Consider the following 226458-nt stretch of genomic DNA (forward strand, 5'->3'; position numbering starts at 1 on the left):
TGTTTAGACCCAAGTTTTGCCTTTTGTTTTGTTAATGGAGTTTTTTTTTTCAATACAGGTAAAAGAAATACCTACTTTGTGCTCTTTATAAAAATTACTCTATAAAGGATAGAATGACAAATACTGCCTGGATCATATTGTGATAGAAACAAGTTATTTGCTTAATATATTGTAAGTTCTTGCCTCCCCATTGCAAAGATGTGTTTTCCAAATGTATAAAAATCTTTTTTTTTCCCCTCTACATGCATGAATACAAGCAATATACTCATTTTATGGCCAGCTAGTTGCACTGTTGAAGAAAATAGTGACTTACATAAACAGGAATGCAATTAGCCTATCTGTGAGAACTATAACTTAGAAATACAGGCTTTTTTATTGTTCTTTTCCCTTCTTCCTATTTCTTCCTTTCCAATTTAGTCCATAATAAAATTACCATTGATTTCAGTGGCACAGGCACAGGCTTTGTTGATGAAAAGGCAGGTGGGAAATGGTTGTGATGCAATTTGACTTTGGCCCTGTTAGAGTTGTTTTTGCTTGGAGAAGCTCTGGTCTTGGTGAATTTTTCAGCCTTAGCTGGGGAGGGAGGAATATCCTCAGCTTGGCTGCCTTTCTCCACTCCTCTTGGAGAGGAGAGGTTAATCAGAGCTGCAGCAGGGATCACGCTGAGCTCTCCTCTCACATGGCTGCGTAGGAAAGAAGCTCTTGATACTGTTTTCAAAGAAAGGAGGAGCAGCCGCAGAGAAATTTCAGAAGCTCAAGGGTTACGCTTGTGTGCACACAACGGTCATGCTGTTGGGAGGCTTGGCAAGGTTAGTTGTTTTAACAGTAAGATGAGTATTAGGAGTTCAAAAATCAGGTGACTGGCCTACATAATACTCATGTGAAAACATACATATGTTTGCTGCTTCTTGTTGCCTCTCTGAGGTTGGCAGTGCTACCACTCTTTGATACAAGCGCTTCTAAGAAGGATGAGCATTGTGTCTAAACTCAACCCCCCAGCTTGCAGGAACTGGAAATAGGTTTCAGAAGTCTATTGTGGCAGCAAAGGCAAAACTACTGTAGGGAGAAAGCTCGGGCAGTGGGTTTGCTGGAAAGAGTAACAGGACTTCTCAGGGAGAGAAGCAGTGCTTTCAATATGGACCTGATGAATTGCACAGTTGCTAGGTAGACTATAGATAACCCCTGTATAATGTATCATTCTCCCAAAGGGTGACAAACAAAGTTGGATTTTTTAAGTTATAAAAAAGGATGATGAAGCTTCAGTTCTGATTGGGGCTGTTGGTTCCTGCAATCTTATAGATCCTCCATTTCTTAACATTTAAGTGCATGGATGGAAAACGGTGTATCTGATTGTGGACTGCAGTCATTATATATGCAAAATTGTTGTACGTAGATAACAGAGTGTCTTGAATTAATACTTCAAGGTAAATAGCACTCTCCAGACGCAATTCTCAAAATAACAAAACAAACTCCAGGCACAATACAGTGGTGCATTTCATGAGCATAGTCAAGCAGAAGCAATGAACAGTGCTGAAACCTAATCCAAATTGTATTCTTTTGTACAGTAGTACAAAAGTAGTGTGTGTCACTAAATTATATGCTCTGGGAGGTTCATTTTGAGTTACAGAATTTTGCAGTTTGCAAGGGTAAGAGGATAATTCAGCATAAAATATAAACAGGTTTTATTTGATAGGTGTGGTTTATTTTTCCATTTATAGTTGATCAACTATAGTTGATCTGTTTCTATACTGCCTAGTTACTGAGATTATGACATTTTGTCAAAACTTCTGAATCTGCCGTTGAGCACTTTTTAAAAGGACTGATATTTCAACAATCTTGAGATTACTGTTGCACTTTCCTGTTGGCTCTTTGCTAAGAGGTACGCAGTGCCCATTTGTCAGGTAGAGAAGGATGGCTGTGTTCATATGTGTTTTTCAGGCTACTTAAAAACAGATTTCTACTGTATTTTCATTTGTATTCATTCTCTTAATTCAGCAGGTTTCAATCTTCTGCCATTTAAAGCCGATGACAAATTTTCTAGTAGTAATGGGAAGAGAACAGGCCTGGTAATTTTCATGCGTGCAATTGGCTTTCGCCTCAGGCTTTCTTGTGCACTGGCAATACCTCACACACACAGGCAGTGTGGCACTGGGACTCCTGTCCAGCTGAGCGACCTGATGTGCGGGGCACGGCTGGCCCATACATTTAACTTGATGACTGGCTCTACCTGGCTCATCTTGTCATGGAGCACGGGCAAGGTCTTAGAGCCACCAGGGAAGTGCCTGGCAGGAGGATCTGGTAGGCATGCAGGGGAATCGGGGTGATGCTCTCGCGGGGGGCTGCCCAGCATTGCAGCCTGTCTCCAGATGTCAGCCTGGCCAGCTCCTGCTACGTGCATCGTGTACTCCGCTGTGTGATAGATGTCTGTCATGTTGCACGAGCAGCATGGTAGTCTGCTACATTAGGACTGTACTGCTGTTGTATTGCACTGCTTAGTCTGGCTTAAAGGATGTTTGTGCTCAAGAAAGGCTTGGGCATTCCCAGCCCAGGAGTACTGCCAAATCTTTCCAGTGCAGACAGCACTGAGAAATCAGAACATCAGCTTCTCCTTCCAACATTGTTGTTAATATACTTTGTGACTCCAGGCAAGCCATTTCTTCTCCATGCCTCAGCTTGCCCACTTGTGAAATAGCTACAGTAGTGATTGCACCCCTCTGTACATGAATATTTATCCAAGCATGCAGCCAAATATTTTAAATTGGCTCCTCTGTTACCATAATGGGGAGCCTAGAAGCCTAACTTCAGACAGGGATTTGTTGATCGATCAAAAGCTGTTGATATTTAGCCATGGAGTAACAGTGTTATAGAGCTAACGGGAAGGACAGCAGACGACTTTCTATTTCCAGAGAAGTTAAACATTTACTGTTCTTTGGAGCTGTGGGACAAATGTTCAGTGGGAGGGAGGCAGACAGTATCGCACTCTGCAAGACAGCCTCCTAGCTATCCTGTGTTTGTGTGTTTTAGAGCTTGGTCATTCCATTTCTCTGTCAGTTTTTTTTATCAGAGAACTCTTTAATCACATAGGCACCTCCTGGACTTGACATTTAAGCATTCTTTTAATAATAAAAAATAATGGCACACAAATATAATGCAAAGATTTCTTGTTAATCACTTGATTTATAAAGTGTTGCGACATTTAGCAATGTTATAGCCAAATGCCTATGTAAATTATGAGTAATAAGAGTTTGACCTCTTTCATGCTTTTCAGAAGACATCAGAGAATTAGATATGGTGTTGGAGAGTTCCCACACATAATATCAGTTATTGCAGTGCTGCATATTATGACCTTACAAAGCTTCAACTTTGTATTTAATAAAAGTTAAGGTATGTATTTAAATTCTAATGAGATATCATGCATCACTATACATCAAAAGCATACCAATAGCCAAAAAATATTTAGACTTTTCCATTGTAGCACTTGCATGAACATAAGACTTTTTTTATGATGTTATTATAAAAGTCCAATTGAAAAATATCCATGACCTTTTAATCACAAATGATTTTATGTCCTATATCTTTATTAGTGATTACATTATTTGTTGACAGTTCAGTACTTCATGACACAAATCACTGGTTTGTGAATTGTACAGTGCTATTGTACCTACAGTAGAGCCTTCTTTGCAAAAGTTTATGTGTGTGTGTTAGAGGAAGGGGGTTTGTAGCTGGTTACTGCACAAGTAAGTGCTCTGCTTGTTTTCTGTTTATTAAAAGGGCTACGAAGGGAACCAATTAAAAAAACCACTAACCTTTAAGTTTTAAAATTATAAGTTATGCCTTTTTTTTTATCTGCTTTGTTCATAGGATTAAGTTTGGCAACTATTTTTTGAATGGTAGAAAACATATAGTAACAGATTGAGAGTTCTCTGTCAGTCACTCTTGGCTTGTGAAACAGTGTGCCACTGTGAGACAGATAATCTCTTGTGCAGCATGTAGTAAAGTACACTACAGTTCTAATTATACGTTGTGAACAACTTAAGAAAAGAAACATTCTCCAAGTCATAAAATAGAATCTTTGATTTTATTTGAATTTACAAAAGTCCCCTTTCTTATAATAATGGAAAATAGGTTATTTTTTAAATGCTGAACATAGCCGTATTAGCCTGAGCTTCTTTTTGGGCTTCTTTACTAGCAATGTTGATATCCACTGTAAATTTTAAATTGATTTGTCTTTGTCGGACTGGAACTAAAGCTAGCTAAAGGCCTTGCTATCCTCAAGAGAGTGTATTTTCATTATTATTGTAATTAAGTTAAATACAACTCACTTTACTATTTCAACCATACAAGCTGCATTTTTTTTTTCTGTGGGTAAAAAAACGCTTTGTTCACGAGTAATTCTGAAATAGGAGCAAAACAGTAACATCCTTTCTGGACCCCATATCTTTGAAAAGCTAACAAAGGAGAAAGAACCCCTGATCTAGCGCATGGCAGTGAAGTGATGAATTGCACTGTTCAATCATTGACTTGAACAACTTGACAATACTATCCATAACCTGTGATTTCTCCCTGTCTAACAGTCCCTGAGTGTTACTCACAGAATTTGAAAAAATACACGTATGCTGGAAAAATACAAAGTGAGCACTTACTTCAACATAAAAATACTTTTGGCCGAAAGGGTTTATCTGTACAAACACCTAAAGAGATGGAGAGAATATCAGGGAAGTAGATCTGATTAGTCATACCCAGTGGGAGAAGGACTGCAGCTGTGAAGTATTCTGTCCTAAACTTAGAAGTAGACAGCTCGATTGTATTTAACTGCTGCTGGCTAATACATTCAGACAGTGCAAACTCTCACGCTTTTCTAAAGACAAGGGTGGGTACCAGAACATGCTTAATTGCAACCTCTTTTTAGATCTGCAGCTGTGGTCAGATAATGTTTAAATGCTGACCCTCACTCTCAGAAGTAAGGACATAGAGAATTATGCCTGAGCTGCCATTCTCCAGCCGGACTTTGGATGTGAAGGAAGTTTCTGGGGTAAGATGCTATCCAAGTGAAGTTTCCTTCTTGTGCAGCTTCTAGAATGGGATAGTTTTTTTTTTTTTTCAGAAAGGATAAACTAGCGCTTTTTGTAGCAGTTAGGAGAAACTTATCTAAACTCTACCTATGTCACAAAGCTCCGAGATGTCAGCTTTGACAAAAGGTTTGGCTTCAGGGACTGAAGAGCTGATGACATGTTTAGCTGTGTGACTGCAAATTTGGTTGACTTCGTGAGCTCCAGTGATTACTCACTGTCCATTAAAACTGAAGGAAAAGTACAGTGAAAAGGCAGAATGTTACATCTGTAGCAATGCAGGAATACCGGTCCTTTGGTGGTTTATAGGATATTTTGCTTATGGGCAAGAGGAGCAGATTGCTCTCAGATGCTATAGGGGCATGCACAAGGGCAGCAATGCTGGGCAGTGCCAGTTTTAGAAGGTCAGACAACGTAGGTTGAGGGTGAAATCACCTCTGCAAGGATCCTAGTTCTCGTGGAAACACAAACTTCTTACACCTAGCTAAATACAGCCTGTTGCACCAGAGGGATATGCAGCGCTTTGTGTGGGGTCAGGCAGCACCTGGCTGAGCAGTTTAGAGATTTTTGTGGGGTACAGACCACATCCTGAGATCTGCATATAGCCCACAGTTCGTGCAACTTACGTTTTAGCTTAGAAGAAGGTTCCCAGACTCACAGACTGCAAAAGTAATAATTGACATCTGTGGCTTGTTGCAGTGCTGTGTGAGTCTGCAAGGCGCTAAAAATTACCTTTCTGCGCAGCTGTAGAATGCAGAAGACATAGTAGAATCTCAGTAAATCCTAGCAACATTTTATTTTAAGTTGAGGTTCAGCCAGGAAAGCTGTCTTTTGTTTGTTTGTTTTTTTAGAGAATGATCTGGTCCTGAAAATGGGCATTTCTTGTGAAAATGCCTTTTCAACAAAGTACAGCAGTGTACAATGGCACCATAGCACACACTGAATAAATCATATGGGGAAATGACTGAGCTTCACCTCTGTACGTCACTTACTAAAATCAGTTCCTTCAGGCTTGAGAGCATGGTTGGAAAGAAGAGCAACAGCAAAGCTATCTCTCTCCCTCTAGTGCCTACAGAGCCAGACTTTTCAGAGAATGACAGCTCAAAGAAAGACTGAAAGAGATGGGAAAAAAAAAAAGGTGTCTTTCTGCAGTGTATTTAGGACAAGCAAAAGCACATCCACAGCTAATTTTAAGCAGCCTTCAGAATGCAGTATAACACCTTATTAACTCACTTGTAGTTAATCCTTGCATTCTGGTATTTTTAGATCCATCATGCAATTCAGCAGTACTTTCAGCCCATGTTTCCTTTGTAATGGATGACACTGCTGTGTTTCTCGTTTTAATTTAGAATTAGCTTTCTGACAATAAGCCTTGCTCACACACAAAAGTTATACTGATTTAACTAAATTAATTTAGAAATTGAATTAGTTAAACATGCACACTCTTCCTTCTCCTCCCCCTAATGTGGCCGTCTTAATTTGGCTAAAGGGTGCCCTTTGTCGCAGTCTAGGTGGAACTGGTAAAGGCCTGCCTTCAGCACTTGCCCCGTCTGATCCTCTGCAACGGGAGGAGGGTTCGGTCTAGTTGAACTTCTTGCAATCTGAAACTGTAGGAGGGTAAAGTCACCTTCATAGATTTAGCGCACTTTGCCAGAGGGCTACCTCCCTTCATCAGTTTTGCAGTGCCAGTAGCCCTGCAAGTACTGGATTGCAGCAATTGGAATGGATGGGGTTTGAAGCTTCTGAAGACAGTGCCTCTTGCTTTGGTGGCTTATTATTTTTTGATCACATGGGAACTCAGGGTATGGCTGTATCAAGCGTAAACAGTCCTATTTTGTCTGCGCCTGGTTTTATCTTGATCCAGTATCTCCCAGCCAGGAGGCTTAAGTTAGCTTTGGGCTGCCTCTAATGACCTGCAAATGAAAACAAAGTCCTCTAAACCGTGGTTTCTCTCTGTTATGTATTATCTAATCAGGGTGCTCTGAACAGGCGTTTGGAAACCTGTTCTCTGCACAAGCGCACAAACTAGACTTACCAGGTAGTTTGTGTTAAGGCTGCTCTGAAGCAGAGAGAAACTTAGAGGTCTTCTGGATGATTTTTTTCCTAAATGTATAATGTGCTTACTTACAGAGACATACACAAAAACCCCTCTTTCTCTCTTTAGTGTCTTGTAGGGCACTAGTCAGAGATACAGTACATAAAATACCAGTACAGCAAGAGATAAGAATTTAGAACAGGGGATGGTAATGCCCCACTGAACATTTTCTGGAGGAAAACAAGGAATGCAAACCAAAAGCAATTTCTCTTCCTTCGGCTTGCTAGTATGTAGGTAAAAAGAAAACTAGTATTTCTAGGAATAGGTTTGGGTACATGGGAAGCTGCTGGGAAATCAGTGAACATATGTACTTAAAACCTGATTATTCTGCACCTTTCCCTGCATAGATCCTTTCATTCCATACAAAGAGTGTCCTTTTGCAGTTCAGCTTAATCTGTTTCTAAAAGGTGAAAAAAACCCTGGAGGACCACATGGTCCTCCAGTGCAGAATATCTGCTGCAGAATAAGCTGGTCAGACCCATTTCTCTATGCACAGAAGTTCTAGCTTAATTGCAGTTAATCCAGTCAGAAAAGAGCAACAAATCTCTATGCGTAAGAGGTAGTTATCAGTCTAAAATGTGACAAGAAAACAATGAAAACTTCCCCAGAGAGTGCTGAGTCTGAGCCCTCATCTTGAGCTCTCCCTTCATTCTACCCCAAAGTTTGTTGTTAAAGAGATTCACAACTTATGTTTGTATTATATCACTGCTTTGTTTGTAACGTTACATTACATGAGGAAATCGTTTCTAGGACTTCCCTGTGCTGGTAAATTGTATACCCACCTCTTGGAGAGGGAGGCAAAAGGACAAGTGAATGACACAGCAAGTGTTTATCAGTTGCAAGTATTTTACGTGGGTGCCTGAGTACGCGTGAATTTAGACTCTTCACATGCCCTGAACTGCATCTAATCTTGATGCCCAAAGAAGCTGATGCGAATACAGCTCCTGTGCACATGCACAAACACGGGTAGTGGAGGTGTGTGTCTGTGTACACAGTAGATAGCAGCAGGGAGGGCTGAACCTGACCAAGGCCATTATTCTCTCCTATGATAAAGAGAGAAATCACAATAAATCACAATTTTCAGAAAGTGCAGGACAAGTAGCAAAGAGCAGTGAAGATGGGGGCTGTCATCCGATCCTCCCCCCCCCCCCCCAAAGTCAGAAAGCCTGTCTTTTAGCCCAGAACAATTTCATTCAATAGCCGTTTAGTCTCTTCTTTCAGAGTGCTGTTTCATTTTCAAACACAAAACTCTCCAACTATCTTGAAGTGATTAACTACCCTAAGCAGAGCAACCTGCAAATGGTATTTCTCCCATCTGACTCCAGTGACTCAATATGTCAAAAGGCCTTCCCTACTCTCCTAATTTTTTAAGGAGTCATCTGAGCCCCTTCTCGCAACGGCTGATAATCTTCTACAACCCACAGATAACTGTTCTTAAAATGGGTTTATCTCTGAACAGATGTGGTTTGCCTTCATATGTATGATGCTGCAACAGGAAACCAACTTGCTACAGAACCAGACTCACTATTTACAGTAGTCCTGGACCATGGGTAGAAACTTGTGACAAATTTTGACTCAGAAAAAAAATACGTTAGTCATAGGAAAAAGGGAGAAAGTTAGAGAAATGAATAAACTGTGGGAAGCCAGAGGAAGCCGGACTGCTTTTAAATTGAGGCAGGAGAAATATGATCCATAACTTGTCATGACTAGTGGGAGTAAGAGCTAACTAGGATACCGATTAGGCTGCTGGAGGAACTCTGGTTTAAGGACTCTTACTAAAAGGTGCTTTTTATTGAACCTATTGCTAGGGCAGGCACTTACCGCTTTAATATCTGTAGTTCAGCCTGTATTTTTCTGCGTGCATTCTGAGCGTAAAAAGTTATAGTGAAGATAGGAAATTAATGTATTTCTGCTTAACCCATGAAGAGAGGCTAACAGCCTTGCTGAAATAAAGTATCTTCCACAATTTTTGTAATCAGAATAGAGATTACATTTTGAGGGACTCAAAGGTCTCTGCTTAGCATGTAATCTTGCACCCTTTGCACTGTGCGCTCTGCATGTGCTTCTGTCACAGACTGAGCATGAAAGGCTGGGACAGAGCACATAATTTCTTACTGTCATGGGAGAAACAGAAATGACAAAAGCATTTCCAGTACATTGCTAGGAGGATGCTGAGATGCCACATATACATTCAGAAATTAGTCTTCTAAACAGATAGAGGACCTGCAATTTCTGTAATTGCTGGTTTGGTGCTCATGTCCACAGACCAAAAGAGAGGGAGCTCTCTTCCTCTTAGGTAAGGAAGGATGGTGGTATCAGCAGGGAGAAACTACTAATCCAAGATGAAGGGCATAGGGAGAAGTCCTCTTTGTTTTGGAAGAACAATAGGAATTGGTTATGCTCATTGCCCCAAAAGTCTTGCTTTAGTCTCTTCTTTTTTTTTTTTTCTTTGTGTAATCTGTACTTTACAGATTTATGGAGTATAAGATTATCTCCTTTGACCTCCTCTCTATCACAGACCATTCAGTTTCACTGAACTAACCCTGTTACTGAGCGTAACATGTTCAATGAAGTATACCTTGTCTTTGACATAGCGTATCTTGAAGAAAGTGTGCGGTCTTGGTCTGAAGATATCAAAAGATGGAGCAGGCAAGGTTTCATTTCAGAGAGGAATCACTTTCACAGTTTGACAACGGTGCTGCTCTTAGCTCTATTTCTGCACTTCTCCACTAGATTCCATAACAGGGCAGGTCATAGTTGACTCTTAATGGTTTTCAATATTTCACATATTTGCTGTAACATCCTGAGAGACAGATTTTCCTAGAGGTATAGAGATGCTATGCTTGAAGTGGGTCTCTATAATACACTCATGCTATGAATTGTGGTAGAACTTGCCAGCTGAGCATAGAAAGGAAAGAAATTTAAATATAAATTCATTACTGCATAGCTATAACAGTGAGGATAAATTCCCTCTATTTCCAGGCATCTATATTATATTCCCAACTAGGGATACTGTTAGTGGAGACAAACTGAGCTCTTCTGATCACTTTCTGCTGTGGAAAGGGTCAATCCTCCTTGCTCTTCACACTCCCTCCTGCATGATCCTGACTCACCCTTAGGCTGACTTTCATGTTCACTGCGCTGATCCAGCTCATTAACCCGTCAGAAAACTGTCCCTTTTTTACTTCTCTGGATTTATTTTCTGCCAGTTCAGTGAGCTGAATCAGCTCAGCGAGGGGTCAGGTGAGTGTCAAAAGTCCTGTAAGGAAGCATGGGTGAGCAACATAGAGGTGGAATTAGGGGAAGGGAGAGGAAAGAGACAGGAAAAAGCATGCTGATCTCACCTTGTCTAGTTGTATCTTTAGGAAGGTAATTTCCTTAGAGTTTCTGGGGAGTCAATGTAGAAAAGGGAGTTTCTTCAGAAGGGTGGCTAAAAAGTAAATAAGGGGAAGTGATCTAATTTAGATGCATAGGTTTGGCAATGTAAATATGCCTGTTCTTTACTGCAAAGACCCCTGTGGATTACAGCTTTAAAACACAGTTAATGAGTAAATGCCTGGAAAACCAAAATAATGGTCTCTAAATGCAGAAGTAGTCTTTGGAGAGCTCTAAAAGGTCTCAAGTACAATCAGAAAGACCGTGTAAGTCCAGAGAGCAGAGCATGAGCACCAGGTGAATCGGCTGTGTGAAGTCGGTGTCGAGCAAAGGTTGGTGAAGCTGATGTCACTTGGAATTTGCTCAGGCTCTGCCTGAAGAGAAAATCAGGAACAATCCTCTAGTGTACATCTTGTTTTCAGTAGAGTAGAGTTTCCCCTGCCGTTCCCAGCGTGCCACCAGCTCTCTCCCTAACTTTGTTTCTCTCTTGCTCTTTTAACTTCTGCCATTATTTGTAAAACTACTACTGAAAATGACCTACATAAATAAATAAATTGAATGAATAAATTATGAGGGAGAGAACGAATGTGTGAGTGTGTGTAGGTGGATAACACAGAGAACCAGGCTGGTGGGAGCAGCAGGAGCTATCAGTTCATTTGCTGTCAGCGGCAGAGCCCCAGGGAGGGTAAGGACATTAAGTACCTGATTGTGCAAGGTGCCTTCATCTGTCATTTTTGGAGATAATTGAAAGCATTTCCTTACCTTGCCAGTAGAGGCTTCAAGGAAGGAGGAAGGCAGCAGCAGCCTAAACCTGTGATTTTCAGCCTTTTTTTTAAAGTTTGCAGATCCCTGAGGATTTCTGCTGTAACGAATCTTTTCATAATTACCTTTTATGGAGCCTTTTAAAATAATCAATGGACCCTCAGGGGCCTGTGCAACTGAGTTGCTGGCTTTCCGATAATGCAACACAGGAGAAACTTCCTTCTTGCAAGAGCAAGGCTGCAAGTGTAATTTCAGAGTTGATATTGGTTGTATCCTCTCAGGTACAACCTTTTCTCCATGGAAGACACTAGCCATTATGTTAAATAGCTGAGCCACTGGCGCCTTGCCACACCACCAAACCCTGGGACATTTTCTGTACGAGAGCATGAGGTGAACTCTGCAGTGCAGGAGGGGTGCAATGCTCCCTTGAGATTTGGCACATCTTGTCCTAGAGATGAAATGTGCTCATTGCGCTGTGTTGTAGAGCCATGCATGCTGGCAGCTCTTCCCTTCAGGATGGGGCATATACAGCTGGAATTCAACTGGTTGCAGAAAGACATTGGTGTTATTAAATGGATAAATATAGGAAAAAAAAAAGGTGGTTTAATTATCAGTGGCATTTGCAGTAGGTACTTAGTAATCCTGACACTGCAGCAGTCTTCTCTTTTTTTTCGGAAGTAGTTCAAACATTTGTATGATATTTCTGGAGTATAAGATTGTATTATTGTACCTGGTAGATTGAGCAGCTTTTTAAAGAATGCTTGGAGATGTGTGTCCAAATCTGTGTATTTTGTATGAGTACAATTTCCTCTTGCCTTTTCTAAGTATGTGGCTCTATAGAACTCTTAATAGGAGTCTAGGTATCCCTCACAAATGGTAAATAGTAGAGCTAGAGCTGAAGAAATAGTCTTGAATTACCCTTCAAAACAAATGTGGCTTGTTCCTGTTCACTTCTAAAAGATCCAGTTGTTGCCCTGACACGAACTTACTCTTTGCAGTTGTCCATTGGAGCTGTTGTGGGAGATCCAAATGACACGCTGTGCAGCCAGCCGTTGGGTAGATTATCCACTCCCCTAGAGAGCACTGGAAGGGAAAATAGGATTTTTCAATTTTTTGCAGTATTCAGGGTAGCAGCAGAGGAGAGAATAGGATATAAAAGATGAGGTATTGTTGGTTGCAGGCTCTGCCTTTGAGAAGATGTGATGTTCTGAATCGATTTTCACTTTAAACTTGGCAATTGTATATGCAGGAATAGGGAATTACAATAATAAAGCCTGGAATTCATAAATACACTTATAACTCTGGTCAAGTGCAAATCCCTCAGATAGTAAGAAAGGGGCACAGTCTACCTATCAGTCACAGGTAGAACAGTCTCTAGAGATTGCTCTACAGTGATTGCTCTTAATCAACCCTTTATTCAGCTGCGAGATGCTGTTAACATATAAAGTAGGCCAGGCCGTCATCTGACTGTTATTGACAGCCAGTCCAGTGACTGAGTCTCGAGTTTGTTGCGGATGTGTGTCTAAGCCCAAGGTTACCTAAGTTAACACAAGAAGAAGGAGGAGAGAATTAAAAGGAAAATTTGGGCAGTTGCACCAGAAACCTCATTATCGTGAATCTGTGAGCCTCCAGAACGACTTGTGAACGTCCCTGCCAGCTCAAAGGACATTGCCCTCCATTCCTGCGGAAAACACTGCTTTCTGTAGGACCTGATGGGTCAACATCACCGGCATACTGCATGAGCTCGCTTTGTGCCAGGGCTGTGCAGCGGCATGGCCAGCCCTACCAAGTCGTTCTGAGCCTGGGCTGTGGCCGGTACTGATGCAGGAGCTGTGCTCCTTGCTGCCCTGGATGTGCTACCACCTTTCTGTATCTTTCCTTGCCTTGGACATCTTCTGTTCGTCCTCACAGCATAATGTCTTGAAGCAATTGAAGAAGAAGTGAGTCTTGGCCATAGGCTGATACGGGCAGCAGTAAAAATGCTGCCCTGTTAAGAGATTATGCGTGTTATCTTCGATCTGCTCTCTTTTTCAGGTGGTTGAAAACAACAGAAATATAAAAGTATTTACATGTCACAGAACCCTCCATCCTGTTTTCAGAGAGAACTGAGCCATACAAGTACCTAAGGCCTCACTGACAGTCAGCGGGCCAGATCTTGCAGACTATTTTAGGTGGAAGACCAAACACCATGCTTAGTGGGATTTCTAGAAGATTTCATTACTTAAGGTTCACACTGATTTAAGAGCAGGAACCTAACTACATAAGCACTTTTATAAACCTATCAAGTGTGCATTTGTATGTGTAGATGTCTAAATATTTATTTTTGTGTGGCGCTTAGTAACTCTGAAAATAAGGTTTACTATCCAGCTCCAGTCCAGAAGCCTGCACAGTCATGCGAACACGGCCCTGCCTCTCAGCAGGGGTTATTAAGTCTGGCACCACATGGAGCTAACTCAGATATATGACTTCTCAACCAGAACTGTACTTGGATGCTTTTAAAAATGCTACCTTATTCAGCTAGAACAAAAGAACTGGAGTTAGTCCACCACCCTGTCAGTGCCCTCCACTCCTTTGGGTAAGGATTGTCTTCATGTCACTGTGTTGAATATGGCATCCATGAGAAACAACAAAGGTAGCTGCACTGTACTCTTTTCCAGGTATATCATTGTCAGCTTCCTTGTACGTTTCTCAATTCTTGAATCTAAAAAAAACTATTAAAAAAGCTTAAAAGGATCAGAGATAACATTTACTTGTTATTTACACACCTATTTGAAGTTAAATAATTCACACTGCCTCAGCCACCTTGCCTGATGATCAGGACAGCAATATGGAATAGTATGCGCTTCTCCCTTTCACCTCCACTCTCTCCATCAGTGCTGCAATCCGGTACTCAGAGCACCATCCTGAATACAGATTTTCTTTTTCCTGCTACGCTTATTTCCTTTAAGGCATTTTTCCCCCCTCTCGTGGATTGACAGACTTATCAACACCAGCTAAGATTCATTTAATATGCCTAACATAAGCCAAACGGTATCCTGTCCTGTCGCTCCATATTCTTTCCTCAGAAAGAATTGTTTTTAGCCGCAATTATTTGCATTATCTGCTTAAATATTTAGCAAATGCAATAGTTTGGTAGTCAGGCATTGCTGTAATCTATTCCAAATTTTAACTCTATAAGCCAATTCCTCAGCTGCCCGATTGGATTTTTCTTTTGTTTTTCCTCCTGGCTATCATGAGACGATATCCCCAGGAAGCAGGAGCAGAGCAGCACCTGGGGCTGGATGCTGCGCTCCCCGTGCCCGCGGCTCTGGCAGAGGTGTGGAGGGGGATCCGCACACAGCAGCCCCGCAGAATCAATCCCAGATGCCAAATGTGGAGATTAGTATCACGCGGCAAGGCTTTGAATTTTCATTTTCATTCATTAAAAGGCAATCAGAAAGAAAGAAGCTCCGTTCTCATCCTCCTAAGTGCTGCCACACTCACTCATATGCACACATACATTGCTGCCTTTAGAGTTAGTATCAAGGGATGTAACAGCACAGTAAGCACAGAACTGTACCAAATTTCCCTGGATTATGGAGTATATTTTTATGGATCCTGTTGCAAAAGGATCATTGCTATTTTTTTTTAGGTTTTAGCATCTTGCAAAAATATTTCTTCTTTCTCTGTCCATTTTAAAATCTCCTCTGGCATTAGGCAAAATGTTTCCCTTATTAATCCCCACAGGTATAGTCCTAGTTTGCTGCAGATTCTCTGCTGGGTGTCTTGGCTTTTCCCCGAAATCATCACAAACTCTTCTTCTGAATGTGCTTATCCACCTGTAGGAGTACTCTCCTAGGCTACTACAACCTTCCTCCAGGCAAGACTCGATAGAGCAGCTAGCTGTTGGGCAGCAGCTCACACAGGCGCTTTAGAGTCATCCCTTTAATCTGAGGTTACAGGTCACTTTCAAGTGCTGGTGGACAGAGTGCAGGCAAGACTGTCAAAGGTGCCAGCTGAATGCAGAGCAGTCACATGGATATCACCTCTTGGTGATAACAGCAGAGGAAAAATCGCCTTTACTCACTGTAAAGACTGTGGCAAGGCACGCCCAACTCACTCACAGTCCTGAAATCGAATGAAGAAAAGGGAGGACTGGCATTTCTTTCCCCTTCTTGCTGTTTATAAACCTGTCTCTAACACACTCGAGGGCTCCATGTTCCGTTTCTGATAGATATGCAAAAGCCTGCGAAGGGTAACTTTGTCTGGCTTCCAGGCTAACGCAGGACCATATCTGGGACATCCTGAGTTTTATGCCCTTGATACTGGCACATCAGAGTACGTGACGTCAGAGGATATCCTGCCTGCAGCTTCCCAAAGTTACTGGGAAGGCTTTGTGGAAGAATGTGGCTTTTTACAGTTGTGTCACTGATAGACAGCGGTGACACTGTCACTCTTAGGGAAGTGACGGGGTTCCTGCCTCAGCAGCATGTTCACTTTGGTGCATGTGTTCTGGTAAAAGTTAAAAAATGCTTGCTAGAGAAATTCTTTCAGTGTATAACTGATATTGGCACATCAGGGACACAATTAACATTCTGCTCACTTGGAAGGGAAATGTTAAAAAACCCCCTTCAGCTTATTCCTAGTATTTTTTATTTATCATTCGCCAAATGTACACTTTTAAAATTGTAATACTTGCCTAAGTGTAGTATGGTTTTTAGATTGTTTTTAAAGGGTTTTTTCCATTAGCATATCCCAATTTGCAAAAAACCTTTGCTTCATTTTGGTGGACTATGCCCAAATTTAATGGGCATCACCTGGAATGATGGAGCCATTATCAGTACATATACATGTACGTACTTCATGAAAGCACCAGTCTCAGCTCTTAGGGATGAGCAGTTCTAGTCCTTGTAGTTTGCAGGCAGGTACTTGTCCCTGTAAAAAGAATGTCCGCATGGTACGGGAAATCTGTCCCAGGAATATAAGAACAGGCAAGTCCTTGAGCTATAGACTGCTAGAGATAGGGAACTGTCGGGAATATGCTTGCCGCCTTCTAAACTTTTCTAGGCATCCAGGTTTGGCCATTATTGGAGAAAGGGGTGCTGGGCTAGATAGACTATAGGTCTGAGTGGGATATTTGTTATTAGAAGTGGTCAATGCCTGAAAGAACCAGGTGATCAGGAAACGATTTTTTCATGCATTTCTGCATTTCCATTTGCTTCAGCTGAGATGGTAGGTCTCGGCTCAGAATCAAGCTAATGGCTGAGAAGTGTTTAGTCAGCGCAAGCAAGTATTTTCTGTTCCTTTTTCAAGTTGTTTGAGTCCACTGAATAGCCTCCATAATCTATTTCACCATTAAGAAGCAAGTATAAGCCACATACTGTGGATTACGTGCTCTGTCGTGGTCAAAAGGTGGCAGATGGAAATGAAAGTTGGTTAAGCAATCAATTAGAAGAAGATGCTTGTCATATAACAAACAGAAGTGACTCATGCAATGTCCCCTTCCCCCTCCAGTCACTGCATGAATCACCACACCTGTGTCCAAGGAAAGGTCAATTCAGTTTGTCAGTTCTTAGATGAGTTTTCAATTTTAAAGTACTGCAGGATCAGGACATTATTTAGTGTGAAGAGTTGTACAAGCTGTTATTCAGTTTTAGCATGTGACTACAGTACAATTCTATTAGAACTCTGTCTCAAATACACTCAGTGTGATAAACATACATCTTGACTAGCTCTCACTGCTGACGCAGATTTTCCTCTTCCAAACTCCTTTGGTGTTGTCTCTTGCTCTGCCTTGGTAATTTTAATTGTTTGTCTTAGAAATGAAAAGTGAGGAGATGAAGGAAACAACATTTTTGCTGGTAGAAGTTCAGACTCATTTTAAGAGGGCCAAGGAATTGGAATTACTAAAGTATTACTCTTCATGATATCAGCTGCAAACCCATCCCAATTAGGCTAAGAGGGGAATTCACTTTTTTTGCTTCTCCCTCACATTTGGGCTGTACTGACCTCTTCCCTGTATCACTCAGAAGTTAAAGGGAGAATATGTGCTGCTCTGGAAAATTTCAACTTGTCAGAAGTGACACAGTGTTGGTACGAAGAAGGCTTCTTTCATCCCATCACCTGGCTTCTCTGTGACTCTCCTCCTGCTCCCAGCCCCATCTGTTTCCATACTACACGCTCGTTACCAGGGACTGGAAGAGTACGAGAAGAAATTCATCCTAGTATGGATTTCTTTCAAGGCACATTTCTCTCATTCCTATTTTGTCTTGATCTTCTGTTAACTATCATAAGATAAAATCAGGCAGCTTGACATTTTTATTGTGTTTTCCACACAACAGGTTGGGTTAACCTATATGAGACTCCCGTACGTAACTTACCCAGCTAATTTACGTGGAAAATACCAACTCTCTTGTCCTAGCTTGGATTTGAGTTTGAATAGGTACCTCAGTGTAAGAGCAAACCTAATTCCAAAATGAAGACATGCTTTTTCCCCATCTGAAGTAGTTTGTCTTCCTGCACAGATGTAATATAAGGGAACATATATGTCTTTCTGCTGTTTCATTTTCCTTCTTTCAGTTGTACACTCAAAAAGCAGGGGGTGAAAGGAAAAGAGATGTCCTGGCAAATCTGGTCACTGCCGTTACCATACCTGCCAAATGAATAAGGAGGCAGCGAGCCTTTTAAAATAAGGTGTTTAGATTCTATACATGGGATCATGCTTGATATTTTAAAACAAAATCCACCTATTTCTGTCTGCATCTCATGCAAGACTGCACACATCCTGGAAAAATCAATTGAAGGGTTTCTGTGTTATGAAACATAGGCACTTTATTTTTTTTAATTATTGCACTTAGCTTAAGGCTATGCTTCTCTGTGACTGGCTAACCTGGATCTGTTAAAACTCCTTTACAACTCAGAATTCAACAGCATTAGTAGTCTTGATTGCACTAAATTGTTATTGAAAATGCTTGTGCTGAGTCCGACTTCAAATATAACTAAAGCAACCAGAATGTAGCTCTTCCTATTGATTATTTAGCCTGAATACAAATTAATAAGGATGTAGTCCTCCACCTTTATGTTTAAAAAGAATTCATTTGCTTATTTGGAGGGGCCAGAAAGTAAGTTATGGTGAATGAAGTGGAAAGAGCACTTTTGCCCACTGGACTGTGGGTTTGAGACTGAACAAAATCATTGACAGTTTTACCAGAGAGGGTTTGAAGCAGCCCATCAAAATGTTTGTATGCAGACTGGCCCTGCAGCATAGGAGCAGCAGAATGCACTGCCACAAGGGAGATCTGTCTAGGTATTTATACCATGCTCATTGCCATGGTAACAGAAAGCCTTATGCAATGTAGACATTACATATAGAAGTGTTTGTGCTTTCCTGCCTCTCTCACACTCACTCTTTCCTTCCCCCCCAACACTGGGGCTTTTATGGATGCTTTTATAGCGAGGAGGCCCCGTGCCAGAGAGTGACTTGCACTGATTCCCAAAACCTTGGGATTCCTGGGCCAGACTGGTCCAAGAGCCCTCCCCAGGGATGCGGGACGTGGCAGCCACGGGGCGGGATGCCCCGAGCTCAGACTTCGGTGGTGGGCTATCTGCCAGATATATTGAGCAGTTACGAAGGGATGAGTACAAGAGTCATGTCCTCACTCCTATACCACAAGGAAACACGGGTCTAACACTGTCCTGCTCTCTGGGCCCTAAAATGGTTTGGAGCGTGGATGTGCCCACTTCCACAGAGCCGAGCTTGGTTTTCAAACTCTGGACCAGCACACATCATGGATTTCCTGCTTCTTTAGAAAAAACATTTTCCAGTTGAGCAGCCACATCCCAGAATCATTCAAGATGGGAACTCTCCTTTCTATGGTCATATCTGGCACTGACCAACATGTGAATTTTAGATAGGTACTAACCATGTTTTTGCACCTCCATACCTCACCGGCATGTCGTGAGACTTTTTTTCATTAATATCACTGTAAAGTGCCTGGGAGCTTATCAAATGAAGCCAATACCAATAAAAGTATCCTAACTGATTTTAAAAAGAAATTAGTCTATTTCTGCTTCTGCCTATGAAGAAGATCCACCCTAAGAGTTGGGCAATTGTTAAGCTTTGGCCCTCTTAACCCATGTCTATATAATTTGCAAAGCTGGGTTTAACATGATGCTTCAAGTTAATATGCTGATACAAACTAATTTTCTAAAGAAAAAGGCTGACTACAGGTCTTCAGAAGGAAATATTTAGAAATGCTCTGCTTAGTTTTATGGCAGTCTGTTGTACTAGCCAAGAAAAAAGCAAGGCTGGGTTTTGGGCATTTTGGAGCAGTTAGAGACAGGAGTCTGTGGAAGGAAAGTGCATGTTACCTCTTGCTTCCTGCAGACTTCTCCATGCAGTAAAATATTGCTGTGATGGGGATCAAAGAAATATACCTCAGTCTCCTTGACCAGATGGAGAGTTTATGAATGGCAGGGAAATTAAAAATCCAGGAGATTCTGGAATGGGGAATTGAGATGTCTAAAGCCAATGGAAAGGTGCATTGCAATTACAGGATATTGTTGTTTATCTAAATCTTTTAGTCTATTGGTTTAAAAATGGTTGTATTGTTAACATAGTTACTTCTTTTGCTGTAGCTACACACTTAAGTAGGCATGATACAACACCACAAATTGCTACCTGGAGATACAGTATTTTGTACACAGTATGATTTCTAATTGCTTGAATAATACTGCACAATGGAATAATTCCTTACTCGGTGAGAGTTGTTTCTCAGTGCTTGAGATATAATAACCTCTTGGGAAGTCACGGAGCTGCAAACTATAATGATCTATATAGAGCATTTTGCTCAGTCTGTACTTTTAAAATGCTCAGCATTCAGAAAAAAATGAATCAGGAGAAACTGGTAAAGTAAGTTGCAGCAACTGAATGAGATGGCTCTTCAGAATTATATATAGAACCCTTTTTAGACGCCCACAGTCCCTATATTAAAAACAGTGATTCAGAAAATCAGCCAGCAGATTCCTGAACCAAAGTATTGTGTGTAATTTTTGCAAGCCACATTTTAAAAGATGCATTGTTTACAAGACTGAAATGAGCATTACAAGACACTTTTTCAATAAGGCCATTTTGTAGTGTAGTCTCTTTACTTGGATAAGGGCTCTTTTGATGTTGCTATTTTTAATATACCAGTTCAATTTGTTATATGCATCCATGCATTTATAAAAATGAATTTTTTTTCTCAGAAATATGTATGAAACAAGTCACCCATGAATGTACACAGTAATATTAAAAAAAACAACAGAGTGAGCCTGAAAATAGTAGCAAGGACATATATCCAATGCCTACAGCAAAGAACCTGGAGCTGGAAAGCTATTGCGGTTAAGCCTACCAGCAAGTCAAGTATTTGCCATCCAAATCCAGAATCACCTTTTGCTTTTTAAAAGGCATGTACCACACTCACTGAAGGGGCTGACTGCAGCCCAAACTCCCTGCATCACTCTTCCAGTCCTCCTTACAGGTGAGGGGCCACCTGAAACATTTCAGTTTGTCGGTCAAACCACAGTAGGCAAATGTTAGTTAAACTCCCTGGAGGGACAAAGCTGGTTTTTTTTCTCATCAGCTGAGTTGAGCTAAAGGGGAGGTCTCTCTGAAATGATACCATCTACTGTCCAGGCATAGGACCTCCCAGGGCCAGGGAGGTGCCTTAAGACCTCAGTGCCGAGGACCCAGCTGGCATCAGGACCTGGTACGGGGGCAGCAGCTGCCCTGGTCCCAAACCCCAGCAAGGTTTAGGATGCCGTCCGGAATAGGAGCTAGAACATTATTTAGAAAGCTGCAGTTTTTCTGTATGAAGGCATTCTCGCTTCTTACCAAGCAGTGAGACAGGTCAGAGTAAGAAATCTCCTGCTGCAATACACAGCAAACCCTCGTGGACAAGAGCCCTGTCGGGGGGAACCACAGACCCGGTCCTGAGTGCCAGGAGTCGGACTGCAGCTGCTCTTTGCACAGGGAGCCAAGGGGATTGTGTGTCCTTTCCCTTTCCTTCGTCCTCATTCACAGCAGAGCGAGAGGCTGACGATCCAGTACAAGCAACACCGATGGTGGCTCTGCACGTTATGTAGGAACTTCAGCAGACTGGAAGCAAAGGCAGTCCCAAATGCAAGCTAATACCTATCGAAAGGTCATGTGCCCTGAAACAATTCTATACTGGTGTATGTTGATGAGCCTGGGTCTATTTTTTTAATAAAGTTCTTAGTGTTATTGACCCACCTGCCTAGGAGCATCAGCCCAGATTGCAAAGCTCCCAGCAGACTGATAGCTCGGTACCAACGACAGCCCCCCTGCTTGCCCAGACCGAGAAGCTGTTGTGCAAGAGCTGCCAGCCCTGACAGCAGCTGCCCGGAGCGAGAATTCCCCAGAGGGATGGCTCTTTGCTCAAGCCCTGCTCAAAAGCCATGAAAGAGAGGAACTACCTACCGCAGAAACCCTCCTTCTCCAGTAGAGAAAAGCAGCGTATGACCTTTTTGAATGCTCTTGCGCAGCTCAGTATTTAATTTTTGTTCTGAATTTGAATTATATTCTAGACTCAGTACGGAGCAACACTGATGGTGTCTGTGCATATCATATGGGCATGTAAGTAGACTGCAAGCTGAGTAACAATTCAAAAAAAGATACACCTTAAGGATTTTTTAGGCAATTATGGTTACCTAGTTGGACTGAAGAACTGTAGCTATTTATACACCCTTCCTGGCTCCTCTGCTCCAACAGCAGTGGAGGAACTTTCTAAGATATCAGTCAATGTTTCATCCACTGCTATCTATGATCTTTCTCTGGACAGAATAAATGGTAGGAAGGGCTTTTCTGGATGGAAACTAATGGTAACTCTAGCACTTCAGAGAAACAACAAGACTTTGCTTCCCTCCTAGTGTTAGCAAGGAAGAGAGGTCTGCCATATAGGATATGACATAACTAAAAGTAGCTTTCATATAGGATGAAACTAAGGTCGAGAATAAGGTACACACTCACAATACCTTTGCTGTTTCAGACTAGAAATCAGTGCTGTGCCATCTTCTGAGTTAATGTGGAGATCAGGCTTTGCTGGACGCTAATATAAAGGGAGAAACCGTAGCACAAGGGCAATTACTGGCAGAGTTCCCATAGACGTTAAGGAAAGGCAGAACTCATACAGAAGGAATTTAAAGCAGTTGGTTATATTTTGAGTGTGGCCTCTTGTGTACTATTTCTCCAGTGCTTTTCAAAATGAAGCTGGTGCTCGCAGAAAGGGCTGTCTTGCAGGCCTCCATTCCCCTGCAGAAAATCCCTTAGCAAGACAAGGCTTCCCCCTCTAGCCTGTCTCAGGCCTGTGCTGGAGCAACCTGCTTTTAAAGCAAGCGTTAGACCACGTCAGTGATTGAGCTTTCTGCAGAAATTGCCAGCAAATGGAACAGCAGCTTAGACAATTTGGCCCAGTGGAAGTAACTCGGTTAAGGTCTGAGATGGTTACCTATGTATGAACAGTCCGGGGCGGTTTCAGGAGGCACTGGGCAAAGTCCACACTGGTGACGAAGGCAGGAGATAGCCAGTTTTATTCTATTGCCATCACTTGGGGAATTAAAGCCCTTGGAGGTGGCACCAGGAAGAAATGAAGTGTCAGCCCTCAGAGAAAGCTGTGTTCAAGGAGAAGGAGATTCCCCTAATAAATCTTTCACTTGCTCTCTCCGAGATCGTGTCAGCCTGCCGCAAGTCTGCAATACTTTTCTCTAAAACTCCACACAACTCAGAGCTAGACAAACAAACGGCACTTCTACAAAACGCACGAGGTTCTAGCAAGTGACAATTGTCTCGTTCATCCTTTAGAGAATACATCGGAGGTATCCCGGCTGTGTGTTGATTTGTGGGAAGGGTTGCGTTTAAAACTGGGCTCTGACTGTATTAGCTGACCAGTGTGGGGCATTGTGCGGGGTTGTATAATCTGAATGAAAGACCTTATTGTAATGAGTGCCGCTTATGGCATAGAAAATTGTTGTGAGATTTTCAGGCTGAAGTCTCGTGTTAACACTATTCCAACACTATGCTATTTGTGCAGAGATTGTGCTGTGTTCTCGTAAGGAGCTTTTGTAAGACAAGTCAAATGAAAGATGAGTATGCTGGAAAGGAAAAAAGAAAAGAAAACCAGTGTATGGATTGCAGAAGCAGGGGTATACTGGAAACCTCACCATCTTTTACTCTAGCCTTTCTACAGTGCAGGGTTACATCCACTGACCATAGCATTTTTCTGTCTTCTATTATGCATTCTTACCCAGCAATTTTGTATTTAACGATAAGTGCATGAAGAATATTAATGCATACATAAATTAGGACAAAACCCCAAAGTTGATAAAGCCCAATGTAGACAGACTGGAGCATTAGAGAAGAAACCAAGGGAATAAACATAAAAGATCAAGACCTGAGTTGGACTACAAATGGTTTAAACCTATGTCTGGACTACCAAAATATGTACAATCACATTAGATCACTTTTCAGATATTTGGAAGCAAGACAGAGTTTCCTCTGTTAGTAAATTATTCCCTTAACTGTCCACTACAGAGTTTCTTTCATTTCCTCTCCCAAACATCTGGCAGTAGATGCTGCAGAAGCCCACAGTCAGCAAGATACGCAAGCAGGGGCCTAACTTTAGTTCATGAGTCATCTCCGTGGCTCCAGTGGGACAGTTCAGGTGGTTAAAGTTAAGCATGTACTTAAGTACTTTGCTGAAACGAAATTAATCTGTGCCAGTGAGGGGTTACTGCATAGGTGGAGAACCGGTCCGCTGCGTAACTGCGTGTCCTTAACTGTTTGTAAAAGGGATTAATTTAAAATGTAATTAAAAGTCACACCTCTGCTGTGAGAGCAGTGATTCCTAAAGACTTTAAAAAAGTGGATGGCTGTCAGCCTTTACAGTCTCTCACAGGCCCCCAGTTACTATCGAGCTGTTAATTAGAAACACTTTAATCAGGTTCAGCAGAGCAGGGAGTGATTGCTCACCCTTGACTTAAAGGGCTCAGTGAGCCCACAGGTCACGGATAGAAAACCCCTGCTCCAGAAGTGGGATGCCTGCTCTGTTACAAAAGTTCTGCTGTTCTGTTAAGAACAGCTCAGTTACTGACCTATAACTACATTCCCAGGCAAAAATTTCAGTCGATGGAGTCACCGTTCACGAGCAGCCATTTCCACTGCAGAGGCACAAAACCAGGGTGCCTCCTCTCCGCCATCCAAACGTGCGTGGAGCTTAAAAATCCTTATTTTTTAAAATTCCATTTGGAGCCATTTTATCCAGGCCACGGTGAGCGCGTTCTCTGAAGCCCTGATCACCACAAGGCCTGCAATTAATTCTGCTCAGGCTGTGGTCTTGTCTCCGCAACGCCCTGAGTGTTTGCTTTCTCCCCGGCTCTGCCGCTACAAACCAACCACAGGTCACCAGCTGGCGGGTTAGGTGGGCTTGGGGCTTCGCAGTAGGCACATCTGAGCAGCACCCACTAAGAATACAAGACTTGTATTACCATGCCTGTAGAGGAGCTGTATGATGCTTCCAAATAACCTTTTTAATAAAATCAAATCATTATTTGTAGCTGAAAGAATGGTTTCAAAACTCTTTAAGAGTATCTGTGTCACCAGTAATTCCTTTTTTCTGAATATAAAAAATGAAATTCAACTTTTGCCAAACACAGAGTAATTTTTCCTAAGCCCTAATATCTGTATAGTATTTCTCCTTGCACATTTTTCCCAACCTGTCAAAATCATAAGACTGAAAATTATAAAGCCAGCAGCTTTGCTAGAAAATGTCAGGCAGCCACACATTTTTCAGAAGAACAACAGAGTCTATTTTATGCTGGGCAGCATTGTTTAAAATTGAGTTTTGAAAGTCCCCAATTTTTCATTTCCAAGTCAAGGCTAATGGAGAAATTTCACTTCCAAAGGTAAGATATGGAGCAACTGAAAACAGGGATTTAGAAAAGAACTGCCATCTCAGCAATCATTTTGAACATTAGTATCTTTTGACATTTTAATACTGGTGGCAGTGATTCACCTAGCAGAGAGACTTAACTAGGATTTGCTTATATGTCTTTCAAATACTAAGCCTCAATCATCAGTCTTTCATGTCGCCTTTTTTTCCTCCACAGGGCCTCTATAAGCATTCAGGGCTTCTCTCATCCCTTGAATCTTCATGCGGTATGGACTTTATTATTTACTCCCCATTCAGCATGAAGCGAATTTTTCCTTCGTTCACTAGTTTTAATGTGTGCCTGTTGAGCACGGCCTGAACTGGAGGCACGTTCCTGGGGTGGAGAACCCGAGCGAACGCCACGCGATGGTGTCTCCATTTCTACCTGGCTGTAAACTCTGCACTGCCCAGAGGCTGAGATCGTGCGCGTGAAATGCAGATTGTGGCAAATGAGTTAAGAAAATGAGTGTGAAGATAAGTAACAGCATTAGAGGAAACTACAGAAGGAAGTTTTGAGTTGTCATCTTTAAGAGAAGTTAGCTCAGGGGACTTTTTTTGTACAGTGCATGGAAAGGTTGCTTTGGCCAGATCCTGGGGAATGGATGCAAGACAGCATTGTCACACACTAATGCTCTCCTGCTGCTAAGCAAATATCATGGCCTTTATTTGAATACACATGCGTAATAAATCTTTGGCAAACAACCCACAAAAATTACCAACAGTTTCCTTGAAATTAAGAACATTCAAGCATTTCTCCCTTGCAAGAACTTTTTACTGCAATGCCTCTGTTCTAGCTGAAGGGCCTTTTCCAGTCCTGCCACACAACAAAGTGCCCACCTTCCTTTTAAATCACTGCTGGCAAAACCTGAGCGGCAGCCTGCCAGCCTGGGCTGGGCAGGTGCCTGACTTCATTTCAAGGCAGGCAGAGGGAAGACGCTTCACGCCGTGGGAGAGGAGCAGCATTGAAACAGCGAATGGAAATGACCTACTGTGGCAGAGGAGCAGAGTGGTAGAGTGGTGGTCTCATCATCTGCACCATTTACATACATATATAGTCCTTGCAGGCGTGTTTCCTGCTTATTTCGGGTAGAGGAAATAAGGTAGCAGGGAATACAAAAGGGTCAGGCGAAGGACCTGTGTCAAATTACAGCTTGTACAGCTGTCCCTAGAGCAAGACTAGGCTGCCCAAAGAAGACTACAGAGGAGAGGAAGGTTAGTCTAGTAGAAGAAATTCTTCTTTCTGCTCCTTTTTCCCCAGCATCTCTTTTCCCTTCCCATACCTTTCCCCTGACTCTTTGGTCCTGCTTCTGTTCCTTATAGTAATTTCAAAAAAGTTCTTGTAGTTTGTCACTGTTTCCTGTGCAACCGAGTAGGGAGCACAGCCTGAGCATGAATGCTGACCATCTTACAGCACAGTCTGGAATTAGCCTTGTACCTCCCCAATTTCCCCTCTTGTCCCCACATTGTCCCCACTGAGGTGCTTCAGACCGAATGTATCGATATAGCATAGTCTCACACGCTGCTGCTGAGAGCCGTCAATGAGCTTTTCTTCTAGCAGTCACTTATCTATGATCCAACAAGCATATAGACTTCTTAAAACTTCTTTAAAAGCATTTTCCTTTACATTATCCAAAGTGATTGTTTAATAGTAGCCTAAATTTACTCACTTGAAATGCATACCCAAACTTACGCATCTGTCACACCTGCCACCGACAGAATCGTAGCAATCTGCTGGATTACTGATCTCTAGAGACACAGTTTACCACTCCAAACACTTGAAAATGCTTCTACAGGGCAAAGGCTTATATCCAGGCCAATTACTTATCTAATGCATAATTTTCTGAGGATCACTTCCATTTAGAGAAGAGGTCAAAAAAACCCCAACCCAAAACCCTCTCAAAAAATTAGTTTTCAATTGCTCTGTGCTAAAGGAATGCAAGAGTGTTTGATGCAGCAGTCATATTAATGTGTTCTGTAAGTCTGTCTGGAATAGGAACGGAATATAAACAAATTATTTCATACAGTGTAGTTCTGTCTCTGACAGAGAGGAAGTGAAATTGCAATGACACTAGTTAACCCTTGCAAGATCAAGTATTAGCAGCCTGCCTTAAATGACAACATTATTTTGCATGTTTTCTCGTCCCACGCAGAAGCAGAGACAAGGGGATACGCACTCTTCTTAAGGAGAAAGAAGCTGTCAGAGAGCATGCCTGCCTCCTCTCAGAAATGTTACAGGAGTGCATGTTTTTTTACAAAACCAGATAAATATTATTATGCCATGGCAGTTGTGCCCCCTCATTTAAATAAAACAGTCGATGAAGCCCAAATTTAAGGAGGGAGAAGAACTTGTTCTTAAACATGTATTTTACACTTACCTAAGCATCTCAGACATGTTAAGAATAAATGTAATTTGAACAGATTGCGTACCATTTCATAAAATAATGCAAGGAAAGTTTAGCAATCTGTGATGAAGTGTGACTGTTTAAAAAACTCTCTGAAAAGTTTGTTGCCATTAATATGCTAAATAGCCCATCACTAAGAGCCCCAGAAGGCACGACTCGAAATCAGCAGTCAAAACCTTTGCTGAAAGAAATAAAACGTACAGACATCAAGGTCAAGCACAATAGGTACCACATCGGTACTGCAGCTGTACAAAAGTCTAACCTGTGCACTCTGTTGACAAAACATTCCTACTGCGGATTCTGCTAAATTGACAAACCTTCATTTCTCACTGCTATAGCAGAACCACCACCCCTTGGAGGAAATGAGTGCTATCAATGGAAGGGCTATGTGCCTAGTGTAACTGCGTCTGCAGAAGGGGTTTCTTCTGGCAGCAAAGAATACTTTGCCTCTTTATACCTCCAGGAGATGTAGGTGTGTTGGAAGTTTCTTATAGCTGGCAAAACACTGTAACAGAGGCCTGGGCTTTGACACTGAACAGTACAGTGCTATTTCTGAACAATTATCGCCTTGAGGGTTTACATAGCCCTAAATGTAGATTAATGTTCAGAATAAAAATCGAGCAGCATCTACCTTTGGCTTTAAAGGGAGCCAAATAACACTTTTCTAAATAAAAAATACATCTCAAGATGCTAACGGCAAAACAAACCAAAACAAACTTCATTACAGGTGTCAAGGCTTAGCTGCAAAGAGGCAGCTGTGTGGTCAGCATCACACTGCATAGAAATATCTGCGTCAGTCCAGAACAAAGCTGAATTTGTGGCAATTTTCTTCTTCTTTCAAAAGCTTTTTGTTCTTTGTCCTTTGGAGAATGGAATGCAGTCCCTTCTTTCATCACTACCTTTCCCTCCGAGTCTGATGCAATTTTTTGTTATTGCTTTGCGATGAGAATGTGTTTATGATTCTGCAAACATGGAGAAATATGTTGCTCACATTTCCTCATCCTTCAGGTCCTGGGAGAGAAATGGTGGGATTCCTCTGGCCGAGTGTGTGCTCCAGCAAGCCACTGGAGGTTCTCTAGTGTTGGCTGGAAGGAAACAGGCCCTCGTAGGGCACGATTCTCTCATTTAAAAATAGTTGCCTATGGAGAATTTAGCCCCTTTAAAATTTCAGAGAAGTATTTATCACCTTCAGATGTGTATATCTACACCAGAAAGGGATGAACTGCATCCTAAAAGGGCTTGCTTCTCTCCCGTTGACTCCAAAGGGAGCCGTGCCAGCTGCATCAGTGTAGCTGTCTACCCTGTAGAGGTCTAAAGTTAGAAGAGACCAGTCTTACAAAGTGTGTGCTTTATATTTCTGCAATTCCAGTTTAGCATCCCTGACTGTGACAAGAGCCCAGCTGCAGGCTGGCCTGCACACAGAGGTCTCAGCTCTTCAGGTCTACCCCTGCAGCTAATGGGACTCACCCGGCAATGGGAACACTTCTTTTAAGGCTGCAGGTAATGCTACCCTTGAATGAAAAGGCAATTGCACCAACAGTGGGACAATAAAATGGAGCAATGGCAAAAGGCCACGTTACCGCCCATCAGGTAGCTGCTGGTAACCCACCCCACACGCTCGCATAGCCAAACCCCACGGTGGCATGGTGTAACTCGAGGTGTGGTTTGACATTACAGCGAAGCCTGTCTAACAACTCGGCGCAGCTGAAAAGGCAGGCCCGCTCCCCCTCTGCTGTGCCCAGCTCCCGTTCCCACCCTTCCTCCTCCTCCTCCTCCTCACTGACACTGGGGCTCCTCCGGCACTGCCGGGAGTCACTTAAAAGTCACCCTTCAGAAGACGGGATTTTCTTTCTGCCACTTTGGCTCCCTGGTCTGGCTCACATCAGTGTCAAAGGAGCGCGGATGGGGAGGGCAGGAGGGCACAGGTGAGGCCAGAAGGATGTGGGTGAACCTCCAGGGAGAGGTTTTCTACCAAGGCACAATACCTTTCAATTGAAGCGTGCTCAGAACAAGCTACCTTACCTCAGCTGATGGGAAATAACATGTTCAACTGCAGTAACTTTATCGCTTACCTTGAACTTCTGCTTCCCAGCCTTCTAAAATGTTAGAGCATTTCCTCTGAAGGAGGCCAGTGCTGCCCTTTAATGTGCTAGATGAGCTCCCACCGAGCATGGGAAGCCTTCTTCTCTAAGACAGAAATAACAGGTAGAGTTCAAACCCCTGAGACTATTACATGCTCATCTGCTGCCTTTTCTACTTCAGAGCTTGCACTGACAGGAGATGGATGCCTACAAACCCTGCCTAGGCCATCTTCTCAAATTCCGCCTGCCTTCAAAATGGCAATTTAGTAGAGCTAGCAGGTGAGCCATGAAAGAGCAGTGATCACTAGAACTTTCTTCTACCAAAATGGGTTGTGGCTTTCTGAGTGCCCTTAATACTAACTTACAATTAATCCATAATCTTTTCAAGTAACTGTTTCTTTATCATGACTTTTTCATCCTTGGCATTATAAAAGGAGATCCGTTTGATTACTTTGTGTAATTTGAAATGGTCGCCAGTCTGTGGTCCCTTTTCCTGTCCTGTTACTTTGGTATTTGGAACCAATAATGGACCAGCAAAGTAGCTGGTGAGAAAACTACACGCAAGAGCCAGAGCTTAGTTGAGTCAAGCCTGAGTCCTATCCCAGACTCCTCAAATAATGCTTCAAAAAAAAGGCAGGTATGGGAACAAAGACCATGCTGAGTCAGAGAGGCTTCTGTTGTCACGGACATTTTCATGACCATCACGACTTCTCTTTGCCCTGACCCAAAGAGCACCAACACGAAGCCAGGGGCTGGGGCCTTTTTTGGTTAAGCGAGATGGCCCAGTTTCTCTTGTAGCTGTGCATGTGATAAAGCCAGTCTGAAAGACTTCTAACCAAATTTTGCTGTGGAAGTCATTTGCCAAGACTTGGTTCTCTGGCAGCCCTGAGGAAAAGAGCACGTGGCCCCTCTCTGCTTCCCGTGGGGCAGTTCTGTCTGTGCTCAGAGCAGACGGCGGTGGGGAGTCCCACACAAGTCTCTTCTCCCTCTCGAAGGAGATGAGATGAGATGAGATGAGATGAGATGAGATGAGATGAGATGAGACGAGATGAGGTGAGACGAGACGAGACGAGATGAGGTAAGGTAGATCCTGCCCCTCATCCCAGGAGGTTCCCCTGAGGTCCCAGGTTGCCTGGTAGCAGTTTCTGATCAACTCCACTCCTGAGCAACACATCCGTATCCTTCTCAGGAGCAGTTACCATCCCCAAATCCTCCAGGCTGCCCTGATTTTCCTATGCCGCTTATTAATGTTTATAATTACAAATTAAGTGGGCCTACTGGGTTCATAATGAAGGCACATTTTTAAACGCTGTAATCAAAGAACTTTCAATTGGATTAAGACTTCAGTGTGCTAGTGGTTTAATTACAGGAACACGTAAGCACAAATAAGCTTTTGTTTTACTCCTGTCTTTCAGATAGGCCACGGCAAAGTCTTTCTGCCTGTTTGTTATCACTGAATATTTGATGCTAACTGTGGGTTGAACCCCAGTGCCCAGGACTCCTACATGGCATCCCAGGCTGAGAGTCAGCCCCAGATGTGCTCAGCTCCCAGGGCGAGATGCCACTCGATGCACTTAGTCAACGTGTCCAATATCAGTGATTTGTGAAGAATTCCTTAGGAGGAGGCGTCACGTGAAATAAAAGGTTGAGCTGAAGGGTGTACTGTTTGACAAACACTCCAAGTCAGCACAGCCACTGAAAGATGTTGTTCTGCTCTCCCCTTGTCTCCAACCATCACACTCAGCCACGTTACCTCCTCCCCTCAGCCGCCAGAATTGGTTCTATATCCACATGGCAAAATAGCACCAGGAGGCTGATATGGTTGAAAGCAATCTTTTTTCTTTCTTTTTTTTTTTCCCCAGCTATATCGGTTCCTTGAGCAACTGCACAAATATTTACAATAGCCTGAAGAAACAGGGAGCTCAGGGACAGGGACAAGATGCTGGGGGAGAGCAGAGCCACCGAGTGTGATGGGAGCACCAGCATCTGTCTGCTTAAATGTTGGTCAAGTCAAATCCTAAGGAGAAAGGTGAGAAGGACTGTCAGCAGAAGTTTAAAGCTGGTTATTAAGCTCGAGTCCTATAAAGGCAAATTGTTGCTAGAATTTGGTAAATGTTAATTATTTCTGCACTGCAGCTCTAGAAAGGGCAATGTATTTAAACAGCATTAGAAAATGTGGTCTATCGACCAGGCTTCAAACAGTCCCTGTTGGCAAGCCTCCTAATTTGGGGCACGGTGAGACATCGTATTGCAAAGGAGGTCTGAGCAATAAGCAAAACACATTGGGACTTTAGTTTCAGTTCTGCTTTGTTTTGCTTGCAGCCCGGTCCTTTTCTACTTACAGTCTTTGAACTTCTCCCAAGCCCACACAAGGACTGGTTAGTAGGCAGGATGTGCTGCAACTGCCAGAGAGATTAATTGAAAGAGAAGTGTAGATGAACACCATCAGCTGCACACACACACACACGTATCAATTTAACTACTTCAATTTAAAAAAGATTGAGATAAATTGGTACAATCTTCTTTTTGGACAAGATCAGAATGTATATGCCTTTGGCTTGTCAGGTACAAAACCAGAGAGGTTTTGAACTACGCCAGCACCAAGAAAGGGAAACCGCGGCTGTGACTCTATACCAGTTATAAGATGTTGTTATAACCAAATAGGTATAAAAATAGATAGGACCTGCCCATATTTTTGCAGAAATTACCTCTGCATACAGCATACTAAGTTTAATTGTAGTTGATAGCATTTTTCTAGTAGCAAAGTAATTGTTTTATTTTACTGTGGGGTGTTTTGCTTCATCTGTCTGGGATGTATCTCTGTTGATGTCCTAGCCCCACTGAAGCCACTAAAAAGCTGTCAGTGATTTCAGGATGACCAGGAATTCACATTAAATGATTAACCACAATACAAAAAGAATTTAACAAATGCAACTCTGTAGTCACTGAATTTTGACTATTACGTAATTCCCAAGATTTCATGGACATCTGTATTACATTTACTCAGTGTACAGGTAAGAGGTACAAACAGAAATGTGTTACTATTTCAAACAGAAAAATTAAGAAATAGCCTTGATCAAGCTGAAGCATCTATGAACGTATCTAAATGCAATTTATCTTCATTATAAAGACTCAACATTGAAACATGGGTTCTCTCCTGATGAGCGTACTAGAAATTATTCCAGCTCTGTTTTCAGATATTGATAATAATGATACTAAATTATATTTTATAATTATATCAATTATATTATATAGTATTAGTACATATTATATTCAACATACTAAAATCATAATATAGTCTTAATAGTTAATAATAATCATCAAAATAAAAGTATTTTGTCTATTTTTGAAGGGGCAAATGGAATAAAAGCTAAAGGGTGAGAGTCATCTGTCCTAATGTAGATGGTAGAATATGTGTCGCCTTCAGAGAGAGGCACTTTACCTGCCTTTAGGCAGCGCAGAGACGGATGCCATGGGAGTGATTGCCCTCAGCCTAGAGCAGCTCAAACGAACCTACTTTGCCACTTTTTACAGTCCTAAATGTCCACAGGGACACCACCCAATGTTTTATTTACTTAGTAAATTTGACCAGAGATCAGTCGGTCTTTCCAAGAGGACAGAAACCCACAGTTTTGTCAGGTGTGACAGAAAATAGGAAATTATGATGGCGACAGCTGCTCAGCCCGACCTCTGTAAGTGCTGCCACAGGCATCCATGAACACATCTAGGGGAAAAGGGAAAAGCAGTGTTTGTTAAATTGATTTATTTGTGTTAGCTATGCCATATAAAAGTCCTGGCAGTCAGATCACCTCTCTTAACAGGGCGGTGAGAGTGCACATCCCCTGAGGTTCCGAACCAAAATCATCACCTTTACCCGGGAGCCCCTGAGGGGACATGGGGAAATTTCAAACCCATCGACAGCTGCCGGAGAGGAAGTTTAAATAAACCGTGTGCTTCCTCAGCATTAAATCCTCCCGCTCGTGAAACGCTTGCAGACAATAGCCAAGCGGATTTTTCGTGAGGTTAATGTCACTTGAGGGATTCATGTGAATCCTTCATGGGTTTTGCTTTCATTTTCAGTATGACTGAATTTTATGGTATAATCATATCCTCTCGTTCATTTTAAATTTGGTTTTAAGTCTTGCACCAAGGGACGGTTTCTGTCACTACATCTATAGTTAGTAAAAGGCAAGTTTACCCTCTGAGCTGCACAACAAACTAATACAACACTTTATAGTCTCCATTTTCCTTTTCACAATATTTAGCTCCTCAGACAACAAGCAAATACATCACTCTTCTAGAGAGGAGTTTCATTTCCTTCTTATGTACGTTACCTCAAGAATGATTAAACTTCGGGCTTATTTTGCAAAATGCAATTTCTGCTCCATCCAGCAGCTCTCGGCGGCTCGTTTATAGGGTTGCGTGGCGCGGAGTCAGCACTGGCAGCGCTGCCCACCCACAAGGATGCCCCTGCCACATCCCAAGGGATGCGAGGAAGAAACGTCCTCCTTTGCCTTTCTCAGAAGGACGTGGCAGGAAAGAGGGGGCTCGGAGCTACCCGCTTTGGAAGAGCAAACAAGACATCAGCTGCTCCCTGAGGTCTCCCTGGGAAACGCACAGCTCATAGGAGCTCTGGGTATCACGGTTCCTCTCCATATATGTTGCCTAAAAATAGAGCTGAAATGTGACTGTTCAAGATACAGCCTTGCGGTAAACAAGGAAATCGAGCACATAGCCATGCAAAGCTTTGTTTATTTTTCTATCGTGGTGTGTAAACTGCTAAAATCTATTGATTGTAGCTTCTTATTTCAGGGCCAATTGCCAGTAAGTTTAAGAAAATCTTCTGTTGTTCCGCTGGTCTAGCTCGCTGCAGATCTCACGAGCTACTTGCATGTTTACAAGCTTTTTTCCAGTAGGCATTTTCATTCATTTAGCTTACAATATAAATAAATATATTTGTAGATATATGCAAAGTAGTATAAACATTTATATTATGATTGCATAAAATTGTCCGTTATAACTTAATTTTCAGTTGCTGATGATTTGGGCAAACATTTTCCAGTTTTTTCATCAGATTAAAAGTAGAAGTCCATTTTCAAGGCAAAACCAACCCCAACAAAACCAAACGAAAAAACCCACAGACAGCTCAGCCATTTCAAAATACTGAAACACAAGCCGTCTAACTAATATTAACCATTTCCCTCTTCAAATTTATGTTGCTTAAACATTTCTAAAGATAATGGGGAATCAGCAACTGTGGACTTCACAAAAGTATCTTTTGCTTTCTGTAAGAAAGCCCATACACAGATGTGGCAGACTTGTAAGTCTTTGATGCGTATGATGGACCTGTGCAGAGCCACAAGGAACATCACACGCTGGACCTGCCACAAAGAACTGAGCCTCTCAAGGAGGATATACACAAAATCGATGATACTTTTCAAGGCTTGCATTGCCAAGGGCAACCATGATTCTGATGTTGCCAAACCCTTGAGCATCTGAATTTGCAACCGAAAGGATCCTTTAGCTCAGCTTGCGGCGTAGGCATAACCTGGTGTGTTTGCATGCATGCCCATGGCTGTTCGCCATCCATAGCTAAAGCTTTCCTGTGACATCTTGGAGAAAGGGTACTCGGGAGGGACTGTCAAGGCAGATTCTGGAGGCCCTGGCAATAAGGGATGTAGAAACCCTGACGATCAACTCTCTCCTTTCCCAGGCTCCTCCGGATGTGCACAGCTGTGTCTTTGTCAGGACGCAGGAGTGGGAGGAGGGGTGAGACAGAGATGTGTGAGACAGTCGAACCCAGCTATCAAAAAAGCTGCTGCCCTCCCTTGTTTAAAGATGAACGCAAGCTGAACTTGCAAGCTTTGCTTTAACGATGACTGCACATCCACTGTAACCTGCCTTCCCACTTACCCATTATATACTGTGAAAGTAGAATAGACTCAAATGCAGCTGAACCTTCTTCAGCACAACTCTCTTTGGCTGCTGTACACTCCTCCTTAGCCTCTACTTCTTGGGAGCTGGGATACTTTATTTCACCATATGTTGTCTTTAACCCTGGTGACTGTTCCCCATGATTCACCTGTGCTTTCTCAAGCACATGCAGGTAGCTGGTCAGGAGACCATGCAGAGATTCTCCAGAGTGCATGGAAGAAAGACTCCAGGAATCCCATTTTTTTGCCACACCACCACAGTTGTTCACCATTATCGTGCCATTTCTGGCACCTGTGGCTGTTGATAGGACCCACTGTCAGCACCGGTAGCAGATTAAACATATTGAGCAGCAAAACTGCAAACTGGAAGCCATAAAGTCGGCTGCTTTCCTTCTCTAATACCAAAGCATCACAGATAGCCCAGAAAAGATAGAAAGAGGACAAAAACAAGAGTAGGGAGACTTGATCAATGAGGATTCAGCAATGGCTGTGCTGAAGGATTGTAAAAGGTCATGTAAGCCTTTACAGACAAGCAATGTCTTACACAAGTCTTTTTACGGAGCCTGCATCCTATGTCTTGCTGTCCTGCCTCCTCAGCACGCCGAATATCTTTCCCTCCTACTGTAGTACCTTTGGTTCCCTTACCACCACTTCCCTTATGGAGATCTATCAGTAGCCCAGATCCTTCCATAAAGGAGGGGTTTATTTCCTAAATCCCTCCATCGTGCTCCTGATTTCACCTCATTTCTCCCACATTCTTGCTGTTTCTCCTCCCAGCTGGGGAAGATGATGCCCGCACATTTGTTACGCAGGAGGAATGTTATCCAGCCCAAGAAGGTAGCCAGGAGGGCAAACTTTGTGGGTTTTTTTCCCCTGTAACTGACTGACCCTTCCCCTCAGCAATTTGTCATGCTTTCATCTGGCTCTGAAAAATCGTGTTTGAGTATTACAGTGGGACTGCACACTGGTCTGAGATGCCTCTGCTTTTCCTTTCAGAAACTTCACAGGTATTTGTTTTTAGTTTCTCATCTGGAAAAGGATCTAGGTACTTAACCTTAAAATTAAAGCCTTGCTAGGTACAACCCAAAACCTGTGATATGGACAGCCAACTTTACATTTTAAAAAAATCATGTCGCCGAGCGCAGTAATGTTTACAGATGTCTTTTTACTAAATTTACACCTACAGTGTTTGCGCAGCCAATCTCACAAATGACAAACACAGGCCTACTAAAAATAAGCTGAAAGCTGCACAGAGGAGCAAGGCTGGGATGGAAAGGATTTTGTTGTTGTTGTTAAGGATGGCGTGAACGAGGGGAAGCAATGAATGCATCGGTTTTCATTGAAGAGCTGTGAAGGGGCCTAGGCACGCTCCGTGCAACAGAAGAGAAAATGGAGCGCTGCAGATAACATGCTCTCCGGCATGCAAAAGAGGAACAGAGACTATAAGATGCCGCAGGGAAGGAAGAAGTAAACACGGAGATGGTTGGAGAGTCCCTGGAAGAGGGGAGGAGTGGGAAGGCAGGAGGCTGGGAATTCACTGAATCCTCTGTGCAGTCACTCTGGTCACAGCTTCGCCTCTCTTCTCCCTGGGGTGGACAGCAGGAAACTGGTTTATGCTCCCACAACTTCTGGCTGCATGTGCAAATGCCCAGGGAGAGACTGCAGCTAGACCAGGCAGAGAACATAGGGGATGATGCAATGGGGGTAAATGGAAATTTTGCCCAGTTCAAACTGTCAGGACAGAAGACAAGGTATGAGCATGCAATGGGGTTAGACGTACTCCTGACTACATACAATATGTATATTTTAAACGCCTCAGACCTAAGAATATAGCATTCTTACAGCATGCTATAAGGCAGGAGTCAGAACAGCTATTATCCCTGGTCCTTTCACAGAGGCAGACCTTTTCAGCAAAGTCCCTCCCTCAGCAAGAGGGGCCAGAAGGACATGAGAAACTAAATGTCCAGGGCAGCTGGAGTGAAGAAAGGGAAACCAAAGAGACAAAAGGGATCCCCCCAGTGAAGCACAAGTAGTGGAGGCAGATGGGTGCAAGGGATGGGACAGGGGGGAGAAAGGGAGATGAATGGTATGGGAGATGTAATTGTGTCACTGAAGGGCAGAGAAGAAGAGGGCAAGCGCAAAAAGAAGCCAACAGGACTGGAGGAGGGGGAGAATGTGCAAGAAGAACTGGGCGATGAGATCTCCTTGGAAAGATGAGTGGTGTTGGGGTACTGGCTTTCACAGGACTCTGGGTGGGAAAGTTTGATATTCAGCTCTGTGACTTGCACTTGCACCCAGCGGCTGAAACCGCCTTAGAAGTACAAAACTGTGTCTCCCAAGTAGCGATTATTTCTTCTGGACAATACAGAAGCTCAGAAGTTGTTACTGTTCGTGCTGAGGAATTTGGCACTGGCAGTAGTTGTTATCGAGTGCATTTAGAAACGTCCCCATCACCAACAGTACCCGAGCACACAGGGAAGTTGACAGAGTCGAGGCAGCCAGGTACAAACCTGCCTACGACACGTAATGTTCATTGCTAACGATTTTGTAGCTCATTTGAGACAGCTTCTGCCCATGCTGCTGTACACTATGTACTGAAAAGAAAGCTTCCAGCACACACATTTAATTTGCATTATAATTTTAAAATATTTGTCAAGAATTATCAAGAGCTATGCCAGAAATTATTTGTACATCAAAAGCATTTATAAAGTGCAGGAGGCTGCCTAGAAAGCTGATTTTTAGATTGCAAATATTGTGGTATCATGACAGCTTTTCACTTTGAGTTGTAGCACGTGCGTTCACACTTTTATTATAAATCCTTGTTCAGCTGCTGAAGGAGCTAAAGCCATTCTTAGGTTCTCTAAAAGATCTTTTAATTTTCAGCTTTCCCTGTGGGGGACTGGAGGCCAGCTATTCTTTCCACTTGAAGAGTAGGTACCTACAATTCTTGACAAGTAAAGTTCTTTGTAAGCAGACAAAAGCAGGCTAAAAGCAAAGACACTTGTTAGGAGTTATTTCACTACATACAGAAATTGGGAGTTGTTGGTTCTTATCCTAACTTGTCACCCCATTTCTAACATATGCTAAGGACTGTTATTCTTGAAGAAAAGACCTTTTTCATAAGCAAAAAAAATCATATCTGTATTGCTCGTAAGAGAGAACATAAAACACTACTAATAAAATTATTCAACAAAGCCAAATAATGTGTTTAAGTGCTCACTTATGAAAAGTTTAAATATTCACTTATTTTTTGTGTCAGTGGATCAAAAGTAACCCCTCTAGAACTAAGTTTATAAGAATCTTTTCCCGTTTTTGTGCAGAGGATGTTCTCAAGTGTGTTCTGGACATGGCTGGTAAATGTGATGGGCAGTGCGATCCTAATGCAGAACCCAAACCTTTGTCCTCAAGATTGTACCCAAGAAGTCACCTCTGCAGGCCATGACAGATCAGAGGAGCTGAAAAGAACTCCTGAAGAGCCAGTAACTTACCTCAGTTATCACTGCAGTGCTAAGCTTCCCATGAAGATTTCCAAAACATTCAGCCTCCCCACAGAATATAAAAAAAATCAGTAAAGCAGCAGAAAACAACCATTCGAAATCCCTAATACAAGCACTATTAAACTTTTAAATACATCTGATTTTGTTTTTGTAGCCAGAGTGTGTTTCTCAGTGCCTAATTTTATCTCAGGAGACTTAGTCACCTAAATCAATATTTACTGCAATGATTCAGTAGAACCACTAAATAAGACATGTCTATAGAATCACAGCATCTTAATATTTTATTTTAAAAGACGTCAATTCTAAGAATCAGGATGTAAGAAATATAAGCCTGAAATTGTCCACCCTAATTTATGTGCACCGGACAAAGTTTACTACCATAAGTGAGCACCTGTAAAGCAACACCATCGCACTATTTTTATCATTCCTTTAAATCGCATTGGATTAACAACAGTTTAGGAATCATTCACCACTTGTGATCTAATAATATGGGGTTTGGGTTATATGAAAAAGAGGAAAAATATCACCAGCATCATCCACGTGATATAATTCTTATGCCACCAGCTCTCCATTACCTAGGACAACCTGAGCCTGAGAGACACCACGGACAGAAAAACCCAGTGGCAGTACCACTGCAGACCCGAGTCACTCTTTCGTGTCCGAACCACATTCCAGTTCCTGCAAATGCTCATTAGTCGAGCCGGCTCCTCACAGATAAGATTCGGAAATATGACTGTACCAGTAACACAGTCTAGTCATGGCTGAATAATCTTTCCACAGGCTTTGGGGAGTGAATGATCTTAGCAGTTAGACTCTCAGAAACTTAATTTTTTAAGTCTTAGTCAATGCTCTTGATACAGTATCCTCCTTGTCAACACAGAAGAAAGAAGTGAATCCTTTATCTTCCAATATTTTTTTCTTCATTTTGCTGCTTCTCCCAACATTACATTTTAAACGAGCCTTTAAGTTAAGGATGAGAAACAGCTGCACGTATACAACAGCCATCCTAGAGAAAATTAATGAATACAGTGTGTGATTTTTTTAATTATAATTATTGTTTGATTTTGATTTTCGCAATCTGCTTGTTGTACACTTGTTGAGCACCACTTAAATTATTGTTTAAACTGGAAGGCACTCCTAACATGGCATCAAATATTAAACATGTTTATATTTTTATAACGTACTACAATTCCCCTTTCCAAGCCAGATCCCATCTGTTAAGGCAACTTCTTAGATCCAACGTACATCCACTTTCAGACCAGGATAACCGGAGACTGCTAGCCCTACCCCAGCACGCAGAGGCAATGAGCTGTCATCTTCATGTTTTGGTGTGCAATTTGTACAGGAATTAATGTAATTTGATCTGTGCGTTTGTGTCCTTCATCTGTAGATCCTCTCTCTCGCTGGGACAACCGCAGGCAGGCAGTCCTCTGGTCTGCCCACCCTCTCCTAAAGGGACCCCCCAGGGACTGCCCGCTGCCAGGTGCCTGCCCGGAGGGACAGCCCTCTCCAGCACCGCCACCTCCCCACCCCATGGCCTTCAGATAAGGAGAGGGTTGCCGTGAACACCCAGAGCAACGCTTTTGTAAAATTACACCAAAAGTCCATGCGGTGCACCCTGGGTAAGGCCTGCTTGGATGCAGTTGGGGGGTGTCCTGGTTTCAGCTGCGATGGAGTTAATTTTCTTCCTAGTAGCTGGTACAGTGCTGTGTTTTGGATTCAGCGTGAGAATAATGTTGATAACACACTGGTGTTTTCAGTTGTTGCTAAGCAGTGTTTAGACTAAAGTCAAGGACTTTTCAGCTTCTCATACTGCCCAGCCAGCAAGAAGGCTGGAGGGGCACAAGAAGTTGGGAGGGGACACAGCCAGCGCAGCTGACCCAAACTGGCCAAAGGGGTATTCCACACCATGGGATGTCATGCCCAGTATAATAAACTGGGGGGAGTTGGCCTGGGGGGATCACTGCTCGGGAGCTAACTGGGCATCAGTTGGCAAGTGGTGAGCAATTGTATTGTGCATCACTTGTATATTCCAATTATTATTATTATTATGATCATCATCATCATCTTCATCTTCCTTTCTGTCCTATTAAACTGTCTTTCTCTCAAACCATGAGTTTTACTTTTTTTCCCTGATTCTCTCCCCATCCCACTGGGAGGGGGGGAAGTGGGCGAGCGGCTGCGTGGTGCTCAGTTGCTGGCTGGGGTTAAACCACGACAGCAGGTTACATGGGACTGCAGGGGCTCAGCCTGGTAGGCTCTCACTCCTGCTGCCAGAGTGAGCAGCTCCTGAAACAAGCTACCCCTGAGTCCTACAGAGGTTTTGTTTTAGAGGAAGCTAGTTGTTCACCCCAGAAAGAGAGCTCCAGGGTGGACTGAGATATGTGCCACACGGGACAGGCGAGGTAGCAGAGCCCAGGAGCATCTGCAGAGCTGCGTGACTGGATAATGCAAATGGAGCCCATGGTCCTCACCATCATCCCATTGCTTCACCCTAAAAAACCTGCCACCTCCCTGGCTGCTGGCTGAGCAAGAGGAAGCCTGCAGTGAGCCTGGGTGCGAGCCATCACCAGCCATCGTTCAGGCCAGGGGTGACAACCTGCTCCCCTTTCCCAGCAGGATGCCGAGCTGGTCGCTCCCTTCTACCCAATAATTCACGGTACCTGCAGGAACAAGGTATCTTCCTGACCTCTTTGGGCTGTGGGTTTCAAACACATCAGAGGGAGCCAGGAACTAAGAGAGCAATTGCAAGTATCCGAGTTCCTTAGAGTAAGTCAAATAAAATTAAGCCAAAAAAGGTGGAAATTAACTTGGTCACCCTGGTGTGCTAAACAAGAAAAATACAAGACCCCCCAACTGTCTTGAAGTGCCCCTTCTCACAAAATAATATACCAATTAGTGACAGTCTTAATAACTCATGCTTTTCTTTCTTTCAGCTTTTCCTATGTTAGTGAGAGTCAAGGAGATATTAGAACAAATTAATTCTTTTTTGTTTGCTTGTTTGTTACTGTGTTCTTTCCTAGTACCCTGCATTTTGAGCTTTTGTATTTTAAATGAGGTAATTTTGTCTTCTGCAAGTTCATCACATTAATGCTTTTATTAATAAAAAGGCAAAACCTGATGCATTTTCTTTTATGGTTTTGGAGTGAATTCTCCAGGATAAAAAACCCCAAAACTTTTTGCTGGTTTCATTAGCAATATTTACCCTTTGCATTTGTCATTTAATATAACCTTTTCTCCTGCATTATCTCATTTCTTATTAGAAATGTGCACTTTTTACATGTTAGATATTGTTTCTCATCACTGTGTTTTATCACTGGCAAAAATACAGCAGGAGTGCAGCTGGTGGAATTTAGGGGTTTTTTAAGCAAACGCTTTGTTTTTCTTTCATCGTCATGCAGAAATAGCTCTTTAAAGTAATAAGCATTATTTTGAAGAGACACTCAAGCACTATGTGAGGGTTCCCTTTTGTGATACACTTCTGACTGTCGCATACAATTCTGCCTTTTAGTCTATGCAGAAAATCATGAAGACCTTACATTCCATACAGAAGAAGATTTTAATTGGAAAGATCGAGAGAGCTGTCAATCCTAGTCTTCAAACCATTCTTCAGTCCCACCGAGCATATGATCAGAAGCAGATCAGATCCTTGCGGTCTAAAGTATACCAATCTTGTCTAGACTGCATCCAATCATCAATATAAAACTCGGGAGCTCTTGTCCATCACGACTGCAGAGGAAATACCAACTACAGCAAAATAATCCTGGATCCTATCCCTGAGTGTCAAGGAATGTAATAAACTTCATCCAGTGCATGATAGCAAGCAAAGGCAAGTAAATAACCATTGTGCCCCAGGAAAAAATCACCCAAAATACCTACAGAGGAAGAAACACCTACTTGCCAGTGGGTGAATATTTCTCACAAAAGAGTCATTTCATCCTAATCCTTCAATCCTGACCCTCAGGAGAAACCTCCTGAAGATGAGGCTGGGAACTATGGGGTCATTTATAACTCTGCACAATCCCAGGAGCCAGAGACTTAACAGAGATATATTTCTGACATTTTATAAACTCTCTTCTCCAATGTTAACCTCTCCGTGCTCTACAGGTTATAAAGTACACGTCTCTCTTTTTCCCCCCAGGAGTTAGCAAGCCTGAAATTTCTCCATCTCTTTACGCATTTTCCCCTCTCCTGCAGTATGCCCCATACTTCACAGGTACCAATCACCTTTATTTTTAAGTGATGATCTAATTGGTGCATAACCAGCTAAACTCTGAGCAATCATTCTCAGTTCATAACTATCTCCTAGACTCTCAGAATCAAGGAATGGTTTGGGTTGGCAGAGACCTTTAAAGATCATCCAGTCCAACCCCCAGATCTTTGAAATCTGTTGCTTTTATTTCAGTCCTGAAGAATGGCTTCGTATGTCTGAAAGCTTGTCTGAATTCTTCAACTATGACAGTTGGCATGTTAAAATATATCTCCTCTTCCTACAAGCCTCATAGCTGCAGCAAAATATTCTATCAACTTTATCTGATATTCCATAATCAATATATCTATGCATTGTTAAGGTGCTAGAAAAGCCACACTATGTAATTATTTCTTAATTTATAATTAAGCACGCACAGTATGTAATCACTTAACAATACACTACATACACATGTATGACAGGGAAGGACTTAAGACTGTGTATTTTCTTTTCACATTTACTGCTATGTGAACAGCTATGTAGTTGTACCATTGCATTATACACTTTTATATATTTATTTGATACTTCTCATAAAATTGACACTGATAACTCATATTTTGATTACTGTGGGATAGATCTTTTAACTATAATTTGCCTATGTTAAATACATCACCCATTTTTACTGTACAAAACAACAGATTTTACACATTATTTAATCTTGCAGTGCTAGGGATATCTATGAAGTCAAAAAAAGTTCTCTGTATACACAGAAGGAACAGCAAGTCAAAGCTAATTAGTGTGGTGTGAGTCTGGGAGGAGAATTTGCTTACTGTCTTTGAAATTTTCCACATCTTGGGTGAGCTGATCAAGCAGTAAGTGCTTTGTGACAAGCTGCGAGGCTGATTATACACTTTTGTTTTGTATTTGTTTTAAATAATATTCCCCTGTTAATATGAAGTCGTTTCCTGAGTGAATGTGTAGTGCTTACTTAGGCAGAAATAATACTTTTTTCCCTAGTTTACAAGACAGTTGGTTTTAAAACTTCACTTTCATAGAAGCTGAGTAATGCCCTCAACAGCAAGTAATTTTTTACCTCTTTACTCTACAGTAGGTTTTAGTGGGAGAAACTTCCTTAAGAGATATGCTCCAGAACAGAGGAAAATGTGCTGGTGTACTACAGCTATGTGGGAAACAGTTAGTTAGGCAATTGTAATATTTATTAACCTTAAGCTTTTATAAAAGCTAAAACCTTTAGCTTGTATTTTTCTTTAATCAGATAATGAAATAAGGGATTTAGCAAGAATGACAGCATGTTCAAAATTCAGCATGTTGTGTTCTGGTGTGCCAAATTGGAACTTGGGATGAGAGAATCCAAGCAATATTTATTGAAAAATAGGCAACTTATTCTTCCTTTATATTTTTTTGTATCCAGCCAATAGAAGAGTGAATATCATCAATAAGAAATTTAGATGGTCTTTCATGAACACATGAAAGAAAGGTGAGAAAGGCAGCAATGCATTTCCTGTTGTTTCTCTGCTTCTGTTGCTGTTCCTCCGCTCTGTTGCTGTTCTTATGTACAGTATGAAGTCAATCTGAAGTCCATAACTGGGCTCCAAGTTAAATTCAGTAGTGTTACAATGGTAACCTTCAATTTCTGAGCTATCTTTTTGGTCTATAGCTAGTATATCATAGTTAGAAAATAATACTCCTTCCAGAAAATTAAGAAACAGAGATTGAGAAAACTCATTTTCAGATGGATTTGAATTAATCAGGTACTTATCCCAGATAGTAAGAAGTACTAGTATGACTTACTTAAAATACTTGATACTCAATTTTGCCATTGAGGGCATCTATATGGCTTTCAAGGATGACCTTTGCTCACCATTAAAAGTAAGCGAGCAAAAAAGTATCAGCCACATGTAGAAATTGAAAAAAACCCAAGTGTAATCTTGATGGATTCTTCACATGTGTAAGACTGAGCCAGTCTGTCACGTATTGGTTCTTGCAAGCACCATCGGCATCTAAATTCAGCACCCTTAAGGCAACTCCAAGATGCTACACCTGAAAAACGTGTGCAGCATGATAAGCCCCACATTCCCTGAGTCCAGTTGACAATTTTAAAACAATTCTTAGAAAAATAAATTTATGTGTGGCTCCCAAGAACAATTTGGACCCAAAATTTTCAATCTACACACGAAACAATGGTCATCTTGTAATTTCTATTCCCTGATACAATGAATTAAGCCTTTGAAGGAAGGAAACAAGGAATAATGCTCGACTGAAGTCAAACAGTGAGTATGCTCATGTGCAGGACAGATACTCACTTAGAAGATCAGCCATTTCCTGAACAGCTGACCAAAACTCGAATCATACAAATGCCCATGGACACTAAGAAAAGGGCATAAACGCGGTTAAACCAAGCAGCTGTTTGCTATTAGAATGAGTGTTCTCAAGTACTACGTAGGTAATATTTGGACAGTGTATCCCATTGTTTAGGATAAGTTAAAGAGACCATTCTCTGGAAAGAATTGTTTCTGCTCAGACTCCCATTATCGCACCTCTTTTCTCACCCTATCTTTCTCTCCCATTAGCTGCCAAGGCACCTCATCTATGTCTGGTAAAACAGATAAGTGGTTGTCATCAACCCCACTACATGAATTACTCATTATATCTGCTCTCTGAATACTTCAGATGCTCTGAACACCACATTTCTCTTCCTCGGGCGGTTTGTAACACCCTCGCAATCTGCGTGCTGACTAAGGGAAACGTGAGTTGCAGGGTTCCTCCCGACCATAGGCGCTCCTCCTTGCCCAACTTGCTTACCGCTGCAAAACTGACTTCTGGGCAGACACCCCCCTTGCTGAGAACCCAAATTTCCTATTGCCTGACGCTGGCAGGCTGAAAGGGACGCGGCTCCGGAGGGCAGCGGCGGAGCGGGGCGAGTGGTGCCGCGACTTTCCCCGTGGAGTGCCGAGGGACGCCGGGCAGCCGCATCCGACAAGGTGTCCCCATTTGTAGGTGGTCACAACCCGGTGAGAGGTATCCAGCCGAAACGACTACTGTTCAACGTGTCAGGAGCCTCACTCTCCTTGGAAATAGAGACAGACTTATGATGGATTTAGCCCGCCAAGTAGGGGCTAGATCTGTGCTGAACTGCAGTGGGCCACAGTCTTTCAGCCATATGTTTTTGATGCTTGTAACATTCCTCGAATTAAGGTTCAAGGAAAACTTCAAAAGTCTACTGTTGCTCGGTGAAATGAATACTACTAATGGCATTAATCCACGGACTTCAGTTGGGCTCTCCACCTGAATTAGTCTCTTGTAATGATGTATAGTCACAAATTATAATCCTTAAGAACTGCTGGCATTTTGGTTCATCTGCTAAAAATCTTATTCAGAAAAAAAGAAAAAAAAACCAGCAAAACCCATGGATGATTTAAGATTTTTTTCTGTCATTTCAGAAAATAAAGGAGTAACTACTTTGTCTCTAGGCAGTTAAAATACATTATTTTGTTCATTTTTGGTTTGTTTTGTATTTTCTGTTAAAGACTTTAAGATTTTCTGTTAAAGATTTAAAAATATAGAAGTACGCCTAAACGTGTATTACTACATGTGCTTGTAAAAATACTAACGCAAGGAAAGGCAAACAATTAAAGGGACATTATGATCTGAAATTTGACTCTCATTTTAACTTAGGAAATAACTGGTAATAAGTTTAAAAGCAGAAGAACTACAGAATTCTAGTAGTTAAGATTTCAAAAAGAAAAGTAACTTGTTGGTATCAGGTTTGTCCATTTGGTCTCAATTTGTAATTGAGAGCAGTGGAAAAGATAGAATTAGTGACAAGTCACTTGGACTTTTAAAGTGTGTTTTGCTTAATATTCAAAAAAGGCAAACCACAGAAATAAACTTTTGTTTACAGCATAAACTTAAGCTTTTGTCCCTTGATGTTATTTCCATATATTTAGATCCTGAATTATATTTACCTTCCCAAAATAATGGGATAAAAATAAATGGAAAAGAATTAGTGTGCTGAGAAAAAGCAGATTGCCTCTGGATGATAAAGGATCTACTTATATATTGTTTCAATAGACCAACTGATATGCCTAGTAAAAACAGACAAGCTTTGATGCATACAAGCCTGTTTTCAGATCTAATAAAAGATATTACCTCTCCTTACAAGTTCTGGCTTGCTTATTGCCTTATACCATTCTGGCTACAAAGACAGTGCTATTGCTCAAACATTATTACTACTACCAACCTCCCAGCTAAAATAACACTACTACTACAAAAGTCCTAGTATGACTTACTTCATATTTATCAAACATATTTTTAATGTATGTAATCTCTCAGAAAGGCTATAGGGCTACATAAAGAAAAAAACATGGCATAAAGTTAATCTGCATTATGTTCTGAAGTGACCTGTCAGAATGAGATAAGGGAATAGCAATATAATTGCAGTTACCAAAACTCAGTCTTTACAAATTAGCAACGTAAAATGACATTTGCTTACTATACTCTTTCATGAAAAGAGATACAATGATTTTTTTTACAGAAGTTTTTGAGAATGGGGATTATTTTTGCAGGTAACTGGCAATAAAATACAGATGGCCAAGAAAAACTTCTGGCAAAAAAGTGACAAACACATAACTAAACATTCCAAAATCCTACTACTGTGCATGCTGCACTTTTAAATCCCTCTTCAGACTGAAAAAAAAATCTTCAATCCCAAGAAACAAAAAGAAAACTAGCTTTAAAAAAATAACAAACTTCCTTCCTGTACGTATTTTTAGATTTAAGCCTTTCTAACAAGCTATTTTATAAAGCTCAGATAAAACTAGCGATACAAGATTGGAAATGGATCTGTGCTTTGGTTCAAATCATGTTAGCATGTTTGTTTCAAATTCTGTGGTTTAGTCTTAAATAATCTTTTTCTATTTTTTCTTTCTTTCTGATCACACCTCTGTCTTTTTTCCGTTCCAGAACTGCAGTAGTAACCTTTCTTCTATCCAACTGCCCTGTTCTGAAACTTTTCATGGTTTCTTAATGATACCGGTTTCACATGATCCTGTTGTCTAGCTGTCCCTCTGCCTATCGGTTCCCCCTGAGCCTTTCAGCCAGTATCAATAAACTGTGAACAAGGGATAAGGGCTTCCAAAGAGACGTTAATTCTTACAAATTTTAAGAAGACTGCTAGCAAGAGGAGAAAGAAATGCCAAAGAAGTGCCCACTGTTGGAAAGGCAAGTACAATTTAGTTATTATACCTCCTGCTTGCTATTAGCTAATTAAGCTCCTGACCTGTCCAGCGTATTTAACATAAACCAGGCACTTTAGCGTGTGAGGGGTGTAATTCAAGGTTGGAGGGAAATCAGGGTTGGAAGGGAACAAGATGCTCAGCCATAGGAAAACAAGCTGCTTTAGTTCTACTGTGCACATAGCAACTCTTGTGTTTAGAAACGCTATGTAAGTGAAAATGACCATCACATAATATGTAATGGATATAATTTTGTGAACAACAGTCTGCTTCAAATTTATACTGGTGCAATGACAAACAGTCTGTGTGGAGAGATGCATTCAGAAAAACGGAGGAAATGGCAGTAGTCCATGAATCTACAGAATTTCTTGCAGTTTTTTGACAATGTTCTCATCTAGCTTGCTTAGGAATAACATTGACAAGTTTTAAGAACAGTTCCCTTCTTCCCTCACTCTGCTCCTAAGGCTGGAAGGAAGTCAGACTTCTTAAAGGTTCATGTGGATGAAGAGGACCATATGGTTGTCAAATCAATTTGTTGAACTCTGTCCAAATCCTATGAGACGGATGCTTTTCACATGGACACCACATGGTTTATCCGAGGACAGATCGGCTAGGAACCAACTAGACACAAAAAATAAAGTATTCTGAATTGCTCCCTCTCCAAAAGATGGATGAGATACACTTTTGGGCCTGTAAACAGAAGTTTTCACAACCAGTCTCTGTCATATTTGGTAGACACACACAGAATTTCTGTTTATGCTATTCATTTAACCCTTATTTGAACAACTAAGTGAATAACAGGAAAACGCCACACCATATTTTTCTTACTGTAAGAATTGTTCCTAATCAGATACCATTCTTTCTTCAACATAAGAGACCACATGTCCCCACAACATCTTTTTCTTATCAAACTTCTATGATTTCCACCTAAGCATCCATTCTTTTGTACCTGTAAGTACGGAGCATAAATTGGGTTTAACTGCTTCTATGAGTCTTTCAAGACTGACATTACGCTCATTCCAACATCACCGTTAATTAACATCTCATCCAACCAGAAATCAAAAGTGGAAAGATGGAAAGTTATGACTATGAAGAGAAGTCTTGTATTGTTGTGAGGAATGGTAATTAAAGCAGCCGTCTCAGGAGAAACTAAAATGAAATGTCCATGCTCAACCTTTATTTGTAACAGAAAAGAGATATTGCATCACTCCAAAACAGTTTTTGCAACTTCTTGATACATTACTTCTGTGGGAATTTTTTTTCCTAATTTTGAATGTTAATTTATATGTACAGTAAGTGCTGTCTGATATCTCAGGGTCACACCCCCCCTACCCCCTCCACACCCGAGTTTATGAAACTCAGGATAGGAAGGTAGAGATTACATCTGAGTTTTGGAATACACACACAATAAATTTTAAAATTTATTGCATTTGGATTCTGGCTTTGCTCCATATAGAAAAGCCTAAATATATGGTGTCTAGATATAGTAATGATATGCTAAGCAGTCTAAACCCATCTTATTTGTTATTGGGATAACTTTATTGGGTTTTGCTTATCAATTTAAGCGGTACAGAGGGCAAAGTTCTCACTGAGCTGCTTGGCATTTTCCCATCAGATACACTAATCGCCTGCCATGTCGGCTAGAAAATGTAGATGTATCAGGGCCCCGAGGGCAATAACAGAGCCCCTCAGCAGTCTCCCGGGGGGTCTCCTCGCACCCCTGCCCAGGACCCCATTTCAGCCCAGCCAAGCAGGGAGGTTCCCCATGCCCGGGGCTGGGGCTGCTCCGGTGCCCCCGGCTGCTCCTGGCTGGGGCGGTGGGACGGGGCCCCGGCTGCCAGGGCCTGCTTGGATGCCCTGGGGAGCCCCCGATGCTCCCTGCCCCCAGGGAAAAGCCGGTCCCTGGGGTACCCTGGGGAAACCCATTTCCCGTGGGGAACATCCCTGCACATTATCTTTCGTTTTCGTCATGCCTTACCCAACCCATGGTACGCAACACCACACGCGCCGAGCGCGAGTGTGAAAATATCAGACGCTGCCCACCACTCGTGGGTTGTATTTGGGACTCAGTATTTGCAGGATGAAAATATCATTTCATCATCTACGTAATGTTCTGTGACTGCTATGATACAATTATGCTTTACATTAGAAATGACAATTGTGAAAAACAGGAGTTCTTTTCTGAAAGGGATGACATCCTACGATTCAATGTTGTACAAAATGACATATACCCACACATCGTTATTGCCAAAATACTAACCCAAATATATGCTGCATACACCTAAGAGTTGGGCAAGTGCAAAGTACTCTTTTCCTTATGGGCATGCACATGCGGGCCCAAATAAGTCAATGAAAAATTATGTAAACCAACAGCACTACTCACGTGCTTAAGTGATTTACTGGATTGGGCCCAAAAATACTGAAAATGTTGCAGGATTGATCCTTGACGTGATCCCTTACAACAAATCTTCATGTCCAGGCAGTAGCTTGTTTGATTTTCAAGCAGTGTTTTTTCTTTTTGATAGAAACTTTCCTTATCTGCTATGCTGCTTATTTTGTTTTCTGAGAGCTGGTAGGTACTACATAATGGAGTCTCTAAGGGGCTGAACCCGAGGGAAAAAAAAAGATCTTTCATAGGTCTGTGGTAAAATTCTGCTTTCTCTCTTCTGTTACTGCTCTTTTATGCTACCCAGTTGCAAAGCTCCATAGCACTACTCTGCATCAGCAACGCTGCAAGTTTCGTTTTTGGCTATGGAGCAGTGTGGCATTAATCAGAGTTTAAGAACAGGTGATAAATGCACCTATTAACCTAGAGATTTTCTGAATTCTGAATTATTCCTTCACCGCAATGTTTCCTTTTTCATTTCTTTTGGGTTACTCAATGAACAATGTAATGAGCTAGTTTGCAACTGGTTTCACTTTTTGTTTGATAGGCTGCAGTGCGTGAGCTGGGAAGCCTGAAAGGAAACACTTCCATTCCCCACATTTTCCACTGAATTAAAAATGTAGCAAAAGCATTTCTAATCATACGAACGGTTGTGTACAGAGGGGAATTAACCATAAGGACTACTGAGGAATAAACTAGTCTGCCCTAGTTCTCTGCATGGACACTTATTTCAGAACAATTAGTGAGTTTTGTGAGCGCCTACTGACTTCTGTCTTCATACCATGGATATTCTCTAATCAGCAATTTACCTCACTCATATCCTTTTGTTTCCATAGCTGCTGCACAAAGATAAACCGGTAACATTTATCTGCAGTATCGGGGGGAGGGGGAAGTGTCAATCTTTTCCAAAGGCAAAGCAGAGTTGTACAAGATGAGCCACGGCAACGCCCCCAGAGAACTCTGGAAGCCTGAGCGAAGAGGGATGGGCATAGATTTTTGTTTGGGGGAACAGGAAGAATTCCCCAGTCAGAAGTCTGGCATGCAGTTTGCTTGTTCAGTAACCACAAAGTGCCACTGCCGTCCCAATATCTTCTTTTATTTGGTGCCATAAATAGCTCCCTACTTCAGCCTATCGTGACCTTTGATTAACACAGCTACAAGCAACTGCTGGTCTGAGATAGCACTTCAGAATACACTTTTAAAACAGGAAGGAGATAAAATATAAGAGAATAAACATGGTCGTGTATTTTTTTTCCCCATACAAGTGCAAAATTCCTCTTATATTTCATTATGCTTCTGCAAACTGTACCTCAAGTAGAATCTAAAATCAGAAAACTATCACCAAAGGTCCCGGAAAGCTGAAGAAGAATTGGTTCTGTTTGTTCCAAACCTAAGGTTTCAATTAAATTAATCAGAGCTTCTACTCTTTCTTGTCTTGGCTGAAGGAACCCTTCTTCACAACAGGGAATACTTGCTACAAGTCCTACCAGTATTGTTTCCACAAGTATTGTTCACATCTTTTTTTGTTTTGTTTTGTTGACTTTTATGTGAACTGACAGTCAATTTCTTGGTGGACAATTGCCCACATTATAAAAATCCACTGATGTGTCACTGTTTGGCTCTGCCAAAAAAGCCACAGTGCTTGGAAGGAACACAGTATTTGGCCTGTCATTAAAACAGGGGTCTACTTAACAATAAAAAGAAATGACCATCAATAAACACAGCAGTTTAAGGATAAGAAGTGTCAAAAAATATACAACTACAATTGTTTGAGGTGCCATTGTGCCTCTGTAAGTCATCATAAACAGAGCAGAGCTCGAGGGAGAATACCGTGGCAGGCAAGGAGAGTTAAATGCATTATAGGTGCAGTAATTTTAAATGCTTTCCCAGGAAAACAAACTGGATAAATTGCAAACAGGAGGGAAAGCCCAGAGCAATTGATGAAGGAGAAAAAAGGAAAAAGGAGGCCACAATAACATGCTCAGAGGCATGAAAATCACTGAGATAAAAGGGCTGTTCTTTCTCCGATTACACTATTTCTAACCCAAACATGAACAGGCTTACACTTACACAGATTTTCACCATGATTATGGCTTGTTTTTATTGTTGGTGAAGAAAATGCATGTAAAACTATTCTTCCAGTAAACAAACTGCTGCATTTGTATGGCCATGAAGCAGCTGCATCCTTCGTTTTGTTTACTGAGTGGTTAATGCAGAGACGTACTTCAGATTTCCTTCCCAAATAATACAACCTAGTGATTAGCAAAAAAAGGACTAACTCTAACTTTGTTAAAATAGGAAGTAACAGTAGGTACCACCGCTTGGTTTGTGCTCTAGCTTTTTACGGAAAAACACCCACCCACAGCTCCTGCAATGAGCAACCGGTATTTTAGTCTTTGTCACCGCGTGGTCCACAAAATAAACATTTTGCACAAGAGTTAAGGCTGTTAGCCCTAGCCTCTTGAGCAAATTCCAAACCATGCAACCTAAATTCTTCCCGTGTTTTCAGCTGGATACTGTATTTTTCACTTCCTGCTCTGAAATTCTTGAATGATGTCGTTAAAATGGGACTTTGACCTTGGAATACGGACAAACAAAAGACATTAAGCACCGTTTCAGGTAGTCTCCCGAGACCAAGTTCCCCAGGTCTGCCAAACTTCTGTCCTTCCACAAGGCGTGCTTTCCCATTTCCCCCCAGGTTTTAAATTCAGGTTTACGGTCTCCCCCATTGCCGTATAAAGCATCTACACAGACCGGGGTTCTACTGACTTCATACTCTAGTCGTGCACATAAACGCCAACGGCTCAGAGGAGGAAACAACGGCAACAAAAGATCCACTCGGCTTTTTTAAACCGGCGGTGTCCCCTAACCAGGTGTCTGTTCTGAGGGAGGCGGCGTTTCGCTGAGGAATGAAGTCACTCCCGCGTCCGACCATGTCAGCCCCGAGGCCCTGCCCACAGCCCGTTCTCACACAGCGGGCCCGAGGCCTACAGGGGGGGTCGAGCTCCGACCAAAGGCCCTGCCCGGTGCGAAAAACCGCAGCCGCCGCACACCCACCGGACAACCCCGCCCCCGCCTGCCCGCCCAGGCTTCTCCTAGCCCCGGGCGGCGAGCGGGCAAACCAGGCCGCCTCCGCCCCGGCTTTGTCCGCCCGTCCTCCCGCACGGCGACCCGAGGGCGAGGCGGCACCGACCGGCACCGACCGCCGCCGCCGCCAGGCCCGAGGGGACGCGCGCGGCGCCGACGGGGCCCAGCGCGGCGGCCGCGCTGACGTCATTATCCGGGCCCTCCGCGCGGTTCGCCCGGCGGGTCACAATGGAACCCGCTCGAGCCCAACCGACGTGAAACGGCCCCGCGCGCGCGCGCGCGCGCGCCTCCGCCTCGTTCCCCCCCCCCCCCCCGCCTCCCTCGCGCGCGCTCCCTCCCTCGCCGCACACATAGGGGTGGGGGCAGGCAGGCCGCGGCCTGGGCCTCGCCGCTGCGGCGTGAGTGACAGCCCGGGGAGGGGGGGGGGGGGAAACGGGGACGATCAGCGGGGGCGGGGAGCGCGTCACGCCGTTCGGGTGGCCGCCGCCGCCGCGTTAGGTCGGGGCCTGCGGCGCGGTCCGGGCGAAGAAGGCTCTGCCGGCGCCGCCATCTTGCCCAAGGCCCCGCCAGACGGAGGTGCGCTGCCGCCGCCGGGAGCGCGAGGAGCCGCCGCCGCGTCTCGCCTCGCCTCGCCTCGCTCCCTCCCCCCTCCCCCGCCCTCCCCTCCCCCCCCCCCCCGCACGCACGGAGCCCGTCAGCACAGCAGAGCGCTCCAGCCGCCCGGGCCGGCCCCTCCGCTGCCACCTTCCTTCCTGCCCGCCTGCCCCCCGCCCGCAGCCGCCCAGCCGAGCCCCGGGCCCCCGCCAGAGGCCGCGGGGTTGCGTTGTGCACCCCCCCCCCCCTCCCCCGCGTGCGCCCGGTCCCCGGACGGGGCGGAGCGGAGCGCGCAGGCCCCGGCCAAGCCCCAAGCCGGAGCCGTAAGCCCAGGGCCGCCGGGCAGGAGCTGGTGACGCAGGAAAAACGCCCCGGCGGTGCCGCCGGCGCCGGAGAGAGCGGAGCGGCCTGGGCCGGGATCTGTAAGCGCGGGCAGCGGCGGCAGCTTCGCCCTCCCTCTTTCCGTCGCAGTACACGGCGCCCGCCCGGCGAAGGAGGGTGGGGGGGGTGGGTTGGGGGGGGGTGTGTGTGTGGGGGGGGAGGGAGACGGGACCGGGGAAGCGGAGCCGCCCCCTCAGTCAGCCGGCCGCACGCCCGGGATCGCGGGGCCTGGCATGAGACTCTGCCCTGCTGGCTACCTGGGATGAGGCGGTCCCCGGCCGCGCTCCTTCGGCAGCACCCAGGAGGGCACCGGGCCGTCGCAGCAGCAGCCGCGGGACAAGGAGAAGCCGTGCGGGGGTGAGTGGAGGAGCGCTGTGCCCGGGCGGGGCCGGGGAGCCGAGGCCGGGGCCGGGTACGCGGCGAGGCGAAGCCGGCTGCTCGGGGGCAGCTGTTTGTGCTGCAGCCGGCCGCCGTCGTGCGGAGCGGAGCGGAGGGAGGCGCTCCCCGGGGGATGGGGCTCCCCGGGTCGGGGTGCGGGACGGCGGGGTGCGGCGGGGAGGAGGGGGCGAGCCGGGCCCCGCGGGGCGGGGGTGGTGGTTGGTGGTGGTGAGGGGGGTGTGTGGGGATAACGAGCGGCGGGTGGCGGCAGCGCCTCCCTCGCAGCCCCCGGCGTGTGGCCCTGCATCGCTGGTGTTTTGGAGGGCAAGGGAAAATGGCTGACGGCTCCTCATCCTCTCCCCGGCTGCCGGGGGGTGGAAGTGCTCCGCGCCCCTCGGGGGGCTCTGCCGGCCGCCGGGCGGCCCCTCCCGCCGTCCCCGTGTCCTCCCCTGCCGGTGCCGCCGGGCGAGGAGGGCCCGGTGGCTCCCCGCAGCGCTGCACCCAGCTTTGCCTCCCTTGGTTCTCGCTTCCCTTCGCACCGAACGCCATTACTGAGGTGGAGTGATTGGAGCCGTGTAGGCCCGGGCGACGCCTGGAAATAAGGCCCTGCCGAGGCGCTTTTCCTACAGTCTCAATGAAAACCACCAGCACCAGCTCGTTCACGCCCGCTGTAAACATTATTAACACGTAGGCCACTCCTCTAGCCTCGGCTTCCAGCAACCCTATTTCGATGCACAACCCCCCCCCCCCCCCCCCCCCCGTTTGTGGCTTTTCGCATCTTCTAGTTCACCCTGCCGCTTCTTCTCGAAGTTATGTCTTAGGGCTTGTCCGTTGAGATTTATTTTAGGCAGTATAACCCTCTCCCCTTGTCCGAGGTGTGCGGCAGGGGTAGTTGCGTGCAGTTTGGCCACGGTTATTTTCTGTTATTGTCCTCAAGAAAACGGAGGATTTCACCAGTTGGATGGGTTGTTGGGGGTTTTTGGTGTGTTGGTAATTCCTCTGCTAACGTGTGCTCTCCCACTTTGTGCGGTGTTGTTTGTATACAGAGAGAACAGCCTTTGAAAATTATTTATTTTGTTCTCAAGTGATTTTGTTCTCATAGAAGCATCCAAAAATGTTGAGGTGGTTTTTAAGGTGCTGTATTTCATTTTCAGGTGGCTCCATCAGAAGCCCAGTTAAGTATTTTGAAGATGTACAATAACACACAACCGTACAGGAAAAAAAAAATTATTTCAGAAAAGAATCGTTCTAATTAAATGCTCAAAGGACTCCCAGGCTCACTGTAGACATACTTTGTGTGTCTCAGCTGTCTTCATGTTGTCTGTACAACTTGATTTACATTCACAGTTCTGCAGTTGTATTCCTATCACTGGACGTTTGTATTGGCCCAAAGACCCTCTGAAGTCACAGGCTCAAAGCTAGCACAAGGCCCACTTTTGCTGACCTAGTTGCAGAACTGGGAGCTGTATTTTTAAAAAGTTGTTGAATTTAGTTATTAATATGCCGTGTTAAGTGTACTAGTGGCAACACTTGTTATGACAGACAGACTACGTAACCTGTGTTTTTCAGCAGGCTTCTCAAATGCCTGACGAATGGATATTAAAATTGTTATGTTTAGGAAGGGACTATTGATGGGTGTTTGGAGGTTTGACCTTTATTGATTATGGAATAGAAATGGTGTCTCTAGTAAGAAAGATTTAGGGGCGACTGAAATCTCTAGGCAGCTAACTTTATTCTTGATATTTTAAGGTTTTACTTTGAGAAATTGGCAGAAGTCCCCACCATAAATATTCCTGATCAAGTAACATGTTTATTTCAGCAAAACCTAAGTCATACATGAGGGTGTTGGAGGTGGTTTTGTTTGTTTGCTTGGGGTTTTTTTGTGTGTTTTTTTTAAATAATGCTTTTGATTCTTTGAGTTGAAGTAATGTTTATTCTTTGAACCAACAAAGTACAGTAGCTAATATCAATAATTTTGGGGAAGCATATAAAATACATGTATCAATTATTCTGTTGCAATACCCTGGACAACGGTAATGCGTAATGATAACTTTGAATGGAAAACATAATCATAAAACTGCAGTGGAAGAAAGTCAAGTATCAGCATGTTGTGTTTGGGGGGGCAAGGGGGAATGTAGCTAAAAATAAATGTAAGATTGTATCATAGTAACTTTCTCCTCTCTCTCCAATACCTTTTGTACTTTTCTTTCATGTAGGTTTTCTTAATGGTATTTCTTTTGGGTAGCCTCTGTCTTAATCTTTCCAGGCTGCTATTTCATGTCTTGCAGAATTTGCCCTTGTGATACTTCTGCCCATTGAATTGACAGAAAGACTACATCTGGAGGTGATAATCAATAAGGATAGCGGTAGCAAAACAGTTTACTCTTTCTGTATCTGTGGAACACTGTCACCCTTACATAAACATTTTACTTCCCACATTGTGGTGCATTTGTACTCAGAAATAGACCAGTGCAACTACTCTCTGTTCTAAATGCACACTTTTAGGTTTATGCATTTTATTAATGTTCTGGAATTCTTACAAGTGAGACTCGGGATAAACAAAAATAGTGGATTAGTGTCTATTCAATAAAATAAGATAGATTTTTAAGAAAGTAAAAGTATCTGTAATAGCTTTGTTCCAAGACATCTTACATTTAAAATTGCAGTTAGTTCCAATATGAATACAACTCTGCGTTAAAGTGGATAGGAATTCAGTTATTTATCAGTTTGAACAAATTACTATTAAATGGCTTTAAAGTTATGTTTCTGTCAGGTGTGTATTGAAAATATATGAAGTTCCATGGGAAATATTTCTGTCCTTCCTGCTCTGGTTTAGAAGTAAGTTACGAACTTATTTCAGGTATTTGAATGGCAAACTCTTTTGTGTTAGGCAGTACTCTTGAGAGTGTGTGTGTATATGTATATCTATAATTTTTTATCTCCCCCCCCCCGTTTTATATATCCTAACAGATCTAAAAACTGTAGGTATATTTTGAAAACATCCTGAGCAGGATGGCCTCATTTGTGAAGTAAAGGAATCAAAGGCGGTGTGTCTTAACAGTTTTTCACTTAAAGCATGATTTATTTATTTTTTTTAAAAACAAGCCAAACCCTGCAAAACCCCAGAAACTATTAGACTTACTTTTTTTCCTTTTAATCACAAACACTGTTTAATCAAACCAGTAGTCTTGCTATCCAGCACTTGCAGAGACCAGTGTGAAGTGGTTGTCTGAAGATTTAAGAAACTTTGCTGGGTTTACTGTTTACTTGAAAAGCTGTACATGTGAAGGCTTTTTTGTGGCCTTTAGAAAATTGTTTCCTGAATGTTTGCATTAGTATTAATCTGAACATATGGACATGGTTTCTCTTGTTCAGGTATCTTAAGTTTTTCTTATAACATGGATCTGTCTCCTTTAAACTCTGTGTAGCTGCATCTGGTTCTATTATCCATATCACCCTTGTTTAAAATCAGGGTTCAAAATTTAAAGCTGTACTTGAGGGTATGTTTTGGGAACACAGCTTGTTAATGTCTGTCTTTTGTTGTAGTACCTTGCCTTTTGCAAAGCTAACAGTGCTGTGTACTGTTGCTGTAGACTTGTCTTATATCATACATGATGTTTGTGGTGTATAACTACACAACTTTTTTTTTCTTTAACATAACTGAGCTTTGTTATGCATACTGTCACCCTGACACAAACCTAATTAAAAAAGAATTAAAAATTAAGCTATACTGCTATACCTGCCCTTTACTATCAGTTTAGAACATTCACCACAATCTTTATTTTGTTCCATTTTTCTTAAGAGGTTCTTATTCTGCAATATCCAGTAGTGATGAAAGTCAATTGCTTAGCTGTCTTGCCAAGCAGTTAGTTATGTTTAGGAAGAGCAGTTTGGTAAACCTTTGTATTGCAGAATGGTAGTTAAAAGAAACAGTCTTTCCATAGCCGAGGCAAGGGATGGAAAGGAGGTCTTTCATAAGCATATGGTTGCATGCAGTGAGATTTGAATTTTTCTACCTGGGAAGTTTGAGCTACTTTGGATTCACGGGTTAGAAAAATGCAGTGACATTTTTCATATATTAAATCTAGGTTTTGTTCTCTTATTAATGTAGGAACATCTTAAAGTTCTCTGTTATAATGAGTTACAGTTTCGTAATCTTTAAAACAGTTATGTTGTATTGGCTGTCTCTGTTACGCTTAAGGCTGTAGCGTGACTTGAGAATATGGTTGACAGAGGTTCCCTCTGCACTTCATGACAGAACCATGTTTTGACTTAGATCTTCTTGTTTAGAGTCTTGAATAGATAGTGGCAGAAAGCTGTCCTGTCATGACTTTGCACCATCAAAATGTCAGCTATTGCATTTTTGAGACATTACAGTGTCCACTTGAGCCCACTGGTGCGTTGAGAACTTTCTATAGATCTGGTTTAGTAAAATAATTTAAAATATTGTGTGTTGGTAAGGTTACAGGAGAGCTGTTGTTAACTTTCCCCACAATAGAGGAGAGGAGCAAAGTACATAAGTAGCCAGTTGTGACTAAGTGTAAAATCTTTTGGCTTCTTTTTTTCCTTGAGGAAGCTTAACAGCACGGCCAGTTCCTTTTGTATTTTTTGTTGTGAATTTTCTGATACTTGCTTCATTTTGTAAGAAGCCATTAGTTACTCATTTTGAGAGTTGAATTCAATTAGCTTGATAGCAAAGCTTTTTGGTTGCCAGCTGTTGATGTGTTTTCAAATAAAAATTAAAATGCTGAGAATAAAACCTGTTTGGATACATATATGTTCACAGGCTTGCTTTCTCCTTGCTTGCATTAGGGATGTATGGTTTTCTTAAAGGATTGGTTAGTATTAGCTGAGAATGATTACTTGCTTTTGGTTAATTTCTTTGTGTTAATACACCTCCAAAAGAGATCCACTGGATGTAGATTTAAAATCTAGTCATGTTTTGCTAATATTTTCAACTTTTTTCATGAAGTTAAAATGAATGCTGCTTTAGAAGTAATGCATAGCTATCAGGAACGTTAGCGTGGGAAACTTTTATTTGTAGCATCCTTGATGTGCTTACAAAAACAGTATGTAACCTTGTTTCGTGATTTAGTTTTCCTTACACATGTAACTGCCAACAGAAAAATGTGATTTTTTTTTCACACAGATCTTTGCATGGACGTCTTAGCAAATCATACTGTTTGGTAGTTAGTGTTTAGCCATGAATTCACTCATAAGAGGGGAATTCCACATTGCATCATTCCTTAAAGATGTACATCTGTGAATGGAGAACTCTGACAGAAGAAACCTTTTCTGCAATTTTTTTTTTTTAAGCTGAGATTCAAGAATATGTTGAAGGCAAGACACAAACATGTGACTCCTTAACATTTGCTCATGTTCTCTTCTCCTCTCTGCTATAAAATGTAAAAGGCTGCCATAGTATTTTTTTAACCGAAGTGTTGTTCAAGTGAGTGCTTCAAAATAATGAAAAGTACATGCAGGGAGTTTCAGGGCTAATTTTTCATTAAGCTTTCATGTAAAATATGCAAAACTAAAGTAATGGAAAATAGTCCCTAGAAGAGCCTTTGTTTAAGACAAATAACACTTTTTTGTAACAGCTGAATGGCAACATGGAATGGCACAAAAATATATGTTTTAAATTCCGTAGGCTTCAATCCTTAAGTAACCTAATTGCTGCTTAACCTTTTCTCTAGCTTCAGCGGGACTAGGTGTGGGAAGAGGAAAAGGTATTGTTTTGTGTTAGGGTGGTCTTAGCTACAGTGCTCTGAAATGGTGAAAGAAGAAAAAGGAGATTGTTTAGAAATGTGTCCAGTAAAGAAAAAACAGTAGTGATGTGTGCCAGGTAGGATCTCTCTGTTACCAGACAGGCTTTTTTGGTTGGAGGAGAGTGTCCTTGCTAACACTGTGGTGTGGGATAGTGGTGACAGGCCTGTATTGACTGTGGGTGGAACTTCAGTTTTCTTGTCCAGAAGTGAAAATTGACAGTGAGGGGAAGAAAAGTCTCTTACTTTTTGTTGTGGTACAGGTGTCTCAGGACATTTTCCTAGTACGAGATGAGAATGAACATCTTTGTCAAAATATACTGGTGTATCAGTAAATGAGCCTTGCATCCTTTGGTGTTTTAATTTTTCTGCTGTCTTAGCAATGAAGTACTTCAGTGTGGTTTTGAATAAGTTTCAACGGAACAAGTCTATGAATTTGAAAGTTAAATAAGAAAGGTGGATCTGCTTAGCTTAATTTTTAGGTGAATAGGTTGGTGAAAGACCAAAATTTTGATAAGCTAAAAGCTTAAACTGTAGTTTAAATTATATTTTATATTAGACTTTGTATATTTCTAATTTAGAAATAAAATATTAATTGTTCGGTGATTTCTGATGGTTTCCTTTTAATGCATTTTCCCGAATCCTTTAGATGTGAGGATTGATTTTTATTTTATTTTATTTTATTTTTTTTAAGTTGTGACATAAATTCTCTGGAGCTTGAAGGTGAAAAATCCAGTGACTTGTTCTACAGTTTCAGGCTCCAGTTTTTCACAGCCCTCCATGTGTCTTGACCTCGTATTTCAGACAGTGCTTTATTAATCGCAGTGGGACCTTAAAATCCCAGGTGCTTTTCCTGACTGCTTATAATTGTGTGTGTGTGTGTGTATACGTGCACATGTGCGTGCACACATGCGTGCAATGAGACATTTTTTTAAGATGATATACTTACTATCTTCCTTAGTAAGATAGTCGGTGAGGTAGTAATGTCAGATTTCTTAAGTGCTTTATAGCTCTCTTGCTGTGTCAGAGTTTCTTTGTGATAGGTCTGGTAATTAGACAGGAAGATAACCTCCAGATAGCCTGAAAATTCTTACTGTTCTTATTCTTCTAGCAGTTTAGCCAGATTGCTGTGGTTGACAGTTTGTAATGTGTCTAGTGAAGATGTAACTTGAAACATGAATTCCCCTTATGGCGTTTGAGAAGCTATTAATTCCTTTCCCTTTCCTTCCATGCTTAAGGATTGGGAAAAGAGAATTTTTTTTCATAAAATGAAAAGCTTTGAAGCAAAATGAAAAGCTTCATTTTCATCAGTGGCAATGGCTGCAGCAAGGTTAGCATAGTGGTAGTGAAACCTTGCTGTAAGCTGATGTGTCCAGTCATGGAAAAAAACCCCATATGATCAGTATCAGCCTCTGGTTAGCAGGTATATGACTGAAATTTTTCACTTACCTGCACCATCCTGAGATTTTTTGACCAGATGAAGGAGGGTTTGATAATGCATCCTGTCATGCATTTTCCTTTTTCTTCCTATCACTTTCCTGATAATGGAATGAATATTTAGAACCAGTAGCAATTCTGGATATGGTGCCTGGAGGCAGCTGGATGAGGATAGTGAATGACAAATAGTTTAGTTTTGTTGTTGGCAAGTAGTAGCCAAAATGAGAGTTTGATTTGGTGATTCAAATGCACTGTGTTGATTGAACCTTAGTTGGTACCTCAGAAGATCATCTTTTTCTAAAATTGAAAGTGTACTTGATACTTGATGTGCTGTTTGTTTATGTGCTTTGTATTTACTTTGGTGCGAGTATCACACAGGAAGATCGAGGTGTTGTGGATGTTGTATCCATTATCTAGACCAGCAGCAAGTAACTAACAGTTGGGAGCAGAGAATCAAAATCTCTCCTGTGAGAGCCATTTCACACTTATAAGTATGTGCTTATGCTATACTACATCTAAAATACGGTTTGAGAGGTTTTCAGTGTTGATGAGCCACTGTGGTTCTTCATGGGTCTGAAAATACAATAAATAGTAGTAGTTCATACTTATACAATGAAGACCAACCTTTTAGTTCTACTTTCAATTATTCTAACAGCAAAATTTTGCTTTAAATGTGAGTTTATAATTCTGTGTCATTTAACTTCTGAATGGCAGTTGTCCACTAGAATTCTTTATTCCATACCTCTTTAACATAGTCAGTTTCTCTAGTGTATTTGACGAATTTAAGTTCTTTTTGCAGAACTTTTGTGCCAGAAATGGGGGGGAGGCCTTAACAACCATGTTGACGTTTAAACAGTTCAGCTGCAATGTTTTTTGCACCTATAGGAATTATGAAGACATTATTCTTGGGGTACATTTCTGTAGACTGGTACAGTAGGTATAAAAAACTTCGCTTCTTTCACAAGCTCTGGAAATGTTTGTTTTCTCTTAAGATACTTTCTCATGATTTTTAAGATGTTTTCTCTTAGTAAGAAATAAGGGTTTTTTTTGTTTAATTTTTTGTAGTTTGCTCTTACTTGCCTGCTTGGACTGGTGGTGTTAGTCTGCTTTAAAGAAACACTGTGGTGATACTTCATTGATCTGATAAAGCCAGGCATCTATGCATTTACCTTTTTTTTTTTTTTCCGTTCCTGAATATCTTCTGTTTAATTCATTCTGTGTTTTCTTATGCCATTTTTCCTTGAAAATGTTACTTATGAATTCAGAGTGCCCAATTGTTTTAGTGAATATCTTCCTTTGGACTTTTTTCTTTTTTTTTTTTTTTTCTCATACTTCTGGGTAGCTAATGCTTCTGAGTAACTAATGTTGTGTTTCACCAAAATTGGTGTGGTTAGGTGTATACTTTGAAGAGGCTTTCTTGCTGGGAAGAAAGTGTCATCTTTACAGATAACAACTTGTCACAGGGTGCTAATAGTCAGTTGTCTTTTTTCTTTCCTTTGCTGAATTTGTAAATATGAGGTTGATGTTTGAGGTGCCTTATTTTTCCTCAGATGCTTGATAAACGTAAGTGAAAAATTTGATTTCTCTCTCCCCCCGCCCCAAGTTAAAACATAAATTGAATTTGGATAGGAGTATTACTTTTTCCCCAGCTATAGTATGTATTATTTCGTCAGGACTTGGGGTTTGTAGTATTTCAGAGTGGATTTCTCAGCAGAACTAAAAGCTTGATTTTTAAAATGCTTCCAATATTCTTTTTTCAGTTGAATTATTAGATGGCTCAGTGAAGTTACTTAAAAATTGTGTGTGTGGTGGAAAAACAAATGATGCAAAGAGCCTTGGAAAAAATGCACAAGTCGTGATCTATTTAAGCATATTACCATTTAAGGGGGATATTTTCACTTGAGCCATGGGTAATTTAAGAAGATTCCTCTAAGCTTACATAAAAGTGGAAAATGGGGAAATACGAGAATGAAACTTGTTGTTAAACCGGTGGCCCCCCCCCCTCATTATGAACTCTTCCTCCCATTGGATCCTTGACTCACTCAGTCTGGAAGGTGGATTGAATTGGATTGTCATTCAGTGTTTCATCTTTGGAATTCATTCTGTAAATTCATGTGTTACATCAGTCTAAATCCAATACGAAGTAGAATTATTACTCTGTTAATAAACTTGATAGGTGTTTTTTACACTCAGCCTGTACATTTCCCAAACATTAATGTATTATTTCTCACATCAGTCTGTACATAAAAAGGCTTGTGTTGTCTTTTGTTTTATTGATGAAGAATTGAGGCACAGAGGCTGTAAACTTCAAAAGTACCTCCTGTCATAACTTTTCAACAGATTTTTTTTTTTTCTAGATGTTCAGGTGTTAGACACAGCTTATGCTGGCTTAAGTTGCTGTTGTGCTCCCTCGCTCTTCCTCAGTTTTGCCTTTATCTCAATGCCCAGAAAAATGAGAGGAAGATGAAGAGGTTAATCTGAAAAATCTGTGATTTCTCCAGCAACGTATATGAACAAGATACAGACAGAATTAACTTCTCGGGGTTCTATATAGCTGCTTTATAACCCAGAGATTTCCCTTTGACTTGTGCTGTTCTATTTATTTTCTTGTAAAACATCATTTAACTTCTGCAACAAATAAGGTATGGACAATTTTTCTTCCTGGTGCCTCAGTTGATTACTGTTTACCCAGGGGACTTAGTTTGATGGAAATGAAATTACATTGGAAACCAGATCACTCTGAAAATCCCAAATTATGTAGGAGAAAAATGACAAATTGAGCCTTTGACGATTTTAGAGAGCATGTTCTGTCTGCCTGTGTCTCACACACAGACACAAAATTTTGTTATAGGAAAATGTCTTTTGCTAAAAAGTAGCAAGACATTACCTGTCACAGTGGATACAGCTGTTGTACTCCCTACTCATACTCTGTCTTCTCTAATTTCAGTTTTTTGACCTGAATTTCCAGATAATAATTTGAATCATGCAGTCTTGTTTACAGTTTCATAACTCTGGCCTTTCTTTTTTTTTGTCAGCAGGAGTAAAATTTTTGCCACCTTCTGTGTTCTACATCATCTGCATTACCTGCTGTAGCTTTGTCACTGATTTATGTGCTTGTGGTCAGATTGTTCAAAGTGTTACTGCTAAATTATTTTTCCTGACTTACTGTGATCTGTGAAGTATTCCACTGGCTTTATCATAATTTCCAGGGCAAAGATAGTTTTTTGCCTTCACCTGCTTAGACTTCTCACACTTAGCCTTATTAGCTCCGGCTACTTACTCTTTCTTTCATGACTGAACTTGTGCTGTTCGTGAACTGACATTCCTGGCATTTAGCATAGACTAAGAGGCTTTCTCTGTGTGCATTTTCCTGTGATATCTATTATGCTTGAGAAGAATTTTGGTCTTTATGACACTTTTGCGTTGTCAAGACTCATCTTGGCTCTAATGTATGTGAACCTTGGCTGCTATCATAGCTAAATATGTGCTAACTATAATTATCCATATTCTGTTTCCTTCCTTTTTCCTCCTTTTTCAGGGTGTATTTCATAATAGATTTGCCCTGATGCTGAAAGAGTTGGTTCTATCCATGGTTATGTACTCTTCCTGTTTCTTGTGCCATTGTTAGTGTTCATATGGCATGTGATGCAGCTGAAATCGAAAATTATTTTCATTCCTTTCCCCCAGTTACCTTTCAGCCAGATTGGCTTCTTGATCTGGCTGACTACGTGGTGACGCAAGGGCTAGTACTGGTGGTGAGAGGGTGGTTGGGATGAAAGCAAGCAAGATCACCCTCCTTCTCTTCTGACAGTGGAGACTTACCTGGTTTCAAACAGACTGTGAAGCTATAGCTTCAGCTAAGGCTTGTCCACATGCAGAAATACAATGAAACTTCTGTTCTAAAATTTACCAGGATATAATACTCTCACTGGGGAATAAGATTGCTGTGTCTCACTGAGATTCCAACAATGGAAGCAGAAAAGATCCACGTACACATTGTGGTGGCGAAACAACCTTATGAGAATTCCGTTGCTGTCACTTTGTGCTAGTTTAAGCACTGTCCTTAAAAAGAACAGTTACAACATCCCTCTTGTCTCTCTTGGCCTGTTGGTGGATTCAGATGAAAACTGGTATCTTTATAGTCTATTTTGTGTACCGATGAGAGGTGCTCTCTAACAAGGGGGTTTATGGGATTCAGCAGTTAACCATTTTCACTGCAGGGAGATTAGTAGTAATGTGTGTTTTGGATTGGTTTTTTTTGTGTGGTGGGTTGGTTTTTTTGAATGACTTCCTGGTTTTCAGACAGAACTGCAAAAGAGTTTTTAAACCCATACTCAGTCCTTAGGGTGTGGTAGTAATTGATCATTGTCTCCTCCATTTCTCAATAAAGAAGGTTATGACATGCTTTTTGATAGGTTTTATACATACAGGAATATTAAGTTTCTGGGACAGTGGAGTCACTTTTGGTTCTCTGGAGAAGTGGATATAGCAGAAATAATTCTCCTGTTTCCAACCCTGCTTTGTTCTTAATATACTTTCCAGGGGCTTCCTTACTTATTTCTATCCAACTTCCTCTGCTGTTTACCTTTTTGCATTTATATCAAACTACAGCCTTCGTCGTGTTGGAAGAAGGAGCATTAAGACAGAAGACAAAACTGCTGTTCCTGTTGCCACTTCTTATTTCCCTGCAGAGAGGCCAGGATTTTCAAGGGGAGTTGTTATACAAGTTCTTTGGAGCAGATAGATCGTTTTCAGTGATTTCTTGAACATTGAGTCTGCTTAGGCAGATGGCTTGTATGAGTTTAGTTGGAATGGAGCACATTTAAGGCAGACAGTCTTAAAAAAATTAGCTATCAGCTTATAACACCTCAAGTGAGCTTGTGCAAGCTTGATTTTTCAGAGCAAGTATCTTCTGACTGGAATGGTTGTAAGGCAACAGGAAATGGCAAAATGTTTACTTGCAGTTAGCTAGCATAGAACTGTACAAAGATCGCCAGGCTGAGTTAGGCAGTTGGTACATTGAAAACTAGTTGGAAGTTTGGCTAAGTTTATTAAGAGGTTATGAGGAAGCTTATTGAAACATGAATTTTGATGCTGATATCACTTTCTTCTGTATTTGAGACATTTAAAATTATGCTTGATGATGATGGTGGTAGTGTTTGAGTTCCTGTGCTTAGTTTGTACCTTTTTGATTGAACATTACGTGAAAAGTAGAGCTTAAAAAAAATGAGAAGGGAAATTAAAGCTAGTACAGTAACGGGAATACTTAGATTATTTGAATTTAAAACATTTCAGAATACCTAGGTATTTCATAAAGTTAATTTTGTCATGATTCAAGAAAGTAAAATGCTTTCAACTTCATATGTGGTTTAGATGCTGTACCATGCTTTAATTATTTGCAGTTAACTAAGCAATAAGTTGTGTTAATTTTATACTTTGAGGGAAGATTTCTATAATGTGTTGATAATGCCACAGGATATTAGAAGTGTAGACTACTACTAATAATAATTAGTTAATTAAATAATAATTTTCTTTAATGTGTAACACAGTTTAGAGAAGCCCTTAAATTCTCCATAGAAAACATGAAGGGAGTCAGAAGGGGCTAGCCGGATTTTTGCAGGCTAACTTTAAACTTCACTTTTCTAACAGAAGCTTTATAGTATAATTTTGGTAGTGGCATTGGGTACTGCACACTACGGTGATATGTCAGGTGTGATGTATAAGCATGATTTAACAAAGAATAGCGTGCAAGTAAAATGTAGAAATAACATTGTAGTAATATCCATAATTCATTGGCTGAATGGCTTTAGACAATATTTCAAATATTTATAGCGCCGAGTTTTGCAAAGCCTTAAGTGCAGTGTACTATAAATAATTTCATGTTTTAAAGCCACAAGTGGAGTGAACCTGGAAGATGCTGTTATGCTTCCCTTCAAATATTTGAGAAAGAATGAAGGTAGCAAAAGCCATTCAGCACCTACCGGTAGCCTGGTAGAATGTATGAACCTCATCAGAAATAACAGAAGCCATGATGTATTTATGTATCTCGGGGGAACCAAGGCTAGGGATGCCGCTGAACATGAGAAATGATGATATGGACATTTGTACGGTTCAGTGGGATCTTCTAAGGATGGAGCATTGAAGTGTTACTTACTTTTCCGTTCTGTTCCTGAGGAGGAATTGAAGTTGTGAATAGTATTAAATTGCTCCAGTATAGCAGATCAAAGGGAGTGTTTTGATTTAAACCTTTTTCATTAAGCTTTTAGATTTTTGTCTGCCGTTAATGTTATCTGTAATCCTTAGGCAGTTGGACTTAGATGATCATTGTAGGTCCTTCCTAGGTGAAAAATAATTCTGTTCTTAAATATTCTATTCTATTTATTGAAGGAGGAGGCGGATACTTCATAGTTTTTAGCTTCATCAATCCTGCCTACAAAATTGTGCTAAAAAATTCTGAGATTTCTTTGTGAGCCCTGCAGCAAAAGAACACAACTTCCAAGGAAGTTTCAAAGGTCAGCAGAGCTAGAGGATAAAGGTTCTTAACAATTATTAAGAGTTTGAGTCCAACTCTCCAAAAGAAGTGAGATATTTTGTGGACACTTCTTGGAATTTACAAAACTCATGTTCTTCTCCAGTTAACCTTAGGACCCAATTTAGAGATAAATTATAGAATCTAATGCAACCTAAAATAACAATAAAAGCTTCCTGCATAAGTTGCAGAACTAAAGTTCTGGGTATGTATCAATGGTTTCACTGCCACTCTCACAATATCAGATACAAACCCCAAAGCTTTTATGAAGTTAGAAGTCCAAGGATTTGATCGTGAAAGAAGAAAGGAATATCCGTTCCTAAAGGTAGAATTGAAGGAGCTTCTAAATTGGTTAAGAAACTGGAGTTTGCAGTTTGGAGGAAAAACATTTGTGTAGATGCAACAACATTTGTTTATTTTTGTCAATCAGAATGTGAATATTGCAGACTTCTTATAACAAACCTGAACAAAATGGAAAAAAAAATTCTTTGCTGTGAAATGATGCAGTGTCCAAACACGAAATCAAGTAGGTTTAAGCTGCTGCAAAGTGTAATATTGATGATAATCATCAAAACAAAAGTGAGACTGGCAGCTTTTTACAAACAAATTTTTGGCCTTGTTTTAATTTGCTTTAGTACTTTAAAAATGGGTACTGCTCAACACAGAAACATAAATGTGATAGACCATTTTCTTATATTAGCGGAGTTAGGTAAATGGTTATATGTTAACAAAATCAGATTTGATTTGTTTGTTTTAACGTTACCACATAGAAGCTAGTACACTTCTTGGGTTGTATGAATTGACTTCCTTGCTGAGCTCTTTGGTTAAAAAATGATGTTTACTGCTCTTTCTCTGGCATGATTGAACTCATTTTAAGAGTTTTTTGCTGAAGTGCTTTTTTGGCTTTGTTTTTTAATGCTGAAGACTTACTGATATTCTTTCATCTGCATAGCTGGTAGTAATTTTTTTACACCGTACTATTACTGATTTTGTTTCATTGGTTGCTTATTAAACCTAAATCCTCTTCCCCATTTAGTTTTGTATTTTATCTATATTTTATATCTGCTGTCTGCTTTAATTTCCAACACAAAACCATAATAATGTCACAGTACTTAGTTCCTCCTATGTTGGAAGATAAAATTCCTAACCCCTTTCAGTGGGAGAATTGCAATGGATGGAAATACTACTTCATTGTCATCCAGTGTGCTGGGAATGCATTCAGCATCCTCCCTTCTCGCTTGATATGAAGAACAGTGTTACTGAATATATTACTCTTTTTCATTTATGCTTTAAAAGTTATGTTTAAAGATGGTTTCTGTGTACAGACATTATTTTTAATTGAAAGTGTAGCTATATATAGTTGGTAGTGGTATCAGCTGGTCGTCTTAGCTCTGTGTACTATTTCAAACAGCCAAGAAATGTTTTCTTGCATGACTAGCCAAAGATCTGCAAAACACACATTTTAGATGTATTGGTTCTGTTCTTAAAGTCTACAGCTTAAAAGCTCTTAGCATGAAATAATATCTTCCTATATTTATAACTTCAGGCTTCAGAATTGAAAAAGAAATACTATTTTGTGTAGTAAATAGTGTACCTCTTCTCAAAAGTTGTAGGGAAAAGGCAGGTCTTCACTGCTTTTTCTAATTTTGTTTATGTGCTTGATTGGCAATTACTGCTTTTTGAAAAGAAAATGTCAGTTACAAATACAGTACTTGCCTGCTGGCTTCTCAGTTCTTTTTCTCCTTTGGTAGGCCCAAAAGTTGAAGAGAGTAGTAATAGCAGTCTTAAAAGGACACCTTTATTCTCTTACTGCAAGGGAATAAGATAAATAGCAGTCGGAAACCCCAGAACAACTAGGCTGCTGTGGAAGTGGATGGTCTCTGGTGTTCTATCCTGTGGCCAGTCTTGTAATGGTTCAGATACTTGATTCAGCATGTTGCACTCTCATCTCGCTGGGGAAGCTAATTGGTGTGGAGGGTATCTTTGTTGCTACTTAGTTTTTTTCCTAGATGTAAAAGGCTGTAATTCACGTGTTTCTTATCAGTTCTGCAACCAACATTATATGCTTCTGTTAAAAAGACAACAGTCCTGAGATTTATTCTTGCTACAAACATGCAATTGTGGTGTTCACATGCAGTTGCTTTTCTAGAATAACCATGCTTCTAGTCATGTTTCCCAATATATATGAAGTTTTCTGTATGTCCTTTTTTCTAGGTGAATGACCTGACAGTTGGCTATGTTAATGCACATTTTATTGTGCCAAGCTCATCAGATGATCCAGATTACTCTGTGACATGTTCTCATTGTTTATCACTCCATTAGTTTGTGTGCCATGTGCAAAATTTATTAGTAATTTTATAGTTTTTTCTATGTTATTGGTAATATTGAATAGTATGAGATTGAGAATTGATACGTGAAGCATTTGGCTAGGAATGTTGTCCCTGTTTGTTAAAATCATGTTAATAATTCCGGTTTCAATCAACGGAGTTTGTTGTTTTTTTTTAAAACCTGTTTTGTTTACTGTAAATTTAGTCAAACAAGCATCTATAAATGCAGTACAGAAATTGAAATAGTCTCTAACATCTTTCACTTTTATGATGAAGAAAAGTATTAAATTGATCTTATTTATTAGACTGTAGGAAGTTGCATTAGTGGCTATGAGTTTCACTAAATGGGTTTATGTCCAGAGATGGTAGTTTGATTTCTTCTCTCCATTCGTCCTGCTCCTCCCGCCCTTCCTTTCTGTGCTATTTTGGACTATATCCTGTTTTTCAAGATCTAGTAGAAGTTACATCTGTAGAGATTTCTCTGGATTCTTGATCATATCATAAAACTCTTTGAGTGCAGCTTATCTGGGTTTTCTGATTTTAAAATATTTAGCATAAGTTGTTGTAATGTATTACATTATAAATATTGGAAACTGAGTTTTTTGTTATGACATTGATGCATCTTTTGTGTTTAGATTCAGAGCAGAAATATTAATATGGCAGAAGAGGCTGAGTTGTTTAACATTTAATGGTTTATATGGTGGTTGCTAGGATGTTTTCAATGTATTAATTATGAATGATAATCATATGTGTGTACTAGGAAATACATACTGGCTAAAAATTAAGGATAATCAATTAGAATAAATTTGGAGACCATGTATTAAATGAATTGCATGAAGAAAAAAAATTGTTTTGGAATACATCATTCTGTTTTGTTAGTATATTGCAATATGTTAATCCAAAACTAAATTTTGTTACAAGTGCAAGAGAAGCGAGGTGTTGTTTTCTGCCTGTGTTAGTATACAAACCTGTATGTTCTCCTGAAACAGCTTTAAAGACTCGTTCCACTAGGAAACTGAGCCTGTTGCTATCACTGTCCAGTTGATTTCTAAACCACTACTAGATACTGTTATAACTAATAAAAAGAAGAATTTCAATGCTAGTACAGACATATAGTTTACAAGTCTGCTCTTATGAAGAATATTAATTGTTAAGAGTTGTAGGCTATATAGTGCGCATCCTCATGCAGAGAAAACATGGAGATGAGTACTACTATGTAAACTTAGGTGTCTGGTCTGTCTCTTTCAGACTTTGTAATACATCCTGTTCTGTACATTCCCAAAGCTTTTCATTTCCCTTTCATAGCGTGCTTCAGCAACTAGTAGGAAGCCACTGATACTTCAATGCTCAGAAATTTTTAAATTTCCTCTATTCCCTAGTGCTTTGCTGTAAAAATTCATGTCTTGCTGAGAAAAGCCTTCATTACTTAAGTGAAATTAAGCCTATATTTTTTGCTACCCCTAATACTGAGAATGTATTTTGATTTTTCCCATTGACTTTTGAGCATCCAGTAATAACACTTTGTAGCAAAAAGGCAGAGCAGGCAAGTTGAATATGAAGTAACATTAAAAGTAATTATCCTTTTTTAAAATGAAGATCAAATCTTTTAAAAAAGGCCTAGTAGTGTAACACCTCACAATTATTAGCATTTGCATTAATGCTTTAAGGATCAAACAGGGTTCTTAAAGTGTTCTGGACAGTGAACTTTGCTGTATAGCTTGGAGAGGTGTAACCATTACATACATTTTAGAATTGGATGAACAGCTTGAAGTATTTGATATGGCCATGACCAAACTACAGATTTAATAATCAGAAAGAAGGAACCAAGAGCATTTAATCAGTCTTTGGTCCAAACTTTAGACATATTATTTTCTTGAAATAGTGCTAAGTAGACATGTTTTAATAATAATTGCTCCATAGATGATAATGAACTGCAAATGTATGTATTCCTTTTAATCTAAAGCATTTTTAAGTGTAAACATTAAAATGTGATTTGTCCTTGCTTATAGTGTTCTACTGGGGCCTGTAAAGGACTGAGGTTGCAGTTGGACCTGCAGTATCAACTCATTCCTAATTGGCTATATTGCCAAGAACACATATTTTGGGTTGCAGAAGGGCAGCCTCCTGCATAAATAAACCGTAGCATAACTGGAAAAAAGCATACCATTGTGTTGCTTGGCAGCATGAGATTGAATCTGACTCTGTCTGAAACAAATGTACGTACTGAAGTTCTTAGATCTGATTTTTTTTTTGTAATTTTAGTTTTGAGGTTGGTTCCTTGTTTGATTTTTTTTTTTTTCCTCAAAAGATTAAATAATCCATGTGGTTTTGCTGTATTAAAAAAAAAAAAATTGCTCTTTGTATCATTAAGCCTTCTATGTCTAGTTGTTTCATTTGGGGTTTGGGGTTGTTTGGGTTTTTTTTAAGTGATGGGACAGATACTGAATTCTCTATCCCTGTTCTGGAATTATGCCACATATATGAGTATTTTAGTTCTCTTAACACAGGGTGTAAATACGGAATTTTCATTTCTTTGAGGTTGTTGACCTTCCTTTTCCCCAAATCTCATTCACATTAAGGCTTCAATCTTTGAATTTCCTCAGAACTTTAAATTTTCAACCAGACCTCTGCATCAGTTCCCCAGTGCTCTAAAATATGGGTGGAAGATAATAGGATCAGGCTGTAACACCTGTAAGTCTGTAATACAGATAATATTCATATTTGTTGCTCGAGGAGGAAACATCATTGCTTAAAACTAGCATTTTCTGCAGCATTCCTCTGCGGTCTCTTCAGCATAGAATGCTGCGTAGCTGGTACTTGAAGATCTGAATGCATTTAGATGTCTCCTTTGAGACATATTTATGGGGTTGAGAGTTGTGGTCCCTCTGCTTTGCCCTTGACCTGACAATAAGCGGTGATCCTTTCTTTTGGAAGTTGACTTTCTGTGCTTTTACTGCTTGCTTAGATCCATGTGAATGGTAGGTGTAGGAGCATGTTGTACAAAGTGAAGTTGCGTACCATGAAGTAGATGTAGCTTAGCTACACTTAGTCTTAACACTAAACTTTGAAGTAAAAAAAAAAAAAAATCCTGGAAGAACTGAAGTATGTTTCAGGACATCCCTCTTTATTTTGTCGCATGATATTGTGGGCAAATAGAAGTGTACCTTTGCATGGGTGTTCCAAAGTTCCAGAAACTTATGCTGTCAAATGTCTTCATTTCAGGTGTATGATGTAGAAAGAGGAATGAAAAAGGTTACTTGAAGTAACCTATTTCTCAATGAGAATAGTTTTGGTTCATAACAATTATAGTTACTCAAAATCTGTCTTTTACTGTATCGCTTAGAAGCTTATTGCTTTGAAATCATGTGTTGGAGCCTGATGCAGCTGACGAAGTCCCGTGTACACTCACTTCTTTACTAGGAGAAGGAATCTATATTCATTGTAATATAAACTATTTGAAATAACCTTTTCTCTGGCTGCTTATCAGGTATTTTTTAAACATTGAAAGTTAGACACTTCTTGCTCTGCTGAATAGTAGCTTCATGACAAGTTTTTCATTAATTATTGAGTACATTTCAATTTTAGTGCATGTCAGTGTTAATGAGCAAATTTCTGGGACCACAATTTTTCTATTTGATTATATAAATAATTTCCTCCTTCCTGAAAGACATGAGGCACGGAGGAAAAAGAAAGTTATAAGTGTGTAGGGGTGTGTATAGATTGTAACTACTGAATTAGGTCAGTGTTACAGTTTTGGGGGAGGTGTTTCTAGATGAGAAGGCGTTTTGATTGAAATAAAGGAATAGGGTAGAAGGTTAGATTCCTAAGTCTAGAATTTTTAGACTAGAATCATGTCATAACACTTGTGATGAGTCAGTATTTATTAGGATTTTAAGAAAGCAGTTCCCAGAATCCTATATGAAACAAATCTGATACTTTTCAACCTAAAATATGTATTGCTGCAGTTAAGCTTTTTTGCAGTACAGCACTTACGATGAAAAAGCACATTTTCTGTGAGATCCTGTTAAGATAGGAATGTCATTCCATAAATAATGCTGGAGAAAAAATAATTTTGTTTTTTCTTAGCATAGTTGTATGATTTTCAGAAAGCTCTGTTATTACATGTTGAGTAGACTATTATCCTGGTCTGTTCTATATCCTATACATTGTTACACACTGCAGAGTAGTTTTTGTGGCATATATTCTCACTTGTATATAACCAGAAAACTTTAAATAAAGGAAAAAGAGGTCTGTGTCCCTAGATAGGGCTTAGGTAATGCGCATGAATAATAAATTGTATTTTGAGGTCTGCTACTGTCATCTGTCACCTTGCATTTGCTTTTTTCTGAGACTCTATATTGTAAGTAGCTAATTTAGGAGAAAGGCTGTATGTATTGGGGTATTTCAGTTACTTTTGAGGAGATGACTTCTAGAACTGCTTTATCTGAGTTTCTCAGTCAACTGTATTAGAACATGATGTATGTTCCTTGATCATTATATGCTAAAATGCCATCCTTTGTATTTGCTGTTACATGTTACCGTGTAACAGAGTAATATGTACATACCTGCTTTTTATCTAGCACTTACCAAGGAACCTGTGCCTGAAGCTTTTTTCCTGGTTTTTGGAAAGGTGCTTGATTTCTTTTCTTACCCAAACAAAATTAACCTCTTCTGCCGTACAGGCGTGAGGTTGCTGGAAGCTGAGGTGAGGTTCAGATGTGCAGCTGTACTGAATGCTTGAGCCTGGAAGCAGAGGCCCATAGCGGAGGGCAGTGCAGTGTCCGGTGTCCTCTGCGCAGTCTGGTGCTCTGTTGGAATGCTACTTGCAGCGGCTGGTGTCTTCTAAATGGGGAGCATGCGGAGTCAAAAAAACTATAGTTGTCTTTTCTTGGTGTTACTAAAATTACAAGGAGTCAGGTGGAGCAAAAGCTGACCTTCACTTGTAATTTAGTGGTGGATCCAGCGTGGCATAAGGAGATGGCAAAAGCATAACGAATCAGAATTTGCTCAGTTGGCAATCAAAAGCAAATGGCAGTGGGATTTGATTCAGTCTTCATAGCCTTGTACATCAGATTAACAATGGAGTAGTGAGTTCGTCATTTAATAGGTGTCTGTCTCCATCTTGTCACTGTATCAAAACATCCATTCACAGCTTTGGGTGAAGGTGATAGTTGTTTTTTTTTAACATGGCTTAATGTGCTGAATCCAAAATCAAATGTAGTAGAAATGAGACCTATATAAAAATTAATATAGAGTATCCAGCTGGATACAGGCAGTTTGAATTGTTTCTGTTGGGCTGTCTGCTCAAAACCAAGGTGTTGCTGCATCAGTTTACATTTGTTTATAAATAATCAAATTAATTATAAATAGGTGTAAAGGCTATTCTTGAGGTGAGCCAAGCTTTACCTTCGTGAGTTTTAACTCTGAAAAATTCAAATTGAATGGTCTGAATTAAAGAAGTGATGGGAATTTGAAATTTCATGGTTAATCAGTTCTAGAGAGATTAAAGAAGTAGTGTGTTCTCTGTGGGCGTGCAGTTTGATGTTTTTTCTAAAACTTAAATGGTTAAATCAGTGGCTGAAAACAAGACTGGTAAACTACTCCCTTCTAATACTGTTTAAAATGCATAAATTGGATGATGAATTGTGCTTACAAAACCATGTTTGTATACTCTGTAAGAAGGAAAATACCTGAACAAGGATATCCTTGCAATTTAGAGTATGCAGATACTACAAGAAGCAATCAGACCATTTATTGGAGATGGAGTGTTAGGTGCAGCATAACTTGAAGTTACTTTTGTATCTCTGAGGACATCACACAGATTGGGAGTTGAGGGGGGAGAAGCGATGAACTCACTAAAGAAGTTGGACTTATCTTATGCACATGTCCAAGCCAAGTGAACTTCTCTGGATGCCCTGAAATACACTTTTCTGGGAATGTAATTTAAGTAATATACATAGAGTATTGTGATTAGAGTCTTAAGCAAACAGTCACTGAATAAGAGGAAGAAAAAGATATGTTAGTCCTTTATGTAAATATTCTGTATTTACTAGTATCTACAAAATTCTGTATGTTTTTGTTATGCAGATTTTGTTTTACTCTGAATTTACAAGATTTTGAATAAGTTGGTTATTTCCTTAGTAGTTTTCTTGTATCTCCTAGTTAAATTATGTCACTGATCTTGAGCAGAAGGAATTTACAAGCATGCTTTACCCGGACCATTCAGCTAAGCACAGAGGCAAAATCTGAGGGTAAATCCACACTACTGTAAGTAAGTCTAACAGAAGAGCTGCAGTTTTGTCCTGGCTGTCTGGCTGGCATTGGGATGAGTATGCTCTGGCCTTGCAGTACGCTAGTTCAGGTAATTAAAGAAGCTGAAAAATAATCATGGTCTTTGTAACTTTGGGAGGTTTTGTTGCTGTTGTTTCCTTTAGTACTGTGAACTGGCTAACTTTGTGATAGTTCAGCCAAAAGTATTAGAGTAAGAAAGAGATGAGATTGAAGCAGGTTGCAGTTGAGGTAAGTTATTGTGGAACCACAGCTGCCAGTGGTCACTTCTTTTTGCAGTTTATGCAAACCTAGACCAGGATTGCTGCTGAAAGGAGCTGTTTCACCCTTTTCCTGCTTCTTTGCTACCTCACTCCTTGTGCCAGCACAAGTTTTGGTGTGGCTGTATTGTGAACCAGACGTGTTATGGAAGAATGGTGGTGATTAAGGAGGGTTTATTGTGGTGATAGTTGGCTTAGGACTGTTGAAAAGTACAATGTAAGTTGGTGGAAGTTTGATTTCATTGGTTTATGCAAGTATCTAGAAGCCTCAATCAGGTAGTGCAGGGGAACTGACTGCACTGAACTGCAGTAGACTGCTCTGTGTGTGTGTGTGTGTGTGTGTATATATGGCAGGAAACTTAGTTTTGCTAATATTTTCTACCTAGTGATCTTTCTAAACATCAATAGAAAACAAGTAAATACTCAGGAGGGCATTTTTAAAAAGAGCACCAATTAAAATAAGTTAATTTTAAAAATTGCATTTAAAAAAAATCAGTTTCTTCCTAAAGAAAATTTGAGTTGGTAATGCCTCTGTTCTGAACTTAGCAGACTACTAAGCCCTATGAATATGAATTCTGAAGAGTGGGGATGGATTACAATTGCTTGTATCCAAAGAACACAGTTCTGTTCAAAAGTGAACATTATTTTGGTGACAATATTGGAGAACTCTAGATTTGTTGGTGCTGTTAATATTGGATTCTGCACAGGGGAGGAATAGTGTATTCAGTCAAAATTTTTATTGTATATATAATGGCTTGCAAATTCGCATGATTTAGGAAAGGATTTTAAAGTGTCTTGGAGAAAGATAACAGCATTGAAAAACAATTTGAGATGAGATGTCATAATAAAACACTTAGAAATATGCATAATGTTACAGCAGAAATTTTACTCTTAACTGGTTAACTTGAAGCTTTTGCTGGTTGAATCAGGAACTTAGCACTGCCAAATGAATCTTGCTGAAAGCTCATAGAATTCTTTCTACCACCCTACTTGGCTTTTGAACTTCCTGAGTACTGTTGCTGTTGGTTTATGTGGTGCTTGGAAGTCTGAGTTGCTCTAGAAAATTACTTTTTGTCTTCTGTGGTTATACAGTGCCCTGTGGTATAGAGTGGAATTGCTGTTATAACTTAACGCAACTTTTTATTTCTGTATTTAACACAATGAAGTTGAAATATGTAGTGATTATTGAACTGTTGGTATATCATGATTACAGGATCAACAAATAAATCTGATGTCAGAATTTTCTTAATATAATCCACTAAAATAATTGGTGGGGATGTGATGGGCTTTGTAGTGGGCCTGAAAGGCCAGTGGACCCAGGCTTTCATAGGCACGTGCTGGAAGAATGGAATACAGGTCAAATGCCCTGGGTAAATACTGATTTGCTAACAGAAGAAGTTTGGCTGCAGGGTCTCTATTAGTCTTAGCTGAGGTAGAATCAATCTCCCTCTCAGACATCTGCAGTAAGACAGTGTCAGGAGAAGAGTATTAGAAAGGATGACAAATTTGGCTGCTTATGCTCTTAACCAGGTCATTTCTACATAGATCTTGATCAGCACCTTGAATTCAAATTGAAAATCTACTATAACAATTCAAGCACAACAGAGTCAGAGTAAACAGCTGCATTTTGGATGCATGTCAGTTTCTCAGTGGTATAGAGGTAATTATCAGTGTAATTTTTACTTAGAACATTAAAATCATGTTAAATACTTAAAATGTTACCTTCCTTTGATGTCAGTTGTACTCGATAAAATGAAACACTAAGTCTAAAATAAAAGATTCTTTATAGCAGGGTATTTATTTTTCAAAGTGATCTTTTTCAGGTATGGATTACTTTATAGGCATGTGTCAATATAGCATGTTGTCTTTTTTTTTCAGTTTATGCAATGGTCTCTGCAAGATGGCATGTTCTTGAGTTGGAGCTTTTTAAGGCAAGCTTATGCTGGTACTTCAACTTTACTAAGTGGACTATAATTTCTTCTCTCGCAACAACTACATAAGCAGACAAAATTGCAAAGATCTGCCCTGTGTCGAGTATGACAGCCACGACTCGTGGCTCTCCGGTAGGAGGGAATGATAGCCAGGGCCAGGCTCCTGATGGACAGTCCCAGCCTCCCCTCCAGCAGAATCAGGTATGATATTAACAATCAAATTGTCTAAAAATAAACCGTTTAGTACTTTAGAAATAGTGTTTCTGAATTATTTGAGTTTGTGTGTTCCTAGAGATATCTAGTTAAGTTAGATATCTTTTTGTGTGTGTCTGGAAGTACAAAAAGATTTTGAGGGATGAAGGTAGTGCTATTGGCAAAGTAGATACAGTTAGGGAGCACTGCATTGCAAAAGATGCTCCCTTTTCAAGCAATGGCATAGTTCTTTCAAGCATACATATTTTGGATAAGAAGCCTTCAATCAATAATTTCAGAAGCTTCCTCAGAACCGCATTGTAGACTTAACCTGCCACAGATTGGTAAAACTACACTCTGAGAGTTTGGTTTATGCTTAGTTCTGCAAAAGCACCTTTTGGATAAAACAGCTTATGAGTGGGTATCAGCTCTTTAAAACCAGCTTCATCTGGGTCTCTGTTCATTGTACTGGACTCCCTAAACAACGTGGCACGTTTCTGTCAAACAGGTTATCCTGATTTCAAAAAATAAGCAAAAACTTTCAAATACTACATCATAATGTGATGATTCTTTTTTGTTTGGGAAAAAAATACCAGAAAAAATGCTTTTAAACAGTGCAGCCAAACCCATTTAAAAGAAAAACTACACTGTCATTTAATTCAGTTAGAAGATGATATTTGTTTAATATCATAAGGTTTAATGTTGCTACTTCCTGAGAATGAATTGTTCTTTGGAACATGTGTGGTGGGCTGACCCTGGCTGCCAGGTAAGCCCCCACTCTATTGCTCACTCTCTCCGCCTCAGTGGGATGGGAGAGAGAATTGGAAAGGAAAAGTGGGAAATTCTATAGGTTGAGATAAAGGCAGTTTAATAAGTGAAGGGATAATGGGGGAAACAAGTGATTCAAATGCAGTCACTCACCACCAGCTGATGGATGGCCAGTTAGTCCCCAGGCAACAGCTACCTTGGAAAAAAACTCCCCCTCTGTTTTATGGTCAAGCTTGGCATTGTATGGTATGGAATATCTCTTTGGTCAGCTCAGGTCAGCTGTCCTGGCTGTGTCCCCTTCCAGCCTCTTGCCCACCTCCAGCCTGCTTACTGCTGCGGGGCAAAGTGAAAAACACAAGGCCTTGAATCTGTGCAAGAGCACTATTCAGCAACAGACAAAACACTGGTGTGTTATCAATACTATTTTGGTTACAAATCCAAAACCCAGCGCCATACAGGGTGCTGTGAAGAAAATTAACTCCATGCCAACCAGACCCTGTACAACATATGAAAAATGTTATTGAGGTTTTGGTCCTCTCTTGTCCTCCTAAATCTTGCTGTTCTGATTTGAATCTTTGTTATTGTCAATTCATACTATTTCTATATACAAATAAGCATGCATCTACAAAATGCATTGTGTTTTGCATGGCCCATGAAAATGGGCTTAACTAGTCATGTTCTTGGAGGTCGGTTAGTAGCCAACTTTAGTAGTGTTACTCATTTTTAGCAAACTTCTTCTAAAAATGTTGTTCGTGTTGGTTTTCTTCTGTGCTGTTGCTGAAGTTTGTCTTTCTACCTAAAATAGTCATATTTTCTGCAGAAGATTTGTAAAAACTGGAGCATCCATATAGTCTTATTTTCACCTTCTAGATAAGTGGTCTGCTGAAAGTAGAAGTTTGTTACAAAACCTCCCACTTTTCCTCAGTGGGAAAGTAGCTTGATTTTTAAACTGTTGAGATAAAAAGCATACAGCACATTTTATGCTCTATTTTTTGTTAATTTGAAATCAAATGGTTTTATTATATTTTATGATGGCAGGTACTTACTTCAAGTGATTCTTTGAAACACAATGTGAAGCAAAAATGCCAAAATAAGTGGCACGTAAGTGCAGTCAGTATTTAAAGTATTTTCCATACCAATTTTAGACTTCTTCACCTGATTCATCCAATGAGAACTCCCCAGCTACCCCGCCTGATGAGCAGGGCCAAGGAGATGCTCCACCCCAGCTTGAAGATGAGGAGCCTGCATTTCCACACACGGACCTGGCAAAGTTGGATGACATGATTAACAGGTATTTTCACACTTTTTTCAGAGGGTGTAGATTATTTGTGCAAATATCTTGATAGTGGAATCAGGATTCTTGCATCTTTGTTTCACTGGATTTCTTGAAATACTTTTTTTATTGAATTAGAATTGCAAAGAGAGAGGCTCAAATCAGAGTTTGTGTGGTGGTTTTTTGTTTTTTTTAATGGAGTGCTTATCAGGGCCTTTAAAAATGTATATTCTTACCCTATATTAAAAGCATTACAAAGGGCAAGGATTCTTGATTTTTAAGTAGCACAACTGAAATACAGGGGGGTTTGTTTTGTTTTTTAATATAGGCCTCGATGGGTTGTTCCTGTATTGCCGAAAGGGGAATTAGAAGTTCTTCTAGAAGCTGCTATCGACCTAAGTAAAAAAGGTAAGCTGAAAAGACAGTTAATGATTATTGGGCCAGCGTGTAAAGTCTTTTCTTGTTCTTTTGAATCCCCGGTGGAGGCTTAAAAGTTTTTAATTGTTTCTTTTACAACCTTGGTCCTGAAGATTGTGTCAGAGTGGTATGTAGAACTTTTGTAGATCAGTAATTTTAGAAAGCCATCAATGTAGTTAGAAATTAGGTACCTTAGCATGAGTAGGGAAGTTGAATAAGCTCACAGCAATAAAAATCTTGTCATTCCTGTCCTACCTGTTTTCTGTATTCACTTTGATATCAGACCTAGTGGGTTTGGTCTTTATAACAGATACTAAAACTCAAAAGAATTCTATTTTTTAAAAAACAGGTTATTAACCTAGCTTTCCAAATGTCTTGCCGTAATTTTTTCTTCAAATTTGGCATGCATGTACTTTTGAGAATATTAGAGAAAAGTTAGAATTTTAAACAGTGTGACTTAGACTAATAATTCTACCATATTGCTTGCCATGTCTGACTTGCCTAAAGAAGGAGGGTTCCATATCAGGACTGTGTATGTGTTTGATAAATTGTACTAGTCAGATTGACAAGTTCATTGTGTGTTCTGGAAAGTTCTGTTCTCCTGGAAAGTTGCTTTGGTCTCCTATTCAGCTCAGTATTTGTTGCCCCAGTATTTGAGTAATACCAGAAGTCAGATCAAAATATTTTTCTGGGGTATCTACACTTACCAGCTAGTTGTGTTTTAAATATAGTGATATACAAAGTGCCTGTTCTTTACTTTTGCATAGCTGGACCAAGATGATTTCACTTTCATGTCAATAAAGGTTATTCTTAGGCAGTTTTAAGAATAAACACCTGATTGTGGTCATGATATTCTGGGTTATCTTTATTGTTTTCTTAAGTCTTTTTTGCTCTGGAGCACTCTCTGGAGAAACAAAAGTTACGGTGCACCTTTGTGATCCAAAACAAGATAATGACATGTTGTTGCCAACGCTGATTTCAGCCATAGTTGCACTTGGAATTGGCTTCTTTGCATGTAGCTAGGTCTGGCAGGAATCCTAAGGTGAGTGTAGAATTTTCAAGTGATCGCATCTCTTCAGGGACAAAAGAAATGCCAACTTATGGAAAGAAAATGCAGCCATCTTTTTGTCTGGGCTGTTGGAACAGTGCAGTAAAAAAATTCTCTGCTTGTGATTTGTGAGAGAGGAGATGTATGTACTGCCAGCTGTGAAGTCATCTCTTAAAAAAAAGAAAAAAGAAAACCAACAAAAAACTGTCAATGCAATGAAGTAATAAGAGCAGAATGAGATTTTTGGCTACTCCTAACATCAGCATACCTCTCCAAAGTGTCAGACTTAATTGAAAGTTCCCAAACAAAAAGTTTTCTCTTTTTCCTCTTGAAGTTGTGAAAAACAGTGGAAATCTATTCATATGCTTTATGCAATTCAGTTTTTATTAAGTTGTTGATGTCCAATTCTGAAAAGGGCTTCTGCATTGCTATCTAATTATTCTTCCTCTTGCCCTCTAGATGAATTCATATATGTGTGTACTTATGCAAGGATTATTGGCTAAGGAGAAAATAAGGAAAGCTGTTAGAGGTGGTTGTTTGTTAACTGTTATCTTTACAGTTACATCCTATTTTTTTTTTTCCTCGCTACTTGAAGTTACATGATGATTCTTTTTTAAATCACTGCCAGTGCTTGAGGAATATGATAGGGTGCTCACTTGGTATAACTGACACTATTTTGGTAGCTCAAAACTTGGCGGACACTGTTTCAGAGCTGTGTATGTATCGAGAAGTAATACAAATGATGCTGTTGTGTACATTTCTTAACAGATAAAAAATGTGTTCCATGTTCTCAGTAAGATCTAAAGTTGGACACCTTGCTACCTCTCTAAGGGCATTTTTCTTAATCTGAGGAGTTCTGTTTCAAAAGGGGAGAACTGAAAGGAGAAATTGAAAAATAACCAGCTGTTGAACTACATAAATTTTATATTGCAGTCTGTAACTCATTTAGACTGTGAAGCAACAAAACCTAAAAAGAGCCCAGTAAATTTTTTTATCAAGCACCATTTTCTAGTGGTTAGGATTCTCAAGTAGCTTTTATTCCTAACAGTGCCAGTGGCCATCGGCATTGGCATTCTCGAGTGACTCTGGGGTAACTGCTGTCTTTGTGACCCTGTTTATAAAATAAAAGTGATATTTGCATCCTCTTTAAATCTTTTCAGGAACTGAAATTGAAGGGGACATAACTGAACTGAAAGTACTTGTAAGAATTAAATGTCATCATTACCACCTTCAAGTGCAGGGAGCAAATTTGACAAGAGTAGTATGAATCCTGTCTAGACTGTGACTTATATTATTCCTGGCAGATGCATTTATTTATGGAAGATTATCTTTTTATGTGTAGGCATCAGTGTATTATTCTTTGTTAAGCAAACCATGAGACTGTCAAATGATAGTCTGGAGTTACTTGCTAATAGAAGAAAATCTATTTGAAAAATAGCATTTAATAGCAAGACTGATGTTTATCTTTACAACAATTCTGGAATACTTATGAAGTGTTTTGAGTAATGAGATTTGCTCTAGAAATAAATGACATAACACTATAAATTTAAAAGTAAAAAAAGTTGTTAGTTTTAGGTTTTTGTTTTTTATAGGCTAGAATATTCTCCACTCTTTCTTTCAAAATCCCCTCAACAACTCTGCACTGCTCTGCCTTTGTTGTGGGTTTTATTGCTCCTAACGTTTACATTCAATTTTTAACATGCTGCCAGAACTTTCCAACGTGACGAATGCAAGCAAGACGCAAGGCAGCTTTTAGAGTTTGTAGCTTATTTAAACTGAAATGAGATTTCACTGCCTAACTTAAACCTTCAACCTTAATCCCAAATCTTTGTTTTTCATGAATTACAAAGGCTTACAGAGTGGGAAAGAGTAGAGAGGCAGGCCCTAGAGCCTCAAAAAAAAAAAAAAAAAAAGTGTGTGTGTGCATGAGCACACGTGCATCCAAAAGGTAGGCAGCCCAATAATGGGAGTTGTTTCCAGCATCCTCTCTCAAGACCATCTCTCTGGATAATCCATCTGCATGTCTATGGGATCACCCTTGAGTTCCTTACTGAAGCTGTATCTTCTGCATTTTCTTGAAATGGTTATTTTTGGCCATCTGTCTAAAGCAAGGACAGCAGATTTGTGTCGTCATGCTCCAAAGTTTCTTAGCCAGGTATGTGGGCTAGAACCAATTCAGTGAAATGAGTTACAGCAGGGTCAGTGCAGTATCTTGGTGTAGAAGGACACTCATACTCCTGATGATTAAGAGTTATTGAAAGTCTGCCAGAATCTGTGAGTACCATGTGTATCCATTGTGCCCATAGGCAAGTGTGGGTTTCCCCAGAGCTTATTAGCTCCAGGTCAATGTCAATTCTGCAGGGTCCGAGCCAGCCCTTGGCAAGCTGCTGGAAGGTTTCTGTGCTGCACTTCCTGAGGCTCCAGGTTTGGTGGGGGCTTTGCTGGCACAGCACCACACCAATGTGTGGAGCCAGCTCAGCTCTAGGGTTGCAGCTACAAAAGTTGTGTGTGCAAAGTCCTGGAGAAGAGGAGCTGAGTGATTTTGTAAATAACTCCAGAGCTTTAAAATAGCTAAAAGAAAAGTATGGAGCACTCTAATTTTAAACTTGATGTATTGTGGCTGCAAAGGTTTATGACAGCGTTGGGGTCTAGGTGTGTTGGATCCTGGCAGCAGAATTACGAGAAACTGTACTTCAAGTGAGGGTGAGAGGCAGAAGGATTCATGTTTATTTTTGCAGGTTAATTGTGTCTGGGAAGCTGAGCAGGTCTCACCCTTTCTCCTCTTCACTCACTGAGTTTTACTGGTAGCAGCTAAATAAGAAAGAACATAAATGCATGTATACTGGAAGGATGGAAAATAACGATTGTACTTATTTTTGCTATTGTATCTTGAAGTGTTACAAGCATGAAAAAACCCCAACCCAATCACATGTTTTTAAAACAATTTAAGTATTATCTAAAGGAGTGCAATTCTTGAGGTGGCTTTACTAGAACGTTCATCTGTCAGGTTTTTGTCCATTCAAGCTTACCTAAGTTTGTCTTCATCCAACACGTCTCTTTTTAAAATAATTCTGAAACTTTAAACACCACCTTTGAAGTCCAAATCACTGCTATCGATATTTAAAAGTTCATGTAACTACTAAGGAAATTGCGTATCTAATAGTTTGCTTTTTTTCTTTTCTATTTTAAAATAGGCCTTGATGTCAAAAGTGAAGCATGCCAGCGATTTTTTCGAGATGGGTTAACAATATCTTTCACAAAAATCCTTACAGATGAGGCAGTGAGTGGCTGGAAGTTTGAGATTCATGTGAGTTTTTAAAGTTTTGTTTCTAAAAAGCATAGGAATATAAACGAGGAATGAGATTGGCTTTGTGACTATGAGGAGACTGCAGAGACTGCATCTTAGTTTTGAAATTCACCTGAACAGAGAAGTGAGAAAACTCTTGTATACATGGCTCGGGGGGGGTGAGGGGGAGTCATCCTTCTGTCATTGTTTCATCTTATTGCCTCTGGTGTTTTTGGAAGGAAATAAAACATGAGAGATGATCTGGGGGCAGTGGAACTTTGTATGTTCAGTAGTGCAGCTCTTTTGTTAAGCAGGCTGTCTTTGGCCAGATGTCTAGAGACCTGCTTATTTTTATGTGCATGCTAGGACATGAAAACTTAACTTTTTAGTAAAAGCTTTTAGCAACCTGCTAACTTCTGAATGTTTGTAGCAGCTGCGTGAGTATAAAAACTACCTGTTGGATAGCTAGTCAGATGCCAAATGAGGAACTGGAAAGATCTTCATAAGCAAATTAAAATCTGTGAGAGAAATGGGTGAAAGAAGGAAAAGTTAGTAGTTCAGTGGTGATTTGCAAATGTCTCAACCAAAATATGTATCTTTTTCCTAAATGTAATTTTTAGCTGAAAACAGATAGTTTAAAGTTTCTTTAAAACCTTTATTGGAGGAAGTACTAATTAAAATACAACATTGTAAAACTCTTATGCAACTCTGCATGCTAGGTACAAATAGTTCAGAGTTTATAGTTCATATTCATTGTAGAGTCACCTGCCACATTCTTGGTGGTTATTTTTTTCTTAATAGAGATGTATTATTAACAACACTCATCGACTAGTGGAACTCTGTGTGGCCAAGCTGTCCCAAGATTGGTTTCCCCTTCTTGAACTTCTTGCCATGGCCTTAAATCCTCACTGCAAATTCCATCTATACAATGGTACTCGTCCCTCAGAAACAGTTCCTGCAGGAGTCCAGCTCGCTGAAGATGAACTTTATGCCCGTCCTCCTGACCCACGATCACCAAAGGTGTGAGAGCATTTTCATACCTGTATTTTTATGTAGTGTTACCTAATTATACAGTAGCAATAGAAAAGTGTTTTTTTGGGGGGGGGGGGATGACCCTTCATTCTCTATATCCCTAAGATGTTCTGCTGCTTTTGACACTTAACTAATCATGTTTTAGTATACATTTCCCCTTCCTCCTCCAAACTCTTTCAGTCTTTGGTCCACAACCAAACTGTGTCATGTGTTTCTGTGGTAAGCTGGCACAACTCTGTTGGAATGCCATTCCTACTGTGTTAATTAGCTAGCTTGTATTTGCCAGTTGATGGATTTACCTTCTTACTCCACATGATTTTGTAGGTGACATATCTTGAGGAGGAGATAATGTGATAAAGTAGAAATTTTCTCTCCCTTTTCTTATAGTTCCCAAAGGTGGGAGAAATGTTTTTAATTGGACACAGGGTGCTAGTGTCAGTGTGGTTTTGGGTTTGGGGGTTTTTTTTGTTCGTTTTTTGTTTTGGTTTGGTTTTTGGGTGGTTTGGTGGGGCTTTTGGGGTTTGTTTTTTTTGAACTGACTGTGCAGATTAATAATTGTTTTGGTTCTTGGGTCTGAATTTTTCAGAATTTTGCTCCAAATGGCATTGGTACAATTTCAGGGGCTAACTGAATTACATTTTTGTTTCTTTCTTCCTTTTTCTCCTTTATAGTAGAACTGCTAGCTATTGATACATAAGAACCAAAGATAAAGCACTTGGTGTCCTTGGACTTCCTTGCATTGCCAACCGTGTTTAGAAGAATGTTATTTTGCGTTCTTACTGCTTTTTTATGCAGCGTTATCACATCCAGGACCAGGAAACAATACTAGCATCGTCATGCTTTCTGTAGTAACTTAGCAGCCAAAGCTGAACCTGAAGTATAGTCATTTTTATTCCTACATATTTGATAAATTTCTTTGACTAACAACTATACGGCATCTGTTCTTTGATATGGTAACAGGAAAGATCTTGTTGCCTATTTTGAAGCATTTCCTTAAAACTGAATATTTCAGCTACACAGGCAAGTTCACTGTCAATTCTATTACCTTCTAACAGTGCATTGTGAAAGGACGTTTTTAAAGCAAGTTTTGTTACTAACAGGTACTTGAAAGTATTTCTAGATGGTAATTTGTAAATGTCAGAAAATAACTGTTTACTGTGTTGCAGGGTTGGCTCGTAGATCTTATCAACAAGTTTGGCACGTTAAATGGATTTCAGATCTTGCATGATCGCTTCATGAGTGGATCAGCATTGAATGTTCAGATAATTGCAGCTCTCATCAAGTAAGTTTTTAAAAAATAATAGTTTACATATTTGGAAAAGTTGGACTAAGTATAAGATATTATGTTAGCGCAAAGCTTGAAGCACTTTTCTTGAGGCACTTCCCCCCACTCCATCTCTTAACTAGTTGTGTTTACCTTCAGAATTTCATGTGATTGTAAATAGACTTGAGTTTGAGTGAATTGCTCCTTACTATCTTAATATTACACAACTACTGATTATGGCCCTTTTTCTTTCTTTTTAGGCCATTTGGACAATGTTACGAATTTCTAACATTACATACAGTGAAGAAATATTTCCTTCCAATTATAGAAATGGTTCCACAATTTTTAGAAAATTTAACAGATGATGAACTGAAAAAAGAAGCAAAGAATGAAGCCAAAAATGATGCTCTGTCAATGATAATCAAATCTTTAAAGAACTTAGCTTCAAGAGTTCCAGGACAAGAAGAAACTGTAAAAAACTTAGAAATATTTAGGTTAAAAATGATACTTAGGTAAGATGCTACTCCTAATATCATACACCACTGCTGACTTTTTTTTTTTCCCACAATTCTTACATTTAATTTCTCTTACAGGTTGTTACAAATTTCTTCTTTCAATGGTAAAATGAATGCACTAAATGAAGTTAACAAAGTAATATCCAGTGTGTCATATTATACTCATCGGCATGGTAATCCTGAAGAGGAAGAATGGCTTACAGCTGAAAGAATGGCAGTAAGTTCTCCTCTTCACCGAAATTCATGGAATAGATTTTCTTCCTCCTTATTACTTTACTTGTAGAAGTAGCTATATATTATGGATCCTGCACAATTTTCATATCTAGTGTTATAAATAGTAGGTATCATGTGTTGGTAATAAGTCACTTCAGTAGTAGTCTTTCTGTGAAAAATTGCTGTATTTGTTTCAGAGGTGCTGTTGAGAATTATTTTCAGTGCTGCTAAAAAATGCTTTAAAAATGGAACCTTGAATATATAGTTTTTATGTAGTATTTAAAAAAACCAAACCAAACAAACCTAGGTGAAAGAGGTGTGATTCATTTGAAACTTCAGTGCCACTGTACCTAAAAAAATAAATACTCATTTAAGTAAGGATCCAGTCTGGTTTTTGTGCTTCAAGTAATTTTTTTTCATTAGAGTTCTGAGTACTCTGCTTTTCACACTTCAGAAGCTGGATTCTTTGGTACAGAAAGTTCTAGATACCACATTTTTATTTATTTAATTTTACATACTTTGAATACTGTTTCGTGCTTGAGTGCATATGTAGGGAACTATTAAAATGAGTATTTATGAAGTTAAAGTAGGGACAGTTTTCTCTTCATCTTTGAAATTTAATTGTTAAGTGATTTTTGCGCTGTTCTGTCCCATCTTTGTGACTGGCTACCTGTTGTGAGGCTTATAATCTACAAAAGGACTGCTGACAAAAAAAAAAGACTGCAGTTTGACTAAAAAGTCAAAAAAAGCAGTAGGAGGAAGTAGATCTCTTTTTTGCATACTCCCTATAGTTTGGCATCTCAGACAAGACCTCTGTTTTTAAATAAAAACTTCCAAATTTAAGTATTTCACGAGACTAGCTTGAATGTTGTAAGTCTGTAATCAAGGACAGTGTTGGAAGGTAGGATGCTGTGTACGTTTGTTTTCTTTTTCAGTGCTCAAAGCACACACTGCTTTGCTTCAGTCAGAACAAAAAATACATGACACTAGTCTGCTGTCAATGACACCGCTGAAAAAATTGTATCTACTTAAATATGGCTTGAATATTTGCCTCTAATTCAGTTAGATGCATTTTAAAAAAACCCTATAAGTGGCAGTACTTAATCTAACCTTTTTATATTTCAGTCCTTCCTTATGGCCTTTTTATGTGATACGCTGTAGGCGTACCAGTAAAGCTAGAAGTGTCCTAAACAATTTGGTTTTGATATTTAATGATTGTGAATTGGAAGAGAAAAATTTTGTTCCTTGAATAGAAGAGTTAAGTGTTCTTCCCATTGGCTTTTTATGAAGTTGTTTGAACATTTTTATGCTTTGAATTCATGTTTTTAATATGCCTGAAAAAATATTTCCCCTTAAGATATCACAGTGACTAGCATATTGGATTATTTAAAATGCTGATTTTTTTTTTTAAAGAGGAAATTATAGATAAGTGCCTTCCTCTTGAGCTGTACCTTTCTCACATCTCCCAGTTAGAATATTGTATACAAAGTCATTAATCTGTAACAGATTGAAATTTTTCTTTTTACCTTACATATCAGTGATAGCACTTCAGTAATTTGAGATGGCACTACTTTCTTTTTATATTCAGGAATGGATCCAGCAGAATAATATTTTATCAATTGTGTTGAGAGATAGCCTTCATCAACCTCAGTATGTAGAGAAGTTAGAGAAAATTCTCCGGTTTGTCATCAAAGAGAAAGCCCTCACTTTGCAGGATCTTGACAACATTTGGGCTGCACAGGTAAAGAATTCAACTGCTTGTCTGCTACTGCACAGGAGGGGTCTTGTTATATGTCGTGTACTGAGAAGATGATCTGTGCTTCTTTTTCTTGGTGTTAGACAGAACTAAAGAAAAAACTTAAAATCAAATGGTGTTGGTTTTTGGGGTCCTGAATCTCAAAATTATCTTATCGAATGTCTTTGGTGGAAGGGGTCAACTACACCTGTATGTAAAGTCTAAAGGAACGGGTCAGAACATGGTGCAAAGATTATCCTTTCTAAGTATTAAGGAACCCTCAATGTTGAGTGAAGTCTAGATTATGAAAAAACATGATACATGATGACTTAATATTTTTTAAATGCATTAAGAATGTGTATTGCTAATCTCCGAGTTCATGACAGCTGTATAAATTTTTCCTGGGTAAAGCGCTGTTAGTAAGGCTTCTAATAATGCCTGTTCTGGAAGTTGTTTAATAGCAAATTCTTTCCTTTGTGTTGTAATGATTATTTTTGAAAAACTACAAGTTTTGCAATATTGGCTTGTTTACTTAAATGATCAGTGAAGCTGGGCTTCCTAGCTGTGGGCTGCGTGACTTTAGCACACATAATGGGCAGCTGAAGAGACAAAATCATTATTAGTTGTTGAGCAGGCAGAAAATAAAAGGTCATTTTAGGATAGAAACAAGCATTAGTACGTATATCCTTGTTCATAAGTAACGGGTAGTGAAACTCCAACTTAATTGTAAGCCCTTAGGCCAGTCTTTCAAGTGTGAGAAGGCTAAAATGTAGTTTCCAAGATAGAGGGCTGTACTGGTTTTGGCAGGGATATAGAGTTAAATTTCTTCATAGTAGCTTATATGAGGCTGTGTAGGTAAAGCAAAAGATTTACCTGTGAAACTCTTTATCTCAATCTGTGAGTTTTTTCACTTTTACCCATCGCACTGTAGAGTGGAGAGTGAGTGAGCAGCTGTGTGGTGCCTAGTGGTTAGCTGGGGTTATATCATGACAAGGGTTAAATAAGGGAATTGGGTAGTGCTATATCCCTAGTTTATGTGTGTTCACGCTCTTCTGAAACTCGAACAGTTGGGTTTCAGTGGACTTACCCAGGTGTCCCTATTTTCAGGCATGCTATTTTCAGGTTATGTTTAAAACACTTGGGACTACAGGTGATGTGGTGGAGGGTTGACTTGAGATCTCTGGTGTTGCAACTAACTTCATAATCTCTAGACTTCAATTCCAGCATGATAGTAAATGCACAGGCTGAAACTCAAGAAAGTTTTTATTTTCTTGTTATCTCTAAGTCCTGTTTAAAAAAGTACATCATTTAACAGAGCAGTACACAGATTACTTGAATTATGGTCTGTGATCATACTGCTAGTTTTCAGCTTGTGGTCTGTAGACCTCTCCAGACTGTAAGAAGTCTGTGGGGGGAAAAAAAAGACTTTGAGAAGTTAGTTTGCTGTTTACTAGGCTTGCATTAGATATATTAGACACTCACCTTTTATAAGGAGGGAAAAAACAATAAATCTGAAATTTGGAAAAAAGTCTTCCAAGCAATTATGTTACTCATAGTGCCTGGAAATGGGACATGTGGGTAAGCTAGTTTAAGCCAAACTTTTTACCCTTCCAGAAAAGAGTGAACAGGTGGTGCAACCCTTAAAAGACAGGGGTAGCCCACCCCAACAGTTGCAAAAAACCCCTTAGGAATAAATCTCCCATGCCCTCAAATACCAAGCTTACTCTGCTCACTTCTTATGCTTTCAGTTAGGTAGTTGCTACAGTGTACTTGCTGTAGTTTTGCCCTGTATTTTTTTTGTGTGAAAGTTGAATTCAGTAAGTCTTGGCCATGGAATTAAAATAGACTAAAAGGTAAGAATACCAAAATCTGCTAATACAGAATGATTTTCACCAACTTCGCTACTCCCTGTGTTTAGTAGTTTTTAGAAGTTATTATTAAATGACTGCTTCCAAGAGCAGCTGGAGCATGAAATTCAGTAGTGAGGAGTTGATTTACTGTGTAGCTTTATATAACAGGCAGGCTATTTTAGCTCTGGCTCAGTGCAGCAACGGTGTGGTTTTGCTTTCAGGCTAAAGCCATTATGTTGCTGCTTGGGTTTAGAAGGGTGAGCATGCACAAGTTTACAGTTGACAGTATAGAAGTGCCCTGAGAATCTCAGTATGCAACTAGAATAAAAATGAGTAGTTTATGAAAAGTAATATAATCATGCTGCTTTTGCAATGTTTTCATGTCGTACAAAGCCAGTGCTCACAATACAGAAGTATATTTGATTCAAGGAATAATGTTGGAATTCTCTAAAGGCAAGCATTAAGTTGCAGCCTGTTGAGTTGCAGGGAAAGATCCAGCTGGACAAGAAATAAAATTGCAGAGATTAGTGTTGGAGTCTCATGACTTACATTCTGGAGCATTTAACTAGAACTTTACAGGCGCTTCCCTGTCTCAGCACAGCAAGCTGACAGTTCACACGCCAGGTTCCTCACCTCCTCCTACTGTCTTGTGCTGCTTCCCCAGCCTTTTCTGTTCTTAAGGGCTTCCCCATGTCTGTTTAAAAACCTCCCAAGATTGTTACATGCCTCAGTCTTCTTGCTCGGACCCCCCCCAGCATCTGTGCATACTTCTCTTATTTGTTACATTGTAGATGCTCTTTCTGCCTTGTATGCGCTCAGTTTTTCTTTCTATCCAGGAAATGGTCTGGTAAGAGCAAAAAATTACATGATGTTTTGCAAAATCAAGTGGAATGAGTGGTTTAGTAATTCCCCCTCTCATAATCTGACTCATAACATGAAAATGAATGTTACTACTTAAATTCACTTTTTTGAAAGAAAAATTTATGGCACACTATAAAGAATTTACGGCAGAGCATGTAACAAAGCTATTAGTCTCTTTTTTGTTGTTTTTAAGTGAACTACTGATGCAAGCTTTTAGAAGGAAATGAATTTCAAAACTGCTCATGCATGCATTTTTAATACTGTACGAGATTAATTATATCAAAGTTTGTTTTCTAGGTATTTGTTTCACATTTTTTATTCTATAATTACAGGAAATTTTTCTACAGTAAATAAGCTATTTATTCACATAGCTCAAAATTCTTGGGTTTGAGTGCACATTTAAAGTATGGGATGCATTTTCCAGCCTGGGCATTTAGGAAGGAAATTTTCTTCTTGCCCAGAGTTAAAATTGAGCTAGCTGTTTTTTCCTTGTTGTCTTCCTCCTTAAATGTCAAAATTGTGATATACACCAAACTCTTTATTTAAAACCGTGTCTAGTGTATAACTCAACATGTTGCCTTAGTTGTTTGTTAGACTTTGTAAGTTTATAAGCTGCTGGACTTTAAAATGTTGTCTGCCAACAAGTTGTTTGTAATAGAAGGCTTTAGTTGTCTATGAATCCACTAGTACAAAGGAAGTACTTCAGCCTGAGAAACTACGTGGAAATATTAAAAATATTTCTACAGCTTAAAACACCTCAATGAAGTTCATTGAGGAAGTGGATTCTGAGTCCTTTCCTAAAAAAACCAAACCCAAAACTACATAAAAATACTGATTTGTAAGTTTAAATATCCTTTTAGACTTTGTCTACTGTCCCAGCATGATTTTGTTAAAAAGAAAACTATTGTGATACTGCAGTATTTATGTGCTAAATAAATATTCGCATGCACACACACAGAGCACACTTAAATACTTAGACGTACAAGGGAAATCTAAATATTGTGACTTCTCAGTGATGTAAGTATTCAGTTTGCCACACTGCTCCCACAGCATCAGCTTTTCTTGTTGGCCACCTCAAACAGTCTTCTTGTAAAAATGACATAGGATGTCTTACTGCTTGACTTAATGTGGATTGCTACAAATTTTGGTGGAATCTTTTTGTGTTCTTGACAGGCAGGAAAACATGAAGCCATTGTAAAAAATGTACACGATCTCCTTGCAAAATTAGCTTGGGATTTCTCTCCTGAACAGCTTGATCACCTGTTTGATTGTTTTAAGGTAACTATGCATGTTTTGACTGTATTCAGGAAATGGGCTGTGAAGCTGGATACAGATTTGTGACTCTTTAAATGTCTAGTTTCTACTTATTTTAGATACGGCCAGTTGCCTTGTGTTAGAAGACTTCTTAATGTGTAGCAAGTCTGTAATATTTAATATTAGAAGTGCTAGATTTTGCTATTCTTTAATGACCATTCATTGTGAGATTTTTGATTTACTTCCTATCTAAAGCAAAGGCTAGTTATGCTAGTTTAATTGACAGTTTTGTTTTCTGGTTTAAATGCTTTTAGGTAGTGCATGTCTGTTGAGGCTGTAGTATTAAAATGACATTTAGCAATATTGAATTTTTCAAATAAGTTATTTATCTTAAATACTTTTTTGCATTTGTTCCAAAATATTAAGTGTTGGCGGTTTAGTAAATAATGTTTTTCTCCTAGTATTAGAGTAGGTTTCATCAAGTTTACCAGGCATTGCTACTTTTGATCTTTAAGTAGAGGAGATGAAGGACCTCTCCCCCAACTTCCTCTTTATCATGTAATAATTTTTCTCTGGTTAACATCGATACAGAATGAAACAGTCTCAGGAAGATAATGTTGAATGTTTATAAACATAATAATTTGATTGAAATCACAAAACAACTTACTTCTGAAAGCTTATGTCATTCACTGGCTTTTTATGTATGCTAACATAAACATTTGTAGTTTCCAGTAGTGGTGCTATCTGGTTTGTTTTACCGTTTCATTTTAGGAGTTGATCTGCTGTACTAGAAAATGCAAGCTAGCTTTGTAGACTCTGTTTCCTGTTTTCAGATGAATGTGTTATAGTCACAGTTTTGCTTACATGCCATTTGTGCTCTGATTAATGGGGGTCCTCTAGTTTGGTGAATATGGGTCTAATGATCTGTAATCCAGATACTGAACTAAATGCTCAGAAATTCGATGTGGAAACGGTCACAAGTTGTGTCTCACCTTGGGAGATGGATATGAAGTAATTTTATATTGGAAACTTATTCAGAAAAAGGTTAACTTAATGCAGAGGATGTTTGTTTCTGTCAGATTCAGAGGCACAAGTGATATTAAAATTTTACTCATTTAGTAATTATAAGTTATTTAAGAAGTCTTCTAAGTATAAGCACACAAGTTTTGAGAAAGCATTGCAAGAAGCAGCTGAGTCAACTATTTTGACTGTTGGTGAACTTGTCAATAGTAATGTTAACTTTTACAGGCACATCTGTGATCTTTATTTAAAGATCTTTTTTTTAAGTCTCAAGTTGATTATACTTTAGTTATAAACACACTAGAAGAGCTGTTCAATTGTCTGACATATTGATCTAATGGGCTGTTTTTAATGAAAGAAATGTGATGTAATTAATGTTGATGTAATGTTAGTTACATCTCTTCATTGTTGCATCATTTGTTAACGGTGCAGGTTATGTGTGGAATTTAAAAAAAAAAAGACAAGACTGGTTTTCATTTCAAAATATTTTCTTAGGCAAGTTGGACAAATGCAAGCAAGAAACAGCGTGAGAAACTACTTGAGTTAATTCGTCGTCTTGCAGAGGATGACAAGGATGGTGTGATGGCACACAAAGTGCTGAACCTTTTGTGGAATTTGGCTCATAGTGATGATGTACCTGTTGATATCATGGACCAGGCTCTTAGTGCCCATATTAAGATCTTAGATTATAGCTGTTCACAGGTGAGTAATCTGGTATTTTCTATTGTGAAATCAGTCACTGACAGTTTCCTTCCATGCCCCATGAAAAATTCAAGGGATTTGGTAATTGAACAAAAGTGTTCCTTATCATTGATTTGTGTTATTCTACCAACATCCAGGTACTTTTAAAATGTTATGGGACATATTCTAAATAACACAGTTCGTGCTTTAATTGGAGAGAGTGAAATACATCAGTTTGCCTGTCTTGTTGCAATTGGTGACATACTGTAATGACCACATCGGAGGAATTGGAAAACAACCCTGCCAAAGTAAATAGGGAGAAAGGAAAAGCAGCCCCCCTCCTGTGTCTGCTTTTTTCCAAACTTGATTATGCTAATTTGTTTGGGTGGGGTGGGGTTGTTGGTTTTTTTGGTTTTTTTTTTTGGTAAGTCCTTATGTCTTGTATAATGTTAGAAAGGACCTAGCGAAGGACAGTGAAAACATATACACGCTCTACTTCCCCACCCAAGCTTCTGTGGAAGTCTGCCACAATAATAATTCATTGTGGTTCAAAATTAATCCATTATCTGTCTTGATAGCCACTGGCAGGTTTTGTTTCTTAGTTGTTAAGAAGCAGTTCTCATTGTTTCTTGATATTTTATAGCAGTTTACTCTGAGTACCAGTGAGTAGAAATAAATGAAAGAAGGGAAAGAGCAAATTATTTAAACACGGATGATCCTATGTAGCTAAAGGTTTTCTTAAATACGTACTTGGATGCTTGAGTGCTTGAAGGCAGAGAGTTTGTAACACATGATAGCTTCTGCCAACATGTAGTTCTGCTCAGATACTTTTCTTATGCTTGTATGCTTCAGAACTCAGCTGATCTAGTATTTATGTGGCTTTGCATGTTCTGTTCCATCTTGGAAACAAAGTTAGGGAATGATGATAGTTTCTGCAATGTACTTGATTTTGATTATAAACGCTTGTTCTTTAAGGACCGAGATACACAAAAGATCCAGTGGATAGATCGTTTTATAGAAGAGCTTCGCACAAATGACAAATGGGTAATTCCTGCACTGAAACAAATTAGAGAAATTTGCAGTTTGTTTGGTGAAGCACCACAAAACTTGAGGTAAGAATGGAATGCAAATAAAATTTTGTCTGTTAAAAGTTGAATGGGTTGAATGAGGCAAATTTTAAAATTTTTTTTACAAGAGGCAGGGAAAGCATAGGTAAAATCCTAACCTGTGTTTGAAAATGTTCTTGAGTTTGTTTTAGTATGTATAAGTAGCCTCTAGAAATTCAGACACCTAGGTTCACCATGAGAGCATTAACTGTTTCCTCAAACATGCTTCTATTAATTTTTAGAATAGTAGACTGATTGGTGGAAGATCTGGGTTTGTTTTTTTTTATTATCCATGAACTTCCCTGCCTAACAATGGAATTAGTTTACAAAGTATAAATATATTTTATGTGCATATATGTATGTATGCACACATATCCACACATACCCACCTATCCCTATTCTTTGATGATAAATTTATACAGGTCATCTAGCTTATATACTTGCAATCAAAGGTGACTTTGGGGAAAAATACTGATTCTCTCTCCTCAATGGAAAAGATTATAAATGTGTTGGGTTTGTTTTATTGATGGATTTTTATTGTTGTTGTTGTTTTGGGATGGGGTGGGTTTTTTGTTTGTTTGTTTTTAAAAGGAAGAAGAAAAGAAAAGCCATTGTCTGTTTGGACTTCTTAAAATATACGTGCTTGTTTTCATTATTTTAAATGTTTTCTCACTACAGAAATACTTGATATTCTCTGCCCCAATAGTTTTTGTATTCACGTAAGAATTTCTGCAAACTCCAGAAAAATGGTCTTTGCTTATCAGTGTTGCATAATTGCTTTGTTTTAAATTTTTGTAAGCAGGTAAACTATTCAAATCAGTGTTGTTATTACAGTCTGCTTACAAGAAGGATCAAGGCAGGGAAAGTTGAAGAACTTAAGCCTTCAGTTTACACAACGCTATATTCTTACTAATACCGTTCTAAGGACCTGTGATAATATTGCTTTCCCGACTTCTGGAGGTTTCTTTATTCATTTAGTTTGCAACATCTTCCTCAATTCTCGTGACACTTTAATCCTTTACAGTTTCACATTAATGATTGTTTGTGGCTTTTCCAATAAGGTCACAAAGTTACCTGCTTATTAGCAGATAAGTCTGTTTCCTGTGTTTTGGAGTCCTTAACCTTTTACATGCTGTATGATCTAGGCGAATGTAGCTACCTAGTTATTCATGGTACTTGTTCCAGTTGAATGCTTTTTAGCACAAGACCTTAACAAAGAGGCTTTGCTTTAAGTAATTATTGAAGCAGAGCTTGTTCAAGGCACTGATGAGGTTTCTGCTCTGAATTAATCTTGGGAGGAACCTAACTTCCTGTGATTGTGGAAATTTAGGTTCCCTGTATGGTATATGTACAGTTAGATGGCTTGAATCTCTCTCCTTTTTTTGTCAGACCATCTCTTCCATTCCTCAGATTTCATGAAAATCTGCATTGCAGTTTGTAATAATACCTCATTTTTATGCAGAATTTGAAAACACATATGGCAGAAAAGTAAACTTTGAATTAAAGGTTTTAATCAAGGGACTTCAAAAGACCTCTTCCTGTCGAGAAGCCTTTGTTAGCAAGATAACGTTGAGGGAGTTGTTTTAGTCAGGTAGTATTACTGCCTATGTGACTGGGAAACCTAGTGAGTGAAAATACCATTTTGAAGTAATCAGTGACTTTCCAGTCCTCTGAGTTTTCTGATAACTCTTAACATTGATAGAGTTTGGAAATTGTAATGCATGCATCTAATACCTGTTCCTGTCAGCATACCTTATTTGACTTAAAACTTCAATCTCTAGCATAATTCTAGAATTCAGATTGAAAATATATCAAAACAGCTGTTTGTGACAACTGCCTCAAAAACATTTCACAGAGCTTTCTGTGTGCAACAGAAATCTATATATCCCGTAATCTATATACTGCTCTTTTGGGGTGGTTCAGTTTATTGGCACTGGCAATTAAAAGTTCAGTCCAGAGCAGCTAAGGCTGCTGATTCTTGGCAAAAATAAGTATAAATTATGTTATGCCATTGGCACTGTAGAGATTCTTTTGAGGAGGAGGATTTAATTGTTGCTAGTTATTCATGCAGTTGAGCAAAGTGACGAATTGGTTATACAATTGCTTTGGCAAAATTTAACTCCCTAACCACAAAGAAATGCTACATGTTTTGGGAAGTTTAGCTTAAACAGAATTGCAACAGCACAAGAAAAGAATTCTTATTTTAATGTCTGCTTTTAATGGTACATAGCATTTATTCATCTAGCAGAACTCTCAGCTTAAAAAGCCAAGTTACATGTGCAGTATTATGTTGGGCATGTTATATATGTGCAGATAATTTTTTTTTTTAATCCATTTAAGTTGTTTGGAATTTTGCCTTTGTCACTTTGCCAATATTTTTCTAGCAAATAAGCATGCATTCTAACTATGAAATGTCCTTTCTAGTATTTCCAAAGTACTTTACTTAGCATCCATTTCAAAATGCTAGTTTTTCTTCTTGTACATTGGCTTTTGATATCCATTTAGTAGAAACACAACGAAAAGATGGGTTTTGCTGTTAACTTCCATTTTTCATGCTCCTCAGTTATTTCTAAAGGAATATGTCCCAATGGCGGCAACATCATACAGCCTAACCTCATGTTTAAGGAATAATTCTGTAGTTGCATGTGGAGTTTGCTTTTATTCTAGAAAGTCTTGTCAGACCAGCTTTTTTCTGTGCCTAAAGATAGTTGTGTTGCCTTTGACTCCATCCTAGGAGATGATCAAAATAACACCTTAAATGTTGCTCACAAATACTATGTAACAACTCGCATCTCATAGCTCATAAGTCTATAGTTATTACAGTTACTCAACTTTTAGAAGTATTTGCTAACCAAGATGAATTCGCGTGTCCAGATTTACTGTTTGCGCATGTGTTTGAGAAAGGAGAAAAGTAAAAAATGTCTAGTGCAGAAGATTTATTTAGTCTTCTGCTGATAAAGCTTTCTCTTTGCTATACTTTGTAAGATTTATATAAATGCATTATATTATGATTATATACACTCCAGTAGCTTGATATACTGCAAAATACCCTGTGTTGCTTCTGCTTGTTCCTGTAGTTGTTTCATTATATGTGTTTCCCAAATAGTCAATATTCTTATTTACTGTTAGCCTTTGTAAGTGCATTTCTCTATCTAGAGGTAACTTCTCAGGTAGCCACTAAAACAGAGACATCCAATCTTTTGCTTGTTTTGCTGCTGGTTTATGCTGAGCAAGGAGGGTTGGCAGAGATGGAATGAAGTGTAATTGGAAAGTTTATCAAAGTGAAAACAGAGGGTGTTCTTTCTGGGTATATGAAGTCCTGTATGTTTTCTTCCTTCATGCTTCCATCCATTTTGTTTTCTCTCTGACAAATTTCTGGGTCTCTTTTTCTTTTTTTTTTTTCTTTTAACACAATTTGTGTTTTAAGTGCCTCTTTCAAGCTGTTTGGGAAAGCTGCATATTATGAAATTTAATCTTCTGAAGATCTTTGTGCTTAGCAGGCCAAATTCTGTTGGTTGCAGATGATAAAATTATTGGAAGGGTGTTGACGGCTTCTGTCTTTTAAACCCAGATTGACAGTGATCTTTGGCCCAGTGAATCAATTTATCTGTTGTTGTTACATCTACAGTGAAATGTGGTTATCAGCTGCAAGATCATTATCAGCTGATGCTGGAACTGGGATTTCTTGCCTTCCCTGCTTTTCTCAAAAGGTGTGGCACTACTGTAGAGTGCTATAGGTCATACAGTATGAAGACGCTGTTTCCTAGGAAGGATGAAAATTCCTACCTGTAATCCATTCAGCTAATTCTTAAGTTTTGAAGGAAAGGAGAACTGTTCTAAAATCACATTTATATTTCATCAGGGCAGGCTATGGAATCAGCTGAGTGGCAATACAATGAGGAATCCCCACCTGCTTTTTCTTCTTCTTTTTTCCTCTCTTTTTCTCTTTACCATGGAAGAGCAGCACAATTTTGTATTGTTTATGCAGCTGAGATCAGTGCTCTGATCTAAAGAAGTTGAGGCATTTTGAGACTGTTCTGCAGAGGTGGTTAGTCCCTAAGTTCCAGAATTTGATAGTATTCATGGCATGTGGGTTTCAGACCCAAGCTCTGTATTTTCTCCGGCAATTTACTTTTGTAATCTAAATATGTCTAGTATTGTTTAAGAGCAGCATTTTTGGTCAGATCTTGATAATACACTTAAATTGTCATCTGTTTATTTATTTGGGGTACTTTTTTACTTGAACTTTTCTGTTTTTTCTTAGACTACATGCTCTGCATACCTATGCTTTTCTATGTTTGTACTAACATTTTTTCAGATAGCTACTTTTAGAAAAAACAAACAATACAGAGTTGTGCAGTTTTTTGAAGTATTGAAAGAATTGGCGTGATTATTGGCTAGTGTTCTTTCACTATAGTTCTAAGACCATGAGCTTGCGTTTTGAAAAGTCACCTAGTTTTACTTATTGTTTTAATATTAAATTTAGAAAATAGTATTAGATGGATGTAGAAGAAACTGTGGTTATGCGTATTGTAGTTATACTACAGTTGAAGGTCTCTATCTTTACTGTGCGGTTTGTGGGCAGGTATTTCTATTCCTGTCTTGCTGCAGATATGCTCCCTCCAGCATACTGAGTGGCTCAGATTGCTTTGATATTTTTCATACATACTGTGTCTGTATAATCCCCATAAATTAACTGCTTTTAATAACTGATGAGAACTGTTGATGTGTCAGAAGAAAAAAGAAAAATATTGTCAGAGACTTAATATGCTTTCTATTGGAGACGCTTTAGGAAAATTTGGAACTTGCATTAAAGATGAGTTTCTTCAATTGATTTCTGAACTGTTAGGTGCAAGACTCTCTGCTTATAACACTTGTATTTTAATTTCAGTCAAACTCAGCGAAGTCCCCATGTGTTTTACCGACATGACTTAATCAATCAACTTCAGCACAATCATGCCCTAGTTACACTGGTTGCAGAAAATCTCTCTGCCTATATGGAAAGCATGAGGCAGTATGCTAAAGGTAAGTTTTAAAATAAAAATTGCCTCATAGTGTGTATGAAAACTCCAGTTGAAAATGGAGTTAAAAGCAAATTCTCATAATGAAATAACTATTAAGTTTATTTGTTTAATTTTCGAACATCTGTGGGGTTGATAGCCTTTGTGGTGTCTGATTAGGCAAGAAAAGCTTAAAATGTAGACATTTTGTTTCATAATTGAAAATGTGTGTTTTACAGCAGAATATGGGGAAGTGGTAGCTCTTGGTTATCTGTGGGTTGATAAACATGATCTTGCCCTACTTAGGCTAGGGTAGTTATTTTTGTGGAAAGTCCTAATAATAATCTTGGATTTTGTCCCACTTCTAGTTTTGAATTTTTGTAGGCTCCTTTGAGAAGTTTTTTAATCACGTCTATTTGAAGCCAGTGTTTGGAATTTGTCAGGGAGAAGGACTTTAAACCACAAGGATACCAGTTCTTTTTGCCATGCAACTTCCATTTCTGTTTAGTTGCTTTCTCGCTGCATTTGTTAGCAGCAGCACTTTGGCAGCACATCACGTTAGTTTTATACATTTCAGGCTAAACTCAACCTTTCCCTGATGAGTTTACACTCTTATTGTGGATTAGCTTTCTAGCTGCTGAGGTGAGGTAGAAATAGGGAAGTGGAGGAGAGTGATGGATCAAGAAACTCTTTGTTACACTGGACCACATTAGTTTATATGTTGAATTAAGCCAACAAAAGTGAGAGGAGGAGATTTATGGCTCCCCCCACCCCCATCTACTTTACTGACTAGAACTAAGGACTGTTCTACCCCAGCATCATAACACCCTACCAGCCTTTCAGTTACATCTCAAAAACAATGCAGTACGTTACGTAGGAATTCAAAGTAGATTGTTCAGCGAGGACAGGATATTTGCACATTGTAAAGTGTGTGTGTGTTCCAGCACTCGGGTAAGTTGCCTAGACACCTTTAACTTTGGAATTCATTTAATTTTGGAGTACTTGATAAAAAATATCCAAAACACGTCCTTGAAGACTTGTGTGAATAGTGGTGCTATATGAAGACGATAGCTTCAACCAGGTATAGGTCAACGAGAATGACCTTTAAGCTAAAAACTGCATACTGCAGCTATGTTTCTCTGTTCAACAATACATGAAGGGGGTTACCCTAATTTATGTTCCTTAGTGATGGCATTGCACAAATTAATGTTAAAATAATACTAAATGCTTTGTTCTGTTCTCAGGCCATACTGTCTTGGGCTTAGTTTTTTCCCAGAAGGTGGAATAGAACAAGTTATTTCATGTAACTTCTGTCAGCTGTTGGAGTGCTCTTTAACTTTGCTGAAGTGACGCAAAAATGCAGTTTCATTTATAACAAACTTCGCATCTTACGTATATGGATAGCTTAGAATCTGTGATTCTATGATTGTCTCTTTCTCTTGGACTTTGGCTGGTTATGTAATCTGGGGTTTGGCCTCAGGGTTAGGAAGGAAACATAATCAACAACTATATTCTAATGCAATGTTGTCTTTGTCCAAAAATAGTCTACACGTGGTAGTAATATATGAACTATTATTCGTTCATTTCAATTATTTTTGAACGCTGAAGCCAAAAGGTCATTTTTGACAATGTTGTTTACCTATCAAATTGTTGATGACTTTGGCAGAAAAATTAGGCTGATGTCTTGCATGATTCTTTTCTGGTGCCAAAAACCATGTCCCATTGCCCTGCCCCTCCCCAGCTATAATGACTCAGTAAAGTAGTAATATAAACATCTTCAGCACGGTAGGAATTACAAGTGTGCAAAGTTTAAATTGAATCTAATTAAAAAGCAATTAAATTGTGTTTTCTTGAGACAAAGCTGCTGCAGAACTTCTACTTGTTTGCATCAGAGTACAAAATCAGATGAACAATAGTGTGGCTTTCTTTTTTTAATTAGATGCTTTATTACACGATTAAGGGCAGCCAGAAAATGTCTCCTAATGTTCCAGATACTGTACTAAGATGGTAATACATAGTTCCTGTGCAACTTTCCTTTCAGTTTCAGTTTTATATACTAAATAGGGCAGAACATAGAACACTGTGAAGTTTGCCTTCCATGCCTTCCTGGAGGAGGAGAAAAGATGCCAGGTTGGGGTGGGGGGGTGGTCAGGGAAGGGAATAAATGAAAGGAGAAGAAAGAAGAAAATGATTGTGAGGGCAGAAAGAAGTGGACAGCTGTAGAATTAAGCTTAGCTGGAGAAACAGAGAAAATTCAAGGCAAACATCCAGACAACACAAGTTAAATGCCATAGGGGGAAAAAAAAATAATCCAGTTGCCCACAGATCTTTTTGGCAGTTAACGCCATGATTACTGTGTAATTTTTGATTATTTTTTTAATTCATTTTGAATTTGCCATATTTTTATTTTCCTTGAAGGCTTCCATAGCTGCATTCTGTGATGGAGAACAGTGTTCCTATTCTCCTGTTATTCAGTAATGCATGTTCTTTTCCATCATACTCCCTTTTATATGTTTGCCTTTTTAAGGTTAAAGAAAAGCCTAATCTATGTTTCAGAATTTTTTCCTTGATCTATTACTTTCTCTTCTACTGAAATCACCCTTTCTTCCGACTCTGCTAAGTCCTCCATGAGATGAGACAACTGCTATTACATTGTGTAGTCCTGAAGGAGGACATCACAGTTTCATCTTTCTGACTATTTATTGAAGACCTTTTGAAAATTTTAAAAGATTGCTAGCCAGTTCTCCTTTATCTTCTGGGGTTTTTTTTAAATAATAAAAAAATCCAAAGTGGTAATGAAATGTAATTATTTGTAGAAGTTGTGCCATACGATCATCTATGTGTGTTTATCACTAATTATACTTTTCAACCAGTCATTTTTTGATCTACAGTTTCTATGTTCATTCTTCTGCTCCTGTATGTAGAAAGAATTTTTAAGATCACACTTGGACTTACTGTGGGATGCGCAGCATATAAAATAAATCGGGCAAATGTAGAAAGAAGCCGAGATGGAGAATATTTTGGGCGACTGAATTTTTTTTGTAGTTCAGAGTTTTTCAGAATTCTTAAGTACATACATACTGCCTTTGGGCAACTGACTGGCCTTTAATACCTGAATTCTTCTGTCATTGCCACTGTTGACACTTGTGTCTGTGAATTAATCTCTATTCAGGAGAAAAAAAGCCCAGACAGTCCCCATAGTTATAACAAACGAACACCCCCCCCACCCCCCCCACCAACAAAACAAAATCAAACAAAAAAACCACCCAAAACACCCAACACTTGAAGTAATTGATTTCTCTGCAATATGCTTATCTACTATAATTGTTTCTTCCTACAGCATATTTTTCAGGTTTTCTACTTCTAATACTAAATAATTTTTGTTCTACTACTTTTATAGTCTTTCTTCAGAATTTTTTTCACATTTCTTCTTTTGGTAATTGCCTATTTGTGCTTACTTCATTAGGATTATAATTTAAATTTTTGAAGGATTTCTGGTGAACATAATGTCTCCAGTTCTGTAGACATCAGTTAACTACTAGTCTTCTGTTTTCCCTTTTATGTGATTTTTAAGTTAATGTACCTTTTGCACTTGTATATAGAAAACAGTGTTTATGACAATTATTTTTCTCTGAATTCTGATGATGCACGTCAGCTGTTAGACTTGTTTGGTTTGGGTTTTGGGTTTTGGGTTTTTTTCCCCTCCTTGATATAATAGGAGAATACTGATTTTCCATTCTGAGGATAAATTTGACTATGAGTCTGGAAGTTGTTGTGATGCAGTCTCCCACAGCTGGGTCTTCTAAGTTAAATGCAGTCTGTTTAGTTAAATGCAAACCTTTGCAAATAAGAAATATGGGATTAATTAGTCTATAATGGAGCTGTCACAATGAACATTTGTCATGATGAAATATTACTAGTACAGATCAAGTTAGTGCAAGTACAGATCTAGATTGTATCTCTAATTAAAAAAACAAAACAAAACAAACCCCAACACCACCCCCCCAAAACCAAACACCAAACAAAGCCACACCAAAACCATGTTACTATGAAGCAAACAGCTGTTTGTTAAACAAAACATTATGCTGAGATCTGAGATTTGATAAAATGCAGGCAAAAGTTTGACTTCTTGCCTTACTTTCAAATTATTCAACAACTTCTGTTTCAAGCTTGTTAGTATTACAGGCATTTGTTTTTTGTACTTGGAAACTTTCAGTGAATAAAGTTGTCATATACTTTCCTCCTCTAAGTGATGTCATGTACATAGCTACTTATAAAGGTGTTAAAGAAGTGGAGTTGTGATTTCCTCTGGAGAGGAAAAAAACTAAAAATGGAAAACTGAAATTTTGGAAAAGATGCTTTGTAACAAAACTAAAGCATCCTCAGAAAAAACACTGGATAATCTGAATTATGCTTGGTATACTTTTATTTTAACTGACTTCTGACTTTAAACTGACTACTTGAAATAAGGAAGTTGATTTGAATAAGTAGAATGCAGGGTCTTAATTGTTCTGTAACACTTCCATTATACTGAATAATGAGCTCATGCATCTGCACATAATTGTTTGTTGATTTGATTATAGACCTCAGTGGTCTTTGTCTATACCCATTTTAATTTAGGATGAAGTTTTAACTGGTAGCAGGCTGCTGAAAATTATTTTCATACACCTTAATGAAAATTTATTGGGTTTTGAGTGGTTTTAATTATATTCAGACAAACAAGTCTTCAAACATGTCCTGTCTTTTAGAGTCAGCATGTCTTTTCTGAATGTATTGTCTAATAAAACTGTTTATATTTGCAGAGCATGGTGAATATGATCCTCAAACTGTAAGACCAGGAAGCAGATACAGTCATGTGCAGGAAGTACAGGAGCGACTGAATTTCTTACGGTTAGTTTTAACTTGATCATTTGTTTAACTTCTGTAAGAATATTTTAAAGAAAAAAAAAAAAGACCACCTTGGTATCTCTTTCTCTTATCTAGCTTTAAGTTGGTGTGTTAACTTCTTTCAAAACTCAGATGCAAAAATACACGAATGTATTTGATTTTGTTTGTGGTTTGGTTTTGGCTTTTTTTGCCAGAGGGCTTCTATGCTAGTATGGGAATATTCAAATAAAGTTTATTAGGATCTTTGCAGTCCAAGGCTCTGATTCTGCACTAAGATTTTTATGGGCTTTTTCTGTCTGTGTGCAGAACCCTACTGACTTGCATACAGTGTGCATGTGGATACAGTTGCATACATATCGGAGTAACTTAGCTGAAAATTTAAAATATTCCATGTAGGTATATGTCCATGTGTCCTTCTGTGTTGTACCACACTAGATTTAAATCCATGATCATAAAACTGACATACGCTTTTGTCAGACACTGATGTTAGGTTGTCAGCAACTGAGCCTTAGAAAGAGGTTGGAATAAAAAAATTATTTGGATGACTTTTGACCAGCTGCTGTTTGAGTAAAATAAGAAAAAGGATCTCTGCTCATCACAGAGCTGCAGTATGTTGATGGTTTTTAGGCTACGTCTCTCTCAGCTTTTTCTTACTTGGTGTTAACCTTCTTTTAGACAAGTAAAAATACATGAACTATCAAACTGTTAAGTTCTGAAGTATTTTTTTACTTGTTTTCTAAGGGAGATTTTTTTACTTTTTAAAATTTTACCTATAATTTTTATTAATTAAACTGCAGTGTTAAACAACTGTTTAATGACTTTATACAATAGCGTATGGATAGCAGGCTTAATTTATCACTCCTGCATGTTAAAAATTGTAACTTCCTTAAATTTAAGTTCACTAGTTGTTAATGTAAAGGAATTTATGAAGTCCCGTGGCTGTCAAATGTAGAGTATAAAGGTAGCAATTTCTGAAAAGCAATACCATAACTTAGTCCCTGACTTCTTTTACATAGAAAGGATTTTGAATCAGAAAAATTATTCTGATATTGTGAATACCATTTGTTCTTCCTGAAATGTTCTCAGTGTTAGCTCTCAGAATTGAAGTTCTTAATAATTTAACACAAATGAAAAACTTATGTAAAGAAAAGGAAGAATTTCCACTTCATTGACTTCTGCTTCTGGCTCTACTCCATAGAATTGATACCTTATTTTGTGATTTTGCTGAAGTGAGTGCTAGAGCATAGTGAATGATTGCAGAAGTAATTTCATCTCTTATGTTGTGACCTGACTTTTAAACTAAAGAGTTTATATCAGGAGATGTGCATTTGTTTGTATATAATTTGTAAACAATGCTTGGTATTTTTGTCTAAAATATTTGCTGCCAAATTTTATTCCTGTTTTGTTTGGACTATAAGGTCTTGATCTGTTCAAACTTACTAAGAAATCATGGGGCTAATTATGAGTGGACTGATGATGTTTTCAGGGTCATATGATATATAAATGTATAATATGCATATTCACCTTTTTGCCTGTACTTGTTACTGAATTGTAACTTCAGATGTGTTAGACAGTGCTGTTAATTGTCTTTTTGTTTTGCTCAAGATTTTTATTGAAGGATGGTCAGCTGTGGCTCTGTGCCCCTCAGGCGAAGCAAATATGGAAGTGTTTAGCTGAAAATGCGGTTTATCTTTGTGATCGCGAAGCCTGTTTTAAATGGTATTCCAAACTAATGGGGGATGAACCAGACTTAGACCCTGACATTAATAAGGACTTCTTTGAAAATAATGTGCTTCAGCTGGATCCTTCCCTATTAACAGAAAATGGAATGAAATGTTTTGAACGTTTCTTCAAAGCTGTGAACTGTCGAGAAGGAAAGCTAGTAGCAAAGAGACGAGCCTATATGATGGATGATCTGGAATTAATAGGATTAGACTACCTTTGGAGGGTGAGTTAATTGGAGGAAACATCTGAAAGGTTAACTGCTAAGTCTTTCTCAGTCTCTTTTTATATTTTTAGGAACGTGTAATTTATTAGTTGTAGACTGAAATGACAAAAAGCTACTTTTTCAAACTAAATGCATGGATATTGACTCCACTGTCTTCCCAGCAAGTATGCAAGTTGGTAACTTTACAGACTGATGTTTAATGGAAAGTTATTTGAAACGTCAAGTATATTTATATATTCACATGAGATTAAAAATTTGCCTATACTGTTGAAGAAGAAAGGATCATTTCAGGTGAATTATCTGTAGGTTTCTCTCTCTCTCACACGCACGTTAGAATGAAACTTTGTTTTGTGCACTTCATAAGCTAGTTCATGTCATTCATTCTAGTATGATAAACTGAAGTTGTTCTAGATTAGACCAAGTGATCACTGGTTTGATTCTTTCTCTTATATCCACAACCTTTTGCCTAAACATGGTTATAGCTTTTGAAAAGGAAGACTGTAGCTTTCTGAAGTTTGCCGAGTCTATTGGTGACAAACATCAGTATCTAATTTGATGCTTAATTTTTTCAGAGTATTTCTAGTTTTCAAGAGCTGCATTAGAACCCACAGTAGCGCACTGTGGCATGATTATCATAGCTGTGTTTTGTAAAATGTGCCATATATAAAGCAGCAGTCTTTAGTAATTTTGGTTGTGGCTTGTTGAAGGGTTAGGTATTTTAATCATGGTGATAATAGTTAAAAGCAAAGTAGATCACAATTTTTATACAAATAAGTTTTCACACAGTGTTTGTGTACAAAGTGCCCACATAATGCTAGCATGTTTTAGTTGTGGGAATCAACTTACTTGGATCTGCCCTGCCGTATGGCAGCATGACAGAACTCATGAAGCTTCAGCTCAGTATCCTGGAGGGGTTGTCTGTAAGGGCTGCTTTCAGGCCTGGTGTCTAGTAATTAAAATTTCAGTTATCAGGTTAGGAACAGAACTCATTTGCCTGTCCCCCTTCCACCCACTCACAGCCATTTAAATACTTTTAAAATTCTGTTTTTAAATCTTTCTTGATGTAGATTGTTTAAGCATCTGAAAAAACAGTTGTCTTGTTCTGTGAAACTAGTGAAAATGGAAATGTAATGCAAAGATGAATATATAAACACTACTTCTGTTTATAAAGCATAGGCTTTTTTGCTAACTCTGAACTGCTTTAAACTAGTTAATTCTTAATTTTGACTCTTATATAGTTAATTTCAGTGTAAGTTGTATTGATAGTATTTTCTAACTAAGCATTTTAGTCACTTTCACCTCATAAAATAATTAGGCATACTATTGTGTCAAGTTATTTATGTAGTCTTTTTGTTTTTAAATTTTATACCAGAAAGTTTTAAGATGTTTTAATGCCTTTTTTTTTTATTATGCTAGGTTGTGATTCAGGGAAATGATGACATCGCAAACAGAGCAATAGATCTTCTTAAAGAGATCTACACTAATCTTGGCCCAAGGTTACAAGTTAATCAGGTAAAAAAAACAAGTGACAAGAAAGCTGGAATATAATAGGATAGGAAAACAGTCATAAAATTCAATTTTGTGATATTTTTATATTTGAAAACTTTGAAAACAGAGCATAGTTTTCATATTTTGGAGACTATATTCCTGAGTCCAGCCATCAGGTTCTGGTCAGATGCACAATTGAGTTTTTTCTGATATTTGCAGACTGAACTCTGATAAATTTTTCATGTTAAATTGATCTGTCGTATTTGCTCTTTCTACTCAGAAAACAGTTCATATCATGTACTTAAGCCTTTTGTTGAACTTCCAATTGTGGTACTTGTGCTAGTATGTTCACTGGATGGATCTGTTGAGTGTTGTCACAAGCTAATCTGATCTTTTTTTATGTCATGTCCCTTAGAAAGGGTCACAGAGTTTCCATATAATGGTCAAGCTGAGCTCTAGCAAATCAGATATTGTCTCCCTTCGTTAATATTTGCTGGGAGCTGTGTTTCAGTGGACAGAGAGAAGAGATAATGAGTTTCTGAAAGGTCAGAGGAAGTGAACTGTTGGGAGTTCACAAATTTGGGGCGGAATATTGTCCTCCAGACAATCTCCAATTGGTAGTTTGCCAGCTGTATTTCTTGAAACTCCAATTTTCATATTTGTCCTCAAAAACACTTTTATAGGCTTCAGAGCTGCTTGTCTGCTAGATAGAGCACAGCTCCTCTAGGTAGTGCATTTACAGCCATTCCAGCTGTATCTTACAGATGGGCTGTATGCTTCTTGCTTGCTATAGGTCTGGGCTTACTAAACATGTGTAGATCTGTCCATCTGCACACGGTTAGATCTGACACTTCCAGGAAGTGTTGGATTTACTTAACATGCACACAAATATTTTGTTTCAGTGTGCTGGTAGCTCCTCTGCTCCTGAGCTGCCTCTAAGAAAAGTGGCTACTGGACTGTGGTTTACTGCCATAGCTATGACTGCTAATGTTTCTATTGCAGACTACTACCTGGAGACACTGCAAACTTTTTACAGTGGTACTGTAGGTTATATGTCAGTCTAGGTCAGGAGCAAAGAGATATTAGATATCAGGCAGGAGGAAGAGATTTGCTGGAGCTGCCACTATACTGAATCTAGTTTAAAATCCATTTCTGAGTTTATGCAGGAAAAGAGTGTGTATCTGGAACTGGCTTATGTGTTTTGGGGGGGGTGGGGGTAGTTGTTCTGGTGGTCTCTAAATGTTCTGTCTTCACTCTTAGTGTAAAGCAAGTTAACCTGTACTAGATTGTTAGCTAGAGATTCTTGTAACATTGTCTAAGGAAATGAATAAAAGAAAGTCTAATTTAGTGTTCTCTGTGCAAACTTTCACTTATTTAAGTGCAAGTTTGCACTGTACAGTTGCAACTACTGATGACTTGCAAGATTTTTGAAGCGCACACTAAATTAGAGCTGTTTGTCAATGGGTGTTTATTCTAAAGTGGAATAAAACAGCTTTGTAGAGTAACTTACCTGGTTTTGTTTTGCCTTTTTTTTGGTTGCGGGGTTTTTTTTTTGTTTTGGTTTTTGTTTGTACTTATACCATTGGATTATCCTGCTAAAAAGATGGTTTTTACTATTTCTTGTAATTGCACCAATTTTTTGATGTAATTAGGTAGTGATTCATGAAGACTTCATTCAGTCCTGTTTTGATCGTCTGAAAGCCTCCTATGATACATTATGTGTGTTGGATGGAGATAAAGACAGTATCAATTGTGCAAGACAAGAAGCAATACGAATGGTGAGAGTGTTGACTGTTTTAAGAGAGTATATAAACGAATGTGACAGCGATTACCACGAAGAGAGAACTATTCTACCTATGTCAAGGTATGTGTGAAAATGCACTACTGTGTTGTTGATTTGTTAGCTAAAATACTACAAATATCTTTTTGCTATTTACATTCTAAAGGGTTTCTATTCAGGGAATCTATTTATAGAGTTTCAAAATCCCATTTTCTTTGCTAATACATGAAACTGATCTGTAGGAAAAAAAAAAATAAAAAAATTGAAAGATCAGGCAGATACAGGCATACATAAAAGGGACAGCAGACCTGAGAATAAACTCATTTCTGGTGTTTTGTTCTGTAACTAGAACAGCATACCCTGTGGCTAGATTGTTTTGGATGTATTTCACTTTTTCAGATAATTATTTAAAAGCAGTACTGTTCTTTAAGTTAGCATGGGCAAAGCTGCTCTGTTTTTCATAGTCCTGTCATACAAAACCCATGTTGTTAATGTATATCTTCATCTTCCAGAGTTGTTTACAGAGATGCTAATCTCACTTTGCAAGCTTAAATTTTGGGTTATCTCCAAGTGAAATATTCTGTATAAATTCCTCATAAAAAGGGGAAGAAGTTAACAGCACTTTGAATTGTATTTATTTTCTGTATACCTTCATTGTTCCTATACTTGTCTTTGAGTAAAAACTTAGCTTAAATCCTAGCTGCTCCTTCTTTAACTCTGGCACAAAGAAAAAGGAAATACTTAAATCCAATGTTGTGTAGATATTTTCACAAACAAAATACTTTATTTCCTGAGAGGAAAGCAGAACAGAAAACTGTTTAAATGTTCCAGTGTTAGTAGCTGCTTTCTGTGGGAAGAAAGTCTCAAAAATACATAAGAAATACACTGAGATTGCTATGGATTTATGATGCAGCTAACATATTTTTAGGCATGGTTGGGGTTTTGTCCCCTTATTTTAAATGCCCTTTTTGTCAAGAAAATCGAAGAGGTTGCTGTTTCTTTGTGATGCGTCAGTAATTTGCAGTGCTCCTACAGCATTTGTATTTTATATATTGATTGATTAGTCCTAACTAAGTTCTCTTGTTGGTTGTGGGTGCATCTTTTATATATGGGCTGCTTATTTGATTAGACTAATTTTTTCACAGGTCTTGTTGGCAAGGAGATTTTATGAGGAATTTTTGCCTTCCTTTGTTGCGTGGGATTAGTTTGTTGGGCTTATCTGGGCACATGTTTCCTAATGACTTCCCTGCCGTTGTGCGAAGAGTGATCAGTGCTAGTGTGAAAATGCTGCTTCTTTTTTTGGACCTCTTTAAATTTTTTTTAAAAGCGTTCTGATTTTTAAAATTGGAATTCTAATATAAAACTTTTAACAGCTTTTGACAGAAGGCATTAAGACTTGGTGACCTGATGGCTTTTTCTGATCTTGGTGTATTTAAAACTGAGTTGTTTTGTTAAAGAGCAAAACACAGTTGCCAGTCTGATTGAGCTTTATTTGCACATTTTGATAAGGAAATTACAAGCCAGAGAAAAGATCTAGAACTTCATAACAGACTTTTTAAAATTCTGTCAATGTTCCTAACCTGACTGTAAAGTTGACCATATGTTTAATGCACTTGTGCAGAGTGTGGCTTCTTAAAAGATTCTGTGTATGTTATGTTTGCATAATGGCTGGGACTTTCACATAATCTCATGCTGGAGTATATCACCATATGTAAAGATTTGATGTTGAAATATCTGCAACACAAAATACAGCAGAAAAAATAATTTATTTCCCGAGGGCAAAAATAACTTTATCTGGTTGGTTTATTTTCAGAGCTTTCCGTGGTAAACATATCACACTGGTAGTTCGTTTTCCAAACCAAGGCCGGCAGGTGGAAGATTTGGATATTTGGTCTCATACAAACGACACAATTGGCCAAGTACGGCGTTGTATTCTCAATCGTATTAAAGCCAATAGTGCTCACACAAAAGTAGAACTGTTCATTGGTGGTGAGCTGGTGGACCCTGCAGATGACAGAAAGTTAATTGGGCAGTTGAATCTCAAAGATAAAACGGTAAGTGTTGCAAACTCATTATTTATGTCAATTCAGATGTTGCTTCCCTTTTGTAAATGCTTGAAGAATACCATGCATAGGATCGCTTACTCTTGTGAGATAGTTCCATTCCTCCTCCTTGTATTATGTCATTAACATTATATCAGATGCCTATGTAGTAAAGAATCTTCATTTTTGCATAGTATTAAAACTATGATTGTGTTTTTCAGCTAATTACAGCTAAGCTTACACAGATAAATTCTAATATGCCCTCAAGTCCAGATAGTTCTTCTGACTCTTCAACTGGTTCTCCGGGCAACCATGGCAATCACTACAGCGATGGTCCAAATCCAGAAGTTGAAAGCTGTTTGCCTGGAGTGGTAAGCATATGCTGAAATGAACAGTTTAAAAGCATTTTTTCCCCCTATACTTTGTCTTTAAATAATGAGTTTTATGGGACTTTTTTTATTTGCTTACTTTAAGATCATGTCACTGCATCCTCGATACATCTCTTTTCTTTGGCAAGTTGCAGATTTGGGCAGTAGCCTAAATATGCCACCTCTTAGAGATGGAGCACGTGTTCTTATGAAGCTCATGCCACCAGGTAAATCTTAATTTTATCCTGTTTTATCTTGTAATCCCCTGTATAATAATTTCTTGCCTGCTATATAAAAATGAAGATCGGGGAGTATTTTCCATTTTCTGGTATTTTTTTGATACTGTAATTCATGACTGTTATCCTAATTAGAATTGTAAATACATTTCCCAAATAGTTATTTCTTGCCTGTCATGCAAAGTTGCTTACTTTGCAGTTGGTACTGGGGTTCAGTGCCACAGTGCAGTTCAGTGCAGTGAAGATGGGGAGAAGCATTGTATTTTTGATGTGGTTTTGTAGAACTGCTTTAACAGGATCACTTTTCTACTGACAGAAATAATCATTGCAGAACACTTCATAGCCTGATCTTGTCTGTCAGTTACATCTTTTGCAACTTTTCTGATAGACTTAAAATTTTTCAGATTTATAATTGTAAATACTACTGGCTTGTTCTGGTGTAGTTTTGTTACAAAATGTTTATAAGTTGTGGTTTTATTGCAGATAACACTACGGTTGAGAAATTAAGAGCTATTTGTTTGGATCATGCAAAGCTTGGGGAAAGCAGCCTTAGTCCATCCCTTGATTCGCTATTCTTTGGTCCTTCTGCCTCACAAGTGCTGTATCTAACAGAGGTTTGTGATGCTTTGCCTGTTCTTTAAAAATCCTCAACTCTCTCTTTGGCAATCCTTTCTGTAACATTATGGAAGCCTAAGATCAAATTCTGGTTTGAAATTAATAATTGAAAATACTTAACAATTTACTGGAATAAGCTGGTGAATGGCCAATGCTGTCAAAGCATTGCTTAAGTGGTATTCCAACATAGTCTCATGTTCAATCATGTATATTCAAGCTAGTGCATTTCTGTTAGTTAATTCTGTATTTTGTTCTACAGGTAGTTTATGCCTTGTTAATGCCTGCCAGTGCACCTCTGGGAGAAGATGCCAGTGACTTCCAATACAACTTCTTAAAAAGTGGTGGTTTGCCTCTTGTATTGAGCATGCTGACTAGAAATAACTTCCTGCCAAATGCAGATATGGAAACTCGAAGGGGTGCCTACCTTAATGCTCTAAAAATAGCCAAATTATTGCTAACAGCAATTGGATATGGCCATGTTCGAGCTGTGGCAGAAGCTTGTCAGCCAGTTGTGGAAGGCACAAGTACAATTTCACCGGTAATATAAATCTTCCTTGCTGCAAATAGCAATGTACTCTGGTTTTTATATTATCTGCAGCAATATCTATCTACTCTCCATTGACAATCTCTCTGAGTGAGTTGCATGTCAAGAACTCACAGTACTTCCAGATAATGTTGTCTGATGATTCTAAAAAAAGAGATCAACTTACTAAACAAATCCTGTTTCTTTCTGACTGTAGAAAAGTTAGGTGTGAGATCCACTTGCTCTATGTATGATTTTCAATGGTTTGCATGATTGTCAGTACAAGTAACTTTCCATTTTCAAATACATCTATCCCATAAATGCGAATTCTGATTCTTTTGGGCTGTTGAATCTATTGAAGGATGTGCCTCTGAATTTCTTGAATCTCCTATTTATGATTAGAGCATACAACAACACAACTGACATTGAGCCATGCCTCCTTCTACACAAAAATAAGCCCTTGGCTTGTTAGATTCCTAATTTTGTCCGTTGCTTGTAGAAAATTCTTGCAGAGAATAGCTAGGTATATTGCAAAGTTACGTGTTGATATTGAAAGGTGTCCTACCCTAAGATTTCTCAGAGTTGGAAAAAGACAGTGTAACACAGGTGTTCTGAACTGTGATCTCACGTGTCCATAGTAGTAGATTTTATGCCTGTTCAGTATGGCCAGTTAGTTTTTCTACATCTGGACAAATAGGTTGTGGGTCAAGATTTTCATTTTTGCCCTCTTACTGTAGGTGTACAGCATAGAGCCTAAGAATTAAAATTTGCTGCTATCCTTGGACACTTGCTTCCAGGTGTTCCAGCTGGGTTTTTTTAATTTTCTTTGTGAGGTTCCATCCTGAATAGTTGCTAGAGCTATCAGCCTATACTCAATAATATATAGAGGGCCCCACTTCAGGGCACTTTCTTCCAGGATATTTACTAAGATCCATCTCTGAAGCAAAGTAGTACATTCCCCTTAAGTCTGAAAAATAAATACCTGTTTTGGTTAGCTGCATCTGTTGGAAGATGCCAAATTCATTCTTTGACAAGGAAATCAAAAGTCTTGATGATTACAAAGAGGTGAAGATCCCTTTTCATGTCTTATGTTAGAATATAATAGAAACATCTTAAAGCTAACTTTTGCCACCCTAGCCTTTGCCTATTTAAAATGAATAAATTTTACTGCCCTGTTTTCTTATGACAAGTATTCAAAAGGCCATTTGGAACACAGATAACAGTGGTTGAGTCTTGAAGTACTGTTTGAAACAACAGTCTTGAAGTACTGTTTGAAACAACAGTCTTGAAGTACTGTTTGAAACAACAGTCTTGAAGTACTGTTTGAAACAACAGTCTTGAAGTACTGTTTGAAACAACAGTCTTGAAGTACTGTTTGAAACAACAGTCTTGAAGTACTGTTTGAAACAACAGTCTTGAAGTACTGTTTGAAACAACAGTCTTGAAGTACTGTTTGAAACAGATTTATGCTGACCACTTAGGAGGTGGTAATGTTTGTCCATGACTGCTGACATTCGCTGTTTAGTGTTGCAAACATCTAACTTTATTAACTGATTTGTTGGAAAAAACAGTTATTCTTGCTGTCATTGTGGTCTTGATACTTTTTATTGTTGCAGCACCAATAAGCTTACACCTCAGGATGGAGGTGAGATTTGTAAATACCTTTCATCTGTCTTATCTAAAGCACAAGTACCATAGCATAACTGTCTGTCTTGGCTTTCCATCAGTACTTAAGAGAATGAGGTAACCAAGATTATGTGTCTGCAGTCTTCCAGTTACTGGTCTGCTGCTGTCACTAGGACCTTTTACATTTTTATTTTCTTCCTTGCTTTCATAGAAAGTTGAATCAATAATGTTAAACATAGTATTCTGGTACATAGATCCTGATTTGCCTCCGTATATGTTGTGTTTGATCATACAGCCCGTTTCCAATAGCTAATTGTCTGTGAGCCAAGTTTTTTTGATTAAATGGTACTGGAAAATGAAGAAACTTTTTGTACAAGAAGTTTTTAACTTGTAACCACAGCACACAGTCTGTTCAAGCAAGTATGTCTATGAGAAGTAAACAACCATTTCAGATTTGAACTGTCGAAACTATGAAGCTCTGTCAGCCCAAGGAAAAGGAACTCTGTGCTCAAATCGATACAGAAAAGATCAAAACTTGTCTTGCTGCCATTTCTGTTGTGAAAGTATGATAAAGAACAGGAGAGAGAATTCAGAACAGAATTCTTCAATAGTGCTCTAAATCAAATGTTTAAAATGTACTTAACTATAATGAACACTGCAGCCATGTTCTGTGTGGACACTATTAGCTAATTCAGAGGGATATCCATTGCTTTAGCAAACCCTTTCTTTCCTACATCAACAGAAAGGGAAAGAGTCACTGTAATTCTAAATACTCCGTTCACTTGAAATAATCTGATCAATAAACAAACCCCCAAACGGAAGTAGTTTTGAGCAAGTGCCTCTCCTCTTAACTACTTGTATGATCATACACTGTAGCATACAGTGTCTTCAGATGTGATGGTATCTATTTGAAAATGTGGGGGCTTATTTTTCTTGGTGTTTGCAGTTTCTGTAAGTAGTTTTCCTTCCAAGTTCTTACCTACTTCTACCATACCTTTCCAGGTAACTTTAGATTTTCATATCTTCTTCTTCTCTTTTTTTCCATGTAAAAATAAGTGTAAGAAATACTTTCTTACAGATAAACCAGGCTACACATGACCAGGCAGTGGTGCTACAAAATGCCCTACAAAACATTCCTAATCCAACTTCAGAATGCATGCTAAGAAATGTAGCAATACGTCTTGCACAACAAATATCTGATGAGGTTAGTGAATTCCTTTCTGTGTCACCTTTTTTTCCTGTTGGTTTGTTTTGTTTGTTTTTTTTTTAAATCTTTAAATTTATTGCTTTGCAAGACATGGATTTTCCTTCTAAAATGTCATGAAACATTTTAGGTAATGTTCATAAGGTTCATAACCTGTTAACTAATTGAAAGTATGCAATTAATTGTTTCCACATGCAATTATGAAATTAAGTGTCTAATAGCATGAAGAGGCTTAAGTGAACTAGGCAGGTTCTGTACAAGCTCTTTAATGGATTTTGAATGTTGTTACACTTGGATCGGAACTTCAGGAATTTGACATAATAGATTGAAAGAAGTTAATGTGTATTTTGAAAACATTTTTATGATACTTTCTTTTTTTTGGTCTTTTATGTTTTGTTTTTTGAGTAACATTCTCTTCCTGAAGAGAAACACAGAAAAGGGCAGGGAGTTTTTAAAATTTGAGCATGATTTTTAAATCCTGAAAGATAAGTCTCGAAGTCTTGCCAGTGTATCTTTGTATCGTTAATGCATTTTCAATATATAAGTGAGAAATTGGATGTTGGAGCTTGGTAGGGTTAAACAATGTGCCTTGCAAATATAAGTCTTATCTGTATAGTATGACCAAACATCATTTGGATTTGGAATTATGAGTCATGTACATTAGTGAATTCTCCTGAATTCAGCAGAAGCTAAAATTGGAACTACTGCAACTTCCTCTTCCATGGTGAATCGGGATCCCTCAGTTTCCAGTGTGGTAGCAGTGAATATTGGTTTTCTGTACTGTATAGGATCCCTGCAAAGCTATCTCCAAACATTTCTGAGCTATCTAAATAAAAGTAGTCTTGTATTATCATCTTAATGTTGAAGAATACACTAGTTCTTCTGAACAAAGAGCCGTGTCTAAAGAAAGCACAATGTACTAGACTGGAAGACTGAACCAACTGCCTTCTATTAGTGGTGGTGTTGCATCCATAGGTGATGGTATGTGTAAAATTAGCCACTTGAACTCTGATTTAATTAAATTCCTTCCACAGAAGAAATGTCTTTTGAGGTGAGTTAGGAAGAAAGGTTTTTAATTGTGCCATTGTCCTTTTTGGAGGATTTCTAATAATAAATATTTTTTTCTTTGATCAGGCACATCAAAGCAAACAAAATCTGAATTTCTTTAACAATTGCTGTTAAAGTATTGTCTATAACTTTCTGAAATTATGAAAACTGCTGTAGATCTAAATTTCATATGTATTGTAGTCTGCCTTTGAAAGATTTTTTTTTTCTTTTAATGTTTTGATGGTCAAAGACTCTTTTCACATGACCTCACAATTTAAAAAAAAAATAAATCTGACGTGGTTTTCATAGGTCAGACAGAGACTACAGCATGGAAAGAAATCTTTCACCTTTTAAAAAAAATCTTGATACTTCAGGATCTTAAAACTACAATGGGATAAAAAAAAAAAGATGTTTTTCTGTATGGCAATTTTTTCTTGTGGTGCTGTTACTGTAAGGTTGCTTTGCTTGTGACAAAAGTGAAATACCTATTATTTTTCTTGTAATTTTTGTTAATGTCTATATCAGTAGCAAGAATGTATATTGTTCAGCTTCCCTGATGCAGCTAGCTTATTAGTTAAGCTGCTTAAAGTCTCCTTTTTTTATTAAGTCTGAGCATTAGAAAAATGAAATTTGAAATTTTTGAGAACTTTCTACCATCTACTTTTAAAGATTGCCTATTTTTTGGACAGTTCTACTTTGAATGTAGACTCCAGATAGGTTTGGGGGTTTTTTGAAAGTTGATGCAAACAATGGCAATTGTAGTATGTTTTGTAATGTATGTATATCAGTAGAAATTATTGGATGTTAACTCAGTTCATGCCCAAAATACTGAAGAGTGATTCTGTGTTCATAAGATTATATGATTCATAAGATACATGATCTATGTTCTTATTAATTTCAAACCCTTTATATATTAATCACATACTTGATAAGCTTTAGTTTGTCTAGCTAGCTATCAGCTAGCACAACAAATATCATGGCGGGGACAAACCCTAAAGTAACTTCAGCCTCTTATATTACTTAAGAGGCTAGCTGCCTTCGAGATGCATGCTTAGTGGTTCGTTGGTTTTTTCCGCCAAATCAAGAATGTTTTAGCATTGAAGTTGGTAGTTTCTGCTAAATCTTACTCAGAATCAAATAGTTGCTGGTTATTTATCAAAAATGCTCACTTTCTTGTAATTCCTGGTACTTGTAGCATTATGATTTAAGATTCTGTAATACTATTTTCTATTAAAAAATGACATATTACATAAGTGAAATACAAATGCGTTGCAAGATACATCTTTCTATTTAGGAAAAAATTATTTGTTAAATTTTAAAATTTTAAATTTTAAACTTTCTATAAAATACATTTGTGAGAATTTAGAATCCATTGTAATGTTATTTGCAACTGTGTTTTAATGTTGCTTTGGTTTATTTCTCTTCTTTTCAGGCTTCAAAATACATCCCTGATATCTGTGTTATTAGGGCAGTACAAAAAATTGTTTGGGCATCAGGTTGTGGGTCAGTTCAGCTGGTTTTCAGCTCGAATGAAGAAATTAGTAAAATCTATGAAAAGGTAAGAATTCCTAAGCAACTTCTTTTGTATATAACTGTTCCTTTGTTTACAAAAGGGACAGTGTCAGCCAGGTCAGGCTTAGAGTGTAACGAGCTTTTAGGTAGGTATCTTGGTGATTATGTATTTGGAGTCTAGTATATGTCAGTTGTCATACCAGAGTTTAATTTTCTATTTCACATTCCTTTTCTCGTTAACTACTTAATTGTAACTTGAATCTGGTGTCAGTTCAAAAATGCACTAGTTCTGTAAGTTGCTGTAACATGTTTTCAGCCCAGTTAAATTCTGTATCTAAATAAGGAATAAGCATTTCTTGCTATGTTAATTTTTGTCATCTTCAAACTTAAAAGGTCTATTCTACAGAAGTTGATTAAAAGCACATGTGCAGTCTAGAATGAGAAACAAGAGCTAATTGATCTGAAATTAGCACTGAAGCACTGGTAATTCTGTATGGCTTTTTTCTTTTATTATCTAGATATGTAAAACATCTTAATGGTTTCATGTGTAGTTTACAAAAATAGTTTGGAGTCGGGCGTTACGTATTAGTATGTTATCACACACCTTGTGTTCAACGAATGTTGCTTACAGTTATAGGAAATAGTAACCTGTATTCTGGCAGTGATTTAAAAAATGTATTTTTTTGTTGTCTAAACATCTTCTCTTGTTCATCTTACAAAATCAAGTTTAGTACTCATCAATACTTGCCTGAGAGTAAAAGGGAAAGGAAGATGTAGGGAGGTTTTATTCTTAGTGTATTAGCTGTTGTGCTTAAATGATCACTTAGAGGAAGAATATTTACTTCAGCAAAATGCAACACCTCTTGATTTAGCTTGTGTAGTGATATAATGGCATCTGCTTCTATTGCTATGAGAATGACTTCGAAATAAGTTGGGGGTTTTTTGGTTGGTGTTTTGCTGTTGTTTTAGGGTTTTTGTTGTTGTTGTTTTTGAGGTGATAAAATTGTGTATAAAAAGTGGTTTAGTTAGCATGACAGTCCAGGCACATGAAGGTGTGCTCTTATCTATACATTAGATGTTTTAAGAGCGGTAATGCACTAGAGAAAATACACCTAAAGGAGGATATACCTCAGTGTACTTTCATGATATTTTTGTGGGTGAAAATTGCACAGTTTTCTGTAAAAATACCTTCAAATAACCGAAGTTTTAAAATAGGTGAAATTTAAGGTGTGCATTATCAGTCATCCTTCACAGTTTTTTTTTGGGGGGGGGGTGTTTTGGTTTTGGTTTTAATTATTGATACTTACATGGACAGTTGTAATAAATGGCAGCTGCATTTGGTTTATGCTAGGGAAAAGGGAAATAAATATTGAAGGGAAAAATTGGAGACTAAAAAGAGGAAGAAATTGTAGAAGTGCTAAGAAGGGGGAATAAAGTACACTTTGTTAAAATAACATTAAGAGAGGAAGGTGTCGCAGAAATAGAGGAATGCTATGCAAGAAAAGACATATTCTTAATTTAAGAGAATTGCGTTTGGTTATACAAGAGAGGAAGTAACTCCTATGGTAGTTTTATAAAGATTGAATATACTAGTGACTGGCAAACACTGGCTTAGAGAAAAGTATTTTAAGAAAAATGCTTCCTGTTTTCTTAGTTGACCACTAAACATTAGATTCTCAACTCATAGGTTATAGGAGCATTTTGCTAAGTCTGTGAGGTAGAGATTTGTCATTAAACGTTAGTTTAAGAAGAAGAGCAGACTGATTTTTGCGGAATCAGGAATGACATGTCAGGATTCCTAAAAACATCAAAGGCAACTATGGTAAATGTATCTTTAAGAGGCACTTCAGAGTAGTCCCATCAAGTATGACTTCTGAAAGACTGTTTTGAGCACTTAAAGAAGCTTCTGAACTTCACTAATGAATTCAATTAAAGTTCAAAGTCAAGATAAATTATTTTGAGAGCATAACTTTTATGGAGTCTTTTCTGCCTCCTGCCTCAAAAAATTCTGGTATGGGAGTCCTCTCAGTGGTTGAAGAAGACTGTGTGCGACTTTCAGTGGTGTCAAATCATCATTTCCTTTCCTTCCTTTCATCATTAGCTCAGAGAAGGCCCATACCCACCTGAAATACTGCAAGTATGCTGCTTGTACAGATCCGTCAGCTCTTGGTGCCTGAGTATAGGGAAGTACTTCAGGGAGTGTAAAATGAACTTTGCCTTTCTACTAGATGCCGGCAGCCATGCAGAAATAAATTTCTTTTCTAAACAGGGCTTCAGTGCAGAGTAGGTGCAGTCCTGAACTTGTTGAAAGCATTCTGCTTTTACTTTCATATCTTGAGATGTGTCAGAATTACCACATCCTCCCGCTGCAGTGGTAGTGACTGCCTGTGATTTTTAGCTTTTGTGCAAAGACAAAATAGTGTCTGTTGCTAGACTGAGACATACTTTGCCCTCTTCTGCTGCTGTTCACAATTAGTTATCTTTTCTGCATTGTAATCCCTTCTTTCTGCCTACTTAATCTTGATACCTTTCCATATATAAAACATACTTATTTTAAGCCTCTAGTTGATGTTGCTAACCTGCAGCCATGATTACTGATGAATTAAGATTGAAACCTGCTCACATTCAGTTTTTTCAGAACTTCTTCAAGCTAATTAATTTTGGCTTAGATGAAGGAGAGGGCTTGCTTTTATTCTAAAAGTATTTATTTTGGAAAAATGTACCAAAATAAACTCACTTGAATCAAGTGTTTAATTGAAAGAGTAACCTATATACCAATTAGAAACATTATCCTTTCCTATTTCAAAAATCACCACAGCAACTACGTTTGAAATTTGGTTTAGCTGTTTCATGTTTCTGAAAAATAGTGAAGTGCTGAATAAATTCTAGCAGTATTGAGAAGCTTTTGGTTGAATAGGTTGTGCGTATCACAGCTTTGTAAAACTGGACTTCTTGATTAATTATACAGCACTATAGCCTTTCTCTGTTTAAATAGTAACTGTTCTGAGTTACTGAGGTTCTGAGTAGTAAAGAAAAACATCTTATTTAAAAAATTGAAAAAATGCAAGCAAACAAAACCTAAATACAAACCAACAAACCCCTCCAATAGTACTAACTGATGTAACTTTTGCCTACAAGCTTCCTATTTAACTTCTGGCTCCTTAAGTTCATGCTTGGAATCCTCCTTTGAGAAGCACAGTACTGGAAGTTCAGGTCATCCCGCACAGTGCTTTGAATCACATCTGAGCGGAGTGCATAAAATACTTGGCACTGATAATCACTTACAAACACAAACCACAAATTTGTATACTATTTAGTGTATATACCTTGGAGCCACTTGGGTTTCTTGGGATTTTTTTCTTTACCCACTTTGTGCTATCTTGTTTATTTTTACAGACAAATGCAGGAAATGAACCAGACATGGAAGACGAACAAGTTTGCTGTGAAGCATTGGAGGTGATGACCCTGTGTTTTGCTTTGATTCCAACGGCACTGGATGCGCTTAGTAAAGAAAAGGCATGGCAGACCTTTATCATTGATTTACTATTGCACTGTCACAGCAAGTAAGTTCTGATGGTTTTGTGTTGTGGTTTTTTTTAATCACATATGTTATTTTACAAGTCAGAATGAATATAAAGCCTAAATGCAAAGCAGTGACTGCTTATTTAAGTGACTTTCTACCCTCCCCACCCCCCGTGGTTGTCTTAATTTATTGTTTAGTAATATAAATCTGTAATTTGGATATCTATCCTAAAGTGGTAGCTGTATCAGTCCCATCTGCTTTGTACTCGTAAGGAGTATATTGTCAAGCCAGATGGATGCCTGATAATGTGCTACTGATGGCTTTAGAACAACTTATTTAGAATAAAATAATAGGTACTTTATGTTTTTCAGAAATTATGTGAATACTTGCTACATTAGAATATATAAGTGACTTAGGTATAGAAGAACTTTCCTATACTTTTTCTGGTAAGTAAAGACAAGATACAGTACTAGCAGTTTGAGGAGAGGGGGAAGTTAAGATTTAATCCTCTGGTTTTCTTGCATTGGAGTGGTACATTTGTGACTCTTCAAGTGACTCGCATGTTTACATAGAGCTGTTGCACTGAAGCTGTCATCTGGTGCAGTAGCAGCATCTTGGAGGAACCATTAGCACTGTTGGGGGACAGATGGACAGGGAAAACCAGCAGGAGGTTCAGTTGCTCTGCAGTCCTGCCATAGAGTTCAGGGATCTCTTGTTATCTCCAAGCTATTCCTACAGATCTCCTTAGACAGCATCTGCACAATACAGCATCTGTATGATGCGCATCTTGTGACTTTTAGCCCATCTGACATTACTATGTGAAGTATTGGGGTGTGTATTTTTAGAAGCCATCCAGGTGGAAAGTTTTTATATGTTGTTATTAAACTTAGTTACCAGTGCTTTGAACTGTTACTGAAGATTTAATTATAGTTTTTTAAGATATCTCTGCTGCTGTTTCATGAATATTTTAACTTTTCTTTGAGAAAGGACAGAGATCACAAATTAGTGAAGTTGTCTAAGCTTTTCAGTACATTTTAAATGGAGTCAGGTTATGGCGTGCTCAGATGAATGGAGTCAGAATTTCAGCACCATGTTTTGGGGGTTTTTTACTGTTCTAGACAAAACAGGTTTAAAAGTCTCATGTTCAGGAATATTCACCATAAAAAAAAGCATCAATAGTATCATCAGAGTATCTCTTTACAATGAAGTGTTTGCACACATTGGTGAAACTGGAGTGTTACTACCAGAATCCCACAAGCTTTATTAGTTTGCAACCTGTGGTATAGCATGTTGAATTTTCAGCTTCACTGAAGCTTGTTATTATCACTTAAGTTACAGAAGTTTAACCAAACTTGCTGACAAATGTATGTTGTAATTTTACACATTAAATGAAACAAGCTGTTTTTCACTATTTTTTGTAACTTTCAAGGCTGATAAGTAAGAAATCACTAAATTTTATTTTTAAAACTGTCAACAGTTGATACCAAGTTATTATTTTGACAGTAAGTGTATGTTGGCCACATGTCAAATTTGGAGTACCAGTACAGCTGAATAGCATGGGCAAGTGTCAGTGCTGCCCCATCCTTTGACTTTTGATGTGTGTCTGAAGATTTATCAGATTTATGGCTTTTTTACATGATTTTAATTGTACAAATGCAAGTAATGGGTGATAATTTTTGTAATAAATTTCACTGTAGTTATCTGACTTTCTGGCATTGTATTTGGAGTTTAAGTGACATTTCTCAAGTGTTTACCAGCATTTGTTTATATTTCAGTTAGTGTTTGGTATAAATACTTGTTACCACTCTTTCAGTCCTTGAAAACTGCAAATGCTCTTTGGGAGGATTTTTCTGTTGTGTTCATATTTCCTTAAGGTAGTGAACTATTGGTTCAAATCAGAAATATCTAAATCTGTAAGTCAGTTTAGTCTCTGAATTTCATTGTGCAGGTTCCATCCAACACAGCTTGTGATGGAGGTAGAACGTCTTTTTAGCAAAACCTACAGTCTTGATTTACAGATGGGAATATCTGTCATAGTTTTGCCAGTCTCTTCCAATGGTTACTCTTCTTGCTGATTTGACCTTTGTTGACTGAATTTGAATCCCAGCTATTTTGTATTGTTATGCCTAGTGAATAGTTGACTACTGTACTTTTCTTCCTAAAATATTGGAAGAAACTAGATGTGTTCCCAAGCTGGGGCTTCTCATTTCACATGTTTTGTTGGCATGTCAGCCCAAGTCTGAACAGCAGTGGCTTAATTCCCCAGGTACATTAGCTTTTTGCCCTTTAAAAATAAGAGTAGTATTAATAGATGGGGTTTGTTTGGTTTTTTTTGTCAGAGGGGATAAAATCTTTAAGGGCTTCTTTTACCCAAGTGAACTGGTGCTCAGCTCCTTATCTCTGCTTTATTTCTCCACCTGATACCGTCAGTACAACAAGCTAACCATTGGGCTCTTTTCTCTCATATGCTTGTAAAACTTCTGATACATATGATAATCTCACTTAGAATGCCACTGTTCATTATTACATCATAGTTAGAATAGCATAAACATGAGTAGAAACGGAAGACTGCTTTGAAAATGAGGACGAAGTTGAACTAAGCTAAAAAAAGTTCCTCTTTTGAATTAATGTGGAAACAAGCTAGTGTTTGCAGTGCAGAGAAAGCTTAGCAAATACCAGACAGAATTCTGAATATCCTTCCAGTTTCAACTATTGTTCTCTAATCTCCTACCCTCAATCAGAGAACAATGTGAGCAAAAATACGCATGTGAGAAAATGGTTTTGGTGCACCATAAAAGACAAGGAAGATGATCAAGTTCAGATCTCACAAATATGATCTTTCTGGAAAAGATCAGATGGATTGGTGGGGTTTGTTTCTTTCAGGGGTTGAGAATGTATAGAACTTCTGCTGTTTCCTCATAGCATAACCATGCTACCTATAAATTGAGAAACAGAATGCAAAATGTTTAATACTAAATACTAGAGCAGTTCTTACTGTCCAAGGTAATTGATTTTATAGTGGTGACCCCTGAATATAAGACTGGCTTAGTCAACAGTATATAGCTGAACAGTTAGTCCTAAATGATCCTGGAACCCAGAAGTATTCCACTGATGGCTGCAAAGTGTTTAGTGGTCATACATATGTGGCCCAAATAAATAATTCTTACTGCTTCTGTAAAGCAGTGGCACTTACACCCATTGAAGAGGCTGACTTCTGTTAACTAAACAGAAATCTGTATCCTGGAGCTATCAATAGGAGGTGATTCAGGTTGCCTGCCTTAACGGAGGTGTCTGGCCTCCAGCTGTTTCACTGGGTGCGTGTGAGTTCATCATGCAACTCGTGTCCTATCTGCTAGCTCTATGCTGTTGTCATGGTGTCTAACATGGCACTAGATGCCTGCATTTAGGCAGCTGCATCCCTCCCATGGTTCCTTAAGAGCTCTTAAATTGTTATAGCCTCACAAAAATATACTACTTGTGTTCAAATACTGCATAGTCCTTAGAGACATAACAGTGTGATGTATGTTCTTCCTTGGTCACGTTTCTCACTTCTGGAAAATACCACCTTTATCTAATTCTTCCTTTAAGTGCATGAACCTAAGGCATGTCTATGTGATGTGTCCCAAGCAGCTGAAGGGTTGCATCTTAAAATAAATTTCTGTGAGAACTTTTATGAAAACGTCAGCTCAGGGATCAGATCCCATAAAATGTCAGTTATTACTAAGAACAAAACGTCTTCCTCCACCCCATGGTCTTCTGCAACTCAAAGCAATGCAGTAGAACTTACAGAGATCAGAGAAGGGTGACAAGGGAGATCAAAGCTCTGAAATTACTTCCATCTGAGGAGCAGCTGAATAGCTTGGGGCACTTCGTATTGGAGAAGAGATAAATGGTGGGAGGAGAATACCACAGAGACCTTTAAAATCAGAAGTAGCAAAGAGAGAATAAATAGAGAAGAGTGTTGCCTTTGTGTAAGAACTTCTTGAGCATAACATTTAAGCAGTGTAAACCTTTGGTTTGGAAATAGTTTGAGGGGTTCTTTCATGAATTTGTCCAGTGAGGGCTATGAAATACTGCTTTTGGTAGTCTTCCTGAACCACAAATTGTTAGAAGCTGAGAGAACATTCTGGAGAAGTGTCACTGCATGCTTCCCTCTTCTTCTGTACTTTCCTAGGTGTATACCAGAGACGGGGTGCTCAGCTAGGTGCATCTTCCCTCTGACCTCATGGTCATTCTTGTGTCTCTTTTTGAAGCACAGTTATTCACACATGAAAGAACTCTGAAGGAAACAGGATTCTTTCGTGTGCTTTCCACAGTGACCTCATGGGCAGAAAACAATGACAGCCACACCAAAAAGACACTAAAATTCAGTTTCTTGTATGTTGAGATACTTTCATAAAGCACAGCATTCATTTGTATTCTCCCCCACCCAAGCAGAGTTGTTTCTAACAGTTTTTACAAGATACAGTGCTTAGACAATTAATCTTACAACTTAAAAGAATAGGGTTTGCCTTAATTTATTTTTTTTTCCTTAAGCTTATCCATTCCCACATTATTCCAGTGGTTAGATTAAGTTCTTAGATGGAAAATTTCCTTTAATTCTTGCCACTTGAATTTTCAGGGGGTCATCTTTTCTCATTTCTTACTAATGATAAATTTTGATCACTTCATAGATGCTCAGCAAACTGCTGTGGTGATACATAAGAGCAGTTTTACTAGGGTGGTTCTACTTTGTCTTGCAGGCACAACTGGTGCTTGATTAGAAAAAAAAGAAAAAATTATTTAGGGTTGCAAATTGCTTGTTGTGTTATCCAATATTTGCTGGCAGTTGCAAAGGTTTAGTGGTTAGGTGCTGATAAGTTTCTTTTTCTTTTACCTTTAAATATTTGATTTGTGGAAAAGGTAATAGTAATTCATGTGTCTAAAATTTCACTGCAAGGAGAGACAGTATAATGGGTAGTGAATAATTAAAGTATTCCCATTTCTTACATTATATGCAGTTCTAGAAAATGGCATTAAGCAGATAAGCACAAATTTGATTTTTTTTTTTTTTATGTCCTGTTTGGATAGGGAGATTGAATTTAATGTTTCTATTAAATTATTTCCAGAACTGTTCGTCAGATGGCACAGGAGCAATTCTTTTTAATGGCTACCAGGTGTTGCATGGGACAGAGACCTCTCCTTTTCTTCATTACCCTGCTGTTTACTGTTCTAGGGGTAAGTTTTTAGGGGTAGAGGCTTCAGTACAATGTGAATTTCTGTAAAAAGTAGTAAGACAAAATATCTGCAAGAAAAGGCAAATTGCTATTAATAACGGTCACTAAAATATAGATTCCTTTTGACCTATAAGCAAGCAGCACAGTTGATTTCCATTTTGAGTTAGATGAGGAGGAAAGGGACTTTTTTGCATTTTCTGATAAGAACATGAACAATAAGCTTTAATATATGCATTTGGCCTTCAGTGAATGCTAACCTTCAAGTAAAAATCATTAGCAGATTAGATGGATACCTACAGTTATTGCCTTCTTTTACTGGGCCTGCCAGGGCTTTTCAATTCTGCATGCTCATGGCTTTCTTGAACATTTGACCACTTCACTGTTTGGTTCCCATTCAGGTATAGAAATTGCTACTAAAATAGTCCAGAAGTCATTCATTAACAGCAAAATACAATTATAAACTTGTAAAGGGTTGAAAATTGCCTTACACTTCTTTTCTTTCATATTTACTACCAGTTTTAGGGAAAATACGTTAGCGTTGTACTATAAGTAGAAGTCTTTGTGAAATCTATGTCATTTGTTTTTGTTTACATATAGAGTACCGCAAGAGAGCGAGCTAAGCATTCTGGAGACTACTTCACTCTCTTAAGACATCTTCTTAACTATGCTTACAACAGTAATATTAATGTACCCAATGCTGAAGTTCTTCTCAATAATGAAATTGACTGGCTTAAAAGGATTAGGGTAAGTTTTAGGACCAATTTATTTCTGATAATCAGCTTTTTGCTGCTTTGTTGTGAAGTACAGTTTTAAGCTTGGTAGATGTATATTATTTAACTAACTTTCTCTAAAATGGCAGGATGAAGTAAAAAGAACAGGGGAAACAGGTGTTGAAGAAACTATCTTAGAGGGTCACCTTGGAGTAACAAAAGAGTTGTTAGCATTCCAGACACCTGAGAAGAAATACCATATTGGTTGTGAAAAAGGAGGAGCTAATCTCATTAAAGTAAGTTCAAGTTTTTTGACCTATGGAGTTTCTTGATTTTTTTTTTTTTAACTATAAATAGGTAAAAGGAAGCTTCACGTGTTGCGGTCTGTAACCGTAAAAGGTCCCAATTTAACTGTCTGACAAGGGCTTCTAATTGGAGTTTAATGTCTTCTTTAAAACTAATTTTTAGGAAAAAATTACACATTCATAAGAGTACTTAACATTTTCATTTTTCGGAACTGCTGCATATGGAGTTGCTGTGACATCGTAAGCTATTATTCCAAGAATCGGCAAACATCACACAAGGATAGTGAGCTTAGATACAGGATAGTCCTGTACAGGACCGCTTTCATTACCCCTGTATTGTCTTTTCTCCACATGTTCTTAATTAGTGTTGTTAATGTTTATGGCAGGTTTGAACAAATGCATGACATCTGAGCGTGTCTTTAATCAGATGTGTTTTCTTTGTACCTCTGATACCATACAGTAGGAATATTGTTTTTTGTAGCACTAATAGATAAAGAGCTTTGTAGATAATACTGGTTTGGCAAAACAAAATTTTTACCAGTCAAGAATAATACAGATTTATTTTTAAATTGAGGGGGTGGGTTTGCAGGGAGCCACTTTAGAATGGAGTTACTTTGTTCTAAATTTAAAAGCTTGTTGTGGTGTTGCTCTCAATTTTAGCTCTTGGGGTTTTTTAAGTACTCCTCTGGTTCTCAGGCATTCATTTGTGTAATAACTCTTATTCTGTTATAAAATAGTACGCATTTCTGTGGTAATAGGTGATTTATTTTCTTTTTTTGTTGTTGTTTTTTTGCTTGTTTTTCAGGAGTTGATAGATGATTTCATCTTTCCGGCATCCAATGTTTATCTACAATACATGAGAAATGGAGAATTGCCTGCTGAGCAGGCCATACCAGTCTGTAGTTCACCAGCTACTATTAATGCTGGCTTTGAGCTACTAGTTGCACTAGCAGTTGGATGTGTGCGGAATCTCAAACAGATAGTAGACACCTTGACTGAAATGTATTACATAGGTACAGCAATCACTAGTATGTAATATTTTTAATTATCTATTTTCTACTTTTTAATGTATATATTACACATAGATTTTGTTTATATTATCAACTGAACTAGATGCTGAGTTTTATAGGTTGTGGTTTGTTTGTGGCTGCTTTTAATGCTGCAAAATGAGTCTGTCAAAATCTAGAAAAATTTGTCCATGTAGCCTTTATTTTTTTTCTTCTTTATGCAGTAAATGTACTGACTTGCATTACATGGTTGCATCCAAGTTCCAGCCCCAGTCACTTACACAGTCTGACCCTTCCTACCCCGATCTCTGCCTACTCCCCTTTGTTCATACCAGCTCCCAGGAACCTCATTCTGTCTGTATCTTCTACTTTTGTCTCATTGTTTCAGGCTCTGCCTAACCAATCCCAGAACCTCATCAGGTATCTTCGGCTTAGTTTTAGTGCCAATCTCTTGGTTGCTCACCTAATTTGTCGTTATTGTCCGCACACAAACACAGGTCCACTGTCCTCTTTCCCTTTTTAGTTCTGTACTCATTCTCTGCTTGTCGTAGTCTTTTCTCAAATGTTTGTTTTCAGTTTTGGCTTTGTCTCAGCACAGCTCTGCACTTAATTTCTCCTCTTCACTGGAGAAAAATTATAACAATTGCAGAATGTAGAAAAACTTGGAAATGTTAGTGTTTCAAAAACTGGCAGTCAAATGAAACTTGGGCTAATTTTCACAAGGATGGTAAAAGGCTCATACTTAACACAGATTTTGTTATCGATAAAAAGCGTGTAAGACTTTCTTAAAAATGAACAAACAGGAACATATTTTCTGCAGCCCTAAATGGGATAGCTAAACCATTTTGGCTGTAATATTAACAGGAAAGTGGTGGGGGGGGACGGGACAGGACTGCGGACGGACAGACCAAAAAAACAAACTAAGCAAACACAAGCTCCTATGGGAAGAAAGGCTGGGAGAGTTGGGGTTGTTCAGCCTGGAGAAGAGGTCTCTGGGGAGACCCTACTGCAGCCTTTAAATACTTAGAGGGCTTATAAGAAAGATGGAGAGAGGCTTTTTACCAGGGCCTGTAGTAACAGGACAAGGGGCAATGATTTTAAACTGAAAGAGGGTAGATTTAGATAGGACATAAGGAAGAAATTCTTTACGTTAAGGGTGGTGAGACACTGCAACAGGTTGCCCATAGAAGTTGTGGACATCCAACTGTTGGAAATGTTCGAGATCAGGTTGGATGGGGCTTTGAGCAACCTGGTCCAGTGAAAGGTGTCCTTGCCCATGGCAGGGAACTTTGGCTAGATGATCATTAAAGGTCCCTTCCAGCCCAAACCATTCTGTGATTTAACAGCATGTTTAAACTAGTAGAGTTTAGCAAAACTGTAAGCAACTGGAAATAGTATCCCATAGTGGAATTGTCTACTACTTCTCACAATGGCAGTGCTGCTGGCCCAGTTGTTGGTATCAGTGAGTCATTGAGGTTTTTAATCTCTTCCTGTTTGGTTCCATCTCAAATGAACAAATGAAAATGGTGGCTTTATGGTTTTCCCCCCCACCTCATCCTTTTTTCTTCACCCTTTTCTATTGGGAAGTAGTGTATTTCTTATCACCTCACCATTAGAAGGATTTTATGGCATTTCCTTCCACTCAAGTATTTGATAAGCACGACAGAACACCAGATCTCTATGATATGTCAGACAGAAGAGAGAACACATGTATGAACTGTGCATGCTGTGTGTTTCATATACCAAGTAAAGCTTGTTTGTAAACATGCATGCTCTTACTTTCTCTTACGTCAGAATTTTTTGTTAAAACTACAGAACAACAGGTTAGCATAGGAAACCTGTGGTTGTAAATGTACTCTGAAGAGATGTGAGAGGCCTGAGGGAGAAGACTCAGGAGAAGAAAATCTGTCACAGGTTATATAGATAGCATTATCTAAAACTGTTTCCCATCCTGGCAAGGAAAAGTGAGGCAAAAGTGAACTATTGTAATTTTAAAAGTATAGATTTGTGAAAGGCTTATAAGTTGGTTATATATTCTAGATTCATTCAGCTGAATTCTTCAGCTAAGAAACTTGCTGGTATTGAGAGAAGACTTCTGTTTGATACATAAGCAGACTGATTTTTTTTGTCTGGCCACCTTTTTAGTTATGCAATAGAAGAAAATGGTGTCATGTTAAGATTACAGATGGAACTGTTGTTCATAGAAGTTGTATTAATTTTAGCAATTAAGTTTTCTGGTGGAACATTTATTAAACTGCAGTATGATACAAACTAATACTAATTTTATGCAACTGCCCTTTGTACTGCATTGATGGTCTAATTCTTTTATAACAAAATAGTTTCCTAATCACATTCTGCTATTTTCTTTTAGCTTGTGAAGCGCTTACAGAATGGGAATATCTACCACCTGTTGGGCCTCGACCGCCAAAGGGATTTGTAGGACTAAAAAATGCTGGTGCCACTTGTTACATGAATTCTGTCATTCAGCAGCTGTACATGATTCCAGCCATCAGGAATGGGATTCTTGCAATTGAAGGCACAGGCAGTGATGTAGATGATGACATGTCTGGGGATGAAAAGCAGGACAATGAGGTAAATTTAATTATGTAGAACTTGTTTATCTTTAAAATAGAATTCTTTTTTATGAAAAGGTTATAACAAATTTAAGTTGCTAGTCACTTCGCTTTCCACTGTTAGCAGTGGAAAGCAAATAGCATAATATTTCTTACTTGAATAGGCTTGCTAACACAGAGGCAGTTTGGAAGATCCAAGTCGCAGGGTTTGCAGACTTCCTCCTCATGGATTTGTACGTGAAAGCACTGTACACCGCTTCTGCCACCAGAACTCTGTTAATGCATACAAAGACATTATCTATTTCTTCAGATGAGAACATGAAACACCTTAGATTGTTAAATTAAACAAGGGATACAACTAGCTATGAGACAGCTACATATCAAAGTTAATTGCACAAATTTTCTTCTGTTTTTCAGAGCAATGTTGACCCACGAGATGATGTGTTTGGTTATCCACATCAGTATGAAGACAAACCGACACTGAGTAAAACAGAAGATAGAAAAGAGTACAATATTGGAGTTCTGAGGCATCTCCAAGTAATTTTTGGTCATCTAGCAGCTTCCAGACTACAGTACTATGTACCAAGAGGGTTTTGGAAACAATTCAGGTAAATAGAAAATTTAGTATTGATGTCTGTTCACTGGACCACTGAAATGCAACAAAACTAATCGTAGTAGAAGAAATGGTAGTGATGTAAGTGTAATTTAGCAGAACTTCTGCAGCACTGTATCTGTTATCCTGTCTTTTCGCCATTCTGTAGAAGTCTGTTAATAAATCAAAGTTTACAGCAAGATGGTGATTTTGAATTCTAGTAGTTCTTGACCTTGATATTGAGACTTCGAATTAAGTATGAAGTTATACACAAAAGCTTGGTTTTGCTTATCAGTAAGTGTGTGTCAGGGACAAAGTAACAGGTGGTATACTACATCACAAACCAATAAATAGTTTTTCTCAGTAAGAAAGAGGGATTAATAGCTTGAATAATATTTTTTTAGAAAATAAATTGTTGGGGAACAAAGCAAAAAATATTTGACAAGAATGTGCTTCTGTTTTCAGACTTTGGGGTGAACCTGTAAATCTACGTGAACAACATGATGCTTTAGAGTTTTTTAATTCCTTGGTGGACAGTTTAGATGAAGCTTTAAAAGCTTTGGGCCATCCAGCAATGTTAAGTAAAGTTTTAGGAGGGTCCTTTGCTGATCAGAAGATTTGTCAAGGATGCCCACATCGGTAAGTGTTTAAGATTCTTCTTTCTTACAGAAAAACAACCTGTGTTTGTATCCTTATAAAAGTGACTCAAGAGTTAAGAGTGGGGGTTTTGTGTGGTTTTGGTGGTGGTGATTTTGTTTTTGTTTTTTAAAGCTGATAGAATTTGCTACCTTGTTTTTTCTACAACCTTAACATTAATTTGTCTTCAAGTGCCTTGAAATACTTGATTATAATTGCTTCTACTTAGCAGATTGTATGTGAAGCATTGTGTATTGATCAGGGGAGGAAAAGATACAGCTTTTTCATGTTTAAAGTGAAAACAACTTAGGGACCGAATGCAATGTATAAAATTTTAAGATATGGCCAACAGGTGTTGCTGTCTTCTGTCTTCCATAGTGTGTGGATAGAGCAGACCCAGGTATGAATCTTTAATTCCAATGAGTAAAACTCTGTTCAGACTCATTATGTAAGCTGTAATTTGGGAGAATGGTGTAGAAAGTTTATCTTTTTCTTAAGACTTCTGGTGTAGTTTCAATTAACTTAAAATGTGAACATTGAAATTCAGCTTCATATAGGATATGTAAAAAAACACCCATACCAAATCAGACTGAAAGTCTGTAGCCCACTGTCTTGATGGTGATCAATGACAAATGCTTAGTGAAGGAGTAGAACTGGGCATTTTACAGTTGTACTTCTCTAGACTTTCTTCTATATTCGTTTTGATGTGATGATTAAAATTGTGTGCGAGATTCAAGACGGACTTGTTCTTTTTCAACGGTTGGCTTTTTTTATTGTGTTAAATTTTGTATCACTAACACTAATTCTTACTGTTCACTACAGAAGAATCGTGTGATTCTTAAACAGTATAGATCTCTCTGCACATTACCATTGCAAATTCTCTTTATTGTGAAAGTTGACCATTTACTGTTATCCTTCAGTTAGCAATAAAAATAGAGCAAAAACGACTGATTACAAACTGATTTTATTGTGGTAATCTTTCAACTTCAGTTGAGCTCATGTGTGAATAGAAGAACTTTTAAGTGGAACATCTTAAGTTTCATGGGTTAAAATATGTGACCTGAAGTAAGTTGAAATATTGCAAGATAAAATGAAAGCACTGATTTTATTTTATATGCAATGGGTAATTAAATGGAAGCTACAGATGTGAAGCAACGTGAGTTACCATTCATTCCTGATATTATGTACTATCCTGAAGTATAACCTGTCTTTTTGGAACTCTACTGGATTTGCATAATTGTACTTCTTAATGAAAATGTTACCCTGGTTGTAGTTTAGGGAGGAGAAAAGTGATGATAAACTAAACTATTGGTTTGGGGTATGACAGAATAATAGCCTTTCTAAATTTGTAAGCTATTTAATAGATGAATGAGTATTACTGTTTTGGTTGAAGTGTTTCTAAATATTAATTTATGCACTGTTACAAAACCCTTTGTATGCTTGATTGCATATCAGAGAAACAAGCCCTACAGAGTTATGGTGGAATAGGTGCTACTTTTAAAATGTATTCATCACTTCCTTATCTTTTAAAAAAATAAAATTGTTTCCAAGATGTCTTAACTGGTTGTCTCTCAAACATTGCTGGTTCATCGTTAGGAATTTGTTTGAAGGTTATATCAGAACACAGTAAGTCAGAGCCAGTCATAAATATGCAAAGTAATTTTATGAAGACAGCTATTCAGGTTTTTTCACATAGAAAAATAAACAGGTCTTTTTTTTTTTTTTAAACCTGTTTTGAACTGTTGGCTTTATACAATATATACAACATACAATGATACAATACTTGTGTTTATCAGTCTGATTCCTGACAGTAAAGGTCAGCAATGGAAAAACTACTCTACTTTGCTATCTGTGCTTCTCTACTAGCTTAAGTTAGCCAAGAGTCTGTCACGCTACTTTAGCTGCTTTAAAAACAAGATGTGCTAAAAGATTTAACTTCCAGTGAACTTGAGATGTACAAGTAATTTCTACAATCTTCATAAAATAACTAGTTAGTGCAGATCAAAAAATACAACGTGCAGATACTGTAATGTAATTATAGGAAGTCTGCAATAAAAAAGAGTTCAGTTGGTTTTTTTTACTGCTTAACTCCTTTTGCAAGAAGTTGACATCAAATGCTGAATAAAACTTTTGCAATAAGGTGCTGTGTAACACCTGTAGAACATAAAAGTTGAACACGTTTCTACCTTTTTCTCACATCTGTTGTGTTTATTGGTAGGTACGAATGCGAGGAATCCTTCACAACTCTGAATGTAGATATAAGAAATCACCAAAACCTTCTTGATTCTTTGGAACAGTACGTCAAAGGAGATTTATTGGAAGGTGCAAATGCATATCATTGTGAAAAATGCAACAAAAAGGTAATGATGCCTTATATATTGAATTTGTATACAGCTGTGATGTTATAGCCATACTAAGTTCAGTCTTAGTTCATGTTCAGGGGAAGGAAAAAAGTTATCCTTTAATTACTGAATTCGATTGTTGTTAAGAGTATATGAATGGAAACTTAAAAGCTGATAACTGTTCATGTCCCTTTTTAGGTTGACACAGTGAAACGCTTGTTGATTAAGAAGTTGCCTCCAGTTCTTGCAATCCAGTTGAAACGATTTGATTATGACTGGGAAAGGGAATGTGCAATCAAGTTCAATGATTATTTTGAATTTCCACGAGAGCTGGACATGGAGCCTTACACGGTGGCAGGTGTAGCTAAATTGGAAGGAGATGATGTAAATCCTGAAAATCAGATAATACAAAATGAACAGTCTGAAAATGAACACTCTGGGAGCACAAAATACAGGCTTGTTGGTGTACTTGTACACAGTGGACAGGCCAGTGGTGGACATTATTACTCTTATATAATCCAGAGGAATGGTGGAGATGGTGAGAAAAATCGGTGGTATAAATTTGATGATGGAGATGTGACAGAGTGTAAAATGGATGATGATGAAGAAATGAAAAATCAGTGTTTTGGTGGAGAATACATGGGAGAAGTATTTGATCACATGATGAAGCGTATGTCCTACAGACGCCAGAAGAGGTGGTGGAATGCTTATATTCTTTTTTATGAACGTATGGACACAATAGACAAAGACAATGAACTAATAAAATATATTTCAGAACTCGCTATTACCACTAAACCCCATCAGATTAAAATGCCATCAGCCATTGAACGAAGTGTACGGAAGCAGAACGTGCAGTTCATGCATAATCGTATGCAGTACAGCCTAGAATATTTCCAGTTCATAAAGAAGTTGCTTACTTGTAATAGTGTCTACTTAAATCCTCCTCCAGGTTAGTATGTTAGTGCAATAATTATGGATTAATTTCTTGCAAGAAGAGTTTTGACTTGTGTTGTCAAGAATTTGTCTAGCCAGTGAAAATTCTGTGTATTCTGCTTTGAATACTCTGTCTTTCTGGACTTCTGCAGTTAAACATCTGTTGTTGAGTTGTTCATCAGTGATAACATGCCAGAATATTTAGCAAAAAATACTTTGATATACCAACTATTATTCAGCTTATGTACTAAGTCATGTTAAAATACTTAAGTTTGTGGGCCATTCTGACAAAGACAGTTTTCAAAGGTAAGATGCTGAATTCCTAAAAATCAGACATACATTAGCCTCCAGGTACCTGTCTTAAAGCTTACGTTTTCAAATGGTACATTATAGAAGCTTAGAGGCTGTTTTGATCAAGTTTCTTGTTAAAATTGGAACACAAAGTCAGACAGAATAGTAATCTGGAATCAGTTAAATTATTAAAAGTAAATTGTTTTTACTTTGTCTACATGTGAGTATTTTGATTTTTTCTTTAGGACAAGATCATCTGTTGCCTGAAGCAGAAGAAATAACTATGATTAGTATTCAGCTTGCTGCTAGATTTCTCTTCACCACAGGATTTCATACAAAGAAAATAGTCCGTGGCCCTGCTAGTGATTGGTATCTTTGTCTTTTAACAACAATTACAGTTTTGGGAGTTTAATATCTGTTAAAAGATCCAGTTATATACATATGACAATAAAAACTGTTACTGGTCTGTCCTATTTTCCTCTCTCCCCCAAATATGTGGTCAAGGTACACATGAAAAGGGGGAAAATTTTGAACAGAAAATACTGGGAAGAAACTGAGCCTTAAAATAGCCTGCTGAGCTGAACAGCTTCAAAATTCATTTTCAAACAGAGCTTAAATCTACCTTTTATCTGTCTTTTAAAAAGAATAAAGGAGTAGAATCTATCACTAGCACAAAACTAATAGGTTATGTGTTCTGACCAATTCAGAATGGTTTGTTCATGGTTTGAGTAGTTTTAAACAAAGCTCTTTTCAACCTGTTTTTGTAGCTTGTATTTGTATTATCTTTCTGAAATATGTGTGTATATAGTCTTTTAGACTCTGTTAGCAGAGTGGTTGATGTACATTTCTGTGGGGCCTGTAATTCAAATCTGTAGTATAACAAACAGTACAATCTTATTCATAGCACCACAGCATTTGAGTCTTTAAGCTAGGTTATTCTGTGTTGTGGAGAGGACTGTGGGTTACTACTGGTAGAACTAGAGAGAAAAATCTAATATTCATGATGACCAGTAGCTTTCCAGCTACTAGTAAGTAATTATGTAATACATGGCAAATACGTACCTCAAGTTTTTCTTCAATAGCAACTTTCAGAGTAGCTAAGTTACTCCTGTTACTTTAAGAGATTAAGAGAAATTCAAATATTGCTGCAGGAAGGAGGACAGAGTAATACAAGACCCTCTCTGGAACAGATATTTTACTCCTTGGATTTTGGTTGTGGGTTTTTTGGGGTTGGTTTTTTTTTTTTTTTTTAAGATCTGTAAATGAGAATATAAATTCCTGATAGGTTACAAATTTAGTTACCTGTTTTATACACAGCTCATGAAGTCCAGCTCATATTTTCTTCGCGGTTCACCTTCTCCCCCAGTTCCAATACAGAGGGAACGGTGGCTGCCAATTTAGGACCTGCTTTGAATAGTAGTTTGGGAGTTAGGGGATGTAATCCTGTCTTAGTTCTTATGGGTGATAGAAGTAAAATGCTACCGTTAAATTTTAGGTTTTTAATGGAAGTTATCTTTTTAATTTGTGATTGCTAGTAACAGAGTGTCACTACAGGAATTACAATTTATCTGATTGTAAGCGTTTTGTGAGCAAAAATGTTTGGGGATCACCTTTAACATATATTTTCTTCTAATTCTGCAAAAGAATACATCTGCCAAAATTCATTGATGTCTACATTTAGTCATAATCTCAGTTGTGTCATCTTCTATTTCAGGTATGATGCATTATGCATCCTTCTTCGTCACAGCAAGAATGTACGCTTTTGGTTTGCACACAACGTCCTTTTTAATGTTTCAAACCGCTTCTCTGAGTATCTTTTGGAATGCCCTAGTGCAGAAGTGAGGGGTGCATTTGCAAAACTTATAGTATTTATTGCACATTTTTCATTGCAAGATGGACCATGTCCTTCACCTTTTGCCTCTCCTGGACCTTCCAGTCAGGTATTTAATTTTCTAATGAAAAACTTTGGAAACTTACTCTTACTTCTTCATTATAAGCATTTAATGTAAAGTAAATTCTGGAGTAGATGCATCGGTGTTGACGGGATAGCTGTACAGTCCATTTTGCGCTACGTAACATGTGACTCAGCCAGTTTTTTTGCGCTACATAACATGATGTAACTCAGCCAGTTTGTGTGAGAGTTGGTGTCAGAGGGGTTCAGTTCCCCCCCCCCCCCCATTTGTAAATCACTGTGAAGACTTAAATAGTGAGAACTTTGAGTTGAATTGCAAGTGTGAAATCTACAAATTAAAAGTAGGGGCTTACAATAAAGTAATGTGTAGGGGCACGAACCCTTGTTTTTCATTTAGAATTAAAAAGACAAACAAAAAAAACCCAAACAAAACCTAAACAAACCCAGTGGAAACATGCAGGAGTTCCCTAAGTTTTCTTCTTCCCCTGTATTCTGCAACATTGAAATTGTCAAAAATTGTAACTTTGCATGGGAGTAGACAGTGAGTTGCCTAATCTTACACACCTAGAACTGACTGACAAAAAGCCCCAAAATCTTAACATAATACTTGTCATAACAACGTTTTTGTTTGGACTGTATTAAAATTTAAAAGATCAACCTTTTTGAGCCTTTGCTTTGTCATGTTTTTAACGTCTACAGAAAGACATTGTTTATTTGTATTGTTCCACTTACCTTCTCAGAATGTTTTCACTACTATATCCAGCAGAAGAATTTGTATTAAGTTAAAGCTACATATGCTTTGACAGTTTCATGAGATATTTGACATATACCTGTAGAGGTGATTTGGTTGTCAGTCTATGAAGTTCACGGTGGAACTGCATGTGCTTTTCTGAGTATTTAAGCCTAGCTGCTATTGGAGAAAAAGCTCAATTAAAAGCTTCTATACTTGCATAATTTCTCATATTTACATGATATTTAGTGATGGGAGTCTTATTCCCTGTATGTCTGTCTGTCTTTGTGTGAGATACAGAAGACTAACCAGCTGCTGGTATATTGGAGCTTGTATGAATCCCATACCTTTTAACCAATTCTGTGTTCTGCCATAGTAGAGAAAGTATAAACTAAATAAAGATTTGATAGGTTCAACCACAAATATTATAACTTTTTTCTTATAGGCTTATGATAACTTAAGTTTAAGTGATCACTTACTGAGAGCGGTACTAAATCTTCTAAGAAGGGAAGTATCTGAACATGGGCGCCATTTGCAGCAGTATTTCAATCTGTTCGTGATGTATGCCAATCTAGGTAAGCAAATTACAGATGCTTTTACTGATGACACTGTAATAAACTGGTTTTTATTAATGATCCCGTTAGACAGGTAACAGCAGGAGAATCCAGTTTTTTGGCCTCAGGCAGATCATTATTACTAAATGTCATATAAATACTCTCTAGAGCATCTGTGCTTCTCCAATTTGGAGTTTAGGGCTTTGGTCTTCCTGCCATCCTTGGAAGGTTAACACAAGAAGCTTGGAGCAATACGTCTATGTTCTTCTGAAAGGGTGTGGGGGTGGAAAAAATGGCGAGAGATGATGCTTTGTTCAGGGCTTATTTGCAGGGAGGTCATGAGACCCAAGAAGCATGTGGGGCTGTCAGCTGGTTTGAGCCTGAAGAAGTTGAGGAAGATAAAAGTTCAAAAAAGGGAGAGATGCATGATTCTTCTTTATGGAAACGTCAATACGATGGTCATGCTTTGTCTATATATTCCAACTGTGCCCTTTCAATATCAATTTCTTTCGTTTACCTTTTGAAGTTCACAGCTATAAATGCAAAACACTGACTCTGTATCTGTCCTCCCTTTAAAGACTCTTTGGGAGGCTGAGGAAATAGCTCAATCTGTGTATGTTCTTAGAAATCATTGCTTGCCAGAATGCTATCACCATAGACAACATATGAGGTAAAAGAATGCAAGAATCGGGAAATTCCACTGTAAATTTATCAGATGTTGTAGTTCCTCCAAGACTAAACAAGCAAGAAAAGCCAGTGTTTTTGCAATATAGGAAGGCTTAAGTAAAGTTCTCCCAGGCTCGAGACTCTTCATAACGATTCTTTTCATAAAGACGAGAGTCCTAAATTTTCTGGTGAAAGATTAAATTAGCGGTTGAGTGTGATTGCAAATGAATATTTATTTTTAGCATCTAACAGATGAGATGGTATCAGTTTTGTGGTGATGGACATGAAATATTGGCTGTGCACTTTCAGCATCACCCATTTTTCTTCAGTATCTTAATTGTGTCCAGCATTATGAAAATAAGTATAGACTTAGAAGTGTACAAAAACCTGGATTATGTAGGTTCTTTGCATAGAAAGTCACTAGTCTGTATACTAAGAATATAATAAAATAATACTATCTGAAGTAATTATTCCAAACAAAAATATTTTTTGTCGTTAAACTGAGATCAGTCCTATTCACATTAAAATGAACAGCTGTAATCATGCTTTCTCATAGCATTACCAGCATGCTGAAAATTAATAGATGATTGATCGAATAAACTGTTTCTCAGGTGGGTTAATCCATTGCTACTTTATATATTTGCCCTGAGGAAGAGCAATTAAGAGTAACAAAATGCAAGTCAAATGAATAAAGGATTGCTTTTGCACTCTCAGGTTGATGAGGGTAGTCACAGGTTCATATCTAGTGAATTGTCACAGAGCTCTACATTCTTACTTTCCTCAGTTATTAGGGTCTTCTGTCGGGGGCCTGTTTCTTTCACATGTGGTAGCCAAAGTGAGAAAGTAGCATCTTTCTCTACACCAAGTTCTAAACAAGGCACAATATTCTTCCATAGTGGTAGTCTATTACACTCTCCCTCTTACTCTAATACAAGATATTTTCATCCTTTTATGTAAAGTAGTATGAAGCTAGGAGATCCAGTTCCCCTGGAAATTTTACAAAATGCCTGTAATACTGAGCAGCTCAGCCATTGCTGGTTATCAGCTCATGCAGGCAAGTTATAAATGTGAGTTTGTGTTAGATTACTCCGTGGCTGAAGTGTTAAGCAAGTGTATCGGTCCAAATGAAGTTATTTCAGGATTTCCACACAGAATTGACACAGACACACACAGAGTTCTGGAAGCTCTTTCAAGTGGGTAGACAATTTCAAGGGAATTCAATTTCCTATCTGTAAAATTAATTTAGGCAGTTGCATTAATTTGATTTTACCTAAAATGTATGTTGCTTTCATATACTTTGTCTACCAAAGCATTCTCTGTCAGCAGGGTTCCAGCATGACCCCCAGAGTGGACTTAATGTCATTACAGAGAAGAGAGATGCAATTCTTCTGCTCTAACTTATCTTTTCTTCTTTACTAGCTTTTCATGGTCAGTCAGTGCAGTTGAAGCCTCTGACTAGGAAAGCACTCAGAAGCCAGACGGGAAGGCATAACTAAATTTTATTTGTGGGTCTGATCATTTTCACAATCTACCCTGCAAAGATAAACATGGAAGTATTAAGCAGTTGTGCTTGTCTTGCTACTGTTAACTGAAGGCTTCTGTATGGATGTAGAGCATTCATTCAGCAAAAGCCACAATACATCATTCCTGCAGCACTCCAGGTTCTGTGAAAAAGATTAAATTGTCTGACATTTTGAGAAATCAAATAGTATATTGTTCACATCAAAGCAAGCGAGAGATTAGTTCTACAAAGCATGTAACTACAAAACTATCTAACAATCAAAAAGATACTGTAAAAGAGCTCTAATAAGGCTATCTGGATTCCTTCTTCTTATCAGAAAGATGGTAGGTAAGGTCCAGTTGTATTTCAGAATAAGAAAAAACTTGGAAATATATGAAAATTCATGACTTTTAACCAAACTGAGAAACAGAATACAAGATCAGAAGGGACATAACGAATTTACTGGTAAGTACTTGTGTAGCATGTGTAAGGTATTCTTGCAGTGAAACTAGCTGTATGTTTGGATTTTTTGGTTGGTTGAGTTTTTAGTTGATTTTGGAGGTTTTCTTGTTTTGGTTTTTTTATTAAATTGATTTTGTCACTCTTATTTACACTTACTGCATAGTATGGCACAATTGGAAATGTCTCAGATTTGTAAATTGTGTATCTAGGAAACAATGGAAGAATAATGAAATATACTGAGGGGGGGTGTTCATCCTATCCTGGGCCTCACAATAAAAAGATTAATTCTTTGTCCAAAGGACTTCTCTGATGCTTTGCTATTAACACAGATGCTGGTTACTAAAGTGCTAATGAGCACTGTAAAGAATTTGTAGTCATTTACAACTCTCCTTCAATGTGATTTTTCAGCTGAACATAATTTTCTTGTGCATCTTTACTGATTTGATTATCTTTTTTCCTCAGAAAGCATAAATGATGGTTATAATAAAACCCAGCAACTGAAAAGTTACGAATCATGTAAACAGTAGTTATTTTTTCTTTAAAAAAAAAAAAAGGTATTATCAGTGCCAGAAACAAGATGTTTGGTTTTTTTTTATTCCCCCCCTGCCCCGTAAAGGTGTAGCAGAGAAGACGCAACTTCTGAAACTAAATGTTCCTGCAACCTTCATGCTTGTGGCTCTGGATGAAGGTCCAGGTCCTCCAATTAAATACCAGTATGCTGAACTGGGGAAGCTATACACTGTTGTGTCACAACTGATCCGCTGTTGCAATGTGTCATCGCGGATGCAGTCTTCTATCAATGGTATAGTGAATTTTAAGTTTTCCTTAGATTAATTGAATATATCAGTAAATGTCTTTTGTGCATATTAACTATTAAGTGTAAAATGGCTTAGCTGAAAAAATGTTTGCCTTTTATGTTTAGCAACTCCTTTTGTGTAAAGACAGAAATCTCTTTGTCGTAAGTAGAACTGATTTGCTATACTAAAAAGCACAAGACAGAAGTCTGTTCTGTATTTTGTGCCTCTTGGCTTATTCCTTAAGATATAGGAAAACAACTGAGTAGTAAAGTAGTAGTTTGTTGGTTACAAAACAGTAGTTATTTTAGAATAGTTTAAGCTCATTGTAAAGAGTTGCATAAAGATCTTTTGATTCTGAATAGGCAATAAAATAATAGATTATTTTCATGTTACCAGTACAAAAGTAATCTGTACAGGAAAAACATTGTAGCAGGCTCTGAAATAACTAATACTGCTTATCAGTAAAGAGATCTTGCATTGTTGTGGATAGCTCTTGAAAATGGTTTGGTGCTTGTTCACAGTCAAGATGACAAACAGAAGCTAGCACTTTAATTTATACAAGATAAAGAATCAGCTAGAAATTGGTCAACCACAGTATAAATCATTAATATCTCCAGTAGTTGAATAGAGTGCAGTTATTTTTGAGAAATGCTGACAGAATATAGGACTACGTGGACTTTATAGCCTGTATATGTACACATTCTATTAAACATCTTTTAGAAAACCTAATTAGGAATTTGTAGAGAAGCTATTTAATGGCAAACTCATTACAGCTTGATGTGTCAGGCTATAAAGTCAATAGGCTAGAATGTGCTATAGTAAGATTAATGAACTGAAAATTTTACTGTGGTATAATAAGCTTCAGAACCATTTGGCAATAGTGATTTGGTTTTGTTTCCAGTGCATTATTTGAGGCTTACACTGAAAAGATATTCTGCTAAGAAAAATAATTGTATATTCGCTGTATTCATAACATAGTACTAACAAAACTTACTTTGTATGAATATTACTCTGACTACTGATTATGATTACTGTTTGCAGAGTAATGTTACTTTTTGCTTCAGCATATTAATCTAGAAAAGTTCTCCCTTGGACTTCTGGGCATCTTCAATAACTTAAAACACTGCTAAATTTAGAAACATCAGGAGCAAGTCTTTCCTTATACAAAATGAAGCTTGCTAAATAAGACATTAATTTTTATTTTTTCAAGAGTATATTACTTCTCTCTACACTCTAGAGATTCAGACGGGACTGTTGTGACATAGGTATTCTTCTGAACTCTTTCCCATTGCCTGGTGAAGTAAATAGACCTTGTGTCCTAAAATATGATAGATTTGGGCTGTTACACAGGCAGTAAAGCAGATAAATTCAGGAGATAAGAGGATTTCACTGAGGAAACTCTCAGTAATTTCTCTTCTTGCATATGAACACATCTCCAGCTGTTCTGCTTTGATTGTCACTGCATAATCTTATCTGACAGGGAGAAGTAGCTCTCTCAGGCAGCAAGTGTCAAGCTTCACAATCAGAAAACTTAGTTATTTCATACCATAGTATTTTTCCAAAGAAAATCAGCTGTTAGGGGTTGGATTTTTTTTCTCCATTTGTTGTTTTTTGATGAGTTAAACCAGTTTATATTTTGTTGTGTCTATACTGAAAGTACTTCAGTACCTTTTCATCTGTAATAACTGTTTATTCTAGGTAATCCCCCACTTGCCAACCCTTATGGTGATCCTAATTTATCTCAACCTATAATGGCACTTCAGCAGAACGTAGCAGACATTTTATTTGTGAGAACTAGTTATGTGAAGAAAATTATTGAAGATTGCAGCAACTCTGAAGAGACCATCAAGTTGCTTCGTTTCTGCTGTTGGGAGAATCCTCAGTTTTCTTCCACTGTCCTCAGTGAACTTCTCTGGCAGGTAAAAATAAAAAGCTAAAAGAAAGATGGGAATATAAATGTGTATGATGCAAGATTCTATATTTATATCTAGGAATGTTGTATCAAATATGGAACAGGTGCTTGATAGATAAACTTTCCTTAAGATGGCATCCTCTGTCAGTATTTACACTCTTAGGTCTACACATCATGTTGAAGTCCTTTTATGAGTTTAGGAGAGCAATTGACCTTTTTTGAGTTAGGAACACTATGTTAAGGATGGAGGTAAGTAGACTGAGGTCGTCTTTATATATTGCAAGAGCGTTTCCTAAAGCTTTTCTGTCATATCCATGAAAGAGTTTCTTACGTTGCATGGAAAGTTAGAATCATTTCCCAATATCTACCTTGTATTTATTTTGAGTATGTTCCTAAGGTTCATTTTACAAGTCTGCAGAACATACTTGGCTTCAGACTCAGGAAAGAATCTTTGGTTTTCCTTTGTAATCTCTGTAAGGTTAGCCACGCTTTTCCACTCCAAATAAATTTTTTTACTTCTGTTACCTCATCTTTATATTCGCCCTTTTTTTTCCACGTAAACATCACATTTTTCAATGTCCTTTTGTTTTGCACTAGAAGGAATCATGATAAAAATCACTTCACTGATATTCTGCTAGCCATATATTTTACATTTTATTATAAACTTTGAAGATAACATTTGAATGTACTGTCTGAAGTAGCAGTATCAGTGAAAAATATCCTTTTTTAATTTTGCTTTTCTAAAGATTTTTTTTTTAAGGTAGCTTCTTCAGCATCTCATGCTCGGGGCTTCAGAACAATTGTGTTAGAAACTCATGAGGAAACATTTTGTCCTTTGAAAAACCTACTATATTTAAATAAAAAACAAACAAACAGAAAACCCCACAACCAACCCAACAAAACCACAACACCCTCAAAACCCTGACACAATTAACTTTTTTTAAAAAAATATGCGCTGTATCTTGAAATATCATTTAAATTACAGTAAACTTCAAATGAATTGTGTTCTTGTATTGCACCATGTAATCTGCATGCTTCAAGAAGTGCTTTCTTAATGTCTCTGTGTTTTTACTTTTTAAGGTTGCATATTCATATACATACGAGCTTCGACCTTATTTGGATCTCCTTCTGCAAATCCTATTAATTGAGGACTCTTGGCAAACTCACAGGTTCGTATTTACCTGTCTTTTTATAATTCAAGATTATTGTGTTTTGTATAGCTATTTTTCCCAGTGGTTCTGTTGCTAAGCCTTTCAAGAGGTTTGTTTTAAATATATATATAAAATCAAAATACAGGAATGCAGCTTTTTTTTTTTTCACTTTTATCTCAATTTTTGAGATAAATCTACAATTTTTTACCTTGACCTTCCTTACCATTGAGAAACTTGCTACTTAGTCCTATAAACCCAATATTTTTCACATACAAGAGAATGTGCCATTTAGGCTAAACTCATTGGTATTCACTGTGAGGTGCTTAGACTGATTCTTAGAAACATCTCATTCAGGAGGGTCCAATGATAGCCTGGTCTTACTAAGAAGCATGTCAGTTGTAGTAGTGATACCAAGACATGCATAAAGTGTGAACTTGGGAGAAAAGCATATCTCATACATAAATATTGTCTATGTGATCACATTTCAAAAGAATTTTAACTTCAATATATTAAATATTCATCCAGTTTCAAACCTGATTTTTGTATGTCTACAGAATAAGGCTTTTGAAAGTCGAGATTTAAAAAATGTAATTATTGCAAATACTGACTATTTGAGAAAACAGTCAATTTTTCAGAAGTTTTATATAGAAGTAGTAGTAGGTGAGGTAACACAAAGTAAGTGTCATCAACATGCTACCTGTCAATATTTCAAAATGTCACTGTTTCATAATAAGTGAATATAGATAGTATTGGATTTAATAAATCATTTGCAACCATGTCTCATATGACACTTAAGACACTTTGAGTAAGAACACACAGCAAGTGTGCCCTTGCTCAAATAAGGGTATTGGAGTGAACTTGTACTTAACCTGTAGAAGCAGACTGCACTCTTAGGATTTTATCAGTTGTCTAGCCTTACTTTAGAAGATGCTCTAAGAGAAGATGGTGGTCTGGCTTACCCCACTCCAAAACATGAAGACTGAGTTGGAGGGTTTTCTTCATTTTCTTTATAGGAATGACAGCTTAGGTAAGGGACGAGAATACCCTTTATAGATAAGCTTTTGAGTTTTGCATATATATGTATATGTAATGCATATATAATGCAGTTTGTTTCTATTTTCTTCCTGATAAACAAATACTTCCATAAGATGTCTTTAAGTCCACAGAATGCTGGAGGTTGGGCATACTTTAGTAGATGTGAAGTAAAATAATATATTTTAGGGTGGAAACGCAGGTGAGAAATCATGGAAGTGCTGTTTGGGATAGTGCAGTGTTTGAAATAAAGGGGTAAAAAGGAGGTTGAACAGTGTGGTATGACTTTCACTGTACTTGGAGATGTACTTCACTTCAAGGTTGAAGCCGCAGGAATAGCAGTGTTCATTAGAATTGTGTTAGGCTTCAGCAGAGGGGTATTAAGCGGCCAGCTACAGTCATCCTCTGTTTTCTTGCTTCCACTTCTGGCAGTAGCTTGAAGTACTTGTCTTTGTCCGGTTCTTGATTTTGCTGTGATAATCACAGAACTTTAATGAACTTTGTCTTCTTGTTAAAAAACAAAACAAAACAAAGAACACCACCACAAAACAACAAATAGTGTAACTGTCCATAGTAAATGGTAATATCTTCTAACTCTTAGAAAACAAACATCTGATCTTAGACAGTGTGCATCTTTCAGTGCTCCTTGTATTCTTGTACTGTGAGATGGCTGCTGCTGTTCTTTGACATCAGATCCACTCTCATAAATTTCTCTTGATTTGAGAAGTTCAGGTGCCAAGTTTGAGGTGCCAAGTTTCAGATAATAGTGTTACAAGTACCATTCAGTTAAATCAGCTGAAGTAAAGCTCATCACCACTTTACAGGTGGAGCCTAGGTTGCCAGCTGCCTGGAGTGTATACTATACACTGACTGTTGCTGGGGCTGTAAGGAAAGAGGGCAATTGCTTTTCCTGCATTGAGTGTAGCTCTTCGAGACATCAGTATAGATTCCATGCCCTCCTCTGACTTTTTTTTCAAAGTTAAAAGTATGTCAGTTCTTGGTTCTTGCACAGTTTCAGGGTGGCAATTAATTCCTCTACCCCTTGTTCGAGAGCAGAAGGCACAAAAAGTGGGCTTAGTTCCAGGGAATGTCCAAGTCCCTTACCCCCGTGCACAAACATGCATCATTCATTCCTCTTCAGAGGAACTGCATCTAAAAGAGTGTATCTTTGAGAAGCATAACTATAATTTAAGTAACCATTCTGTTGAGGATTTAACTGTTCCAATTCTGTAAGGACCTATTGGGTTTAACAGGTCTATTTTATACATGGAGTTTATTTTAAAAATAAATAATAAAAATTAACCAGTTAAAGTTGATTGCTGTGATTAGAATTAATCATACTTACATGTTTTGTATATCTCATTCAGAGAGTTTAAGTATTACCAAACATGCTAAAATTAGAAGTTATGTGTATGATGTGTCAAGTTAGTTTTCTGATTTAAAAAAAACCAAAACTCTACTAAAAGCAGAAGTCAGAATGTGAACTGTTGCTTTTGTAATTACATTGTAAGTGAAGCTTTAATTCAAATACTAAAACTCTAACACTTGAAGTTTTGGGGTTTTGGTTTGTTTGTTGTATTTTTTATTTTTTTTTGTAGGATTCACAATGCACTTAAGGGAATCCCGGATGACAGGGATGGACTATTTGACACCATTCAGCGCTCTAAGAATCATTATCAGAAAAGAGCTTACCAGTGTATAAAGTGCATGGTAGCTCTCTTCAGCAACTGTCCTGTAGCCTACCAGATCCTTCAGGTGATACTTTTCATTCTGTTTCTTGCTGCTTTTTTTCCAGTTCTGTGTAAAACAAAAAAACAAAAAAAACCCCAACCAACCAAAGACCAACCATAAAAAGAACAACCACCAACAAAAAAACCCCAACCAAACAATCAAAAACCAACAAACAGACACAACCCCCGCCCCCCCCACCATTGCACCATTATTCAGTTTTCATCACTTTGAAATTACAACTTATAGGTACAATTCATTTGAACATTCCTATATCAGAAGGTCAATATATGAGATTGAGAGCAATTGGTTAAGCTTGCACTTGTGATTCTGTGGTGCAGCTGCAAATCCACAGACTTCATTTCAAATTTGAAGTTTTCTTTGTGCAAAACAGGATATTTCAAGGAGTTTTTTATAAACAGCAGCATATGTGTTGGTGGTCTGTTCTCTGATAGCTGATGTATAGGAAGGGAAAAATAGAAATATTTTGAAGAATAGAGAAAATAATCCTGAATTGTTAATTTTCCATCGGCAGAGCAATGGAGATTTGAAGAGAAAATGGACCTGGGCAGTAGAATGGCTTGGAGATGAGCTTGAACGTAGACCATACACTGGCAATCCCCAGTACACCTATAATAATTGGTCTCCACCAATACAAAGCAATGAAACATCAAATGGCTACTTCCTAGAGAGATCGCACAGTGCTAGAATGACTCTCGCAAAAGCTTGTGAACTCTGCCCAGAGGAGGTAAAGAATTAATTTGACTGCTGGTAAAAAATTTGAGTAAAGTGCTTCTGTAAAATAATTAACCTTAGCAACAGTCTCTGGTCATTATAGAGGTAACACATTTTATAAGTATTTTACAAATATGGCTTTCTATTTTTGTTGGCTTCAGTTACATGCTCCTATGCCTATTTTTATTACTGTTTCTGTAGACATCTGTCACTTAAAGAATTAGCAGTATAGAATTGAAATTGACCATTTAAGGTAGATAATGAATGGGTCTGTTTTTCCAATAATTCACTGATAGTGGGTATTTTTATGTAGTACAATACAAGCTATGGGTCACGTGGTGGGGTGGAATTTTTCTCCGAGCATGTCTGAAACAACCACTTGCATGTAGGTTTGGTTCTGGATAGAATAGTTGTAATATGTTTTACCTAAGTAAATTAAAAGTTCTTTTCAAACTTTAGGAACCAGATGATCCTGATGCCCCAGATGAACATGAGTCTTCTCCACCTGAAGATGCCCCACTGTACCCCCATTCACCTGGTTCTCAGTATCAACAGGTAAAAGCTCAGAGTTGAACCACTTATTCAGAGTTCCAGGTTAGCTTTTTTTTTTGCATTTATGGTAACTTAAATTATAGGCATTTAGCCAGAAGCATGTTACTGTCAAATATCACACTTGGAGGAATAAAGATACACCTCCGTTTTGCTAGGAACAGTTTCACCATCAGAGTTTCAGGTGAGAATTTTAATGTTACCAGATCAGGAATTAATCGTCCATAGAAAGAGCAGAGGGACAGATGTCATCACTGTCTTGTGCATACTGAATTTGATTCTGTCATACTCATTGACATTGATAATACTTTGTGAGTTGCTTTCTTGTTTTTAAATACAAAACCAAGCCTCAAGGCCTGAATTTCAGTTTGGGTAATTGAAAGGCTTTCAGAAAAATGCACACGACTTTGTTACATACAAGTTATGCTATGAACACTGATATCTAAATCTGCTTATATGCTAAAAGGCTGCTTTGTTAATATCTTTCAGTGGAAAGCCAGATCTGAAAGAAATACTAACCAGGTTTTTTACTGAATTGACTAAGTTAGTAGATCCACCACTTATTTGCCATTTTTTGTTCCAATTTGTTTTATATATTCCAAATCTGCTAATTTAATTTCCTTTCCTGCCCAAACCCATTTTCCCTCCATCTTGCTTTCCTTACTTGGTGTTTTCAGCAGAGCAGTTGGTAAGTCATGCAGATTTTCCCACTCTTTTCTGAGCTCCTGAGTTCAGACACATATTGTAACCTCACCATTAGCCGTGTGATGTGTTCACTTCCTTGCAAGAGATGGCATTTCTCACTAACACACACAATCCTTATATTCCTAGTTTCTCCACAGTTCGTTAAACTTGGATGAACAGTAGATAGATGAGACGTTTTCATTTGCCAGATGTGTGTATGACTTTTTAAATTGAGGCAGAGCATCTGCAGAAAAGTACTGGTTTTATATTTCATTCAGTTCTGTAACATTAAAGTTTTCCCTCTTAAAAATTAAAGTATGCTGCATAAATACAGGTATGGTTTTTCCATTGTTGTAGGAAAAAAATTCAAGCTGGTTGAATCTGTTGATAAAATATGTGCACAGTTTAATGTTCGCAGCACATAGGCAGCCTTTCTTCGTCTTTTTTTTTTCTTGCTGCTTTTGCTTTGCATGTAACTTATTCAAAAGCTGAGATTTTAACTAACCCTTTTATCTTTACAAGTTCAGAGTTTGTTTACCTTCTGTAAATTAAAAAGGTAAGTGAAAGATGTGATTCAGAGGACTGAAGAAACCATGATGTGTGTTCACTTAGGTATTACTACACGAGAAGTTCACTGTGCTTGAGGATACTTTTCAATAGTCTGAATGTAAAGGGGAAAAAGCAAGTAACTAGTCAGGAAACAGCTGACAAGTTTAATGTCCCTTTAAAATGTTCATGCTTTATTACAGAATAACCACGTGCATGGACAGCCATATACAGGCCCGGCAGCACATCATATGAACAACCCTCAGCGAACTGGGCAACGAGCACAAGAAAATTATGAAGGCAGTGAAGAAGTTTCCCCGCCTCAGACAAAAGATTAGTGAAATGCACATAATCAATTAACTTGCTCCATCAAGACTGTGCACCCAGGCCTTACAGTCCAACCTTTCTCTGTGTCTGGCTAATATTTAAAACTAGAAAAACTATTCCTAATCAACATGGAGTGGAGAGTCTATTCACTGTCTTATCTGCAGAAAATTGCTGTCAATATATAACCCGCCTGCAGTGGAAAGTGTATAGTGTTTTGTAATAAATGGCCTGATGCTAATGTGTAAATGGCAAAGGTGTATATAGTATATTAATGTTTGACTGTTAATTCTTGAGCAAGAAACATTTTTTTTGTCTTGATGAGACTCACAGATCTACAAAAACAAAAAAATAATTTCTTGATATATCTGCTGCGCTCTGCAACCAGTGTTGCCTGCCTCATGGCAGTCGGATCAACTCCTTTACAAAAAAGCCTATCCATGTCAACCACAAAAATAGTTTCATGTTAATTCTTTGCCACTGGAGTCGATTTTACTATGAGCAACGTAATGGCTGGTAACCTTTTAATTATTTGGTTGATGTGGAAAATTGGTGATGTAACATTGTTTCTAGATCTTTTTTCATTGCCTTTTTCATTCTGGTATTAGGTTAATCACTTTGAAGCTATAGTTATGCTGTAACATTTAGCATGGCTTCACACCAAGTTAGTGTAGCCAATGAGGGGGGGGGAAAAGTGACAGCAGTTGTCCCAATGTGACAACTGTATTGCTCAGAACTTTTTCTTCTTACACCTAGACTATAAAATGGGGAGGGAAAATGTGACAAACAAGTGGTTTTCAGTTTCACATATGTTCCTCACATCTGATGTTTGACAGTTCTGTCTCTGGGTGGGATAAAGAACACTTAGTTTTCAGTAATAGGAATTTAAAAGATTTAAAACAAATATGCAAAAATCTGCTATGCCAGGATGCCTGGAGCATAATAGACTGTATTTGGTGTGCTTGTTTTGTTTCTTTGGTAGAGCTTATTAGATGAACTTCTAACACTTTCCTTCTACTGCATCCCAGTGAAGTGGAAGTCAACAAAATCACACAGTACTTGTGAGTGCCACTGCACCAAGTTAACTTGCTGGTTTTCTGCTCGTTCACAGTTCTACTTGAAAGCGAGAATTGTCTTAGCTCTTTATCCATTATACAGGAAATCTTAACATTAGAAGCAGGGTTTAATTATAAAAGAAACTACTGGTTAGTCAAATACAATTCTGAGGTATCTCTATTCCAGAATAAACATTTGTTTAAAGACTTCAAGAAACGCATCAGTAAATACTGTATTTAAATGAAAATTGGTAACTTGAATGTGTGTAATTTTTTTGGAACCTGTCTAAAAACCAAATACCCCTGCAAAACAGATACAGCCCACCCTATACTATTTAAATATTTTGCTGTTTTATTTTATAGAAATTATTTTGCTGAATTCACAAATAGAATTTGATTTAAGAAGAATGTTTTGTCCTGTGGTGTGTGTTGTTTTTTGGGGTTTTTTTTTAATGGACTGCACAGAAAGGTGAATTCTGTGCAGTGGCACTATGCTGAATTCTGGAACAGTCACACTGAGATTCTGTGCACAAAAAATTTGGCCCTTAAGAATAAAATAATCAGGACAATTACACTGTAAAAGTTTCTTAATGTGATTTATCTTGTACTTTTTGTATGTTTTTATATATACATATATATATTTAATGAGCACAAGCTTGATGGTGTTTTTTACAAATGAGCTGATAGAAGCAAAGCTGCTTATCAAATTAAAGGTTGGTAGTTTTGAAATGAAGAGAGGAAAATTCGGTCACAAGTGCATTCTTATGCATTTAGTATAATAAGGAAGACACACAGATTTTTGAATATGCTGTGTAGTGATGATCACTTTTATGCTTCCATGTTTTCCCTAGTGCTCAAGTTAATTCAGATTTTTTCATAGTTTTTTAGTAATACCATTTTACCTGGACTTAGTAAATTTGGATAAAGTGTTCCCGTTTATGTTTGGGAATGCTTGTTGGAGGTTTTAACTCAAAAATTCCACCCTGAGTACTCAAGTTGAAATAGTTCATATTTATTTGGACCAGTAATTCTTAAGCTATTTCAGAGGGGATTATTATGTATTTTTTACTATGTAGGTAAAATATGTAATGTGCTAGTTCAGCCTTGCCAAATGTGTTTGCTTTTGCAATGATTGTAGAGACATGTCAAACCTGTGACACTTTAAGGCTGTGACTCTCTTAAGTCATACACACCCCTGTCCCTGAATTGAGAATGGCTGCAGTGGCCGTTGTTTTTCAGGCAGCAAATTAAGAATATTGTGCATCTTTGTGACTTTGAAGAAGGATAGCCTGTATTGTTTGTTGCAGTTGCTGCTTTTAAACGGATAGCTACAGTAAAAGGTGCAATGTTTTCTTCACTCTGGGCAAAACAGTTTTGAATTGTACTTAACAAATATTGTACAAGCAAAAAGTTTCATATGCATGTTACTGTCACAGCATTTTGGCAGTGGTCATTTTCAGGCGATACACAGTACCTCATTGTTGATGGCACACTTTAAAATAGTAGTCCTCAAAGTGCCTAAAGTTTTAATTCCCCCATCACTAATTTCAGTCCTGTTTTCTGTATAGAACAGTAACTTGGGTATCTCTGGTCTTCCATAAAATGAGCCAATAAATAGTAAAGCAATTACTAATGTTCCTGGCAATGTAACATCAAATACATAGAAACTGAAGATTTATAGGTGATGTTATATGGTGGTTAATGTGTAGTTTGACCTAGGGGGAAATGCATAACCTTACTATGCATAATTTCTCCCTCTTGTACATTTGGATCGTGCTTGTTTAGTGACTAAAATAAGTTTTTAACACTTGCTGCTGTTATTAAAAAAAAACAGTACAGCCATATATGAAAGGAATTCAGTTACTACTTGTGTATTTGTAAATGTAGTAAGTTTTGGTCACAAAGTTGGTCACCTACACCTGTGTTATCCCATTGACAACAATGAGATTGCACAGGGTTCAGTCAAAGCTTATTTGCCATGCAGAACCTGATTTTGTGGTGATGAACAAGCAGAAAAGGACTCTGCTTGACTTGGAACATTTCAGATTATTTTCCCTGCTAACTACCAGCTCTGAAAAATTAAGTTCTCTATTTTTAAAGCTCGTGTATCTTGCTGAAATTGAGCCAGAAAGAAATTAAATTCCACAATGACATTTCATATTTTTTTCCAGAGTGAAACTTTACTTTAGACAACATGAAAAAATTATGTTACAGTAATTGCTATTATGCCTTCTCCGCCACTTTGTTGTGCCTAGCTTGTGTGTTTTAGCATATGTATCATGAAAAAGCACTTACAGTTCCAAAACTTTCTATATGTTTCCTAAGTTCCAGGAGGGAATGAGATGAGCCATTCTGCCAAAGCTATAATGGGCAGAAATAGGCTGCCGTAGCAATTTCCTTCATTTTTGGTTTCAATAAATTTTTTCTACCTCTGAGTCTTTTGCCAGAAATGAATAGGCTGATAAACTATGTCAAGGCAAAGTGGCTCAATGTTTTTGTTGGCTTCTGTTTTGGTTACTAGGCATTGCAGTGAGGCTTTCAATGCAATGAATTTAACTTCAAATGAAAGTTAAAGACTAACTGTATAAATCAGAGGAAGAAGTGGCATGTTAGGAAATTTGCAGAGTAATCAATTAAGTGTTTATATATCTTAGCTAAACCTCATTAGTCCACACTTGCAAATCCACCTTTTCTTAAGACAGGTGTGGGAGTTTCCCGTTTGTGGCCCTGCTCCAGCACAGTGCAATCGGGACAACAGTAGCTTTGGCTCCCTGTCTTCTTACCTCCTGTGCTCTCCATCATGTTCATGATAACACTTCTCAGACAGCCATGAGGTCTTGGGGATAAAGTCTAAACCTGCCTTCTATCTAGAGCAAGACAAAAGAGGCTTTCTGGGGGAGAAGTAGGAACCGTCTTGCAAATACTGCATGCTGCACAGTGGTACTACAGTAAACAGAAAGCAAGGTGAAAGAAACCCAGCTGCATCCTTCTGCATGATTTCTGTTCCTCTTGCAAGTGGTCTCATGAGGAGGATGACAGCAAACAGAGCTCTTGAAAGCTCAGAGCATTTTCTTTCTGGCTTGCAGCTAGAATCGGTCTGCGCTAGTGCAGCAAAGGTCGCTGTGCAGCAGCAGCAGCACAAGCAACACATCCTATATATGCCCTCCATACTGTTCCAGGGTTCATTATACCTTCCTTCTACTGGTCTTTGAGGATTGTCATGTTAATCCATTCATTAACACTGAGACTTGCCCTCTGTTACAGACTAGACAGCTGTACTGCACTAGAAGGGCTTTAACCCAATCTGAGCACTGTCACTTTTTACACTATGTAACTTCTTAAGGTACATACTATAAATGTCCTTTTATTTCTGAGGTATAAAAATTTCCCTTGGACTAACTGTTTTAAAATGTCCAGTAGCCATTCTTTTGTCCATTTTTTACAAGAGCAAGTGTTCAGTCCTGCCCCTGTAGTGTCTGTTACGGTAGGCTGTTCACAGAAGTGTGTTGATGTAGATTCCAGCACCTAAATTCAGAGATCCTCATCCTGTGATCTGATTTTCTAATGCAAGCTGTGGTGGATCCATGGATTTCAATGGCATTTGTATGAGTCCTGTTGATTTCAGCACTGTAAGAGTTGAAGTTGGTGATGTGTTGCAGGGATCAAGCCAGATAAGTCAGCAGGTGGCACAAAGACAGCTATCTATCTTACTTGTTTTATTTACGCTTATTTGAGGACAAGGAAATCAGAATGGGCGTGGGAGAAGCAGTTTCTGAAGAAGAAAAACACTCTCCTGAATAAGGGCTAACTTTTAATCGGATTTTAAATACTCAACTCTGTATTTTTTAGCTTTAGAATTCTTTAAAGCCACTTTTTGATAATAAAACTGACCTACAGGCTGTTTTCTTGGAAGAATTCAATATAGCCTTAATTACATCAGCACAGTTCTGAAATGACAGTGTCATTCTTCAGTGGTCAAAATAATGTGCAAATGTCTTCTAGTTTTTAACAATGAGCTAACCATGAATAATGAAAATAGGAGAAAAAAGGAAAAAAGGTTCTATGAATTAATCCAAAATCTAACCGTAGAAAATCATGCAGTGCAGGAAAATAAGATCATTCCCTCCTTCTCTGTCTCTATGCTATTTAAAATGTCTGATAATGTTAATTTTTATTCTTAATTTACAACTGCTATTCCAGTAATTTGGTTTATATTGCCCTAAGCAGTGTCAGCTGCATAGTTTGCAGCTTCCTGATGCATTTGCAGTTATGTCCCCTTTAGTCCTTACCAGAGCAAAATCTTTAAATGTTTTTCCCATATAAGCCAGTTCCCTAATCCACATTTTCATTGTTGTGATGTGCTGTTTCTGTTTTTGTACAATGACCAGGACTGGATGAATGCTTCCCAAGTGTGGTTTCACCTGAGCCATTAAACGAGCAGTTTTGTTCCTTTTCTGTAATGATACCTCTGTGGATACAGCTTTTAAAGGTATTGGCCTTTTTTGTAGCTTTATTTCTTGAAATGCTGCTCGGTTCTTGTCCATCACTCCTAAATTCCTGTCCATCATTTCTTATGATTCTTTCTTACCAAGTTTCTCACTCTGGATTGCCAGGATCATTTTCTATTTAATATTTTTGTATTTTCTTGGAATCAAATCCCTTCTCTTGCCGTGATGTGTTTTACCTCCTTTTCTACCTACACCTGCTGTTTTGCTGTTAGCTGCTACAAAAGAACCTGGCTCTCCAACTGGAGCCTTTTACATTTTACAGTGTGGTAGCTGCAGCCACAGCCTTGACCAGGTGGGCTTTGTCATCTCTTAAATCTTCCCAGAATTTATGTGCGATATGGAAGTTTTATGCTACTGATGGCAGTCTTGAATTCAAATAGCTTGTAGCTTACTGGCTTTTGTTTGGGTTTTGGGGTGGTTGGGTTTTTTTTTTTTTTTGCTTCATTTTGTATCTTCAACAGTTAGTTTCTACAGGTGAATAAAAATGGTAGGTCTTGCTGGAATCTACTTTGGAGAAGGCGGCTGATTGAAAACTTGGACACTTCTTAATATACTTGATTGTATTTAAATATCTGGTAGGTGCTTTAGAGTCCTTAGAAAGTCTTCTGGAAGCAAATTTAAAAACTTAGGAACGTGAAGACTAGGTCTTCAAGACTTAATGATACTCACAAATTCCATCTGCCTGTCCTGCTGCGTGATTAAGAACAGGTGACATAGCGGAAATTGAAATAATTCACTGAAGGGAGAGAGGTCGTGCTATGTGGAATCCCTTGGGAACTGGAAACGGTGAGCGTGCTTTGCCTGGGCTCGCTGGCAGCAGCTGGGTGTGAGCCCTCCCGATGTGAACTCTTCTGAACCACGGGCTTCCCCGAGCACCGCAGAATTGATTTCTAGCAGCAAGTTGATTAAATGGCATATAAAGCATTTTCTATTATTTTTCTTCTCTAAGATCTGTACCGAGTTGAATCCTCTGAGCACATAAAGGCAGGAAGCGGGCTGAGCGAGAGGCTTCGCAAGCTTGTTCTGTTAATACTTTCTACCTCTTGACGTTCATTACCGAGCCGCTGCAGGCTGATATGCCGGTAAGTGGCTTTAGCCGCGTGAGTTTCTTCTGGGTCAGGCCAATACGGGTGCAGAAATACCTGGTCAGGCTGTCTGCCGGGCCGGCACAGGGCAGTCCCTGCCTCCCCCTTGGCGTGTATGAAATTTGAAACGTGACTCCAAGAGTAGGTACGTATGATTGCATCAAAATGAAGGAACTGGCGTTTTTTCAGGTGGCACCGCGTGGACTCACAAACACATCTACTTAGTCTCTTGTGCTACCTCCTTACCCATGTGAAGTAGCATAAAATCCTTTCGCAACTAATATTGTTCCAATAATGCAACCGCAGGGAGGTGTATCTGTTTCTAGCTATGTTGATATGGTGAGGGTTTAGAAAGGGAGAGATGTCAGAATGTGAAAAGCCAGTATTCTGCAGATAAACCCAGGTGTTTATCTAGAAAGAAATGTTTCTGATTGCTACCGTGGTTGTGTGTAAGACTGAAATGCTGAAAGAGAACTGTGTAACCCTCCCACTCCGAGTCAGAGAGACCTGGCATTGGCTTTCTGAACGCTTCGGCAACCTGAACCAAAAAACTGCTGTGGGAATGTAGACTTACCATATAGCTGTGGAAGAAAACTTCAATCGTGTCATTTCTCTCGGTCTTCAGAGCAGTCAACATGATTTTGATGTAGGTTTTAGATTATGTATATATAAATCTGATTGAAGTACCAACAGCAAACCATAAATAAAATGTGGACTTAACTGAAGAACGGGCTAGTGGAGGACTCTTGTGTTGAATTTATTAAAATACAATATAACGAAGTTGTCGATGGAAGAGACTCGCTGTGATGACGACAGGGAAATAAAGCTGGGGTGTCCTCAACTCGGGAAGGTAGCCAGGTTCGCTGTTGCCTTTGAATCTGTTCTAGCACATAAGGACCGACTCGCTTGTGCTGTAGTCGCTGGAGAAGAGTTGGCTGCATGGGAACGTTCCTGGGGGTCACTCCACCTTCATGCCTGCCGAGGGCCAAAGGCTTCTGTAAATTGCACTTGCCTCTCTTGGGTACCGAGTGGCAATTCCAGGGACAAGTGGCCTTTCACATTCCAGGTTGTCCAAAGCCGATGCAGGCTGCTGGATGGCTGCTCTTGCCTGTGTTTTCCTAACGTGCCGATGACCCAGTTGCTTTGCTCTAGCAGAGCAAGGGCCATCACGTAAAAGGAATTTGGCGTGGGTGTAATGGAGAGCTAATGGAAACCTCTGGTTTACTGTGTTTGCTCTTGGCACTGGCTTTGAAGACACGTAAATGAAAATACAAAATAATGGCAAATCACTGGGAATTTGTAGTACTGACATTAAATAAAAAGCAGTTTAAAAGGACATCCATGGAAGCAGGTGACACCCGAGTTTATCGTAGCTCGGTTCCGTTGATGTAACCCATCTGAGTGGACGTGTGTGTGAATTCTCGGGGAATTGACATGTTAGGAAAAATAAGAATTCAAGATCAATTTTGGATGTATCCCAATAAATCATTACCAGTTGGGGTGTTGTTACAAACTGGGAGAAGAAAGCTTTTGATGAAGACGGCAAAAACATAAAGCAACTCCCACGAATGTGTTCTGTTCTCGCGCTTCTCTCTGAGAATTCGTTAATGCCACAGGACAGAAAAGCCAATTTTTAATTTAACTTCCATGGAGACCGTGAAATATGTAATGATTTATCGATCACCCGACCCCCTGAAACCTTTTAGAATTTGGGCTCCTGTGGTTTTTACATTAGCTGAAAATACGGCCCAAAGCGTTTCTCTTGGTTTTGACACTCGCTTACTTGGTAACTTCAACATAACAGTCAGCGTTATAGTCCTGTTGCTGAAGCTTGTTTCCCTCTCTTCTCTTTGCAAAAACTCCCTGGGTGGATTTGCTCTGACCTTTTTCTGCCTTACAGGGTTTCCTTGCATCTCCCTTTGTATTTCCTCCCTCCCTGCACTGGTGTGTCACAGGCTGTTGATCCTCCAGAAACGCAGCCCCCTTCGGATTTATCCGAGGGGGTGGTCAGTTTGTGGGTGTCCCAGTGAGACTGGGAGATGGTGGTGTGGGAAGCGCCGGAGAGGTGAGCCTTGCCCTTCTCTGGATGGAGTCGTGCTTCTGCCGTGTGTGTCTCGGCACAAGTCACGTTGGCTGGTTGTGCGACAGCCATCAGGGCGCCGAGATAGCGGTGGAGCGGTAGGTCGGAAAGGGATAACAACGTTAACGAGGGCGTTGCGTTATGATGAAGGAACTTGTGAGACATGTCGATGCTTAGGTAGGACTTGGTGATTCTCAATAAGCCCTCAGAAAAGTATGAAGAAAATGCTGTTTGGTCTTTTGGTAGGTGGAGAATTGAAGCCCTTCTAAAGGAAGATTTTTAGTGCTTCACTGGTACGTATCTTTTTTTTTTTTTTTCCTTTTAGCAAACAAAGCCTTATACTGAAATTCCTGCATGAACACTTAACATCTTTCCTTGAAACAGAATTTGCTTCATTTCAAGATTTGTGATGTCCTTGTAACCATGCTAATCTTTACAGGAGTTTTTTTTTATATTATTATTTTAATAATAAGCACGGCTGTAGTTTTTGGAGTTTGACTATATGTCATGTCCTCTGTGCAGCGCTAGGGCTGGGAATGGAGACACTCAACCGTGAAGTAAGTATCGTGGATATAAACTGTATAAGCAAATCAATTGTGTAGTCTATCATGCTGATAAGAACAGCTGGTTTGAGCAAGAGGTTGCTGAATGTGATATACTTCTAAAATATAACTACTAGGAGTGAATATAAAAGCATACAATGAGTTACAGGGGTAGGAGAAGCACAATACCATGCAAGGAAGCCACGTGTTTTCTATTGAACATGGTTTGTGTTTATTCTGCTAACTTAGGTTCAAAAGTATTTTTGTATTAAAGCTTCTTCAGTACAGCTAGGAGCTCAGAAGTCCGACCACCTCACCACCAGGTTAGCAGTTCTCTTTCCTGCTCTCCGAGGTCAGCAACTTCTTAGCAGAAAGGGGGTTTTAGAGCTGGGGGGGGGACTGGTCCCTCGTGCAGACGCAGGGGAAGGGGGCAGAGGGGGGATGCTCGAGCTTTAATTTCTTCTATTGGCATTTTATTGGCTTTAGCGGGACCCAAGCTGTGTAACCCCGGAGAGCAGCGTGCTGCGCGACGGAGGCGATGCCAACCGAGGCTGGAAATAAGAGGGGCTATTTCCAAATGGTTTACTTCACTGCGTGGTAATCTCTCACCCGTGAATCCCAGGACCAGCCGTAGATTGTGGTTAAATACACCAGATCCCGGTGACAAAATGCTCTTGATTTATCGATTGTCTGACTACCGTCCCACTGGATACTGCCGTGTTTGCACCACGTTTTTGTTGTTCGAAAGTAATAAGCCTACACTGAGGATCGTGCCAGCCAGGGTGGTAGAGGCAGACGCCCTCCTCCTTCGCAGTGCCCCTGTCTTGTTTAACTTCCAGTTTCTACAGTGTAAATTCAGAAGGAGCCGCTGCGCTGCTCAGCTGAGCCCTCAGCCTGCCCCGGGTGGCTGACGCTCCATTCGGCCCACGCAGAGGCCAGTGACTTGTGTTAAGTTCAGTCCCATTTCATTTTCAATTTGGTGCTTTCACAGATCCTCCCAGGCTGAAGCAAGCTTGTTAGTAACTCAACAGCATGTTTTTATGGTTTGGTGTTTTTCTTTATTCTTTCTTTGTCACATCGTTGGTTCTCTTAATTTCCCCTATTGTGTAATCTGCTGGAGTTCACTCTATTCAACAGCTTGTCTTAAGTTAGACCTTCAGTTTGGAAAACATGTTTCAGTTTATTGAAATTTTTCATTTGGGGTTGGTTTCTTTAGAGCCTCTGATTTTTATTTTTTTTTTTAGTCATTCACTTTATTTCATTTCCTCTTCCCTCCCATTTCTTTTCATAAATTTTTAGCACCCGCAGCGCTAGTGCTGGGGGGAGCATTTTGCCCCTGGCGAATGTTTGTCTTGTGCTGTGGTCACTTGCCAATATCACTGGTTTGTTTTTTTTTTTTAATTTAAGTTACATGTTACTGGACTTCAAGTCTCTAGAGTAATTTCCCCTCTGAAAGAATTAAGTTCCGATACTGCCCTTCTATGTTTTGTCCTGTCAGACCGTTTGGCAGCCTGGCTGGGGTACCCCCTGTTTCACTGGGAATCCCCTCCACCATGCACCCAGGGGCTTGGCTCAACACCACCGAGGCCGAGGACTCCCGTGGGTGCTGGTGGCCTTTATGCCACCCACCAGGGCGGGGGGGGGGGGTCCTGCAGCCTGCTCCCTTGCAATCCTAAATCCTGCTCTGCCTGTACACACGCACGTGTGGGCTCCCCACGATTTTTTCCGAGCATAAGTTTTTTTTTTGTTCAAGCATAATTTTTTTCTTGCCTGAAATTCCATCTCTGGCTTTGTCTGCTCCTCTAGTTCGGTTTGTCCGCGTAGTCCTGTCCTACTGCTCCGAAATGGGCATTTGCCTCAGGGACTGCTTCATTACCTATTCTTGGGCTTAAAGCTAATGAACATGGAGGTTGATCTAATTCTTCCTTGGTCAACTGGCTTAAATTCCCTGTTTAGCAGAGTGAGGGGGTAATGTTTGGAACATGCTCTAGGATTTTTTACAACCCTGGCTTTCATTTCCAGGTATTCTTTCCCAAGGAGCAGTGAGAATGTGTTGTGCACGTTCAGGCCTATAGGGTGCAAACATTAAAGACAAGCCTCCACTGTGTAGCAAACTTCGTAACAAGAGACTGTAATTCAATCATAGTTACTTGCAACAAGAGCAGTTGTTCCTCAGTTTGGTGAATGGGTTCAGATCTTCAAAATCCTCATGCTATTGTGTGAACTTAAAAAGACTTCTAGCATTATATCCTGTATATTTACATTAAATGTGTTTGTAGCTGCCTTCCATGCTATAGTATGATACTTATTTGTGCAATTACTCGATACCTATTGTCAGAGCCTGGCATCAGCCACCACGGCAGCAAGTGTTGTCAGTAAGAATCTCCCCCTTCCCTAGAAAATATATGGAGTGAACAAATCCAAGCATGACTGGAAACCACCATTTCCAAGTCCTTTAGGTGCATTTAATGGAAACGGTTCTGGAAGTTCTTTGTACCAACCAACAGCCTGAAAGTACAGCTCTCGTGTGGGGAAACTTCTACTGTATTTGATGTATTGTGAAATCTTTGACTTGGCTCTTGTCAAGATCCTCCTTTGAACATTAAATACTTTTTCTTCTTCTGATACTGTTTGGGAGGAGGAGTGTTAAATTTAGATCCATGGCAGGAGAATGCAGGGAGGCACATAAGCAAGAGCTTCTGGCCTTGTAGCAAAAACATGAGACATGAACTTTCACAAAGTTTGATGATGGGGGTATATAAACAGAAACAAAACTTGCTTTTTAGATTTTTCCCAAATGTGATCTGGTACCTTTCTTCAAGATGTGGGGTTGGCTTTTTATTACCTTTTCCTCTCTACATGTATGGCCAGCGACAGTGTTATTTTTGTGGGCGGATACAGAAAGTAACTTCTTGCTCTGCATTCCACTGGATTCCTATCAATATAAGGTCATACTTATATGTGGAGGTCTGGCACAGGCATTTCAGCATCAGTGACATTATGTTGATTGCTGTATGTGAGCTACCCTGCACCTTAAGGGAAAGAATCTTCTGCTCTGAAGAGCAAGCATGTTTTTGCATTCCATATACCTTGTTGTGTCTTTGACATGGATCAGTGCTTTGCTGTTTGGGAACATCTAGCCCATAGAGGAATCCACGTCTATTCTGGTAGCACTTCAGCTATGCAGCAAACTACAACAGACTGAATGACATGACTAAAGCGAGTCAGTGCTGAGAACCTGGACCTGACTGACTTGCAGCAGCAGTGGTGATACTGGCTGAAGTCAAGACAGCAGCCAAGGCCTGGAGCTGCCGCAGGTGGGGAGCGTGCTTGTCCCAGGATGCCAGTTTGTTTTGCTGCAGCAGGTAGGCACACGCCAGGGAGCCCTCCAGACCTGGGCACCCCCCACCCCGCAGCGGGAGGCAGCTGAGAAGGGTGCACTGTGACCCAGGGCGCACGCCCAGGCTGCAGCAGCGCAAGTCTCAGCAGCCCCACTGCTTGCTCTGCAGCTCAGCTACGGTGCCCTTGACACCGCACACCTCCAGTGAAACCAGAGGTGCTGCAGAATGTGAACAGGAGCCCTGGCTTTAGGTGTGCTTAGTGAAGTTGAGCTCCAGCTGCTTTGATAGATTTTTACTTTTCTCCAAAGGCCAGTTCAGGAAAGCTGTGCATTAAGCCATTTTGCAATAAACCCCACAACTTTTATCTCATTTCCCACCCCTACAAAAAGCTGGCTTTTCACAAGACTGCTGTTCTTACAAAAAATACAGCTTCCTTGTGAGAAGCATTAGTGCTATTACCTATGTTATTACAGTACCTAGGAATATCCACTCATGAAAAACTGGACCCCACTCTGTGAATGGCCTGCAAAGGAGAGAATTTTGGAGCTGTTTGCCCTTTCCAAACATGGATGAGTAAAGGCAGCAGGCTGTGTGATACAGCTTCCATGTTTGTGCTCAGAGGGAGGATCTTTGATTTGGTTGGAGCCTGATGGTTCAAAAAAAGGAGGCCCAAACTTGACAGTAATAGTAGCTGAAACACTTGCTCTGGAAGACAATTAAGTTAGGGCCTATGAACTTAGAAAACTGAGCACCCTTCACCTATTTCTGCTAGATTCCTAAGTTAAACCAGGTAACCAAAGGATTACTCGATCAGCCTGTAATGCTTTGTCAGGCCTAAGCAACCACATAACTAGGCCACTGTTAACAATTGCACATGGGCACAAGAGCATCTACACCAAGTGTTACTGCAGCCTGTAGTACCAGCTCACTGGTTGAAAGAACTCCTGCTCTTCAAGGCAGGGGAAAAAAACCTCATCTCCACTCACAACTTCCCCTCTTGAAGCTGAATATTATCCCTATTTTAGCCACACTTCAGCCACAGATAACTTGAACTTCACACAAGCTAGGTTTTAAAAATTTATTCTGTAAACTCCATACTGGGTCTTTAGTTCTCCTTTTCCTGCACAGTCTTTGTTCCACGCAGTCTACCCGTACGACGGGCAGCAATGAGACCGACCTTGCGCCCAGCAGGAGCATCTCGCCTGATGGTTGAAGGCTTGCCGATGTGCTGATGGTTACCACCACCAAAGGGATGTTCTACAGGCTGTGGAAAAGGAAAGCCAGTCATCAATATAATTATGAACAGAAATGAGTAATGATGTTTAACAGCAATAAATTGATTTAAGGGAACAAAAAATTTAACTGCTTCGTTTTTCATGTATAATGCAGTAACTATCAAGTGCTACTAACTACCCTAATTAAATGTGCAATTACAGAGTAATCTGTGAAGCTTTTTTTCCATATATATGCCAGACTATTCCCCACATCAAAAAAATCCTTTCTAAACCATGAAAGAGGAAAACGAAAACCCTAATTGAAAATGGACTCACATTCATGGCAACACCACGGACACGCGGCCAGCAGTTTCTCTTTGCCTTGTATTTGTGATAGGCACGGCCAGCCTTCAGGATGGGCTTGTCAATACGACCTCCACCAGCAACTATTCCTGAAAAAAAAATGGCAGGAATGTTAACATGCAAATGTAACAGTGTTTCAGAACAGGACTAATTGCTAATAATATTCAGGTTCTAAGAATAAGCTTCTAAAGACCAATCTCAAAACAATCCCAGCTGTGTATTCAAACTAATATTTTCCAGCCAACACTAACAGTGAGATTAGACTCAAGGTACTAGCCACACATTAAGTGGCCTGCAAGGGGGACACATACTTTAATTGCTGTTCTTCAATCCATACATACAGGATTGAGCTTAACACTTTCTAAAGCATTACCAGTTTTATTGCTAAAATTTCTTGGGTAACATTAACAATAGTTTTTCAACTAAAGAAAATATGAATTCAAAGACTTCAGGGAACTTTCAAGTACTTTACAGTTTAATACCTAGTTATTTCATGATTTATTTCACCAATTAGTAACGGACTAGATAACTCAGTTTCAGAGGCAGGCAAGTGTCACTTGCCGACCATGTACAGCATCCATCTCCGCTGTCAGTCAAGTGTACAACAAACCTGGTAAAACCTCTGCTTCTTGACAATGGTATTGATTCCTTGTCAGATCCTCCAGAACACTTCACCCAACTGATGGCACCTCCAGCACTACCCCTATAGGCTAGGTCGCTGTATCAAAAGCAGGAAACCATCAATGCCATTTCCTGCAGTTTACAGGCTGAGCAATTCCATTACAGCTTGAGAACAATGAGCATCTACTTTTCTGTCATCTCACTAGGTAAACCATCTCCAAATTTAAGTCATCGTTAACCAAAAGTAATGCAGGCATAATATACGTTAAGCACCTGTACAGAGACTGCACCTGTGCATAATCCTGGGTGCAGCCTATAAATGATGCTATTTTCAAGACAGTGTTAGAAACTGGGGCTCTGTTTGAAAGCCTGCTTAGCATTACGTAAAGTCAGTGACAAGACAAGTTCATAGTTGTCACTCCTTACCAACAACAGCTCTGTTTGCAGAAGAAATCACTTTCTTGGAGCCAGAAGGCAGCTTTACTCTGGTTTTCTTTGTTTCAGGGTTATGAGAGATAACGGTGGCATAGTTTCCAGAAGCACGGGCCAACTTTCCCCGGTCACCAGGTTTCTCCTCGAGGCAGCAAACGATGGTGCCTTCCGGCATGGTGCCAACAGGTAGAACATTGCCAATGTTCAGCTGAGCTGCAAAGGGCAATAAGAGCATCAATAGCTTCATTCAGGCTCCTGTACTTGAATTACAATTCTGTTTAACATGGGCCTCTGTGCGCAGAAGAAAGGCACCACATAGACACTTCAGTAGCAACAGGCAGGGGCACTTTTTGTTGTTTGACTTGAAACACAAGTTTTACGTGCAGTGTTACAGAAAGGCAGGCAAAATGGGATTCTAGATAAAACAGTCCAAACACTTGACAAAAACTGCGGTTAGGCTTGTTAACCAAAACAGGCTGCATGAGGAGATGGCCATCTCCAAGAAGGAAATCTAGGTTTGCTTGAAGCTGGTGGAAACTACTGCTTTGTGATAGCTCGCAACTGCACTTAAAAACAACAACATCTGCTTTAGTGTTCTGAAGCTGCCCAGGAACGCACTTTCCATCCTAACTCACCTTTCTTGCCGCAGTAAACAAACTGACCAGTATGAATACCCTCAGCAGCAATGAACAGCTCGGTCCTTTTCTTAAACCTGTATGGGTCACGGAAGGCAATCTTGGCAAGGGGAGCACCTCGGCCAGGATCATGAATGATGTCCTGTTGGAACGTAGATGTGCTTTAGAACAGGATACAGCATTTGTCATGGGTTCTGCAGAAATCAAAGAACTAGAATAACTGGAGATTATTATTACTACCGAGACAATTCTCGCTAGGATCCCCCTTTCTCAGAGGGATCTTGATTTCTCCTGATGTGAATGAGTTGAAGATTCACATTTGTAAGAATACAACCTCAAGCATCTGTATCACAAAACAATGACTCTGGTTAAGTGTGCTGCTTGAAACTAATTGTGTCTGAACTGTTTTATTCCTGACATTCTGCAGATAGCAGATCTCTCCAGACTAAGAAATTCACTTTCACTAGTTGCCTGATCACCTTTGGGCAGAGACAAATTTGGACACAAGCAGCAATTTCTGAGAGTGTTTTTTTAGAATGGAAATGTTTCTAACCTTCTGATTCCAAGTACACTGGAGTTAAATAAGCCCCTAGATGAGGAAGCACAGATTTATTCTTTCTTTTTGCCTTGGAAAAAGATGTCAATTCTGTTCCTCAAGTACACTGAGGCTCTGATACACAACCATACATTTAGACTACAGCTAAATGACTAGAGCTGTTTAAAATGTGTCTCTTTCTAGGAAAGCTCAGATATTGCTGGTGTCCAATATTAATGTTTTTTCCATGGTTTTCAACCCTGTTGGGGAAAACTATCCCAGCCAAAACCAGGACAGTATTACCCAAGTCAAACCCACCTATCTGCTTTTTATCATCAAACTCATGGTGTGAAGAAAGTTCTTTCTACAGCCCGACGATGGCCTTTTAGAAAGGCTGAAGAGACGGCTAGATGTTCAGAGCACCTAGCTAGGTACCCAAAACCCACCTACAGCACACCCGAAACACCGTACCACAGCCCAAACAGAAGCACTGCCTTGCCCCCATGCCTCAGGACTAAGATGATGGATACTGCTTACTGTTTATGAAGACTGATATTTTTTTTTTTTATAAGATGCAATCAGCTATAAGGCCAGCTCTCCCCACCCGGGTTTCCTGAGGTACAGGGAGTTCTTAGGCGATGCAAGAGCAGGCCGACGTAACTCTTGCATCAGCAAAGCTCCAGCAGAAAACCGTACTGCTGCCCGCTCCTTTACAGAAAGGCCCTCGCAGGCCGGCAGCAGCTTCCCCTTTCAAGGCACACGGCGGCCCTGACTGAGGCGCAAACGGCCGAAGGCCTTTCGGCACAGCCGGGGCTTCGGGCCCCGAGGCCTGGGGGCTTCGGGGGCGCCTGGGCCCTGCGTGACGAGCCCGCCGGGGGGGCCCCTCCCGCCGCTCCGGGCCCCCTACCTTGACGATGCCCTTGATGTAGCCGTGCCGCTCGGCGAAGTCGACGGCGCGGAGCTTGGCCGGGCCCTTCCTGTGCTTCACGTGGGCGCGGAAGACGGAGCCCGCGCCCTTCCTCTGGCCACGGATGACGCGGCCCATGGCGCTCCTGCGGGCGGAAGGCGGCGGCCGTTAAACCCCCGCGAGGGCACCCCTCCCCCCCGCACCCCCTTCCCCCAGCCGTTAACGCCCGGCCCCGCCGCGGCTGAGGGGCGGATGGCGGCGGATGGCGGCGGCAGGCGGGCGACAGCCCTCCTACCTGCGCTCCGGCCTCGCTGGGAAAGAAGGAAGCGCTCACGTCACCGCGGCGCCAAGGCCCCTTCCGGCGCGGGCGGGCCGGTAGTCGCGCCGCAGTGACGTCACATGAGGGGCGGGGCGAGGGAGGTGGGGGGGGCTGCCCGCCCCCGGGAGCCGCTGACGTAACGCTGTCTGACGTAGTTCTGACGGGCTGGGGGCCAAGAGGGCTCGCAGGGGGGTGGTGGAGGGTGTCGGGAAGTTCATTTTTGCCCGTTTTTGGTTTTTTTTGTTTTTTTTTTTTTTTTTGAGGCAATTAGTGTTTAAAAGCTCGGAGGGGCGGTTGCCTGCCGCGCTCCCCCAGCCAAGAGCCATTCCCAAAACGAGCCCTCACACCAAAACCTTCCCTAATTAACCGGGCCGAAGACGCTGTTTGCAGGAAGAGGCTCCTCGACTCATGATATACATATATATTTATTTATTTTTTTTAAGATTTCTGGGTTGTGCAGTTTAACGGCTGCAGATTTCAGGCGAGGAAGCGTCTGGAGATAAAACCCCTGCAGCTGGTTTAAGCTGCCTTTGCCAGATTTTTATCAAAATTAATTAGGGCGTAATTGAGAGATACTGCAAAGCGGAGGTAATCGTCTTAGTGTTGCTAATCAACTTGTGCTACACCCTGGAAGGGGAGGTGAAAAGTGCCTTAACTTCTCTAACAGTCCGCTAGGTTTTCAGCATCAGGGGCTCCTTCTTCCCAAGGAGGTCACTGCTGATGACCCAATTCACTAGAGACAGACCGTTTCACTCTAGATTGACTCATTAGCAATTAGGCAAAGTTCATCAGTGTAGGCCCATGTGTGCAGTTGTTCTTCTTGCCTTGAACGGAGACGAACCGAAGCATCCACCGTTTCTCGACAGATAAGCTTCCCCACATCAGTCTTCCCAGGACAAATGGAAGTCACCCCCCTCGTTACGGGCAAAAACAACCCCTAATGCCAAGGGCTCCGAGTCACGATCCTTGTCGGATTCGGCCACGGCAGGTAAAGAGATTAGCGCAGCCGGCTGTCCGCTCTGCCCATCTGCTGGAGGTCACTGTCCCTCCAACCAGCAGCTGGTGCGTCAGCTTCTCAGCCTGAGCCCCGTTTGACATGTTGCAGCTCGACGTATGATGACAAACTGCCACTTACCTTGGTTTACACTGATACGCTGAGTCTGGGTGTCTAGAGACCTTGACTGATGGCTCCTGTTGGCTTCAGCTGTGGGGGCAGAAGCACTGTTAGGTTTTGCTACTAAATGCGACAAGAATCAGAGCCTTAAGGAACTACCTGAATTCCCAAATAAAGCCCATATAACCAGCAAATTATGTTGGCCACTCCCCTTTCACATTCTTAGTAAGGACTTAGTAATCAGTTATATAAAAAGATAAGTAGTTGTGTAATGATTTAGTACACTTACTCATTTTATTATCCTGTACCAACTATACTTTGTATTCATGTTATTATTATTTAATTCATGGTGCAGTCTTGCATACTGCTATCTCCATCAAGGTGAAGCTGCGACCTTTCAGTTATATGGTGGGCTTGGCTAGCCACCTCACTGCTGAGGTATCGCTGCAACACAGAGGGTATGGCTGAAACCAGAATAATCCCTTGCTCCTCCCTACCAGCTTTTTGGATGTTCTGAATATTGTTAGAAGCGTCTATAATGTAACAGTGTGAAAAGTTCCTAGTCCCCCATACGCCGCTTCAGCCTTTCCTCCCAGTAACGCTGAACGGTTATTACCTATTTGTATCACCTCAGGCTGTGTTTATGCATACCTCTGGATCAGAGCATGCTGTGTGCCCAGGGTTCCAGTGCCAGTATTGTCCAAGCTGGCTCTTAAGTGTTTTTCCATCAGAGAAAACCAGGAGGAGGCTGGGAATGGTATGCACTAGGTCTCGTGTCTATATGTGCTCATGATTTCCTTAGGATACACACATGGACGCAAAACCCTGAAAGCCTCCCAAGTTTTCTAGCCTTGACAGAGTTTGGGAATCAGGGAAGGCATGCAAATAGATGACAGAACTGCATCAATGGTGATGCAACTTTATAATTGATTTCTCCTGCTATAAGAGAGATTGTTAGCTAAACGCTTTGACCATCAAGGAATAACAGCATTGTATTACCTGACCCAGCCAAGCACAGACTGAACTCACAATAAGGTTAAATATTTTGTTTTGCTGTGCCTTCAAAATTTCATGGTTCCAAAGAAATGTAAGGAAGTAGTTTACACCTGATTGCAATTAAAAAATACTGTCCAGGATTTGTCAGAACCACGTTGCTATGGGTCATGCCCTTTGAATCCTGGCGCTGAAGAAATACAAGTGTTGGGCACTACCAATGATCGCTATTCTGTTAAATTTTTAGGAGGTGGTGCCATGGTTTGCGACGAGGCTGTTTCCCTCTTCACTAAGCCCCCATTCCCTGGGCTGACGTCGTCTCCCCAGAACCCATCCGCGGGGGATTTCGCTGCGTGAGGAGGAGGTGGCGGTGGCAGAGGTACAGCAGGACAAGCCCATGCTGGACCACACAGCGTGAGACACAGGGGCTACTGATAGTACAACAAAAGCATTGTCCACAAATACAGGTATTGCCTGGCATCGCCTACCAGCGACAGTGCTGTTCTCCGGTGCAGCTTCGAGTCCTGAGATTTTTGGCCTTCAGGATATCACCTCTGGCGACTGCAGCTGCTTTGGCTTAAGACGTTACTGCCTTTACGGGCTGCCCTGCCTCTCTGCCAGGAGTTACAGCCGTGTGGGAAGAGGAGCAGAGGCACGGCCAGCATGCTGGATTTCCCTGGCCAAGGCCTCTTTCTCCACCAGAACTCAGGCCGTGCTGGAGCTGGGGGAACTGGTTCCTCTGCCTGAGGGTTCTCCGAGACCTGGCAGCAAGCACAGGGATGTCCAGATAACCCGGGCACGTCCTGCACATCTGCACGGATCAACTCCGCTGTACAAGGGCCAGAGGTCTAAGGCTCTTGGGAAGCTTTGGCCTCAGCGTGCATGTGTTATGCCTCCTAGACACACGCACAGAAATCTGGATGGAAGTCTGGCAGTGCTAGGCAAAATAGCATATGTTTCCAAAGCACAGCTGCTGCACATCACAGCCTGATATTTTGGCAGCAACTTCGTTCTTTGGCTGCTTAAACTACAACACTCAGCTGAGGTGGCCGAGGCATGGCCACACATCTTTGCTACCAGGGCAGTAATGTTCAGCAGCGGGGAAGCACCCACAGTGCTGGGGTAAGCCAGGTCTTATATCACCATAGCTACTTCCATGGGACTGTGTCTGTTGGAGCTCTTCCTCGCGTGTTTCCCTGTGGCTGGCAAATTTGCTGGGATAATGCGGAAAGGATAAAAACTATCCACCTGGTTCTGGAAGGGTTTTGGCAAAGTCGTGGGTACACTACTGCAAATGCAGCGCACTATTTGCACGGTGGGAACAAGACAAGGGTGTGTTGCCTTAATTAATCCTTTCACGACAGTCACAGCCTAATTTGCTAAAGGTTAATTGCACTGTAAATAGCAAAAGGGGTGGTGTTCAGTTTGCAACAGATGGCAGCCACCGAGAAATTTTGATGATACTGCTGTTTGGAAAGGGGGAAGAAGCAGCAAGGTTTCTCTGGGACCCCACCTTTAGAAGGGAACTGAGAAGAATGGAAGCCCCTAACTCTACCTGTGCATCTTTTGAAAGGGAAGGAAATAAAGGATGGCTATAAGATTCACATGAGTGTTTCCTGTCTGGGAGTGGTATGCTACAATGAAAATAATCCTGACCTCCTTCAGGTGGGCACCTACCTCTGTTTATGGTCTTGCTGACCTCTCTGGGGCTTTGCATGGGATTAGGAACTGACACGCACACTCTAGCCAGGCTGCAGCATCAACGCTCCAGTTCGCAAAAAATAACATACCTGCTAATCCCCAGCAAACACGCTCAGGGCGAGGCGATCCTATTCCTGTGGGCTGCTGCTCCCAGAGCAGGGCACAAGGGGTGCGAGTCACCTGCAGCCACTGGGGCAAAGGAAGGGTCGTGGGAAGGAGCTACCCCACAGGCTGCTGAAGGGGCAAAGCCTCACCTCCTGCTGCGCATCCAGAAAAAACTCCCTGGACTCCGAGGAAACGTCCTGGGCCTAAAAGTATCCTGTATCTAAAAGCAAAGGAGCCCTCTGTGACGATTCCCTCACAGCAGCCCCCCCCATACCACCTTCAGCATCTGGGCCAAGGCACAGGCCACTCGTCTGCATTCAACTCCTCTGGCTTTTCAGAGGAGACAAAAATCCCTCTGCTGAGACACCACAGGCCTCCATTCCAGTGACTGCTCCTAAAAGAAATACCTTTGCTCTCTTCAGAGGAATTTCTCCCAAAAGGACCAGCTTCTGTTTGCGGTCTTGAAATAAATATTCTCCCTCAACTGTACCCAGCTCCCTCCTCCCCACCCTCATTCCTAAACCCTGGAGAGAGCTCCAGGAAAATTACTTGAGCTTTCCCTTCTGCTCTTGCGTGAAGCAGATGAGGTCTCTGGCCTCATGACAACCATTTAATCATAATTAAACTGTAGCTCTCCTCTAAACCTTCCCTGTAGATACAGCACTGGGTGACCTGGAAGGAAACCTTACTCTTTACAGGGTTTCCTGTGTTTGCAGGTCATAATCTGCAAGGCAAAAAAAAACCCCGTACGTAGAAAAATCCTTGCCAATTACCTAATCTGCACTCTCAGCCTGTGCTCCCTTTTTAGTTATTGCTTTCATGCATCAGCACAAGAGAAAGAACTGGCATCCCTCCCACTTCGGTAATACTCACAGCATTCTCTAGGCTTACTTTGGTAACACTCAGGGCATTCTCAGGGCTTACAAAGGTGTGGCAAGGACATCGCCCATGGGGCACAAGAGACTCCAGCTGTGCCAGGGCAGGTTTTATCACAGAAGCACGCAGGTGAGATTGGAACCTGCACAGAGGAAAAGATGCCAATTGGGTGACTCTGCTTTCTTGCCCAAAAGGGAGCTGACTGCTGTATAGCCAAGCCTCTCCAGGAGGGTGTGGGTTTGCGAGCGTTTTGTGTTATTCGTCTTCTAATGGCAGTCTGGATTCCTTGCGAGAGGGGAGAGCCAGAGCTGCAGAGGTGGAAAGTCCCAATCAAAACAAAGCAATTTACACTTCACAGATGGGTTTAGCGATGCTTATTAATTAGGTTCTGGTGACCTCTAGAGGCCTTTATCCCAAAGCACCTGTTTTCTGAGGATCTTTCCTGTTCCGGAACAACGAGCACAACAAGAATTCTGCTTTATTTTAGTTTCAAACCAAGATTAATTTTAGCCTTAGCAGGAAAGGTGTTGGGGAATAGTAATTGATAGTTATTCTTTTCCTCCCACTAACCATGGTAATAACAATTCCCTGTGTGCAGCAACCTCAAAGTCTGCACAGTAACTGTTGTAGGTATTCTGGAGATTCCCGTTTTGCAAGAAATTTGCTTTGTGCGTTGTCAAGTAAGAGAGGAGCTACTTCCTTCATAATCTCTAACGATGTATTCAACTAATCACTGATCCTGGAAAAACTGCCCACCTATCTGGTAAAGTAATCCGGTTGCTTACATGCATGTAAGTTGTGTGCTTAAGAAACAAGCATTACAGATGCATTAAGATGCCTTTGCAGAACACAGCCTTTGTGGACTAGTCCTTGAAAGGGAGTGCTCAAATACTGTGCTAGTCCTCTCAGACTGGAGTATGACCATGTTTTCTGAAAAATTATTTTCAGCTGCAAACAGGGAAGAATTGACAACCCACCAGATTCAGGGCCAAGCAACACTGTATGTGGGAAAATTACCTTCTACCTGTATTGTAAAACAACAATAAAATTACCTGCAGAGAAGAGTGATACAAGAAAATGTCTAAGAAAAAAAATCTTTTTTTAGTTATACATCTGGATAAGCTTTTTTTTTAATGAGATAATAGGGACAGCTGATGGAGAAGGGGATAAATCCACCCAGCTAATTTTCTTTCCTCTTGAGCAGCTGAGATATGGGATTGAAACCATACTGAGGAACTAAGAGAATTGGAAGGAGAGATGGAAGAGCAGTGAGACACTACCCCCAGAGACATTGGGGAGTTAAATGAGAGAGGCTTACAGCCATAGAGAAGCTTAGCAAGAAAAGGATAGCAAAGCTGGAGGAGGTGAAGCATATCTGCAGCAACGCACAGCTCAAAAAAACTCTAGCAAACTTACAATCCTACAGTGATGTGTGGGAGACCTCCTAAAGACTTCTAATTTAAGAGCACCCAGCTGTACTTCCAGATTTAGTTATTAGTTGCTTTTCCTACCCAACCCCCCAAAAAATTGTTTTTCTCTTTGCATTTCCTAATGGACCTCCTACCAACACTTTAATGGCAGCATTTGTTTGGTGACAACATCCCTGGAGGCTACAGCCAGGGTAGTCTGTGCATCCAGCTTAGAAACCAAATACAATAGCACAGGATTTTCTCTTGCTTGATAGATGTGACCCATAAGAGAGGAAAAAAGTGTATGTTTGGGTATTTTTTGTTTTCTTATGGCAGAATGATGGATGAGCTTTTTTTTTTAAAAGAAAATTTCATTATTTTCTTGGGCTGGTTTTTTTTTTTCCCATAATCTCTTGCTTTGTTCTTGCTCTTTTTGCCATGTAGGCAATGGAGCTGAAGGGATTTCATGCCTCAAAACAGAAAGGAATCTTGAGCTATTGAGGGGAATTAAAAATGGAGTAAGGGGAAAAGACTTAAAAAAGGATTTTAAAATAATTTTTCAGACTGTGTAAAAACTCTTCTGAGATTGTTTGAATCAAAACTACTGAGAAACACGTGGGAGAAAAGCTCAATTTGTTAAAGATCTGCATTCTCCTGTATCTTCTAAGTGCAGCCTACAAAACTAATTTGATTTCGTTGGTCCTCCGAGAAGTCCTCTAGCAAAAGAAGGCTGGGGGTGCAGCAAACCTCTCTTTTTTGACATTTGTGAGATAAAAAGAAAATCAAGCTCTAAGGCCTATGAAGTAAAAAAAAAAAAAAAAAGGCATTTCTTTTGTAGTTACCAAGAAATGCTATCTCTGTATAGTGCACAAACATTTTTAATTTACACAGGTTTATTGGCTAGATACTTTTGGTCAATAGTACAACAGTGCTAATCAGAAAATGACAGGTACTTTTCATGTGGACTTTTTCTGGGTAAAACCTTTTGAACTTGTCTAATTTCTTAACCAAAAATGAGAAAAAATATGGCTCCTGCCTTTTCTCCAGATACTGTTTTTCCTTCCTTTTTCAGAGACAGAATAGGAGAAGGAGTAAATGGAAAGATGGGAGAAAGAAAACAAACATAAAATTGGAAAACAGAGAAGTGAAACTCCTCCTCCCTCCACATAACTGTTGGGGTTTTTTTCATTAAATATGCCATTACATTTAAGATTTCCATTTCCAAATGGAAAAAATGTGACTGGCTCCAAATATAAGAACAATGCTTGAGGGCAGGCCTAAAGAGGCCAATAAATCAGAGCAGAAAATATTTCGCTTGGGGAACACATCATGATCAGAACATAAATAATCCTCTTTTCTTCTATATGCAACATAAAACAAACACAGCTGTGCGCCCAGGCGCACGCACATACACATGCTCGTACACATACACACGTCTCGGCCCCGCTTCCCCAGGGCAGTTCTCTGACGGCACGAGAGGTGAAGGGTTAGGACAGAGGGGTCGGTGACACGGTGTCTGCGGAAAATCTCGGTAAAATAGAGTAGCGGAGCCGAGCGTGCAGAGAGCACTCGGAGATGTCACCAGGAGGAAGCAACCCCTTGGCTGCTGGCCAGCAGGAAACTCTGCGTCCCAGTCCCCGCAATAAAATACTACTTATTTCTTAGTAATCGTGACAATCCCCAAATATTTGCTTCTCTGTGGCGGGATCACATTGTGGAGGGTGGCCTTAAATTGGGGCTGTGCTGAGAAAGAGGCTTGCCAGGTTACGTGTCTACTCCGAGCTCATTTCCAGAGCTCAGGATCGCTGCACGAATCATGCACGGGTTGCCTGGGTAGGTTAGATGTTCGTATGGGGCTGATTTCAAGCACAATATCTGGGGTTCCTGAGCCTTCCGCTTGACCTGGGCTTTTGGGAGCCTGTTGCTAGCACACAGCAAGTTTGAGGGTCACGCTGCCAAATCTGGCCTCACTGCGTGGGCTACACAAGGACCTGTCTCGTGGCCGACAGGAGAGAGGTTGCTCTCTGGGTTGGGCAAATCCCAAGCCCTGCAGGTGCTGCAGATGGGCTCATGCGCACCCACAGCACCCTGTGCCCTCCCAGTTCTCAGCCCAGTCTCAAGCACAAGATTTGTTTTCTCCATTCGGACCCTCTCAGTGGCCTTCCAGGGTCTGCCCTCCCAACAAACATGGTATTGTTCTTCCTTGTCCACCGAACAGGTCCTTAGTCATTTTTGGCACTAGAAATTAACAGAGAGGTTTTTCCATTAAAGACCACCGAAGAAAGGTAGCTTACTTCAGGGACACTTCCAAAATCCAGCACACATAGACCTGGCGTGGGCCACAAAAGTGGGAGCGATGCTGGGGCAACTGCTTTCCTTACCACTCCTGAGGAACTTCCAGGATGAAAACAATTCAATTTAAAGCGAGTCTGAGGCATCTAGAGGGATCCTGAGTGGGCCAGAGCTCTTTTGCAGGGAGAAAAGGAAATTCATATACCTTCCAGCAGACTAGCTGGGATCTGTGTGGCAATTTCCTCCCTCTTAGATCTTCCAGTGAATTTTTCCATGACAGGGATAATCCAACCTAATCACTTCCATTTGACCCAGTTTAATCACCACCTTCCTGAAATGGAGTTAATAGGCGCTTAATGCTAACCAGCAAGTGAGGAGGATGGTTCATAAAAGATCTCGGAAAATCACTCTACAGTTCCTAATGCACTCCCTTTTTTTCTTTTAATTCGTTACCCAGAGTTGGGAACTTCTGAGGCCTAAACCACAATACATCTTGTGCTCACTAAGCTAAAAATACTGACTTGCCAATGACAGAATACTAATGAATCCTCCACAGGAAGACTAATCTGTCATTTCCCTCCCCACAGGAACACACACAAGTGGTTAAGTATCTAAAGATTTTGTACAGCCTCTCTGCCTGTAACGTTGTACACTGAGATCTTGGTTCAGGTACTGTAGGCATATATTTTCCTTCTTTCAAGATTTGTTTTTGGCTTATTAGTCCACGTCTGTCATCCTGCAATAGCACTAATTTTAATTTTGCTTTGCAAGTATGACAGCATTCATCAATAGAGTCTCTGCTTTTGAGGTGGTTTTGGTTTTATTCTTTCAGCTGTGTCGGGGAGCAGCAGGAGCAGGGTGCTCCATACGGTGGGACGAGCTGGGAGCCCCCGGTAGCCCCGAGGCAGGCAGTGCCCTCACCGCCATGGTGCAGACCCGGCAGGCATGGTGCCACCGGGCCAGTGGGTGCCGGGGTGGGGGTCCCAGGTTGGGCTCCTCAGGGCTATTAGTGCACTCAGGGCCCTGATGAGCCCACAGCAGGACAGCAGTACTGTCCTAATTAAAGCTAAAGACTGCTTCTTGGATTAGACTATTCTATGTTCTCATAAATTCACATCTGTCATGTTGTCTTCAAATCTCCTGTAAGCGAGGGAATAGAGAGTAATGTTGATAGCCCAACCAGTAGGTCATTTGAGCTGGGGTTGTCAAGTTATACCCACCTCCTCCTCTTCCTCCCCACCTCCTTCCTCCAAAAAGGTCATTTTACGCATATTTCTTTGTTCTCCTTTGAGTGACAACATTTGTAACCATTGCACTGTGGTGACACATGGACTCCAGGTGTGCGAGCTTGGCTAATTGTACGTATGTGGTACCCAATGCTTGATGCTAAGAGCAGGAAGGGAAATGTGCACTGAGTTCACCTCCACTACTTCTTGACTTGAGACAGAGTTTCTTGCTGCAGCAAAATGACTGCTTCTCAGCAACTTTAGGTATTTGTCACCTAATTAGACCAAAAGTTGTTCTTCTCCCTTCCCTGCTCCCTTTTTTGGCTTGTGGATTTTCTTTTCCATTTCATTACTGCTTATTTTTTATTTAATTGTTTGTTTGTTTAGGCTTTAAACATGGATCTTTGAAATAGTAGACACTTAATGCCTTCACTGCCTGGAAAAATCTCACATCCCAGGGTCGGGGCATTAGTGGACTTACACTGCAACAATCTCAATTGCCTGTTGTCTTCTCACCTCTCACTGATGATACCATCACCCTCTCTGCCTTCAACACCAAGCTCACCTGCTGTTCTTCTACTGAGAAAAGGACCACGGCATCATCTGTGGATAGAATGCATTTGCTCTGTTCAACCTTGTCATCAGTATCAGCGGTGAGAGGCATTCAGTGTTCACAAAGATAGTCTACCGGGGGACTTCTCTCATGCCCCAGCCAGAGGCAGGTATCACAGAAGAGCTGGCAGTCTTCCTATTGAGCGTAATTCCTGGCTTCTTGCTACTGGAAACTTACTCATTCATGGCAATGTGGTAGTTAAAGGCAGAGGCTCAAATAGCAGATGGTTATCTTACTACCCCAAGACCTCTTGGGTAATACTTCGGTCTTCTCCAAAACCAGTGAGGCTGAAGATGAGGAAGGATTCAGAGGCAGCTCGAGGACTTGTGCTGGCTGTGCATTCTCACCGGGGGGACCGTTGCCAAGGAAAGGGAGGCAGTGGAGTTGCACAGCTGGGCTCTGATAGATGTTGATCCTGAAAAATGAGTATTTAATACACAAACAAACAAGACATTATATCCCCACGAGCATTGTTAGCAGAGAAGCGGGTTGCTTGCAGAGCCTCACTGCCATCTAGCATGTGAAGATAGTCTATATTTAATCCTTTGAAACTTCCCATGTAAGAATTCTTTTAACATGGCCTGAAACCTCTGACCACCATAAAATACATGGTAAGGTTACATGTCCCCGCTTCCTCCCTGTTGCCGCAATACAGCCTTCATACTTCTGTGTTTGAATCATCGGGTTTCCAATGCTAACACCCAGTCTCCAGCAGCGTAGGGAAACAGAACACGTGTCGGACAAAACCTGACAAAGCAGCACTTAGATTTAGGTCAGGCACAGAAAACAGGAGTTACTTGTACGCTATACCTGGCTCCCATTCAAACACGGAGCCTGATGAATTCACACTAGCCCAGACATGCAGAACGGTATCTCCCTTTTTCCTTTCCACATATATTTCTTTTCAGACAGTACCTTCGGCTCCTCACTTCTGTGCCCCCACAACTACATTCACATAGGCTGCCTGACTGCTGGCCACCCCCATGGCAAGCACACTGGTGTTCCTCCTACTACTGACACAAACTGGAGAATTCACTGCTGACACGGGGCGTGTTTGAACCTTCAAGATACACGTGTACCTCTCTTCTTACTGCAACCGCAGTGCTGCCAGCACGCTGCTACTCACTTGCCCATTTACTATTCAGTACTGCTACAACCGCCGTCACAAAGCAAACAGCAGACAGTGCTGAAACTCCAACTGCATATCCTATACCATCCAGATTGCAGCTTGGCCTCCTGCATAACTCTGTCCAAGAAACCCTCTGCTGGACCTAATAATACCTTATGTTGGACTGTCAAGACTCACAGGGCATGCAGCCTTCATCTGATGATGCCTACGATGACAAATTCACTTTTCATCCTGATGGTCTTCTAGCTTTTGTCTCTCACCCAACTGTTTCTTCATCCCTTCCCATTTTCCCCTGGCTGCTATCACTTCCCAGTGGTAGAAGCAGAGTTGTTTCTGTTCCAGAATTGGCAGAGGCTTTTAACTCTGCATTTTAGTCTGGTTTTCCAGAGGCTTCAGTTTGTAACACCTTAACTCCTCATTTGCTGGTTGTTTGAGTTGAATTTTGTCCTTTCCTGTCTTCTGGACCACCTCAAGGCCCCTTAGTGCAGCTCACTCTGCAGTAGTGATGTTATGGACAAATGTTACAAAGCTTTTGATTAATATAAGTATTATTATTCCGTAATAAATGCATGATGACTTTACACTTTATAGGGATTATCTTTACTTATATTTTATATTCAAAATAGAGAAGTACGAATATCACAAACACATAAAGTATTTCTCATCTTTGCCAACTCCTGACGGAAAAGAGATTAAATCAGACTAAGAAGGTAGTAACCTCACCTACAAATTTAAGACTGATTTGGTGGTAGGAGATTACATAGATACCAGTGGTTTTTATGGGATCACTTGGGATTAGGTGGCTTCTTGAGTATTTTTTCAGGCTGTACCAGAAACCAGTTTAGCATAGCTCTATTTCTTCTTCAATTTATACTCAAAGTTTAACATATATACGCCTCAATCTTGAAATTATTTTCAATGTTTCTATTTAAAACATATGTGAGCTAGGCACAGTCAACCACAGTATGATTTCTCTGAGATGTATCTTAAGTCCTGCGATTCCAGAGAAGCTTTCATGCTGTTCTGAAGGGAAACACACAGCTCGTCTCTACAGTACATGTTGCCCCTGGCTTCTGCACCTGCGTGCAGGTCTGGAAGGCCAAGTTCATTAAATACAATACTCTTGTCTTCCCAATTTCTCTCTGCTCAGTTCTTTAAAACACTTAACTAGTGTGAGTTTTCTTCAAATCACTAATTCTGTGTTGGCACTCATATGCTTGGGCATCCCCTCCGTAGCAGCCAGAGTAGCTTCCCAACCCTGGTATTTTCAGTGCACTCTAGAAGTCTGGCATGGGGCCGTGAATTTGGACCCTAATGGTTCCTGCGTGCTGTAACTGTTGATTTAGACATATTCGCTTCTTTCCTTTTCTGCCTTAATTGTGTATTTGTATAAAAATTAACAATCCTGGTCGATATTTTTAGTCCAGGTTCCAGGAACTTTGGCTTTTTCTTAAGGGTTTAGATGGGGGACTCCGAATTCTTCGTTAGCCAGTGCGTTGTCTGTACTGTTGCCATATGTTAAAGGAGATGGAATAAAATTGGCACAATATCCAGTTTCACCCAAATGAGGTTGTTGAGCAGGATCCAGAAGATCTGTATCCACAGAGGGCAAACACAGTATTTAAACAGAAACAAAGCCTGTGATTTATTTCATTATTTACGAAGTGCTGTCATGGTGCTCAGTACTATATAAACATTTGCTGCCCCAGGTTATTAATACTACCAGGCACAAGCAGGTTCAAGACTCAAACACCTTACGCGAAATATTCCCAGAACAAAAACTTTAAGGACAAGTTAAATGTTTCTACACTGCAGAAACTTTTCCGTAGAGGAACCATGTTAATGAAACTTCAGACTTCAAAAATAGCTGTGTTTTCCAATAAGAAGAAATTCACATTTGAGGACCTAACTCTCTACCTATCCCCATATAACTACCCCTCACTGACTGTTGCTGTAATACATTGTCTGCCCTGTTGAGAGTGTGAGTGATGCCAGTCTGGTCTTTTTGTTAGGAACATCCACACCTCTAACAAATATGGAGAACTAGTAGGAGATCAGATTTTGGGGGTTACACTACATAATGAGCCCATATTTAAGAAGAACAAGAAGGTTTTTGGTCTTTAGACTGGCTCTGGGAACGCTAGAGAGTCACTCTAGGGTCCCCAGCCTGTGTCATGAGTAAAATGGAAAATGTCATGCTGGAGGAAAGACAGTATAAAGGGACAGTTACAGGGCATGTCTTCAACTCATATAGAAGGACTAACAGAGACAAGCTATTGGGAGGCATACTGGCAGAAGAAAAAGGAGGAGTGTTTTACTTAAAAACAACTTAAAAACATCGTAAAATCTTTAGAAAGGCTGGGAAAATTGTACTTTTACCTAAACGTATCAGGTTGAAATAACCCCAAAGGTATACAATTCCTTGATGAAAGTATCAGTGAGTATAAAAAATGTGTCTGCATGTTTAGGCCAGTGAAGACTATATCTTTTGTAAGGCCACTTAAAAGACAGAGCTCTCACAAGAATTACAAATTATTCTGTGCCCATGAAAATCATCCTGGTTTTAATTACAGCATTAAAGACAAACCCACAAAGTTATAAGTTCTGCTGGCATGGCAAGCAATCATTATAATTCTGGACAAGGGATCACACAGAAATTGTAAATAATGACTGTGAGAGATTTCAGTACTAGCTATTTTTGTCTTTAGAAATGTTTTTCATTTCAAAAAAGTCATTAGCACTTGTGCTCAGCCAAAACTTGCTCATAAGACTAACTAGGATTTCTTAACATAAACTGTTCTTAAAAGGATACTGTCAACTCCCAGCTAGTCAGTTTTTCAGAAGAATTTTAAAGATGTTTCAGTATATGAATCCCTGGTGCGATGCCTGTCCTTCTGTCACAGTACTTTACTTTTTTTTTCAGTGCTTTACCTTGCCCTGTTGCAGCATCAAAGGCTCTGTGCAAGCTCAGGGAACCTGGAAATAGGGAAGAAGCAGTGAAACTAGGAGCCTGAAAAGCACTGTCAAAGCTGAAAATAAGCCAGGGGAACTAAACGAAGAACTGAAAAGGTGTATCTTCTTTTATTAATTTTCAGTTCCAGGAATTGTTTGGAAAAGATAGAAAAATGTCAGGTAATGATGTTCCTGTAATTTAATGTTTAATTACAGCCAATACTGCAATAAAAAGAGGAAAGACAAACAAAATGAAAATTCTCTTCTGATATTAAGAAGACTTTTAAAAAGGAAAAATATTTTCAAAAAGACAAAAATTCAGCTAAAGCAAGAGTGCAGCATGTTGTGGAACAGTCATGCAATACAGTTTCTGTGTCTTGGCACTTTAAAACAAAAGTTTGTTATGAATATCATGATCCAGTGCCAGGATGACTTGCTGGAGATAGTTACACTGACTTCAGTGGGTACTGTGGGCCAAACTGGGAGAGGAGTTCCTCAGATCATCCGACAAGAGTTGTACAATTCTGTAATGCATTTTATTATATTAGATTTGTTTCAGCGGCCCTATCCTGCCAGTGGGATTTGTGTAGCTGGGCCCTTCTTATTGCAGGGACCCTAAATGATAGCAACAAAAATCTTTCAGTAAGGATGACACAAAGAGGTTGTGGCCTGAGATGGTGGAACAAGGTAGCAGTTGAACAGGATGGAAAGTCCTCTAAAGCTAAAGCTGCTAGAGTTTAAACTACACTGCTTCTGCCAGGTTTATCTCAGTACTTAGTCATATAATTAGTACCATGTCATGAAAAAACCTCAGACTTTCTGATTCTAGCTATATTGTCATTTTGCCTGGAGTACGACAAGGATAACTGCATGTTTATCCAACTTTTGGTGATGACTTCTTGGAAAGTTATTTGTGAAGATGGAAAAACCCTAACCCTTCCTGTTTGTTGGACCAGAGTCTCGATGCCTGGAAATTTGTGACTGACTAGACAAAAACTTGTACAGCTAGACCTCTGTAAATAAGGACCATTAACTATTACCACGTCCTGATAAGTGGGAATTCACACCATTAAAATACCACCCAAGAATCAGTTCCTATGTGAGTGGAAGGCAGAGGTGGGTGAAAAGCTAGAACTGCTTGCTGACGGAGGGGCGGATACATCTGCTGTGTAATCCTTTCCCTTCTCCCAGCCCCTTTTTAGCAACTTCCTTGTCAGAATTCAAACACTGCTGCCCCGCTTCTGGTGCTAGATTTGCATGAACATGAATCCTGCTGGGACCTTCATTTGGCCTTTTCTCACCTTCTGCATTTGCATGAGAAGGGCTGCAAGGAGAGCCCTAAAAAACAGCCACTGCAAGCCCCTGCCCAGTCCAACACCAAGCATCTAGACTCTGTTCCATGTAACTTTAGCCATCTAATCAGACAACAAGTAGGCAGAAGCACCCTTTGGAGGTGCTTGTGTCTCCTGTTGACTCAGCAGGATGACTAACCTCCTCACTGGTGCTTACAGTCAGGCTGGGCATGTTCCCCCTCCCACTGTGCCAGACCCTCACTAGGCAGTTTTCCATATACAGCAGGCAACTCACATGCTACATGTACATCACTCGTGGTGTCTGCAGATATCTTGAGACACAAGTACAAAATAGTTATTTGGAAATGGCAGAGTTTCTTAAAAAGACAGCCTAAGTTAAAAGTTGGGACACAACTCTTCTCTGGTTTCTTCTTTCTATTTGTCTTCTCAGCTGTTCTCATCGTTCTTCAGCATTTGGCACTGCTGTAAAAGTTGTGCCAGAGTGTTTTAAAAAATAAGATAACCTTCTGCTGTGTTTTATACTGGGTCCATTAATGAAGACCAGAACTTTCTATCCTGCAATGGCAACAGTTATTATCCCTGAGATACTCTACTATTCTACAGCTGTAAAAAAGAAGCTAAATCAAACCTAAAAGAATTTAGTATGTAAAACATATTCCAGCTTTAATGACATACTGGGATTTTGTTTAGGTTTCTTCATTAGGATGAGTCATAGTATGTAAACTTCACATCCAGTTACTGAAGTCACTTGTCTGCCTTATTTTAGCTTTGGGAACAGCAGCAATGCCAACATCCTTTGCTGCCTTTGAGGGAGGACTTGAAAAGTCCCGAAAGACAACAATGTTATGGTACCCTGATAAGCAATGTGTTGCTTTTTCACCCTTTGGGTAGAAAATAAAGGCGTAGATTCTCTAGACAAGCCTTCTCCACATTAAATCTTCCTATAAACACCCTGGCATTGCTACTGCTAGCTCAACTCTGCTGGCATCAGCAACAGTGGGATTCCCATTTGGGACAGTCCGACTAAAAGCTGTCTTGTTCTGTATCTGTCTGGCCTGCCTTAAGCAGAAGTGAGCCATGCACAGGTGAAATCAGGAGAGCTCTGTTAGTACTGGTAGTTCCACTTCTACTTTTATTACTGGAGCTGTACCGACCAGAAATCCCTTCAGAAACATTAGGGTGAATGGAGCCCAAAACCAGCTCCCCACCTCTCTCCTTATGTCTCAGCTAAGCCCTACAGAGGACTTATACTAAGCAGAGAGATTTCCACTGTTCTCATTCATCAGGTGAGTTTCCTGCAGTACACCTCTGCAGCCCTGCAAATAGACTCACGGAGTGGTGGAAAGGGAGACAGAAGACTTCCCTGGTTCAGTAGGTGCAATGCCCATTCTTGCAGGTATAAAAGGGCAGCACGCAGTCATCTATATAAAGAATGTTCTTCGGATGGGTTATGTATAACTCCCTGATGGCAAGGGTATCAAATGAAGGTCGAACATCAGAGTCCTTTAGGCTATTACGAAATATGACTCATGGATTAGTTAACTGCCTGTCAGATTTTCCATTATGAAACTTTAACCACAGCCCATATCTGCACAGCACCAACACCTGTAGAAGTACAAACAAACAAGTGGTTATGTATGCATTTGCACTGAAGTGGGTCAGAAGATGTACTATGGTATCAGGAGAACCTTCTTTGTTAATTCCAAACTATTAACTAAGGAATAAAAATGAGGAGAGGGGGGGAGGGGGACAAAATTCTGTGGTAGTAAAAAAGGTTGTTTTAAAGTACATATTTTCCAAAGACTCTGCAAGATAAATCTTTACAGTTCAACTGTATCAAGTTAATCAACCTAAAAATTCCCCTCTGCAGAATATCATTATTTTAGCTGTGATGAACATCAGTGCTTCCTAATCCAAGCACTTGCTTGCCCAACTCCACATGCTGGCATGAGCAGAAGTGAAAAAGCAACTTTTCCTGTTCTGAAAAATGATTATTTAAATACTAAACTAAAAAAGAAGGGGTTTTTATTATTATTTTGAAAATCAGTAAGAAGATTTAGCCATTTGGTGGAAGACCCTCATATGTCTCTTGGCAGGCATTACATTTGGCTGTTTTGAGGTGGCAGTAAATTTAAAAAGGCAGAAGGTGTGCTCTGAAAACTCACCACAGGAAGTGGGGCTTTTGACCTGTGCATCACCAGTTTGATGTACTCCACAGCCGAGATTCAGCTCACCTAATTTTAGATGTCTACAGTGTCTATCCCTACATCTGAGCCTGTTGCCCCATAGGCACTTCAAAGGTATGTCTTATCTGATCTGTTTTAAATATCTACTGTAGGATGAGATGATTCATGACCTCAGAGTGTCTTTTTCTCCACTGCGGCTGTAACAGGGGCCTGAGGTGACTAGCTTGACTGGAGAGCCTTCCATGTAGCCATCTACAGCTGATTAAATGAACCCTGCCTGAATGCTCTGCCTCCACAAGGCTGGTAACTTATGTGAAATGAGTTGGTTAACACTGTTCATTGCTATTGCAATGTTTTGTCTGTATCACAAAAACACTACCACATCTGGCACAAATGAATCCTAGCAGGCTGAAACAGCCTAGAGGCTACTGATTGAAAAGGAAATCTGAACCACCATCTTCTTGCCTCTAGAGATGTTCCAGATCACAAGTTAGGTATGGAGTTCTCACTGCTCCTACCACTGTGGCATCTAATCTGTGAAGACAGAAGTCTCCATTTCCATGCCTGTTAGTCCAGCTCATTTAATAAACACACTATTCATTTAAATGTTAAACTGTTGCTCTACTGGAAGTTCAGAAGATATGAAGGCAAAAAGAAAAACAATTTGGTCTCCAGAAGTGAAGTCTGAGGAGAGGCAAAATAGCAGTACACAAATACATAAAAAGTAACTGCAACGAGGAAGGAAATAAACTACTCTTCCTGTTTACTATGAATAGGCTAAAAAGCGATGAGCTTATAGCACGAGGAAACTTAAGTTACTCCGAAGTGAGGTGGCATGCAACAACAAGCCAGGCAGCCACTTCTTGGAGCTGAACGGCAGCATCGTGCCATCTTTTAGCAGCTTTTCAGTCTCAGCATCAGGCAGGGGTTCCCACCTCGCAGCTGAGGAGCGGTGGCTGTGGTGACGTGACGGTGGCTTGCCTCTTAGGAGAGGCCAGTTGCTGCCAGGGTTGGGAGCCCTTCCCCCAGTTTGGAGATGTGGTTGGTGTTCTGGAGATCCAGTCTGATGAGCACCCATCCAGAGTGGATGGATGTATTTAGTCTTAAGGCAGTGTGATGGACTAGATGTCTCAACCCCCCTTTACCTTATATGATTTGTTAAGCGGAAAGGTTGCAATGTGCGAGCTGAAGCCTGAGCTAACCCTCTTACAATGGAGTTGACCAGAGCTCCAGCTGAGTGACCTGCACCGCTGACCAAAGCCAGAAAAAAGGACAGGGTGGTCTTTGAAGAGCCCATCTAGAAAAAAGACTCTTTTCTCCTGACATAAATTTTTTTATGGTTCTTTCTCTGCTGCCATCACAAGAGATAGGACTGAAAGATTATGCAGCTGGGTGCTCCTATTTACTACTCCTTGTTCCTCTGTAGGAAATACTATTCCAACACTGTATCAACAAGGTAGAAAACATCGGGTGGGGGGACGGGGACATGGAGAAAGTGATTTAATTTAAAATAAAAAAGAAACAAAACAGGTTTCGCTCAGCCGCATTCACATTCTCACACTCACAAGTGCAGCCACTGGGCACAAGGTCAGCACGTTCAAGCCATCCACCCCAAATCCAGGCAACATGAAGATTGTGCCCAGGTAATAGGTCCAGGATCTGTTGTGATTATCATGGAGAACAAGGGATGCCAGCTATCAAGTCCTCCTCATGTTTCGTGGGTTATTTCTTGGGTTGGTGACCCTGCACAGGGTTTGCATATCTTCCTGTATCTTTTTGGAACTGGCAGTATCTCTGTCCCATCCCAAATCTGGCAGTCATCAGGACTAATCACTTTGTCTCCAGATGTGGGTGTCTTGTGAAACAGCAGGTAGATGCCCTGTGGTCTTGATGACCTGCTAATGTGGGTGTCATTAACACAGGCCATTCAGAGAGCCCTTCCCCTGCTGAGTGCTCCTGCTGGTACCTCCACACCCAGACCTTCCCACTCCTTCTCTGTTCACACCTATGTGAACCTTTGTATTACAAGTCTCTACACTGCTTCCATTCCCTTGCGGTTGCTGGAGATCCTTCACCGGCCAAGGGACAGACCTAATTGATACTCACCAGCAACACTGAGGGAACTAGGAAGGTGGGCTTTCTTCCCCCTTTCTCTTGAAGACCAGTATTGTGTTTGGTTCGTTTGTCCCTCAGGCTTCATGATTTTAGGTCTTTCAGTTCCTGGCAGGGCACAGCAAGGGCAGCAGCTCCCTTGGGGCTGGGGGCCAGGACTGCAGGGGCTCCCCGGGGCTTTGGAGCAGGGTCTGGCTACCCGGACCCGTCCCACTCTGTCTCCAGTCAGAGCTGGTGGTGCCCTCAGGACCCTGACAATCCCATAGGCATTTTTGAGCTGTCACCACCCTAGTATCTGGTCAGTGACCCTCTAGAGGTTTTTCAAAGACGACCCTAATGTGACATAAAAGTTACATATGGTATTTAGAAATGGTACTTGGAAGAGGTTTACAGAAACCAAAGTGAGAAGCATAGTGCCTTCTTCAAAGTACAATACTAATGCTGCTTAATAGAGGAGCCATCTTGACTAGGTGCCTATTTGGATTTAGGCAATTACTAGTTTACCAGTTCAAACCAGTTCACGATGAGAATGCACAGCATCCAAGAGTTACTGATGTGCCTCTTTCATTTCTTCTTACTGCTATAAGTCTCTCTTCTGTCTTCACCTTCTGTTACTTTGAGCTTGCCTACAAGAGAAAGGCACGCTCATAAAATTACAGTCTGCTTGTAAACCAATCCAGTTAACTCCAGGCATTCATGCAGTGTTCAAAGAGGGGCAGTAGACAGACACGCATGACTTTTTCCTATTGGGCAAGATCATACTATTTTTTTTTGGCAAAAGACTACATTTTTAATACCTGTAGGAATGGAAGCCAATAACTTGCACAGAGGCAGCAGTCCCTACTCCTGCTCTATGTGTGCTGCAGACCAGGCTGCCTTGGGTAGGAAAAAGGCAGTTGCTGCAGCGTGAAACGGCCTGCTTCGCAGCACGTGCCAGAACTTAATGGCAGCAGAAGCTGCTGCTTTGATGGGACTAGCTGACTGGTGGTACGTTACCTCTGTCCAGCAGATTGTGGCTCCCACTGAGGTCAAGACCATGCCCCCAACCTTTCTTCCCATTTGGAGGCCACAATCTGCAGAAACTGCTGGACTCTCTTTGTTCTGGTGTAGGAAAACTTACTGCTTTGCAAGTTCTTCCTGTTCCTAATTGACCTGATCTAACCTGAAATAAGCCATTTGTATTCCTGCAAAGGAATACCAGGGTATCCACATGGCCTTTTGCCCAGGTTTAACATAATTTCTTTAAAGCAAACTGCAAATTAATAGTAGTGCAACTTTCCTGTGCAGGCAAGCCCTTAATCTAATTTGAACATGGAAAACAGCATTTGGGAAGACAAAGCAGAGCGTGAACTTGGGGAGTGAGAGAGGGAGGCAATGTAATTTGGAGTCCAGTGGGGATGATGGAGAGATCTGCATGAAGAGGGATAAGAGTGATTAAGGTTTTTAAAATCCAAGCTAGCAAGGAATCTAGGGATACGAAAAATAGAGCCCGACTGAGAACTTTTCAATGTTCATAGAACTGCCATCTTCTTTCTGTTCATTCTTCCACTCGGGAAAACAACCCTTGCCATTTTAGTCAAAACCCACTCTCCTTTCCATGCCCTACAACTCCAAGCCACAGAAAAAGCCCAACATGTTTCTGACAGTGCACAAGCTGGAGCATTTGGTTAGTGCCGCCTCTCAGTAACAACATTTAATACTTCAAAATCTCTTTCTCATTTAATAAGGAGTACTAGCAACCTTGGGCATTCCTCAGACAGCTGAGGCCACAGCTGCTTAACCCAAACACTCCTGGCAGCTGCGCCATGTTGCACAACCACTGTCTGCAAAGGTCAAAGCTTGCCAGGTGTTCACACCTGGCAGCAGGAGTCAAACTCATTCACACAAGAGGGGAGACTGCTGGTAAGGCCCTTCCTTGAAACCCCAGGACATATCTGCCCCATCCCTTCCATGCAGCGTGGCCAAGGAAAATCCTCCACAGCCACGAGGGATGCACGGCAGAGTGATGACTCAGTGGCATAGCAGGGATATTTAGCTGGGACGTGGGCCGGAGGCTGGGAGTAAGGGGCTGGATATTTCACCAGGCTCTGGTCTGGGTATTAACTAGTAGCAGCAATCCCTGCTAGGCTGGGCTGAGCACAGCTTTCTTCAGACCACAGGGCAGTGACTTCAGCAGACTGTCAGCTGTGCGCATGGGGGCTCAGGGAAGAGCGAGGGCAACTGAGGCAAGCCTCTCCTGCTGCAGTACTACTCTTGCTCTGGACCCAGGCAAGCTGAGGCAGCCCCGCTAATACACCAGGCCAGTCCTTTCTTGGGTCAGGCACATCACTTTGTAGGCTCACAGCAAGCAGCATGGGTGTATCTGCGCTGGTCTGCTTACTCTTGCCTCGAAACGGGGCTTACTCCAAGACCCAAGCAAGAGACATATAGGAAGGGAGCGCCATTAGGAACTATTCACCTACAGCAGAGAGCTAAAACTGACTAGTTCTTGTCTTGTCTCCCATCCCTTTGCCCACATTCTTGTTCCCCCCTGCTGCCATTTCAGTGGCAGCCTTGAGTGGCACTCGGGTCATTGGCTTCTGGGCCCTGACCCCAGCTCAAGAAGTATCTCCTGTGTGAAATTCATGGACTAATTCTTCCCAGTGTCTGATCCTAGTGTAACAAAAGAAATAAGGACAAAACTACGCTTGTACTTCCTCAGTTCCCACAGAAGCTTGTGACTACTTGATCTTGTCACTAAGCCATTACAGAAAAGAAAAAGAAGACTTCATTAAAAAAAAAAAAAAGAGAGAGGGAGAGAAGCCTCGAGTGCTGCCTCAGATAAGGACTAGCAGATGTTTGAAATGGCCAAATCCTCTCTGTGTATCCCTATTCTAGAGTCATAACTTATGAAACTTTCTGATTCTGTCTCTCCTGTCTGTAAAGAGTCTCTGCTTTCTGTAAACAGTCTTTTGTGGCTTTTCAGGACAAGATGTGAATGTCTTTGAAGTCTTCCAACATGCTCCAGGCACCTTTTCAGAGAATCATCATTAATCTGCTCTTCATCAAGGCTTCCCCAATCAATTATGTGCATTCTATCAGCCTCTACCAGTCTGGAAGCATGGAGAGACAAGGGAAGGGGAGCCAGCAAGGCTTGGGTGGCAATACACTAGTCAAAGAACAGAGGAGCTCTTAATCAGATTGCCTTTTAATTCTTCATGTAAGTTAAAGGCATAATGTCCTCTCTAAGACTTAGGGTAGAGGTGTACTCAGCATAGGCAATGACAGAAAAAAAGTGTTGCAGCATAGTGGAAAATTTTGTAAATATTCTGTCAAATGCTGTCCAGGCAGTTTAGTAATCATATTTTTATTATTAGCAACTTCCCTTATTCCTTAGAGTAAGATTTTATATCAAAACGGAGGGACCCAAACCAGAAAGTCAGCTGTGCACATCTTGGCTAAAATACCTAATGTAATTCTACAGGCGACAGAAAACTCTGCCTAGATTTCCCTGAGATTCCCTGCTGAGTCCCATGGTTTGTGTAACGAGCACCCCACTGCGTTCCTTCCCTGGGAAAATGTGGGTGTGCATCCTGTGCTCTCCTGTTCTGCCCCTGCCTCCCCGGAGGAGGCTGGGGGTCTGCACAGGTTTCTTCAGCAGCAGTGCTGGCTGCAGCAGCTCCAGGCCCCCGTCTTCCCTGCCTGGGGCTAGCTACCCCACTCTTGTTGGACTGGCATAGGTGTTTGTGTAGCCACCCTAAGCAGACCGAAGGACTGATCCGGGTGAAAAATAACACCCTCTTCCCACTGGTTTATTTGAGAGGCTGAAATGAGCTGGGGGTGCAGAGTGAGGTAGGGACTACAACAGCTGGCAATGCCAGTGAAAGAAATGCTTGACTTAAGTGCACTGGCTTTGCCCTGCACACTGAGTTAAGGTATGTATGGCAGGAAATACCCACTAAATTGAAGAAACTCATTGACTACAAACCAATAGCCCATAGGCATTTCTCTGGGCAGAGAGTTGACTTAGGCAGGGTTTTTTTTCTACCCCTATGAACAGACAGAGTTATTTTAAACTCAGATCAGTTCCTCCATTCACTGCACAGACTGGCGTCACAAACAGTTCTACTGGGACAGCCGAGGGGACAGCTTGAGGACAGAAACAAATGGGAAGGGCTGGGAACTGCCTACACCAGTACTGCTGATGACAGCAATGTCTGAAGAACGACAGCCTCCCAGATGTGAGGAACCTTGGAAGACCATCCAATGCAACAGGCCTGGTTTTGTTTTGAGAAGTGTGCCAGCTTTAAAAATACTTCTTCATTTTATTCTGCCACATAAATTGCTTTTACATACATTATTTGAAACTAATCCACTGGTCCAAATAGTTTTGTAGCCGCTGCTGTAGGGAAATGTAGGCTTTGTAGTAGAGGCTTCACTAACAGAATATCAATGGTTGCATGTGGCTCTTCTTTTCATGTTATTCCTCCAAATCAGTAAAACTCTGCCTTTTGATGCCTAAAAATGCCCCCAGAAATCTGGGAACTGATCAGATGCAGCATTTAAAAACTATGCTGTTAAAGACAGATCTCTGATATTACTGAGATACACACTGTTGACTAAAGACTGTTTCTCAGTCCCTTTGCTAACTTGTGGCTGGACAACATTAACTTATTGCCCTGCCAGCTTGCAATATGAAAGACTCGCAAAAATATGGTGTGTGGTCTTAGTCTCATAGCTAGGTCTATAGAACACGAAACAAGTTTTCAGTACTGCAACCTGGGAATTACATCCATGGTAGGATTTATTTTTTATCACACTCTGGATTGCAAGGCCTAAGTCTGAGTTGCCTCACCATTAGTAAAATACCTCCTTCCCTTAGAAGTTCTGTAAGATGAAAAACTGCTTGTTGAGATGGCTAGTACCCTATGACCTGCTGATATTAGTCTCAAAACAGATAAGGAAACCCATGTACGCAAGGCCAGCATCTATCAGCTTTGGGTAAAAGTATCCTAAAGGGCAGCTACAACTTCATAAACAGTGCTGACTTTACAACCCACGCTGCTTGGTGGCAATCAGGGATACTGCTTTCCTAATGCACAGCACCTCAATACTCAGAAAGCTCTATCTCTAGCTATTTTGAGGCTAACAGTGTAGCCTTTCAGAACGCCTACAAGATGAGGCTCTGCAGGTAAGGGAATAGCAAATTTGGGAGTCTTGCTAGAATTTAAGAACTGAGTGTCCAAGCACCCAGCAGTGTCAGCTTTTAAGCAGTTTTATTTGAGTCCATCAGCAAAAACTTACTGAGTTTAACAGACAGTGAGCAGGATTTGTGAGGACTCCAGTGTTAGCTTAATGCCTGACTCAAGTACTCATTAGCTGCTCAACTTCCTCCAGCAAATTGTCTCTGAGTCAGCTGCAGAAGAATAAAAAGTGAAACTGAGAATACATAGTCCTGCCTAATGCAGATGGTAACTTAATAACAACGGGAAAACTGACTTCCCTAAGCAATGGGAGCAATTGTGTGCCTGCAGCAGAAGACTCCAACTTTGTAATTTGCTCTGCCTTGGGTGGACTACCTCAGAGCACACTGCCAGCGTGACACAGTATGAGACACACAGGCCCCTTTACTAACCTGTCATGGAGGCAAGCGGGCCCACCTGCTTTCCTGACTGCAGGACCAGGAATTAAATTACTGTGATACTTCTAAGACCTGTACAGTGAAGAAGGAATAATTAATGTCATTTTCTAGTGCTTATGAATTGTATCAAACAATGCCCTTGTTTACAAAAGCACTGCAGACATTGGAGGGATGTAAACATTGCAGAATTGTTTAGAATTGTCTGCAAAGTTGTAAGAAGAAAAGGAATTAAAAGATTTATTTGAAATTTGCTTTCAAAAAAACCAAAATTTGGGCCTAAGTCCAATAACAGCTTTTTAAAAAAGATAGAATTTTTTTTTCTTTCAACTGTCAGGCAGCCTTGGTGAACACACCTGCAAGCATTTAATGACATAAATAGATGCACCTGGGGAAGAAATACAAGTATAAACTTTTAGCTCTGGAGCTGGAGCTGTTGCTGGCTAAAGAAGCATTATGGAAGACCAAAGAGGAAGAATGGTAAATGTTTTGTTTAAGGACAGACCCTGTCCTGTACAGACTGGCTAGTTTGTCTGTGAGAGGGAGTATGTGTTGCTCATTTAAGGATTTGTTTGTGGGTGTTTAAATCTTGTAGGGCTTAATTTCTGGAATAGAAGGATTTTGGCTCTAGAGCTCCAATTTTAAGGGCAGCCATGTGAAAGAACTCTGTGTTCAGGAGAAACTAGGTAAAGATAGGTGTTTTTATGTGTGAGGACCGTGGAAAAGTTTTGTCTTGCTTTTAAATCCTACCGTGAATCTAGCCATCCTTCTGGAGTATGAATCTTCCTTATACTCTCTTGTTGGAAGAGGCAGGAGCCCAAGGAGGAGGGAAATGGAGGAATAATTGCTTTGTGTGGATCAAGGACAACCAAACCCCATGTCCTTTTCCTTGTGACTTAATAGCCTCAGAGGTATCTTGATCCTGTAAGCATGTTTGTCAGTACTTTTACTGACCCAAATTCAAGGAAATGGCTCTAGTATTTTCTGTGTCAGCAGGCTGTGATGTGATGGAAGGGTATAGAGGTGTTCCTCTTTTTTTGATAAGTGACATGTAGCTTAATGCTTGTTGTTTGACTGGCGTTTTACAGGCTAACAGTAAACATGAGTCCTACTGAGTCCAAGGTGGGGCTTTTTGTGAATAGAATGGGATAGCTTGGTAAAACTGTCCCTACAGGGAAAACAAGGGTGACCTTTCTATCTCAACAGATTTGATAGCTAAAGGTTCTGGGAAGAAGATGATGGATGTTTGTAGTAACTACTGTTGACTGCCAATACCAATGCATTGGGGTGAGTGGCTCACAGTGATGTGCCGCTGGATGGTAGGGACAGTGGATTGTTTTGTAGCTCTGTAGGCACAGCCAGAGCCACAAGTTCATGAGTCTGCATCTGTGTTGAGTGCAGCTGAGCTGCAATGGTCCAGAGCAGGCTGAGAGGGGCTGCCTAGAAAAGGGTGAGTTGACAGAACCTCTCCGAGGCGTGCAGAAACTAATGGCGGGATGCACAGTGGGGCCTGTAAAGGGAAGGAGCCCGAGTTCCAGCCCTGCAAAGGCAATGGTGGGGACCTCTGTGTGGTGAAGCAGGAGGCCGGTGTATTTGTGTGTGAAGCGGCACCCAGCCCCTCCCCCGCTGTCCGTGGGTCCAGCTCCCACTCTAGGCGACACTGAAGCCGGGCGGGCCCCACAGCGCGGCACTGCTACCGCCCTCCTCCTTCCCTCGCCGCGCCCCAGCCCGTCGCCGCGGGCTCACCGCGCCTCCATTAGGACCTACGCCACTGCGCTGGGGGAAGCGCACAAGATGGCGGCGGGCGCCGGCCGGGCCGCCCACGTGACCTAGAATCCGACTCCTTCTAGAGACATCTCAGCCGCGCGCGCAACGGGGGCGCTCTCGCGAGCCCGCCGAACAAAAGGAGAGGGCGGCGGGCGGGGGGGGGAGGTGTCGTGATCTCGCGAGACCTCGTGGCCGTTCTCCCCCTGAGGGGAGCGGGACGCCGCTGGGGGGGGGGGCGGGAGGGAAACCTCGCGGTATCGCTAGCAAAGCCCGGGAGAGCCAGCGGGTGCTGCGCGGGACCGGCGCCCCAAGTCTCGCGACAGCTCCCGGAGCGCCCTTCACCGAGGGCTGAGCGGCGGAGGGCCGGTCCAGGTCTCGCGATAGCCCTTCCCCGCCGGCGCAGCGCCGTTCGGTTTCTCTCGCGATAGCAGGAGGAAAGGGGGGGGGAGGGGAGCGCTCGGGCAGGGGCGGTAGCGTGCGCGCTGAGGTCAGGCGGGGGGCGGGGACTATATAAAGGCCGGGGCCGAGGCGGGGGGGGCTCAGTCAGGAAAAGCGATTCGTAGTGAGCGAGCGGCAGCAGCGGCGAGGTCCCAGCCCGGCGAATCTGAATTTCTCGAGGCGGAGCGGGACACCCCGAGACGATCTCTCGTTATGAGTCATGTGGCGGTGGAAAATGCCCTCGGTCTAGACCAGCAGGTGAGAGACGGGCCCCGGAATGCGGGGGGGGGGGGGAGGGGAAGGCGGCGGCAGGCCGCTCCGTTAACCGGAGTGTGGCGGCGGACGGGGCCGGAGGAGAGGCGCGGAGGAGGCTCGAAGCGCGTGGGGCAGGACGGTCGGGATTCCAAGCGTGGGACTTGCTTTGCTCCTCGCTTCCCGACCGTTGCGTCGTTATTTCCGCCTCCCCCCCTTTTTTCGCCGGCAACAACCCCCCCCAACCCCCTCCGTGCCCGTCCCCCCTCCCCAACGCGGCTGGTTTGTGGCGTATTCGGTTGTTGCGCAGTTTCCGCCGTGCGGCGGCTCCGCGCCGGTTTTCCTCCCGTGGGGGCGCGTCATCGCCGCGGCGGGGAAGGGGGTTGGGGGGGGGACGGGGGGTGGTGGTGTGCGGGAAGGACGGGACCGCCGCTGCCGCCCGAACCGGGATCTGCGCCTGCCCCCGCGGCCTCCTCGCCACGCTCCGGGCCCGGCTTTTGTGTGGCGGCGAGCGACGATGGTAAGGGTGGCTGCCGGGACCCCTGGTGGCGGCGGCGGGGAACGGCCCCGCGCGGGTGGGGGGGGGGGAAGAGGAGGAGGAGGGGGAGGAAGAGGGAGCCCGGGGGGGGGGGAGGGGGGCAGGGAGAAAGACACGATAAATGGCCGCCATTGTGCCTGTGACGGGGCGAGGCGGGGGGGGGGGAAGAGGACGGCGCTTTGTGTTGGCGCTCCCTTCCCCGGGGAAGGGGCTGGGGGAGGGGGCGCTGGCGGCTGCCTTTGTTCGGGCTGCGTCAGCAGGGACCGGCAGCAGCCTTTCCCGCTCTTTCCTCCGGTGCCGGTGGGCCCCGGTGACGCAGTTGGGCCTGGACGAGGAGCGCCTCAGCCGGCATGTGTCCGGGCGGCTCCCGGGCCCGCGATGTTGTTGTTCTCTCTTCTTTTTTTTTTCTTTTTTTTTTTGTTTTTTTTCCTCTTTCTCCCTACGTCTTCCACCACCTCCCGCTGGGCGGAGCCAGGCGCAGGCCCCTGCCCAATGTGGAGGGGATCGATGGTTATCTAATCCCTGGAGAACCGCGGGGGGGGGGGGGGCGGGCGGGAAGAGGCCCTACGTTGTAGCGAGGCCCAGGGCGGGCAGCTGGCGTGGCAAGGCCCCGCTAGTCCTCGGCGGCTTGTAGGCTTCGGGCGGCCGCCGCTCGGAGTCTTCGGCGAAGTAGGTCAGGGAGCCGGTCCTCCACCCCCCACCCGCCCCCCTTCCCCGCTTCTTTCCCCCCCACCCCTTCCCGAGATAGCACGTGACGGGTGCCGGCTGCCGGATTAGCTGGGCGGCTGCGGCTGCTCCCTGCTGCGCCGAAAATCCCAACCCGCAGTGCCGGCTGCACCGCCGCACTGAGATGGCGGCCGCGCCGGGCTTCGTCGCTGCGCCATCTCCGAGATGGGATTTTTGGCAAGTGTTGCCCCCACGGCGGAGACGGTGGGGGTTCAGTGCGAGAAGATTTATGCATCGCTTCTGTTGACTGGCCCTGGAGAGCCGCTCTTAACCTAGTAGAGAGTATTTGTTTTTGTTTACTGTTCAAATAAGAATCGATCTTTAGCCTCGTGTTGATGTTTGGATCAACTAAAGAGATCAGATTTTAAGTAGTAGCTTTAAAGAGGATGATAGGAGGCCTGCAATGGGAGGATTTTTCAAGAATCTGGATGTCCTAAATGGCAGCACACACAACTGAACATCTGAAAGGATAGTGCATTGGAATCTTTGCATTGGATTGATTCAGGTCATATAGGAAGATACTTCTGTGCAATTGGTCTTGCATACAAGTTAATTGTATTTAAGTGTGTCTTATTTTTTTTTTCCAAATAAGTTTCTAATCTTGCCGTGCAGGCAAACAACTGTAATAAGCTGGTGCTTAAGCTTTGTGAGTTGCCCACTACCTTTTGCTGAAATGAGTCCATATTGTGCTAGACCTAAAACATTTGGGTTACATGCTAGTGGTGCCTGAACTGAAATACCTTTTGGTAGCCTTTACTGTGAGATGGAAGGCTGCAAATGGAAGTTCTAGAAAAGCAAATGCAAAATTATTTTTGCTGAAGTAATTGTATGAGGCAGTCACATGATGTTCTGTGAGGAGTAGCTGCTTCAAATGTGAAGACTATAATGTCTCAGTAGTGTTAATGCAGTGTAAAGAAATAGCTGAGTCCCTGCAAGTGATGTGAACTGGTATTATTTGGGCTGTAGTCTCTGTATACCTTAAAAAAAATTGCCGTTGATCTCAATTGAAATGCCTTTTGGTGGACTGAAGGACTATTTTAAATGGCTGTTTAGCCTGCATATAGTGTGTGAAGCAGAAGTCTGTGGTATTTGATTTTGTGGGTGTAAGATACTCTTCTGGCCTTGCTGCCCATGTGGTGCATGTTTATTGGTGGATGTGAAGGCACTTGAAGATGGTGTAGCCTTGAGTATTAACTATGGCTTTGTTTTTCCTCCTTTAGAGGAGGTGTAACTGACACTAAACAAATTTCTTCGCAGCAAGAACTTGTTGGAACACTGCTTGCTGTTGATAAGCAAAAGGGCTTTTTGTATCTTTGCATAAATTCATTATATAACATGTTGATACTTGTTTTATTTCTTCTAGTTTTCTGGTCTAGACTTGAATTCCTCAGACTCTCAGAGTGAAGGAAGCTCTTCAAGCAGTAAGTACATGCAAATTCTCAAGCTTACAGACACACAGTTTTAGAAATAAGTGTGTTGTACTTGTGAAAAGTAATTTCTGAAGCCAAGATTTACAGAGGCTGATGGGGGAAATTGAGGAGGTTGCTAGTTATGGCTGCTTCGAAAATGCTGTATACTTTAGACAGGAGCACTTAATTTAGCAGTGGTATGGCATGTGTAAATTTCCTAAGTACTTAACTGAGAGAAGTTAGTGTTCTAATTTTGTCGTAGATTTTGTTGCCTCTAGTCAAATAACTGAGGCCACTGATTGTAGTAGTAATGTGATGATCTGTCTTCTCAAAACATCCAGCTAGAGCTGGAATGTTTGAAGGTAAAACTTAAAATAGTTAACTGTACTAATTGTAATTCACTGAGTAGAAACTGCGTTGTCTGACATGCAAGGCTTAAGTATGTTAAGAAGAGGGGAGGAATCTTCCAGGAATTCACAATCAGCTCGTGCCTGGTACATTCTGATTCGCAGATGTCTGTTGCTTAGCAGACAGATGCTTCTGGATTGTAAAGGAAGAATGCTATTCAGAGGCAATTATGTGTGGCTTCTGGTTTGATCTGAGCTGACCTGATGGGGATGGTTGAAATTAAGGGGAAAGAAAAATACCGTGAGTAATAATACTGTGAGTGTCAGCACTTGAATGACACAGTGAAAATCTTAAGCTGCTCAAATATCTGGCACCAGCGTTAAGCCTTAATGAGTTCTAGGAAGACAGGCTTTCGTCATAGACACTGTAACATCCATAAAGGGCCTGTATGACTTGGTCAAAGACATCTGTGACTTAAAAAAAAAAAGGCAGCATACCTAAATGAGCATGCAAGAAGTTAATCTTCACTGTGTTGGTCCTCTGAGAGCAGGATATTAAGTGCTGTGTTAAAGGACTCTTGTTTAAAGACACTGGAAGTCAGAGGCCTTAAAGCTTCTGAGGCAGACATTTTTTTTTCTAAGTAAAAGCTGTTGTTGGAAAGACTGGTGTCTCAGAAGGTGCTAAACGCTGCAAGCTGCAGTCTTGTAACACTATGCTTCTTTTGTCCTTTAGAAGGCCGATACATTCCTCCTCACTTGCGGAACAGGGAAGCTTCAAAACAGGGTACGTATGAGAAATAACAGTGGCACCACTTCTAACTGGTTCTTGACTTCCTTCTGAATCTATAGGAACAGACTGTTAAAGGCTTTGACATTACTGTTTAAGGTGGTTTTTACGAAGTGCTTGATTATTCTGTGCAAAACACTGCAACTTAACGTTCTGCTTTTAGTGTGCTGTTTTGGGCTTTCTTCACCAAGTTATATTGTAAGCTCAAGTTCAGTATCTGACTGGCAAAGTATCTTCCATATCTCATTAAGCAATTAACTGCCTGAAGCAAGATGGAGTCTTCCATGTTAACTTGACTAGCTCTGTAAAACTGATCCTCGAGATTAGCAGATTTTGGGAGTACCAGTTTTTGTGCTACTGTCACGTGGAATTTACAGTAATGAGTTGTTTAATATGAACAAATAGCACAATTTCACTTTGTAAATGGATGTTTTACACAACTTGCTTTTAACTGGGGAGTGTGAGAAGCAAACCAGGGATGTCCTAGTTTAGCTTCTTGCAGTTCTTACGGAAGTCCACAAGAGTAGTTGCAGAAGGAAATGCAGGATGCTGGTGGATGAAACGTGAAATACATGACCATTGTTGGTCATATGTTTAAACAGGGGTTTGTGCTGAGAAATGGCCTTTATATCTTGCACTTGATTTTTTCTAAACAAAAACCTGGTAAAGAAGAAAAGGTTTGTGGAGTGCTTCCGTGAAGCAAATTGTGATCTTTATTTGCAACATACAGAGATTGTCCATGCTGCAGCATGCATTATTGTCATGTCTAATGACTTCTGGAGGTACAAGAGAAACATTTCATCTAACACCTATTGAAATAGTGGAATGGAGGAGCTAAAGTATTTTCTGCTAATGCTACAATGTAAGAAATTGAACTTTCATAGTATGGGAGGACTTGGATCTCATCTGTTTCTAAAGCAGTGGACTTTCAGATTCTCTTTTCAATACTGCAAGAGGACTCCATTAGGAGTGGGTGGGAGGAGAATATTGAAACAAATGCTGATATATCTCACAGTGTTTCTGGAGCTATGTAATCTTAAATTTGACTAGATGAAAAATGGTCCATTCCAGTTTTATGCTGTTTGAAGAGACAGATCAGTCTGTTTTTGTCTTAACCTTTGCATGTGTCCAAGCTAGTGTGGTGGTTTGGGTTTGGTTTGTTTGGTTTTTTTTGGTTTTTTTTTTACTTGAAAGAAGCATGGCCTAAAGTGGCAAATGATGAACAGCCTGTTAGCAGAGCTGAATGTGTTGGGGGAAGTATAGGAACTGGTTGGCAGCTCAGTAATGCTCTTGAAGTTCCTGGTCACGTTAACCTCAAATGTGAGCAGTCTTTCAAGAAATCAGCTAGCTAAACCTGAGAGGAATGTGCAGGTTTTTCAAAAGCAGGAAACAACTTAAAGTTGTCTTGTGGACATGTGCTGTTCATAGATTTCCTTTCCCTATATGGTAACTTGTACCAAACTCCAGTTCAATTTTAGGGGGCTATCAGATATGGAGGGATATAGTGTTAACCTTGAGTTCATATCATGATGTATAGGGCTGTCACTATTGTCTTTTTTGTGCAAGACCAGAGGTCAAATATTGCAATGTGCATGTGATCATGTGTGGCTTTTGTGGGGGCTTCAAGCTTCACCTTGGAAAAAGGTAAACGAGTTATGAAACTTTAAGTTTGACACATGGCTTGTTCAATTAATAGAACATAGGCTGCCAACTTCTCTTGGTAAACCTAACATTTCAAAACTTCCTTTAAACCGGGTTGAGTACTGTATCACTAGGACTCCTCATGGCTCCCTGTGATGGGATTTGTGATGGCTAATGGAAAAGCTATGATTACAGTTTAGGCCCCCTACTGAGAAGCAAAGTGGGTATCAGTACAGTGATGTAAAACTGTGCTATTTTATAGGATGATTTGAAGTCTGTTACACAGTTGTACTTTCAGAAAAGTAATGTTTGCTTGTGTTATTTACAACTAAATTAACGATTGCTTCTTTGGCTGTGTTGAAGCTGGGCTGTGTATTGGATGCTCCTTCGAATCTTTAGCAAGAGATTATTCAAGGTGTAGACATTAGCAAGCAGCAGGCAAAAGAGACCTTGGGTAACAGTGGTATTTGACCATGCAACAAAACCCTTGATGCAGCCTTACAAGTGTAGTAACCTGATAGAATTTTTATTCAGTTAAACTACTGGGTGGAACTGTATTTCAGTAATCCAGTAGAATTGTCTTGCTCATCTACCATGACCTTATTGACTTCTGTGACGGTGTTAATTAACTATTACTGAATTAAAAAAACTTGAAAAAAGAAAAAATTATTTGTTTCTCTTATGTGGTGTTCCCTTAGACATGCTTTAGAAACAGTGTATAGTTTCTAGCTTGGGGTTCTCACTTTTCTCTGAAGCTGACGGTATAGTAATTCATAGACACTACTAAAGTTGCACAATAACCTTACTTGCAGCTACGTAAGAAATTGCTTAAGGCAGTGGACTTAATACTTTTTAAAATAGCTGTTCTTTGTGTTCATGAAGAGCTGAGCATCTTCATGATTTTGGTAGGTATTGACAGGGGAAGCATGCTAAGGGATCTAGAGTATTTCTATTTAAAACTCCTACAGTGCTCTCTTCAGCTTATTATTTCCATACACCTGCAGATCTGTCCCTATTGTAATACTAATCTGTTAGCTTTGTACATGGGAACAAAATGGTACAGTACAGAACTGCAGGAAGTAAGAGCATGCATAAAAATATGTCCTTAGGTTGCTTAATGGCAGTTCTGTTTTTCAGCTGTTGAAGGTACAGTATATGGAGCTCACTATGCAGGGCTGCCTGGTCTAAAGTGTCTTGCTTCCATGAGCTTGACTTGAGAACACTAAAGCTTGTTGTCATGTCATTTTCTTGTTAAGCTTCCTGGAAGCTGTTCTTGGATATTTAAAGTCTGATCTGATCTATAGTAGGTCAAAGGAGTACATGATAGAACTTAAGGGTCTTTTCCAACTTCAAGGATTCCATGATCCTAACTGTTTTTCCCATATTTGAAAAAAACCTGATGACTGCTGCTGCATGTGGCAGCTTTCTGAGTAAGCTGACAATGATTGGTGTTAGAACATTACAAAATGCGCAAATTAAAATGCTGATTGAGGAGAAGCATTGAAAATTCTATCACTCTTCACCGATGCAAGAACTACAAAACTGCTTTGGAAGTTCATTAACTTACTGAACTCCGAACTTAACCCTGTGGTGAGAAATGTGTGCTGGATGGAATCTATACAGGTTTTTACTTTAAAAAAAAAAAGCAAGCCTTGATGTTTAAAGGAGTTTCCTGATAATTCTTGCATGGTCTCGTGATCATTCACTTCAGATAAGTCAATCTGTGGTCTGTTATGGGTTGTTTCAGTGCATTTGCTTTTGATTTTAATTTGCCATGTCTTGTTCTAAGTCATGGTGATATCTTCTGCTAGCTGGTTACTTAGAGTTGACTTGTATGGCCTGGACCTCTGTTCTATGCTGATCCACAAGTAAAATCAAGTTAGGAATATCAAACTGAAAGCAGAATTAATGGCCCTAATTGTCAAGCAGGGTTTTGCTAAGGACTTGGTCCAGAAGTTGCTACGCTACCTTAAAGAAAAATATGGCAAGGTACCAGCTTCAGAAACCAGTGCAGTAACAAGCTAGATTAGTAAGCTTACTTGGTATGCTACTTGGAGTATAAAATCTTGACTCCTGTCTGGAACTCTTCAGACCTGGTAGAAGATCTTAATGTAGTACAGAGTCAGCCCAGTTTTTTCACTAATGAGAAACTACATCTGTATCTTCCTGAAGATTGCTCTGTCAGTACCACTGCTGTTAGATTTCTTGGCAGGGTGACATACCCCAGTATTTTTATTGGGGTTTGAAAGATACTCATACAAAAATCTGGTTTTAGATGCTTTCTAAACAAGCTACAAATAACTTTCTTATGTGTTAATGAAGTGATTATGGTATTCCTGATCTTTGTCAGCAGTCTCTCTGTGTGAAATTAATTTATCCTTGAGGACTTGAAGTTACTTCTTAAAAGACTTTGGAGGTCTTGAAGCATTCCATGGTCTTCTGTGCTAATAAACTTCATGCCTTGATTATTTTTGCTGTCTGCTTTGGTTAGCCAGACCAAATGACTTACAGTCACACTAGTTTTTAAAGTTCCCTGGTGACTAGAGCATGTCTGGATTCTGGGGAGTAGAATTTCTTCAAAAAAAAAAAAAAAGGGGGGGGGGGTAATGACACTTGCCAGAGCACATCTAACAAGGTAGGGTAATTGTTGTAGGGAATTTTTTTTTTTCAGAGAGGACCTAGAACAATGCCTTTCTTTGGAGTAATTTTGTTTTGTGGTTGCTTTTATTGTCCAGTGCATATGTCTTGACTGGTTTTGTGGTGTGAGGCTGGCAAAAGCATGCTCACTAATAGGAGTGACATTAGTTGTTTATCTATTTAATTATGTCACTTATTCTCTGCCAGCATCCCATAGCTGAGATTCATTGGGTCATGTTTTCAAACTTAGGGTTGGAACTCTGAATCAGAATTTGTAAGTTCTTAGTCTAGTACCAAAGCAGTGTAGTACCAAAGCACTGTTGAATGCTCTACGTTTCTGTCTACCTCCCAACCCCCTGGGAGCTGAACAAAAATGACCCTTTTTACTTGATGGTGTTGGCAAGCTGACGTACTTTCTATTCTACTTGGCCCTTTTTCTTTGAGTTAACATACCTAAGTAGGCATCTACTTACTGTAGGTAGGTGTAAAAGTCCTGTGGAAAAATTCAATATGATAATTCATTGTGAAGAACTCCATATTTCTCATTTCTGCATGATGCTGTTAATTTGTTTTAGTTTGCATAGATCAGATTGCTCTGTGTATTTACAGTATGACAAAACATTCTAACTTCCATGTGGATTTCTAATGCAAGGGCTAATACCACCCACTGATCTCCATCAGAGGCCTTGTTAGCCACACAAAAATTAAATGCATTGTCAAGGGTATGCGTTGAAGTTGGAGAGATAATGTAGATGAGGCTTGGCAAGACTTTGTCTTAATGTTTCTTCTGATACCCATCTTTCCAGAGTAGGCAACTTTAATATTAGTGCTAAGGCAAGTGCAGTGTTTTAAAAAAATAACATGCTTGTACATGAGTGGAGGGGTTTCAGCAAGTTCTGATAGGCAATGGGAGATACTTAGTCCCTATTTGATCAAGTCTTAACATCTGTGCATCTTCCATTCTTGAAGGACTGTGTGCCTTCCAATCCTGTAGACCTTCCAGTGAAGGCTTACTGGGCAGAACTTAGCTTTTTCTTGTAAAAGCCTATAGACCATGTAATGTATGGCTGAAATATCTTTCTTCTACTAGGTTTTGATAGTGGTGGCTGGAGTTCTAGCAGAGATAAGGATGCATACAGCAGCTTTGGTGCACGATCTGACCGTGGAGCAAAGTCAAGCTTCTTTGATCGTGGAAATGGATCAAGAGGAGGAAGGCAAGTACTTATTTGTCTGGGTAGTACATATGAAGTCTGTCTCAGTTCTAGTAGTGCATATGTAATCTTGATGTTAAAATTGGAGTTCTAGGTGTGAACAGCAGGATAAGGTAGGAGGAACCTGGGAGGGGAGGAGAGAGTGAGAGAGCCTTGCTTTTAAAGCTACATGAGTTCAAGGATGGGAAACTTGCATGTGTTGAAAAATGTGCCCTGTAGTCTACCGCCAGCCACTCACTGCAGCTATAATGATTTGCTGACTTAACCATTTCACCAAAAAAGTGCTAGATGGGTGGCTACTTCCAGAAAAATCATGAAGAGCTGTTGGGAGCACGTAAAATACATCAAAATGGATTTTTTTTTTAATTTCAGTATTTTTTTCCTTGTTTAAAAAGTGTAGTTAATAAAACTGGGTGAGACTCTTGCAGGTTCTCTACCTTACTTGATCAGTCTTACACACATCATGCGCTGTATGCACAAGTGTGGTGAGAGTGACCTTTATCGACTAGTAAACCTGATGCTAGTCCTGTATCCAGACTTTTCTCAAACATGATATACCAGACCAAAAACTAAACAGTTGAGGTAAGGACCTTTTCCACCTTCTTTCCAAGTGTCTAATACAGGTGAGCTCCCTCTCTGTAAAATAATGTGACATGTAATTGAGGTATTTAGTTTGGTCACCTGTGGTGGGGGAATAAAGGAGAAAACTACAGCACTTGAGGGTTTTGTCTGGAGGTGGGCACAGAGAAAGGGGGGAGTACCAAACAGTGCCTCCCAAGAGGTTTAAGAAGAGCTCCCTACAAAAAATGGCAAAGACTGAGCGACTTGAATTGCAGCTCTGCTGGCAGATGACTGATTCTTTACATTTGTTACACTTAACCAAATAAGTTTCAATACAAGGATCAGTGTATTAAGCTAAACTGAGCTGTGAAATCATGACAAACTCTTCTGTCTATGATGCAGAATATCATGACCTAGTCTGATGGCTGGGACTAAGTTAATTTTGGTTCATAGGTCAAGAAGCAAGTACAGATAATGTGATGACTTTGAATTGTTCTACAGTTGTATGTGTAATACCAGGGCATACACTGCTAGATTACTATGGGTTTAATTTTGCGTGTCAAAAAAAATCATGTTGTCCAGGAATGGTGGCCTGATATTCTTGCTGTATTTAGATATGAAGAGCGTGGAAGAGGTGGTGACTATGATAGGAGTGGCTTTGGTAGATTTGACCGTGGTGGGAATAGCCGCTGGTCTGACAAATCAGATGAAGATGACTGGTCAAAGCCTCTTCCCCCAAGTGAACGCCTGGAACAGTAAGTAATGTCATAATGTAAATTCACATGACAGGGTCAGTTGATAAGTCTAGCAAGTAAAATACTTTCTCTTATGTTTTTAGAGAGCTCTTTTCAGGAAGCAATACTGGCATTAACTTTGAGAAGTATGATGACATTCCTGTTGAAGCAACAGGCAGCAACTGTCCTCCACATATTGAAAGTGTAAGTGTTGTGGGTTTGTGTGTGTTTTTTTTGTCTGGTTTGCTTATGTATCTAATAGTGACTATTTTGCATATGAAACTTGATGTCATGCTGTCTTAAGTTTAGGGAGGAAGGGAAACAGTTTTGCCTTCCTACAGCTAAGCTGTTTTGCAGAGGAGGATTGCATATGATGAACTAAGACGTGGGAGAAGTTGTGTAAGCTTGTTAGTTAACACTTGCAGCTCACTTTTAACTATGTGACTTGTTTTAAAACAGTAAACATATATAGAAGTAGGAGTGTTTGGAGGTGCTGGTTTGTTGTAGCAACTGCTTAAGCATAGACATTGTGTTGTGCTAATTATAGTATGCTAGTGTAGTCTGCACTTCAGGCTTGGTTGGCTTTTATAAGAATCACTTATGTGACTGGACTAAGTAGCTACTAGACTCCTGGTAGCTAGTTCCTGAGTATCTATAAACTTACCTGTTAAGTTCTATAGGAAGAGATGAAATAAAAGCTACTTTACAAATGACTTCCTGGACTGAATGATGTGTTTCATGGTGGCTGAAGGGAAGGATCCCAATCTTACTTGTTTTAAATATCTTACAGTTCAGTGATGTTGACATGGGAGAAATTATTATGGGAAACATTGAGCTCACACGCTACACCCGTCCTACTCCAGTCCAGAAACATGCAATACCTATTATTAAAGAAAAGAGAGACTTGATGGCCTGTGCTCAGACAGGTAAGTTTACTGCTTAGTCTCTCTCTCAGCAGTTGGGTCTTGTATTCCTCAAGCTGCAGGTAAGAGGTCTGTGAGGTAGTACGACTTACTGTTCAGAGTATACTGCAATACCTACAGTGTTGGAAATTAATTAGCTTTAGAGTCTTGTAACTGTTTTAGATGTAGCTTGACTGGATCTAATGCGTTTGTCCCGAGAGAAATGTTCGTGGCTAAAATCACATTCACTTCAGGGTGTTGTGGTGCTGAGTGACAAGTCTTTTGTAGATAAGCTCTACTGGCTGAGTGCACTCCAGTGGCATAGGTAGCATCCATATAGTAGTGCAGGTGTTATTTGGAATATGCTAGTGATAGAGGATTAGTGCTGTAGTTGACAGTACAGTAGCTTTGAAATAACTGTTAATAATACTGAATTGTGTCCTTATAGGGTCTGGGAAAACGGCTGCGTTTCTTCTACCAATATTGAGCCAGATCTATGCAGATGGCCCTGGTGATGCCTTGAGAGCTATGAAGGCAAGTATTTAAATACCCAGCCCTGGAACATGTGTGTCTTTGCCTTGTATGCTGTTGCCTTCTTCTGAACACAGTAGCTGGGCTTAAATGTTGTCATTATTTGGGGTATGATAGGCAAGCTTCTCAACTTCTAAAAGACTTTAGCTATTTCTCTTGAAAAATACAGGGTGTAGAATGCTTTTTTTTTTTCCTACCTAAAGAGTTGATATGTGTAATTGTCTAGAGAAAAGGTTGTTTACAAGTGTGTTTGTTGTGTAAGGTTTAAAAGTGCTTTTCTTGCTACAAAAAAGCTACTTTAGTGACTTTAGGATAGAAAGTAACAGGTTTTATGGCTATTATTTCTCTGCTGCTTAAGTTATGGATCACAGTGCAAGTTGTAGAGGCCAAGCTTGTGCAGCTGTGTTGCTGTTAATGTATTAACTAATTGGGTACTGTAGTAGGGCAGTCTTCAGATGCAGTGCTTAAAACAAGTTGGCTCTCAGCTGTGGTTTTTTTTCTCTTGTTAAGACAAACTTGGGTGACCTGTCTTCAACATTGCCTATAGTAGCTGTTTTAATTCCCTTTGTATTGGGGGTACTCATTCACATTTTTTTTTCCTTCAGGAGAATGGAAGGTATGGGCGCCGCAAGCAATATCCAATCTCGCTGGTCTTGGCTCCCACTAGAGAATTGGCTGTGCAAATCTATGAGGAAGCCAGAAAGGTATATCTAGGAGTTAATTATTATAAAATAGCTGAAGTATGGTTTTTCTTAAAGCTAACTTACTTTGTTTTATAGTTTGCATACCGTTCCAGAGTTCGTCCCTGTGTTGTATACGGTGGTGCAGACATTGGTCAGCAGATACGTGACTTAGAACGTGGATGTCACTTGCTTGTAGCAACTCCAGGACGACTGGTTGATATGATGGAGAGGGGAAAGATTGGACTGGATTTCTGCAAGTAAGTAAAGTGTTCTTGTCCATATGTGAATGACTTGACAGCTAGCAACTGTGCATTTTAAAGTGAGATCTGGAGTTAATGACACTTAAGTTGTAGCTTTTGGACTGTGTAAACATCTAGTTGAGAACTTGTGGTCCAGTGTCTGTGCTGGGTTACAGCTTAAAGAAAAAAGCTCTGAAGAATAACCTTTTTTGTTACTATTTAGGTACCTAGTGCTTGATGAAGCTGACAGAATGCTTGATATGGGGTTTGAACCTCAAATTCGTCGGATTGTTGAACAAGATACTATGCCACCAAAGGGTGTTCGTCATACCATGATGTTCAGTGCTACTTTCCCCAAGGAAATCCAGGTACTTTACAAAAGTTCAAATACTTAACACGTCGTAGGGCCAGATTTCATCTCTGGAAGGAGGGGAAAAATACTCCATTTAAATTGTTTTTTTTTTTCTTTTCCCCCTTCCCTTTTCTTAGATGCTAGCTCGTGACTTCCTGGATGAATATATCTTTCTGGCTGTTGGCAGAGTAGGTTCTACATCTGAAAATATCACACAGAAAGTAGTATGGGTGGAAGAGTCAGACAAACGATCATTTCTGCTTGACCTGCTAAATGCTACAGGTAAAGACTAGTTTCAGATAAGCAAATAACGCAAAATTCACATGAGGCAAATCTAATGACTCAAGTAAGGGGAACTATTGAGTAGGTGAATGAAAAGGTATTTCCTTAATGTGCAGTGAATGTATTGCACTGGCTAAATGTCAGTTTTAAGTTGATGTAAGCTCTTCTGGGAATACAAAATGAGGAGGGAGGTCTCTAGTGTCCAGTTTAGAATAAAAAAGAGCAGAGAACTGAAACTGCCTTGTACAAGGTGGTAGAGCCAAGTATTTGTCTGTGTAGCTTTTCTTCTGCTAACTTGTGCCCTAATTATTGTTAGGCAAGGATTCCTTGACTCTGGTGTTCGTGGAAACTAAAAAGGGTGCAGATGCTCTTGAGGACTTCTTGTACCATGAAGGATATGCCTGTACAAGTATACATGGAGATCGCTCTCAAAGAGACAGAGAGGAAGCACTGCACCAGTTCCGTTCGGGCAAGAGCCCAATTCTTGTTGCCACAGCAGTAAGTGAAATCTATGAAGCTTGAGCCCGTAAGCCTGTTTGGCCTGTGGAATTTTACTAAGACTTGATTTAATCCTTTAACCACTAGGTAGCAGCAAGAGGACTGGATATCTCAAATGTAAAGCATGTCATAAACTTTGACTTGCCCAGTGACATTGAAGAGTATGTACATCGTATTGGTCGTACAGGCCGTGTAGGAAACCTTGGTAAGTAGTATTATCTGGAATTGTCATAGATGGCACTTAATACTGGAGTTTATACATGTAGTAGTATTGGCTAAGTAGCAAATTCCAACTAAGTACTTGAGAGAAACCCATGTGCTACCTTCTGTGACCAGAAGCTGGTCACTGCTGTCTAGCCAGTGTGGAAAGTAACCAGTTCCTTTAGTGCTTTTGTTGCTGTTAAAAAGCTCTGCCACATGTAAGCTTAGTATCTTCTGTGTCAGTAAATAGCCAGTGTTTTGTGACTAGAAATAGCTTTCTCTTTAGGTAATTGTTGTGTTCTCAAGCTTGGCTATAAGGAATCTGATACTGTACTTGTCACAGCTGCAAGTGGAGTTGTGGAATGGGTTTAAGTGCTATAGGGTACTTGTTTTGTGTGGTGCTAAAACTGAATGTTTACTTCAGGTCTTGCCACCTCATTCTTCAACGAGAGGAACATAAACATCACCAAGGACTTGCTTGATCTTCTTGTTGAGGCTAAGCAAGAAGTACCATCTTGGCTGGAAAACATGGCTTATGAACAGCATCACAAAGGAGGTGGTAGCCGTGGGCGATCTAAGAGGTAATGGTCACAACTTGGCTAAAGGTGTACTTAATCCATTGTGCGAGGCGGTTCTGTGATGTATTTTCAGTCTAAAAATACAGTTGGAGGAAGACAAAACCGTTGCACTATAAATTGAGTTAGGTGCATCAGAAGGTGACAGCTTGATGTCTAGTTTTGTTCTATCTTACTGTAAGGCAATTAACCCATAAGACTTTTTCCTCTTAAGCAAATAACTAGATACAGCTGAGGTAGAATGACATCTAGAAAAAATGGCTTTAGAAATCTGTGAAAGCACTTACAAAACACTTAACTAGAAATGCATACCTGCATGTGCCAGGGATGGACTATAAGCAGCTATTTTGATGTTTAGGAGAAGGTAATGCATGCTTCCTGACATAAACTAGGAAAGGTATGAGGGTTAGACTTCAGGTGTGTGGCCACTGGTAAAATAGCTTTGCTATGGAAACCTAAAATGCTTCATAAGTTGGTAATATAAAGCTATGTTTAATGGCTTAAAAGGGTGGGAGGAGTGACAACCCTTCCTCTTAATGTAGTGAAGATGATATGACCACATGAATTCTAGTTGTTTGGGTTTTTTTTCTTCAGAAGTATGCTTGTAAAATGGTCATCCTTTTCTACAACAGGAAAGATGGTCATAAATGTATCACTTAAACACTGAGATAGTGTGACCTCTGTTCCACAGGGTTTCTAAACCTGAATCAAATCTTACCTGGACCTGAGAGAGTAATTCTTAGGGTAACATGACAAGTTCAACATGAGCCCACTTGAATAGTAAATTTTCCTTTGCCATCTTGAATGCCCTTTCCAGGTAGCATTGGGTTGCTTACTGAGCAAGCTTGCCTGCTGAGCTTGACACTTGTACTGGTTGTTGGCCAGCTGTAGTTGGTAACCAGAGTTTAAGAAATTTAATTCTTGAATCTCAATGTCTACAATGCTTAAAATATCACTGACTTTACTCAAGTGTTTATTTCCTTCCTTTATACAGCAGTAGGTTCAGTGGAGGATTTGGTGCCAGAGACTATCGAACAAGTAGCGGTTCTGGCAGCAGTAGCTTTAGTAGCAGTCGATCAACCAGCAGCCGCAGTGGAGGAAGTGGCAGCAGAGGATTTGGAGGTAAGAAAAACTGGGCAGGCAGTACTAGCAAATACGAATAGCAAAACCAGATGTAAAATGCTTGCTGTAGTAAAACTTCGGGAGGTAATGTTTAAATATGAGGTCAGCTGGTGCTTGTTATGCAAAGTCTTAGCATCCTTCTTGGATCTAGGCTAGCACAAGTTACCTGTCTTTGAACAGTTTGATGCTACCTCTCTTTCCAGGACTTTAGTTCGCGTGCATTTGACAGTACTTCTGGGTGGGTTTCCTTTAATAGATAATAGACATCTTGTCTGTGCCCTGGGTTATTTTCTTGTTGTGAAGGCGCAAGTCTAGCAGGTTAATTAAGCATCACTTTCTCTTGCCTTTCATAGGTGGTGGTTATGGAGGCTTCTACAACAGTGATGGATATGGAGGAAACTATAACTCCCAGGGGGTTGACTGGTGGGGCAACTGAATCTGCTTGCAGCAGATATCCTACCAAACAAGCTAATATGGAAACCACATGTAACTTAGCCAGACTATACCTTGTGTAGCTTCAAGAACTCGCAGTACATTACCAGCTGTGATTCTCCACTGAAATTTTTTTTAAGGGAGCTCAAGGTCACAAGATGGAAACAAAGGAACAAGTAGCCCTATCTTGAAGGTGGTTTTGAAGACTCTATTGCTGTAGTCAGGATTAACTCCCCTCCCACCCATCCCCACCCAGAAACTGCATTTATAATTTTGTGACTGAGGATCATTTGTTTGTTAATGTACTGTGCCTTTAACTTTAGACAACTTTTATTTTGATGTCCTGTTGGCTCAGTAATGCTCAAGATATCAATTGTTTTGACAAAATAAAAAATTACTGAACTTGGGCTAAAATCAAACCTTGGCACACAGGTGTGATACAACTTAAACAGGAATCACTGATTCATCCATAATATTACAAAGAAAAACTTATGCGGTAGCCTGCATTAGGGCTTTTGGTATCTGCAGATTTGAAAAATAAAACATCTTGAAGCATATCAATGCAATTAGTTTCTAATGTGGCAAAACTGTACTAAGTTAAAGTTCTGATTTGCTCACTCTATCCTGGATAGGTACTTAGAACCTGATAGCCTTTAATAAGCCATTCCAGTCATGATGAGATGATGTATGGATACATGCATACATTAAAAGCACTGTTTTTGAAGTTAATGCAAGTAAATACAGCAATTCCTTTTTCAATATTTAGGCAGATCATTAATGTGAGCTAGCCAAATGTGGGCAGAACATTACAGGGAACGTTTAAAGGTCTGATAACTTGAAATAGTTTTTAGGAGAATTCATCTATTTAGACTTTTTAAAAATGCCTGCCATATGAAATTGAAATGGTAGAATGGCTGACCATGGCAGTGATTGGTCCTCCTTAAGGGCCTGACTGAATTTTTGGTCTAATAACGCATGCTAGTGTTGATGTTTTTTGGTCAAGAGGGTATGAACAGGAAGAATTATGCAGCAGGCTTTATTTTAATGCAGATTCACATTACTCTGTTCAAGCTGCGTGGAGATGTTAAACTGGCTTACTGTAGACTTTGTAAAATGGCTCCAGAAGAGTAACAAACAAACCTGAGATCACAGAGGTTGGAAATGTACATAAACTGCACAAGGTTTCAATTCTGCTATTAAAGTGCAGTTTTAGTCAGTTTTAGTTGCATAGGTTTCCATTGTATTTATAGTCTGTTTATGCTAAATCTGGCCAAAGATAAGTATTGTCCACCAGAAAAATGCCTCTGCCACTTGGAATTTCTGTGCTAACTTTGTGGCCAGAGCAGTTAACAACTAATCTACAGTGGCGTAGGAAAATGGCAAAAATCTCCTAAAGTGCAATAGATTTTTTCAAGTGTATTGTGCCTTGTTCTAAAACTTTTATTAAGTAGGTGCACTTGACAGTATTGAGGTCATTTGTTATGGTGCTATTTCAAGTCTAGGTTTAGGCCCTTGTACATTTTGCCCATAACTTTTTACAAAATACTTCTTTTATTGCACATTCAGAGAATTTTATATATGTCTTGTGTGCGTGTCCTTAACTTCCAATCTTATTTTGTCTCTTGGAGATTGAACGCAGCTTGTTTAAGGAGAAGGAAGTAGATTCTAAAACTTATTTGGGACCATGGGAATGATAGCTGGGAAGAAAACTATTTGCACACGACAGATTTCTAGATACTTTTTGCTGCTAGTTTTGTGTAATATTTATTGAACATTTTTGACAAATATTTATTTTTGTAAGCCTAAAAGTGATTCTTTGAAAGTTTAAAGAAACTTGACCAAAAGACAGTACAAAAACACTGGCACTTGAATGTTGAATGTCACCGTATGCGTGAAATTATATATTTCGGGGTAGTGTGAGCTTTTAATGTTTAAGTCATATTAAACTCTTAAGTCAAATTAAGCAGACCCGGCATTGGCAGTGTAGCCATAACTTTCTGATAGTAAAACAAAAATTGGCAACTTAAAATTAAACATGCCAAGGTTTTGATACACTTGTCTTAAGATATTAATGAAACACTTCTAAACACTGATGTGAAGTGTCCAGATTCTCAGATGTTTGTTGCGTGAGTTTTGTTTAGTTGTGTGTTTTTTTTTTTCAGTGAATGTCTGGCACATTGCAATCCTCAAACATGTGGTTATCTTTGTTGTATTGGCATAATCAGTGACTTGTGCATTTTAGCAAGTTTTATCAGCCAGCAATATTTTCAGTTCAGATACAAGGATTCAAAACAATATGCAAGAATGGATTTAAACTTGCTGAATGTGGAAATTGAACTTCAAGTCACTGTAGGTTTAGAATTGCTTATTGTATTAGTTTAGATGCTAGCACTGCATGTGCTGTGCATATTCTTGATTTTATTAAAATAAAAAAGTTGAACTGCACAGTCTACTCATTTGTGAAGCGTCACTTTTCTGGTTTACAAGATCTGTAGCCCAAGTAGTCTCATTGATGTGCAACTCTGGAAGCAGGTGAATCTACTGTGGTACACATCAGTGTGCTTATAAATGGCAGCTAAGCTTAGGGCTAAAGCTGTAGCAACCTTAAAATAACTGCCCCACAAAGTTGGATACTTTTACAAGTTTTTTAGAGAAGCTTAACAAAGCAGATGTAGGACAGATGGGGAGACAACCTTTTTCTTTCTTTTTTTTCTTTTTTTCCTTAGGGGTACCAAGTTTGGCTGTAACAAAATTTAAAATTTATTGAACTCCCTCAGACTTGATTCCTCAGCCGTGTAATGTTAAGGACCTTATCTCTCAGTTGTCCCTCTGACCTTAGCAATGGTGCCTTGTAGTAGACAGCTTTAATTTTGACATCTCAGTGTTGATTGGCAGCCTCATCAAAAACAAGCATGTGCAATTCTGTGGGAAAACTGCAGTACATACCCTTTTCCTTCTCCTCCAAAAGTATGCCTCCTTGGTCCCCTAGTTATCAAATGTATACCCACACTCCAGTTTTGAATTTGTTTTCTAAAACTAAGCTATGGGATTGAGCTGTAATTAGGCTGGAATGAGGGGTGAATACTGGAATATCCAAGGGGATAACAGTGGAAGGAATAGGTTCAGATGTTTCCAGCCTATCTTTGAGGCCAGACAAAAGTGTAGCTTCATTTAGAAGAACAAGATTTAGAAAGAACCTGGGTCTGTGCTGAAATGACTGTAGAAACTGGTGTATTCCTGGTGAGCAAGGGAGCAGGGAGGAAGTAATGCCTGGGAGCTCTGATCCACAAAAGTGTGCTGCAGGTACATGGCGTGGGTTGAAGACCAGTAAAGGAACAATGTGGCCTTGGAGTCCTGGATCCTCATAGTGCGTATCTGTAAAGGGAATCTACCCTGCTTGGTACACAGAACTGCCAGTCAGTAATATGTATGGGCCTTGGAGAATGATGGAAAGGAGATCGGCATGCTTACCCGGATAGCTTGCTGGAGGATCTGCTTTGAGCACACTGACTGTGGACCACACTAAATTTACCTGCTTTAGACTTGCACTAATTATCAACCTCATCATGCAGGGCTTTGTGTTGTCATGCTATGTCCCTGGATGTGCAACATGCACTTAAGTATATTCCAAAAGCTCTAACCTGGCTGTTGCCCTGCCCCTTCTCTGCCCCCATATCCTGTAGCTAAAGTTACAGAAATACAGAACCACAGTTAGGAGATACTCTGAGTGAAGGGCTGTGCGCTGTGGAGGTGGTCCGTGGGATCTGGAAGTCAAGCTCCGAGTGTAAAGGTTTGCACTTGATGCTTGAGGGTGAGGTTTGTTCCTGGCAAAGGCTGTTACAGAAAGTGCAGGCACGGCAGAAATCATTAGGTAGCTGAAACCACAGGAGCACAGTGAAGCAGCTCTAGGCCAGCCCTGTGAGCAGCGCTCTCTGGACCAGGGGTTGTAAAGGTAGTGGAATAGTTAGTGTAAAGCAAGGGGAGCTCTGAGTACAAAGTGAGTGAAAACTGAGGCAGTCTGGTACTGATGTGTGGCAGAAATGCTCAGGAAGGCTCTTGTTCATCGAGGCTGGAGGAAGCAATTTATGTCTGGTGGTACAAGGCTAAAACTAGTGCAGGTGTGAGGAGTGTTAGGACACTTACAGTGCTGTGGTAAGAGAAGCAGAGGGCATGTTCCCACAGAGGTGGGAGTTTGTACTTTAGTAGTTGTTGGCATAGTGGGCAGCAGCATAATTTTTCTCCATGATAAATGGGAAAAGACTTTGGAGAGGGTGGAGAAAACTGATCCTACATTGTAAGGTGAAGAAAGGGCTGTGAAGTTAAATGGTAAAAATGATTACTGATTTGTCTTTGACTCAGAAGCTGCGTTGTATCAGGCCTTCAAAATGTGCAGTAAAGTCAGTCCTTATGCAATAAATGGCTGCATATGCTAGTAGCAGCAGAGGTTACGGTAAAAGGGCTGTAGTAAAACTTACTCTTGTTTCTGCCAGTGAGATTACTGTGACCTGTGCAGATAAGCAGTGGTTTTGAAACAACATCAGTTTGACGCTGGTGAGAAGGGGTGGGAGGGATTTAGATTAATGCTCTATTGTGGATTCTCATAGAAGTTGAGAGAGCAGTGGGGTTACTAGAGGGAATTGGTTACTGTTTGGTTAGGCGCAAGCATGAAGTCTAGGCAGTGATTGAGTAAAGGAAAGATGACTTCCGCAAGCAGGATACTGCTGAGGCTTTCACCATGGCAATCAAACAGAAGTTGCACTGTATACCTCATTAAAACTGTGTGTCTGTAGCCACCTGAGTTTGTGAATCCTCATCAAGTGCAGTGTTCACTGTTGCTCATATTGATCAGTGTGTTGCTGAAAATAACCTGCAGTTAGTTGTTATAGTGTCTACACTGAATTACAAATCTTAAGTGTTAGCTCTCATTCGTTGGAGGAGGGGAGCAAAGGAGAAGTGTGTAGTTTCACTCCTACTGTGTTGTGAGCTCTTCCACTTTAGTGAACCTGCCTAATTTCTGTTGCACTAGCACACAAGCCCACCTCACAGGACGGTCATAACTGGATTATTATTGAGGGGAAGAAGATTGCTAAGGCTATAGAGGTGACATAAATTACTGCATGAAACTATCTTGGTTACCACTTTGTGTCAGAAAACGTACCCGTACAGATTCTATCTGTGGTTCTGCTGGCCTCCCGGTTGGTTGCTTGCTTCATTGAATCATTTGCCTTGTGCGTAGCATTGCTCATATGTAGCACTCACGTAAGTAGTCTCCGAAAGTGATCTGTTTAATTATCCCCCGTTACACAGTAATACTACTTACCAAGCTGAAGTAACTTGCTGATGGTTAACGAAGCAGGCCTGGACCAGAGCCAAGACTAGGAAAATGGTCAGTGGTGGTAGAGCCTTTGTCCACTCATTGATCTACCATAACGTCGTCCTCTACTGCTACCCTTAGCTCTTTCTTGGCGTTATTTCGGGAAGATCCAGAAAGGCTGTCAGTGTTACGGATCTCTTAAGTCTTGACTGTCCATTTAGGATAAGGGTGGAAGGAAATTCTGTTGTATATTTAGTCATTAGGGGCACTGCATCTCTGCCGAGAGTTTTTGTAAGCAATTGAAATCCTGCTCTAAACTGTTTGCATTTTATCAAGAATAGGTTCACTCTCAGTGCTGCCACTTCAGGGGAAATTTATCGTGTATATCATCTGATTTGTTAGCAAAAAATATTGCTGCTGAAGGAATTACATTCTTCAAATAGACGTTTGGTATGTTCAGAGCACAGATTACACAGTGCTGAATCTGATTAATGATCTGTACAGGTTTCAGTACAGTGACTGCATATTTGGTGTGATGAAAACCTTGTTCCCACTGATGTTTTATACAAACTAGATTTCTCAGGTGAAGTGTTTACCATCAAGGGGCATACTCTGATAGGCTAGGACTATAGAGTTTGGAGGGAAGGCTCAAGTACAATCTGCAGTAAATTGATAGAAATCTGTTGGTATTATGTACTTAGTGCAGAAAATGCAACAGTGTTGCTTCAAGGAGGGACTTGAGTGCCAGAGGTTTTTCAGTGGCTAAGTAATTAATCTAATCTCCTTCAGTTGATGACTCAGTGTGAAAGAAGTAGCAGGGATAAATTTGAAGAGGAAACAGAAGAAAGGGTTAGGCAAAGACTCACAGCATCTGTTCCCTGCTGCGCTGCTGATCTGAGTTACCTGGGGCCAGTCACATCATCATGCTAAAACTGTTCTCCTTGTCTCTTGTTCATCCTGTCAGTGTAAGACATCAGCTTTTTCAAGCAGGGACTGCAGTGCCCTATCATATTTCATCTGTCATCTTACCTGGGACTTCTAGTTTCTGCTTAAAAACAATAATTTGCAGGTAGGTTCAACTTAAATCACTGCCCAATAAGAGCATGGGATGCCTTAGCATATTCCTTCATTGTTCTCTTATAACAAGACAAGTAAATGAGATTTCTGGTAGAATTGCTCAAATAATTACTTTTGTGGTTCTTTCTAGTCCAACTTCCATTGTTTACTCTGTTTTCTGTCTTTTTTTTTTGGTAAACACTTGTTTCTTCTTGCAGTTAAAACAAACATTGCTTCTCATGGTGCTTGAGATCTCAGAGGTTCATGTGATTGGAAGCGTTTCTTGTGAAGCAAGGGAAACAGATGCTTAGGGCTATTTACAAAGAAGGAACGGCCAGAAATTAAGTGGACCAGGAGTCATAATTGAAGCTGTTTGTTAAATACCACTTGTGTGCTGAGCTTAGTCAGAGATGAGATTCAGGTTATGGGAAGTGTTCTCTGAAGAAATGTAAAAACGCTTGAAGCTGAGGACTGGCTTATGGAAACAGAGTACCTCATTGTTGATCTTTTCCAGCTCTCTCCTCTCCATCTGTGTATGGAGAAGATGTGCTAGGGACTCTCTGGGTGAAAATACTCTATATGTACTTAATTATGTTAAGTTGTGCGCGTCTAAGAGTATAATGGGGTCATGTACTTGAAAGCTTGCCTGAGTTTTCTAACTATATCAGCTGGTCCAAAGAAGGGTACCTCCTCTCCTCACTGCTCCTTAAACAGCTGAGGAATCTGATAATTAGACCACTGTCAAATCACAATGTACTTCATGGACAAAATGAATTAGTTCCCACAGGGACTCAAGTACTTGCGTATTTTATGTGGATAAATTAAAATGATAGGCCCACCACAACCGCTAGTGCTTCTGCAGTACTTCTCACAAGTAAGTCTCAGCATGCTTTAAGAAGGAGGTCAGCCTTGCCAGGAAACTGAGACACAAAGCAGTCAAGCAAGAGGTCAGTGGCCAAGTTAGAATCCAGAAGCCTGGCTCTTCTCTAAAAGAGTGACCCCATGTTGCTCTTGTAGTGCAAACATCAGCTTCCTCTGATGATAACCTGGGGAGCTGGAAGCGGCGTGAGGCTCTGTCTTAGCATGGGAACTAACACTCAGACTGCAGCCATTGCACTTGCCTTGGAAGTCGTTGCTCTTTAGTAGTAGGTCCCTGGGAATCAAAAGTTCCCCATGCAAGATAAGTCTTATGGTGGTCATCGGGGGTTTAGGAGGTGTTTTCTGCTGCTGCTGCTCTGGTCTTCAGTTTAGCACCAGCGGTGATGCATCCTTGCTTCCCTTGCTGTAAAACTCTGAGGTATCCTTAAAGGAGTTAATCATGACTTTGAAATACACTTGACAGGAGCCACTTAGGAAATGGAGGCAGGTTTCAACGTGTACTGCAGTGCAAGACAGCATTCCCATAACTAGTAGCAAATAAGAGTTGAACCCTGCAGCGCACTGCTGAGTTTTGTGGCACAGGCTGTGCCATAGGATTATGAATGTCTTAACAAGATGGAAGCATCAGGACATCTCTGCGTCCTTGTTGATGTCTGCTTGAGCAAGTGTGGTCAAAGAATGTCTACCTGATAATCACACCACCAGTGACTTTTCTAGGGGTTTTGCTAACTCAGTGGAGACTCTCTCTAGGATGCACTAGAGGTCAAGTAACTTCATGCTTTTTATTTCCGATACCAGAATCTCACTCCCATGAAAGGAAATGATCATACTGCTTTGACCAATTCTTTTAAGGGTACAGCTTTGGTTTAGAAATCTGATCAT

At 40.1% G+C, this 226458-nt stretch overlaps 3 protein-coding genes across 6 annotated transcripts; 2 read left to right on the top strand and 1 right to left on the bottom strand.

Annotated features, from left to right (window-relative positions):
• Positions 1-55245: 55245 nt before the first annotated feature.
• USP9X (ubiquitin specific peptidase 9 X-linked) lies at positions 55246-157814 on the top strand. 3 transcript variants are annotated; one of them, XM_075033573.1, is made up of 46 exons: positions 55246-55427; positions 79585-79714; positions 79933-80186; positions 82091-82236; positions 82547-82626; positions 86878-86990; positions 87771-87989; positions 89168-89283; positions 89526-89777; positions 89859-89997; positions 91582-91734; positions 95613-95717; positions 97209-97415; positions 98370-98506; positions 103392-103525; positions 108303-108390; positions 109993-110335; positions 111752-111847; positions 113476-113687; positions 115417-115657; positions 115867-116016; positions 116120-116240; positions 116733-116863; positions 117124-117402; positions 120092-120217; positions 122697-122822; positions 126173-126339; positions 131408-131516; positions 132113-132259; positions 132375-132521; positions 133336-133558; positions 135909-136129; positions 136528-136718; positions 137168-137341; positions 139557-139698; positions 139879-140629; positions 141150-141273; positions 142619-142844; positions 143992-144121; positions 147346-147531; positions 149225-149445; positions 150519-150607; positions 153220-153376; positions 153885-154097; positions 154544-154639; positions 156067-157814. In XM_075033573.1, the coding sequence occupies exons 3-46, from the start codon at positions 80091-80093 to the stop codon at positions 156199-156201; spliced, it is 7659 nt and encodes a 2552-aa protein (XP_074889674.1). In that variant the 5' UTR covers positions 55246-55427; positions 79585-79714; positions 79933-80090; the 3' UTR covers positions 156202-157814. The 3 variants fall into 3 exon arrangements, with proteins under 3 accessions (XP_074889674.1, XP_074889673.1, XP_074889675.1); XM_075033572.1 differs by lacking the exon at positions 79585-79714 and having other exon boundaries at positions 55281-55427; XM_075033574.1 differs by lacking the exon at positions 79585-79714 and having other exon boundaries at positions 55281-55427; positions 133336-133543.
• A 12048-nt stretch (positions 157815-169862) lies between these two features.
• Positions 169863-173926, bottom strand: RPL8 (ribosomal protein L8). Its single transcript, XM_075033575.1, has 6 exons — positions 173801-173926; positions 173506-173650; positions 172064-172205; positions 171423-171641; positions 170349-170464; positions 169863-170062 (listed from the first exon to the last, which is right to left on the bottom strand). The coding sequence occupies exons 2-6, from the start codon at positions 173641-173643 to the stop codon at positions 169904-169906; spliced, it is 774 nt and encodes a 257-aa protein (XP_074889676.1). The 5' UTR covers positions 173644-173650; positions 173801-173926; the 3' UTR covers positions 169863-169903.
• A 27776-nt stretch (positions 173927-201702) lies between these two features.
• Positions 201703-220779, top strand: DDX3X (DEAD-box helicase 3 X-linked). Of its 2 annotated transcripts, none has more exons than XM_075033576.1 (17): positions 201703-201925; positions 204547-204604; positions 205673-205723; positions 211095-211218; positions 212391-212531; positions 212615-212714; positions 213301-213436; positions 213861-213946; positions 214549-214647; positions 214723-214883; positions 215089-215233; positions 215355-215499; positions 215816-215997; positions 216085-216202; positions 216623-216779; positions 217768-217895; positions 218249-220779. In XM_075033576.1, the coding sequence occupies exons 1-17, from the start codon at positions 201881-201883 to the stop codon at positions 218329-218331; spliced, it is 1959 nt and encodes a 652-aa protein (XP_074889677.1). In that variant the 5' UTR covers positions 201703-201880; the 3' UTR covers positions 218332-220779. The 2 variants fall into 2 exon arrangements, with proteins under 2 accessions (XP_074889677.1, XP_074889678.1); XM_075033577.1 differs by having other exon boundaries at positions 217771-217895.
• Positions 220780-226458: the final 5679 nt, after the last annotated feature.

The sequence above is a fragment of the Buteo buteo genome, chromosome 8, assembly GCF_964188355.1.
Source record: "Buteo buteo chromosome 8, bButBut1.hap1.1, whole genome shotgun sequence".
Classification (NCBI taxonomy): Eukaryota; Metazoa; Chordata; class Aves; order Accipitriformes; family Accipitridae; genus Buteo; species Buteo buteo.

Coding starts and splice junctions, on each gene's coding strand:
- USP9X (XM_075033573.1), top strand. CDS start 80,091: ATGACAGCCACGACTCGTGGCTCTCCGGTAGGAGGGAATGATAGCCAG. Junction 80,187..82,090: donor CTCCCCTCCAGCAGAATCAG/GTATGATATTAA, acceptor TACCAATTTTAG/ACTTCTTCACCTGATTCATC. Junction 133,559..135,908: donor CATAGGTACAGCAATCACTA/GTATGTAATATT, acceptor ATTTTCTTTTAG/CTTGTGAAGCGCTTACAGAA.
- RPL8 (XM_075033575.1), bottom strand. CDS start 173,643: ATGGGCCGCGTCATCCGTGGCCAGAGGAAGGGCGCGGGCTCCGTCTTC. Junction 170,465..171,422: donor TGCAAACAGAGCTGTTGTTG/GTAAGGAGTGAC, acceptor TTTTTTTTTCAG/GAATAGTTGCTGGTGGAGGT. Junction 170,063..170,348: donor TCCGTGGTGTTGCCATGAAT/GTGAGTCCATTT, acceptor CCTTTTCCACAG/CCTGTAGAACATCCCTTTGG.
- DDX3X (XM_075033576.1), top strand. CDS start 201,881: ATGAGTCATGTGGCGGTGGAAAATGCCCTCGGTCTAGACCAGCAG. Junction 212,532..212,614: donor CCAAGTGAACGCCTGGAACA/GTAAGTAATGTC, acceptor TTATGTTTTTAG/AGAGCTCTTTTCAGGAAGCA. Junction 217,896..218,248: donor TGGCAGCAGAGGATTTGGAG/GTAAGAAAAACT, acceptor TGCCTTTCATAG/GTGGTGGTTATGGAGGCTTC.